General features: G+C 38.7%; 9 protein-coding genes and 1 pseudogene across 14 annotated transcripts; 7 read left to right on the top strand and 3 right to left on the bottom strand.

Moving 5' to 3' along the window:
* Positions 1-11,062: 11,062 nt before the first annotated feature.
* Positions 11,063-11,504, top strand: pmchl (pro-melanin-concentrating hormone, like). The gene has a single exon (XM_041811575.1). It carries the CDS (start codon positions 11,106-11,108, stop codon positions 11,499-11,501), a length of 396 nt encoding a protein of 131 aa, XP_041667509.1. The 5' UTR covers positions 11,063-11,105; the 3' UTR covers positions 11,502-11,504.
* Positions 11,505-38,629: 27,125 nt separating this feature from the next.
* ccnb1 (cyclin B1) lies at positions 38,630-42,954 on the bottom strand. Its single transcript, XM_041811691.1, has 9 exons — positions 42,796-42,954; positions 42,419-42,547; positions 41,602-41,718; positions 41,330-41,512; positions 41,090-41,248; positions 40,767-41,003; positions 40,543-40,683; positions 39,450-39,560; positions 38,630-39,360 (listed from the first exon to the last, which is right to left on the bottom strand). Exons 1-9 carry the CDS (start codon positions 42,814-42,816, stop codon positions 39,256-39,258), a joined length of 1,203 nt encoding a protein of 400 aa, XP_041667625.1. The 5' UTR covers positions 42,817-42,954; the 3' UTR covers positions 38,630-39,255.
* A 3,484-nt stretch (positions 42,955-46,438) lies between these two features.
* Positions 46,439-55,095, top strand: LOC121525189 (AN1-type zinc finger protein 5-like). Its single transcript, XM_041811047.1, has 6 exons — positions 46,439-46,646; positions 49,842-50,026; positions 50,137-50,284; positions 51,351-51,454; positions 52,038-52,166; positions 53,706-55,095. The coding sequence occupies exons 2-6, from the start codon at positions 49,870-49,872 to the stop codon at positions 53,852-53,854; spliced, it is 687 nt and encodes a 228-aa protein (XP_041666981.1). The 5' UTR covers positions 46,439-46,646; positions 49,842-49,869; the 3' UTR covers positions 53,855-55,095.
* Positions 55,096-62,812: 7,717 nt separating this feature from the next.
* On the top strand, positions 62,813-76,624 carry tmc2a (transmembrane channel-like 2a). Its single transcript, XM_041811470.1, has 20 exons — positions 62,813-62,902; positions 65,695-65,733; positions 65,844-66,300; positions 66,478-66,633; positions 67,941-68,031; positions 68,126-68,207; positions 68,300-68,406; positions 68,568-68,666; positions 70,125-70,267; positions 70,797-70,944; positions 71,052-71,240; positions 71,596-71,775; positions 72,703-72,861; positions 73,241-73,369; positions 73,863-73,930; positions 74,491-74,730; positions 74,811-74,936; positions 75,091-75,169; positions 75,909-76,026; positions 76,245-76,624. Exons 1-20 carry the CDS (start codon positions 62,866-62,868, stop codon positions 76,451-76,453), a joined length of 2,856 nt encoding a protein of 951 aa, XP_041667404.1. The 5' UTR covers positions 62,813-62,865; the 3' UTR covers positions 76,454-76,624.
* A 1,889-nt stretch (positions 76,625-78,513) lies between these two features.
* LOC121525542 (annexin A1-like) lies at positions 78,514-89,318 on the top strand. The gene is made up of 12 exons (XM_041811585.1): positions 78,514-78,637; positions 78,740-78,850; positions 81,349-81,454; positions 81,672-81,766; positions 81,969-82,082; positions 82,252-82,342; positions 82,626-82,762; positions 84,295-84,388; positions 84,939-85,034; positions 87,991-88,049; positions 88,458-88,580; positions 88,949-89,318. The coding sequence occupies exons 2-12, from the start codon at positions 78,782-78,784 to the stop codon at positions 89,003-89,005; spliced, it is 1,041 nt and encodes a 346-aa protein (XP_041667519.1). The 5' UTR covers positions 78,514-78,637; positions 78,740-78,781; the 3' UTR covers positions 89,006-89,318.
* Positions 89,319-91,106: 1,788 nt separating this feature from the next.
* On the top strand, positions 91,107-102,363 carry slc30a5 (solute carrier family 30 member 5). Its single transcript, XM_041810453.1, has 16 exons — positions 91,107-91,655; positions 94,056-94,178; positions 94,312-94,378; positions 94,657-94,742; positions 94,886-94,973; positions 95,737-95,824; positions 95,926-96,002; positions 96,096-96,266; positions 96,666-96,954; positions 97,333-97,541; positions 99,212-99,369; positions 99,490-99,619; positions 99,883-100,132; positions 100,213-100,439; positions 100,751-100,879; positions 101,662-102,363. Exons 1-16 carry the CDS (start codon positions 91,585-91,587, stop codon positions 101,830-101,832), a joined length of 2,334 nt encoding a protein of 777 aa, XP_041666387.1. The 5' UTR covers positions 91,107-91,584; the 3' UTR covers positions 101,833-102,363.
* Positions 102,281-139,099, bottom strand: LOC121524893 (MAM domain-containing protein 2-like). 2 transcript variants are annotated; one of them, XM_041810456.1, is made up of 16 exons: positions 139,009-139,099; positions 138,838-138,906; positions 132,161-132,246; positions 119,846-120,135; positions 114,629-114,713; positions 114,321-114,458; positions 113,731-114,008; positions 111,657-111,750; positions 111,061-111,204; positions 108,690-108,809; positions 108,427-108,593; positions 105,556-105,652; positions 105,025-105,183; positions 104,615-104,868; positions 102,524-102,608; positions 102,281-102,433 (listed from the first exon to the last, which is right to left on the bottom strand). In XM_041810456.1, exons 3-16 carry the CDS (start codon positions 132,234-132,236, stop codon positions 102,387-102,389), a joined length of 2,034 nt encoding a protein of 677 aa, XP_041666390.1. In that variant the 5' UTR covers positions 132,237-132,246; positions 138,838-138,906; positions 139,009-139,099; the 3' UTR covers positions 102,281-102,386. The 2 variants fall into 2 exon arrangements, with proteins under 2 accessions (XP_041666390.1, XP_041666389.1); XM_041810455.1 differs by lacking the exons at positions 132,161-132,246; positions 138,838-138,906; positions 139,009-139,099 and adding exons at positions 127,089-127,199; positions 127,338-127,541.
* Positions 139,100-139,313: 214 nt separating this feature from the next.
* Positions 139,314-170,056, top strand: LOC121524891 (amyloid-beta A4 precursor protein-binding family A member 1-like). Of its 2 annotated transcripts, none has more exons than XM_041810451.1 (14): positions 139,314-139,445; positions 149,832-150,440; positions 150,732-152,092; positions 156,869-157,219; positions 157,674-157,713; positions 157,984-158,129; positions 163,437-163,469; positions 163,616-163,702; positions 163,861-164,061; positions 165,067-165,246; positions 165,816-166,028; positions 168,713-168,832; positions 169,090-169,230; positions 169,549-170,056. In XM_041810451.1, the coding sequence occupies exons 2-14, from the start codon at positions 149,912-149,914 to the stop codon at positions 169,618-169,620; spliced, it is 3,474 nt and encodes a 1,157-aa protein (XP_041666385.1). In that variant the 5' UTR covers positions 139,314-139,445; positions 149,832-149,911; the 3' UTR covers positions 169,621-170,056. The 2 variants fall into 2 exon arrangements, with proteins under 2 accessions (XP_041666385.1, XP_041666386.1); XM_041810452.1 differs by lacking the exon at positions 139,314-139,445 and adding an exon at positions 139,510-139,597.
* Positions 170,057-171,815: 1,759 nt separating this feature from the next.
* tjp2a (tight junction protein 2a (zona occludens 2)) lies at positions 171,816-235,572 on the bottom strand. 4 transcript variants are annotated; one of them, XM_041810692.1, is made up of 25 exons: positions 212,637-212,688; positions 212,391-212,478; positions 202,812-202,865; positions 187,713-187,837; positions 186,802-186,904; positions 185,847-186,618; positions 185,556-185,659; positions 184,531-184,684; positions 181,060-181,171; positions 180,095-180,225; positions 179,918-180,005; positions 179,651-179,801; positions 179,073-179,181; positions 178,756-178,975; positions 178,389-178,576; positions 178,186-178,281; positions 177,983-178,062; positions 177,695-177,905; positions 177,394-177,494; positions 177,047-177,271; positions 176,316-176,417; positions 175,591-175,797; positions 175,148-175,225; positions 174,189-174,274; positions 171,816-174,088 (listed from the first exon to the last, which is right to left on the bottom strand). In XM_041810692.1, the coding sequence occupies exons 2-25, from the start codon at positions 212,448-212,450 to the stop codon at positions 173,932-173,934; spliced, it is 3,714 nt and encodes a 1,237-aa protein (XP_041666626.1). In that variant the 5' UTR covers positions 212,451-212,478; positions 212,637-212,688; the 3' UTR covers positions 171,816-173,931. The 4 variants fall into 4 exon arrangements, with proteins under 4 accessions (XP_041666626.1, XP_041666627.1, XP_041666624.1 ...); XM_041810693.1 differs by lacking the exons at positions 212,391-212,478; positions 212,637-212,688 and adding exons at positions 215,338-215,467; positions 235,377-235,572 and having other exon boundaries at positions 171,817-174,088; XM_041810690.1 differs by having other exon boundaries at positions 171,817-174,088; positions 212,556-212,668.
* LOC121524906 lies at positions 192,063-202,141 on the top strand (annotated as a pseudogene).
* Positions 235,573-237,584: the final 2,012 nt, after the last annotated feature.

The raw sequence follows: 237,584 nt of genomic DNA, 5'->3' as shown, positions 1-237,584 counted from the left end.
AGACCTTAGCCAAAAGTATTAGGGAGGTAAGTCATAACTTTATGAATAAGGAAATGTAAGTGATTTAGCCTGCTGGGTTCAATGAAGGGCAACAAAGTCAGTCATACAGGGTACAAGGCCTTAAGACATTTTGTGAACCTTAGCACATCATACATTATCCACAGATTTAAGACACTGAGACAATGGATGCATTCATAACAAAGGCTCACATATGAAGGTTCCTCACATATGGAGGTGCATGAATGCATAATATACCTCACATTCTTTCAGGTGAGCACTGAACCATGTCTTCTGGTCCCCAGAGACAGCTAAGGGTTAAAGTGATTCTCCCTGAGGTTTAGAGTGAACAGAGATGACATTTTCATCACCTTTTTCACCCCGTAAAGCATCTTTAAATCCACTGATTGATTCAGTCAAACATAACCTGTGGTATACATCCTGCTGAGCCAGGACCGTGGTGGCAACTGTGATTCAGTTTTCTTTAAATTTTACTTAAAAGTTCCTCCATTACATAAAGCAGAGCTCAGTTTAAAGTGAAAGCACCTCAGTGAAAATGACTAAAACTACAGCTGATATGACAGCCTTTTAAGACAGATTTACATTTTGACTGTTGACACATGATCAAAAGCTTAATAATCAGGTTATATAATAACTGTTCATGATTAAAGGTTGTGTGGTGGCAGCTAAAGCTAAAAAAAGAAAATAATATGGTCTCAATTTGACTTTGATCCCTAACACTTTCTTAAAGTACAAGAGTGAATGTTTTTGCTGATAGTTTGCCAGAAGGCAAACATTTCCTTCTTATGTGCACAGATTTTTTCTGAGTTGTTATTTGAGTCTTTCATCTATATTTTGTCTTCATTACAGTTTCTTAGTTTAATCCTACAGTATTGCTCAAATTATGTATTCTAAGCCATTCAGGACCAAAAAAAGGTCCACCGTTAAAAACATTATTTAAAAAAATTACAGAAAAAATGCATCCCTATTTTTAGGATTTTTTTTTTTTTAAATCAATATCAGCTCTGATCATTACAACTGAATTTTTTAATACTTGCAGGATTTTAACCCTTTAAATGCCAGTTTGATAATTAGTCACTGTTGTTTATATATATATATATATATATATATATATATATATATATATATATATATATATTGAAAGACTGAGACTGAGGGGTCAAGCAATTGCAACGAGGTTCCTCAGGAAGATGGCTGGGCTCAGACTTTAGCCTGCTGCCACTGCGACCCAGCTCCAGAAAAATAAAATAAAAAAAAGAAAAACAAACAAACAAAAAACTTATAATGCATCAAAATGAGTTATGTTGGTAATCTTTGACATGTCAGGGACTATGCTTGAAAAATCCCCCACCCATTTGACAATCATTTTTTTTAGAAGATAACTATATATATATATATATATATATATAGTTATCTTCTAAAAAAAATGATTGTCAAATGGGTGGGGGATTTTTCAAGCATAGTCCCTGACATGTCGCCCAGCCATCTTCCTGAGGAACCTCGTTGCAATTGCTTGACCCCTCAGTCTCAGTCTTTCAATCGTTACCCAAAACTCATGACCATAGGTGATAGCTGGAAGATCAGCTGGCATAATCAAAGCTTTGCCCTCTTAACCAAATTGGTTTTGGAACAAACCGCCCCAATGCCTGCTGGAGGTCCCCAGCTGAGGAGGCCAGCAGAACCCCATCATCTGCAAAAAGTAGATTTGAAATTATATTATTGGGGTTGTACATGTTTCACAGTACCCAAAAAGCTGTATTGGATTAAAAACAGTTTTGTTGCTAATTTTTAACATATCCAGGACTATGCAGGAAAAAAAAAAACCCAGCCACCAAGATGTATTTCTTATATTTTAAAAACTAACTCTTTTTCTAACTTTTTAATGAAATAAACAGTAACTTCCTGTATTCAAATTGGCCTTTAAATGGTTAAAATCCCCCAAATATTTAAATCTTGGTAGTTCTGATCAGGTCTTAAATTTAAGAAAAAAAAATTAATCCCATATCATGGGAAATTCCTTTGAATTTTTAAAAAAATATTTTTTTCCCAGTGGCCCATTTTGTCCTGAGTGGCTTATTAGAGTGCAAAACTTATACAGAGTAAACTACAGGCCTGTTAGAAAAACCAAACTGGAAATTGTAACATTTATTGAGAAAAACCCTGTCTGTAAAAAAAGAGTGATACTGAGAGTGATACTGGAGGGTAAAGTTTTGTTAAGTCTAGTAAAAATAACGGAGTTAAAGGCTGCAGAAATCAGTGTTTTGCCCTAAATGCTTGGCTTTTAAATAATAAAAGTTTAACATCAAGAAAATGTGACTGTAATTAGATTTTTCCCCCTTGAAACATCACTTTTACTGCATTAGATGTTTTTATTTTTCCTACTTACCTGCAACCGCCTCATCTTAACCAGAGCCTCCCCTCACATTTCTTTATTTGCTGCAGCTCTCTTGTTTTACACTCTAAAGGTGATAGTAATTGGCCTTCAAACCAAAGAACAGCATCATTTGGACTAAAAGCTCTCTTTGAGGAGGTATTCATTGTCTCTGTAACCTTGTTGTATCACTTGCTCAATGAGAGCTACATCACATTTATTCATACTGAAGAAAACATGGCTATATTTAACTCTTGCTTGTTACTGTGGATATGAGACAGAACAAACCACCGAGTCTGTTGCTGAGAAACAGCAGAGGAGTTTTTTTTTTTTTTTTTCACTGTCAGGCAGCCAGCGTGTCTGGATCGGTGTACCAGCTCAGCATGAAGCACTGTCAGACATCTAATTAATGTTTTATGGACGCTAGACTGTCAAACAAACTGTGCCTCGTCATGCCACGCACACTAATGGGAGTCCACCCATTATTTTACAGTCATCTGCCATTATGCTGGTGGTAAATACCAGCAGAGCTGTAGTATGAGCTGAAACAAAAGCACAATGAGTCACTGAAGGCTTAGTCTCACAGCAGTTTTTCTGAATTTCTTATAAATTTTACTGTAATTGCAGCTTACATGATTACACAGCACAAATAAGCAGGATTAAATGATAGACTTGTTGTTTCATGGATGACAGGACAAAAAAAGAGAGGAGGCCGCTCTTCTCAGCTGATGTCTTTCCACTCTTTTCTGTTGTGATGGTCTCTTTTAAGAGAGATCGGGATCATTTGGCTGATCTCAGTAGAGCGTTTTCTTCTTTTAAACAGTTTAGATTTTTAAAAGTGAAATTGATAATAACAAAGGATGGGGGAAAGGAAACTGGCACTCAAGCTCAAGCAGGCGCATTTGTCAACAGCACATCATTACTTAGTCACTGCGTATTTTTTTGTATGTTAAAGAGACTCAGCTAGCCTCTTAGCTCAAGCCTCCTATAAACTCTTGTCTACTTTCATTTGGCTACATGACGCTAGGCAGTAAGTCTGCAGGACTGAGTAAACTGTGATATTGTTCACCTCCAAGCCAGGTCTATACTTTAGATCACTATACTGATAAGTGCTGATCATTGCAGTGTAAAGGTTTTTGCTGCAAGGCATGGTCTTGTTCCTGTACTTCAAGAATAAATGAGGTCATGTTCAGTGGGTCAGTACCCTTACATCTGTGTAATGGGGTCCGCTGCTTGAAAGAGGAGAGCCTCCAATCAAAGTCTGCTACATTTAACACTGGCCTGTTAACTGTGGCGAAAGTAAAGAGAGAAAAAAGAGTGAGAAGAAGGAAATAGCAGAGCAAAACAAAGACTGCCATGAAACTTAGGAAGACATGTGAAGCGAGCTCCAAATGGAGCAGGGTCTGAGATGTGGTGATGTCTAAAGACAGTTTACTTGAAAAGAAAATGGCAACAGAGTTTGACAGTTACAGGGCTGACGGAGTCAACCAAGTACTGTGCCTTAACTGAGGCTAAAAACGACAGAGAGGAAAAATCCAGGCACAAAGGAACAGAGTATGAGCTGGCTGTCAGAGATATCACTAAAAATTGAAGAAAGGAGTTTTGTTCACCACTGATGAAAAAAGAAATGTCAACAGACTTTTAGTCCCTTTCAGCTCCTTAACAGCATGCAATACGAGCAAGCGTCAGCGACAAAATTGTGTTCATTTTATTGTTTCCTATTACGGTGTCCTAACAGCCTGTGAGCAACACAACACTCTGCAAAAAAGTCAGATTTGACACAACATTCCTGACCCTCAGGCTCTGATATTTTATAAGGACAAGATTACACAGAACAATGGCGGACTTAGGATGTATGAGGGGCAAAGATGATAAAAGGGCACCTGTTGTGTCCTAGGGCACCATCATGCAAAATGTTTCATTTATCATTTTATTTGAAGTGAAATAGTTAGAAATCCTGGCTAAGATTAAACATTTTTATTGTGATTATGCCTATTACACCTCTGTAAAAAAAAAAAAAAACAGACAAGCAATTATGAACCATTTAACCACCACAGGAGCACCAGAGATTTCGGGGGGGCACGATGGCCTCCCTAAAAATCATGGTAAAGCCCATAGTTCATACCAAGGTTTGCTAATAACACTTGCGGTTCTGGCTACTGTGTTTGCCTTTAAGTGATAAAAAACAATTCAAATTTATGTGTATTTTTGATGGTGATATGTCACTATTCTCCTTGTGGGTCCTGGTGGGGGCATAGCTCATCTTAGATACTTGAAGGGGGGCTCAGGGGAAAAAAAGGTTGGGAACCACTAACTTAGAGGACACTTAAAAGAGCACTTTGTCAACTTCTTTCTATCAAGAAGATAAAAGAGGATATTGGTTAAATTTTGTCAACCTAAAGGGCACTTAAGAGGGCACTTTTGTTTCAACTTTGTCTACTTTGGAGGGCTCCAAAGAGGGCACTTTGTTAACTTCTGTTAAGTAAAAGGGCAATGGAGAGTTAACTTTTGTCCACATAGAGGGCACATTGTTAAATTCTGTCCCTTTTAAGGGTACGTCAGAGGGCTCTTTCTTAAACTTTGTCCACTTAAAGAACACTTATAAAGTACTAATCAACTTCTTTCTATTAAGAAGATGAAAGAGGATGTTGGTTAAACTTTTGTCAACCTAAAGGGCACTTAAGAGGGCACTTAAAGTTAAGAGGGCTCCAAAGAGGGCACTTTGTCAAATTGTGTTAACTAAAAGGGCAATAGAGAGGCAGTTAATCAAATTTTGTCCACTTAGAGGGCACTCAAGAGGGCACTTTTGCCTAGTTTGTCCACTTAGAAGGCACCAAAGGGGTTATCTTGTGCATCTACTTTTGGGCACACAGGATGTTGCTTTTGCAGTGATTTATGAAACATTAAGGCACCAAGAAGGGCGAGCCCCCCTCCCCCAAGTCCACCTATGCACAAAAAAATCTACAGAAAATGTGTTTTTTTTCCCCCCAGACATGACGTTCCTCACCTCATGTTTGTACCTCTTATTCTGAAATTTCTCAACTCTGTTCTTCGATGAATCAAGTCACTTTGTGGATGACTAAGCACCTGCACAGACATATGATAAGACTAAAATTATTTACACAATTATTTATATGACTGTATCAGTCCCCCAGTGTAGATGCTTAAATATGATATTCCCCAATAGAGATAAAAAAGCATAAATCCATTTAGTTTCTTGAGAAGTTCCTGGGACAATGTTGGGGCCATTTTTGGACAAAAAGCATTTTTACTCAGCTGACACATTCAGGGGATTTTCAGGAGTGTTGTATGTGTGTGGAAGGGGTTTTAGGGCAAAAGTACCACCTAGTTTGTTTTTTCTTTTTGTTCAATCCTAAAAGGCCTCTGTGAGATTATGACTGATGCAGAAATATGGACACAGGTGTTCATCAGAGTTTCTTTAAAGCTCAAACTCCCAAACTTGAAACAGCATTCCCTCACAGACTCAGCACTCCGAGGTTTATGCATTATCACTAAGGCAAGCTGGAACAGATTCTCCAAATCCTGTCCGTGTAGTTCATGATTTCATCCCTCCACTAAAAAACATCCAACTAGAAGGATTTCTCTTTCTGTGTCTCTCTGTTGTTTCTATTTTTCTATCACATTGTGATTCCACGTGTCGACCAACCATCTCTATGACTACCAGCAGCTCTGCACCAGTATTGATGAGGTATGAATGTGTCCGGCTCTTTGTCTCTCTTGCAGCTGGAGACCCTGCTTCTTTGTCTCTGAGCTAAGATGGCCTTCCACTGTGGAGCTGTCACTTTCTGTGGAAACATCTCATTTCTGTTTTAACACCCTGAGACGAAGCAGCAGATCCAAGGTCAGCTTTCATCTCTGTACTTTCATCTTCCCCTCCACTCACATCCTGACCTTCACACTGACTCTGTCACCCTCTGCCAATATGAGAGGATGCCTAAGAGAGCTAAAAGCTGACTTTAGCTTTCATCTCCTGGCTCCTTAAGGTTTGTCCGCAGTGATTTGCCGTCATTATCAACTTCGTGACTCAGAAAGACAAGACATGGTCATTTCATGAGGTAGAAGTGAACTCTTGGAGTTTGATTTTTTTAGCACAAATATGTCAAACTGCCGACTGATCAAAGACAGACATCCAGGAAGAAACAGCAGTGCTCTCAAATTTGTGTCCCATCAAATCAAGGATTCTTTCCATTTTAATGAGACATTTTGCCTCTGCCATTTTTAGGAGAGGAGCAGCGTCATGGCTTGGTAGCTGTAGTTGAACACAGGATGCTTGGGCTTAATTTAGCTGGTAAGGCTGTGACTGGCTGACTAGTGGAGATGTAATCAATTTAAAAACAGGATCTTTACCTTTGTAGCAGTCTTCATGATTCCACCTGCCATCAGTTGCACTTATGTACAACTTTGATTTAAAACTTTGATTGTAAATAAGTGAGCTGGTGAGGTTATTTAATTTTTCTAGCCATTGAAAGGGTGTAAAATTCTTAGTGTAATGTAGGATGGATCAGGCCATCATCAAAAACTGATGGTCAAGTAGAAGAAAGTTATTTTTGGCCATCAGACAAGACGGTATGTTTGGCACCAAACACTGCACATCAACACAAACACACCATCCCCACTTTGAAGCACTGTGGTGGCAGCATCATGCTGTGGGGATGCTTCTCAGCAACCAAGGATGGTTGAGGTAGAGGGTAAAATGTAGCAGAAAAATAAAGGGAGATCCTGAGTCTTCAAGAGAACTACAGCTTGGGAGAAGATTTATTTTTCACATAAATGGTTTAAAAACAACAAGGTGAATGTTATGTAGGGGCTGAGTCAAAGTCTTAGTTTTGGGGTTAATGCATTTCAGATCAATGCATTAGTGTACTTTATTGGGGGATTTAGAAGTGGGTATACTCTACAGAGACCGAAAAATAATTGGGTACACACTGCCCAACACTACAACACTGCCTACGGTTGTTCCTTAACGAATAATTTCACATCCAACTAAACACAGAACTGACACCCGAGCACATCTGGTGCCTACCGATGTCATGGTTTAACTGGTTTTGAATTAAGTAGTGACACTTTGTCAAACATCCTACTATTTGTATGTACCTTTAGAGATATTAACATTAAAAGGAAAGAGTTGGCAGAGTTTCAATGTGTTCAAAGAGATAAATAGTGGAAGACAAAATGTAGGCAACAAATGTGGGTGGCTTCTACTTTGTGACTCAGCAAATGCTTTCCTTGTAACATTAAGTTTTCTGAAGATAAAGTGTTTGAAATGTTGAAGATTTTTATGTTTTACATTGGGTTGCTGTTAAACTTGAGTTTGGGAAAGTCTGCTTTATAGAAATGTTCAAAGCTAACTTGCTGAATTTAATAACTCTGCTGATGTCCTGTGTGCATGCTGTGGTACAGAAATCCTGAACCTGTCTGTGAGAAAGTCGAGATTTTAATCGCTAAGACCTCTGAATGAGCTGGCAGAACGCACCGTGTTGGAATTTCAACAACATAATTCAATTTGTGGTTGTTAATACATTCACTGCTGTCAGATCTGTGCCTTGTATTTTTCTAGCTGGAATAACACTTCAGCCTGCGCCGTGCGGCTTGCCGCTCCGTGTCGTGTAAAAATCGAAGAGCTGCTGTGCTGAAGGTGTCTGTGTTATGTATGTCGTCTCTCAGCAGACGGGCCAAGGCTTTGTGTTTTGGTTGGCGCTCAAAAATGTAGTCAGCTGGTCAGAACACCTTGGCTTTAAAGGCATTTTTCTTTTAAAAAGTGTAGCACCATCTGTGACACACAAGCACATTTGCAGCTGGCGGCTGCTCCTTCACACCCCGAGGGCCAACTTGGAAAATGTTCTCTGCTCCTGCTTCTCTGGGTTACAGTGAAAATTATTATTAAAATCCATGGAAGAGGTGTCAAAGTACATACAGACAACACTCCTTGCTATAAGTATTTTTTAATCTTCAGTTGACGATGGAGTACAAAAGAAGAGCTTTGTGTCTTTGGGCTGAAATTGGAGAGGATAATCTTGGTCAAACGCCATATTATTGTGTTTTTACTGACTTTAAGTTTGTGATCGCACTGAAACAGTACGGTCTGCTTGACTATAAATTCGCCAGTGTATTAATGACATTTTAAAAGTTGAGATTCATTATTTAACTGGGTTGAAATATAGACATAAGATGTGAGACATTGGCCACATGATGGAGTAATTTGTCCAGTTTAACTGAGAGAGTCTGAAAAGACACTCATATACACAGAAAACTTTATCGTCATTGTTTAGGCAAAGTGGTTTGAAGAATGAGATTGTGGGTTCAAGTGAGCAAAATTGGACTCCTCAGGCAGGGCTCGGCCTTCAGCATAGGGTAAAGAGCTCAGACATCCAGAGGGAGCTTGAAGTAGAGCTGCTGCTCATTGCCACCAGGATAAAAAACTACAAAAGACATTTTTACGTATTTAAGATATGTTTGAGTCAATAATTCTATTTTTTTGGATATAAGAGGTAAGAAATAACAAGTCCACCCCTATACCTAGGCAATAAAGTGCATCTGCTTTCTAAGGCTGTTAACCTGGATAGACTGTTTTCACATCTGCATGACATTTTATCATTGTTCACTCTTAGTGAAGCCAGTTGAGGTGGTTCAGGCGTCTGATTCGGATCCTTGAGGCTTCGAGTGGAGGTCCTCCAGGTGTATCCAGATGAGAGGAGACTTGTGTCAGATGCAGGACTCACTGGAGGGAGGGATAATATATATCTGGCCTGGGAATGCCTTGGAGCCCCTCAGGAAGAGCTGGAAAATGTTGCTGGAGACAGAGATGTCTGGGTTTACTTGCTTAGCCTGCTGCCACCATGATTTGGCATCAGATAAGAGGAATAAAATGAATGGATGGACATGTTAATGGAAAATATTAATCTAATGTGCAATTTTGTCTCTTTGGACCAACGTGCAGCATCTAAGACTGTATTTAAATAGCTTTAATCTGAAAAGTCTGAGCCACATCTTCAGTTCAGTGTCATTTATGTACATGTTTATCTCCAGTAAAAAGACTCCGTCTCCCTACATTGCCACCAGGATGAGTCTTTTGTAAGTCTAAAAATGTACAGACATTTCTCAATAATTCTGCTGTTTTGGATATGAAAACCAAGAGATAACAAGCCCATCCCTGTCATTGTTCACTATCAGTGGAGCTAGTTGGTAAAGAAACTCACTGAAGCCCATCAGAAGAAGAGTAAACACATACTTTCCACCCAGAAAAGCTTCCAGTGTGTTCCAGTTTCTGATAAAACTGCTGTATCAGTGCTAATCTCTTCACCTGCCACCATTGTTTACAGGTTTGCAGTCATTTCAGCTAAACCACACCCATAACCACCGCCTCTTTTTTGATCTGATCATTCTCAGACAGATCTGCTTCATGGCAGACTTAAAATTTGGCTTATCCGTCTACTAAACTAGATTAAACCTTTAACAGAATCAAATACTTCAAATCGAAAATCAGCAACTAGCTCTTTGCTCCATTACTCCAGTCAATGCAACATTTAGGAACCAATCTTTGTCATACATCTATAAATGAATGATAAAACTGTCCTCATAAACCCTGGACCTTTCAGACGGCCATAAAACCAGGCTGTAGATGGTTTTAGAAACCACGGACGTTGTTAGAAAGAGGAAACAGTCGTCAGCACTTCCCCTCCATGAACGGCTCAGCTGCACATTAGGAAGACTAGAATAACTTTGACAATTTAATGACTATAAATGAAACGTCTGGCTGTGACAGCTTTATAATACGCAGCAAATCACTTCAGTAAGACCTTAAATCACTCCTCTGACAAACTCTGGTGTTCAACAGTGTTAATTATTCTCACTGCTCCTAAGAAATGAGCTGATTTCTTGATTAACCAAAGGCAAAAAACAACCAAGATTGCCACTTAAATCTAATTTTTCCTACATGTTTGATCTGAATAAATATCACTTGCATAAATTACATTTTCTAATTGCCATGGCTCTTATGCAAGCCCAGGTGTGCACAGCTCCGGCAGCACCCATCTGGCAGTCCTAATTAGGCAGGATGGTAATTACCCCGCCGTCCGGCTGGAGATCAAATCAGCCTCCACCACTGGGCCTTGGGAGCAGATCTGCTGTGACTCCTCTGCAAAGAAACATTTCTGAACTTTACTTTGTCTCTGACACGTCGACATGGAGCTGCCACGAATGCAAGGCCACTTGAACTGTCATTTGTTCCCCTTTCTTTATCTAATCCTGGATTAAATCCCTTATTGAAGAGTGTTTCAACAATACCAAAGCTAGTTTTGTCACTTGGAGAGCGTCATGGGTGGGTAATCCACCCTTGTTGTTTAAAAGGGCAGAAATTTTGGAATGAAGCTTTTCTTGTTGCTACCTGTCAAAGGATTCCCACAGTTTTATTGTTCAATCTAATATCATACACAATGTTAAAGATGGTTTTAATCAACTTCCCAGCAAAACAACACTCTTCAACACGGCATGTGGGGAATCTAATGGCCTTCTGATGCCCCCTAACTCATTTTCTCAACACAACAGGAGATGAGATAACGGAAAAACAATTTAACGTGGCCAATTTAGCGCATCCAAAATGATATAAAAGCACAAGATAAGACCTCACAGATAGAAGAACGTAAAAGCAGCAGCTCTGGAGAGAACATCGTCAAGAAGATATAGCCCTGCAGCCATCATGAGACCTTCAGTCATGCCCGTCATCTTCGCTTCAGCACTCATATTTGAGTGTTTCGCTCTGTCTGTGGCATTACCCATGGCTAAGACCGAAGACAATTCCTTGGAAGGGGATGCCTTTGCCTCGCTGCTGAGCGATGAGGGCTCAGAAAGCAGCCTGACCGACGTGGATGCCGGCAGAACCAGAAACCAGAGGGTGATCGTCATTGCCGACCCAAGCCTGTGGAAGGACCTGAGGATGCACAGCGGCGTGTCTCTCTACAAGCGCAGAGCCGATGACGACAGCCAGGTCATCGATCACAGAGGAGCAGGCCAGGACCTGAACATCCCCATCCTGAGGAGGGATACCATGAGGTGCATGGTGGGACGGGTGTACCGGCCCTGCTGGGAGGTCTGAAGACGTCGGCTGATCCTGGTGCCGGTAGAAGAGCAGAGCAGCAGCTCTCTTTGCTGTATCATAATCTATTCTATGTATCTATATAAAAAATGTGCAGATTTAAGAATTAAAGTCATTAAACTCTGCCTTATGTCTTGTGCATATTTGTTGTCTTTGATGACCTTTGTATATGGTGGTTTAGTTGTGTTGTTGATCAGTTAAGATCCAAATCTTGACATTTGATTTCGATTTTGAGTTAAAAATGTGCAAAGTGACTGCTATCTGTGGGTTAAAATCGCCTACTGCAACTGATTTTTTAAAAACTTCTTTTCCTGGCTGATCTCTATCCATCTGTCATCATCATAGAGCTCAACAATAACCATCCACTTTTACCCCCTAGCTGTTAACTTCATAATTTCCAAATTCAGCAATCAGAGAAGTAGCCTTGATACTTTAGGATTGTGGGTGATGAAGTGCTGTTGACCAAGATTGAGAATAAACTGCATATTTCTTAAAACAAGGCGGATGATTTACAGTAGCTTATTAGATACTTCTATTTGTCTTTCGTTGAAAATCAATCATTGAAATTCCCTGGTATCAGCAGAAATGGACAGAAGTTTCATGCTTAAAGGCAGGTTTAGCCAATTAATAAAAACAGTGCAACATAACTTTCTAGTTTTTATATTTCAAACTTTAAAATCATGAATGACGCAGTCTTCTCCTCTCATTTTGATGGAACGATTCACTTAGAACGGGACGGGGCCGGCCATTTGGGAAAAATACCTGCAGGTTTGATCTTATCAGGGCAGGGTTTGACACTCTAGGATTGTGGGTAAGAAAGTGCTGTTGACTGAGATCGTTGATAAACATATGAAATTGTGTCTTCTACATGATCATATATAGTCCTTTGACAATAAGATAAGTCTACCATTAATGGCAAATGGCAAGGCACTGAACATCTCCAGGAATTAAGTTAAATCCATCATCAAGAAATGGAGGGAGTATGGCACATGTATAAATCTGCCTAGATCCAGTTCATCTCAAAAACTGAGTGACCAGAAGGAGACTAGTGAGGGGGCCACCAACACACCTATGACTACCAAACACCACAAACACACCATACCTATTGTGAAGCACAGAAGTGGCAGCATCATGGTTTAGGGATGCTTCTTGGCAGCTGACCCTGGAAGGCTTGTAAAGGTAGAGGGTAAAATAAATGCAGAAAAATATAAGAAAATCCTGGAGGACAATCTTATTCAGTCTGCAAGAAACTACAGCTTGGGAGAATATTCATTTTTTGACAAGTCAGTGACCAGAAGCATACCGTGAAAGCCAGACAGAAATGATTTTAAAACAACAAGGTGAATGTTCTGGAGTGGCGAAGTCAAAATCCAGACCTCAATCCAATTTGAATTTGTACCTGGACTTGAAAAGGGCTGTTCACATCTGATCCCTGTGCAACTGGACAGAGCTTCAGCAGTTTTGCAAAGAAGAGTGGATTAAAAATGCAGCGTCCATGTGCAAGCCTGAGACCAATCCACACAGACTCAATGCTGTGATTGCAGCCCAAGGTACATCCATACACTGACCTCAAGGGGATGAATATTTATGTAGTCACTTATTTTACCGTACATATTTTTTATTTTATTGACATTACTTTGTTGTAATCTATTTTTTCCTTTGACATTAAACATCATGCTTGGTATTGAAACTAAGAAGTACAGCAAGGTCTAGTACAAGCTTCATGCTGTAATGATGGCCAAATTTCTTTCTTTCCTTCTTTCTATCTTTCTTTTTTAAGAATGAAAAATGGAGCATGAACCTCATTTGGCCACTGGGTCATATTTTGGACACCCCTAGTGCTCAGCCATGATCACCATAGTTTAACTTCAGGTTGTTTCCTGCTTCTCTTTAAGGCTTTGTTTTTCTCTTGGTCTGTTAGAACAGAAACATCTGTGCCCAGAGAAGTTCCCTGATGACCCCGATGACTTGCCAACTTTCAGCAGCTCCCCTTCCTACTCTGATTACAAACAGATTTTGTACTAAAGACTTTATTGCATCAGATCCTGCGTACAGTAAATGACTGCTGTTTGTGACCTCTTGCCTGTAAAACAGGTGAGTTCTTGTAAAAGTGTAGAAAAGCTCATCTCCCAGGATAGTTGAGCTGTGAAGTGTAATAACACCAGAGCATTAAGGGATTTTCCTGGACTTTGCAGATGTTTTGTGAACATCTGTCTTCATGAAGGCAGTTTCAATGGGAAATGACCTTTGTGTTTGAGTCCCATCAGTTACAGATAGATGACTAATTAGTAATGAGTCAATTCTGTTTAAACACCTGCTTCTTGCTAAATGCAGCTTAAGATAAAGATCCAGAAATTTGATGTGATTTATTTCTCCAAGTTATTTAGTTACTTGTTGAAATTATCTTATATCTCAGGACATCTACAGTATCTTATTTAACACTATAGGCAGAGCTAGGGAGTGACTTGCAAGGATCAACCCCAGATGTTTTTTTTAAAAGCTGAGAATTTTTCATGTTGGTATCATACTGCTGCTGGATGTTATGAGCTATATTTATCACCTATCATTGTCCTAAGTTGCTCTTCCTTGTGATTGACTGTGGTTTCAAACCTGGTAGGGTAAGGTGACACTGCACAATAATGATCTGATTATGTTAAAGATGATATTTATTACTACCAAAGATGTACAGTATTTAAATTTAGTGCCACTTTGTAGTCTCGTTGTTGCATTTATACGCTTTGGGGGAAAAAAAGTCTTGTATTGAATTGTTTAAGGTCTGTCAAAGTGTACAGAACATTCCTGATAAAACTGAGCAAGAGTTGTGAGTCAGCAGAAAGGAGGACGTGTTTCTGGGAATGTCTGCACCTTTTTGGTATTTCAGAGTAATCTGCTGGTTGGAAAAATCTATTACACAGAAACCTCTGCAGACATCCAGCATGTGAAAAATGTGATGCTAACTCTTACAAAACTCCTCACAAGCTTCACTTTGGAAAGTGGTGGTAGTACAGTGCCAATTAAAAGTGTTCACTACCTTGGATGTTGGACAATTTCATTGGTTTTATATATCAATCACAGTCAATATAATTTGGCTCTTATGACAAAAATAATACAAAAAAGCTTCTTTCATATCAAAGTGAAAACAGAATTCTTAAAAGTAATGTCAATTTCATTGTGATGTAAAATAAGTGACTGCACCCCTTCAAGTCAGTATTTAGTAGATGCACCTTTGGATGCAATCACACCGCATGCACATTTTAACCTCGGCAGATGATCCAGAAAGCAGCAGCACGTCTGGTCTTCAACCAACCCAAGAGAGCTCATGTCACTCCTCTTTTCATCTCCCTACACTGGCAACCTGTTGCGGCTCGCGTTAAATTCAAAACTCTAATCATTACTTACAAAGCAGTAACCAAAACTGCTCCTGTTTACCTGGAGTCCCTCATCCAGGTCTACACTCCTCCTCGCCCTCTACGCTCAGCCAGCGAAAGGCGCCTGGTACTTCCAGCACATCAGACTCCTAAGTCACTAACTTGACTCTTCTTTTCTGTTGTCCCTAAATGGTGGAATGAATTACCCAACTACATTTGATGTGCAGAGTCCCTCTCTACTTTCAAGAAAAAGCTAAAGACCCAGCTCTTTGGGGACCACTATGCACTTAGCTAGACTATTCCCCACTGCTGTCCCCAGTGGTATGGTTGGCTCGCACTGTATTGCTCTACTTCAGTGATTTTTTTTTTTGCCCAGCTCTTTGTGAGTGACATTCAGTACTTTGGTCATGAGTTGTTGCGAAGACAATTTAATGGATGGTGATGATGAGAGATCTCACGTTTTGGTTGTTGATGTTCAGAAAAAAAAAAAAAAAAACTTGTATACATTACGTGCTTTGCCTTTAATACTGTGTGGCAGCACCTGTGTCTGATTGGACTTGAAGCACTTTGTGGCACTTACTGATATTGTTTCTTCTTGTCCAGATCTTTGCTTGTGTTGTTCTTTCTCTCAAATGTACGTCGCTTTGGATAAAAGTGTCTGTTAAATGACATTGTAACATTGTTGCAGTCGTAGATTTCACTGTATGCTTTGGGTAATTGTCTTACTTGAAAATAAATCTTCTCCCATGCTGTAGCTCTTTTAAAGACTGAATAAGATTGCCCTCCAGGAATTTTCTTTATTTTGCTGCATTTTCTACATTTGTGGTAATCCCAGAGCTTATCCTCTACCTTTACAAGCCTTCCAGGCCCAGCTGCTAAGAAGCATCCCCACAGCATGGTGCTGCCACCATGCTTCACAGTGGGGATGGTGTGTTTGTAGTGATGTGCAGCATTTGGTGTCCACCAAACATAGTGTCTTGTCTAATGGCCGAAAAGTACCATTTTGGTCTCATCACCCCAAAGAACTTGGTTCTACTTGACCATAGAGTCTCCCACATGCTTTTTGGTAAGCTCTAGTCAAGATTGAATCAGTTTTCTTCAAAATGCTACTCTCCCATAAATGTTTGACTGGTGAAGAACCTGTGTTCCATTTTCCTTCCATTTCTTGATGACGGGTTTAACTGAAGTCTGGGGGATATTCATTGCCACGGAAATGTTTCTGCATCTTTCCCCTGACTTATACTTTTTTGAATAACTTTTTCTCTGAGTTGCTTGGAGTGTTCTTTTGTCTTGGTGGTGTAATGGTAGCCAGAAATATTGATTAACAAGTGACTATACCTTACGGTGCCCTTATACTGCAATAACTTGAGACACATTCACTGCACCCAGGTGAGCCCCACTTTACTACTTATGAGTCTACTAGCACCAGTTGGCTGGACCGCTATTGAATTAGGTCAGTCACTTTAAGGGGGTGAATGCAGACAATTATTTTAAATTACATATTTTTGTTTATTTGACACAACTTTGTTGAGATCTGTTTTTTATTTGACTTCAAGAATTTTTTGTAATTTTTTGTTTGAAAAGTCAAATTTTATTGACCACGATCATGATACAACAGCAACAGCCTCATCAAGGTCATCAATTATTTGTGATTTTCAGGCTTGCTTTTGTATCAAACATCATAATAAACATTGTGTTCGACACTGCGGCAGCTAATCAAGTGATTATAAGGCACTTTGTATTGTCTACAGGGAGAAGTTGTAAGGCTCTCTTGCCTCGCCTGTCTTTCTTCTGGATGAATAGCACTATTAATAGCAGAGGAACAGCAGGAGAAAGGTTAGCTATTCATTGAAACTGTCTTGGACTTCATTATCAAAGGATGGAGCACACAGCTGGGCTGTCGCCTTTATGCTACACACTTCTCAGTCCCCCTTTAGCAGAAACAATTCCACTTAAGGCGAGGCGATAATTTAGTATTTTGACAGTTGAACTGGGTTGATGGGGATATAACGAGGGTGAATAAAAGAGAGGATAAGAGTTAAAGCAGTTATGGAAGACAATTCATGTTGAAAATTTGAATCAGTGACTCCATAGATGTTACATGAATGTCATTTTGGTGCCAGTGTAAAACAAGGCAGGATTAAAAACAGGCTTGCATATAAACACCTCACTGCATTAATGAATCAGGACTTAACTATAAAGTACAGCTTTTACATCAGATGTGAGAAGGTCATCATTAATTTCCATGTAATTTATTCAGTGTTACCGGGGACAAATTAGTGCGTAATCAGCATTAGTGTGTTAGGGCTCTGAAAACCACTTATTCGAAGTGTTGCCTTGATGAAACTCTGAACATTTTCCATGGCAACAAGACACTGAATGGAGGATGGATGAAGTCGATTGTCTCTCTTGTGGCAGAAGCAACAGAGTCTGCAGGGACAAGGTCAAAATAGACGCACAAAGACGCAGCATACACAAGATCCATTTCATCTTCTTTGAAACTATTTTCATGATTTTCGCAGCATAAGATAAATGATAATAAGCAGGTAAAATATCATCATGGGGGATGTTGGGAAAAAAAGTTTTAGATATTTGTCCTCCATAGTGGTACACTGTAACCTTGCAAAGCAGATGGATAACCGTTTCCGTATGTCTCACTGTCAAATCCATCTTGCAAAGCTCCCGTCTGAACTGTCTGGGCCTGGTTAGAAAGTGAAAGGACCAATCAGCGTCGAGGGGCAGTTCTTTCGGGCATGGTGGAGTCATGACGTAAGAAAGCAGCAACAAGAGGCTGGTGTCGTTATGGCGAAAGACATTAGTGTAGATGCTGCTAAAGCGCCAGTTTTATCAGAACTTGACAACATTTCAAAAGACGAACAAAAACCAGCATTGAGTTGTTTTCTTTTCAAAAACACCAAAAGTTGGGTACTGACATGTCTAGAGTCGCCATGGTTCGCGTTACGCAGTTCTATAAAGAGTTTATTCCTCGGTAGCTGCGACAACGTCACGTGTCTTGTTGCTCTGATTGGCCCATAAAGATGTGACAGACAGAACGTTCATCCAATAACCCTCCGAGTTGTATTTCAAAGGGTCTGCCCTTTCCCAGCAGAATATTGAAGGTTTTCCAGATGGATGTGTTAAACAAATCCGTCTGGTGTGTCAGGTTAGGTACATTGTGGGAGAAGAAAAATATTGTTTGAACACATGCTGTGTAAAATCAGTCGGTCATGTCACTGTTTCTTTAAATGTTTTTTTTTCACATAATAAAGGAGAAAAACTGTTAAAAAGTGATGCTGCCAGCCTGCTCTGAGGTGTGAACACAGAGAAATAGTACAGAACAAAGGAGTGGGAGTGTGATGTGTATTTATGCACTAAATACACATCACACAGACTAAATACTGATCATCTGTTTACCCTGTCTGGCAGCAGTAGAAAACAGATGTATGAATAGGTGCAGCATCAGTGGATACAAACCTGACAGGATCATTACTGTGGATGTGTATAGCACAATTTAAACACTCAGTTCTAGCAATGAAGGGAACAAGAAAAGTCTCCACATTATTGTTCTGGATGGAGAGGCTGATTACATTGTGAAATCATCTGGAGTGACTGAAACAGCTGACATAGTGAAAGATAAGAAAGGTAAATATTTAAAAGCCAGGCCAGAAGGAGTCATCTGTGTATGATTTCTTTACGTTGTTGTTTGATCAACAGTTTAAATGTGCTCGTTTTCCACAGTTTGCATTAAAATGACTTTCATTCTTAATGGGCCGCCAAAAAAAAGAACATCTGGAATCCATTTTTTGGAAAAGTGATTATTCAGTCTCAGCAGCAGATCAAAATCTGTTTATTGTCTCAGGAAATTGAACGGTATTTCATTCATTTACTTTAGTCCCTGGAGATATTTAGTACAGCAAACTTGTGAAATTCTCTAAAACAGAACCCACATTAATTCTGCCTTGAATGTTAAGTTTAGCCCTAACATTTGTTAAATTTTGACTGGTTAATCTTCAACAAGAAAGAGGCACAAATAAAAATGAATTTAGTATTTTTAAAAAAGCATGACGGACTGAGATGTTTAACCCACAGTCTGAATGAAAGGACAAAATCGTAAGGCATACAAAATGTGTGCTTTGTATGTAAAGTTTGGATGGTAAAATTCCCAATAAAAATCAAAATAAAAATTTTGAAGTCTCAATTCTAATTAAAGCAACACCTATTTTTTTTTCTTTAAACCATCTTGCAGGAAAATAAATCCTCTCCCAAGCTGAAGTTCTCTTGCAGACTGAATAAGATTGTCCTCCAGGACTTTCTTATATTTCCCTGCATTCATTTTACCCTTTATTTTTACAAGCCTTCCAAGGCCGGCTGCTGAGAAACAGCCCCACAGCATGATGCTGCCACCTCTGTGCGTCACAGTGGGCATGGTGTGTTTGTGGTGTCTGGTAGTCATAGGTGTGTTGGTGGCCCCCTTGTTATAATTACACAAAATTACCTGGCATTTGTCTGTTTTGTATCAGCCTGAGAGAAACTCCTTAATCCATGATGCACTGTGTTGTTGTTTGCAGCCCCTCCCTCCTCTGGTTTCTTCTCTGTTGGTCATTTACTCTTTTTGCCTCCTCCCCTCTCCCCTTTTGAATAAATCCCTGTGGGAGAGGTGGATGTCCAAGTTTGTACATATTTTTAGTCCTTACAATGTCTTTTCATAGTTTTCCACCTGTTGACATGTTTATATGCTTTCAATTTCTTGTATAATTACTTTTATGGAAGTCATGGATGTTCGTTGGCCATGCACGGCAAGTTAAGTTAGCTTACGTACACATCGTATGCAGCTAACATGTGCATTTCATGTTGAGCTAATGTCACGTACTGTAGTTTTATTTTGTGTAGGATCTGGAGCAGCTGTGGAATTTATGGGAGTTTTTGTCTCTTGTTATCTCTGCCAGACGTAACAAATGGTCAAAGAGAGAATTCTAGTGTTGCAGTCTCCACATGCAGTAAACAAAAACAGATATTTCCACTGGTTGCACATATAATGTATGTTACCTATGATTAAACCATACAGAAGTGTCATGCAACATGATGGTTCAAACTAAACCAAGAAGATAGAGTGAAGGTCTGATGTGATGCCAAAACTCTGTGATGAAGTTTGTCTTATAATTAATTCAAAATTTTAACTACAGAACTTGATGAGGTCTTTCAAAGTGACATAAACTTCCTCTTCTTTCCAAAATGGACCCTTCCCCTAAAGAATTAATGACACCATATAGCTTAAAGATTTTGTGTGATGAGGTAACTGGTGCTAAATGAAGCCATGATCTTGGCCCAGTCGTAGTTAACCTTCGACAAACAGGTCACAGAGGAAAACTGTGGTGATCACAGAGCTTTTCTCTGCCACACTTTATTGATCCCCTGAGGAGGAAATGCCCGCCCTCCCTCTGTGTGGGGGGCAGAGGACGGAGTCGGTCAGAACACAGAGACTACAGGAAGAAGGAGAGACAGAGATTAGATCACACAAAAACAATTAGACTCAAGAGTGTAACCAGGAAAATGCCACAAATAGAACAAAATCCTGGGTACAGATTTTGAAAGAATATTTTTTAAAAGAGAAAATAAAAAAAACAAAAGGAACTTTGGGTAGACTGATGGATCATAATGTCATTCATGACCTCTACCTGAATAAAACAGTCCGCAGAATAATTACAGTGTATACTACAATTTATCTTTTTCAGTTTTTAGAGGGTTCATTTTCATGAAAGATATGATTATTTAATTTTGATAAGAAGAGAGGAAGTTGAGTTAAAAGATTAACCCCAAAAAGTTTTAAAAAATATAAATATGTAATAATTTTATAGCCTAATGTATGAAATGAGCCATTTTGGTCATTAGGGGCTTATGTGTTCCTTTTTTACATTTGGCACTGTGCCAAACATAATAATGCAAAAAAATCAATGTTGCCGAAAAATTTTAGCAAATACCAGGCTCTGATGACCAGGAAGAAAAAAAAATCTACTTTGGATGAATTATGTTGAAAATAAGTCATTTTTTTCTTTTTCCTATCCAAAACACAGAACCTGCCTTTTAAATGGTTCAATTTCTTGAAAGTTACAATTATTTAATTTTCACAAGTAGAGGGGGAGTTGGTTTAAAAGATTTACCCCAAAAGTCTTTTTAAAATATCACTGTATAATAATTTTTCAGCTTAATATATGCTTTGTCATTAAGGGCTCTTAAGGATTTAAATTTTTAGGGCCTCCAAAGCTTAAAAAATGATTAAAAAGAGGACAGACAGACCCTTCTTTGAAAATTGACAGCTTTACATAGATTCAAATGCTGTTATCAATATAAATAACTGTTGACAAAGCACCATATCATCGGTCAGATGTCGTCCATGTGAACATCTGCTCCACCATCTGTCCCAGGTCATAACCATCTAATTTTATCTCTACATTTATTGCGTTTATGTCAGTGACAATGACTGTAAAAGAAACCTGATATTGTAATCTAATTTGTTCCTTCTCATGTTTTCTCTCTCTCAATGATCAGTCATTTAGCCAACCAATGACATGACATCTGGCGCCAAACGACACAGGACACGATGTCAAGAACTAACTAATCTCTGTTTTAGTAACCGCAGCTATGGTTCAGCATGTCTGAGAATGATCATCTGTGTAAGGCTCCCATCACACTAGACGACTATCAAATCTTAACTGATTTTAAAAACATAAGAGACCACAAACTTAAGGACAGTTTCAACATATTTTTAACTTTATAATCCTCTGAAAACACACAGAAGATGATTCAGACTGTGAGATCTGCCATTAGTACAACAGTCCACAGACACAAGATCTCAAAGAAATCTTGCAAGATCAAACACAAATTTAGAAGAACAAAAATATAAAGGGTGATTGAAATCCTCAGCTGTGTTGCAGCAATGTGAGTATTCTGTCGAAGGCAGTCTGACCTAGAATCAAACATGTTTGATATTTATTATTCAAGGTTGGGGGGGGGGGTCCAGGACTATATGAAGCAGTAAAATATTCACATCTCACACTTGAGGATCACTTGGTTTGTGATAAGTCAAATCTGGGTTAAATCCAGGTACTTAGTTAATTCAAGACCAGTGTTTTTCAACTGGTCAAATGGAAAATTAGGACAAAAGATATGATATAGCAAAGCACTGAAAACACATCCTTCAAAATAAAAGCACATCATAGATGTTTTCATTGTTTTACTCTCAGGTAGCTTATGTTTAGTCTGACTTCAATATTTCAAATGTTATGGCTAAAATCAAATCTGCTATTGAGAAAATGGATGGGATTTTCACTTCTTGAGCCACACTGTTGAACTCTATAGTAGTGCCATCAGCCTACAGTGATTTCAGTGAGCAATGCCCCTTTAACCAAACTAGTCTTCATAGCACTACAGATGGCTACAGTTTCTCTATGTCTCTAATTTAGCAAGTTTGCTGTAAAAAAAGGACCAAAATAACGTTGGCTTAATTGTACACTATATTGAAAAATTTATAAAGCGTTTAATTTTTTACCCAGAAAGCCCCTGTGTTTGCAATCTATGTTGAAAGTTAGTTTGCAATGCGTACTTTACCCACTGGCTACTTGCTCTTCTGCCTCAAGCTATCTGAACAGCTGTGTGCTTCATCAGAGACGACAACAACAAAGTAAAAACAAAAGTTAAAAAATGAGTGATTTAGACTCCAGTGATGAAGACATGATGTATATCTGCAGACCTCGAGCTGACAGTAAAGAAGTGATGCCTGTGAATGAGCCGGTTAAAGTCAGCTCTTTTGTGTGAATGATGTCTGCCTCTGTACTTATTTTCCTCTTCCTTTGACAGCTCTTCAACATGCAGAAAGCCCCTCTTGCTTGCCATCTGAAGTCCTATAGGTGAGTTGATGTCATCAACAACTATAGATAATGACTTTAAAATAAGGTACTATATAGGTCAATAATTAGTGCTTTATCCCAGGTTAACTTGTTGTTTTGTAACGACTTTGTCTTCTTGTTTGGCAGTGTCATAGCATTTCTGACATATTTTCCTATTAGGGCTGATTTATAAAATCAGAATGAGGTTCCAAATTCACCTCTGTTTTTTTATTGACACTGTTTTCATGAGCTTCTGATGACGATGGCTGAAGAAGCGCCCCAGAGATTTTGGGACGCTGGCCCAGAGCTCCCTCTTTTCTCCATCCTTGCTTGAATACCCCACAGACTTCAGAGACGTGTCCTGTTTTGAAGACCTCTCCAAACTTTGTGAAGCCCTTTGACAAAGGGGCTGACAGACAGAGAGAGGTAAAGGGTTACAGATGACTGTTGGCAGTGGGTTTACTTTCATTTCTCTTGACTTTGTTGATATTTCATTCTGTTTTAGTGTTTTTGCTCAGTATTGTACGAGTCAAACTTCCCAGAAATGAGACAGAAGCAGGCAGGCGGGGGAGCAAGAATACCTCACGCTACGCTAAGAACACACATGGCCTATTTCATGCACTTTGACATTTTGATAAGCAGCCGTGTTTTGCCTGTATGTCAACTTTACAGCCCAACTTAAACTGATTTTCTTTTGTTTCATAACCACGGCCTCTACCAAGAGTTCCCAGAGTTCAACTTAGTGTGAGCACACTGAGGATGCATTTGAAGGGCTACATATACTACCTGTTATTAAGCCATCACTTATTGGTACAAATCATCAAACAGGACAACAGCCTGTCTTTATCCTGCTAAAACAGCTGATTACTCTTTCAGACGACAATGAACATTCAGTTCAATCAGGCTTCACATACTTCCTCTTTCTCAGTCAGGAGGGATGGCAATCACTAGCCTGAGTGACAGAAGTACATACCGTTTTTACTGTGGGTCACTTGATTGCAAAGTTTGATTACCCTATAGTCACTCAGTCAGAATCAAACTGATTGAAATGTTGTTTTGAGGACTGGGTGCAATCACTGGAATCAGCATCTCTCCTTCCACATCATCTGAGATCAATCTAGAGACGGATGTGTCGGGTTTGTATTTACTAAGAAAACTGATTGTAAGAGATGTTGAAGTGAATGTGGCATAGTTATCTGACCTTTGGCCTTTCAGTTAATCAGTCAATCAGTGTTTATGAAGTCAGTTAACAATCTGCAAGCATGACCCTGCAGGCAATGCAGAAACTTAATTCATACTGTCCATCATTTATCTACCTCTAGAGTTAAAAAAAACAGTGTGGACTCAGATGCTGATCTTGCCACTCATATGAATCATGACTAAACATTGATAAATAACCTTGCATAGCTGATGGATTGGCCAGATTTCATGTCTGTCATCAGACTGATCCATCTCAAAGCTTCAAGCTGAAACTTGCTCCCAGTGAGAGAATGACCAGACCAACCTTAGGAGAAAGAGGCAGTAGCTGCAAGCATGGTTTAGCTGTACTGAGAGTCTGTAAATGGCGGCTAGTGAGGAGAAAGACACGGCTGCAGCTATAGCAGCAGCTTTAACAGAACTTGACATTTCTTTAGGGTCGTTTAGTTCAGAGGTTCCTAGCAGGTCAAACTTCCCAACCACCTCCTGGATGACAAATGGTGACCCAAATCTGAAAATTTTGAACCACTAAACATTGAAAAGGTTGCCATTTGGACCTTAAATTGATACAAATTAATGACCATAAAAAAGTAACATTTAAATGAACTTCATGATGGGAGCCTGATATGAACCAAGCCATGTATCAGGGCTACTCTAAAAAGAAAACTAAGGTGGAGCTGTTCATTTCTTTGAGGAAAAAAAAGATAGTAAAGCCATAACTTAACAAGAAACCACACATAATTTTACCAGAAAAACTCAGTTTTTAGCTAAAAAAAAAGGCAGGAAACAGGAGTTTGAGTTTTTAAGATTGTAAAGTCAAAATAGTCTATTGTGTGGAAAAAAATTATATCAGATGAAGCTGTTTGGCTTGAACAAGTAGAGCAGGAAGAATCCTATTCAAATAATACTTTTTACTGGAACTGAGCGGTAAGGTAATGGTTGTGATTTTCGCAACAAATCATTACATTATACTTTAGATCCTGACCTTAAAGAGGGGGCATTATACTTTTCCGGTTTTTAAAACATGATTATAAAGTCACAATGTTGGGTGTCCATACTCCATGTATGCAAATTTTCAAACCGCAAGATAAATGTATGCGGCAGTAATCTTGGAATTAGCGTGTAAACTGATGAAAACGGTTCGTTGAAAATATCTCTGAGACGAGATTTCGATGGAGCAAACTGATGAGGTCATCGCAATAGGATCTCCTGACTGGTTCGTGGTTCATCCGTGCTGCCGGCAAAGCGGAACAGACTGCCCCCACAAGGCCTTTTAGCCATTTAGCCATTTAGCAACACAATAATTACACTTACCAAACAGATACGTCCTGCTCTACAGCTACTGTATATGAGCTACATAGATATGACATCTACTTAGCTTCATTACCTTTAGCAATATTTGCTAAAGCTCACGTTGCTAAAGCTTACTTAGCTATGTTGGCTGATTTAGTAATGTTAATTACGTACGTAGCGTAGCTATGTTAGCTTTAGCAAAAGCTAACGAAGTTTCTGAGATATATGGTGTCTCAAGTGAACGTCTGTGAGAGTGGCCGTGCTGAAGTAGTACAGAGGCTAAGATGATGCTCAGGTTTTTTATTTTCTCAAAAATGGTTTTTTTTTTTTATGTTTTAAATATAAAGTTCTACAGACTGAATTGTACCCATTCCTTTTTGTTATACTTTATGTCTCTATTTTTCAGGAACTTCAGTTCTCCCTTCAGCCGCCGTCTGTCATTGTGAACTGTGGTTATATAAGCCTGTATTCATAGAAACACACCGTGCTCAAACACTTGCAGCATTTACAGCGTTCCCTCTTGACCAGCAGTTCCTGCCGCTGCTGCAACGACCTGCGGAGGCAGAGCTCGTGTCTCCTCAGACAGACTCAACTGGCAGATCTGTGCTTCTCCACAGCTGACTCCATCATTAGGTCCCAGGTGCCCTCGTCTGGCTCCATGGGGCCGTTGACATCATCGTCACCCCCCTTTCTCCCCCCTCTGTCTTCTAATGGAGGCCCGGAGCTGGTGAAGGGGCCTTGTGAATAATTTAGGAGCTCTGGTGCACTTTATAACCTGGCCTGCAAGGCTAGCCGGGACATTGGCCCTAAGTGCATTAGTATAATAGTCGGGGAGGAAACTAGCCTTTATTGACTAATATAATCAATAGCTGTGCTTCTGTTCGCCATCAAGTCCCTGGAGGTTGTCGTGTTTGTGTGGGATGATGGGAGCAAACGACTAGAAAACACCACAAAAAGTAGCAATGCATAATTACACTTTGAGGAAAAATTGGTTTAGGCCTGATTTTTGTGTAAAATGACCCGCAGCTGTCGTCTGTCTAAATTATCGCTCTAATTTCATCTATTCATTTCTTTCCTGGTGTTTCTGACGGAGGAGCCATCTGGATCAATCAGAAACATAATTCCCCTTAGGTAAAGCAAAGGAGCTTCACAGAAAACATGCATTACATGTGTGAGGCGACCAATTTTGAAAATAAAGGATCCTTATAATCAAGTAAATTCAGCTCTGTCTCAGAGAAGAGAGTGGCGTGATAAATGGCGTGATTATCTAAAGCTCCTTAAGTAAGATGAGAGTCCTCGAAACGTTCATTCAGAGGAGGAGCTCACCTTCATGAGGTGAAAGCTGAAGGGAAAAATGCTTCTATTTTAATTTACTAAAGTGCATACTCAACACATTGTCCAATGAATTGTTAGAAAATTAGCATGTTCTCATCTGATCATTGTTTTAGAATAGTCCTTTATGAAAATTCATTAAAGTAATTAACATTTGGCAATTATCCTGAGAAGCAGTTTGATTACCTTACAATATGAATTAATTAATTAAATAATATCAGTTTAATTCGCTTTATTATTGCATTAAGCTCAGCTCTATGTTTACAGGTCTAAAGAACATGTTACATAAATTCTGTATGTTGATTCATGAGAATGTGCACACTGAAGATGAACACAGTTGATCACAGCTGAGTGATGTATTGTCAACCAAATAAAGGTTGTGGCAAGCGACCGAGTAATTATGTGCCCTTCATGAATTAAGGCTGTGCAAAGAAATGGCTCTTCAATGTGAGCATCTGTACCTAGCTTCTGTTTGAGTGCCAGTTTCCTTTAACCTTGCAAAACAGATGGATACGCCCATTTAATCCACATTTAAAAAGCCGAAGTGGTAAAAAGTGGAGAGCTATTTGGGAGCCAACCAACCAACTCCACTGAGCTGAGCTGAATAATCTGTATCTCTTAAGAGATGTGCCAAACTATGGCAAATCTGTACTGAACTCTTTCATTCCTGCCCGCTGCCATTTCTCTGAGTTTTCTTTTTTTCTTTTTTTGCCTGAATATTAAACTACTTTCAGGACACAGAAGTAGCCTAAGAATAATAATGTTTTTATTTTTGCACTTTAAGTGCTTGACATAGTTGTAAATAGCTCAAAACATGGCCTTTTGGTAGAGTTTCTCTATGCAGAAGTCGCTACCTGCCCCTCAACAGGTGTTCACCACTGCTGTGTGACATCATCTGCAAAGATCCTATACACAGTATGTGTATCAAAAGTATACATTTGAGAAAAAAAAAGTTCTTGAAGCTTTGAGAAACCAAAATGTTAAAACAAGACTTATGGCTTATTTGTGCTCTATGTTTGAAACTACGACAGACACAGACAGACCCCTTGATTCCACGTACGAACATGACTGATGTCCGTATACCTGTAGTCTGTAACTGCCTGTAGCCATAGGGAAAGGATGATTTTGTTGATTTTTTCGCCACTCAGCAGTTTGGAATATGTGTTCTTAAAATTAACAAGACAGAAATTAAACTAATGTTGCATCTTAAAATTTAAGTGAAGAAGTTGGCCCATCAAGAATGTAACATGTTTTCAGGAGTATTATACTGAAAAAAAAAAACACTTATACCTTCAATAACCCTTTCTCTGAGTTGCTTGGAGTGTTCTTTTGTCTTCATGATGTAATGGTAGCCAGAAATACTGATTCACCAGTGACTTGACCTTCCAGACATAGGTGACTTTATGCTACAATAACAATTTTTTAATCATAAAAGCCAAATAATAATTACCATGATTGATTTATAAAAAAAGTTAAAGGGTGAAACAGCCAAAGGGGTGAATACTTTTCATAGAAACTGTACATGGCTACTCTGAAAGATGTGACTATGTAAGCCAGAAAGGACATGCACCACTGCCATCACACAGGAAACACATACACAGTCTGAATGGGCATGAGACCTTTGATACAGGAAGACAGCTCAGGAAGATTTCACTGCAATTTTCTAAAACTTCCCAAGATGGATATGCAAAAAAAGCTCAAATATAAACCAAAAATAATTTAAAGGTACTGGCACTGATTTGAACATATGTTACATAATGATCCTGAAATCTTAGTTGCTAAAAAGAAGGATATTCCAGTATGATATGGTGTCATTGAAATGTTCACTAAACATTACTTATATTCTACATCTAAAGGTAGTTAAGATTTCTGGGTGCCACAGATTGGTTCGTATAAGCAGCATAAGTGCCAAGGTTCAGTATCCAATGGTTTCTGTCAGTCTGTGTGTCACATAGAGACGACAAAGGAGGTGGCCAAGTGACCCCAGGGGTTGATTTACAACGTGTCAGCAGGAAGTGTCCCCTCCTCCCCTCGTCACAGCACAGTGAGGATTTATCACAGCCTGAGTCACCAAGCAGGTCAGATTACAACATACTGTAGATAACAAGAGGCAGATAGGACAAATCAGTGCTTATTTTTCTTTAAACTCTTTTTACAACATTATTACAGGCCATTTTTGTTTTCTATGTGTTTAGTGGTTACTTTCTGGATTTTATCATTGCAATTTTCAAAATGCTCAAAACATTTTATGCCTCACACCTCCAGCCAGCTACTTTTTTTGTGTTATGGTGTGTACCATAAAAAAACTCAACTTTAACTACTATTGGCAGACTTACTCTGATTATCCCTGATCTCATAAATCAAAACAGCTAGCAGCCTAGTCGCCTCTGATTAAAAAAGGCAGATACAACCTCTGATAGTCACGGTGCATGACAACATTAAGTGTGATTTTGCACAGTGATGTTGGGTTAAAATACAGGGAACAGTCTGATGAGAACAAACAATGCTGCACCGGTCAAGATGACGTAATGTGAACATCAAGACGGACAGTACATTATGGCTAGGGAGGAAATAAAGTTAGTAAAGCTACATTTCTGTGGCCTGGCATGCCAGATAGATTTTTTTTTTTACAAATTCATGTTACAGGTTATATTTCACATTGATCCCCAACACCCCATGGATATTGTTTTTAAGAAGGGGAAGAAATGTTCAGTTCTGATTTGACTGTAGATATAGCTGCATCCACGCTAGTCTTTTCACCAACCCCCATTGTTTTCAATTATACCACACCTGTAGATCTCGCCTCTTTCCCCTTAATGGCGCCAATTGGTCCGTGCATTCTGTTGGTGTACATGAAATCTGACCAATCCATCTACTTGAAAAGGTAGGCACTTCTGGACACTTCTGGAGTCAAGTGGTTTGTGTAGCTCATACACTGTTCTTCTGTTGTAGTGTTTCTTGGCTTAGCTGCAGTGATGGGGTAGTAACACAAGGACAACATGTAAACAATAAACCATTGAATGCTTTTGTAGAATATCGAGCTAAGGATGCATTGGATAAAGGATCCACAGCAAGCACTGACAAAAGGAACCATGTTATATGCAAAGTGATGACGTGTTGCAGATGCAAACTGTTGGCAGAAAGTTTGCAAGATCAGTAAATTCAACAGAATGTTTCAGACCATTTGGACGTCCTGGTTATTGTAAGGCTTTGAGAGAAAAAAACAAGTGTGTTACAGTGACAGGCCACCACTTAGCAATGGATTGGTATTTCTTGATCTGTACTTTGTCTTAATAACTTAGAGAAAGAGTCTACTTTATTCTAACAGTGAAATAATGACAGACGTACTCCATTACAGACAAACACATATTTTAGGCATGATTAATCTTTATTTTCTCTCTTATATGTCCTTTTGAAATTACTTTATTATGTATCTCAAACAGTTTTTGTTTCATGTTGGATTTTTCCATTGTCTTAAACTAAGTTTAAGTGACTTCCTGTTTGCATACAGACCTGGTTTTATGTTGAAAGAAAATGAAGAACTGCAGATTGATTGTTACCTGGCAGCTGAAGGGAGGATCAGGAGAGCCACATCCAGTAAGCCACATCCATTACCTGAGAGAGGCGGAGTCAGACAGCTCAGTAACATTTAAAGCCATGGTCACAGAAACAGCTCGTTCTGAGCAGGGCTGAAACAGAGGGTTTTTAGACAGGCAAAAATCCAATACTGGAGTGTGTTTCCTGAAAAAAAAAAACTTCACAGACATGTTTTGGGAACCCCTGAGACAAATATAAACTTGTCTTAAAAGAGTAAAATATGTGACCTTTAACCAAAGTGTGCTACAAGTGACAATAAAGCATGAAATTGATCATAATTAAAAATATAGATGCACCAATTTTAGACTTCAATTAATGAATGAAAAATTCATCCCTGTACAGGTAGTGCCTAAAAGACACGAACTATCCTGCCCTGTTCTTAATGTTTTTAATCAGGCTGTTAATGTGTTTATTACCATAGTTAAAAGGGCCATTTTGAGAAATCCAGTATCCACAGTTAAGAAATACCAAAATCTCTTGTTGCATACTATCTTACAATTTGTGGTCATACCATTAAAATGCTAACATTTGTCAGGCAGTTTTTATGATTAGGACAGATGTACTGCTCAGGCTGTAATGATTGTTTTGTTTTTCCCCTGCCCAATAACCACTCAGACCAGAGACACACTCCTCCTGCCTTGAAAAAACACGCTACCACCAGGTTTCCTACTGTAATGAAGTCTCACGCCATTTCGAAATATGGGGAAAAATGTATTAATCCCAGGATCTTTGATTGTAAAGGTCAGTGGAAAAACCGGAGTTGTTGAAGTGAGGAGAAGAACCACCAGTGCTCTGGTTTATAACCACACTGTTTGCTGAAACAGACCAGTGGAGCTGCTCTGTGGCCAAAAATAACCTCTGAGGCCTGAAACAAGATAACTCCTTTTTGTTTCCCCAAAACAACCAATGCAGCCAAAGCATGCATGTAATAAATTTAGATTTAAAAGATTCTTTTTTGTAAATTTAACCCAATTTCTGTGTTTTGTGTGTCCAGGTTGTTGTTTGCAGAGAGTGCAGTAAATAAAAAGCTGTTAGGGCACATTTTTGCTTATTTTTTGTTGAAAGTCATGAGGAGAAATCCTGTCCTGAAATGTTTCTTTACACAGTTGACATCAATGTTTGACATTTGTCTACATAGGTAGAATAAAAACTTTTTTTTTTTAAATTACAATATGTTGATCATTTTAAAGGATCTTTGGTTGATTAGTGTTAATCATTATGTCGAATGTATATGGACCAAGCAGCTGTTGCCTTCCAATGCAAACAGTCAGCTTTAAAGGTCATAACCCCCCACCTTCTCCATGTTAAAGCTACAATATTTTTGACTATAACATTGGGTGTATTATTCCAAAAATGACAACTCATGGGTTATATAGATTTTTAATGGTGTGATTGTTTTGCCTCACATATTCCAGCAGTTTTCACAGCCAAAGACTTTTGAACTTTCTGTATTTGTAGGAGGATGTGTTATGTTAAAGTGGCTGTTATGATGGAGCTAATGTGACAGTCACCTTTTCTCTTAGTTGCTTGGAGTGTCCTTTTGTCCTAATGGTGTAATTGTAGCCAGAAATACTTTTTTATAGGCACTGTATCCATTGCATAGATATATTTCACATTCATCTGGGAAACCTCCCAAACAAAGTGTTTGGGAAGGGCAAAATCTTTAAAAAAAAATCCTTTGAGGGTGATTGGATGATATTTTGAGTAACATTGATTACAGACCAATCAGTGACAAGACGTAATGACGTGGTGGGATGTGAAGACCCCGGTAACAGTGTGAGCTTGACAGACAGCATAGGTGCTGACCTTGTTTAGTAACAGTGGAGCCAGTTGGTGAATCAAACACATGCCAAGGCCGGTCGAGAGGAGAACATAAACATTTTTTTTCTGCCAAGAAAAGCTTTCAGCAAAATTATTTGCTCTTCATATGATATTAAAAAAACTCTGTTGTGTGCAGATTAAAAACTGCCTCACTGTCGACAGCAATTGTTTACTGGTTTGCTGTTCACCCATAGCAACCACCTCTCTCTCCTCAAATGATGCTGATTGGTCTGCTAATTTTTCAGACTGGGCTCAAGCTTTGCAGGATGGATCTGCTTGAAGACGGACATGGAATCTGGACAATTCATCAGTTTCGCACAGTTAATGTTAGACTTTAGAGCGTAATGGTACTCAAACAAACAAGACACACTGGTGTGAAACTTTCTGTGGAGTATGAACATATGAGAGACTGTTCAACCTCGATTAAAAGCTGTTTTTTTCTGGCTTCTCCAAAAGCTCAAGGCGTTGACTTCTGATTGTTTTCCAGTCTTTCCTATCCCCTGTCTTCTCAGTTTTTCCATCTTGTAGGCCTCATTTGAGTAAAGGATCTTAATGCTAGGTCAAATCTCATGCAAATAACCGCTAGCATAAAGAAAAGAAAGGCTGTTGAGGCTAGTTGAGGATTCACTGTAGGTATGAGGAGGCCTTTCATTCTTCTAAATTAAAGTTCCATACATCGTTTTAATATTGTATTTAGTTCTGATCTTTGCTATGACCTTGCTCCACTTCTCTCCTGACGGCAACAGTTCCTCATACATGTTGACTATGATGTGACAATGGCCTCCTCTTAGGAACAGGTTAAAGTGATCTGGAGAAAGTCTCACCTTTTCAAACTCTCCTCTTTAGCCCACAATACAATCCTTTTTCTTCTTCATGTGACATTGAGCCTTCAGGGTCCGTGAAGTTCAGGAAACAGATGATTTTATTTGAAAACTTATAAATGATGAAAATGAACGCTCCTGTGTTTATTTGTGCTCGAGTCGGCTCTCCAGCCCAGAGGTCTCACTCTGCTTGCCAGATGCTAACCTATTAGCACCCCACAGAAACCCGAACAGCGCTGCCATGAGCCCTCTGTTTGTTTGACTTTGTCAGTCTGAATTGAGACTTGCAGACTCGGGGCGGGAGGTGAGAATGGGCACAGAATCATTCTGAAGGGTGCACTTGTTAAATCTCTGGCCATCTTGGACGATGTTTAGACTGGGATGGAGATCCAAACTGTCCGCTCTGGTCTTGAATGATCAGCGTGTGGGTGAGATCTGTACTGCTGAAGATGCCTGAAACCAAGCTTTGCATTCTTTCTGGACCTCAGTGCTGACTCGCAAATTCATTTAATGGGAATGAGCTTGGATAAACATGGAAAAGGGCAGAGGCACTCAGTCGGGCTTTAAGGACACTGCAATGTGCAGGAATACAGAAACATCTTGAATTGTTTTCACAGAATGTGCATTAAAAGCCATCGCATTGATATGACTGAAATTCTTTGTTTTCATGCAGGTGATCAGTTACGAAATGTATTCTTTTATTTTGTCTGTATGTAAAATTTGGTTTCTTTTGCATCCATATGATTTGAGAAAGTTATCTGTTTGAGACAAGGTATTCACTTCCTTAGTTGTTTTAACCTTTTATTGGTTTTATAAATCAATAATGATCATTACAATCTGGCTTTTTTGACAAAACAAAAATTACAAAAAAAGCCTTTGATGTCAAAGTAGAAATATGTCAGTTAAACAAAAATATGTAATGTAAAAAAAAGATTACAAAACGGTTTACCCCCTTTAAAATGACTGACCTAATTCAGCAGAGGTCCTGCCAACTGCTGCTAGTAGTCTCACAATTAATGAAATGGGGCTTACCTGACCTAAATGTGTCTCAAGTGATTGTAGTATAAAGACACCTGTGCCTGTAAGGTCCAGACATTGGTTAATCAGTATTCCTGGCTACCATTACACAATGAAGACAAAAGAACACAGAGCAACTCAGGGAAAAGGTTATTGAAAATATAAGTAAAGGGATGGATAAAAAAAATGAAGGTACTGCACAACCCTCATCATCAAGAAATGGAAGGAATATGGCACATGTGTAAATCTGCCTAGATCAGGGCATCCTCCCAAACTGGGTGACTGTGCAGCATCATGCTGTGGGGATGCTTCTTGGCAGCTGGCTCATGGAAGGCTTGTAAAGGTACTGGGTAAAATAAATGTAGCAAAATATAGGAGAAACATTGAGGATCATCTTATTCAATCTTGAGAACTACAGCTTTGGAGAAGATTTATTTTCCATCAAGACAATGACCCAAAACATAAAGTGAAAGCTACACAGAAATGTTTAAATTCAACAAGGTGAATGTTCTGGAGTGGCCAAGTCAAAGCCCAGATCTCAATCCAGTAGAGAATTTGTGGCTGGACTTGAACAGGGCTGAGTGTATGCATGAAGAATAAATTTGAAAGAGTTGCCAAAACTAACTCTGCTTGTATTTATTTCTCTAAACTTCCCGTTTCCTGTGTTGCCTTTGTCAATTGACATTTTCCACTAGTTTGATTCTAAAATTAATTTGAGGGAAAACCAGGATATTTTTAGGTGAAAAAAGATTTTGAATGATCACTACTTAAGCAAAAAGTACATTCAAGGTTTAACGGATTAAAAGAGCTTTGCTCCTATTAATAATTCAACCTGATTTTACTCTGACATAGCAATGTTGAAATATCACAACTGTTGTAGAAAAACAAGAAGAAGAAAATGTTTTTAAAGTAAATATTTTTACAGATTTTCCTGGATCCATAAATGCAAGAAAATAAAGAAAATTTTATCCACCCCATCTGTTGCTTTTAACATCTATTTTCCCTCCATGCTTTAAAAACCATTTTTTTTTGTATTCTGGTACAGGCAGAGATTTATAAAGCCAAAAATAAAACCAGAACTTTTCACATGGTTGGACATCAAGAGGGCGGATGGGTGAATTATCTGATTTTTTTTCCTCTTTGTAATAGCGGCAAACTGACCCTGATCATTTTAAAGGCTACTGTAAAGTGATGCATTTCAGTGTCAACTTACCAACTTTTCTTAACTGCTCTGCTCCTATCTTCAATTTTCCCTCACATTAAATGTCACAAAGCTGAGTCTTTGTCATCTGGGGCCAAACAGTCTTCCAGGCAGCTGCAAGTGTACGGTTTGGAGCCCTGCACAGGAGGAATCTCTCTTGTAAACTGATACAGCTGCCCAGCCATGACCTCAGCCTCAAAGCATGAATCCTCAGTGTGATGTGTGGGTTTAAAAGCCCAGCTTTGCAGGATAACTGAGACTAATTATCATGTGTCTCTGTGGAAAACAACAGAAGGCTCAGAGATGTGAAGGTGTCAGATACTGCCTGCATGTCATTATGTCAGGTAAAAGAGTAGCTTCTGAGTGATTTGTGAACAATTTTACATTATGTAACTGAGCTATCAAAGCATGGTTTGGCTGGGTTTCTACCTCAAGACTGGGAGCACCACTGATCTTTTCTGTGGAGTTTTTCCTCAGATTTCACTGGATGAACTCTGCGCATGAACTACAATAAACTCAAACTCCCAAGGTGCCAAATAATGTTTTTCCCTTTCAGCAGCAGCAGATGATTTCTAGTCGTCGTCCTTAACGGCAGCAGATGCAGACAATCTGCTCTCGTTTAGGGACTGACGGCCTTATGATCCTGCTGATGTGCACGCTGGCTCACGTCATGCAGATGGCAGGTGGTCTTTTACAGGAAAGCTCTCCTGGTGCTCCTCTGGGATTGGAGGAGGGATAAAGGGGTGTTTGTTCCCTCGGGGGATCAGCTGTGAAAGGGTTAAAGTGATAAGAGCTCACACTCGGCTCTGTCCATTAGCTTTAAATATTGGTGGACGGATGTGATGTAACTGGAGATGTGAGATTATTGTTGCAGGCAAGTAAGTCCTCACACCAGGCATGGAAACCTATCAGGCCTTTCCCAAACTATTTCAGTGTCACAGACGAGGCTCCCTCAGTTATGCTGGAAGGTTTGAATACAGTACTACGTCTGATGAAAATTCAGTGAAGAAAATGTTTTCAGTCGTCTAGTCTTCTTTGCATTGTGATAAAATTAAAATCTCATTTTTATTTGCTTTTTTTGTCTGTAGACCCTTTCGACGGATGACAGGAGTCAAACGACATGTGTGAGTGATGGCTGGATTCCATTTAGCTGTGCTGGTTTCCAGCTCCTGGTGTTGTGCTTACTGGAACACTAAAGACCACAGCCATCAATAACAGGCAGAACACCTGGGCTTCTCCTATACCGTAAATGTCTGCATCAGGCAGCAGAGCCCCCTAGGTATATCTGTTTTTGAGTTTGACATTAGCTCATATAATACATTATTGATGCCTGGTGAGGAAATTCAGGTGGTGCAACAGCACCGAGACAAAGCAACAAGTAGATACAAATAAAAATGTAAACAAAATAAAATAGTCAATACCGTTGTTATGTGGAATAGAGTGTCAATACAGGACATTTTAAGATACTCTGTGCAGGAAAAGTGAAAGTTTAAGTGCTGTATCACTGGTAGCAACAGGTTATGATAACAGCAGTGTAACGGTAAAACATTTTAAAGTGGTACATTCATCCCCAATCAAGTTTGCTGATAAGAAATTTTGTGTTCCACTGTTGCAGAGTTTATGCCAGTGTGCCCCCCACCAAAAAAAATCTCTATTTTAACTTTTAGAATTGATAAAATCCCAGTAATACCAGCCTAGACAGACCTTTCTAAAACCATAACACCTTTGTATAAATTCCAATAAGTGTGCTTTCACATTTTTGTCAGCATGTGAGAGACTCTTGCCCCCAAAAATGGTCAAGTTTCGCTTAAATCTGGTGACAGGCCCACGGTCGCGACTTTTGAGCAAAATTTTTTGTTGCATGAAAAAGGGGCAATTTTTTAGCTCACATGCAGACTGACAGACATGACTTTGGGGTCAACTTCTGAATCTTTTCAAAAATGATTGGAGTTTTCGCTTAAATACAGTGATAGGCCTGCAAATTTTGAGTTGTTTAAAAAAATGGTTAGATTTTTGCTCGAATGTGACAGGTCCACGCTCATGACTTTTGGGTCAAAAAGCCCACCCCCTGAGCCAGGGTGCACACAAAATATCTGACATTTAATTTAATAATTTTGAATACCTTTTAACCCTATCACATATTTAATTTCAAACCCATGACATTAGCTACACAGTTTTGTATATTTTTGTGATGATTTCAGGATAACAATGTAACCACATAGAAAAAAGGCTGATAGTATTTCTTGTTGTACCAAATTAAGCTTTTTGATACATTTTGAGGCTAGAATATAAAGGAAAAGACCTTAGTTTTGTACCATTAGGTAGCTGACTCTGCTATATCTTATTTTTCCTTAACTAGCTATACCACTTTCTTTAAGTACCTTTTCACACCAGTTGAAATTAGAAAGCAGAACAGCATACATTTAGGTTTTGAGAAAAAAAATTAAATGACATCATTCCCCATTTAAGTGTATTTATAATGTTCTCTAGTTTAGATTTAGAAGCACTGATGTGGCCATGATCACTTTACTGTTGCAGCTGATGAATTTATAGCTCACTATAGAGGAGTTAAACTAGTTTAAATAATCTAGTGGAGTTCCAAAAGAGCATCATATGTGATTAAAACTAAATATAAATCAAAAGCAGAAAAAAACAGTTGAAATACCATTTAGCAGACACATTTGTCCATAGCAAAGTACATGAAGATGGACAGGTGTTCAAGGGCCCACCCTTCAAACTGATCATGCCCTGACTGAGGTTTGAACCCCTGACATCCTACATCATGTCAACCACTGAGCCAACCAAACATCCTTGGAGAATATGGAAATATAAAAATGTGACAAAATTTAAGCCCTGATAATCTTCATTTAAGGATTTTCATGCTTTTAAGTGTCTTAATTTGGCTAAAAATTTACCTTTTATTACCTTGCAGACACCCTCACTGTCAGAATGATGCCAAAGTATTGTCTGGAAGGGCTCACACCCCAAATTGGGAACCAATGATTTTTGACATTACACCAAGTCATGTGGACAGAGTTTAAGTTTCAGTAAGCATTTTATTCAATTTTCTTCCCAACTTTTTAAAAAGGCCCCATCGCCTTTAACAAGTAGTTTTAGACAAGCTGTAATGAGAAAACATTTAGTGTAGCACAAAAACACTGGGAATTACTGGGAGGTGCCAAGTAACCTTGGTAATGAAAATTCTGTGCTAAATAGTACAGATACACACTATGCCATTGTTATTTTTTCCTTCTAGTCCTTTAACCATGGATACATTCCATCCTTACATATTGCTCCTTTTAGAGTCACTCATCTAAACTTCACAAGTTGAATTCTCTTTTTGAATTAGAGCTGTTTGTAACTCGTTTCAGCCATGGTAGCTGCTGAATGTCATAAGATGACTTAATGGTGTCAGGATCTTTTGGTTTAAGCTTTTGCATTTTAAGTTGGCACACCAGCCATTTGAATTAATTACCCCTATATACTTTTAAAGCCTCAAGCAGCAGTTTGTGCTGCTTGAACGCAGAGTGCTGAGGCATGGTTTAAATATAGTCTTAGAGTGCCCTCTAGTGGTAAAAATATGACAAGGGAAGAAAACTGGTATGAACCATTTAATTAAACGATTTAAAACAAGACATTTGTGATGTAAAAACATTTTAAAAAGTATTGCTGTACATTTTACACAGTCACTGCCATACACACATTCAGTAAAACATGCATTTTAAAAGACAAAAAGGGCCACATCTGTCCAATGGATCCCTCACATTACTGACCATTTTAAAAGCAAGCCATGGGTCTTCTGCTGGTGGGTAATCAGCTACACCAAGCTTAAAAAAAAGAAAGCTTCACAGCAACTTGTGCACCAATAATCAGGCATTACATTAAAACGGTATCTTGCTGAGGTGTAGTGTGTTTTGACCAATAAAGATAAAATTTGTTCATCACAGGACATTGTAGATGACCAAATCTTGTGAAACAAATGAGGATAAGTTTACAGTATTGATCACTAGAGCAAAATCCAATTTCTCAACTTCAAATGCAATAAGCCATAAAGTCGTCGGTACCAATTAAACTTTGAGGCATGCGTTCTAAAATAGTCAGTAAAAGTAAACATCTGTTGGTGAAACATGAAACCATCGATCTCATCTTCAGTTTGCCAAACCCTCAGTTCAAGTTAAGTTTAAGTTACAACTATACAAGTCAGCACATGGTGCTAAACAGTTCTCACTGGTTGGCTTGCTTTGCAAGCTCCTTCACCAGTGAAGACTTGAGCTGAGAGAGTGTGGCGATCCGCATCTGCTTGGAGGTTGAATACTTTCCTTTAATAGCCTGAAAGCAGAAAATGTTTGTTTTAGATGGATTAAACCCAGATAGTTACCCTGAAAAGGTCAGATCCCATTCAAATTCTATACACTTACCATATGTTTGGTCAGGCCATCATTGACTTTCACAACATTCTTGGCGATGTGTGCCATCACAGGAATCAAACTCTCTGCTGTGTAGTCCATGTAGTGAGTCAGTGTTGCATCCTGAGGAACAAAACCAGAAGAGGCACATTTACACAATGACAGCCACTCATAAGCATTAAAAAGCCACAATCTTGTCATCTACTCATTATAAGCTGAGAAACTTTAAGCCCATGTCAACATTCCTTCATAGCTGGTAATCTATGAAAAAGGACAACTTGGTCTTCACATTTTCCACGTTTAACCAAGTTTGTTAAGCTACTAATCATTTAAGCAACAAAGCAAAATAACTAGCTACACCTAAACTTTCAGCAGTTCAAATATTTTTATAGAAAATTGGACAAATTTAAGACCTTTTCAGAATCCTTATACAATTTTAAGGCTCTATTGCATCTTCAGTTACCAAGGCTGAGCAATCAGATTATACTGAACTGCAATATGGCCCAATACAATTCAAGACACAGGGGGTGCAATATTTCCTTAACATTAGTCAATATACCTGTTTAATATGATTTTCTTCAGCAAAAAATATGTTCCCAGCATTAGTAAAGTTGGAATTTTTAAGAATAGTTGTTTGGCGGGGGTCCTCCTTTTGTACAAGTTTCTTAAAGATGGACAAACTACTGATGACATTCGCAACACAAGTCATTGTGTCTAGTCATTTCTAACTAACTCTGCATTTTAAGATTGGTATTTAAAAATGGAAGATCTGATCCTTCCTAAAAGTTGTCCTCCCACAGTCTAGAATAACCCATGTAACAAGTTTTGTACATGTGCATTTGAGACCCACGTTTTGTTAAACTGATCAAACCTCTAGACTTAAAAAACCTGCTTACACCCTGCTATCCAATATGACAACCCAACATGCTATGGGGTACAAGATAAAAGATAAGGTTGGCTATAAATTTGAAATACATTTTGTTCAGTTTTTTTTTTAGATAATGTCAATTCAAATTCAGGTCAACCCAAATCAAGCCATTCAGCTTAAACTATGGTGAATACATTATGTGCAAATAAAGTAACCATTTCCACGAGTAAGACTCACCCATTCACCAGCATCCAAGATCTTCAGGGTCAGAGCCAAAGCAGCACTCGCAACCATGGAAGGCGGGAAGTGAACCATCTCGTAGTCAACCATGGTCAGCTCCAGGAGGTATTTTGCCAGAGTGTGTTGCTCAGCAGTTACCTGAAACAAGATTAAAGATGTTAGTGTGAACGGATAAACCACAAGTAAGGAAATAAATGACTTGTCTAGTTTCTGCTACCGACCTCGTAAATCTTTGAGGCTCTTCTGAGGAACTGCAGTGGAAGAGGACGGCCCAGTTTGAACTTGAGCACCCGCAGGATTGTCATCTCCATGTCTCGAATCTGGGCGGTGGTGTAGGCACGGTCTGTTACATAGGCAAAATCTGAGATCTCTGGGGGATACATCTCCTCGTATTTGGAAGCAAGGAACATGGCAGTTACACCAACCAGCTGCAGCTGCTTCTTGGGGACTGGGTTGTCCTAAAGTAAAAGGAAAAGAGGTAAAGTCAAATTATCCTTACGACATCTTATATACAAAACGACTGATGTTGGCGCCATTTACTCACCTGAAGAAAGCGGTCAATGATTCCCACAGTCATGTACATTGTCTCTTGCAGCAGACGAAATTTCAGGTTCACTTGCACGAGCCAGTCGATCAGAATAGCTCGCATGTTACCAGTCACCTCCCGACCCTGCAGGTAAGTGGGTCTGACGTTCTGCTCAATCTAAAAGAAAAAAGAAACTGGATTTAAAAGGAGAGGTAGAGGAACAGGAGAATTACACTGCTCAACTTGAAGATAATTTACCTCAAGCTGTCTTAGGTACTTGTAGATATCCTTTACATATTCACTGCAGAGCATGGGGTTGTCATAGTCATCTGCATCCACATCCCTGATAGCAGTGTGAAGAATAACATCTGAAAATGCTTGGCAGAGGTCAGCAGGCTCACAGCCAGATGTCTCCATTGGAGTGGGGGATGCAGGTTCAGGCTGTAAAATAAAATAGAGTTGGATTAAACCGAAGCACCACACCCGAACAACAGGAAGGCACCATTTGTAGCTTAAAGGCCATCACTTACCTGCACCACAGGCTCAGGTTTAACAGGAGCAACATTTTTAGGTTTTGGGGCTTCAACAACGGCTGCTTTTTCAACTTTGGTGGGGACTTTGGTCTTTGTGGCTTCTGTCTTGACAGCCTAGAAATCAAGTGGATAAATTAGTAAATGTAAAGAAAGACCATGGGGATCATTTAAGAAAAGCTTGCTGCTCTATATGTTGCATTTTTGTACAACAATGCACCCCAAGAAACCAGCATTTACACATCTCAGGCTTTATGAATTTAACAAAGTATCTGATGAGTCTGTTCCATGCTACCTATGTGCTTACATATTCTGAAGAACTTTAAGCTACTACTCAATTGTATGCACTGAATCAAACTCTTAATACACAATAAGGTAACAAATTTGGGAGAAAAACAGTTTTAGATTAAATTATGCTGGAATCTGCCAAATCTGAAAATGTTTTATTGCTAGCAGGATTAACAGGTGGGAGTTGAGAACAAACTTATTTCGATTTAGGGCTTAGCATGTTCAATATCAAAGGATGAGTTTGTAAACTGTTGGGTGGAGTACTGGAGTCATTAAATCCTTTTTAAAATAGTTTGATTTTGTTTCTGCTTCATTTGTCATAATAGACATAGGAGTGATTTGATTGTACATACTGCTCCAGATAAAAATATAGGTAAACTCCCAATGAAAAGTGCAAAAATAAACTTAGAGATTTAAGTGAGCTTGCATGGTAACAGGAAGTTTGATGCAAGGTCATCTTTCCATGATGCAGTCAATCGTACACATTATATATATATACACACGTATATCAACTGAAATTTTTTTTTACCTTTTTCTGTGGTTCTTTGTTCACTGCGATGTTTCCAATTTCGCCCAAAGCAGCTCTAGGCTTCAGTCCAGGCCCAGTCACCGAGCAGGCCTTTCCACCGAGGTCGCTCCTGGTAGAAGCCAAGCGATTCTGCAGGAAAATAAATTGCCCATAATGCATGCCTTTTGACTAACACAAGTATTTATTTACTGTTTTAAAGGTGCCGAGTCTTCATTAGAATTCGTTTCATGGAACGAGTGTAAGGAGGCCGACTCAAATATGCGCACGAGGGCATGTAAAAGGTAGCAGCTGGATATATATTATTTACAGAAATGCATTACTAATAATAGAAACAAAACAACCTAAACGTGATAAATTAAATTATTTAAATAACTTACCCTGGTCACTCGAAGAGCCATTTCGTTCTGTGCGATGCTTCAACAATAAGACTAAGAATCGTAATGGAGGATGATGCGATGCAGTTTTTAGGTTGTGTGTCTTGGTTTAAATCCTCGCTCGCTGCTCGCTGATTCGCTGTGTCCAGAACCTTCTCGGCATCTGATTGGTCGAGCGCATCTGTTTCGAATGCACTCCCAGGGCAACCGGTGGTGTTGGTGACGTCGTTTAGAGTTTTTTTCTTTATTTCCTTTTCCTGTAGGCTTTTTCAGCACGTCCAAAAATGCGGTTAGGTTCACTTTTTTTCTTCAAAAAGTCAAGATAGTGATTAAAACATGAACGAAAATTGTTAAAATCTATAAATATGATATTTGTCATGTACGTGTAGATCTAGCCTCCTTTCCTTGAAAAAATGTCGTCGTTGTACTGCTCGTTACGTATTTACCTTTAAATGAGTACATAGTAACTACATACCTGAAGAAAATAAAAGAAAGATACAAAGTTCACTGTCCTCATAAGAATTTTCCCTTTTAAAGAGTAACTCCTGTAAAGAGGTAGATTTAATAATCAAACAATTTTCACATAAACACCCTTGAATAGTTTGCTACATAGATTACTATATTTTAAATATGTGTTTAATTTAAACTATTTTCAAGACAACAGAAAGCTTCACTGCATTAGTAAAGGCACACAGTAGGTAAGAAGTTGGACGATTAATCATTAACTTTCTTTTAAAAATAGGAATAATAAAGACTCACGTTTCAAAAAGTTAGATATAAACATTTTAATGCAAAACACAGTATTTCATTAACATTGAAATATATTTATTGAATTGCACCAGAAGTGGTATGAATTGCAAGAGTTTGTTATTCAAAGGACACTGCATGAAAACAGAATTGAATAAGAACTATATTAGGCCTAAACCTGGCCTTCACAGTGAACTGTCACTAAGAAATCCATCTGATGTTGCTTTGCCTTGGACAGGAGTCAGAAACCTGAGAATACAAAGCCACATATGATCTTTTTGCAACCTGCAGCGGCTTCCTTTGGACAAATAAATAAACAGTAAAAATTGATTTCAGTCTGTGGATAAAGAAAATATTGCTGTGTGAATGAGGCCATTGTGTTAAGGTAGGGTAGAAATTAGGGTAGGATTTACTGCGATAGATCTTGGAATGCTCTTTGTTGACCAAGTCATTTAAACAACATCAGGATACAATGCAGTCACAGCCTTGTTATTCATCATCAACAGGATGTTTTGGACAATCTGGTAGTGAAAAGAAACCCTATGAAAAGTTGAATGTAAACCAAATGCCAGTTTTCTTGAAGGATTCAACTTAAAAATTAGTACCGTTTCATTAGAATATAAAGGTTTTTCAAATATTTAAATAAATTGTTGAAATTTTATGCCTGCATTGGTTCTGTGGGACAGGGGAGAGAGGGTGAGGAAAGGGGGAATGTTTAAATGAAAATCTGAAAAACAACTTGGATAAAACTGATAACAGACCAGAAGAAATTCATTCACTTTTAGGAGGATCCTGGAGCTTTGACTAAACACATTTCTGAAAGGCTTGTTCATTTGATTTACCTTGTCATGCACCATCTTCTCAAGGCTCTCCTCGGGTATCCCTCTGTCCCTCAAGGCAGCAAGAAACTGGTCATCCATTTTTATGAATGCAGCTGAATGAAAGGCAGAAGAGTTAGTGCTGGGAGGCTCTGAAAAACAGCTGTAGTGTTCACACATGAAGGCTGAATAACACTGGATGACCTCTGTGGACAAGTTAATTTGCTCAAAGACAAACATTGTTTTCTCCTATATTTATGATAAAAATAGCTGAGAAACTTGATGGTGCCAGATCAAATGTTGGATAGCTTGTTGAGTCAAATTAATTCATAAAATTAAAAAAAAAATGTACATGAGAACACATACTTGCAATTTAAGTTTAAGTTATAGATACATCTGTTGGCAGCAGAGCTGCTTCAGAGGCTCAGTTAGCCTATGAAGGTGTTTATGGATGGATGATTTTCCCTTAGCATAGCGCTGGGGAGCAAAAGAAAACACCTGAATTAAGATGATCAGAATAAAACAGCTGAATGCAGTCCTGTATCATCAGAACAAGTGTTTCCTCTGCTACTTTTATTTGTCATTTTTGTTTATTTTCTACAGTTTCAACTTTTTAGTTCAGAAAACCCACCAATGTAAACAGTACACTCATAGGCTCCATCTCTCACAGGCCTTGAAGCATCCTAGAGGTAGATGAGCAGCGTTCTTCTCCATGAAACATGAGAGCAGCAGTGTTGACATTTCAGGTTTTTATAGCCTTCTGAATTTTGACTGATCCGTTCATTTAGAGCAGAGAAAATGTGCATTTTTGGGTGTCTATTTCGTCACATTGTGGTCACAGAAGCAATGAAAACATATTATATCTAACTGTATAGAAAGCGAGCATATATGCCTGCAGCCCAACCCCACTCCTCCTGACTCGGGGAGATGGTGTGAGGAGGGAGAGACTCTTGCAGCCTACCTGCACAGGTGGAGAAAGGCAGGCCAAGTTGAACGATAGCATGTTTGAATGCAATTACTAGAGTTTTTATAGTGAAATAGTAAGAAAAGAGGGTTAAGCTTAAACATTTTTTAATTATATGATTATACCTACCAAACCTCTGTGGAACTACTAACTGTTTAGTCATTTGTTACTATTGCTTTGGCAGTTTTCACTGTTGACGTGGCTTATTCTATACTTTGATTTCCTTGGTTAGGGTAGAGAAGGGCACATGCCATGCTTTATCCACAGGAAAGGGGACCCTAGAGACCACTTTGTCAATTCTATCCTCTGGGAGGGCACTTAACCTTATATTATCCACAAAAAGAGACTGCTAGGAGGTGCTCTATATGCTCTACATGTTTTTTCATTGAAAGGGCATGACAGAGGCATTTTGTTAACTTCTGTTTATTAAGGTGTCAAAGACTTCCCACGTAAACAAAATTTGTTAACTAAAAAGTCACCAGAGAGTGCACTTTGTCAAATGTTGCCCATTATGAAGACAACAAAGAGGATATTTTGTCAAATGTTGCCCACTAGAACAAATTTTGCCAAGCAAGTCACAAAAGATGACAGTTTGTCAAACGTAGCCTAGTCCATTATGAAGGCACCAATTGGACATTGTGTCAAATTCTGCTAATTTAGAGGACACCAAAGAAGGCCGTAGGTCAAATCTTGCCAATTAAGTAGACCCCTTGTCAAATATTGTCTACAAAGAGATAACTTTATCAAATTTTACCCACAAAGAGGTCACTGAAAAGGTCATTTCATTATGTTAATCAGCCAAAAGGGCATCTAATAGAGCTCCTTTGCAGCTCAAAGGTCCCTCCTTTGAGTCTACCAGTGACTTGTACTCTTCTCCAACAGTCTATCATTTTGTTTGTGGGCGGTGTTTCAGCTTGGTGATTACAAAGGAATCGATCAGAAACAGCACAAGACTAGCATCGAAGTTATGACCTGTTTAGTTGGTGGAAGGAGTAGGTGTTATGTTCTTTAATAGTCTGAAATCTTTCGTGGCTGTACTCCAACACACATGCCTTCCAATCACAGGGTCACAATTTCCGTGACGTACACCGGAAAAGAGAGGACGCAAACGCACCACGTAAAGCAAAACAGATGCCACCTCAGATCAGCGACAGAAAGGACGTCAACAGGCTGAGAGGAGTCTGATTGCCTGAGGAGACTGAAAAGAAAGGCACAAACAACAACGACATACCTAGACGGCCCTAGTTTGTAAGCCCCATATTAAGTCTAGTCATTACCTCGATCCGGATATTCAATTTAAAACCAGCGTTTCTCACACATACAAGGTAAGTTGATCAACTTTTCTTAAACCAAAGCAAGTTAGCACACAAGATAGTTTGTGAAGTTTCCTTGTACTACTGCTAGGTTGCTGTCGATTAAACAACTTCCCTCTATTATGTATTTAATCCCCACTACTTTACCAAAGTATATCATTGTCCTATTGTTTTTTTCGTCGCCGACTTGATGTAGAAAATTAAGCTGAAGTGTCTTACCTTGTGTTAATCTGTTAGCATCTTCAATGGCATTTTGCTAAAGTAAATTCGTGGTTGACTTTTTTCTGGCGTTACTGTGCGTGTCGACTGACCCTTTTAGCACTGAATTTTACATATATGGCTAATCACAAATCGACTTTTCTCTATTGCTATTGCCGTGCCCTTAGTTCATGTGATGAGCGAAGAAAACAAAGAAGCAGACAAAGCAAATGCAGCAAGTGCTAATGAACGACTATACGGTTGAGCTAACAATTAGCATGCTAACATTAGCAGAATCACGAGAATGTGCTTACACAGTTGTTTGGCCTTATCTCGCTATCACTCGAGTATAGTGGTTGATTATCTACAGATGACTATATCTTTGTTTTGCGATATTTGTTAACGAAATAGTAAAAGTAGACTCCGTTAGGACATGTTATACCCGTTTATGGGAAGACAAACGTTGGCAGCAGCCGTTAGCTTGCTAGCATGACTCAGTGGATTTGTAGAATTGACTTTGCTGTGGCCTGGTGTTTGTAAGGTAGCAACTGAGGACTGAAGTCAAGAAAAATTATATCGACAGTAGGAGATCACGTCAGTAACCACGAAGTAGTTGTTGTTGTGGTTATGTGCTTTTATGGTGTTATAATGGTTTAAGTCTGGCTTGACCGTACTTCATGCAGTGCTGTGTCCAGAGCTCAGCGAGTGATTTCGTCTTTTGTCTTCGTGAAAAACGTGCTCGACTCTTGTTGTGATCTACAGGTGTAGGGAAGATTTTTTGCCATCTTTAAGTGTGTTCCCCAGAGGCTCCATTGTTGCTTAAACTATTATTATTGGGCCAAATTTGACCCATTTTTACTTTTGATAGCTGTAGAAACACCGATAATATTTGGCTTCGTATTTGGATTACTTTCCCTGAAGTGACCCAAAACAGACAAATATGAAACGTTGTTTAATTTCAAACCTATTGTCAATTGCCAGTGTTACACATGGCAGCTATTTCAGTTGAGCATTCGCCTTTAGGTTAAAATGCTTTTTAGTTGTAGTCCCATGTTCACTCTTTTAAGTTTTAGTCTAGTTTAAGTCGACAAAAAGTTCATGCATTTTAGTGTTAACTGTTTGTTAAAGCAATTGTATTCTTTGAATTCGTTTAATAAGCCATATTGTGAAATTAATATAATTGAACAACCCATATTGATGCACTTACATTGACTTAACTTAAAAAATATCTTGGGGCTGTCAAACAGTTAAAATCTTGGATTGGAGATTAATCTCAGAATTTCTGTAGTTAATCAAAAATCAATTGCTCCCTTTGTATCACATTTTAAAATTCCATCATTTTAAAGTAAATGTATAATAAAGTTCAGCTTGTTGTGTGCCTTGAAATGGTTGTTTAATGTTTAAACCCTTAAGTTAGATATCATCCTCCACCTGAAAGATTAAATAAATAGTTATTTTATTAATGTCAAGTAACCTTTTGTAAACATCCCATTTAGATATGTGATTCAAAATTTGGCTGAGATTGTTATGAGTGAAGTCCTTGCTCAAGCTCACTATGAAGACAGATTGTGAACAGTGTTCAAAGGTTAATTTCAAAAGGGTTGAAGATGTGTTTCTTCCTGCTGGTTTAAAACCTGGTGGTGTCTTTAATAGGAAACCTACACAGACAAGGATACAAATTCTGGCCCAGCACCAGCTTCTGTGTGCAGTACTCTAGAGGTTGTCTAAAAATAGACGTGATCATAGCCTTACTGTATTGAGGTAACTCTTGAGTGTGCGTGTGCGTGTGTGTGTGTGCGCGCTCTCCACGGGGATCACAGTGTCACATTGCGCTCCTGTGACAGAGAAAAGCCACCATACACAGGTCCATGTGAGCTCGGAGCACTGCAGTCTGCAGGCGCACACACGTGAAGGTGCTGATAACAGCAGTGTATTGATTTGGAGAGGAGGAAGCATCTGATGCAGTTCACCAAAACCAGTATCCAGTGTGGTGAATACTTCCTTTTTTGGTTATTTTAACCAGTCATCAAAAACAGAGCATATGCGTGATACCTTACTACTTCCTGAAATGTTGTAGTTAATTCAAGTACATGTTTTCTAGAAAAAAATCCCTATTATGTAAATTGCTGATGCTGTTTTAAGCTTAACAATCTTGTTGTTGGACCTACATATTTTTCCTGCAGGCCTTTTGCTAGGCAAAACAGGTTTGAAGGAGAATAGAGCCAACATTTATACGTCAGGCGTCAAGCTGGTTCAGTTAACAAGTTTCACTAACACGGTTGTTTGTGAAACTACTTGGACCTTGTTTTATAAATGCTCTCAAATATAGGCCAGAGGGGCACAAGGAAAATTATCAGCATGATAGCCTAGTTTCATTCTGTTATGGCAGCCTTGCTGTAATAAATAAACACAAGAGGGCTTAGCTTTTATGAACTGGACCTCCAGCTCCCTAATTTTTTCATTCTTTTACAGTTCAGTACACTTTTTACAAAATCCATATTCAGCATGTCACTACTGCTCCTAAATCCAAATAATCCCAAAAAGCAGTGATTTTCCCAACCACTACACTGTCTTTGAAAAAAGCAGTGGTTTTCTTGGTTTTCTGTACTTCTGCTCTCTCTATTTAGGAAACATCTACGTCCTCCTTAAGTGATACCAAACAATTTGAGACGAGTTGATGGTTGGTTTGGGCATCATATTTACATATTAACTGGCATTTTTTAAAAATAAAAGACCACAGCATACTTTTCTTCATAGTGTTTTAGGAAATCTTGGGAAAGGATTTTCATTTGTGCTTGAAGTGACATTCAAGCAATGAAGAAATACTGGGAAACCATGTAGAAAATTACTGACTTTAAATGCTGATTCTGAAACGAGCTGCTTAAATGCCTTTAAGAAATTTTTAGCACTATACTCTGCATTTTCATCCCTTCTTTGAATTTAGCAGTTTTACTGTCCCCACAAATCATGCTCATCATTCTGGCCTTTGTCCTCTGTTTGTGTGTCCAGGTCAGCTCAGCAGGTGGCAGACATCGCTATGGCACAGGAGACCAATCAGAGCCCGGTTCCTATGCTCTGTCCCACTGGCTGTGGTTTCTATGGCAACCCTAGGACTAATGGCATGTGTTCTGTGTGCCACAAGGAGCACCTGTCAAGACAGAACAATGGAGGAGTCAGCACTTTGAGTCCCGTTGGTAAGTCCTACTGGGCCTGCCTCAGCCTGTCTTTGTTTCCATGTGAACACAGAACAAAACTGCAGGCCTTTGTGTCTGACTGTAACTTGTGGTGAAACTTTCTTCCTCAGGCAGCAGCAGCGGGCCCACAGCTGAGGCGTCTGCTATCCAGAGGTTAGAGGCCACTTTGAATAATGCTGCAGCTGCTGCAGTTGCTGCTGCAGAGGTGGCAGCCGAGGCCGCCGCTTCTGCTGAGGCTGCAGCTGCTGAGGCTTTCAGGTGAGGGATCCAACTTGATTTATTGTACTTCCTCCAAAGATTCACATGTTCCATATATATATATATATATATATTTATATATATATATATATATATATATATATATATGTGTGTGTTTCTGTGAAGTGCAGTCAGAAAAAGTCTTTATTGTTTTAGACCAACTGAAACTGGAATTTTGAAATGCAGGTAAACATATTTGTCTGAGTACAGTCATACTTCATCAGAGTTTTTCAAAGCTGGATTTGAACACTTAGGTATTGCAGTTGAATTTGACACACACTTGCTTATATTCAATTTAATTGGACCAACACTCGACTAGGAGTTCTGTGCATTGTCTGTGTCAGGCTTACTCTCATATTCCACATTATTTGTCTGCACAGTGATCCACACATAAAGCACACTCTGAAACAACAAGCTCCTTTTTTTAGACAATCTTTGCAATTCCAATGAGTGTGCTCTAGTCCATCTCTGGTAATTTTTTTTCTGGATCATTTTGAAATGATCAGCAAATCAACCTCAGAAAGACAATCCATTGTTTACAAACTACTCCCATGTTGGACTTTTCGATCTCATGATCTAGTATTTCTAATGTGAACTTTTAGTTTTCCCACAATCTTGTGCTTTATAGTGTCCTGCAGCTCAGGGCCGAGATCACTCCAACGTTAGGGATGCATGAGACTGGATTCTTGTCAATATCTGATATGCTGATATCAACAAGTTAATTTGAGCTGATGCCAATATTGATATTTAAATGTAGTTCAGACATAAAATTCAGTCCTTAAAACACACAATTTAAAGTTTGTGGATGAACAAATTAACAAATGTCAGTCCTTAAAACACAATTTAAAGTGTTAGATAGATAGAAAGATGGATATATAGATGGATAGATATATGTACAAAATTTACAGAAAAATGTATGGATAAATACCTAATAGAGTTTTATCTCTAGCTTGACTCGACTGTGCTTGTAAACTAACTAGAGAGTGAGAAATAATAAAAAGCAGAAGTAATACATCCTCTCTAAAACTAGTGAAATATTAAACTGTTTTCCTTTCATGCTTTGCAGTGGGGTTTCAACAGCCATTTCCGTAACACAACAGATGACTGAGATGAGTCTGTCCTCTGAAGAGACGGGAGCATCAGGAAGCAAAGTAGAGCTCACAGATCCTGGTGGGTACCCGATATAGAGCTCTTTATTTGTCTGAGGATATTCACTGGGTCTCACCAAGGAAATAAAAACACTGCTGTAATTATGACATGTTTAAGCCTACTGTAAAAGTATTTCCATGGTCAGACAAGTCTATATTAAAGTAGGGAATGCTATTTGATGCCCAAATCATCACAGTTAACTTGGAGTAAGTTTGGATGGATGGAGGAGTGTTGAAGAGATGACAACAGCTGCACTAATTTTGCCTCTGCATGAACGTTTTTGGAGGAAGAATGTAAATTGAAGAAAAATTTGGATCTAGGCTGAATGTTACTCTGTAAAGACAACAGTGATGAGTTGAAATAACCTGATCAACCCTATTTATCCTTGACAGTGAAAAGGGATAGTCCTACACCTCAGTGAGCAACAACATACCTAGACAGCACTAGTTAACCCCCAAAGTTAATTATCAGCCTATCAGACCTATTAAAATAATTATTAAAGAAAAAGAAAGGCACTCTTTATCAAATGTGTTGCTCTTTAATGTGCGACTAACTATATTTTTGTTGCTCAACTAAGTTAATTATTTTCCTTGTGTGTCTCCAGTGTTGGTTCAGCCCTCATCCTCATCCTCCCATCCTTCCACTGCTGGCAGTGAAGAATCTAAAGCCCCAGAGCCCCCCAAACCCAAGAAGAATCGCTGTTTTATGTGCCGTAAAAAGGTTGGCCTTACAGGTAAGAACTGACACAGATAACTAATGTGGTTCGCCAAGTAATGTCCCTGACAGCCTTGGGCTTGTTTTGATTCTCCTGAGTGTTTTTTAAGCTAAGGGCAGAAACACAAACTTAATTTTGTTGTAATTTTTTTTTTTACTTGACGGTGAGTAGCTTAATTGGACAAGTTCTCTGACTGAAAGATAAAGTTCCCTGTGATTTTAACCAGCATTGCCTGAGGACCTCTGATAATCTATGAATTAACTCCTGCTGTTTGCTGCTGTACATTCACACAAGATGACAGACTCTGTAATGTAATTTACTCACATTTCTAACAGAAAAGATAAGGGTACTGCATGACAGCAGTAGTGAATTATGAACTGCACATTCTTGTCTTAAAATTCCACACAAAAAGCAATGTAGTGCACATCACAGTTTACAGTTGGCATCTTCCTTATGGAGTCTACATATACTGTTAACCAGATTTAGACAAAAGTGCCTCAGTTTAGCTTTTTAGTATTTTTTTGCATTACTAAAATCTGCAGCGTGCTGTCTACCATCAATAAAATAGTGAAGGCTCTCAATCTCCCCATTAAGAATTAGGGTGGCGTCTGTCACCTATGTGTATATTCAGGTCATTAGGCAGAGGAGAAGGTAAAAAAAGAAGAGCACTGTTAAGCTTTTCCTTAAATGCATGAGAAAGTAAGATGTTTCATGTTAAGTATGAACTTATTCAATCAGTGTTTTAGCAGTTTTCTGCAGATGTTATCCTGCATATTTTTAATTTTGGATTTTTGTGATGGACACCAAGAGCAACCTTATCATGTAGATCACCTGTTTTAGCCTAATCACTGAATGTTAAGCAGCACATTTCCAACCATAAATTATGTTATCTATAAAATATACAGCTTAATAATACCAACATAAGATCAGGCATGTGTAAAGAGAAGCTGTAGAGGGCAGCACTGAGCATATTAAGGGAGCAGAGGTGCATTTGGATAGAGGTTGAAGGGAGTAAATAAAGCAAATTGAAGTCACTTGTAAATATTAACTGAGGTAAAAGAAAAGCCCTAAATGTGCTTAAAGTGTCAAAAACTTTGTTTACAATATCCTAAGCAGCCTCCGCTATTTTTTCTACCTTTAAAAGATGTAGAAAAAGCTGCAAATACTGTAAAGGAAAAACTAAATTATCACCCCAAATTACCAATATGACTATTTATATGCGACTAGTATTATCTGTGGGCCTCAATGTGTTGAAGTGTGGTAGGTTATTTAGCCTGGAAGTTTTACTTTACAAATACCAGACATTGCCACTTCACATAGCATTGAAAATCTTCTGCAATAATTACAAATTATCGAAAGTCCCCATGTAATTTAATCCCAGGCAAATAGGGCTTTATTTGGCCAAACCAGAGTCTTCACAGCAAGCTTTCCATATCACAAAAGGTTCACGGCAAAATGTACAACACACTAGACAGCAGTAGTTGAATGAACAGATGTTTTGCCTTTTAGATGACTTTTTATTTATCTGACTCTCTCTTTTTTGCTGTGGTATTCCAGGTTTTGACTGCCGCTGTGGGAATCTGTTCTGTGGAATTCACCGTTACTCTGATAAACACAACTGTCCGTACGACTACAAAACTGAAGCTGCTGACAAAATCCGTAAAGAAAACCCTGTGGTTGTTGCTGACAAAATCCAGAGAATATGAAGAGGACACTCGGCTAAACTTTGAACACTGGGAGGAATCTAACTTACAGAATGGACTTGAGCCTGACCCTCATCCTAAAGGATCTTTCTTTTTTCCCTTTGATTGTTTCGGGACTTTTCCCCCTGGTGCATGAGAGTCCACTTTCATATCTTCAGCTTTTATTCTTGTTTGCGTGCGAGTGTAAAACATTTGAAAGGTTGTATTGAACAAACAACATGTATGTGAGAACAGAAGAAGTGACTGAGGGGGATTTCCTAAAAAAAGATGTTATCCTTTAATATAAATGCTGTTGAGGTCTATTTTGTGATCCTCCTGAGGTCTTTTGAACTCTGCCTGGGAGGAGCTCGGACACTTTGAGCCTGTTTGGACTCTCTGACTGTTACTGCTGTTGGCTGATTGTGCCGTGTCAGCCATGCTTGCTCTCTGCTGGCTTGAGTAGCAAAAATTTATTTTTCCTTTTCTTTTCTCAGCCATGGTCTAGCCCTATGTGCTCATTCGACTTTACATCTTGTGAAGTTTTTATCAACCTGAAAAGCTTCTGTGTGCCGTTGGGATCTCAACCACGCTGGTTCCCTTACAGACTTTGTGAAGAGACTTTGTCGCTGGCTCTTTGTCGCTGGCCCTGAATCCTTTCTCCTGGCTTTGTTTGCAGCACCAGAATCACAACCTGGTTTACTTGTTTTCTCATCCTGTTGATCCAGTCTGAATGCTGTGACTCGCTATGCGCCCTTGATCTGGACTGCAGGCTCGTGAACTTCCTGCTTTGTTGGTCTTTTAACCCATCCACTGAAGTTTGTTAACATTTGTTCCATGTTAGTTTTTGTTTTCCAGAGAAGTGGTGTGTATGGTGTGTTGTATGACAAGTAGCTCAGACTTGTATTGATTTATTTGCCTTTGGAAGGGTTTAGCTCCACTAACTTTATCATCTTTTACTTCACTGTTGAATGTTTTCCTTCATTTTTAATGTGAGATGACAAATTCACAACGTTGGGAGTGTTGGACTGTTGCATCAAAAACACGTGTGAGTGTGTGAGAGTTGTGTTCGAGCTAATGTGTGTGGCTAATGGTTGTGTTGCCGCAGTGACTTAGTGAGATGTGGTCATAGGTTATTAATAATTTTCAGTCCGGCTGCTTAATCAGTTTGTTTTGTTTTTTACCCTTTAGTTATGCAAGTTTGTACAAACATCTTTATTTATATTCTGCAGTGCGCATAATCCTTCAATAAAACAGAAGTAATTGTATGATGTAAATAAATTATGTTCACAAATATACAACTAGGAAATCACAATCTTTCATTTTAATACATCGCCTCTTGCTGTTGAGGTAAATGAACATTACGTCATGGTTGATTTTATTGCCAACTTTGTGGCTCAACCGGCTTGTCAAGACGATGATAGTTTAGTAAAGCTATTTTTTGTGTCCTCAAAGATCCAGTATGTTGAGTTTCTATGAAGCTTATTGCAAAGTTATCTGTAGTCCTTTTTTAAAGCAAGACACTTTTAAAGTTGGTTGATAAATTGATTTTCAAGAAATCAATTTGGAAAATCAAGATAATAAAACTTGAAAATCCAGATTTTCTTTTGAACTTCACTCTAATTCAATCAAACTTTAAAGCTACGTTCTGAAAATTGAATTACATGTTTGTAGATGTGAGCTTACACCATGTCCTAACAGCATCTGAGTGTTGGTTTAAGATTTGAAATTAGTCTTAAAAAATACAAATACAAAGATTTCTATGACAGCTTCTTAATGATGTTTGTTCTCCTGAATGTACTCAGCTGTGCAGTGAAACATCCAGTGGACATTTCCAGGCTGCTGTCTATCAGTTTATCTGTCTCCATGTGACTCTTGTCTCTTCAGGGGAAACTCAATCTGCTGCAGCCAGGTTGGCCTCAGGTCACGTTCTGACACCGGCTCCCCGACCACTCTGTGAGGACTGTCTGTTTTTTCATACACACGTGCAGAGGGTATTCATCTATAGCACAGGCAGCACATGGTGTCATGAACATTTTTGCTCCCCTGTCACTCAGGCCTTAAAATAATATATGCTGTAGTACAGGCAAATTGTCTTGAAAGTTTGGGTTTGAGTATCCCATAATGATGAATATAAATGTATTAATTGGTAGGATTTTATTTTTACTATCTTTATGCATAAACAATATGCGCAGACCAAAGAGGCTTATGAGACACCGTCATTACTACAAAGAGACCAGACACCAAGAGAAGATCTTTTACAGTTGCAACAAAATTGGACAATTTTTCAACACTTTACCATCAACATTCACAAAATAACTTCCAGACACAATGTAGTCAGTCAGGTTATATTATCCAGACATCTGCCAAACCCAGGCTTGCCCATCTGACTGTGAAACAAAGAAGTGTGATTTGTCACTCCACAGAACACGTTTCCTTGGCTCCACAGTCCAGTGTCAGTGTGCCTTACACTACTCCATCCAACACTTGGCATTGGACTTAATGATGTGAGGCTTGCATGCAACTGCTTGGCCTCACTCACAAGAGGGCCGTGGACCAATTGCCAGTGGAAGTTTGGTCTTAGACTTTTATCAGTCATTGACCTCAGTCTTTGACTTAAAGTTGTCTCCCGCTTCCTGGCTGAGTCGCTGTTGCTCCTAAACGCTTCCACTTCCTAATAATGTTACAGCTGAATGTGGAATATCCAGCAGGGATGAAATTTCACAAACTTGTCTTATTGCAAAGGTGGCATCCATCACAGTACCACACTGGAAGTAACTGAGCTCTTCAGAAAAACACATTTTATTTCAAAAAGTTTGCAAATGTAGGTTGCATGTCTAGGTGCTTGGTTTTATCCACCTGTGGTAATGTGTCTGATTGAAACACCTGAATTCAGTTATTCACAGGTGAGATAAAAAAAAACTTTTTCCATGTAATGTATATCATTGGTATATAATTAATGTAAAAGTGCAATAACATTATATCTTCCTTTATGTGAACTCTTAGAAAAGCCCTATCAAAATAAGAGAATATAGGTTTTTGAAAAAACACCAGAAGCAGAATTTAAAAAATGCTTTGTACAATTTTAATTGACTTTCTTTCCTGCTTTCCAGCAAAATTTTAATGACAAAGAAATACCTCAAAACAAGTTCTGTTTTTATTTTATCAATATTATTTTAACAAAAATAAAGTTATTTACTCTTTTGGCAATTACTTGTCTTTAAAAGTGCACTATGTAGTTTCAGGGGAGTGGTAGCTGTCCATGGACAAGCCTTGTTAACAACCAGCAGCCAGTGACGAACTGGCCATCTGGAATTTTGAGCAAATGCCACCAAACTACGGGTAGGCCACTTTGAATGTTGCATCATTCCACTGAATAAAAATGCTTATCATACCTATTAATTTTTTTTTTTAAAGCTTATTAAGCCAAATACATCTGAGATTGGCCTAATTTTTATGTTTTATGATTTTTTTCTCTTTGTGATCACCTTGTGCTAGTGAGGGTGAAAGGTCAAGTTGGGTCAGAAGTAAAGTGAAAAGTTAACACAGCAACGCTGGGCAAAAGGATGATGAATCAGGGTTCTAAAAAACTTATGGAAAGAGCAACTGTGTCTGCTGAGGGTCAAACAATGGATTAATTTTTCAAACATACATCTAATTTTGGCCTCTGGGTACCTACATCAACAGTGCTGCCTCAGGTAGAAAAACTAATGTGCCAACAAATGTGTTATTTTATACTTTTCAGAAAGTATTTTTAAATTTTTGGTGGGAAAATGATTGAACCTTTGTGTTATGCTGAATGTTTCCATTCAGTGGAGCATACTATGTTGTAGAACGTTTAGTGCTCAGATTCCTTCAGAATATGTTCAGCCATTTTCAGCAAACATCAGAGACTACGGTGATTACAAACCCTTTGTTTGTTCACTGTTACACATTTCTTTGTTCCAGTCTATAAGATCTTTGCTCAAGCTTTTTATCTTCACAGTTGGGTCAGAGTTTTTGAAAATTGGGTTGTTCTGTTGCAAATGCCGGGCCTTTTTTTGGATCCTTGTCGAAACAATCCAGACCAAGATGCAGAGCATACTGTATGTGTCAGACGTTACAGCAAATCATGAGAATAACGGACATTGCCAACCAGTTGATTGACCAAGATTGATTGGCGATCTTATGTAGATAATGAAATATATATTGCTTAAATGGTTGACAGATGATGATGATATGTCTTTATGTGAGGTTGGGGGAGGAGGAAAACAGGGGCAGTTGCATAAATGATCCAAATGTGGCTCATTTGGATTTGGTATACTCAGTCAATTTGTCTGGTTCAAAATTGGTCAAAGCCAGAAGGGAACAGTGGAGGAAATTCAAATGACAATCTAGATTTTTATATTCAAAATCTAGATTATCCAAAGAGATGTGTAATTAATAAAACTGATAAAAAAAATCAATTACTCCCCATGGCCTATAAAGAAGCTAAAAGAGAGTATAAAGATCTTTTTTTAATAGGATTGATTTTAAGGCCAATGTTCAAATCTTACAGACAAGATAATAGAGAACATAAATGAATAATCTGGAACAAAAAAATCAATATAGAACCAAAGAAGTTTTAAAGATTTATTCAGCTTGGGAGAGGATGTTCTGAAATGTCTTCAGAAGACGGAAGCAGCTGTATTAGAAAATTATGAATTAGATTTCATAAAATATCTTAAATAAATTATACTTTTAATGTATTACTCAAAAACAATGCGAGCTCTTTATATTAATAGAACAGCTCATTTATTGAGCAACTAACAGTTATGCTTCAGTATTTACAGGTCAGTATGCTGTGGATTTATTGTCAGTTGACCTGTTATTTTTAGTGTAGCCACTAGGGTTCATACAAAACACATGATAAATGTAATCATGTGGCCCAAAATCACAAACCTGATTTTTTAGATTATAATGTGGAAGTTTGTGAAAAATCATGAAAGTTTCGATTTCAAATATAAATACACATCTCAACACTATTATTAACTCAAACATAAGGTAATAGAAAAGAGAAGTATTTCACAGTAACGGTAACATTTAAACATTTGTTTTAACTTTAAGGCAAATATTTTTCTTCAGCTACCTTTCATAAATGCAAATGAAAATTTCAACGTAAGCTCTCAACCTGGTCCTAATTCATTAACTCTGAGACTCTCATGCAACTTGCATAGTTAACCATCCTGTAATATTAATACAGAATCATGTTATGTCTTTTGAGACGTGCACCTGTTCAGAAATTCATGCCAAGATCAGAAATATGTGCAAATCTGATCAGAAAATAAAATTTCCTTCTGTTTGTTAAGCTTTGTAACAAGGCAAAGCTCTCTACTGTATGGTTTATGATAAATAAGGGGTCTTCTTGACTTTCATAAAATGAAGTAAAGTACAACTGTAAGATGACTGGGGTGAAAGTATAATGTCCAAGGATGTGATAAACACACAGCTTATCTACCCACTCAAGACTGTAATGATCAATATTTCGATAATAACAGTCGATCAACTGCCACTATTGTAGAAGTGTCACTTATGTTTTTGCCCATAGACATTTATTAGTCTCTGGACTGTTTGATACAATGTCTGAGGCTAAGAGATAGAAGATGATGGTGAAACATGAAACAAAAATGAGAAAAAACATTCCCGTATTTATTATTCATAACAGGTTTGGATGTACTGTTAGACTTTATAATTGGTATCACTGTTTTCATATTTCCCTGCTTTACAATGTGCAGAGATTCATTTTACTCAAGTTATGTCTACTATCAGTAAATAAATCCATCTTGTGTCAAAAAGTTATCTTTTTCACAGTCAAAATCAACATTGGCTTAATAAGTTAGAAACCCTATCAACCTATCTCAGCTAGTATGTAACAAACAAGAGCTGTCCATCCAGGTACCAAAACAATGCTTCACCCCTAACTGGGCAAACATTCTAACTCAAGATGAATGGCAGTAAATGGGAAAGATGGGATCTCTAACAGCTTAAAATGCAAATGCAAATTTGACCGGTTATAATGAGCCAAATCCAGTGTCCAGTGAGTTCAGCATTAAAATGTTGACTTTTCTGAACAAGGACTGGCAATTTAACATAAAAACTGTGACCATAGATGTCAAAGGCTGACATCACATATTGTATGTGTGCATTTGAACTATTTTACATAGCATTTTTTACTTGGACCATAGTTTTTAAAATATCTTTAATAAGGTATTGAACGTGTGAAGAACCTGTTAACAGGCAGGGAGACTACAGGCCCTGCTGTCACAGAGCAATCACTGGCTTAAAGCCAGCAGGAACACAGCACCAGTCCTACATTTGACCACTTCACTCCTCTCTAGTTTCAAAGCCACAGAGCTCTTCTTTTACACTCCTTTATCATTTGAAGGTTGGTAAACATGTTGTAAATTCTGTTTTTTTTTTAAGTGTTCCCATCCTAAGATAACCTTGCAAAGCAGATGGATACACCTGTTTTCGTGTTTCTAACTGGTGAATCCATCTCGCAAAGCTCCCGTCTGAATTGTTTGGGCCCGGTTAGAAAGTGGCAGGACCAATCAGCAACGAGGGGCAGTACTTTCTGGCGCGGCAGAGTCGTGATGTAAGCGAGCAGTGCAATTATGGCAGAAGACATTAGCGTGGATGCTGCTATAGTGTAAGTTTTATAAGAACTTGATGACATTTCTTCGTTTAAGGAACAAGGAACAGCATTGAGTTGCTTTCTTTTCAAAAACGACGAAAGTCGTGTGCTGACATGTCTACAGTTGCCATGGTTCACGTTTTGCAGTTCTCTGTGGTGTTTACTCCTCTGTAGTGGTGCACCTCAGTAGCAGCTAAGTCACGTATTTTGTTGCTCTGATTGGCCCGTAAAGATATGACAGACAGAATGTTCATCCAATCACCCTCTGAGTTTTTCTTTTCCCAAAGGCTCTGCCGTTTCCCAACCTCTATGGAAGGTTTTCCAGAAGGATTTCTAAAACAAATCCATCTGGCGTGTCAGGTTAATCCTAAAATGGTCTGGCTGCAGATCATACATCTCTGACCACCACCCTTACAGACAGTTCATTTGAGACAGTGTATTTCAGCCATAATTTCCCAGTAAAATGTTTTGATTTTTTGTCAACATTCATCTTTATTAACAGGTCTGGCAGTTACATTCATGAAATAACTACAATGCAAACATTACAGACTAAGCAACATTTCATAAATAAAATAAAGGCAAGAATCAGAGGTCTAACACAGGATTAAATTATGTACTGGCCTGTTTTAGAAGTAGCCAGACAAACTGTGGCTTGCTTTAGCTTTGTTAGCCTTAGCTAAAGCTTACAAAGCTATGCTAGCTATGCAATTTAATGTTACAACATAAGCAAATGTAACTAAGTTAGCGTTAGCAATGTGAGCTTTCACAAATGTAGCTAAAGTTAACATAGCTATGTAGAGAACAAAGCTACATAGCTGCTTTGTGAGGTTGGCTTTAGCTATGTTAGTTACAAAGCTACATTTATTATGTGGCTTACATAGCTGGTTTGTGAGCTTAGCTTTAGTTAAGTTAGCTGTTATCTACCTACGTACAGAACATAGCCATGTAGCTGCTTTGTGAGCTTCATTTTAGCTATGTTAGCTATGTAGCTACATTATCTACATAGCTGGTTTGTGAGCTTAGCTTTAGCTATGTAGCTACATTATCTACATAGATCTTTAGTGAGCTTAGCTTTAGCTATTTACATGATGTAGCTACTTTTTCTACGTACAGAGCTATGTGAACTAAGCTGGCTGTGTTAGAATGTTTTTGATGGAGGACAAGCTTTTTTCCCTATAATCAGACTGTTTACTTGGCTTTATAAACATTTTGTAATCAGTTTTTTCAGGTCAGGTTTCTTACTTTTAACTTTTGGTATCTTAATTGTTTCCTTTAGCTTTACCCTAACCCTAAATGGAAGTTTAATCCAATTTTGTTTCAAATGTTTAAGCATGTTTTACAAAAGTACAAAATGCAATACAGCAGCATTTAACTGTACTAGTTGTTTTTAGTTGTTTATTGAGGTGCCAGTCTGTGCTAAAAAAAAATAAAAAATAAAAAAAAGTCTGCAGTCTGAATCCTCTAGCAACAAACGAGATAGTAAAATCATGCCATCATGTATAGACTACAGGCATTCTGACCACCTGTGCAGATGTCACCTCAAGCGCACTTACATGTGCATAGGCAGAATGTAAAAGGTGTGATCCACAACACACCTGTGAGAACTCACGACCGTGTAATGGAATCATTAAGGATGTGAAAAATGAGCTCTACTCTATTATTTAATGAGGCACTGAGGTGTTTCTCTCAAATGCTTTACAGCTCTGAACAAACAGGTAGCTGCTGTCAGTGTCTGCTGCCAGCTGGCCGACTCTCTGTCTGCTGTAACTCTTTTGAAAGATGCAAACAAATAACACTCCAACTTCAAGGTCACGCAGGGGTATTTACTGTATGCCTAATGAGTCTTGCATAGAGAAACTTAAACCTTCATTAAATCTTTAGGGCGTCTAGTCTATGTCTGCGTGAACGGTTTCCAATTGCAAGAGGAGTGAGAGTGTTTCTAAGCACTTAGATGTAGCTCTTTTGGTCAATTCAGAGAAATAAAAGTAAAATACTAAGTCAATCTTCGTTAAACTTAACCATAACACATACTTAATTTATTTCCAACATCAATATGAACCACTGGCTAGACTGACAGCTGCATTTTTGCACCGTTATGTTGTAATTATAAAATAAAAATGCCACAACTTAAATGGAATAAAGCAGGCCTCTGCTTGATAAGCCACAGTGAATCATCTTTGCTTTCCAGAATCTACTTCACCTATCCAAAAGCACCTGTAGAGAGTGGGTCACATGCAGCAGTCGTCATAGTGACGGCACCATCAGATACCTGAGTTGGGTGCTGGCGGGGAGCCTAGGCAGAGGAGAGCCAACCTGCTGGGGAGGTAGACCAGGTACATGCTGTAAAGGACACAGAGGATACACGCTTTTATAATTATTTTACAAGATGCCCAGGAAAATTGATGCAGCAACAATGGATGAAGGTGGGTTTAAGATAACACAACTGGAGTTTTTGTCTGTTTTCAAATTAAAATCATGCAAATTAGTTGAATTTATGGTATATGTAAATAAGACTGGTTCAATTTAAATGATAAAAAATGTTGTATGAAAAAATGTAGGAATTGAGGAGCGTTTACGATAAAATGTACTGAACTTTGAGCATGAACATAAACTTACTTCTTCTATGACTTCTTATGAATTACAGTCTTTTATATAACTGTATATGTTTTATTAAAAAGGCTGTGGACTAAAGTAACACCTTGGCCTTTTTCCAGAAGCAAAAACTAAAAGAGTGACATCCTATGGGCTTGATATGTCTAGGTCTGCTTATATTTTCCTCTAGATTACATTTGTTTCAGTTCCTGGAACTAAATAAAATAAATGCAAATACCTAATTTCTTCAGGATTGAGTTAGCTAACATTGTGTTTCTGTATATAAGTAGGCAAAGTCTCCATTTAGAGTTTCCATAAATTAAATTTTTAAAATTTTGGCCACTGATTTTGGGCATATTTTTGGTTTATTAAGATATCAAATCAGGAATTATAGAGTGAATAAGTACTTCTAATAGCAGACTCATCTGTTTGTGCAAGTTCATGGTGATTCTGACAATAGCAGAGATATTTTAAACCACACTGATAGACCATCTGACCCAAAATGTTCTTTTTTTGGTAAATACAGTGTATATTTTGTCTATGCTAGGTCCTCGGTTAGGTTGCACTGTTTAAGCTTTGAGCTAAATGCTAACATCATGCTAACATTAGCAATGAAAACTTGCTGATGTTTAGCAGCCATTGTTAACATATTTACCACCTGAGTCAAGGTTGTTAGCATACAAGCATTTGCTATTCAGAAGTAAAGACAAATTCAAGATGATGGAAATGAAATGACGACATGATATTTGCGGCGAAGGCATAATTTAGCAAGGATTGTGGTTGTGTATTGAAGGCAAGGTAATTGCATCACTGCTGGGTTGCTAACTATGCTTGTCTGTAGTTTTTTTCTTAAGTTCCATTTTAAAATTGTAATTAGCTATCCTGTTGTTGGACTAAATTATAAATTAAGCTTAAAAAATCTGCAACATGTTACAAGTAATCTATATTTCAAGTTAGGTTCAGCTTTAGCTTAATGGGCTAGTGTTAGTTTAGAGCTAGGCGGACTGACTTGCTAACTGTGTAGGCTATGCTAATGAAGAAGTTTAATGCTTCCTTAGTGATTATTTCACTTAGGTAAGTCAGGTATCATCTTTATTTCACTGTCATTTCAATGTTCAAGAGATTTTTCTTTTATTTGTGTAACTCACTCAATTTAATATGACTGAGGGGTTCATTAACATGTTAAACATGGAAAAATATCATGTTCATTCAGGTTTCTGATTGCCCAGATTTTCTTTAACAATGTTTGGATTTTTTTTGCAAAGACATGTTTTTTTCAGTCAATTTATTGATGATTTCTTTATTTTTAGTTTGTTGATAAACATAAGTAATAATTAATGTAGACTGTTTGAAGTTCCTAATAAATCAGTGTATACTTTTCCTATAAGCTTAAAATGCTAAAATTAATTTCAAACAAATCCTATATTAAATGAACACATGGACAACACAAATACCAGTGATCTCCTACAAACAGATGGTACTGCTCAGGTATAATTACACAGCTGAAGTATAATTGAAGTCTTTTTGTGGTGATGGCATGATTTGCATCATGAGTACATGCCAAAGAGAAAGAGAAGGAAAGAAAGAGAGATGGGAAGTCCATGGGTACTTTCCTCTGTAACTCCCAAGCAGCAACCTCTGCTCCTGAAAAATGAAGCCAATGCAAAAGTGCAAAAAAGTTGCTATACCGTGAGTGTCCACTTGAGGCTGGCTGCAGGAACACCAGAAGTCCCGCCTGGACACATGTTAAACAGCCGGTTTTGACACTAGAAATAAACTGGTTTACAGCCTGGTTCAAAACACCAAACGTGTCTCATTAGCTAGTGTCTTATTGTGCTCCCACTGTATGGGGGGTGAATTTTTTTGTACCACTATCATTTGGGTTATATTTAGGATGAAAGCTGATTTTCACTATGCTCCTTTTTTCCTATCTGTCGCTAGGTATGGGTATCAAAATCCAGTACCAACATAGTACCAGCACCAAGACATTCGATATATACCATACCGAATTACAAGAGAGATTTCATTGCTTCATTTTGGAACCTCATCACCCCAACATGATTCCTATCACTCCAAAGGAAAGGCACAGAATACGTTATGTGAAGTGGTTACACCTGTTTCCTTTACTTATGTACTGAGGAAGTTTTTATTCAGCTGTTGACTTTTTAAACCCTTTTTTTCCTGTAAAAAAGTATCGATTCAGGCACAGTTTGGGCACTGGGACCTTTTAAACAGTATCGATTTTGCACCGGTATCGGGGAAAAAAAACAAAACCCAACCTTATCTGTTGCTGGCATTTACGTGGGCGATGGACAAGGAAAGAAGAAGATGACAGGGCATCAGGGGTGTTAGACATGAAGACTCTCTGGATTTTATGTAGTTTTCCTCTTTCAACAGAGCTTGTTAGCTTGTTTTAAAAGGTGGAGACAGTTCTGCATCAATAATATCCATATCTGTGTTTGAAATGTTACAGTGACTTGTGTCCAGAGATATGAGTCTGAGTCAAACTGTTTGGTTTTCCCATACTTACTATACCCATATCATATATACTACCAACATTGCCACTTTTGGTTTATGGAGCTGAATGTTTGAATGTGTTGTTTTTATGTGTGCTCTTTCTCAGTGGGGATAGAAGTGGACGGGGAGATGAGTGACAGTGATGGTGAGTGAATAAAGCATCTTTTCATAAAACGGGTTAAAAATAATTTCACTCCACAAAATTAATCCTGTAACTTTAATATCAAATGTGACATATTTTGTGTGTTTGTGAAGATGGTGGTGCACAGAGAAGACCAAACAGAAGGCAGGCAGCCGGCAGAGGAGGTGCAAGAGGAAGGGGCCGGGGTAAAAAACCAGCCAGCGATGACGAGGATGAGGACGAGGAGGATGAAGATGACGCTCCCAAGAGACGTAGAGGAGCAAACAATAAGAGGCCTGCAAAAAAACGTGGTGGTGGTGATGATGATGATGATGAGAGTGAGGATGAGGCTCCCAAAGGAAGGAAACGAGGAGGAGCAGCCAATAAGAAACGAGGAGGAAAAGCACAGGACAGTGATGAGGAGGACAGTGACGCGGACAAAGGAAAGAAGGGAAAGAGGGGAGGAGGGAAGAAAGGAGGGAAGGAGGAAGAGGACAGTAAGGGCAAGAAAGGGGATGCCAAAGGGAAGGACAAGGGGAAAGACAAGGACAATGATAAGGACAAAAAGAAGAAGAAGAAGGGAGATGACAGGTAGGCCAGAGAAATTTAAGTCACTCTTAAGCAGTCAGATATCAAACTAATTTTTTCAACATCCCATGCCATAAAAAGTGCTAAAATTTACTACTATAGACGGAAATTCTCAGTGTAGTCCATCTGTTACAGCAGCTTTATTTTCCTGTCTGTCTCCATCTTCTTTTCCTCCTCCAGTTCCACAGATTCAAACACGAACTCTGATGAGGAGGAGGAGTCCATGTCAGAGGGGGAGATGGCCGCGCTGATGGAGGAGGTGGAGGAGAAGAAGAAACTTATCGCCAACATCAGGAACAAGCCATGGAGGATGAAGAGGAGGCTCACCCTCCTAAGGTAACCTCAATCACCTTTGATGGTTTGGAGCTTTTGGTTGCTAACACTCAACTTCAATCCACAGAGACATAATTCATGCTCTGGCACTAGAGAAGTTGTGCAATTTCTATTCTGAATCGTACCTTTTTTTTTTTTATTTTACAAGACAGATATGAAAACAAGTGTTTCACATGAGAAAAACTCACCCACCATCTGTACTTTTAAGTTTTAATGTATAATTTTGCTGATATTTTTAATATATGATTATAATAATCTTTATTAAAAGGAGCACCTTTCAAATCAAAATTACAAAATACTTAACAAGCAGAAACATGGTTAAACACAAGTAAAATCAGGTAGTAAAGTGGGTACTGGTGAAACAGATAAAAGCATGTTAAACCCAAATAAAAACTGTCTAAAACATAAAAGTTAAAACTCAAGTAAAATCAGGGAAGGCTTGCCAATAAAAGTATGAGCCTTGGGGCCTAGACTTAAAATGCCCTGCCCCCATTATCTTTCAGCAGGGCCCCTGCTGGCCCATAAGTGGTTGAAAGATCTGAAATGTAGGTGGGAGCTGGGCCATTGCGAGTGTTAAAAGTTATCTGTAAAACTTTAAAAATAATTCTAAAACAAGCCAAGTGAATAGAAGTGTATACATTTGGAGTAATATGCTCAGATCTCCTAGTTTTAGTTAAAAGCCTGGCTGCTGAGTTATGAACCAACTGCAGACGGTCAATATCTTTTTGACTCAGGCACGTAAAAAGGCAATAATTTAGGCATGAGGCTATAAAAGCATGAAAAAGTACCTTACCTTGTAAGTCTTCTTAAATTAAAAATTGGCCTTGTTTTTCATATATTCCTCAGATGTTAAAAAGGATTGCACAAGTTTGGTAGTATGCTGTTCAAACGTTAAGTTGCTATCAAGCCACAGACCTTGATGTCTTGCAACAGTCTTTATATTTGAAAAAGGACACCAGCAGATGGCAGCACTGTACTTATGATGTGTGGGGACCGATGACAAGGATGTCAGTTTAGTCATCATTTAATTGCAGGGAGTTATGTGACATCCGGCTCTTCATATTATCAATACAATTTCTCAGGGTACTTAGCTTACACTGGTGTGATGGATTTACTGGGATGTACAGCTTCAACAAAAAGGATTTTCCTTTTGGTGCTTTAAATGAAATTTGGTGTTGTAATGGGCCTATTTTGAAAACATAAGATCTACTTGATATGTCTGTTGTTTATTATGCATCTCAAAGTGAACCAGAGTGGGAAACATTAGTTAGGGTCTTTTGGCTGACATGAAGTCTTAATTTTTTCCACAGAGAAGCTCAGCAGTTTGTGGATAAATTTGAAGGAGCTCTTGGCAAAGGAAAAGGAAGGAAATGGTACGCCTACAAAGTAATGATGACAAAGGTAAGGATCAAAGCTCAAACTTTCCACCTTCCTCTCTACATTTTGCTCCTACATTTCTGTATTACCTCTATAACTTCATTTTTTTAAACCCCAGAAATGGATCAAGTTCCAGAGGGATTTTGAGAACTTCAGAACAGCCTGTATCCCCTGGGAGAGGAAGATCAAAGAAGTGGAAAGTAAATTATTTTTATCCAGCACGGCTGAACAGCTCCTCCAAGTGGACAGATGTTTGAAGAGTTGATAAAATAATCCTCCCCCCTGTCCTCAGGTCACTTTGGATCATCCGTGGCATCTTATTTCATCTTCCTGCGCTGGATGTACGGCATGAACCTGGTGCTGTTTGGCTTCACTTTTGGACTGGTGGTCATTCCTGAGGTGAGCTTAGGGAAGCTATTTCTGAGTTAAAAAGCTGTCAAAAAAACCTTATTGCACAGAGCTTTTAAAAGACAATGAAATGTGTATATTTTCTTGATACATGTTGTTATTTAAAGGTTTTCAATGAGAACCTAATTTTCCCAATTTCTGAATTCACTCAGGTTCTTATGGGTCTTCCATACGGTTCAATTCCAAGGAAAACCGTACCCAGAGCAGAGCAGGACACCGCTCAGGACTACTCTGTGCTCATGGACTTTAATGTGAGTCTAAACATTGAAAAATGCGGTCAGATCTCATTTACTATGTTTTTGTGCAGTGTTACATTTGGCTCTCATTTGGTTCAGAGTACTTCTGAAAGAATTTGAACTATTAGAGACTTGGTTTACAAATACAAAGAAATTTTCTAAGTGTGGTGGTGTGTAGCGGTAAACAGAAATTTACTAAAAAAATGGATGCCAGAACAAGCCCCATACTCAAGAACTTTCATATAATTGAAAAAAACCCAACAAATACTAATAAAATGCTACAGAATTTGGCTTGAAAAATACAGCATGTACAATTTTTGTACAAAATTTCAGATTACTTAAAAATGGCTAAATCTTTGCTGTTTCTGCTGATTAATTACAAGTATTTCCTACAGTTTCCAAAGCCAGAGACATTCTTAATTTCTGTAGTTGTATGCTGCTTGTCTTGTCATGGCTGTCATCTGTCCCAGTAGACACAATGTGTTCATTATAGCGAGAGAAATAGTGGCTGCTACTTCAAAAATAAGCTATAGAATAAAGCAGGAACTACTGGAAGCTGCCATTGTGTTGCTGTATCTTATAGGCGTGTTTCGTGCAGCTTACTTGTCATGGACCATAATTATTCACCACCAGCGACTGGGTATTTTGTCACTTTTATGATTCCTCGACTACACTCGACATCGTCATACATTGTTATTGTTTTGATTTAGTTATGGACTGTAGAAAATATTGGACGAAGCCTGAGTGATGTTTGCAGTTTGGTTACTAAAGGGGGCATTTGAGTCCAATCTGTGGCAGCCACCATATTGAAAAGCTGTCTCAAACTAACTTAAGATCAACCACAAGTGGAAGAAGCATAAGACTATTGTACTCAAGTAAAAGTACAGTCACTTTGGTATAAGTACAAGTACTAGTTTATATATCTACTGAAGTAAAAGTAAAAAGTTATTCATTTAAAGCTTACTGAAGTACTGAGTATGCACTTCTGATACCCAAGAAGCTTGTAATATTCCCTTAATGTTCAAAAACAACAAGAGAATATGAATCAGCAACCAGGTTGGTTAATACAAAGTTGGACCTAACCTGAAGCAAATACAAGAGCTGTTTTGGGATCAAATGTGGAATCAATCTCTAACTTGTACTGATCGCCATGTGTTGTCAGAATCCACCTGGCCAGTTTAATGTTGTTGACAGGAGGCTTGGACCTCCTCATTTAGGTTCTTGGTGTTTATTTTTTACTCTGTACCACATACATTTTAAATGTAGTAAACAACAATACTTCCCCCAAAATACACTTCAGTAAAAGTGAAATTACTGTTTTAAATCAGTACTAAAAATCTACAAGTGTACAAATTATTGTAATTGGAATAAACCTCTGTAATGACACTTTTAGATGAGATAAACCATAGCCTTTTTTGAAGGGAATTTTACGCCGTGATAGCACACTTTTATCTTCTTTATCTTCTTCTTCAGGGCTACTGCAAATACTCAGTCCTTTTCTATGGATATTACAACAACCAGAGGACCATCGGCCTGCTAAAGTTCAGGCTGCCTCTGTCCTACCTCATGGTGGGGATCGGCACCTTTGGCTACAGCCTGATGGTTGTCATCCGCACGTAAGTCTTCCGCAAAATCAGTTTTATATGGTCAATTTTTGAACATTTATTTCTTAAGGTTTTAAAGCTTTTATTGATAGATTTGGAAGCAGGGTTGCAATAATAACATGCAGGGAAGAAGCCACAGGCCATACTTGAACCTAGACCGCCTGTATACATGGGGCATGACCTAACCACAAGGCTGTCTGCACCCTGTGGTTGCTAATGAGAAATTTTCTGTCAGCAAAGTTGGTCAGTTCATCTTTAAATAATAATGTCACAGGAAATCATTAAGTACAAATTCTGATTTATCAAGAAAAGGTGGTGCATTAGTAGCCTTGTGGATGGTTGTCTGTGTGTCCCATGTATGAACAGGTGGCCCAGGTTCAAATCCAGCCTATGGCTCCTTTACTGTGTTAAATTGCCCACTCTCTTACTCCCCAATGTCCTCTGTCCTGACCTCTTAAAAAAAAATCATAAAATCCCCAAAAGAGCTATTAAACAATTGAAAAAACGGGGTTCCAATAAAAGCGTCTGATTTGTTTTTCAGAATGGCAAAGAACGCCGATGTGGGTGGTGGAGACGGAGAGGAGGGAGAGTTCACATTTGCCTGGAAGATGTTCACCAGCTGGGATTACCTCATAGGAAACGCAGAGACTGCAGACAACAAGTACGCCTCCATCACAACAAGCTTTAAGGTAACCATGGCAAACCTTATGCAAAACATATAAACGTTTCAGTCAGTGACAGATGAAGTTCTCTGCTCACTGCAAGTCCTTATTGGTTCCCTTCTTGACAAGAACAGGAGTCCATCGTTGACGAGCAGGAGAACCAGAAGGATGAGAACATCCACCTTCGGAGGTTCCTCAGAGTCCTGGCCAACTTCCTCATCACCTGCAGCCTCGGTGGGAGTGGATACCTCATTTACTTTGTGGTGAAGAGATCTCAGGAGTTTGCAACTAGGGACGACCTCAGCTGGTACGAGAAGAACGAGGTAATGACATGATAGTTCAGACTAAATGTCACCTAAACTACTTAACATATTCTAATCATTCCACTACAAACAGGTTTACATTGGAAAACAAAGGTTAAAATGTTATTTAACATTATTTGCTGTGATAACAGGGTTAGATATGCTCTTTTATGTAACATATTTTTTGTCTTGTAAGCCATATTATGCTGAAAGACACTTCTTTCTTATGAAATGGTTTTGTCTATGATAAAGTTCTTTGTTGGGGATTGAAACTCACAGATATTAGACCATTTCAGGAAATTATGTCACTTGTTGGGCACATCATGTCATTTAAAAAACCTGAAACAGTTCTGATAATGTTGACTGCTGTGAACAGTTGGAGATCATCATGTCTCTGCTGGGTCTGGTGTGTCCTCCTCTGTTTGAGACCATCGCTGAGCTGGAGGACTACCATCCTCGAATTGCGCTCAAATGGCAGCTTGGACGCATCTTTGCCCTCTTCCTGGGAAACCTCTACACCTTTCTGTTTGCCTTGTTCGACGAAGTTAACACGAAGGTATGAAAGGAGTTTGTAGGTATGAGAGTTTTCTAGTGGTGACAAAATTGTCCATAAATGCATTTCATGAACATTACAGAGCACTGACATTTTTACCTTCTCATTAAAGGTGCCTTGGTATTAGTTTTGTCCTTGCTCTTTTGCTCTTGGATGTTGATATAGTAATAAATTACTTACTCCCCAAGGTAACAAGTCCATCAGTCACCTTGCAAAGCCATTGGCCAGACTCCATGTTTATTATCAGGCAAAACCATCTTGCAGAACTCCAATCTCCAATGATTGATCAGGTCTGAAAACAGACCTGCCCAATCAGTGTTATTTTAGGAGAACAGTGGTGTAGCTACTGGCGGGGTTTAGTTGTATCAGAAGCTTATCGCAATGGCTGCCACTGCTGTAGTGATGAGCTCTGATAGAGCTATAGTATGGCGGCACTTTTATTAAACCTGACCACAATGCAAGGAACTGAAAGCTTTTCATGATGGAAAAGATGTTATCACAACTCCCCCGACCTGCTTTGGCAGGATTTTGCGATCATTATGGGCAGGCTTTAGTTGTACTATAAGCCGGTATGTACAATGGCTGCCGCAGTCAAGCTTGAATGTAGCTATAGTATAGCGTTAGTTTTATCAGAACCAGTCAGCATTTCCTTTTTAAACCAAGAGCAAAGAGCCACACTGACAGCTTTTATTGGTATGTAAATTTTTTTTGGCACTTTTCCCATCCTGCCTCAGCATAAGTTTATCTACAATCAGATTCCACCGTTGAAAAACTACGACAGCTACTTTATTAAGCTTTTAAAAAGCTCTACCCTTCCCAGACTTTTTATATTGGAGGTTTCCCAGATGACTGTGAAATATATCCATACAGTATATCAAGTATATATTGTCACACTGTTGTCTGAGTCTCTCTCATTTTTGCACTTCATAGCTGGAAGAGGAACAGTCCATTAAGAATGCCTCCATCTGGGCCATGAAGGAGTACTACGCCAATTACTCGATGACGACCAATGACACAGACGCCACCCCACCGCCCATGAATCCCGCTGACGTCATCAGGGGACCCTGCTGGGAGACGGCTGTTGGAATAGTAATGAGCACAAGCTTATTTTATGTTTTGATTTTTTAGAATAATTTAGTATTAATTAAGGATCCACATCATTTATTACTAGTACATATTGCTAGCAGGCTTAAAAAACATTGAAATGATGTTACTCTGTCATTGACTAACTTAGATGACGTTCATTTTAGCTTTCTTAAAAAAAAACAACAACTAAAGAATCATCCAATTTTCAAATGACTTTGAAAAAAAAAAAAAAAATTTTACCATATGATTATCCATCTGTTTGTTCAAAGGTAATCTTAATGCAAGGCTTCTATAAATATTTGTTACCTCAAGTTTATCATTCTATGGACACTTTTTTTAAAAAAAGTCCATGTTTATCTGCCCTGTATGTGTGTTTTTGTAGGAGTTTGTGAAGCTGACTGTGTCAGACATCCAGGTGACCTATTTGACCATCCTCATCGGTGACTTTGCCCGAGCTGTCATCGTTCGTTTCCTCAACTACTGCTGGTGCTGGGACCTGGAGGCCGGATTTGTGAGTCAGCCTGATGTCCTAATTCTGATTTTAACAGTTTATTAAAAGGGTTAAAGATTAATTTGTTGTTTTGACTAGTTCAGTCATCAGGCCAGCTAGACCCAATTAGTTGCCTTGCAAAGTGTCATGTAAGAATATTAAATGAAGTGAAAAATTGTGTGAAATAAAAAGCACAATTCAAAGCCCAGTTTTTGCTTCTGTTTTGACCTTGTTCCATATTTTAGACTTTATCCTCATGCACTCATACTCTTGCACTTGCAGTAGTAAATATACTTATTGTTTCAGAAACAATTATCTGTACTGGCATGCTTGGTTTTCTTGGTCCTTGGGGAAAAATAAATGGGGAACCCTAGACAAGGTCACTAACTTCTATGCTCTTTCGACCATCTGCATTGTGAGGAGAAAAAGGCCTGACCAGAACTTGCTTTTCTGTAATAAAGAATAACTCAACTGCAAGTTTTAAAAGTGTAATCATTTCCCTGCTCTCTTCCAGCCCTCATATGGAGAGTTTGACATCAGCGGTAATGTACTTGGATTGGTCTTCAACCAGGGAATGATCTGGTATGAGCTTTGTTTTTGTAGTTACACCACATATGCTCAGTTACAACTGCCGACCTCTGTGTATGTATATATAACCTTTACATACAGATGAATTATATCATTTAAACTGTAATTTTTCCACACACTAACAACACCTTGAATTCTGTTTTGGAATATGATAAATAGAGTGAGTGATAAAAAAATTTTAGAAGTTCAAAAATGTTTATAATGATTGTTAGTTGATAGTTAAACATCAGGAACAAAAGAGGATGAGAGTTTTTGTTAGAAAACACTAACACATGTACAAGACAAGATCAGGAAAGTAATTAATTCCTCTAATTTGTCCAGGGAAGCTGCAAGAATAGACAAATATCCATAAAGGTCCTTAGAATTGTTGTACAAGATACAACATAGTCTAACCATCAAAATACTATGCTTGGTCAGAGTAAATATCAAATAAACAACATTTTAAAGGAAATTTTTCTTATTTTATGCTGTATCACACAACATCTGATCACATTACATGATGCCATGTTGTGTGGTGATCACATTACATGATGCCGTGTTGTGTTGTGTTTCAGGATGGGTGCATTTTTTGCTCCTGGGCTGGTTGGCATCAACGTGCTCCGCCTTCTCAGCTCCATGTATTATCAGTGCTGGGCCGTGATGGCCACCAACGTCCCCCATGAGAGAGTCTTTAAGGCCTCCAAGTCCAACAACTTCTACATGGGTCTTCTACTACTCATCCTCTTCCTAAGTCTGTTACCTGTGGTGTACACCATCATGACGCTGCCGCCTTCATTTGACTGTGGACCCTTCAGGTAACGACACTCAGACTTAAACCGTAAACTGAAGGAGCATAGTGAGTGCCAAATTATTGTCATGCTTACTGATTTTTCAGTGGTAAGGTGAAAATGTTTGACGTAATCATGGAGACGATCGATCTGGACCTACCTGCCTTCATGGGGACGTTATTCAGCTACGCAGCCAACCCAGGCCTCATCATACCAGCTGTGCTGCTCATGGTGTAAGTGTGGTCAAGCACATATACACTGCATGTATTCAAAAGTATAAGCAGACATCTCTTCACAGAGAAAGGCACCCATGTGCAAAGAAAGAAGTGGTTGTTGTTGCGGTAGAAGCTACTGATGAACCATAAATCTTGTTATGGTCCTTTACAGACTGGCCATCTACTATCTGAACTCTGTGTCTGAAGCCTACAAAAACTCCAATATGGAGCTGAAGAAGAAGATGCAGATGGTAAGTTGCAGACAGTATACTTAAGCAAATTAACTTTCTAATGTTAAAAAGGTTCAGCTAAATGACTGCCTTGGTCGCATGTGTCAAGCTGACTAGGCAAAATTTGCACAAAATTTAAAGCCAAAAAGATTACTTTGATGGATATTTAGCTTATGCCTGTGACGCAGCTGGTTTTAGACCACTGGAAGTAAATAACTGGGACATGGAAATCTTTTTTTGGCTATCCAGGCCAACAAATTTATGTTTAAAGCAGCATATTTTGATTTCTTAAACACAGCTTGTTCAGTTCTGTTGCATTCTCTACTGTTTTCCTGCTGCCATGAATACTGGAACATAAAAAAACATCTATCCAGCATTATAAAGAGCCTGAACAAGTGCATTTTAAATCTACCCAAGTAATGCTTTCTGTAAAGTTAAGGGACCAGTGATTTTCAGATAGTACAAGACCTTAAATGATCTCAGTATTTGTGCCCTGTTTTAAATACTTAAAACAGGCTCAGCCCTCAGTGTTACACACAGTAGTAAGACAGGGATGATGGGTCAACTTAAACATTGTTGGTTTTTCTCTTTTCATTGTATTTAGTAACAAAACAAACAAACAAAAAAAACAAATAGGCCTATTTTTAGAGCCTCTTGGCCAATCTTAAGCATGTAATGGACACATTATCTGCTCATAGCACCTATATTGTATCCTTTTTCTTCCCTGATCACTGATATTTCATAATGTTTCTCTGTCTAGGCTCGAGATGAGGAGAAAAACCGCAGGAACAACACAGACAGCACCAACCAGGTCATGAAAGATCTAGAAGACCTGCTGCCGAATCGATCCCTCGCACCTCCACCTCCACCTGAGCCTGGTCAGTTACATAGAGATCAGGGTAATAATGTAAAATGAAGGCAAAGAAGTATCGAATCTTTTAAAATTCAGTAATCCAAAGTTCTTTTTCTTGTGCCAAATATGTTTCCATCTGAATATGAAGCCTGATAAGTTATTTTGTACCAGTGAAATTTTTATGTGTTTATTCAGGTTAAATATGTGACTGCACAGCTGATTCATGTCTGTCTCTCATAACAGAAAAGAAACCAGAGCCAGAATCAAAGCCAACAAAAACAAAGCCGGGATCAGCAGGTAAAGGTGTAAACTTACAGAAAGATGTTGCTCTGGCATCCCAAAACCCCAACGCTCGAGGACCAGTGAGGCAGCCACCCGGCCCGAGAGGACCTGGACCTGGACCTGGTCCTGGAGCAGGCCGGGGTCGTGGGAGAGGGCCCCCACCGAGATAACGAAGTGAGAAATCTTTATTCGTTTCACAGCTGGGGATAAAAACAGACACAAAAGCAGTTATCCTCTTTTTTTAATCTCTGACAATGAGCATTGAAAGTCTCCTGATGGTCACATTTTTTACGAATGATGTATGAATTAAACCCACTGAATGTAAACAAAATGCATTAAAGCCTTAGTTTTGTCAATCATATGTTGTATTTTGGATTTTCAACTGCTGAGAGATTTGTGCTTCTGTGTTTTCTTATAAATGATACAGTTCTGACTTCGCAATAAAGTTTAAAATACTTGAATTACATCATTGTCACATCTAAGCTTATATCTGCTTCTATAGCTTCCTTTCTTGTTTGTCTGTAATTCCAGAATGATTCACCACTACCTTTTAACCCTCCTCCTGACAAACTGAAAAGAGAATTTCTGTATTTTTTTTGCAAATTTATGTAAAATGAAAGACTGAGATATTACATTGACATAAGTGTTCATAGACCCTTTACAAAACCCCTGAAAGGTTCCTTCCATTTCTCTTGAAGATGTTTCTACATCTTGATTGGAGTCCACCTGTGGTAAATTAAATTGATTGGACATGACTTGGAAAGGTACACACCTCTCTTAGAAGGCCTTTCAGCTGTCAATGCATATCAGAACAGATTCCAAGCCATGAGGTCAAAGGAACTGCCTGCAAAGCTCAGGACTGGATTGTTGCAAGCCAGATCTGGAGAAGGCTACAAAAAATTCTGCTACACTGAAGGTTTCTAAGAGCTCAGGGGTCCTAATAATTCTCAAATGGAAGAGGTTTGGCACAACCAGGACTCTCCTCAGTACAAAACACATGAAAGCCCGCTCAGAGTTTACAAAAACCTGTGTTGTTTTGGCTGTGTGCTGATGGTCCTTGTCATGTTGTAAGGTCAACCTTTGTCCCGTGCAGTCTGATTGCTGAGACAGCACTGAACACATGAGGAGCGGTGCCTGGTTTTCTCCAATCTTAACGTTTAGAATTTAGACCAAACAGTCCAATCATTGTTTCATCAGACCAGAGAATCTTCTTTATCCCAGTCTAAAAAATTAATTGAAATTACTGTAGCATCAGGTTGCAACATAGCAAAATTGAAAAAAGTAAAGGCGGTCTTAACACTTTATGAATGTGCTGTTTTTCAATATATGATTCTTTATTCTATCCAACAGGGCGTGTATTTACCTCAGTGTTTTTAAGTGATGATGACAAAAGGACTTTCCTGTAGCTCCAGTCAGTATTATATTGCAAATGCTACTTTGGCGTACACAAAAAAGTCAAAGATTCAATTTAGTCTGTTTAGTCTCCATGATGAAAGCTACACTTCTTGTCAGAGTTTTGTAATCAAAGCTCTGTTTTAAGCTTGTTATCATCCGGTCTTCCTCGTGGAAAGAGAGCATAATTAAGAGATAGAGCATTTTTAGTTGACTGAATTACATTTCAAAGGAATCTAAGAACAGACTGCTTTAAGATATGTACCATAGTCAGTTAAAGCCAAAATCAAAGCAGACTGCAGATCCAGCAGTGTCTTACTACTCACATTTCTCTTCCTTGCACCATCTTATATTTACATTATTTACATTGCAAATTGTCTGCCAACAGTTTGGTTAAGTTAGTGTGTTATGATGTATCCTTGAGCTGCAGAGATAAGAAAATGGCTACTGATTTCTGATAGCCTAACATTTCAAATTACACTCGTAGATTTTTGCTGTTTTAAGATTTAACACTCAACCCCAGTAGACAAAGAGTACATCACTGGAGGATGCTGCGTTTTACAAAGTGGTCCCCCCCCTGGCAGTATCAGCAGGGTTAAAAAATGCTGAACATCAGGTTCACTCCTATAATTATGTAAAAAGTGGTTACTTTAAAAAATGAACCACAGCTCCCTCCGTCTTGGCTGTCCTTGTTCCCCGCGTGTCTGTGCTGATGATAAATTGTTTGAACCCGCTTACACAACCACAGAGTCACCTAACCTGTCAGCAGAGACTGGTCCTCTTGTCACCACACAGGAATGTTGTCTTTAAGAGGAGGCTGGTGATTGGCTGATCCTCTGCAGGTGCAAGTTAAACTGCCTGAAAATCACCTGCACAAAGATGGGTGGAGACAGTAGGGTGAGCTAAATAGAGACTCCTGAGCACTGCAAACTGGGGTGTGACGCCTAGCTGCAGCAGAACAGGTGAGGCTTATATCTAATGAATAATTATGAAGAAGAAGAATACTGAAATTATCCAAAATGACGTATTTCTTTGTCCTTTTTTTTTTTTTTTTACATGTACAGAGGTAGTATTTATTCTGGTTTTGACTCGCCAGCCAAGTCAACATGTCCTTGTTCAGGAGGTTCTTCAAAAACATCATCCATAATCGAGACATCGATGAAGAAACTGTCAAGGTGAGTTTCAGATTTTCCAGAATGCATCAGCGGTTTAATGACATTTCTATGAAACATTAGACTGGAACATCTTTTTTCAATTTATGGACCATTTGATTCTTTGGCTTCTATTTATAGACCATTTTATGGTTAGAATTTCTTGTCTTTCACAATGATGCTGGTGAAAAAATTTATGTTTTTATAAATGGAGTCTCATGGCACAGGATAGAGGTGTGGTTTACAAGCCCATGTGTTTCGTTAATTTTGCTTTTGGGCATGACTTTCATTTCAGTATGCATGCTAACAAGTCAGGGCTTTCAGACGATCTTGCAAGGGTGATACATGTGTTTATGTACAAAGAATCTTAAGGAAAGAAAGCAAGCCTATTTTTACCATGAGCCAAACTCAGCCAAAACCGACAAGAAAAATAATGTTCCATATTTATCATGTTTCAGCCAAAACAAACGTCCACATGGGTAAAATATGATCTCTCACCAGTGACTTTTATACATAGCTGTAATTTGTGTAAAAGCTCAAAACTAAACCTAATGAAAGGAAGTTAGGGATAATGAAAACTTCACCTGAATTAACTTGTTAAATTAACACATAAACTAAAAGCCGAGATGACTGGGCTTAACATTTTTAGGAGCATCAGTCACTTGGCATGTAATTGATTTATTTTATTAAGGAAACATGTATACAATATTTCAAAGGAAACTCATTGTACCAGAGCTTTGAGTGTACATTTTAGGTAATAAAGAACTGTACTGTGTGTTACTTTGCAATTTAAATGACTAACTTTATGCTATTACAGCACAGTTTGCCTGGTGAAGTGGTTCCCAAATGGTGTGCGTTGGGGCAGGTGAAGGTGTGCTGTGGGAGTTTGCACAACCATGGTTACTACAATGACACAACAACTAAATATACAGAAGCCCATGTTAAAGAGGGTACATTGCAAGGACAAGACTCTGGTGTGCCTTTAGATTCTTGCTTGATCACAGGTGTGTATTTGGCAATGAAGTTTAGAAACAACCAACCCAGAGTTTAGGTCACACCCAATGTACACAGGTGGCTAAGGTTCAAGTCTGACCTGTGGCTCTTTTCTGCATTTCATACCCCATTTAGGCTCTACTTTGTTGTTGTTATGTTTTGCACACAATAGCAACTGAATTTGCACACCTAGTACCCAGAGACGTGCTTATCTTAAAATGAGGAGTGATAATGCAAAAGGCCGAATGGTTCTTGTGCCTCATACAGAGATGTTCTCTTCATCTTTTTAATTGTTTCTGATGTTGTGGGAATACTTGAGTAAAATTGAAATTAAATCATTTTGAAATTCAGTGTTTATATTCTATATCAAATGTGTGTGATAGATTTTGTTTGCATTACCAAAATGCAAAATCCCTTCAACAACTCATAGTACAAGCCAGCTGCAGGAGGCCAGGTGAACTTTGCCTATGTACTGTTAGTGTGGACTTAACCATAATTTCACAGTTTATTTTAGGGCCCTTAACCTGCAACTCTGAAGCTTATTGATATCACATAAAAACCTATGTGATAACCTTTAACAACTCACTAAGATGCTCACAATCTGACAACAAACATGGCAGAGTCATACAGAATTACACAAAGTTTTTTGTGCATTACACACAGGCTGTGCGTAATGCTGAATGCCTCACTGAAAGAGCTCTCTAGTAAGGTCGACAATACAAGCTTTTTAACAAACATGTACTATGCTTTGCATCCCTTTTTTCTGAAAATCCAGCATAATGAGGATCATTCTACTAATTCTACTGTGTAATACCATCGTCTTTGCCATCTCACTAGCAAAATCAGCCAGCCAGATGCACAGAATGACAGAGCTGTGTTTACCTGCCACTGGCACAAAGATACATACCAACAGGTAGTAAAGAAACCAACAATTTGCAGAGTTTTCAAGGATTTACTTTTTTAATCCATTTATTTATTTATGACAAAAAGGAAAAGGAAATAGGGTGGATTACTTTATGAGAAAAGTAACGAATTACTTGAATTGCAAAAGTAATTTGTTACATTACTCTCTACAACAAAAAACTTGTCTGAGTCCACTAATGAATTATTTTGTAACATGTTACCTCAAATACTGGTGATCAGTGGCACCTTAATAGGAGACAAGTTTAAATATTTGGCCAGAGTTAGGTATGTTTAAGAATAAAAACTTAGTTGCTCAGTGTAAATACCAACTCACCAGCCTGCATGTGCGCCCGGCTCTTATACGGAATGAGAGCTGACACTGATTGGTTTGATTCCCCTTATCCTCAAAACCAATGAATAATCTGCCCATCTATTTCAGCCTTTTTGCTTGGTGTGACTCTGCCACACCTTTAACAGAAAATTATAGTCAGATATAGCCCATTTAACTTTGCACCTTATACTTAGATAGAGTGCTTTTATCGTCAAAACAGGAGTTTGCAACTTTGAATTTTAAGGGGTTGCAACACAAGAGTTGAAAAATGTTTCTGTTTTACTTGTTGTTTCAGGTGAAAGGTAAGGAGAAACCCAAGTATTTTGGAACGGTTGCTGAGTATCCAAACTTCAGTGCCAGCAGTGATGCTGCTACTCTCCAGTCTGCTATTGAACATGACAGTGGGTGGCTAAATGTTACATAACTGAATTAATAACTCAATGAGACTAAAGCCATTCTGAGCTGAATGCTAGACTTGCTGCTACTTTGTTTTTTTAAATAATTTTCTTTAGATGTTTTTTTAAATCACAAAATGTGGCACTCAAATGTGCCCTAACACGGTCCATGGCCCTGCAGCTTAAAAGACGGTAACTTGGAGTTAAAATTTGCCCCTGACAGATGTGGACGAGGATGTGATCGTTTCAGTCCTGGTGAAGAGAACCAACGAGCAGAGACAGAAAATCAAAGTTGTTTATGAAGCTTCAAGTGGCGAGGTGAGTAACTCATTACAAGTAAAACCAAGAAAAAAAACATTTCAATAGTTTCCTGTTTTTGCAGGCTCCAGTAGTATTAAAACGTCTTCTAGTAGGGAGGATTATACACACCAATAAAATGAAAAACGTTTTGAAATGTCATGATTGTCACAAGCAGCAATGTCTGGAAGTGTTCATGTGTCTGCTTTCTGTGTTTCTGTAGAAGCTGGAGGATGCTCTGGAGTCAGTGCTCAGGCGCGATTTAGAGGATGTCACCCTTGCTCTGCTCATGACACCTGCTCGCTTTGATGCCTATGAACTCAGGGAGGCTACAAAGGTAAATATCAACTTCATTTATCAAACTTCTCACTGGGACTTTATAGGAACTTTATGTGAAATATATAGCATTATTTCTGTCTTACAACTTATCTGCTTCCCAGTCTAAAAGAAAAGTATGAATCTTAAATGTACTGTTTTAGCCACTTGAAAAAGTTGTTTTCCGACAGGGTCTGGGCACAGATGAAGACGTGCTGACGGAGATTCTGGCTACAAGAACAAATGAAGAAATCCAGGAAATAAAGAGGGTCTACAAAGAAGGTTTGGACCATTTTCATGCTGCTCTTGTTTTGCATGTACTGAACTTTGAGGCCCTGAAGCGTTTTCAGATTTTACAAAACATCTTTGCTATTTACATGTCTGTTTAAAAGACACAGCAGTAGAGCAAATCTGAATTCCCAGACAATGCAGCTCTGTAATAACACTAACAAGGACTGTAATCCTCCAAACAACAGTTCTTAACCCTGTCAGCATACTTTGCTAAGTTATACTATAGTTATCTCTGTTATGTTGCAAAGTCTGTACTTGTATTTTTGTCCTTTAGTGTACGAAGATGACCTAGAAGAGGTCATTAAAGATGAGACCAGAGGAGACTTTACCACAGCTCTTCTGGAAATGCTGAAGGCTGAAAAAGACGAGTGCGATGAAGTTGACATGGATCAGGTTCATAAGGACACAGAGGTAAAACGAGGAAAATCCCTCATTAGAGAGAGAATCATAAAACTCCTGAGAGGAACTTTTGGTTTGTTTTTATCTTTGACAAACATGGGCATCTTAACTTTTTGCTCATCCTACCTTGAACAAGCATTTGTAGTATTTTCTGACATAAAAACCGTACCCTTATTTCTTTTAGTTTGACTTGCTGCTGTCTTGGCCAGGACACTCTTGTAAAGGAGATTTTTAATCTCAATGAGGCTTTCCTGGTTAAATAACTTTAAATAAATAAAACAAATAAATTTACCAGTCAAATGTATCATGGAAAGTTAAAGATTTCTAGAAAATGAAAAATAAATAAAATAAAATATATCAACAAAAACTTCTTATCTTGGCTACATGTTACACTGCAGTCACAGCATATGAAGTGCCTATGAAAACTATTCACCCCCTTGGATGTTCACTGATTGTACTCAGTTGATCCTCATTTCACTAATTGTGAGACTACTAATGGCCAGTTGAATTAGCTCTGTCACTTTAAGGGGGTTGAATATCTATGCAGTCACTTATTTTATGTAACATATTTTTGTATAACTGACATTACTTTAAGGATAATTATTTTCATTTTGACATTAAAGAGTTTTTTTGCAGGGTTTTGTCAAAAATTGCAAATTATATTGACCATGATTGATTTCTAAAATCAATAAAAGTGTAAAGCATCAAAAGGGTAGAATACTTTTATAGGTATTGTATGTCAAGTACTCATCAGAGCTTCAGTCAGACCCAAAAATTCCACCCTGACCTTCCCTGAGCCTGCGCATGTTCTCTCCGTTCCCAGCCTGCTATTTATGGGCCTGACCACAATTGACACCTGACCTTTTTTTTTTTTTTTTTTAAATAAATAGTCTCTTTTATTAAAGTTTAAACTACAATTCTGATTTGTTTTAATAAAAGTGATCCATTCAGGTGAAATGTAAATGAGCACAACAATGAAGTATGTATTACAGATTTAGTCTATGATAGAGCTGCAGTGAGGATGAGGAGCAGACACGCAGACGTTACTGTGAACCGAATGCACAAAGCTTTTTGGATAGAACCAGTCTGTTAAGAGATGGCTTCAGACTGTTTTCTCCAAATAAATCATGAATCTTATTAATGATTTATTCATGTGTTAATGAAATTTTGAAAATAGCTCATGTACTAATCAATCTACTGAGTGTGTGCATGACTAAATTTAAGGTGGATTGTCCCACTGTTGTTGAGCTATAGGAAGAGCAGCATCCTAGCTGGCCTTTAAGTCGTTTGAAGTCCTCATAATGCAGCCCTAATGAGTGAGAAAGAGGATGGATAAAGTTCTTTTATATATTAAACTGTTATTCCAATTCCGGAGGTCAAATAGTTTAATTGGGTAGTTCATCTCTTTTGCTACAAAGGAGAATATAGACCAATGGGCATGAAGAAAGTCGTGGACCACAGACAAGATCTGTCCAGTCAGATCTGACTATGTAAATCCTCCATCAGAACCACCCCTATTGACATGTGAATGTCTACTCCTGCAGACTCTGTTTGAGGCAGCTGAGCATCCTGAAGGAATCGACGTTTGCACCTTCATCAACATCCTGACCCATCGTAACCATAAGCATCTCTGTAAGAGTGAGTATCTGAATGTGCCAGTCCTCTCAGCTGTTAGATATGACTCACCAAACGCTCAAAAAGCCAAAATCCTTCAGTTCGAACACCAGCACCTGGAAAAACAGGTGGAACCACACCTGCAGGTAACCTAGGAGAACACACCCAGGAGTTTAGGAACAAAACAGAGACACATTTCTTAGTCTTACTACGACTTTATCATCCATGGAGACCATTGTCTGTTTATAACAACAATGAATACATCCACATGGAGTTATAGTTTCTTTTTGGCAGAATATTTTTAACTTGTTGGTTTATAATAGCACATATTCTCTGTCAACATTGCAATTTTCGATCTTAAGATTCTTCTTTGCACTACATATGTCAGATGTTGCTTAAAGCTATAAAATAAATAGACCAGTAACAGTTTTAAATAAGATGTAATAAAACTCGCTCCCCTGTAAGATTCTATTTCCACAGCTTTTTAAGACATTTGCATTGAACACATTCCTCTACTATAATTACAAAAACTACTCATCCTAAATACCTGTGGCTTCCTTTTTACCTGCTTCAGCTTTCCAGAAGTACGCACTGGGCAGTGACATGACGTTGCCTAAAGCCCTGGATATGGAGCTGAGGGGAGACATTGAAGACTGTCTTATTGACATCGGTAAGGACGATTTAAAAAAAAAAATTGAACATATTTGTCTCATTTTCCTTATTAAGGAGTTTTCTTGCAATTGTTGGTTGTTTGATATCATGTGTTTCAGTGTACTTGGTTGGAATTAATAAGTCATCAAATGTTGAACAGGTGTGTTTTGTTTGCTTAAGTGTCAGGGCAACGCACAAAGAGTCTTGGTTAAGCAAACTGGCTTCATAATTACAGTAATTATAATCAAACAGTGTTTCTTTACAAATTTTTAGACTCTTCACTTATCTTCATTGAATGGATTTTTGGTAGATTCTAAAGGATGCAATGAAGGGATATACAATATTCTCCCTAACATGTTTACATGTATTTTTAAAGTCATTTATGCAGTAACTTTTATGACCACATGAAAAGCGGCCCATGGAGGTCAGCAAAATCGTGGTCCATTGTAAAGTAAAGCTGTGATAACAATATTCTTTTTTTTACCATGACTAATAACCACTCTTATCAAAGCAACAAAAAATAATTTGTGTTTATTTATGCTGTAGCACAATAAAGTTTTTTTTAAAACTCTAGAAACAGAATTAGCCTACCTTCTTTTTTGTAATGTTAACAATGCAGATGGACATGATGAACTAAATGATCAGGAACGCAATGTCGGCATTCATTAATAGGCCGTAATGTGCACAAATATCTGGATGCCAGAAAATGAATTTGAAGAAACTGAGTCAATTTTTATTGGAAAATGATTGAATAACTAAGAAATGAGACAAAAAAAATGGAGGAAAGTAGTAAAAAAAAAAATAGGGATGGAGCGTGGCAAAATGACATTAAAGGGATATGTGAAAAGTGGCAAAGAGTGTGAAAATGGACTAAAAGTGTTAAAAAGTGGCAAAATTTTGATTATGGTTGTATAAAGAAGTGGCAAAAAGAGGCAAAAAAGTGGAGAAAATAGGTTAAAATTGGCAAAAAAAAAAAGCACAAAAAATGGGTGAGAAGTGTCAAAAATTAGTGAAACATCTAAAATGGCTTTAAGCAGTAAAGAAACTGAGAAAACTTTTATTTGAAAAAAATTGTAAAAATTGACAAAAAAATGGATAAGAAGTTGCAAATGGGCAAAAAATTGCAGAAAGTGGCAAAAATGGAAAATAAATGGTAGAAAAATTGGCAAAATGGGATAAGGTGGCAAAAAGAAATGGCAAAAAAGGCAAAAGTGGTGAAAAAGAAGTTGCAAAAATTGGCCATAGGTGGACAAAAAAGTGAAGAAATGGGTTTCAGATGGCAAATATATGACAAAATTGATTTAAAACGGCAATAAAAATGCCAATAAGCTGCAAAATGGATTACAAGTTGCAAAAAGAAGTGACAGAAATGGGCCACCATCAGTGGGAAAAAAATAAACCAGCAAAAAAAGCCAAAAATTGTGAAAAAAGCAGCAAAAATGGATTTAAAGTGGCAAAAGTCGCTGGCAATAATTGAGGGAAAAAGAGGTTAAACTTTTTAAAAAGTAGTATGACGAAATAATTCCAACATCAGCTTGACACACTTTCCAGCTCCCCATTATTAGCCAGGATGCTAGCTCTGATGCTATTGACCTAGCACACATGCATTGACATCATCAATAAACCACAACTTTGGAGGGCCCGGTCTCCAAGTTTTCAAGGGCTCAGCCAATTCTGTGGGCAGGTCTGACCACAGGTGGAGGTGGACATGGTCTGAGCTTGATTCAACAGTGTATGCAAACATAAATAGTAAGAGGCAAAAGCTGCATCTGCTTGCATGCAGTGTATCCTGGTATATTACTGTTGATACAGCTGGACATTCAGCTTTTCTGTCAGTAAAGCATGAACTAAAATATGTTACCGTTTCAGTTATCTACATTTACAACCAACACTGGCAGGAAACCCTCATTAACATGTGTTTAATAATTCCAACATTGATAAATCTTGACTACAGTTTTGCTAAATTGATATTTGATGCTGTTAACAAGAAATGCAGCCGATGTGTGAAGTGAGTTGGCTTTGTTCTGCAGATGTTGTTCTTAAGGTCCAAAAGTTCTGTTTAATTTGATCATGAATCTGGAATAATGGAAGTTCAAGGAATTATGTTCATTGGCATTAACATATGTTTAGCAAATTCTATTAAAGCCTGCTCATTATGCTTGGAATCATCAGAAGCTGGGTTCAGATCAAGGCAAAGTTTAGCAGTTGAGTTGACACTGTACACGCATATTGCATGGGCTTAATGAAGGACATTTTTGAGAGACAGTTATTTGCATTAAAGATCCGACAAAAAGGCCTGAACTCAGCACAACAAAAATAAACAGCTTTGCTCTGTAAAGCCTCAGTCATGCAACATCTGGTACCCAGACAGAAAATGCGACAGGAAGAGCAGAAAAACGCAAAGGGGCTGCAGAAAACCTTGAACTATAGAAAGTATAGTCAAAGAAAACGATTCCAGCTACACCTGAGCAATGTGAGGGGAAAAACAGGTTTGAAAACTAAACAGGCTTGACCTCAGCAATGATATCTTCTTATTAAATAATGCACTCAAAAAAATCAAACTAGTACAGCTGCACAGCAAGCACCAACTTTTTCAGAAATGTTTTTACTTCTGTCTGATCAAACTCCTGTTGATGCCTATCCTCTGCTCATCACATTAGTTACCTTTATTTATATTTTATTTTTTAAAAAGCAACAGCTAAAATCAAGTGTTTCATGCAGTCTACAAAAATGAGCATACATGGAAATAATTCATCTTAGAAAATAACCAAGAAAAAAATTATTACATAGTGAAGACTCTTTTGATCAGGCTTAAACTCTGCAACAGGTAAACAGTCAGTCTGAATTTGTCTGAGGTGCATGTGTGGAACATATTTATGTAATTATAAATCTGTTGAGATTTTTAATCAATTTATAGTCATTATATTCCATATAAATATAATAACTACTGACAACATGTTTGTTTTTTTTCATAGTGAAATGTGCCTGGAACACACCAGCTTTCTTTGCTGAGAAGCTCCATAAGGCTATGGACGTATGTATAAATACGTCATTTGTCCATATAGTGTATGTAAGAGAATATATCTGTGTCTGAGTGTGTGTTTTAGGTATGTAAATATGTCTACATATTATGTAAAATCCTGAATTATGTCCTGTTTCTTTTAAACTAGAACTACCTCTTTGAAGTTAAATACCTCTGGGAGGTATACAATTGAAGTGAATTGAATTGAAATTGGCTGCAACATTAGCATCCGATAGCCAACTCTTTTACTCTTTATACTTTACGTAGCAAAGTTTGCTGCAAGGTTATGTTATAACCTTGTTATAAAAAAAACAAAACATAACCTACATAATGTATGAGGCTATACTTGTAACTTTGAACACTGAAGACCTGCACATTGAGGGGATTTGCGGTGATTCATCCTCTGTTCTGTTCTTTCAGGGTCATGGGACATGTGAGCAGACTCTGATCCGAGTGCTGGTGAGCCGCTCTGAGGTGGACCTGAAGAAGATCGTTGAGGAGTACAGGGCTATGTATGGAGTCAGCCTGCAGGACTCCATAGTGGTAAAGTCACAAAACTATTCAGTATTCACAGTTTCTTGAATGGCTGTCATTGTTTCTTTTATTTTGGTTCTCAACCGTTCTGAACAGCAAACCCCCAAAATACCAACTTTTATGTTCATGAGGAGTGATTAATAAATATTTCTGATTGACAAGTAAGTCAATTATGCACCTGTTGGCCCTGAATCTATTTCTATGACATTCATAAAGCCTAGAAATGCTTTTCAATTACCTGGCGCCCCATAGGAATTCTCTCACAACCCCTGCAGAGGCTGGGACCCTAAGGTTGAGAATCACTGATTTAGGGATGAAACAGGTACTGGGTTGTATCAGAGCATTTCAGCTGATTATGTCTTTGTCTTTTTTCACAGAATGACACAGATGGACATTATCAGGCTGTCCTGCTGGGGCTGTGTGGACCTTTCTGAAATTCTGGTTGTACCTTCTCACTGAATTTTAAAGTCTGTCTACCAAAAGATACTAAAGTCTCACATATTGTAGAACTACTATGATTTATCAAATTAAAATATCTTAAAGAGCTGATTTTTATCACCATCATTAGCCTCTTTCTGAACATATTTCTAGTGAAACAGCTTCATTACGGTGATACTCTTTTCAATATGTTTTTAACAGTTCGCGTTTATTTTCTTTCTATGTGTTTTTGCACATGTATAAAATCAGAGGGATGAAGTTGGGATTAAAAAACTCTACTGTGAGACTGAGAGAAATAAAGGAAATATACAGTAACCCTGACGTTTTTATGACTGTTTCTGAAAAATCTGATTAAAGGTTGCTCTATCCTTGTTTTTCTTCTTACCTGTATTTATGTTTTTGATATAACAAGATTATGATTTGATGTTCTATCACTTGTACATTGAGGTATAGAAGTTAGAAATGTTTCCATAAATTACATTCAAATATTTAAGAAATGGGGAAATAATTGAAAGAGGGAATATAGGTTATATAAGGGAACCCTAAAATAGTAGGATAGCCAGACTGATTTATTTAAAAGAAATGTATTACCATTGTTTTTGTTTCTGAGAATTACCGTCAAAGCCTCATGGGAGCTCTAGTAGTTTGAATGCAGACCACATAAATTTTTTTTTTGATTTTTGACAAAAATGATGTCATAAAATACTTTCTAATGTGGTAGATAATTTTGAATCAGACAGGATACAAAAGAAAAATATAGTGACCACTTATACCCCACTACTAAGTAGTCTGCAGTTGTCTGATTCAAATCCAAGACCGAATCCCAGCAGGACAGTTTAGAGGATTACTTAATATGACTGCTAAATGATTTTGAACTAGAATGCACAAAACCCCACTGTTGAATAAAAGAGCATTTAAAGGGAAATGCTCAACAGTAGGGCTATCTTCCCATCATAATTCAACACCATGGGACTAAGTAAAAATACTGTTTTTTTTAGGGCATAACCTATATAAATTGTACTAAATGAAACTGGTGTCTGAGTTATCTAATTGTATCCACAATAAAGTAGCCTATTTAAAAAAGTAAGACAAAAAAAAAGAAAAATTTTGCAAACATTACAAGACTTTAATGTTTATATATAATAATAATAATAAAAATTCTGGTCAGTTTTCCACAGGTCAAAATAAAAACAGCTATTTCCAACGAAAATTTCTGAACCATGAAAATAAGTTAAAATCTATATTTTAGTTAAATATATGGTTAAAAACACTATGGCATATGGCATGCAAAACTATCTTTTTTTATTATTATTATTGTGAATTAAACAGTCATTTTGTTTAATTGTGGGTTTTCCTGAACAAGAAATATTAAAATAGTTTATCATGATTTTGTTACAGGAATTTCCCTGGAAAATATCTTATAATTTAGAACTAGATACATTCAGAGATGACTAAGGAAGCATGATTCATAGAAAATGTGAAAATCAAAGCCTGCTCTTTTTTAAATAAAGGAGATTAATAAGTGGTAAGCTACTTCAGAAAACCAGCCTCCATTGAACTAAAGCTAATTTTCTAGAAGCACATCCATTCTTTATTATGTGATTTTTTTTTTAGTTTATTGCAGAGCCCGGGAGGTGACATGAACGTGTTTATTTTTCTAATACGCGAGCGTTTTATTGGTATCTCGTGCGCTCGATTTCTCTGTATCTCGCGTGCGCGTTTTATTCGTATCTCGTGCGAGCGAAATAGTCTATACGTATATATGTAAAACGCTCATGCGAGATACAGAGATGTCGCGCGCACGAGATTCGAAAAAAATGCGCGCGCGAGATTCTAAAACGCACGTTTGTATTAAAAAAAAAACACGTTCATGTCACCTCCCGGGCTCCAAAGTTTATTATTGGATTTGTTATTGTTTTTTTATTCATACCTTACCGTTTCGGAGAAGCACCTGCGACTTTTTGTTATTTCGGAAGATGTCAGTGCCACGGTGCCATGTTGTTTTAAGCGCATTTTTGACACTTCTGTAACCATCCGTCTTCCTTTAGCGCAGACGCCTGAACTGCGCAGTAGCGACGCTCGCGAACACCCGTACGTGACGTGGAATGTTTACCGTGTCCGGAAGTGCTGTGGCTTTATGGCTAGGCAGGACGTTTTATCTTTAAATTGCTCATTGTAGCTCGTGTCGTGTTCTGATACTCCTAAAACTAAAATAACTTACTCAAAAACGACACAACGCAATTATTTGACTTACAGCTTAGATTGATAGTGTGTCATTTTGAGAAATTTCTGGATAAAAGCGAATTTGACCGGCATGCCAGATGGCTAGCTAGCCACCGAAGCTAGCTATCAAAGCTAGCTAGAGCTGCCAGCTGACTGAATGCTTTTTATCTGTATGTAGTTTATTTTAAATGTTAAATTAGCTTGGACGGAAGACTAAGGTTAATCAGAAGACAGCTGGCCACAACAAAGACCAGTAAATGGGTTGTGATTCATCTTCAGCGTTGAGGTGACAGCGGTGTTTTTGGGTGATGTGGACATAAATACTAAAACTGGTCGAGTTTAAAGATTGAAAATGGAGGAGAAATACAGCAGCAACGTCCTGTCTGGAGGAAAACTGGGCATGGTGGAAGTGCCCAATTCTAGGTTTGTGTTGTTTTGCTGAACTTCAGTATTAACCGAGTATTTATGAGTTTTTTTCTGTTAGTAATCAAGTCAAATCTCTATCTGTGTAAACAGGTCCAAATGTCATAACTCGATCAATGGGTCCAAAACAACAGTTTTCGCAAAATATGCAGCTTATCTATGCATAAGAAATCAATTTAAAGTCCAATCACGACCCAAATCGCTGTTATTGTTATATATTACAACAACTAAATTATTTTAAAAAACACTGACAAGCTTTTAGTCAAAATCAAACTGTATCTGGTTCTGTACATTGACAGCAGAATTAAAGATCTAGGCACCCAATGTTGGGTACCTTACTGTTTTTATGTAAACTTAACACAAAAAGTAAGGAAATTCGTGTTTTTGTAGACATTTTCTCTGTTGTATCAATGCTTCTTGGCATAAATGTTATACCGTTGGAAAGCCTGTTTATTACCCTCTCAATTGGTGCCACATTTGTAAGGAAGGGATAAGCAGCAGAGCTGAGTATGTGGGTTGCACTCATTAAAAATTTGTGGAGAAGACATAGAGAGTGCTATGCTGATTGCTTCACCGACCGAGTAACATCTTTTAGTGGAGGCTGTGTGATGGTGTGGGGCGGCATCTCCCTCACTGGAAAAACGAGGCTTGTCATCATTGGAGGCAATCTCAATGCAGAGAGATATCGAGATGAGATTCTGCAACCAGAGGCAGTCGCACATCTCCACAGTCTGGGACTGAGCTCTATCCTCCAAGATGACAACACTCGCCCCCACAGAGCGGGGTTTATCGGAGACTACCTCCAGAATTTGGGAGAGGAGAGGATGGAATGGCCTGCCAGCAGTCCTGACCTCAACCCCACTGAACACTTGTAGGATCAGCTTGGTCGTGCTGTTTGTGCCAGAGTGACCAACACAACCACGTTGGCTGACTAACAAATGCTGATCAAAGAATGGGATGCCATCCCACAGCAGTGTGTGACCAGGCTGGTGACCAGCATGAGGAGGAGTTGCCCAGCGGTTGTGGCTGTGTATGGTTCTTCCACACGCTACTGAGGCTCCTGTTTGTTAAATGAGTAGAACTGTTAAATTGCCAATATGTCTTGTTTCTTCAAACTTCAATCATCCAATTCACCAAACACCAAACAAGAATCAATGGCAGAATCAGCTGTTTGGCATTGGAAGTTTGGAAAATTTTTAAAGGGCGCAACCCACATACTCAGCTCTGTTGTTCATCCCACAAATGCATGCTCCTTACAAATGTGGCATCATTTAAAAGGCTAATAACCATGCTTTCCAATGGTATAACATTTATGCCAAGAAGCATTTTTACAACAAAGAAAAAATCTACCAAACACAAATTTCCTTACTTTTTTTGCTAGGTTTATTAAACATTGCAGGAAATCTCCTGCGCACTGTTTGAATTACACAAAGACATTAGCAACCTTTTAGCACCAGTCATTGCTGATGTGTTTATGTAATACTGACAGTGTGTGCAGGAGTTCACCTTCAATATTTGATGGTTTCATTTCTGCCCTGCACATATTTACATTGAAATAGACTTTGGCACTTTTTGATAGAACTGTTAAAATGACTTGGATGGTATTGTTTGAAAGCATGTGGTGTTCAAAAGTCACAACGCACAGATGCATCAGTTTTACAGTGGTATCAGCCAATCCCTGCGCTGTTTACAAACATTGGCCATGTGCGATATTTTATGTTGCCTAAACCGACATCAGTTATTAATGTGCATCTGTTTTGTTTAATCAGTTTTGTGAGAGAAAATGTTGGCCTTGAGTTTTACACCAAAAGAAGTAATGTAAAAACATCAGCATCAGTATTACTATCAGCTGAATTGTTATTTTAACATCAGTATTGATATCGGCCCTTATTTTTCAATTAGTTCATCTCTATCCAAAGGTATCACCTTAGTGAAAATTCTGACAATATTGTAAAAAAAAAAAAAAAAAACAACTCACATTTGTGAAGCCTCATAAAATGTATGACTTAATATTATAATAACAATGAACCTTGTGATCGTTGAAATGCAAAGTTTGGATATGCACGATATGATTGGCTTGATATCTATACTGGCAGATATGAAAATACCACACACTCAAGGGGTCCCATCTGAGCCCTGAACATTTTCAATGACACTTGGTGTTTTTTTTATAACAAAAAGTGTGTGTAATAGTATCGTTATTGGCTAAAATTTGTGTGGAAATCCATATATCAGATATCAGCAAAAATCTAATATCCTGCATTCGTAGAAAAATTGTTAATTCTGGTAAAATGATTCATTGGCTGACTGTGCTCATTCATATTATTGTTATTGTGGAAAGGCTTTAACATAACAGTTATGTGTCCAGTACTAAACCCTGCTTCTTTGTCTTCTTCTTAGGTTAACCAGGTATATAGTTTTACTGATTATCACGAAGATCCTGAAGGCTCTGGGAATATTTGAATCTTATGACATCCTCAAAGTTGTTCACATAGTGCATTTCATCTTCATACTAAAATTAGGGTAAGTAACACGCAGTTTTCTTTGTCTTCATTTAACTGATTTTTATAACTTTGTGTTATGATCATTGTTACCATGGATTTTTGGTGTTTTTGTTGGTGACAACATGATGGCTTTGATCCTTGTCTTTTCACAGGAGTGCTGTTATTCTGCTTTTCTTTCAAAAGCCTTTCTCCTCAGGAAAACCCATCTCAAAAAGACAGGTTTGTTGTTTTTTTTCCTCCTCATTTTGTGTCTGATTATGGTTTTAAAAAAACATATAACGATCTTATTTTCATCTTAAAATGTCACTTTTTTTCAAAATAAAAGTTATGTAAGATAATTTCCCACCAGTATATCATGTTGTAGGAGAAATATTTTTCAACTTGACCTGCTCAGAAGTTAAAGAGTTTGAAAGATTGCATCACCAAACATGTAAAGCCTCATTGTAAACTTGCTACAGTTAGTAATTCATGTTAATTTCAACTGTTTTTCTTTGCAGTGGATAAAGTTACTAAAGCATGCTGTTTTCAGCTGCATCATCTCTCTCCTGGGCTTCTTTGGTCTGACTCTCTGTGGCCCTCTGAGGTAAAAAGTCATTCAATTTGTTTCTTATACAATATTTTATACAAAAAGCCCTATTAAGGTTTAACGTTATATATTAGAGTGAACTCACTGAGTCTCACATTATAAAAAGAATATGATTACATTTCTGGCTTGTGTCTTTACAGGACATTGTTACTCTTTGAGCACAGTGATGTGGTGGTCATTGCTCTCCTTGGTGTTCTTTTCACCAGCTCAGGAGGGGGGCCATCCAAGGTATGATGTCACATAATTTCACCTCAGTAGATGTTATGGTTTTACTCTTGCAATTCTCACACAGTCCATCTGTGCCATCCTCTACCTGCATCATGCACTCTGGAGCACGTTGTCCCCTCTCGAGTCAGTTTTTCACAACATGTGCCGCAATTTGTCTCTAGCACATCCAAGAAGCAGCATTTCACTGGGCTTCACTGGAGGTACACACAGTCTATTTTTAGCAGAGCAGATCGTACCAAACAGGAAGTCAGCCTGAAATTTTGAACATACAACACAGTGCATGAACTCACTGTTTACTTCGAATCTAAGTTACAGTACAACAGAAAGGTGCATAATTAAACATTTAACACACTTAAACCAGAGAAAATACATTCTATGAAATTACTTACCGTATTTACCAATGGTAAAAGCAGAAAAATCATGGGATGATATCGACATGACCAGCAAATCAAAGCAAAATAACGTGTTGTTTACCTATTGTTTTCCAACTTAATCCATGGTAGTTATGTGATTTAAAAAAAAATCTGTGTGAGCTTGAAGTGTTTCAGTTATCTTTTGATCTCACATCTCCACCTGCTCTGTATTGTGCTTAAAATGGATCTAGTGGGCAAGGGCCCCGTCAGCATGAGCATGTTTACATGAATATTACATGTACACTAGGCCCAGTTTCCCCATACTGTGAGGAGCATGATTGCCCCCTTAAAAGAGGTTCTCCTTTTGGTACGAGCGTGTAACATGCATCTCTTTTGGTTTGTTTGTGCAGACAAGAGGAGCTGCTTTATTCATCATAGCTGTGATCTGCCTCCTCCTCTTTGACAACGATGATCTCATGGCAAAGATGGCAGAACACCGTATCCTTTAGTTCATTATGAAGGGCAGCAGTTACAGCTGTTCTTGTTGTTATTTTCTGTTCTGTTTGTATTGTATATGTCTTAACTTGTCTTCTAACCAGCTGAGGGACACCACGACAGCGCTCTCACTCATTTCCTCTACACCGCCATCGCATTTTTGGGAGTAGCAGATCACAAAGTAAGCAAAGCCCACTCTGTAAATTTTATGTTTAGCACTGCTTCCAGAGGGCCAGATGAGCGTAATGTTTGTTTTCTGAATTTCCTCCATCAGGGTGGTGTAGTGCTGCTGGTGGTCTCCCTGTGCCTGAAGGTGGGCTTTCACACAGCCTCCAGGAAACTGTCAGTGGAAATTGGTGGTGCAAAACGCCTCTATGCCTTAGACAATCTGGTTTCTGCCATGGTGCTGCTGCCCTGGGTTATAGTGCTCTCTGCAACCACAGAAGTAAGTGCTAATGAGAAAAACCTAGACATGAATGATGTTTATAGTAAAGTTTTATCTTTTAGAGAATTAAAAAAGTGAATTGTTTTCTTACTTATAAAACAATCGAACCAAGCATGCTTTTTACAAGAAGTCACTAATGTGGGTAGGGGGAAAGAGAGCGAGTAGTTTTATCTTGTATAGAGAGAAAGGGAACATTTCTAAGGGGAATTAGTTCAAGATCTTACATCCTTACTGCAGAGATACAGGGGTAAAACCTCTGTTTGTTCATCTTCACTTTAACTCCTTCTCAGCTTTCCTTTCTTCTCCTTATCTTCTCTAGGACTTAAACAATGCCTGTAAACACGTGTGCTTTTTTATGCCTCCTCACGGCCCGTCTTTCTGCCTCTTTCTCACCACCAGAGTAAAGTAGATTCATGGTCGTCACTCATCTTACCGTTTGGGATGATCATCTTCTCTGTCATGATCCTGGAGTTTTATGTTGAGGCCATTTGCAGCGCAAAGATGGAGGCACCAAGGTGTGCCCGCTACGGCGCCATCTCCCTCTTCTTGAGTGCGCTCTTGCTGGCAAACTTCTGGACCCACCCACTGACAGACCAGCTGCGCTCCATGAGCAAACCGCCGCAACAGATCAGCACGGAGCATGTCCTGTCGGGAGGAGTGATTGTTAGCGCCATCTTCTTCATCATGGGTAAGTTAACAGAAGTAGGATGAAGCAATGGTATCACAGGTCTCAGTTTAGATTGAAAACATAAATCAATCAGGATCATTGTAACCTATCTAAGATTATTCCACTACTTGGGATTAAGTATGTCTTAGTCATTCTTGGTGTATTTGATTGTTCTCCAGCACCATTTAAGTATTTCTAGACAAATACATGTGCATTGAAAAATTTTCCATTAAACAAAAACCTTCACAACTTCTTTTTGTTTTCTGATCATATTCTTAAGCTAAATCTGTATACATTTTTCTAGTTTTACATCTAAAGCATTTTTAATTTGGCCGATAAGAAACTCTGCATGCACTCTGTTTAACGGTATGTGAATTTATCCTCCCTCTCTCACTACAGCGTCCAGCATCCTGGCTTCCCCGTCTAAAAAAGGTCAGAAGGGCACCTTGGTGGGTTATTCCCCTGAAGGGACGCCTCTGTACAACTTCATGGGTGACGCCCTGCAGCACACGTCACAATCGCTCCCACGTTTCATCAAGGACTCCCTGAAACAGATCCTGGAGGAATATGACTCCAGACAGATCTTCTACTTCCTGTGTCTTAACCTGGTATGTATGATGACTGAAGGCAGGTGAATGATGAAGGACAGCATCTAAAAATAGTGATTATGTTCACACATGTTTTTGGGAATAAGATACAAACATAAAAGACCCAGGTTATTTTCTTGTATTAAAATGGAGCAAAATTTAACTTAATTGGGCTCTTAATTACTATTGTTATAAAGGTATTGATATTACAAATAAATGAGTTAATGCTGTAATGTTTTTCCCCAAAAAGTGCTTATATTCTGCCAGAAAATCAAAATAAAATAGGAAATGGAAAGAGGTATAAGGTACTTATATCATGGAAACATTAAAGTCACAGTAGCAACCCCTGGATCTTCAGTATTGTTTTGAGGTGTTAAGGGGTTTAGTGAGCCAAAGAGAAATTCATAGTCTGTGATTGTACACATGTTGCAAATATTTGTCCTTTAAAAATGGCATTTATGATGTAATTGGACATGAAAGTAAACAAGCAATTTGACTGTTTACTATGAGAAAAAAACTAAAATTTCTTAAAAGAATTGTGAATAGTGAAGGCATCTGCCACTTTTACATAAACATCAGCATTATGTTCAGGATCATAACATTCTTATTAAATTGCCAAAATATTTTTGTCTGCATTAGTGTGTTAATTGCAATGTGAAAAGGTAATCTGTGCTGTTCAGTTATTGTAGGTAGGCTGTTGTTAAGCTGCCTGAGTAGCTCAGCAGCTGGAAGCTCTTATCCTTCCTGCTCTCACAAAATGATGAGAATAAAGGACACCACTTCTCCTTTGAATGCTTCAGCTCAGTCTGACTAAATCAATCAATGTTTAATTGTTTTGCACTGACAAATCTTATCTCTAGACACATTACAAAATAAGCAGCTCTAGATCATCATCTTTGTCAGCTAATCCAAAGTAATCTACTTTGATATCAAACATTTCCCTTTTTACTTTTTTTCATTTACTGTCCGTCCCATTGCAAATTATTTTTTCCTTGATTAAGCCTGACCATGAGTTCATTCTTTCTTACAAAATAAAAGAAGCTTTATATCCCTTCAGGAAGTCAAGTCCTCTTAACTACCTGAACAACTACAAAGTAAAAGCGTAGCAAAGAACTATTTGTAAAGAAAATATCCTTGTTTTATTGTTAACCTTAACTAAGCCACTTAGAGGAAGCAACTAAAACTGAACTCCTAAAAAGTGTAAATCCTGCCGCATTAACTGGGGATCACTGAACTTCAGTGAGCCATTTTGTACATGCACTCCTGTATTCATTCAAAACAAGGATAGTGAAACCCTCTTCTACCTCTTAGTCATTCCAGCGTTAATATAGTCAAGATCATCAGATACACATAAAGACACTGCTTCATACTGTCAAATTAACTTGATAATAAATTTATTTTAAACATGGTGATCAGTTGCAATGACCTAAAGAAATTCTGAAGTTTATTATGATTAAATAATACAACCATTTGACTGACCTAATTTTAAGTTGCTTTTGTGGTCTTTATTTCTTTGCTTACATTGCTTTGAGACATAGATGTTACTTCATGTTAACCCCTGGCTGATAGAAGATCATTCAAATAAGTTTTGTTTGCAGAAAGAATTTATTAAATAAACATTTTTAGGATTTATGTGTACCGTTCTATTGTACTTGTTTTGGTTCACTGTATATATTTCATGTTTGTTTTAGGCGTTCACATTTGTGGAGCTGTTTTATGGTGTTTGGACCAACAGTCTGGGTCTGATCTCTGACGGCTTCCACATGCTGTTTGACTGCTCGGCTTTAGTCCTCGGCCTGTTCGCTGCTCTCATGACTCGCTGGAAAGCCACCAGGATCTTCTCCTATGGGTAGGATACATGAAGAAACATATGAAAGGGGTTTGGTGGGAGATGTTGAAATAGTTAAAAGCTTTCAGGGTTCAGCCAGATATTTGAACTCAGTCTCTTGGGTTTTATTTTTTCCCACAGGTATGGTCGTGTTGAAATCCTCTCTGGATTCATTAACGGCCTCTTTCTGATGGTCATCGCTTTCTTTGTTTTTGTTGAATCTGTAACTCGTGTGTTGGATCCTCCAAACATCGACACTGATATGCTGACTGTGAGTTTTCTTTATCTTCTATTGAATATCACGGCTTGTTGCAGTATCTGCTTTCACTCCAACCAATAGATATTCATCTTTTAAAATAACTGGTACAGCTTTGTGATTTACTATCAAGTATATCTACACGAGTACTCTGATATTTCTATTCTGCATAAAACAGTAGAACTTAGCCCTTCTCTTGTAACTAAGCAAAGCATGACTCTCAAATGTTTGTTTATCTTCGAATTTGTCTGAATTTTTGTTGTTTTTGTCTTCTGTAGCCGGTGTCCGTCGGAGGTTTACTGGTCAACCTGGTGGGTATCTGCGCTTTCAGTCACGCCCATTCCCACGGAGGCAAAAGCTGCTCCTCACATGACCACGGTCACTCCCACCATGGACACTCCCACAGCGAGCACAGCCATGGAGGTCACGGACACTCTCACGGAGGACACGGACACGGCAGTCATGGGCACGGTGGACACGGACATTCCCACGGCTCTGGAGGCGGAGGCATGAACGCTAACATGAGAGGTTTGTGCTTCTGCTGATCAAACACTTTTTCTAAAGAATGTGTCTGTCAGATTTAACCTTTATACGTTATCTTCCTCCAGGTGTTTTCCTCCACGTCCTCGCTGACACTCTGGGCAGTGTCGGCGTCATCATCTCCACTATCCTGATCCGTCAGTTTGGCTGGTTGATAGCTGACCCCATCTGCTCGCTCTTCATAGCCACACTCATTTTTCTCAGCGTCATCCCTCTGCTGAAGGATGCATGTGAGGTTCTTCTTCTGCGAACTCCCCCAGAAAATGAGAAGGACCTGAACAGTGCCCTGGAAAAGGTGAGATTACTCACATTATGGTAACTGTTATAGGTTTTTCATGACGGATAAAGCTACAGGGACATTATTTTATTTTTAATCACTGTATTTTGTGATATCTTTTCCACCTGTCATGGTCTGTGACTTATTTACTGGTGCCACTTTTAGTTGGATTTTACAGCAATTAAAATAATAATTTTAAGGTGGTTTAACCCTTCAAGAAAGTATATAAACCTATAGATTTGCCTAGCTGATATTTGTAACATTTTTGTTTAGGCTTTTTATTGTTATTTCTTGTTTATGTACAAAAAAAAAATCATATTTTCTTTCAGATTGAGAAGATTGAAGGAGTTTTGTCGTACAGAGATCCCCACTTCTGGAGACATTCAGCCAACATGATCGCAGGGACCATCCACCTTCAGCTCATGTCAGATGTGGTGGAGCAGAGGATCATACAGCAGGTAATCTTCTTTTAAAGATTCTGCACACATGGTAATGACATCCCAGCTTTATTTGACATTAGTATTAGTATCTTCTGAAATTTTTCTGCAGCAGAAACTATTTACTGCTATGTAGTTAAAAATCACATTATACAAGAAGCGGGTCGGACTACACACTGCCAGTGAGTTCTGGACGTGTTGCATTCAAGGCCTTTCAAAGACCCTTCTTTCACTGAGCCTTTCACCGAGGGATTTTTTGTTGCAACACTGAACCAGAAGTCTGAATCACATTAGGATGGATGATAAAATGCAGTTTTGTTGTTTCTGTTTATTGCCCGATCACAACGGCTGTGTTCCACTACTTTTTGCGTAATAGACTCTGGACTGTGTGTAGTTTATTTGAATTAATAACAGTGGGCTCCAGAAAGAAGAACTAAAGCATTTTAAAACTGTGCATTACCATGGTTGCTTCAGGAGTGGTGCAGACTTCAGGTGAGGCCATCATGCTGTGCTATCATGTGTTGTTGAAGTATGAGCGCCTCTAAATAGTGTGTCTTTTCAGAACATTTTTTTGACAAATGAGACTTGCAGTTCTGTCGTCACTTTTCGACGATCTTCAAACACGTGTAGTGCTGCTGCTGCTGGAAATGGACACACACTTTTCTTACTTCATAGCACCAGCTAACAGCAGATTTACTGATACTGGATCCTGTAGGATGAACTCTTGTGCAGACTGTGATCACATTTTTGAATTTGTGTTATTGTTGTTTCCTATGCTGTAATTAATCCTCCTGTATTTTTAGGTGACAGCCATTTTGAAGGATGCAGGAGTAAATAATCTGTCGGTACAGGTGGAGAAGGAGGCGTACTTCCAGCACATGTCTGGACTGAGCACAGGGTTTCATGAAGTTCTGGCGATGACTCAGCAGATGGAGTCGATGAAATACCTGAAAGACGGGACGTGTATCATGTGAAACCATGTGTGAGACCAAATAAAACTCAACATTCAGACTGTTTTTCAGTAAAATGTACAGTATATGTGTGGATGTGGTTCTAATAAATCTGAATATATTGCTTTTATCCCTGCCCAACTGTACTTTGTGTGCTCTAAGTTTTTGTTATATACAGAAGATAATACAGGGTTCCTTGGCATAAGTAATTCCTGAAAGATCATATAACATTTCTAAACTACATTCATTCCTTTAAGATGGTGTAAATTTCATCAAACAAAAGAAAAACAGGCACAGTGTGGATCAACTTTCTGGTTTTATTTGAGCAAATGGCATTAATCTAATGCATATAAAGTGGAAGAAACACAACACGCCCTCTGCTGCTACTGTGCCGAGAGAAATGCTGCCTGTGACACACTGATATGTGTTGCTCCATGAAAACAGAACTATATGATACGTTTTCCTTTTTTTTTTTTTTTTTTTTTTTTACCCAAATCCCTACCCTCCCTCCATGTAGGAGTCTGTAATGTGCAAAAATACAGGGTTCATGCATCCTACACAGCTGATCTCATCCTTTTTTACTCGATCTCATTGGAGGTTCCCACAGAGGTCTTGATATCCATTACTGCAGGGGAATGAGGAAGAACAATCAGGGAGCTGCAGCAGTCTGTGAGATATTTTCATATTTCATATTAAAGAAATTAAAACAGTTTACCTGGGCAAGGTCCACCTTCTAAGATAATGTCATCAATGGCGATGTCGCTCCTTACTGATGAACCTCTGGTGGCTTCAAACACAATCTGAAGATGTGATAGAAGAAGAGAAATATATTTAAAAAGGTTAAAATATCTTTTTGCTGATCAAGTTAGTGGTGGACTGTGACAATGAGGCTCTTATCAGCCAGATGATCACCATGTATCTAATGGAAACTGTCAGAGGACTGATGCTTCACAAAGCTTGGTACCTGTAAACAATTTCTTCAGTGGCAACCCCACTACCCGTCTGGGTGGTCCTCTAGGCCATACCTATTCACCACATCCACCACTTACTGTGCCCTAAAGATGTCGACTGTAATTTTTTCAAAATATTATTTTCCCATGCCCCTGTTAATGTGCAAGGACATCCAGAGCATGACTGGTGTCAATCATTCATTTGGAGAAGCACTACACCCACTTCAAAACAACCTATACACTCCTTACACTTGGAGTTCAAAGTGTGATTGTTTTTTATGGTTGTCTTTTAGGGGTCAACCGATATTGGCTTTTCAGGGCTGATACTGATTATTAGTAGTTCATGAAACCGATAACCAATGTTTAGAACTGATATGCATTTATAATAACATTACAAAACAAACTTAATGTGGCAAAAGTAAAATTGTATGATCAAAAAGGGGGGGAAAGACAATTTATTCCTTGCTCTATCAGAATGAGAAATGGCCCTAAGCAACACAGCAGAAGCAGGAAAATAGGAAGTAATGCCATATGATCACTGTGTCAGTGGTACCCAGGCTTGAGTGTTGATTATCACTAATGTGACATTGACTTTGTTGAGACGGTGGAGATGGTATACTTTCAGTTCATTACTTTCTATAAGCAAAATAAAATGCCAATACGGATAATCAGCCAAATGCCAGATATCAGCATCAATAATCTATCAAGCGCATAACTGGTTGATCTTGGTTGAAGCTTCCATAATTGCCTGGTAATTTTCTAGTAATAAGTGGTAATGATCTAGTAATTTCTTGAAAATAAGGTGGTAATTATGTGAAAAGTTGGCATTTCACCAAGTAATAACTTATAGGTTATATGGTAATTTTAAGTATTTATCCATTAATAATCTATTAATTATCAAATAAATTCTTGTCTTGTTCGCAATTCCTAGTAATGAGGTCACATTTTACCCTAACCCTCTAACCTCCCCAAAATTACTTGAAAATTACTCAGGAAAGACTTACTTTAATTCAGTGGGTTAAAAGAAAGAAATAATCTGGGGAGTATCAAGCAATTTATATAGAAAAAATATATTATTTCTAAGAAATTTCCAGGTAAAATGCCACCTAGTTACCAGAGAAATGCCAAATATCGCAAGGAAGTGCCGTATAATAAATACATTATTACTAGGTAAAAACCTCCTTAATATTACCATATTTCAGAATTAGTACTGCAAAATGCCAAGTTATTACTAAGTTATTCTTACCATCTTATTTTGAGAAATTACTGATAAAGTGCTACCAAAATGTTCTTATGAACAATTTTTCAAGAAACCTTTTGAAGATCTTGGTGAATGAAGCGTGTTTGTATTTTTTAGATGAGATAAGAATATGTCACTTCAGTGGATCCTGACATAGGATCATTCAGGCAATGTTTCATTTGGCCTCCAGCTATTGTGAAGCCACAATTGACACGTGTCCTGGGAATTTTATGGATCAGGGCAATATGAAAGTATGTAAAGACTCAGAATAATAGAAAAAAGGTTCTGATAAAAATACAGTGGAAAAAATGCTTAAACTAACAACATTAGTCAACAACTTCTGGGTACCTGATTAAAAAAGATATGTTATGATTTTGCAGATCTTTTTCTCTCTCTCTTCCTTGCATAGAAATGTCCCTTTAAACAGTGTTGTTCAAATTCTGTGTATTTCTATCACAGAAAATATTAGATCATCATACTAGGAGTCCAAATTATTAAACTAAACCAAAAATACCACTACTGTCCTGAATGTTACCAAAAATATTTATGCATTGATTTTTTTCTGCTAGCTGTAAATATCAAACTTAAGGAGGTTGCGATTCAGCTGTAATATTACCTGATGCTGGCAGTCACACTGGTACTCCACAGTTGCTCTCAGCCAGGCGACGCTCTGCTCACCATTCCTTTGCCACAGCAGCTGGTCGGCTCCGTCCTTGCTGAGGCGAATGTTGAGCTGTCCCGTGCCGGAGCCATACATGTGGTAGAAGAAACGCAGACACTGAGGCCCCCTGGAGCCCCTCAGATTGGAGGACAGCAGCCGGACGCTTTGACCAGGAAGTAAGGGCGACGCCTCCAGGTGAATGTAGTGTCCTGCCAATCAAACGTCCTGGAGTTTTAGTCAGCTATTTAAAAAGGAATTTAACCTTTTATGTCCATGTATTGTATTGTATTCATTAAAAGGTTTAGGCATATTATTGAACTTTGATGTTTCTGACAATGGAAGGAGATTTGAAGCAGATTCCTAACCCAGTCCTGTGGTGTGGTCTCCTCTGGGTCCAGTGTATGAGGTTGGGGTTGGCCCTCTCCTCCACTCCCAGTCAGCATCATCGCTCTGTTTGTCCTGGGTATAACCGCACAGACTTTTTTCAAAGTCACAGTGTCCTGGGATGGGTGAGGACAAGTACCCTGCAACAGAGAAAAAATACTAAATGTAAGATAACTAGTGCTGGCAAAATGTAGATTGATCAAAGAAAAAAATGCAATGAAAAGATGAATCACACTCTGACATCATCTGGCCTAGAACATTTTCTGAAGACCCCAGTGCTCGTTGACATGCTAAATCAGTTCATTCTTTGGCCCATGCTGGAAAAAAATACCTTCTACACATGCCAATATCTTTTCTGTTTATTGTGATGTTTGTTTCCTCAGGACACACAGAACCCCAGAAATCCAGTCTTGGCTTAAGACATCCAGTCACTATTTTACATTAGAGCTCCGTGTTCTCCTTAGATTGCATGATATTTTCATGATTACAAAAAACATAATGTATGTTTTTACCTGCCGTTAGCTCACAGTCTCCAAGGCTGACACTGATATCGTCTAAAGCCACAGAACCGCAATCCCAGAAGCTCCTGCAGGTGCTGACAAAGACCACCTAAGAGAGAGAGAGAGCAGAGAGTCTTTATCATCAGCTTTAAAAAAAACTCAGAGGAAATCTCCCTGCCTTACAGACACTGGTCACTGACAGATCAGAGCTGAATAAAACCAAAACCTCACTCTTTGTTGTGGCTGTGTTTCACTTTCCTGCTCTGCTGTTTATGCCAGACACTGAAGGAAATGATCAATGAAATACTAAGCGTTTTAAAGTGGATCAGTGTGTGAAGTCTGGAACAAGAGGATGGTGTGGGGGAAAGGCCTTAGACAAATTTCCAGATCAGTTCAATCTTAAAACACAGAACACATTATGTCATCTGTTGCTTTAGTTAATAAATCAGTTTAGCATGTTGGTGCCTATTTCTGTCCTCTATTGTTTTATTCCTTCCTGCTTTTATTCCTCATCTACTGACAAATCCCTTTGTTTACTTTGATTTGTTTCTCTGTTTGTGAAGAGAGACCTGGCAAAGCTTGGCTGTTTACTCTTTGTGAATCTGCATCTTGATGTTGTCATCTCTGAAAACTATATTCCCTTAAAGATGATAAAATGACTAGATTTTTTCCTTTTTCAGGCTCATACCACTGAGGTGAGAAAGAGAAGGGTCACAGAATCTTCCGTACAGTTTACTACAGAACTGAGACTCATTGGATGAATGATGTTCCTCCAGGGATAAGAGAAGTGACAGCCTCTACATTGTAGATGGACGCCATACTGAAAAGAAAATCTTGCCTGAAAGTCATTCAACAGTAACTGCAGACTTCATTGGAACCAAAGAAAATTCACATCTGTTCCTGGAGGTATACAAACCCTTTAACCTTATTTCTTCAATGGTGCAGGTTACCCCAGTAACATTGACCTTTGACCTCTAAAATCAAATCAACTCATCCTTGAGTTTGAGAGGATATTGGACCCAAGTTTGAGGAAAATCCTTCAAAGCATTCTTGAGCTATTTCAGGAGTGAGCCAGACAGATGGACATGTATATTGACAATCCAAAACATTATTGCTCCAGTCCTGGTTGTTGATTACACAAAGCCATAAAAAGGTAACAACTAAAGTATATAACTTCAGCAGGTTAAACAAATCAGCAGTAGTATTAAAAGTGTAACTTTACAAGATGCTCAGTGTTTCTCATTTTAGCAAAGACAGCTGGATGATCTTCTGACCGTGCAAAACAGCATAACAGTAGCTCAAAATTGCAAGTGATCTTGTAATATGACTGTCTTGTAATGTTTAAGGCAATTTTGCTTCAGACAGTAGCTCTCAGATGCCCCCCTTGCAGACCACTACAGTGAGATGCCACCTCAGTCAAAACTGAAATACACACTGAAACTTTCAAAATAAAATTAAATACAGTAAACAGTCTATGAAAACACATAGCTAAGGCTAAAGCTAATGATGCTACATTAGCTAAGTTAGATTCTGCTTGTTAAAACTTTAGCTTCATTAGCTTCAGCTCAAGCTAATGTAGCTACATTGGCTAACGTAGTAACTTTAACTGCAGTGACCCAAGCTATGTCATCTGTATTTAAACTAACAAAGCTGAAGTGAGCCAGCGTTCATCTTAAATGGGTCTACACAATGTAACCAGGGACTAGACATCAGGCCGTTTTTCTCTATCTTTTTTTCTGTCTTTAATGTTTGCAATGTGATTATTTTATGAATGGCTCTGCCAGACTTTGTTTAGGAATAAAGTTAATTTTTTTTTTTTTTTTTTTTTTTTTTTAACTTTTAAACGTATCGACAAATTATGTCCCTTTACCTTCTAACAGAGGCGGCTGCTTCTGCAGCCTGCCCTGACCCCTCTGATAATATTACAACTTTATTTCTGAAATAACTTTTTTTTTTGTAATGTGGCTTTAATACTCATTCTTTTGTTTTTATTCAAGTTTTGCTAAGGTTTTATAAAACAGAAAATGTTAGTGCTGCCTAGCGAAATGTTAGCATGTTAATGAAGCAGTGCTAATGATTAGCCGTGCTTAATTAGCCCTGATCAAGTACTTTAAAATAGTTTTTCCATTTCATATGTTTATGACTCTAAAAGCAATATTGAACATTTCTGTGTCAATATGGATTTTTTAAATTTAATTTAGGCTCACATCATTGTTAGGATTTGCTGTAGCTTCACTATTGAGCTTTTTAGTTTATCATTTCAAGAGTGGCTGTCAGAGACCTGAAATGTCTCTGTTGTTATCAGAATTGGCAGCATGCTAGAGACAAAAGTTTAGACCTGATTCCTCACACAATACAGAGAGAGTACACAGCTGCTACGCTAACAAGGTATACTTAGACACGGACCACTGTAAACATTTTACCTGCCATCGACAGCCCGTTGAAATTGAATATTCAGTATATTAGCATGCTGATATTAGCTTTTAGCTCATCAGCAAGCAGGCTTTTGCTTTGCAGAGCTGCTTTACCCTTCCTTATTTATTTTTACTTTGTTTTTAATTTTTCCCTCCTCTATTATTTCTTTCTTCTTGTCATCCTTATTGAACTTTTTAGTACATTTTTTTTTACCCATCGTGTTATCGTACATTATCATCTCCTCTTTCCTCTTCATGTTCATGTGTTTATTTTAAAATGAGCTCCACTGCAATTTAATCTCTCTTCATTCATGGGCTCATCATGTTGTTTATTTCTTCCTTCCTCAGTTCATTAATCATTTGGCTCCCTCCTCACACCCTTTTATCCCCTCTTTTATCTCCTCCAGATCCTCTGATTCTCTATTTTTACACTGACTGAATGTCGTATTTCCATTTCCTTTCCTCTGACCTTGGCGGGCTTCGACGTCTGAAATGTGACATCTGCCCCAATCCAGATTCCTCTGGATTTCTCTCCTTGTGTCCAGATCTTCTCCTGGCTGCCGTTCGGCTGCTGCTGCAGATAAACAGCGAGAGCTCGGTCCGTCTGGTTGAAACCTTCCGTTGCCAGAGTTATTCCTGGTTGGTGAGTCAGCAAAATAGATCAAGGCAGAGGATTTACACATACAGTCACGAACGACACAAATATCAGGACAGATTCTGAGTGCCACTCACCCCGCAGAGAGAAGTAAAATCTCAGGCAGAACTTCGTGTTCCCGGGGAGAGTTGGACTGATCAGACGATTAACATAACCGGAGCGTGGGTTCAGTCGAGAGTGAGCCAACAAGAAAGATCCTGGAAGGAGAAAGCAGCCATCATCATTATCATCTTGGAAAGATCTCTCTGCAACACAGCCTGATTGCTTTGAATTTACCCACCATAACTCACACCTAATTCTAATGTCAACAGAAATGGCTCTTTGACAGCTTGTTCATAAAACTGAGACAGTGAAAATTCTCTCTTAGACTTTCAGAAGCCTTTGGCACAGCCTGTCGTTATATCCTTAATTCAAAATTACTAAAATATGGCCTTTATGAAGTCTCTTGAAAATACACATAAATCACTAACATGTACATATTTTCAACTTGCAGGGTGTTGAAACTTTTTTTCATAATACAGCTGGCTTCTGCTTGTGTAAGAATTTGCTGAACAGGAATAAATGAGTCAAAGAACCAAACAATAAGCTACAACAGCCTGCTGTGCACCTTGTTGTCTGTAAGGAACTCTCAGTTTGTGTTGGGAAGTAACTCTTTGGCTAACCTTGCAAAGCCGATGGGTTAGCTAGATTCCATGTTTGTCATCAGGTACAGTGCGGTGAAAAAGTATTTGCCCCCTTTCTGATTCCTGAGTTTTTTGCATATTCATCGCACTTAAATGTTTTGGATCATCAAACCAATTTTTATATTTCACAAAGACAAACCCAAGTAAATAGAAAATGCAGTGTCTGAATAATTATTCAATTTTTTAAGGGGGTTAAAAAAATCTTTTTCATGGCATTGTAGATCCATCTTGCAAAGCTGCAAGTTGATGCAGTTGTCAGTGTAAAACTAGAATTTTGGCCACTTTTTAACTGCTTTTCACAATTTTTACACCACATTTTCCCGACTTATTTTTTAACCAAAATTTACTCATTTATCACATTTTTGCCCTTTTAACATATTTTTGCCTATTTCAACCCATTTTGACCATCTTTTTAACCACTTTTCAACACTTATTGCTGCCCATTTTTGCCACTTCTGGCCCATTTTTGCCTTTATTTTGCAATCATTTATTTTCCCATTTAAGTTATTACAATTCCTTCTACTTTATTCTCCAGTTTTCTGACATTTGTGCACATCATGGCTTAGTTATCTAGTCTGACAAAAGTTTCCAAATGGTTTAGTCAATGTGCCCATCCACATTTCCAAAAAAAGGTATTTCTGTTTAAAGAAAATGGATTCACATTTTGAAATTGCAATACCATACTACAGCATAAATAATTCTTTTTTTGTTGCTTTGTTATTAGTGGTTGTTATATTGGTTAAATATAAAATATGGTTATCACTTATTAATTTTACAATGGACCATGAGTTTTCTCTTGAAGGTGGCTAGGCTCTGCCTTAGAGATGGGGTGAGGAGTTCGGACATCCGGAGGGATCTCAAAGTAGAGCCACTGTTCCTTTGAATCAAAAGGAGCCAGCTGAGGTGGTTTGGGCATCTGGTCAGGACACCTTCTGAACGCCTCCCTTTGGAGGTTTTCGGGGCACATCCCGTTGGGAGGAGAACTTGGAGAAGACCCAGAATGCACTGTGACTCAGCTCCGGATAAGTGGAAGAAGATGGATGGATTTAGTATATAAAGTAGAAATCATAATCGGTGTAGCAACCATGATCTAATAAATCAAGGCTCTGACCTTGTTTGCAAGGTTCACTTTTCATTTAACCTGACACAGCAGATAGACTAGTGCAAATATTCATAGCATGGTATATATTTCACATCCATCTGAACGACATCCCATAGCTGGTGTTTGGGAAGGGCAGAACCTTTTCAAAAACTCATGACAAACATTATGTCTGTCACATTCATAACAGGCCAATCAGAGCAACAGAACATACAGTGTAATAGGCAGGTGCCACCACCGAAGAGTTACCTACATAAGCAAGCTCAACAAGCAATACAACCAAACCACGCCTGTGGCTACCGTATCAACTTGAAGCTTTGCACATAAATGGAATCTGGCCAGCCCATTGCATTTGCAAGGTTACCTTTCATTCACACCGATTGCGATATCAAAAGTGCTTCACAGGCTTAATACTCTCACTTCTTTGTCATTGTATGTCCAAAGAATTTTTGGCCTTGCAGCCATCAGCAACAACTATTATCATTAGTTGACCTTTATCAGACTCCGATAGTCACAAAAAACGTTTAATCACTTTTCCACATAAGTAAAAAACAATCTTAAGACCTGTAAACTGACTTTGATTTGTAAAACTGGTAGACTTCCTCTTTAATTCAGGTTTAAATATTAGACTTGTACAAAAAACTGTTTATTGGTTATTTAGCCCACCTGCTCCTGTGGTGTGATCTCCATTCCTGAAAATATTTGGCTTCACAGATATTCTCCTCCATGAGCCGGTTGCCTGGTCCTGGGTGTACCGACACAGACCTGACTCAAAGTCACAGTTGGCAATGGAGGGGTCAAATGTCGGCTCTGAAGGGAAAAATTTCAGCATGAATGAACACTTTCATGGTCTTAGAGAGGCTTTAATAAGGATTTATCAGCAGGATGTAACAGACATGTAATATTACTTTTCCGCCCTTCCTCTGGTCACACAATCAGATCAACATTACAGTTTCAGTATAGAAGAAATATCATTATCTAAAAGCCCCATAGATTTGAAAAAAAGGACAAAAGTCATGCTTTAAAATGCCACCTTATACTGAAGTCTAGTAATGGATTCAGGACAAAAATGCAGTGTTTATTCCTCCTTATGTTCACCTCAAAGATTTTTATTGGCAGCTTCCACAACATTTATTCTTCCAATGTGACATTAACCATAAAGTCTTTTTGAAAACCTTAAATATTGTTATGTTTAAAATCATAAATATGACTGTTTCAGTTTGGCATGAAATGAGCATGTTCAGATTTAAAACTGTGCTAACCAGAGTCTGTGCTGCAAACCTCTGGAGAAAAGGAAATGTCATCAACTGCAATGCGTCCGCCTCTCGGGCTGTTAAAGGCCACTTCAAAGACCACCTGGAGAGACAAGCAGACGCTCATTAACAAAGCTGCATCTGCATGCAAGATGCACACCCGCACACAGAAGTCCTATTTATGTGCACTGACGTAGAGTTTTGAGGTAACTGCAGCGACAGCTATTCTCCTGCATTTTGCACAAGCTAGTTTGATGAATATGAAGACAAAAATCATGAGCCTCCACATTTTTCAAAAGAATGGAGATAAAGAGAGAATCTTTGAAAAGAAATGGATGTTAAAAAAACTTCCAACTTGACCCATATTGCCACCCAGGCCCACATGTAAAAGCTGTAGTCCTTTTATTCAATACTTTTATTTTATAGTTGTATTACATGGGTAAATACTTCTCATTGGTTTTCTGAGATTGTTGCATTTTGTGTTTTTATCAGGGTCTGAAGAATTTCCCTCAAAGCTCTCTTGGAATATTGCGTTTACAAGCAAAGGATGGACATGAGCCCCATAACCATGACCCTTGACCTTCAAAATCTAGTCAGTAAAAGTGAGGTAAGTGGACATTTGTGCAAAGTTAAAAAAAAAAAAAAAAAAAAGGTTTATTTTTGGGCATTTTGTGCCTTTGTTTGTTGGGGGGGCGTGTGGTGGGGGGCCTTGGGCTGGGTTCGAGCCCAGGCTGCCCGTGTACATGGGGCGCGCACCTTATCCATTCTGCCACCTACGCCCCACATTTGTGCAAAGTTTGACAAAATTCCCTCCAAGCGTTCTTGCACTATTGTGTTTGTAAGCAAGGCATGTGCACAAGCCCCATGGCTTTAACCTTTGACCTTAAAATATCATATCCATCATTATTTGGTTTTGGTGTAAATTTGCGCAAAGTTTGAAGAAAATCTCTCAAAGCCTTCTGACCTATGACCTCTAAATTGTGATCAGTTCATGCTTGAATCAGACGAACATTCATGCGAAGTTTGAAGCAAATCCTTCAAAGTGTTCTAAAGGTTCTGTGGTCACAAGGATGGCCAGGAAATCAAGGAATAAACATCAGAAAAAATGACCTTGACCTTTGATCTATGACCTCCAAAATATAATTGTTTCATCTTTTGGTCAGGGTGGACACTTGTGCCAAGTTTAGAGAACATATGTCAAAGTGTTCTTTGGATATATTATTCACAAGAATGGCATGAACAGACAGTTTTTTTTTAACAAAAGCTACTATAAGCCACAACACGGGACAAGTTATATCTGAACAAATCTGGCACAAATGTATTTAAACTGTTGACTTTGCATCCCCCTCATATTTATATAGTTACCAATGCCAAGGAGGTTATGTGATTGGGTGGGTTTGTTCATTTGTTTGTGAGTTTGATAGTAACATAACTCAAAAAGTCATGGACGGATTTTCATGAAATTTTCATGAAATGTCAGAAATGGCATAAGGAAGAACTGATTAGATTTTGGGAGTGATCCGGATCACCTTCTGGATCCAGGTATTTTTTTTTAAGGATTCTTTACTATTGGGAGATAGGGCTAACGGCGGAAGTCTGCGCTGTTACCACTTTACACTAGGAGATGGCGGACATGAGTAACTTTAATCCCAGCAGCATTTTTTGGTGTGTTTCTTTTTAAAGTTGTGGAGTTTATAGAGTTTGAAAGACACACGCCTGGTTGAGGAGATGAGTCGGAGCTTGAGAGAGAAAGACAGCGAATTGTAGCGAGAATACTCATAATGATGGGAGGAACAGAGGAATATTCACCCTCTGCCATGACTTTCAGTCGTCCGGTGAGACCATGGGTGCTTCCACCATGACAGTCCACACGTAGCGAAGCCAATGCTTTGCCTCACCATGTCTCCACCCCACCGGGGAGGGAGTAATCGGCAAATTAGATTTTGGGAGTGATCCAGATCACCATCTGGATCCAGGAATGTTTTTAAAGGATTCTTCACTATTGGGAGATAGGGCTAATGGCGGAGGTCTGCACTCTCTGAGTGCTTTTCTAGTTATCAAATACATTTATGTTCAAACTGACCTGTACAGAGTACGGTGCCTTCAGATCCACCTGCACAGGTACCCATTCTCCCAGTGTCGTGCTCCAGTCGCTCTGATTCTCTTTCCCTGCCCTCCACAGCTCCTGGTACTGACCCAGTTTATCTCTGGTGTAAACGGAAAACAGGTTTCCTCTCTCCTCGCTACGCTGGTACTGAAAGCTCAGGCAGCCTGACATCGGCACCATCGTCATTGGAGACACCAGCTTGGCTACTTCTTTGAAAGTCTTGGCGTAGATTGAGTCCACGTACATCAAGTGACCTGAGAGATAATTACAAGTATAGATGTACATTTTTGTTGTACAATTTGATTATTTCATATTTTACTGATATCAGCCTTAAAAACAACTGTATATAACTTATTAGTTTTGTTCCTGATAGTCTCATCTGGTTATGTAGGTCATAAAGAACTGTCAGTATTAATTTCAGTTTGTTTTGTAACCAGTTAAACTCCTGATAGAGCCTTTAAACAGCAAACAACCGCCCATTATGTCAGAAATGAAAACACAAGGGCCTCTGAGTCACCGCAGAATAAAATTTCCTTTGTACTCAAAATATGAGTAATCCTACTCACCCGTCTTGTTGTTGTATGTGTGGTCATTGGGCATGTCGTTGTGGAGCAGCTGCCCCATCCCTCCTCCAACAAACCAGTTGACATTAGCGTTCCACTGATTACTGTATCCACACAGGTGAGACTCCTCAAAATCACAGTCTAAGAGAAGAAAATGAGACATCAGCAACAAAACTTCAACTGTATGTGAGGTCAAAAGGCCTTCATATCCAATAAGACCATATGGTCTTCCTCCAGACATTCCTATGTGAATTATTCTTTCATTTTGTTTAAGAAAGCCGCTTGAGTGATGTTTGTGTGAAATCACTGACCCAGGCAGTATCCGGGGCTGATGTGGATCTCAAAGATGGCCACGCTGCTCCCAGGGCTCGCTCCAGGTTTACCTTCAACCACAACCTAATCAACGACACATGTTCAGTTAAATCCTGTAACCAGTGATACGGACTGACATGAGAATGACATCACAGACATGAATGAGCGCAAGGTCACAGAGAGCGCACACATGAAATGTAGAGATGTAATTTACTGTGAAGCTCTAGTGAGCAGCAGGATTGATGTAAAATGTTTAACAGAGGACAAAATGACACGCAGAGGGAGGAAACGTTTATAAAATCATGAAGTCATGGCTTGTACATGTGAGTACATGAGTGGGTGTAAGCATGATGAACAGAGATAAACTGTACTTTAGATTATGAAAATATGGCCTGAAAAACATATGCTGCTAATATAGCGCAATATAAGTGCCTACCCAAATATCTGCTCTTTAGCTGCTTGATGCTCAGGTATTTTTTGAGAGTAGTGTGTAACTTTTTCTGATTTCTTACTCTCAGTTGTACTGATATACAATAAAAGTCAAAATCTCTAAAACTATGAATGTAAATTCTGCCACCAGGGGTCCTGCCAGTGTGTCACCCTAGCTCCCCTGGTTAATCAGTATTCCTGGCAAGCATTACACCATGAACACAAAAGAACACTGCAAGCAAGTAAGAGAAAAGGCTATTGTACTACACGGTCAAGTGGAGCAAAGTTCTTTGGTCTGATGAGACCAAACTCATGCTTTTTGGCCATTAAGAAACCACCCTATGTTTGGTGGACACCTAACAATGCACATTATACCACAAACACACCATCCCCACTGTAAAGGCCTTAACACACTGGGTCCGTTATTTTCGGATGCATTTTTTTTTTGATCCGTAATCCGAAAAAAAACAAAGCCAAGTTGGAGAAATGAAGAGTAACTTTTTAATTCAACCTCTGTTATGACCTGTGAGTGGGCTACAAACTTCTGCTTTTATCTGTTATGTTTCCATATCTGATATCCACATAATACACCCGCAAACTACGGTGTTTGCAGTGAGGTTTTGGTGCGAGAGAGAGAGGGGAGAGAGAGGAGGGGTCAGGCAGGGGTGAGCAAGTGAGGAGGAAGCAGCAGGCACTGTTTTGAATCATCAGCCACCCATTTAAATGACTTGGACTGAGGCAAAATTTCGCATAAAATCGAACCTGTTCCGAAATATGACATATGACGTATGACATATGATGACCAAACATTTCGGCGTCAGTGTGAAAACATGATTATAACAACATTGCTCGATTTTCTTTTTTAACGTGCGAAAAATTTGGACAAAATAAACTGACTCAGTGTGCAAAAGCCTTAAAGCATGGTGGTGGCAGCATCATGCTGTGGGAATGCTTCTCAGCAGCCGGCTGAGGGAGGCTTGTAAAGGTAGAGGATAGAATAAATGTGGCAAACTATAGGAGAATCCTGGTGGACAATCCTAATCAGTCTGCAATAGAGCTATGGCTTAGGAGAAGATTCATTTTTAACACCTGTGATCTTGTGAGCAAGATCAGCCCTCTCTTAGACTGAATGATGAAGCACGTTTTGAAATCATAGGAAAGATCAAGAGCTTAAAGTATGTGCAGAAAATGTCCCCTAGGGATATATGTGTGTAGTCGTTTAAAGGGTTAAAGTGGATTGAACAAAAACACCAGCATTAGAGCACATTTGTTATGGTCATGGTAAGGCTGCTATAAATATTAAAAAAGTAAGGTGTCACTTTGTCAGACCTGAGAGATGAAGTAAAGGTGGTGTGTTTGTGTTAGGTAACAATTTATTTTCCACTATCAGTCTTTAAGTTTAAATTTCTGGACTGAAATAGTCTTGGTTTATGCTTCGAGAAGCCCACACATGGTACCGAGCTGACTTTCCATTCTGTAGGTCCCGACCCTGTCAGACTCGGCTCTGCCTCTGCATTTAATATAAACACAAGCTGGACTGTTCCCACAATGTTTAGACAATGTGTGTGAGTTTTTTCCACACACTTCTGATTGGCCTCACTCTGGGCCTGCATGTGTTATGTCAACCTATATCTGTCCTCCTTTCAACAGCAGCACAACTATAGAGTTTTTATAACCCTGCTGTTAGAGATTTGGACACACATGAGACACTATGGACGTCATTTATACTGATGTTTTTTTTTCTTACAATGAGTTTAAACTCTTATTTTGTGTATAAACTTTGGGCAAAAGTGTAACTGGGACACTTTGTTTACTTTCATGTGAATATCTTTCTATAGAAATAGTAATAATCTTGATGAGGAAAAATTACTTGTGTTTGACAATTTTTTTTTTGTATCTTTTTGATGAACCAACTTTAAAATGATCAGAGACATCCAAGTAAAGGTTTAGTTTTACACAGAGCTCTCTGCCTGCATTCATGGTCCCCAAATGATGAATGTCATGAGTGTGCTTAGTGACCACAAGAACTTTTTTGTTGTTGAGAGACCCTTAAAAACTATGGGCAGGACTAAATTATCAGCCAGGCATTGACGGCCTAGTGGTTAGGTTGCACCCCATTTATGGAGACTTTAGATCCCCCAGGGTTCAAATCTGACCTTCATCTCATTTACCCAACATCTTTTCCCCCTCACTCTGCCCAATCTCCTACTCTACCCACTGTCCTATCAAAATAAAACTGAAAGCCTAAAACTTGTATGTGGAAAAATATTATATTTACATCAGAAATTACCCTCTGAAAGTTTCTCATGATCAGAGTTGTGATTGACTGTTAAGTTTTGTTTGTTTCTGTCATTCTTGGATAAAAAACTGTTCTTTAAATCAGTGCCTCAGGAGTCTGGCTGCAGACCGTACATCTCTGACGGCCCCCCTCATTCATGTAAGATGCTGTCTCTGTCAGAATGGAAGTGACGTAGTCTGCTGGTACAAAGTATTTCCAGTTTTATTTTTGTCTTAATTCACCTCTGTTCATAAACAAAGTCTGGCAGTTACATTCATGAAATAACCACATTGTAAACATTACAAACAAAGCAACATTTTGTGAATATATCAGAAAAAAAGGTTCAGATGTCTAACCCAGGATTAAATTATGCATAGACCCATTTTTGAAGTAGTTACATAAATGGTGGCTTGCTTAAGCATCAATAGTTTTAGCTAAAGCTAACAGTTACGCTAGCTACATAATTAACACGCCACATATGCCACAGTAGCTAAGTAAGCTTTAGCAACGAGAGTTTTAGCAACATAAGCTTTGGAAAAAAAAAAACTAAAGATAGTGTAGCTACCTAGATAAGGTAGCTACGTAGTGTGTGTAGCTGCCTTTTGAGCTTAGCTTTAGCTACATAGTTACCTATGTGTCTATGTAGCTTACTCAGCTAATGGATTATAGGTAAGCTATATTTGCTGCATTAGAATATTTTCATGGAGCTTTTTTCCTGTAAGGAGACTGTTTACTCAGCTTTATCAAATGTTTTTTTTTTTGATGCCTTTATTTGATAGAGGAAGGACAGTGGATAGACTTGGAAACAGGGCAGAGAGTGGGGAGAGACATGTAGTGAATGCCCTCAGGCTGGATTCGAACCTGGGCCGCCCGTGTACGTGGGTGGCCTGAAACCACTTGACCATCTGTGTGCCCAGCTTTATCAAACGTTTTGTAATCAGGTTTTGCAGGTCAGGTTTTTAACTTTTGGTATCCCAACCCTTTCCCTAAACCAAATGGAAGTTTAATCCCATTTTATTCCAAAGGTTTTAGTATGTATTTTTGTTCTGACAGACACAATGTCTCACATGAGCAGTCTGCAAAAGGGGTCATCTTAGATGTACAGTCTGCAGTGAGGCCCCTCTCCAGGACCTACCATCTACTCCTCAGTGAGAGATTGCAAACAAAATGCTTCATATCTGTTGAACAATCATGTTTATTTTATCAGAGATAGAGCAGTTTGGACCTCAGAAAGAACAAAATGTGACAATATAAAGCAAGCACCTTTTTAAAGAATTTCGTTGACATACCAGCACTTTTTGTTCAGGCTCGCATTTGCAACCCACTTTTGGGTCCTGACCTAGCAGTTGAGAACCACTGCTTTAAAATGCACTTATACTACAGAATTTCTCATTTTTACGAAACAGGGTGAACTTTTATTTATTTTAACAAACTTCTTCTGGCTTCACCGGGCTGTCTTTAGATGTCACTGTAAAAATGGTAGTAATATAAAACTGAACAATAGTTCCTATTGTTACAAGCTTAACGCTCAGTTACCACTCTTGTTAGAATGAGAAATATCAAAGTTTTCCCTATGCATGTAATCCTTTTAGTAAGTATATAAAACTTCCTTATAAGCTTAAAAAGTTTTCCTTTCTGGTTTGTACCACATGCTTTTTTCCAGTTCCTTGCTGTTCTCTAACTTTATAGTCAAATTGCTTATTGACACTGCCTTTTCAAGCATATATTTACATCTCTGTAGCGTTTTACCTTCAGTATCAGTGTCTTAAGAGAGGCTTAATGGAGGGAGAGGCAAAGTGATTCCTTCTCTGATTTTAGAGGTTGAAACAGAGCGGCTACAGAGATTAGGTAGGATTGGTAAGGCCAGCAGGGTGTGTGCATGTTTGACTTTTGTGTTTGTGTAGCTCCTACTGTGCCGTGCTCTCTGGTACTTCCACAACACTGTAACGCAGTGTGAATTAACAGACGGAGCTACCAATGCTACGCTGTGTGGAACGGTGCATAAATGTGTTAAAGTGTAATGACAGCATTGCTACGATACTGATGCATAAATGCTGTGTAAAATTTAAGCCATGATGTTTTTGTTTTTCCAAAATATAACAATGTGTAAATATCAAACTTATATTAGGTTTATGAGCAGTTAAGCTATCATTACATCTAATAAAGTCTGGCAAAAGCAGTGGTCATTTCAGGTGGCAAAAATAACATCTGACCAGTTGCAAACTATGTGCATCCAAATCTAAAGTCAGCTAATTTGATGAGCACATTCCTGCCCCATAAAGAACAAGCACATTATATATACGTAACAGACTTTCTTTTGGTACTTTCTTCAACACAAATGACTTTTAATGCCTTAAAGGCTCTAAGAATAGCCTTTTCACTTTATGATGAACCATAAACAGTGTTTAGACCCCATCATAGGCACTGTGGACCTTACTTAAGCCTTGTTTTTTACTAAAGCCTGTTCTCCTCTTTAAAAAACAATTAAAGACACTTAAGATTATATTACCCTGTAGGGATCAGTGTTGTTCTGCAGGTCCATGCTTGAGATGACCCAGCTGTCAGAGGCCTCCTGGCTGTTCCACAGTGGCCTGTCGAAGCTCTTCCCCTCGGTACGCTGCAGCACCGTCAGACTCCCCGACCCGCTGATCTGATAGACGAGCCTCAGGCAGCTCCACTCATCCTGCTCCAGAGCCGGGCTCAGAAGGATGCCTATGGTCTCTTTCTGTGGTCCAGGATATGCATCTGAATTGTCATCCTCGACATCAGCTGGGACGGCATCCACGGCAACGAAACGGCCTGAAACAGAAAGGTATGAAGAAGCCCTGAAAAAAGGCCTTTTAAAGGTGTTTTACATGCCATCTTGACTGATCTGACTTGGTTCTGACTTGCCATCTTTAATGGCAAATAGTTTTTATTCATTTTTATGTGGTTGAAGTCAGAGACAATTGGCGAGAATCAGCTTTTTTTTTCTTTTTCTTTTTTTTTTTTTTTTTGCTGATTCATGGAGCTTCTCCAGTTGTTGCAAGATTTTCATTGAGGTGGGGCTGTTATGACTTTTGAGTGGACCAAAGCTTGAACTTTTCAGTGTACATGACTTTTTTAACACGTAGGGTCACAGAAATACAAAGAGTTTGTCTTCTGGCCCCAGAGACATGAAGCAGGACATGAAATAGCTTATTTGCCAACAGTGGCACCACTATCATCTACATAAATCACATAAAACAGTGTCAGCAACATCCTACATTGGTTTCTGAAGTGGAACTTTTAGGCTTTATAATAGGGGAGGCCATGTTGGAAAAGCTGGTTCAAACTAGCTAAGTAACAGAAAATGACACTGAGTTAAGGCAAGTCTAAAGCCTCCAAGAAAACAACTTCAACACTCCCACCTGTCAGTTAGACAAGCATCCCTAATAATATAGAATTGTTATCCTTAAATGTCCTCACAAATTAAAACTATCCTTGAAAATTGTGTACCAATAAAGAAATAAGCTGTTGATACCGAATTTGTTATTTTTACTAGACTGTAAACCTATTTATTTCTACTGTAAAAATATGCATTTTAACATGGGTGTTAACGGGACTTCCAGTGATTTTGGAACCAGCCTCTAGTGGACATGCAGGAAATGCAGTTTCTTGCATTTCTGGATTGGTTTAATTTCTAACCACCAAAGGATTGCTTGTTCCCCTCCATAATTTGCTGTCACTATGCTATCATACTGTTCAACAGTTAACTGAAAGTATAAATTAAGCCTGATTTATACTTCTGCGACAGATCTACCCTGTAGCCTACGCCATATCTTTGCTTAATCATGAACCCATGCAGAAGCCAGAGAGTTTAACCTGAGTGGCCCATGGACATAGAGTGATCCAGTGGTGGACTCAGGATGTTTAAGGGGCAGGAGCGAAAATTGGGCATCTGATGCATGTGGTGGGACACCAGTGCAAAAAATATTTAACTTGAAACATATAGCCTACAAAACAGAGATTAGATTTAACATTTCTATTACAATTAAATGACAAGAACTCTATAAAAACAGATGAGGGGCTATTAATTATTTAACCAATAATTTTACAAAGTGTACAAGGGCAGATTCAAGAGCGCATGTTATCAAATTTAATTCACTCAGAGGGTGTTACAGAGGCACTTTGTCGAATTTGTCCACTTGAATGGTGCTACAGAGGCCCTTAAGTCAAATTTTGTCCTCTCAGAGGTCACTTGGAAGAAACTTTGTAATTTTTTTTCCACTCATAGGGCACCTTAAAGGCACTTTATTAAATTTTGTCCACTCAAGGGGCACTTAAAAGCGCACTTTGTTAAATTTTATCCACTCAGATGGTGCTACAGAGGCCCTTAAGTCAATTTTTTTCACCTCAGAAGGCTGCTCAATAGCACTTTGTCAGATTTTATCTACTCAGAGGGCACTCTAGAGGGCACTTTATCATAATTATCTACTTCTAGGGGCATCAGAAAGGGCAGGGTTTTTTTTTTCAAACATTATGGCACCAAGGTAGGCAATTGCCCTCCTGCTCCCCCTCTGAGTCTACCAATGGTGTGACCATACTGTTGGGACATTGGCTTCCATTCTTCAGTTTTTTTTAAAGAGATTTTCAAAGGACCAAAGTGGTGGACTGACCAATGAGTTAACTCATAACAGCAGACAAAATAAATGTTTAGACTTTCAATTGCTTTATTTTGCAGTGTGATATGATGAAAACACAAGTTTTACACCTGAGAAGCTGATTCCTCTTAACCTGGAGAAAAGGTCATATAAGAATCACTGTTGTTAAATATGCATGCCCACTCTAAACCTGACATGATGAACAAAGAAAGAAAGCTATGTTTTGTCTCTTTTGGAAAGATAACAGGGAGCACAGATGTTCAAGGCTAGATACTGCTACTCATGAAAAAGTTATTTAGTAAAAAAAAATAAAAAAGAAGAAGATATTCCGATGAAAAGGCCATTTATCAGTAATTCAACTCCAGTCCTGACAACAACTCCTTTTCTCTGCTCCAGGGCCCTGTGAGCTCTCCTTATCGGCCTGTCATTTATTATTTGTCCCCGTGGAAAGCTCTGCTGCCTGAGGCTCCTTCATCCCGACTAACACACATTTCTAAACTAACACACTCACACCAGAGCTGAGCTCATTTCAACGTCCAGTCAGTCAAGTCTGCATGTTTTTCTGCTTCTTTTGCCAAAAAACTACAAATGGTTGTATTTGACATATTGGACATAAACCTAATCTATCTCATTGAAGTTAAAAACAATGCACTTTCTTGATCCAATCAGTATCAATTCCTTATTTGGATGCAACAACAAAGAACATGAAAGGAGTTTCATGTATTTGACATGACTTCATTCCTTGCAGCAGCCTCAGATGTGCTGCAGAGACCAAGAGAGGAGAATAAATGAGCAAGAGTTGAGCTATTACCATTACAACATCAAACCACACTGACCTTTTTAAACAAGCCGGCGGCAATAGCAACAAGGATGGAAAAAGGAAGAGAGAAAGTGGCTGAAGTATCCCAGAGGAAAGACTGGCAGTCAGAAGAGCTGCAACAAATTCCAGACAAGTATGAGCAGGGAAAGAAAGTCATAAATGGGAGTTATTTGGATCAGGGACCTGTTACAGGAGCTACTGGAGCTCCAGAGCATGGCTACGTTGGAGGGAGTCTGCCTCCGCAGTCCATTAGGTATCAGTGAGATTGAGATTATTTGGTCCAATAAATGACAGGCCTTGCATCTCATTCAGTGGCCGAGCTTCAGGATCTTAAGAAGGAATTAGAGCCAACTTTCAAATATTTTCCATGATAACGTGCATTTTTGTTTATTTTCAAGAGATTTTAAAGAATTAACAAATCATCATTGGAAGATCCGCTTTATTATCACAAGATGAAGATAAAAAAGGCAAAATTCTTGAGAAATTGATCCAATTTGACTTTTTTTTAATGGCAAAAATAATTAAAATCATATATATATATATGGATATGCTATCAGCTCATTATAGAATTTCTGCTTTTTAAATTCTAATTCATGACCTCCTGAAAACTCCACACCACTCACTTTTGGGTCCTGATCCACCAGATGAGAACCACTAATCTAATTCATGTCATAACTTGTTTACAAACTAACCTTAAAAATCAGATGCTGATTTGCTACACTGTCATCAGGCAAATCAATTTTACAAAGCTCCAATCTACAATGTTTGTGCTGGACCAAAATGGTTCGGAACAAATCAGCGAGTGGGGTTGAGTTGTACTGTGAGCCATTAGAAATGGCTGCCTCCACTGTGATTGTAGTATAAAGATACCTGTTTCTGGAGGGTCCAGACACAGGACCAGTATTCCTGGCAATCATTACACCATGAAGACAAAAGAACACTGCAAGCAACTCATATAAAGGGCTATGAAAATATAAGTCAGGGGATGGATACAAACAATTTCCAAGGCACTGAACATTCCCCAGAAGTCAGTTAAATCCATCATCAAGAAATGGAAAGAGCATGGCACATGTGTAAATCTGCCTAGATCAGACTGTCCTCACAAACTGAGATACCCTGTAAGAAGAAGAATAGTGAGAGAGGCCACCAAGACAAGCTTCAGCAGCTGAGATGGGAGAGACTGCATAAAACTGTTGACTAGTTTCTTCACCAGTCAAAGCTTTATGGGAGAGTGCCAAAGAGAGAGCCACTGTTGAAGAAAACTCAGATCAAATCTCCACTAGAGTTCGCCTAAAGGCATGTGGGAGACTCCATGGTCAAGTGGAAGAAAGTTATTTGGTCTGATGAGACCGAAATGTTGCTTTTTGGTCATCAGACAAGACGATATGTTTGGCGGACACTAATCTCTGCACATCACCACAAACACACCCCCACTGTGAAGCATAGTGGCAGCATCATGCCATGGAGATGCTTCTCTGCAGCCGGCCCTATAAGGCTTGTAAAGGTAGAGTGTAAAATAATGCGGCAAAGTATATGAAAATCCTGGAGGACAATCTTATTCAGTCTGCAAGAGAGCTACAGCTTGGGAGAAGATTTATTTTCCAGCAAGACAATGACCAGAAGCATACAGTGAAAGCTACACAGAAATGATCTAAAGACAACAAGGTGAATGTTCTGGAAAAAATACAACTAAGTGCAACCTCCCTTTGATATCAGGTCTTTTGTAAATATTGTTTCACTCCTTTAAACCACTGTTTGTGATTTTTTTTGACAGCAAGGCTTGTTGTGTCCACCTGCTTTCTCACAGCATGCAACACTTTGTTTATTACCTCCAGAACTAAAGCAGAGACATGAGATAAATACCAATCCTCTCTGGAGTTTTTTTTATAGAGGATGATATCATACTAGTGACCTTAAAGCAGTTTGGATACATCTAGTTTATCTTCCTTCTGTTCCTATGCTCTCTTCTAAAGCAATAATAAAAATGGAAATATTCAGTTGTGTAGAATGCCTCCATCACTCCTGACAATCCAAATGATTTTAACACAACTGCAAACCAATCAACAACTCTTTCAGACAAAGCACCTTTAAAGTCCCATAGACTGAGTTTCATCTGTGTTTGGAGGTTACAAAACCCTTGTGTAACAATTGAATGACTGATGCAGTTTCAATCTAAATGACAGTTTAATATCAATTGACTTCTTAAAAGTTTGGATCCATAAAACACAGCACTAAGCTCTGCAACTCTAGGGAACAGTGACGGTCTAAAGTATTTGGTGAAGCATGAATTTTTGGAAGCAGTGACTGGAGAACGGTTACTTTGGCACATCCAAGGTGCTCTTTAGAAAAACACTGAACTTCAAACTGCTCAAAGTGCTCTTCAGTGTCCAGCCCCCTCACTCTGATGGCTCCCCATTAATATGCATGTCTATAGGGCCCTGTTTGTAAATCTTTATGTGGGTGCAGCACATTCAAAAATAGAGACTGGATTAAGAAAGACTATCCTCTTTGTCTTTACCTTTTAACGTGTGGTGCAAGAATGAAAACAGTTAAGATTTTGGTTGAATTACTACAAAGCTGTAGTGGCAAAGCCCAAGTCCCTTTCACCATGCAGACACCTCAACAGAACCAGACTCATGTTGAACAGCTATCCCTCTGAATTTGTGTTAGGGTTTTAAGAGACAGAGGGAGATGCAAAAAGAGAAAGGGGTAGATACAGAGGAAGAGGGAGATGCAGGAAGAAGAGGAGAGGTAGAAAAAGAGGGGGGTGCAGAAAGAGAGGAGAGGAAGATGCAGACAGTGAGAGGAGCAAAATGCAGAGAGAAAGAAGTAGCAGAAGAAGAGAAACACAGGAAGAGAGACGAGGGGGTTAAAGCTAAAAAGAAGAGAAATGCGAGGATGGGGATGCAGAATGATAGTGCAGAAATAGGGAGGAAGGAGATGCAACAAACAGGGGGCATGCAGAAAGAGAAAAGATGAAGATGCAGAAAAAAGAGAAGAAAGCAGAAAAAGGGAAAAGTGGATGCAGATAAAGATACGAGGAAGGGGTGCAGAAAGAGATAACAAAGAAAAGCCAGAGGGCAGAGAAGGAAAATACAGGAGAGAGGAGGGAAGTAGATGCAGAAACAGAGAGGAGGAAGATGCAGAATTAAAGAGAGGAGGGAGATGCAGAGAAAGTGAAAAGTAGATGCAGACAGAAAGAAGAAGGAGATGCAGAAAAAAGAGGAAAGTGCAAAAACAGAGAGGTGGGATTCAGTAAGAAAAGGGAGATGCAGGAAAAAGGAAAGGTAGATGCATAAAAGAAAAGCAGTAGATGCAGAAAGAGATAAAAAGGAGAAGCAGAAAGGCAGAGAAGGGAGATCCAAGAAGAAAGAGGAGGGAGATGCAGGGATAAAGAGGAGGGAGATGCAGAAATAAAGAGGGGAGGAAGATGCAGAGAAAGAGAAGTAGATGCAGAAAAAAGAGGAAAGTGCAAAAAAGTGAGAGGAGGAGAGGAACAGGGAGATGCAGAAAGTGAAAAAATAAGCAGAACAACAGGTGGATGTGTGAATGTGAGACTATAATACACAGAGTCAGAGTCAAACTTAAAGAATAGCATCTAGAATGAGACCAGGTCTTGGATTGTTTCTGGGGCACCATTCATTATCACTCTGACAAAACCGGCCATCCTGATTTAAGTTTGTTGATAATTTCGTCCATTTTCTGTTATGGCTTTTTGTAGACAGGGTCAAGTCTAAAAGCAATGAGAGTGTTTTGTAATGTTAACATGACCTCAAGCTTTAAAGAGGGCCTCACTGCATGTCACAACTAATTTGATGGGATCCTGCTGCTGCTGCTGGGGCAACACATGAGGCATTTGTGTCCAGATGTATGAGCAGATAGACTTCAGTATAGACAGAGCAGCTGAGAGAGGAGTAACACAACTTTCTACACTAAAGTCATTAGAATAACTACCTTTATCTGATTTTAACAACAGTCTTTCATCACTTTAGGTCAATAGACGCCGACATAATGCACTTAAGGGTATGCGCAGCCCTCATCTGTATCAGCTCAAGTACCAACCCAGCGAGAATACCTAAATCTGCTGTTTCATTCACTCCAGATGTTGGGAGATGCAGGGAATCAATGCAGACCAGATGGGCCCTCTGTGCTTCAATGGTACATCCAAAAACCAGCACCAAAACAATTGCAGCATCACATCTTAACATGTAACTGCTACTGAAAGAGCCACAAAGATGCATAAAAGTGAAAGATTCTGAAACTTAGAAGACTGGAGATGCTCTGTGGCATCTTTAAAAGTGTCCCAGTACCATCTTTGTACAGCGTCCAGCTTGCAAAGTCAGCATCTGACGTGTATCCGCAGGTGTTGGACTCAAAGTTGCAGGAGCCAGGCAACAGTTGGCTGTGTGCTTGGACGGTGGCTTTAAGGGAAAAAGAGAGATGGAGAAGCAGAGAGAGAGAGAGAGAGAGAGAATGGTAAGTATGAATCATTGCAACTGGCATGAACAGAAACATGCCATCATGCACCAGCGCTGGCACTGCTGCTGTTCTGTACTCACCAGCAAAAGTCAGGAGGTAGAGAAGCATTGCAGCTCTCAGTGGATATAAACCAACTTTCCGAGGAAATAAAAACACAAAGAAAGATCTTCTATGTGCATCCAAAGTCGAAAAAAAAAGTATTTCCCAAAGTTTTGTCTGCAAAGATTTCTCCCTTGAGTGTCTCTCCAGCTCACAGACTGGCAGCACACTGCACACACTCAGTCGCGAAGTTTGAGTCTGGATAGCAGAGCAGAGAGGAGGAGGAGAGGGAAAGAAGGAGGAGGAGAAAGGAGGTGAGTGATGGGATGGTGAGAACGCATAGGAAGGTGGGGAAAGAAAGAAAGGAGGGATTGCTGGAGAGAAAAGTGTGGGAGATGTGTGGAAGGGAAATAAAATGATGTAACAGAGTGAATGAGTAAAGAAAGCCAGGAATATAATGGCATATTAAGGCTCCATTATTTTTAAAACACTGTGTTTAATTCATTTAGTCATTATTTCAGAATGGAAATGTCAAAAAAAGCACAACTTAAAGCAATGCCAGGTCTAAATGTACCTACCAGTGTGCAGTCTTTATCCCTGGAAATCTAATTAGTTTTCTCTAACTAGAGACACAAGGATGTTGCTCAAGGGCACCGCTGTCATGGCATGTAGAAGGTCAATGTTGCCCCATTTTTGGGTCTGAGGCCTCCAGGGCGTCATAATTCTGGTTCAGCATTTTCATGCAAAGCTGGCTACACACTACAAAGCTTTGAGCATGACTTAAGTCAGATTTGTGAAGATTGAGGGTGCATGTCCCAAGTCAAAGGTCATCAGAGATGATGATTTCTCTGAATAATCTCCAAAGATTGTTGTGTCAAAAAGACAATTTTACTGCTTCCCACAAAGTCTGAGCTGACTTGACATGCCAGATGGACTTTAATATATCAGTTGCTACATTTGAGAGGAACATGCATTTGTGGGATGAGCAGCAGAGCTAAGTGTGGGTTGCACTCGTGAAAATTTTGCAAAATCTTCCTCTTCTTCTTGATAGATTATTCTGCCATTTACTCTTGTTTGGTGGATTGGATCACTGAAGTCTAATCTGGACATAACGTCCCTCCGCGTGTTCAGGCTCCAGTGCCCATGTTGCCGACACCAGTGCAAATGGGCCTGACGGGGAAGGGCAATCATGGCAGACCTCCTGAGACCATAGATTGGCTGTGTGCTGTCGGTTGTGGATTGTCTGTGCAGACAGCCGTCAGCCATAACCTTGACTGGAAATCTACAGAAGACAGCCTACTGCTCCTGAGTGCTGACAGGGTGGGGAAACAGTCTTCTTTGGGTGTCAAAAACAAGAGTCAATAGCAAAAGCAGAATAATCTGTTTGGTATTGGCTGAGAAGATTTGGCAGATTTTCATGGGATCAACCCACATACTCAGCTCTGCTGCTCATCCCACAAATGCATGTTCCTTACAAATTTGGCACCATTTAAAAGGGAATCTTGTCACAGATTCAGCTAAAAAGACATGTCTGAAGTTTGTGACAAAGCAAACAGCTTGTAAACATTTCAGTGAGTTACGAACAATAATCATATACAGCTTTTGCCATCACACATTCATTTTGAGCCGCTGCACCCAAATAGTACCCACATGTCATAAAGACTTAGTGCGTATTTATGCTTTCTAGTCAAAGCCCTACGCTGAGCATGGAGCATGCTCAGGAGGCCTCGTCCAGTCTGGTCTGATCAAGGTATAAACATGCAGGAGAAAGCCAATCTTCAAACACAGTATCAAGGTGTGTCAGACTTTGAGAGATTTGAGTGATAACACAGGAGACCCCAAAATGACTGGAATTACTGACCTCATATCCACCATCACCATCATTATTTTGTAACCATCCTCCAAGTAGCTTGGAAGACACTTGAACACTTGAAACTTAGTTATAAATGCTTAGAACCTTTTTACTGCTTCGTTTAATCCTTTTTGTGTTTTATTAAATGCATTATATGTCAAAAAGCATGCAGACAGAATAGTTTTCCTCAAGGAAAACGAGGCTACCATGGAAATTTTTAATGCATGCAATGGCATTAAGAACAAAAAATGGCTTTTGACTCAGTGGCAACAGTTAAAAAAAGAGGTTTCCTGTTTTCAAAGCCCAAAGCCCCGAACACAAAGCCAGCAGATGTGCACAGAGCTCAGCCTCATCCAACACCTGCACTACAGTCTGGCCCTGAAGTATTACATAGAGTCCTATGCTGCTCTTTTTTAGCATTCACATATGTACATATGTGTTGCATGCACTTTTAAGCATGCCTTTAAGATATGAAGTCTGAAAGTGCTATCACAGGGCTGAAAAGAGGCCTGAATACACACATAATCTAAACCATGCTAGCAAACCTGCAGAGTAAAAACATTTGTAACATTTGCAGCATTTGCAGTGGTTTTAGCCTTAAACAGTTTGCAGACAATGTTTTTTGGGGGGCAATCCAGCCAAAATCACACATGTGCAGCTGTAAAGCTTGCTGATTTTCTCTTGCAGTTTCATGTGAATTAAATTTTCCAGTGAATTTTGTTTTGGCCACTTGACACCTTCACTTTCACAGCAGAAAGAAACAGATTCAAGAAGATGGGGAGAAAAGAATGTGGCACGCTGGATTTTGGAGACTTTCTAGTTAATTTTTATTAGACGGAGCGCTCTCATTCACATTTGTGATCCATGTGTCAGACCTGCAGTCTCTGCCCTCTGCCTTTTTCTCCCTCTGTGCAGTTGTTCATGGTCAGTCCTCTTCCTTCAGTTATCAGAATCTTAATAAGGTGCCACAAGCTCTGTCAGACCAGATGTGGGGGTGAATTCATTCCTGATTGTATCCAAAAAGTCTGACCGTAGTAATATTTGCTTCTTCTCAGGAAAACCTAGATAACTGCACTGAACATTCACACATATTTAAGCCATTCATTCTCATTTACCCTGCTGCAACCCAAATCCAAATCTGTCTCTACACCAAACTCAGTTGCCCTGTGATACATGGCAGATTGACTGAAATATGCTCCTAAATGTGTTTATTAGGCTTAACTACATTCTTGAAAACCATTTCAATAAATAAAACGTGTTCCCTCTGGTATGTGAGTCATTACCAGACAGCTGAGCAGGTTTCATCTTTGACCCTCCACCCTGCCTCTGGGAACATCTCAGACCACCGCCTCAGTCAAGAAAATCTGAACAAACAACTTATAACATATGATGTAATCATTAATCCGGATCTGAACTGATCTTAGAAAACTTTTTAACACTTGAGTTTTACATTTCCAGTTTTGTAACAGAGGTTTTTTTCTGAGTAGAAGGCTGGTTTGGGAAAAGAAAGTTGTCTTAACATCCTGTGTTTTTGCACCACCTGCTGGGGCATTAGTAGCAGTTCAGTCAGGACCACTTTGTAAAGAAACACATGGTTTTTGGTTATACATTTTTCTCCTTATTAGCAGTTATTAATTTGCTTTATTGATGTTACTTATATTTGGTGGCAGGGCTGTTCTAGGATCCCCCTGCCCTTCCACAAGCCTGTGGACTGCATCAAGCAGGACAAGCACATGTTGCTGCTCTTCCTGTGCCTACAAGAAAAGCCTAAGGCAGGGAGAGAAGCGGCAATAAACCCAGAGCAGAGCAGGCATCAGTGACAACAGGATGACACTGATTAAGCATAGAGGAGGAGCTGGGGTGGAGGAGGGTTGCAAAAAGCAGCTTGCAGAGGGAGCAGCAAAGCATGGCCAAGTATGGCCAAGTATAAAAACGGTGAAAGTCTTTTACAAAACGATGACTTTATCTGATGTATTATAAAACTGACTGTGACTGGGACCAGTGGACTGGGGATCTTCCTATGTCACTTAGCTCCCAGGTTGATGTACCCGAATGTCCCAAACTTTTTGGTTGTTCAGGACAGTTATGACCATACAGTTTAACTTGTCAAACTCCTTCGTTGTGTCTCTGATTCTGCTGTCTCTTCTGTGTCCTCACTGTAAGCATGTAATATAAACATTTCTTCTGCCTTTTAGGTTATTTCCTAAGGCTTTTCTCCTTTATTAGAGAGTCAGGACAGCAAATGAATTTAGAAATCTAGGAGTGAAAGAGTGTGGAATGACATGCTGGGAAGGAGCCACAGGTGGGATTCAAACCCAGGGGGGGCCACTTCAAGGACAACAGCCTCTGTACATGGAGGATGCATATTAACAACCAGGCCACCAGTGCTCCACATGATGTAAAATCTGACTGGTATAAAACAGTTACATAACACTCAGAGTTTATTGATCCACATTAGCACGGCATGGTAATTCTTCCTCAGGCTTTTATCTAGGGATGCACTGCAATGACGCATTGTGTTGAAGCCAATGCATCTGTGCCTAATTGTTTATTTCTGCAAATATTTTTGTTTAAATATTTATTGATTCAATTACTATGGGCACTAGGTGGGGCCCGCTTGGTTTTCATGCAGATTTTGGGCTTTCATGTGTTTTGCATGGAAAGGCTTCTTTCCAGCCACTCGGTCATAAAGCCCAGATCAGTGGAGGGCAGCAATGATCTGGGCTTTATGGAACTTTGTCCCATCTCCACCTCACGGCACGATTGTTGCTCTGATATGCATTGTCAGCTTGAGGCCTTCTATAGAGAGGTGTGTGCCTTTCTAAATTGTGCCGAGTCAGTTTGATTCACCACAGCTGCACGCCAAAAATTTCTAAAACTATGTTTTCACTTTGTCATTATGAGTGTAGATTGTGTAGCATCTCCTCTTCTTTAAACAACTGTCTGAAACATCTGGGAAGTGAGCAGACCAGTTGCTGGAGTTTTGGGAGAGGGATGTTGTCCCATTCTTACCTGAAGTAGGATTCGAGCTGCTTGACAGTCCTTGACAAGATGGTCCCTCTCTGCCTTTTTCCGCAGGACACAGCATCTGTGGTTTCCTAAAAGAATTTTAAATTTTGATTAATTTGCCCACAGAACAGTTTTACATTTTTCTTCAGTCCATTTTAAATGAGCTTTGGCCCAGAGAAGACAGCAGCATCTGGATTGTGTTCACATGCAGTTGCTTCTTTGGATGATACAGCTTTAACTTGCATTTGTGGATGGCACAGTGAACTGCCTTGACAGAAAAAAAGATTTCTGGAAGTGTTCCTGAGCCCACGCTCTGAGTTCCAGTACAGACTCATGCCTTTTTAATGCAATGTTGCATAGAGACCCAAAGATCACAAACCCTCCTATATTGACCCTCTACCTTGCCCCTTGCACACAGAGATTTCTCCAGATTGTTGATGATATTATGTATTGTAAATGGTGGGATATTCAGTGCCTTTGCAGGTTTAAGAGGGAATAAAGGGGAGAGCTCTCTGGGGCTCAGCCAAATGAGGGGCTCATGAGGAGGTCAGCAAAATCATGGTCCATGAAGTTCATCTAATATAACAATATTTTATATTTAACTGAAACAGTTAAAAGGAAAAAAAAAGAATTTTATGTATTTATGAGGTAGTACATAATAGGCTTTTACAAATGTAAAAGCTCTCTTTTTAAAACACATCGCCATTTTTGGTAATGTTAACAACAAAGCTAACACTTGGAAAGCATGGTCAGACTTTATAGCTAAACCATGACGTACACAAATGTAGGATGCTAGAAAATAAAGCAGAAGGAACTGAGAAAATTTAAAGGTCAAAAATAATCAAATAATTGCAAAAATGTGTTAAAAGTGGCATAAATGGCTTAGTTGTGACATGAATTTGCAGGAAAAAGTGGTGAAAAGGGGCTATAGAGTGGCAAAAATGGTTTGAAAAGACAAAAGGGTCACAAAGTATAAAAGTGACAAAGATGTTGCAAAAAAGGCTGGACAAAATAGTGAAAAGGGGTTTGAAAGTGGCAAAAATGGGTTACTACAATGCAAAAAAGGTCAAACAGAGCTGGGAAAATTATGAAAATTGGTTAAAGTGGCAATAGGGGCAAAGAGAATCAAAAATGGGCTAAGAGTAAGAAATATGTTGCAAAAATGGCCAGATGAAGTAGTAAATATTAGTTTAAGAGTGGAAAAATCTGCAAAAAGTAAAAGAAATGGGTTTCAAGTGGGGAAAAAATGGCATAAATGAGGGAACAGTGGGGAAAATGGGTTAAAAAGTGGCTAAAATGAATAATTTCAGCATCAGACCCGAGAACAACTTGGCACACTTTTCAACTGCTAAATAAAGTACCTGCCAGGATGTTAGCACAATACTATTGATCCACCATGAATGCACTGATACCAAGAATGAATCAAAAGTAGGGAGGGCCCATTCTCTGGGGTTTTCAGGGGCCCAGTCAATTCTGGGGGTAGGCCTGCCAATCTACCTGTTTTTCACTGGAACTACTTTCTTTTCCAGTCTTTTGTTGTCTTATTTCCACTTTTTTAAGATGTGTTGCTGCCATCAAATTTAAGATAAGTTAATATTTCTTATGAAACAGTAAAAAGTCACAGTTTCAACATCTGACATGTTGTTTATTTTCTGGTGTGAATAAAATATAGGTTTGTTGAGATTTGCAAATTATTGCATTCTGCATTTCTTTACATTTTACAAAGCGCCCCAACTTTTTTGGAACTGGGTTTGTAGATCAAAACAGTCCTGAACTGCACCGTTTCTATGAGATGCTATTGGCACGTTCAGTTCAATTCGGATTAAAGAGCATTGTGGCAGCGAGGCAGCAGCCATTAACTGGAGCTGCACTGACCAGTGGATGGTGGCTTTGTTACAGTTAGACGGAGTGTTTGACCAGGGTTGAAGACCTGAAATACTGAAAAATATTGAGAAGAACTAGTTAGAAGTTCTGGTGCTGACTCCAAGGGACTGTTGTTTAATCATTTGTTTATTTTCAATAATTGGATTAAATATTAATAATTCCTGGAGAAAAGACAACAACACATCAGATAAGGTGCTCATAAGGATGGCTGTTTGTAACTAAGCATGAAAATTATACAAGGATAATCCTGAAAAGTCAAATCTCTGAACCTTGCCTGGAGTAAAAAGGCAAATAATAACAGAACATTTTAACTGGAGAGCGGCCCCTGCACACCAGTCCAAAACATAAACAGGTGCATGCAGCCTGACAGTCTCATGAACATGATATTACAGAGTGTATTTTAAATCGAGGCCATGGTTTTTCTGCGTGATAGAAAATGACTCTGTAAGGGCCGTTATGAAACATTTATGTGCATTAATTCCAGTAATGGGTGCAGTCCATGCTCACTGCATGCTACACAGCTAACTACAGTAGATGTATAGCTTCATCCATGTATGCAAAGAGAGAAACAAATTATTGATGTTTCTAGGAATAGACCAGCAGTGAATTTGACTCACAGCATGAAATATAGGCTGTTTGACATGAGATAAGGCCGGCAGCAGAGTGATAACACTACCTCAGATACACTCTGATGACCTGATTCTGCAAACTGCACTCTCTTTATTTTGGAGCTTTTGATTGGCTCTGGACTTCAAACTGTGTCACCCACGCCTCCACTTTCACCCAAAAGTTCACAGCCAGTATTTTACAGAACTGTGCAGGCCTGATTGTGTGGGATAAAAAAAAATCTGGCTGCAATAAAAGATTGGATGCCATGGATACCACTCCACACCATCACCATCCTCCGTCACATATTGTTGTCACGGTAACGGCTGATCCGGCGGAAGGGCGCACGTGACTTAGGTGAGAATGTGTTCGCAGGGCTCGACAATGTGCAGACACAGGCCCCGTTGATCTACTCCACCAGGCCTTTTATGACACAGAAATGTGGCCGGATTATCGTGCCAGGAGCCCCGCAAACACCGCCCCCCCTTCTTCACACTGTAGTCTGTACATGGTGTATCAGCTATGAATAGTTACTGTAAACTACAAGTCAGCCAAAAAACACAATTATCAGACCTGGAGTGGCTCTTTTTGTCATTTGTACCATAAAAGTAGAGGAAGAAAATGAAAAAACTAACATACTAAAACCATTTTTCATAGGTTTTAGTATGTTACTTTTAATCTGGTTTCTCAGTAGCTCCTCTATTTGGCTTGAGGAAAAAAACGTCCCACCTACTGCAAAATACAGTTTTGTTATCCAAGATGTGACTGCTTAGTTCAGCCAAACAAAAACAGTTTCTTTTGTCTTGTTCATTTATCTCTGTTCATCTAAGAGTTTACCATCATTATGGTCTGCTGTATTAAATTCAGAGGAAAGACGGAGTAGAAATATGCAACCTTAACCCTCCACAGGGCACTTATCAGAATACTTGATCATTCAAAAATCAAACTATTCAGCATTGTTGGAGGACATCACATCAGCTTTTTTGCTTTTTTTTTTTTTTTTTATTAATAAGTTGCAATCCATGGTCAACAGTGTGGCCATATATGGTTCCCTGTCCAACAATTGTTAAAAAAAAATCCAAAAGTGTATGTATTTTAATAGAAAAATGAATAAATATATGAATATTTTCAATTTGGGGTGCAGGGGGCCTAGTGGTTTAAGGTTTAAGGTTCAAATACGGCCTGTAGCACTTTTCTGCATGTCTCCTCCCGACTCTCTCATCCCTGTTTCTGATTCTGTCCACTGTCAATGGAGGCATAAAAAGCCTGAAAATAAATCTTTTTAAAAAGAAAACAGAGTGTTTATCTGAGATGCTGTTTCTCAAAATGGAAATACACGCTAACTTTTTTGAATAAAATCTGATTAAACTTCCATTGAGGGTGAGGATACCAAAGTTAAAAAACCTGACCTGCAAAACACAATGACAAAAAGCTGAGTGAACAGTCTGCTCACAGAAAGAAAGCTCCTCCTCCATGAAAACGTTCTAACGTAGCAAGTGTAGCTTTCATAGCTCCATTAGCTCTTAAGCTAAGTCGCTAACATAGCTATGTAGCTAACATTGCTAATGCTAAGCTCACAAAATAGCTATGTAAGCTGCATATCTATGTAGCTAAGTTAGCTTTAGCTAAATTTGCTCAACTATACATAACAGGGTTATGTGTCTAACAAAGCTATGTAGCTAATGTAGATTAAGCTCAGCTAACAAAGCAGCTATGTAAAAATGTTATCTACAAAGCATTGTTAGCTTTAAGCATGTTTGATAAAGCTCTGGTGTTAAAGCTATGTCCGCTGTTTTGGTTTATGTAGTGCACTAATGCCGTAGCTAAGGTAGCAATGTTAGCTTTAGCTAAAGCTAACGAAGCTGAGTTAAGTCACAATTCGTGCCGCTACTTCTAAAACAGGTCCATACATTATTTAATCCCAGAATAGACTTCTGCTCTGACTCTTTAGTCTATTTTATTTATGAAGCATGTTTATGTCTGTAATGTTTGCAGTATGGTTATTTTATGAGTATAACTGCCAGACTTTGTTTATGAATAAAGATTAATAATTTAAAACAAATCCAAAACTGAAAATACATTGTACTCGCAACTTAAGGCCCCTTCTTTCCTGAGATATACAGTGTCTCAGATGAACGGTCAGTGAGACCAGAGAAGCATGGTCTATGCCTGGATTAATTTTACCGTCAATATCAAAGGGCTAAATTATTACATATTGTCTGGTATTCTTAAAATACACTACCAGAAACTAAACGAAAGGAAGAATATTTGCTTTTATGATCATTTATCATATGGAAATTGTTTATTTAATGAGATAAACACAGAATTAAAGTTTCAGGCTGCTCTCAATTCAGTGGACAAAAATATGAAATTTTACAGAAACAACTGCAGGCAATTCTATTTACTATTTTATGTCAAAGAACTAATTATACCAGTACTCATGATAGAAATGTTTCTATTTCAAAGTTTTCATGGCAGATTTTGTCATGTTTTCTTCATATTTATAATTTATTGGTTATTTGAAATTGACTTGGGGACCACATTGAATGAGGTGGAGAGCCAACAGTTGTCCACCCTTGGTTTAAGTAATGGTGGCTCATTTTCAATATAAATTCATTTTTCATTGTTTAGCAATATGAGCACAAAAATCACCCTAATGTTCAGATCTTATTTTGGAAAAGAGTCATGCTCTTCAAAGTCCTTTCTCCCTCACTGGTCATTTAAAATTAAAACAAGGCAGGACTTCTGATAGCAGCGTTGTCAGCGGCAATAGGGGAGAAACCAATCTGACTAGTCTTTTCATGGATAAAGTTTCCAGATATACAGCTGCTGCTAATACCAGGAAACGATTCCTTTACATTGTTTCTATGATGATATTTCTTGAAATAGGAAAATATTAAGCACACGGAGATATTTAAAAAAGACAATGTTACGTTATATTTTAATTTTCATCCCATTTGAGTATCAAAAATAACCAAGACGGTCTGGCTGCAGACCCTAGATCTCAGACCAATACTGTTAGATGCCGTCACTGCCAAAATGCAAGTGAAGAACTTTGCTGTAATTATCTTAATTTATAACATATTTCCAGTTTTAAATTTAAAAAAATTCAACAGTGACATTTCATGAATAAAACAGAGAAAAAGGTCAGAGTTATAACCTGGGATCAAGTTATGTACAGACCTGCTAGAAGTACAGATGTGAATAGGTGTTCGCTTTAGCTTCGTAAAGCTAACCTTGCTAAGCTACATATGTAGTTAACAATACTACGTAAACTAATGTAGCTACGATTGCTTTAGCAACACATGCTTTAGCAACGTGGGCTTTAGCAAATGTAACTAAAGCTTAGATTGCTACCTAAGCTATGTAAATAACATAACTACGCATCTTACATAGCTAAGATTAGCTTCATTTGTATTAGCTATAGTTATAGATAGACAGATATTAGCTACATATTAGCACATCATGAGCTTTGTGAACCTTAGCTTTAGCTACGTTAGCTATGAAGTTATATAATCCATTTAGCTTACACAGCTAACAGAGCAATGTAAGACACATTTGCTACGTTAGAATGTTTTCCTGGAGGACAGGCATTTTACTCAGCTTTATTCATATTTTTTAAATTTGGAAATGTAGGTCAGGTTTTTAACCTTTGATATCCTAACCCTTACCCTGGAAAGTTTAATCAGATTTTAATTAGAAAATTGTAGCATGTATTTCCATTCTGACAGAGGCGGCGTTTCACAGTAACGGTCTCTGAGAAGCTAATCTACTGCCAAACCCCTCTCAAAACACTAATTTGGGCAAAAGTTAGATGTATTACTTTTACTTATAATTTTACTTAAGTAAAATTTAGTTAAAGCAACTGTATTTTACTTTAGTACAGTATTCTTGTTTTCTCTCCTCCCTTGCTAAGTGGTGATGTTGCAATGTCCATGAAAATACACAGTATAGACAGGCAAAGAGCAAGAGAGACCCTTGTGTCAGTCAACCCCCTAATTTTATAAATTTATGCACAACACTGCCCTAATATAATTAAAACAAATAGGTTAATAGAAATCCAACTCTGGTTCAAAGTGCATGAATAAAGCAAGGCTATTCAGTCTAAAACTGTTTTTGTGAAAGGCTGTGAACATTTTAAATTTGGCTGCAAATATGGGCATTTTTATATGAATGCTAAGGGGACTTACTTGTCTTTTGCATCCCCCACCTGTTGGACTCTTAGGGAACTGCACTTTTCAGCACTTCTGCATTACTTCCTGTGCGAAACAGCAAATACTTGTTACATTAAAACATGCTTTGAAAATTTGAAAACACTGCCTGGGCTACAACCATTGCCATCACGATGCCAGTCCTCCTACCATCATGCTCTATGGTACATCATTAGCTTGTATACAGCAGACAGATTGAGCAGCAGATAACAGCGACCCCCCCGACAGACCGTGGGAACAGAGGAGCTCGGTGTTGCAGCAGCAGGCGGGCAGAGCCCATCAGGCAGCTCTCTGCAGGCTGCAGCTGATGGAGTGGGAGGGCTGAGGGTTCACCCATGGCCGTAAAGCAGCGTTTGTGTCTGCTCTGCACCACCGGCGGCATCAGCTCTGTTTGTAAAGGCGCTTTGTGCATCGCTAATCCGCTCTGATGTCACGGTGCAGGAGGAGGGGCTGAGCTTTAATCCCACCAAGTTGTCTGGAGGGGCAAAACAGAATCAAAACGAGCCAGGGGAAGCGAGCAGGCACGGCAACGAGGACGATGAGTACTGCAGCAGCCGGACCTGGGCCTCTCCTCCTCTGACATGAAGGTAAATGAGTGGATGTCCTGTACGGCAGCCCGGGAGGGGACGCCGGCTTCACTGTGGGGAATTTGTTCGGGTTGTTTTCGCTGATGGCGGATCGGACACCTGCGGAGATTTAATCCAGACCGTGAGGAGGGTAAAAGGAGTCATTTAGACAGGTGACAGTTTACTGCACTTGTCTTTAATATCTGTCAGGTTTATGATGCAGAGGTACACGGCGAAAAAAACCCAGGTTTTACTGCATACCTTCTAGAAAAACGCCATTATCCTTGATAGATCAAGCGTATTTCAAATAGGGCTGGGCGGTATGTTTTTAATTGATGCACTTTCACATGATGTAGGCTACAGTACAAGACAATAATGTTTATATTTGGAAAGGGCAAAAATTTTGAATAGCCTATTTTTCCAGTTGTTATTTTTTTATTTCATGAAACTATTACCTTAATTTAGAACTGTGTTCATTATTTTCTAGCAGCGCCTGGTTGTAATGCGGTACTACCTCCAGACGGTGGCTGTAAAGTGCATCTGAAAGCTGTTTGCTAATAGCAATTTAATAACAGAAGAAGAAAGCCAGCCGACATTGCTCAGAAACTAACTTAGCTTCTTTTTACTTGAGGAGTTATCTATTTTCACAGAATATATTTATGTAATAACCAGTTGAATTAAATATTCATTTCAGTATTACTGAGAAAAATAATGAATTTCAAAATTTCCAATTAGCATGCTACAATGCTAAAACTCATAGCCCTTTAAAGGTAATTCCCGTTGTATGTTAGCATCAAGCTAAGAAACCCAGAAGTTCATTCTGGTCCATCTGTCTTTGAATTTTCTTTAAAAAGAGCCATTTTATATCGGTGTAGTTTGGGTTGGTTTAAAAAAAAAACAATTTAGATAATATTAATATGATAATATAATAATAATTATATTTTGTTTTATTTGAATTATATTACGATTAATTGCCCAACATTGATTGAGTCAGTTTGTTTGTTTTGTCAGCAAAAAATGAGTTTCACTGGCACGCAAAATTTCTTACATAATGTTACACCTGTTCCCTTTTTCTTTCCTATGTTCTATTGACATAATTTTTAGATATTTCTCTTAATTACTTACGATACCAAGACAGCTTTTATTCATTCATTGACTTTTAACACTTTTCCTTTTAAAAGTATCAATTCAGGCACCGTTTTGGCACCGGCACTGCTTAAAAGTTATCTATTAAGAACCGGTATTGGAAAAAACTTGAACAATACCGGCCCTACTAGTATTGGGTAATCTATTGTTTTTAATAATTAATGATTTCAGGCAAACTCCTGCACTCTGTCCAAATTAAGTAAATACACTGGCAGCAGGTAAAAAGGGGGTTGAACTGGCAAGGAGCAAAATTGTCCTCATCATTTCAAACCACTTCTCTATTATTGTCTGTTTAATAGACAAACAGAAAGTCAGTTTAACCAACAATAAAGCAAATATAAGGGAATTTGTTAAAAAAAATGGTAGTGATTAAACATTACTGCACAATTTTCCCCACTGTGCTTTAAAGCAAGTTTAAAAATATACCATGGGACCAGTGGTTCTAGAAAATGTGAATGTTAAAATTTAGATGATGCTTTCTCTGTTTTGCATCAAATATGACAGAAGATCATTATGTTGTGTACTTTCTGACACCACCTGTCAGTAAAATATGGACATTTCAGTCAGGCACACTCATCATACATTTAACCATTTTGACGGCAAAAGCTCTGCTCAAAAGATGCTCCCTGGATCAGCCAGCAGCATGCTTTGACTCTCATGCTTTGATGCTTAGAAACTCCCATATGGATAGATACATTTATGACAATGTGTATTAAATTTAATAAATTATTCTAAAAGTATTTAATCCGTAGTAGCGTGACTCTGAGTATGAGGGTGCCACAAGCTTTATATTATATAAGAGAAGGCTGGGGTGGAGGAGGTTAAGCTTTAATGCAAGCAGGGATTAGTGAGAAGTACATCATATTTAAATACACTGCTGTGCTGAGAGAAAGAGTTGTGATTGGCTGTGGGAGCTGGGAGGCATTATCTCGATTTTCACTTTTTGTTTTTCAATGATGTTTGAATCAAAAAGAACAAATGAAAGCTAATAATTCTGTTATACTGACAACCATTTGTTCTTTCTTTACGGAAAAAATACCTAGATATATTTTTGTGTATCACCATACAGCTAATATGATATTAAGATATGAGTTTTGGTCCATATTGCCTAGCCTCAGTAGGCCCCACTCCTAAAAGAAAAGCTTTTGTCTAGTAAACATGTAGTCTAAAGCATTTAAGGCCATGAGAGGAGGTTTAAGGAGGAAGAAAGCCTTTAAAAAAACAGCACTCCCAGTTTGGCACTTACTCATGGATTAAATGTCTCCCTCTGGAGCTCTAGCGTAGTCTTCATGTAAACACAATGTAAGTAATGCCACTATTGATGAATCCCAACATGCACCATATGTTTGCACACATGTGTGACTGTGTGTTTGTGTGGTGGATTGTGTTCAAGTGGGAAAGTGAGCAGGAGAGGGTGAGACATGTAAGAGGATGATTCATACTATCAAGAATAGAAAGATGAGGAGATTCCTGTAAAGTGGGGACAGATCCAACCAATGATTATTTTATTATAGCTACAGAAAGGCAGTTTTTCTCTGGATAAACGGTTTCCCCAATCAAACGTAGGCCAGGAAAACAGGATAATGCTGCCCTTGTTTAAAGCTTGAGATTACTATTTTGTAGGTAGATGTATAAATTAATTTACTGTTATTGTATCTTAAAGGTTGTAAATACTTTCTGTTGAGCAGCTAACACTAGGAAATCATGCTAGAATGAATTCTGTTGATTGATCTTTTTATAAAGTGATTTTTTGAAACTACCAAATTGCAGACAGTCTCCTTCACATTGTCAAAACTGTACAGATTCGTTGGCAGCATTTCCGTGTGTACAATGTCCTCTCCTCTTGTGTGTTTCAATGAGACACAAACATAGCGTATGCATCTCAACAAGACACCAAAATGACAGCTTTAATTGTATGACTGAAAATCTGTGTTTTAGATTACTAAAATGACACATTGAATTATTTTGATGTGGAACTGAATAATACAGAAGTGTCAACAATTTGGAAAACCTTAGAGCAGTGACATTTATTATTATACTGCATTTTCACGTTAGCCTCATTCATGGGGATTTTTGTTCAGAGCAAAATCTAAAGCTTTAAATGTGAAGATTCAAAGTGTAATTGTTAAGTGATCTAGTGAAATAATGTTAGATGCATTTGGTCAGAGAGCGTTTTATTTAATGTTTCCTTCACATGGTTACTGCAGCACTCTGTGCTGTGAGTCTCAGTATATCAGCCTCATCATTTGAATTTTCACTGTCAGTTATGCCAGAATGTAAAACAAGCACACCCTGGATCAATTTTAAAATCCAAATGATTCATCAGTTGGTGCTCCAAGATATTTGACTAATATCTATTTGAAAACTGACTGCAGGATTTGTGTGCAGTTTTTGTGTATTTTACACATTTCTTTATAGACGAGCAATAAGTGAAACAAAACTGCTTTTCATTTTTCACTGTTTCCTCAGGTTGTTTGATTCCTTCTATTGAGGGCAAGTGAAATTAACTAAAGACGGATGTTTTTTTAACCACAAAAAGTATCTACACTATGTGTGTATGCATGATGTGATTTGAAATATCATACTAAATAATGCGATATGATACACTGCAACACAATGTTTTTATATTTATTTTATTTTGCCCTTATTTAGCCAGGTTAGTCCCATTGAGATCAAAAATCACTTTTCCAAGGGAGACCTGACCAAGAATGGCAGCATTGGCAGAGTTTCATCAAACAATACACTCAGAATCATACAATTCTTATGAAGTGATTGAAAACAAGTATAAGTCATCAATTTAAACAGTGACAATGGAAAAGTTTGGATTCCAAAGATATGATGACAACTGACATCATGATTCAATGCTATGTGATAAGATGCAGTCCAATGTCTGATATGATGCAACACGATACGGTACGATGCAGTATGATACTGTACAATATGATGTCATACAATGCGGTGCAATACGCTATGATCTGATGCAACATGATACCCACTGACACTATGACCCTGTGAGGAATTTAACTGTTTTCTAGGGATTTTGTCCTCTTTAGACTAGTTCGTTAAACAAAATTTATATGAGCGTTTAGCTGAATAGGGAAATAGACACTTAGGAACTTCCTTAGATACGATATCATGTGATACCATGATTTCTCAGAAGAACCAGTGTTAATTTTAGGCCTACTTGCAGGGATAAAATGTCCTTTAGTTCTTGTCACGTTTTAGTCATTCCTTCCCTTTCAGGTTTCTGCCTAGTTTTGGTCAGTGATTACAGTTTTTGATTACAGCAATGATCAATTTTTTGCGAGCATCTCATAAAAATGGTGTTTATTTCACATATTTATTAATAGTTTTAGTCAATATTAACACTGCTCACAACAGATAGGATACAATATGATAAATGCAACAAAATAGTATGGTATCATTTTAAATTGTAAAAATATAGAAATGCTAAAAAGTTAGAGCACCTCAGTGTGATGGAGGAAGCTCAAGGCTTGTCAAAAGACATAATCAGTGAAAGTCCTTGTGCGTGGTTGTCAGTGTGTTTGTCTGTCAGTATAAGATCAGAGAGTTAATGGGCTAGTAAATCCCCCGCCCTGCAGCTTTCACTGCAGCCTGACAGATGGGCGTGCAGTGCTCGGCTCACAGCTCTGCAGTCCTGTACGTTTCTCTGCTGCGCTGCCAGGGACATCTGTGACCCGGGTCACCCTTCCTCTCTGACCCCCTCTACCCCGCCCTTCCCTCCGAGTCACCCAACCTGATGCCAGCAGGTCCTAAACTCTTGGCACAGAGACACATTAGCCACCCAGGGAGTCTGCCCTCACTCCTGTTGAATCCCTTTGTGTTCGCTCACTGACAGTTGTGGTCCGTGCTCAGATTACAGGGATCATCATTAACCCTTGGCCCCTTGGTGTCTTCTCTCTTTACTCTGGTTTTTAAAAGACCACAATTTATTTATATGGACATATAAGGTGACAGTAAATCTTTTATTGCTGCTTCATCCACAATGATGTTTGAAACAAGCTGCTGTAAATAATGGTTCAAAAGGGCTGAATGCTGAATAATCAAGAAATGATCAACATGAATGCTACAGATTAAATATATCTTACAAAAACCTACAAGCAAAAACTTAGATTTATTATCATAGTTTACAGTGTCTCTGCTGATGCCAGGTGATTAGTCGAGTTTCCATTTCAATTAGGATTTCAGCCTCCAACGATCATGAAAACAAGATAATTGAGATTAAACGATTACGGTGCCACATGCTGTTGTCCTTGTTTGTTCATAGGTTTTGCCATGTGTGGTGAAAGGAGCACATCCTCCCTTTCTTCACATCACAGTACTTGCTCTACTGCTCTCACCAAAAAGCTCTCATTTTAATTTAAGTGAGGAGCAGAAGGAGCCACTGCACATTAACCAGTTTGTCTGAAAAATAAGAGAGCTGAAGAAGGCGATGGGAACACGTCCACTTGTAACATTAAAGGCTGAAATGACCGTAGACATATAGAACCTGTAATAATGCCAAATAAAATGTAGAATTTCTAACAGTTGACACTAAACAAAAAAGACAGATGTAGACTGACCAGACTGCTTTTAGCAAAAGTCTCTTTTTTCAGGTAGAAACCTTGAGAAACCTTGATGAACAGCCATCTGTGCTGGGGTTGAAAAGGTAGAGAGGGAAATACCGAAAGAAAGAAGATAGAGATGCTGAAAAAGATGGAATACAGAGTTGCAGAATGAAAGAAGAGGGAGCTGTAGAGAGGAACAAAGGGAAGACCCAAAACAATGAGAGGAAAGAGATGGGAATAGAGAGAAGAGAAGGCTGCAGAAAGGAATGGAAAAGGAGAGGCAGGGGAAGATGGAGAAAAGACAAGAGTAAGATGCAGAAAAAAGAGAGGAAAAAAGAGAGGAAGGAGAAGCAGAAAGAAAGAGGGGCAATACAGAAAGAGAGAAGAGGGAGATGCAGATCAAGACAAAGGAGATGCAGAAAGAGAGAGAAGGGAGAAGCAGATGAAGAAGAGGGATATGAAGAAAGAGACTAGGGGGAGATGCAGATAAAAGGAGAGGAGGGAGATGCAGAATAAAGAAGAGGAAATTACACAAAAGAGGAGAAGGAGGTGCAGAAAATAAGAGAAGATGGCTATACAGACAGAAACAACAGGGAGACAGAAGAAACAGATGAGGAAGATGCAGAAAAAAGAGATTTAGAAAGAGAGAAGAGAACTGCAGAGCGAGAGAGAAGGGGGGTCTCATAAAGACAAAAGAGGAAGCTGCAGAAAGAAATAGAAAAGGGAGATGCAAAAAAGGCAGAAAAAGACAAGAAGCACATGCAGAAAGAGAGAGAGGATGGTGGTACAAAAATCAGAAGAGGGAGATAGAGATATGTTGGTAAAACCATTTGACAGATAGAGAAAAAGACAAAAGAGATGCCGAAAGAGAGAGAGGATGGAGATGTAGAAATAAAGAAGAGTGATGTGAAAGAAAAAAGCAAAAGGAGGGGTAAGAGGGAGATACGAGAAGAGAGATAGGCAGAAAGAAACAAAAAGGGAGACAGAACAAAGAAAGAAGGGGGAGCAGAAAGAGAGAAGAGGACGCTATCGAAAGAAATGGAAAAGAGATGCAAAGAAAGATGCAGGAAAATACAATGTGCAGAAAGAAACAAGCACAGAAAATAGACAAGGGGAGATGCAGAGGGAGATGTAGAAAGAGAGAAGAAGGAGTTGCGGAAAAAGAGAGTAGAAAGAAACAAAAAAAAGAGGGATATGAAGAAACAGACAAGGGGGAGACGCAGATAAAAGGAGAGAAGGTAGATGCAGAAAGAGAGAAAAGGGTAATGCAGAAGGGAGAAGAGGAAATTACAGAAAAAGGGAAGGTGTCCGTACAGAAAGATGAAATGGGGAGATGTGGGAAAAAGAAGAGGGAGATGCAGAAAGAGAGAAAAGGGAGAGGTGGGAGATGCAGAAGGAATAAATAAGCAGAGCTTAAACAGCCAGATAACAGGCTGCCCTGGCCATAAACACAAGTTTTACATATTTACTTTGACATGGCTGTAATGTCAGTAAAATGACATTGAGGAATGATGTGAGGAATTAGAAGTAACAGTTAAGGGTTGATAGAAGACTAAAGGTTGTAACAAAAACATTAGCAGCTAAGATGATTATGAAATGGAGAGGCTGATATTGGTAATTACAGTACTCAGATCTGAGCAGCTCTTAGTTTCACTCTAACACTTATAATAATGTAAATAGATTTAAGGTTAATGTAGCCCACTGTCGTACTCATAATTGTGTGAAAATTACTGCAAAACTGTTGATACTGAAATGTAATCTAAAAATGAAACATTAAGATGATTTCAGGACTCTAGAGTAGATGTTAAACAACCATTAATCTGACCTGAGGAGCTGAGGTGTAAAATGTAGGCTAGATATTTCATGCATACAGTCAAACATTTATGGATTGTTCTGAACAGATAAATAATTTATGAGAGCTGTCTCCATAAAACATATGGAGTAGCAGTAATAATAAATACAGTCCTTCAAAAATGCACATTTGTCTTTTCCTTAATCAGTTAATCATTCCTGCACCAGCTACAAGGATAACATCCTCATGTCCTTTCTCAGCTTGTTGACCTCAGACATACTGAAGGCTGCGATCAGAGATAACTGATGGAAACCCCGATAGCCCTGTCATATAAAATAAATATCAAAACTGGGCTTCTCTTTCTCACACAGGGCATTTATTATTCAGATCGCAGCCTTATTCGTCTCTCTGCCAGGTCTTATCTGATACCAGAGATATCCTTCCTTGTCCTTCTGCCCTTTCCTCCTCCTCCTTTTCTCCTCCTCCTCCTCCTCCTCCTCTCTCTTCCTGGTCTGTGCCATCTGCCAGCTGCTGGAGAAAGGATGAGCGCGGTGCAGATTAAAGTGTACTGCACACCCAGATGAATCCCTGAGGATTTAGGGTTTTGCTATTAGCAATATAGAGACAGGGAGTTCCCAGCCTCATAGTCAACAACACTGTAATATTTCCTGTGTGTGGCCAGGTTGATAGGTTTCTGAAAACATCTCAAATCAGGTTTATAAAAGACGTCAGTGCGGTTTGATTTCACAGAGAAGCAGCAGTTTCTGGAGCAAAAAAGCTGCAGCTTCACTGTGAAAGTCATAAACCTTTCTGATGCGTGCTTTTTAAGTCAGTCTTTTTTCTTTCCCACAACACTGTGAAAATATTTGCCCGCCTTTTGATTTTTTAAAACTTTTTGGCATATTTTTCATACTTTAATGTTTCAGATCATCAAACAAATTTTAGTATTAGACAAAGATAACCAGAGTGAAAGCAAAATGCAGTTTTCAAATGATAGTTTCACCAATAAGTGTTTAAAGCTACACAAGTCTACCTGGGCCTATGTGGAAAAAGTAATTGCCTCTAAAAATGACTGGTTGTGCTCTGAGAGTAAGTTTGGTTAGTCAGGCTCATCACTGTTCCAGATTTTCCCCATTTGTGGATAATGGCTCTCACCTTAGTTGGCTGAGTCCCAAAGCCTCAGAAATGGCTCTGTATCTCATCCCAGACTGATAGATGTCAACGACATTGAACTCAGCGTGATGTGTTGCTTTATTTATTTATTTATTTATTTATTTTTTAACCCTGTAGCCTACTTTGCTTTGTCAGACATGTTCTGGAGATTTCTTGATACAACAACAGGTCTGGCAGTAATCAGGTCTTAGTGGCTACACTTATTTCCAACCCATACCCTATTTGTGACGAGGTGATTATTTCAATGTCTACACCAGTCTTCTGTGCACAAAAAGTATTTGACACTGACAGGTTTAATAAAATGGGTTCAAGATAATGTGGCCTTTAGCCTATATTTGTTGTGCTTTATCAGCTTGTCAGAAAGTCATAAACAAATATTGCATTAATTTGTGCTTAAATTGCATATGATTTAATATGAATAAAATGTTGGGGCTGAATCAAATGAAATAAAGTGATCCTAAATCTAAAGCCTTCAGTGTTGACTGCTGGAACAGAGCAGGTGTTATGTTTTAACTAGTGACCATGTTAACTGGTGACTTTTTTAAAGATATGCTTGAAATATATGGATTAAATGGGAAAAACAATCATAGCGGCTTTCAAGTTTTCAGTATCCGTTTAACCAAAGATGCACTGGGTGTAGAGTCGACAGTTTACACGGTCACATGTTGAACCGTGACATCAGTTCATGACTTGAAAAAGACGATAGATCCTGTTATGTTTTGTTGGTCAGCAGCTGTTGGCTGATATTTTATGTTTTTTGTACTTCAAGGGAATGTGGATAATGGTATTATTTGAACTCATGCATGTGAACCATTTAGCTTTGCACACTTAGATTTATGCTGCAAAATGTGGTAAAAAAGTGTAATTGTGATCATACAATATTTGGATTGTGATTATGATTTAATACATAGATGGTACCATAAGTCTTCTTGCTTGGTTATCAAATGAAATACAGAGAACAATGATAGTTTAGAACTGTGCACATCTCAACTGAAAACATGCAAATATTACACAGCATAAAAGAATACAAACCTGACATTTTTATAGTTTAGATTTTGGATGTTATAAAGTTTGTTTAAAAAAATCAATTTTCTGACATTTTTAATCAATTCAGAATCATAAAAACTGAGCATATAGAATTATTTCAGCTGGGCCATGGTGTCAGGCGCCATATTAAAGCTGCTCTGGCTTGCCTACTCTTTTCTGCTCCCTCTTCAAGCTGTTTTTGTAACCCTCCTCCACCCCAGCTCCTCCATCATACTACATCTGATTTAATCAGTGTCATTCTGTTGTCACTGATGCCCACTCTGCTCTGGGTTTTTGCTCTCTTCCTGCCTCAGGCTTTCCTTGTCAGCACAGGAGCGGCAGGAACATATGCTGGTCCTGCTTGATGCTTTCCAGGACGGCTCTTGGAAAGGCAGGGGGATCTCAGAACAGCCATACTGCCAAATATAATAACAACAATGAATAATAATAGCTGCTGATAAAATTATAAATAACTGTGAACTAAGTATGTTTCTTGACTAAATGTTCCTGATTGAAATCATATTTTTGATTCTGATTAACAATGGCATCCCAACACTTCATTATTTGAGTCGGTAATAAAGTAGGGATTTCATAACCAGCTAGATGTGATGTTTTTTTCTTAAACTTGAAAACTTCCCAGTTATTTTATTTTGATGTTGTAATATAAATCTTCCCATGTGTATCTTATTTCCATCTCCTCAGGTTATGCTGCAAGCAAGCTTGGTTTTCTTGGAGTTAATAGGAGTATGTTTTGAAACTCAAAGTTAGATCACTCCCCAATCATGAGTCAGAAGTATCAGGAAGAGGCATCAGGAGAAACAGGCGAGGAGCAGAAGGCACCTCCGAGGAGCAGGCAGCCAAACGGGACGACAGCCGGGGATCCTCCTGTTCGCCGCTCCTGGAGGCCGTGCCAGATGCTCAACCAAGACGGGGAACCAAATCCTCATCATCACCATCACCACCACCACCCTCCTCACCACCACCACATCCATCCGCCCTCAGGGCGGGGACCTCCTCGGCATCGCCGGCGGCCTCCGCCAGGGCAGGGTCAGGCTCAGAGTCCTGTTCTGTCTCCAGAGGGGGTGGCACCCAGGCTGGATGGGGGCGAGAGTCGAGATGGTGAGCCTCGTCCTGTCCAGCAGCCCCGCCCTGGTGTTGCCCGTTATCGCCGCCATGGTGACCCTAACCCAAGACAAAGAGGTCACAGACAGAGGCAGCCCATCAGAGAGACGCAGGATACTTCACCTGTGGAGGAAAGGGAGGCACCAGGAGAGGTGCAGCAACCTATTAGTGGAAAAGCTCAGGCAGTGGGTGAGTATTTCAGGTTCTCCTCTTACCTTTCTCTGAAATAATCTTAGTGCCATCAAAAAGTGGATTGCAGATACCGAAAAAGTTGGGACACTTTGTAAATTGTAAATAAAAAACAGAATACAATTATTTTTAAACCTCATGAACCCATATTTTATTCATAATAGAACTCAAACAAAATATTTGGTTGAAAGTGAGACATTTTACGAATTCACAAAAAACAAAAACTCATTTTGAATTTTATAGCAGAAACACATCTTATTGTTATCATTATTAATATTATTGTTATTTCAGATGATCCTGTGATGGACCAATCAGAGGAGAGCGCATATTCTCACCAGACTCCCATAGCTGTCGTCACACCCACTCACCTCGCACCTGAATCATTTGCCCAAAACAAGCAGCATCCACCCCAACACGCTCCTCCTGCTGAGGCAGAGGAGGACCAGGAGCTCCAGGACAGTAAAGCTGAGTGTGAAGAGGAGGAAGCAGAGGAAAAAAATGAAGAAGAAGAAGAAGAAGAACAGGCTGAGGATGATGCTGACCATCTCTCCACTACAGCTCACTTCAGCTGTAGCCATGATGACGTGCAGACTGCAGATGATGGAGCGGAGGATGAAGCTGAAAGGGTGGAGGAGGATCATGAAGAGGCGATGGAGGATGTCGCTGAGGACATTGCAGCACAGGGAAGTGAAATCACCGACCTCTGCTCTGACACGGAAAGCGCCGCCTCCCTCAGCATGGATGGACCTCTGCACAGCCCGCCACCGCTCCACTCACCAACTCCCCCTTCCTCCCCTGATGTCCCACCTTTCCCCCAGCTGGACCATTTCAGTGAGGAGACGAGTATGAGCCCGCTGCCAGACAATGACCTCCTACCTGAGGAAGATGATGATGAATGCTCTGAATCATGCTCACTGTCACAGTTCACATCTGGCTCTGAATCGTATCCGAAGACCTATGCAGACTTTTATTCAGAGTCCCACCAAAAATCCTACCAGGAGCCCATGTATGAGTCATACCAAGAGCCAAAATCCCATCCTAACTCTTTTCCAGAGCCACTTAAGACCTCCTACCCTGAGTCACATCGAGAACCTCGCAGGCAAACCAGATGGAGGGTTGAGCCCAACGAGTCCCGCCAGGAGCCGTTTAGCAGCCATAGACAGGAGAATGTACAAAAAGGGGCTCCACCTTCCCCCACCAAGGGCTCCCATTATGCCCCAAGACAGGGCAGAGACCGCGTTTCCCATCACTCCCCTCTGGATCGCTCTGTCGGCTGCCGGCTGCACCACTACGATGGACAGTCTGATGGCGAGGGAGACGGCGGTAATCGAAGTCCTGTTCCCAAAAATCGCAGGCAGACTCAGAGAGCAGGAGAAAACCAGGCTAAGACTCAGTCATCTGGGCAGAGCAGCTCGGGTGACACCCATGAGGAGAGGAACACAGTTGGTAACCAAGGAGAGGAGAGTGTCAGGGGATCAGGAGACGCCATCAGCCTGGCCATTAAAGACATTAAGGAGGCCATAGAGGAGGTGAAGATTAAAGCGGTACGCTCCCCGTACACACCTGATCAGCCTGTTGAGCCCATTTGGGTGATGAGGCAGGAGAGCAGCCCCACAGAGGACCTTTACCCACTACAGACTACAGCAGGACATGTAAGTGTGATCTTAAATCAGCTTTTATTATTTAATTTTTACTTTCTGTTATGCTCAAAATTCACTTGAACTTCCTCCACTACTTCACAGGCTTTGCCCAATTAAATACAAGCAAATGGTTGGAAATGCCCCAACAGAATGACAAACATTTGGATCATTTGGGCTCCAGCTCTCTTTTTCTCCCTCTACTTAACACAAGCATAAATACACACATGCATTTGAGCATTTGTGCAGTGAAGAGCCAAGACAACTCGTTATATGTGCTGGTTGTTTAAGTGTTTTATTTTTCCTCATAGTTTGACGTTTTGGATCAAAATACCAATCAACAATATAAAATTGTCTCTCTAGAGATTTAATTTTGAGACCATTTCAGCAAGCACTACCTCTTATGTAGTAAATTTTAAAGTTTAAAATTTATAAAGAAAAATTAGGGATGCACAATAATATAGGCATGATCCCCCTATCCCTAGGCATGATATTTACAGCTTATACAGTATATCGGCCATTTATATCTGCAGTATGAATTATAATTGGCCTTAAATGTCTGTAAAAAATGCATGTGTATAACCAGGTGTAAGTGGTTGCCTAGGGCGCTACACGCTTAAGGAGTCCCATTGTTAAATGAATGAAGCCCCAATCAAAACAACTATCAGACTGTCTTCCTTCCTTCTCCTCTCAGCTCCACTTGACTCAGCCTCTCTATGCATGAGGGACATGGTTTTTTTTTTTTTTTTTTTTTTTTTTTTTTTTTTTATTACATAAACCAAGGTGTTTTGATATTTCTTTCTTGTAACAATGCTTCTTGGCTATAAATCTTATACTTTTAGAAAACCTTTTTATTTCCCTTTTAAATGGTGCCACACTTTTAAGGAAAATGCAATTGTGGGATGAGCAGTAGAGCTGAGTATGTGGTTTGCACCCATGGAAAATTTGCCAATATATTAGCTGTATAGCTGTAAATAAAAGCAAAAATATCATAACTGCTGATGCTGATAACTAACTTTCTTAGCTAATATCAATTTTGTCAAGAATATTCTACAAACCTAAAATTTTATATAATTAGTATAATTATATAAATAAATACAAATGAATAGAACTATAATTTTGCAGCCAAATGGACATTTTGTTCTTTAAAGCTTGCATGCATACCATAAAACATGCCTTAAAACTGTAAAGACGGTTATATCTGTATTTGGAGCCACATATGCTGCACTCTTGTCCTTCGAATAATGACAGCATTTCAACACTTTCCTTCTGCCCAAAATATGGTATGTAACATAAAACAAGAACATCAGACAGTTCCTGACTTCTTTAGTGGGCAAGTAAAAAAAAGTGGTGCTGTGGTCATCCACAAAAAACTTTGTATCACCAACAAATCAATTATCATTTGACAAACCCCACACATTACCTCTAGATCAAACTAAACAGTGACAGAGTCCTCATGGCACCCTCCAAGTAGTCTAAATGGACTTAAAAATAAACATAACACGCTTTTACCAGCTTAATCAATTATTTTTAATCTCATTTGGTTGTACTTTGGCCAGCATGCACCTGACTGTATTCAGATGATTTCCCTTACTCACTTGTTCCAGGCCTTGATGTGTGATTTACTGATAGAAATTCTATCCAGACAGCTTGCAGCGCAGGTTAATGAGGTGAACTACAACTGTGCGACTGCAACCAATGGCGTTTTGGTCAGATGAGAGCTCGTTGACTAACTAATTGACCCACCAACTGGATGTTATCAACCCTTTAAAAAGTTTGATCTTTAACTTGTTATATTGTGTTTCAAGAAACAAGAGAAGAGTTTGGGATATACAGATAAGTTCAACTCCTATTATTTAGGTGAAGATAATTCATTTTTAAAATATTTTAAATTGGTCCTTTTTTCAGAATGGCTTGGGAATATTGCATACAGCTGCCTCAAAGGGATCAAATCTGCTCCTAGACTTTCCTTCATTTGGGCCTATTCACACAGACTCAGTGCTATGATTGGAGCCCAAGCTCAATCTACTAAATACTGACTTGAAGGGGTTAATATTAATGCAGTCACTTGATTTACATTCCATATTTTTATTTAATTGACATTATTTTGTTAAAATCTGTTTTCCCTTTGACATGGAAGAGTTTTCTTTGTCAGAAAAGCCAAATTACATTGACCATGATTAATTTCTAAATCCAATAAAAGAGTTTGAAGTTTTCTGTTCTTTGGTTATATTGCAGTTTAGATCACAGACAGAAAAGTCTACTGCAGGGCTACATTTTTCCAATATTGTTCAGCCCTAATGTGTTCTAAATTTCTATATTTTCTACATTTGCACTGTAATCCTAATCAGGGATGGGGTCCAGTGACCGAGGAGCCTTTTCATAAACCCATGTTAAAGTATACAATAGCTAAAAAGCAACTATACTGGGTGCAGTGTTTCTCTCTTTCAGAAAGCACAGGCATGCAGCTCTAATGCATAAGAGAAAACACTACAGTACGTCCTACCAGGCCCTGAAGCAACTGTAGCAAAATCAAGGGAATGTATTTATTTATGAGGGCACTTGTATGTGAACTGCACAAGCAGAGCACTAGAATTTTTATGAATATATGAATAATTATATTTTCTTCATCCATTTCAGCAGAGGGAGGGCGTATAGAAACAGCTGTTTGCTGCTTTCATGTCTCTGTCTACCAGCTCTGCTGCAGTGATGCACCGAGTTACCTGAAGTTTCATCACATCAAAGATAATGCAACAAGTTTGCTCATTTTCTAGTTTCCTCTCCTTAAATATAAGCAGGCACACGTCTCTGCCATCAATCAGCGAACCGTACACCCTAGAGTGGAAATCTTCAGCGATGCAGGAGTGCAGAGTACTAGTCCCCAGCTATGTTTAAAAACTAAGTAAGGAACCAGATGTTGATGGGCCTTGCTGCATTAAATAGCTTTAACAAGATATAAGAATACAGAATAAGAATGTATATAAATGATAATAAAATGATATTTTTGACTGTAGCATCAGGCTGCAACATAACAAAACTGCCAAAATGAGGCGGGTCTGAATACTTGCCATAATCCAGCAGCCCTAATCTTGATATTATGACTTTTCTGCTATTATTCCTGTCTTCTCTTTTAATGCTACCCCTAGCTTCTATAATTATTTTATTATGCCACCCATCCTTCCTTTGTCCTGGCTTGTTTTGTGAACATTTTTGACCTTACTCACAAAATAACAAGAAATAAGTCTTAAAACCCTCTTATGCAGTTTCTTAGAAGATTCTGACATTCACCAAAGTTTTCTTACCTGTAGTTTGTTTTTAGATAAGAATAAAATCCAGGAACACTACAGAATGCTCCAACCAGTATTTGAGTACTGAGCAGTTTAGACCTGAGATGGAACAAAACCTTTCACTGAACAAAAAGACTGGAAGAAAATTGTAAAGAATTGCATGCAACCAGGTTATTTCTTCCAGTTTTGCATTGAAAACAAAGATTTGGGTTGTTGTTTTTTTAATATTGAGAAATGAAGACATTACAGTGGGATAGCCAGCTTTCTTCGAGGTATATCTATCCAAGATAACTGGATAAATAAGTTAAAAACTCAACAAAACAACCAGAATTGTTGTCCTTGTGAATAGAGTTAAGCATACATTGAAACATGCCTGACTAGAACTACATCCTAGATTATGTGCCACATGTTTTTCCCACGGGCACTGAAAATGGCTACACAAACCACTTTTGGGCCTCAAACCTGCAATTGAGAACCACTGACTCAAACAATTAATCAGTTACAAATAATTATTTAACACATTTAGAAAACAACATCTCCTATAGTAGCATGATCTATGTAATCTCTGATGAAGGCAGTGATTTCAACCAGTTAACATGTTTATAGCACATATGTAATATCCACTACTGGCACTGAAAATATGATAAAATCTTCTTTTGGTGTAATTCAGATTAGCACTGCATCCACTTTAAGAAGCATTAAAGTATTTCAAGTAGTGGGGTTATTTTTTAAGTTTATTTTTATTTGGACAACACTGGTATCTTGTTTTTTCTTCATCTTACTCCTGTGTGCCTTCTGTGTTTGCACACTGTCCTGCAGTTTCATGCCCTTATATGGGCATTAAAGGGGCATTTCTCTATGCTGATTAGAAGGATATTGGTGAATGATGGCCAGTATCTTTAGAATGCTTCGATGGATTTTCATCCAAATTTGTTCAAAGAATCACTCTGATGCAAGTACGAACTGATTAAATTTCAGAGGTCAAAGGTCAAGGTCTTTAGGTCTTGAAGTCCTTACTTATAACATTTGTACAACAGAAAGAAAACCCAAATCTTTTTGACCCATAACTGTACTTTCACTGTCTGGAAACTTACAGCATATAGCTACCATGTTTCTACATTATTGTTGTCTGTGCTTTGTTATTACTGTAAACAAGGGTTCCCCCGCTGTGGGATTTTTCATCTTTTTAAATATGTACAAGACTGAATAATTTCAATTTAGTTCCAAAAACAATGAGCTGTACCTTTAAATCAGTGCTGATGAGTGACATTGCCCAAGGAGTTTTCTCTGCACCGTTACAATGATTAAATTGGACTCCACTGCCTCTGGGAAGAGAGCAAACAAAAGATTTACATCCTGACTTTCATTTCATTTTATGTTTGTTGGATTGATGCCTGAAGCCGTGAATCATGTATCGTGGGAGGAAGGTGTTCCTGTTGATGCAGTTACAGAGAAGTGCTTTAAAATAAAGTCTTCTCTCTTTATCTCTGTTTCGTTCTGCTAGTCCTCTCCTCACTCCCCCACGCAGTCGGCGTCTGAGTCTCCATCCCGCTACGCCTCGGTTCCAGTTCGGGAGCCGGTCAGTCCGCTGAGAGCTGACTCAGCCCGTGCACTTCCTCCTCAACATTATCACCAACAGCAGCCCCAACACAACCACCACCAGGGTCAGCACTCACAGCAGAGAGACACGGGCAGGCCGCCGCAGACGTATGCACAACCACAACAGTATGCTAACATGCCGCCTAATCAGCATCAACAACGTCAGCAGCAACAGCAGCGTCAACAGCCTCCAGCTCAGCAGCAGCGACCACAAGCTCAGCCCACAACACCTCCACAGCCACCGTCTGTCCAGGAGGTGAGAGTTAGGAATCAATCCTCTGTAAATACTGAATAAAAAACACAGCCCTCTTGTTGGCAGAACCTGCTCAGAATTCATCATAGTTTCAAGTTTTCTGCAGTATCAAAGCATCAAGAGGCAGATGTCTGCACTTCTCTGGGTATACTGCAAATAAGAGCCTCTGATAGCTAATTCGGCTCACTTTTAAAGATGCCAATTTGTCTAAAAGTAAACAAGCTAAAGGCTGAACGCAGACTAAAAAAAGCCACACTCACTGGATCCTTTTCAGTGAAGGATGATAAATCCTGGAAAGGCAGCCGGGCATCTTTTACGAGGTGTTTATCTGCCAGCAGCTAAACGGCTGACAGCAGTTAAAGTCCTCCTGAATTTCAATGAGTTAGGAGAGACCTGCAGTATGTGAGCAGAAATTATAACAATGCTGATGGAGTTTGTCTTCTTTTTACCTTCTTAGATTCGCAGATCTCTGCCTCAGTTTCCAACATTTGTGGACGGTGAGTGCTCACTTCTGAAAATATCGATCATTTCCAGTTTGATTACACAAATGTTATCCAAACTGTTCTATTAAGAAAAATACCCTTTAACCAACCGATTTAGTACAAAATTACATAAAGTGCCACTTCTTATTTATCTATCTACAGCACAGACAGATATTTGTTGTGTTTTTGTGCTCCGACCTGAATTATCTGTGCTTTTTAATGTTTATATTCCATCATGTATTTTCAAGATCGGTAGGTGTTAATCTTTCTATCTGCTTTGTGAAGTCCCAGGACCATGCGACCCTGAAGACCTTATTGACGGCATCATCTTTGCAGCCACCTACCTGGGCTGCACCCACCTTCTGTCAGAGAGGACGCCTACAAAGAGCGCCCGCATGCAGCAGGCTCAGGAGGCCATGAACAGAGTGCGGGTGAGAGCAAACTCAGCTCTTTAAAACTTATTTTTGAACAACTTTACACACAGATTTTTGAAAAAATTGCATCTCACATTTATTTCACAAGACAAATGCATTAGATGGAAATGTGCCCTATGGAAAGTCCAAGAAAACTCTGCAGTGGCTGTAAAAAGCATTCAAAAAAATCTTCTCCCAAGTTGTAGTTTTCATGCAGACTGAATAGGATTGTCCACCAGGATTTTCCTATATTTTGATGCATTTATTTTACCCTCCATGTTTACAGGCCTTCCAGGGCCAAAATTGTTCATTTTGGGTTTTAAACAGACATTTATGAATCTAAAGATCAGACCAGTGGCTTCTTCCTTTAAGAGTTACATCTTTCGGCTCGCTCTGACAGATCAGTGATGTAACCGAGGTTCACTTCATATTTGGGTCTTTTAAGTTAAAAGCAGACAACGCAGTCAGCGGGCGAAGAAGAGTCCCTGGGTTTCTGTACAATGCATCACGCACAGATCACTGCTCCTGATCCGCGGCCGTGCAGGCTTTTCTCCTCAGCTCTACTAGATGTTATATAAACTCTTCACCGAGGCTCCGGAGCACTGGAGACTGTAGACTCGACTTTATGCTTCAGTTGCTGCGGATAATGTCAAATACACGTCACACACAGGAAGACTATAGAGTAGACAAAGCAGAGTGGGGGATATAAATGTGAAATGTATCTAATGCAGTTTTATAAAGGTTGTTTTGGCTGTTCACGGGATCAAATTTTATCTTTAAGAGGGGCGGTGTCAAGGAGTTAGTGGGATGGTGTCAAACTAGGGATGGGCAGTTTTGGCTTATATATGATATTTTTTACAGTAATAAAATAACAAATGGTTGTCGGAACACCAGAATGATAAACTTTTTATATGGTTCTAGTAAAAATCAATTTATATTGAAACCTGTTTGATACTACAGTGACAAAAATAGACATCATAGACACCCAATATTTGGCAATTTAATGCTTTCTCTAGTCATCATTTTGACTAAGCATTAGACCTGGCATCTATTCTTCTTTTATTTTGAATCAATATAAACTATACTGATATAAACAATTCTGTCTTAGCTGACATCCCTTTTGAAAATATATCCATACATCTTAAAAAGTGTTTTTAATTCCCAGCCCTAGCTCAAACTCAGCTCTCTGTGTCCCTGAGAGATGAGCAGTTAGAGGTTGCCGCTGTGGAGAGATGAGTTAAGAGCGTCCTCAGCAGGAAAAGGGCGGGAGTTGAGCCAAATTCGTGCTTTCTGGACGGCTGGCTGACAGTTCCAGGACATTGCCTCGGTTTAGGTCTGAGGATCCTACGGGGAGGAAGGAGGTTAGAGACTCTGTAATGAGTAGAGGGGATACATAAGTCATCCTCTGTCTGACAGGAGTCTGAGCTGGTGTCTCTCTTGCTCGGACGCACTGATCTGAGTCATGGTGGCTGATACAGAGAAGTGATCTAATGCCAGTATTGGTAATACCTTTTTCCTTTCACTGTAAACCTTTGTGAGGGGAAATGAGTCGGATTTGTCTTTTAAAATCAAGGTTGTGTTTGCTCTTTTGTGTGATGAAACAGTCCTAGACTTTCACTTTTTGACACAAGAATGCCATTTATTCTGATAAAATAAACCTAAGTGGCTAATTAAAAAAACAATGTTGTCAGGGAAATATTTAACATTGATTTTGTAGATTTTAAAAAATATGGCCTGGATAAATATTAACCTTAAACAAAAAAAAAAACAAACTTATTTTTTAAGTATTTTGGCTGAACTTAGTACAGATGAATTTTCCACAGGGAGCATGATGAAGACCTGGCCCCAGCAGAGGGGGCGTTTTCTGTCTTTTCAAAGCACATCAACCTTAAAATGAGAGATGCATCATGCTGTGTCTGCTGCCCTCTATTGTAAGCTGTTGTAAAAACCAAATTCTACTCCAATGTGTGATCAATAAAAGTTTATTGTAGTATTTATGATAAAACCCAAACACATACATGACAAACAGCTTAATGCAGCTGTGATTAATGGTCATCAGACACGCAGCTTTTCAAAGCTGTTAAGTTTGATGCTCAGATAAAAAGATCTTTTTAGAAAGTTAAATGAAACAGGTTTTTATCAAATAAGGTGTTTCAAACATCTCCCCAAATGAAAGTCAAATCTTAATATTGTTGAGTCTGCACAGCAGGAAGTGAGGATTTATTATGAGAAGGGGCATCAATGTTGGCTTACCTCAGTGCACAACCCGACCAGACCAAAAACTGTTTAATGAGGTCCACTCACATCTGGCTGATCCCAGATTCATTTAATGGGATCAGGATCAGTATCCACTCAGGGGACTGGAGTCAGAAGTGGACTTAGATAGATGAAATATCATATTGCTGCATGTCAATATAACTTACCCAAACAAACGGGTTAAAAAAGATTCCCATGTGTTAGATATATAGTTCTTCATGCCCATAAATGTATACATTTGCCTGTTTATTGAAGAAGAGTTAGATAATAGCAAAAACAACAAAAGGAATATCCCTATAGGCATGATAATCAAAATTATACTTTACACTTAAAAAAAGTGATATTAAGGACTGATTCTAAAAGGGGAGTTTCGCTATTTTAACAACAAATAGTTCAGAGAGGCACTAATGCAGACATAAAGCAGCAGTACAAGTGTTTAAAAAGACCAAAATGACATTATTAAAACCCAAAAACTTAAGTCACACTGTGTAAGACAGCCTTCTGGAGGAGAGCAGCCTTTGCTTCGGCGGAGTTGCCATCCATGATGGCAGCGAAAGACGGTTATTGTTCAGGATGTCTGCTAAAAATAAGCTGAGATGAAACACTGGAGGTGACACACTGATGTATGTACAGCGACGTCCAGCACAGGTCAGGAGTCAGACCGCTGCTTGTGATGATGATGTGACGACAGCCTGCGGCGGCGGTCAGTAACGAGGCTGAAAAAGAAACAATGACGTGGTCTCTGCAGACTCACAGAGAGCATCTGTGAGGCTCTGAATAACAACAACAAGTATTAACAGAATTACATCTCCCCGCCACCAGTGAATGAGTATTCATCAGCTTTATTTGTGAGATTTACTGCTGGTCAGATTATCACCAGTCACAATCATGAAAAAAAAGGGGATATCTGTAGTCAAAATGTTAAACGCGATGACATATGTATCTGGCTATCTGGTCTCTGAATGTGACAGATTATCCAGCAGCTCTTAATGATTCATTCAAGTAGGCTCAACTTCATTATGCCAATGTGTTTTGAAGCTGGGCCCTTGTCATGGTTTTATTATGAGCTCTGGTGTCTGTCTTTTCCTTCCTTTCTAGTGAATATGATGTCCAGCAAAACCTGGAGGAAATCTCATCAGAAATAACGTACAGACACAAACTGGGCTCAAGGATGAATCAATTACATTTTCTTGGTTAAACTTGAAAGTTTAAGGTTAAATATGTTTTTAATTTCTAACCATTCTAACTAATATTATAAGTTTCTATTCATAATTCTATATAATTCAGTTAGATTGAATGTTAAAGGGTTAATTAAAAGTTGGCCATATTTAAGACATGTAGTTTTCTATATTTTTTGATGATATACAACCCAAATTCCAAAAAGTTAGGTCACTGTGTAAAATGTAAATAAAAATAGACTGCAGTGATTTGCAAATCTTGTAAACCTACATTTCATTCACAACAGAACATTTGATGGCAGCAGCTCATCTCTTGTCTGGGCAGTGTGAGGGCCAGGTGCTGGATTTAGGAGAGGAATGTTGTCTGGTCTGATGAAGAATTCTAGCTGCTCCAAATGTTTACTATTTGTGAAGGGACTGGACTTTAGGCAGGCCAGTTCAGCACTCAGACTCTTCTACCGTGAAGCCATGTTGTTGTGATCAGTGCAGTATGTGGTTTAGCATTGTCTTGCTGATATGCAAGGCCTTCCCTGAAAAACTTCTATATACTTTTCAGCATTGATACTGTCTTTCAAGATGTGGATGCTGCCCAAGCGATAGGCACTTAACAAAACTAATAGGCACTCCTCTTTAGTCTGCAGGACACCACATCCATGGTTTCCAAAAGGGATTTCAAATTTCAATCCATCTGACCACAAAACAGTTTTCTGTTTTGCCTCAGTCTGTTTTAAATGAGCTTTGGTCCAGAGAAGAAGTTGGGGTTTCTGGATTCTGTTCACATATGGCTTCTTCTTTGTATGATACAGCTTGAACTTATATTTGTGGATGGCATGGTGAACTGCATTGACAGACAATGATTTAAGGACATGTTCCTGGGCCCATGCAGTGATTTCCAGTACAGAATCATGCCTGCTTTTAGTGCAGTGCTGCCCGAGAGCCTGAAGATTACAATCATCCTTGTGCACAGAGATTTCTCTAGATTCCCTGAATCTATGAATGTATTACTGACAGTAGATGGTGGGACATTCAAAGTCTTTGCAATTTTTCTTTGAGGAACATGTCTCTGAAATTGTTCCATAATTGTTAGATTGTCAAAGATTGGTGATCCTTCCCATCTTTACTTTTAAAAGACTCTGGATATAAAATGAGCATTTTAGAGAGGCAGACATGTTATTGACCTGTTGCCAATTAATCTAATTAGCTGCAAAATGCTCCTCAAGCTGTTTTTCAACACAACACTTACTTTTCCAGCCTTTTATTGCCCTGTTCCTACTTTTTCAAGATGTTTTGCTGCCCTCAAATTCAAAATGAACGAATATTTTCCATTAAATGTTATAATGTGTCAGTTTCAACACCTGAAATGTTGTTTATGTTCTCTTGTGAATAAAATATGGGTTTATGAGATTTACAAATCATTGTATTCTATTTTTATTTACATTTTAAGCAGCACCCTGTTATTATTTTTTTTTTTTAGAATTGGTTGTAGATTAAATCCACTTTAATCACATTAGATAGTTAGGATTATTATCCCTGAGTTCAGGGAGCAATCATTTACTCCAGCAGACGTTTGGAAACATGAAACTCTGAGCTGTAACGAGGCGTCGACCACAAACACATGAGGCCGCTCATCTTTTCTTCAGGGGTTGTTTGTGTCACACTGATGAAGAGAAACTTTTGATCATGGTCGCTGTGACGGCCTCCAGCAGCTGGCTCTGTCAGATGTGATAGACAGAAACATCACTGTCCTCCCACACCCAGAAACACACAGACACATCCCCGCAACTTTGAGCTCCTTTTGTCCCTTAATTTGGCATTTGGAAAGCAGACGGTGAATGAGCAGATCAGGTTTTCTTGATTTGACTTTTTTGTGTTTGTTTTTGGATCTCTGCAGGCAGCTCAGAAGCAGGCAAAGAACAGAAAGAAGGTAAGTTTGTTGAAAGTGGTTTTAATGTTGTTTTAATGTCAAGTTTGGTTTGAAAGATGTTTTATGTCTTTTTATTTTAATGCTCTTCTTGACTTTACATTTTGGCTGTCTTATTTGTCTCTTCTTTTCTTGCTCCGGCTGTTCAGAGTCCTGATGGAGAGGCTCCCTCCACGGCTGAAGTCGATCTGTTCATGTCCACACAGAGGATTAAAGTCCTCAATGCGGACACTCAGGTATAAAAATAATAAAATGTTCCTCCTATATCCTTTAATTCCTTTAAAGACTGTGTCCTCACACAATTAGAGATGATATTAGGCCAGAAAGACACAAACCATTTAGCATGAATCCATAGACAGCTGTTTGATTGAAATTGCCTTGTTTGGATCACCAGGAGGCTTTAATGGACCTTCCCCTGAGGACGATCTCCTACATAGCCGACATCGGTAACATGGTGGTTCTGATGGCTCGGGGGAAGATGGTTCGATCTCGTAGCGCGCAGGAAAACCTGGACCACAGTGCCGAGCAAACCACCATGGGCCATGACGACAGACGGCTGTACAGGATGATCTGCCACGTCTTTGAGTCTGAAGATGTGAGTTGTTTGAAAATTTTGCTTTTTGAACATTAAGGACAGCAACTAAAGGTGTTTTCACACCTCTAGCTAGGTTGCTCTGGTATAAATTAAGAACCAGTTTGTCACATTGTTGCATAATTACATCATGTTGGGTCTGCATTCACATGGGGAATTTACAAATGGACAAAAATGTGTGATGTGTGAAGAAAATGCTTTCTGATTGGTTGGAATTTCTTCTGTTTGTAAAAACTTGGAGTATACAGTTCTTCCTGATCCCTTTTTTTTTTTTTGCATATCTGTCCCACTTAAATGTTTCAGATAATGAAACTAATTTTTATATTCAACAAAGATAATCAGGATAAATACAAAATGAAGTTAATAAATGATGATTTCATCATTAGACTGAAAGACCTTAAAATGCAACACATCATTGTACCATCTAAAGAAATTCAAGCCATTGAACTTAATCATTCTGGAAAGGGTTACAAATCCATTTCAAAGGCTTTAGGACTGCAGCAAACCAAGGTGAGAGCCATTATCCACAAATGGAGAAAACTTGCAACAGAGGTGAACATTCCCAGAAGGAGGAGACTGGGCAAAAATGGCACCCATGGGAAAGTTTCAAGGCCAAAACCACTGCCGACCAAAAAGAACACCAAGGCTCAACATCTTGATGATCCTGAAGACTTCTGGGAAAATATTCTGTGGACTGATGATACAAAAGTTGAAGAATGAGATGCTGTGACATAACCTCAAACAGGCTGTCCATGCTCAAAAACTCTTTAATGTGGCTGAATTTAAACAATTCTGCAAAGAAGAGTGGGCCAAAATTCCTTCATTATCATTTGTGACAAACATGTAAAAAACTTGGACATCAGGAAGGGTTAAATATTTTTTTCACATGGACATTTCACGGCTGTCATCCTAAGCAGGAGCTCAGGACAAAATTTGTTTGATTCTTTTAAGATCAGAAAAAAACTTCCAAACTTCTAGTCCTTACCGTACTCCTTCTCTCTGTTTCAGGCTCAGCTGATCGCTCAGTCCATCGGTCAGTCTTTCAGCGTCGCCTACCAGGAGTTCCTCAGGGCCAACGGTATCGACCCTGAGGACCTGAGCCAGAGGGAATACAGCGACCTGCTCAACACTCAGGACATGTACAACGATGACCTCATCCACTTCTCCAAGTCAGAGAACTGTAGAGACGTGAGTAAGCCAGCAGAGGGCAGCACAGGAATGATGGATTTTACACACTGACATTAAAATTGTAGTGAATAAGCTTTTAAAGGAAACAAACATGCTGCAAAAAGTGATTGACCTTCCATACATGCAAAGAACAACACAGCTCTTCACATCATGTCCTGTTAAAACAACTGTGTTTGAGTAGAAATGAACCAGTGCCTTAAATTTTCTGCTCTGTCTGCTCTGCCTCTTTGCCCTTCAGTGGTTTAAATGAACAGCTGTTTTAGAGTCACAGCTGTGAGACAGACAAAAATGTCACCCAAGTATGAAGGTGAATTTGAGGCGCTTAAACCTGCTCTGACCTCAGACTCTCCTCTCTTCTCTGCGGCTCTAAATGCCGGCTGTCATCTCACATTTTTCACCATCAAGCATTCGGCCGTGAAAAGCTAAAAAAGGGTCCAGCCTTACTCCACATGTTAGTTCACAAAAAGAGCTTCAGTCCTATGAGAGGAGGGGAGGCATAATATTCAAAAGATGACTTCATGATGGGAGAAAAGGGCTGCACAGATAACGCCTGATGTGTTTTCTTGTAGGTTTACATTGAGAAGCAGAAAGGAGAGATCCTGGGAGTGGTCATTGTGGAGTCTGGATGGGGGTCCATCCTTCCTACTGTCATCATCGCCAGCATGATGCACGCCGGCCCGGCTGAGAAGTCTGGTCGGCTTAACATTGGAGACCAGATTATGACCATCAACGGAACGAGTCTTGTGGGATTACCGCTCAACACCTGTCAGAGTATCATCAAGGTACGCCACCACTCCCAGATCGGTTCAAAACAACTTAAAGGGACTTGTTTCTGTCCTTTTTAATGACATACTTATGTTTAAACCATATAGTAGGCAAGATAGGATTATAGTACCTAAAAAATTATTCACTTCCTTCAATCGCTTACCCTTTTATTGATTTTATACATCAGTCATGGCCAATAGAAATCAGCTTTTTTAACAAAAAAACCCCCTCAAACCCCCCCAAAGTAATGTCAATCAAGTAAAAACATGCTGTAAAATAAGTGACTGCATAAATCTTCACCCCCTTTCAAGTCAGTATTTAGTAGAGACACCTTTGGCTGCAATCACAGTGGATAGGTCTCATTGAGGCTTTGCACATCTTGGACACTGCAGTTTTACACCTTCTTTGCAAAACTGCTCCAGCTCCATCAGGTTGCACAAGAATCCTTTGTGAGCAACCCTTTAAAGTCCAGCTATACATTTTCTTGGATTGAGGTCTAGGCTTTGACTCAACCACTTCAAAACCATCACCTTGTAGCCTTAAAATCATTTCTGTGTTGCTTCAGGTCTTTGTCTTACTGGAAAATAAATCTCACAATCCATGGTTCTCTTGCAGAATGAATGTCTTATGCTTTGCTGCATTCATCTTATCCTTTACAAGACTTCCATGGCCAGCTGATGAGAAGCATCCCCACAGCATGATGTTGCCACCCCACCCACGTGCTTCACAGTGGGATGGGGTGTTTATAGGATGTGCAGTGCTTGGTGTCTGCCAAACAAAGCGTCCTGTCTGATGGTCAAAAAGCACCAATGAGGTCTCATTAGACCAAAGTCTCCCACATGCCTTTTGGTGAACTCTAGTCAAAATTTAATGGGTTTTCTTCAACAATAACTTTCTCTTTGACACTCTCCCATAAAGCTTTGACTGGTGAAGAACCTGGACATCAGCTGTTGTATGCAGAGTCTCTCCCATCTCAGCTGCTGAAGCTTATAACTCCTTCAGAGTAGTCATAGGTGGCCTCTCTTAATGGTCTCCTTTTTGCACGGTCACTCAGTTTGTGAGGACGGCCTGATCTAACCAGAGCTACATGTGCAATATTCCTTCCATTTCTTGATGGATTTAACAGAACTCTAGGGAATTTTAGTGCCATGGAAAGTTTTTTTTGTGTCCATCAAATGACTTGTGCTTTTCAATAACCTTTTCTCTGAGTGTTTTTTTGTCTTCATGGTGTAATGGTAGCGAAGAATACTGATTAACCAGTGACTGGTCCTTCCGGATACAGGTGTCTTTATACTACAGTCACTTATGACATAGTCACTGCACTCAGGTGACTCCCATTTCTCTAATTGTGAGACTGTTAGCACCAAATGGCTGGACCTGTTGAATTAGTCATCAGAGTGAATATTAATGAGGTGACTTACTTTACATTACATATTTTTATTCAGTTGACATTACTTTTGTAGAAATCTTTTTCTCTGTAACATTAAAGAGGCTTTTTTTTTTGTTTTTTGTTTTTTTTGGCATTTTTTGTCCAATACTTTTCATAGGCACTGTTGAGATAACAGGGTTCCTATGGATCCTTGAAAAGTCTTAAAAAGTCTTAGAAAGTCTTGGTGTAGAGTATTTACTTTTATGGAGCAGGAGGAGGTGTTTGCTGGTTTGAATACTATATACCAACTCGAATGGTTTGTCAGTTAAAACAAAGGGCACATCAGCGAAGGGTTGTGTTCCAGTCCAGAGTATTTATTAGAAGTACTGCTTTGACTGGCACTTAACTGGTTTATCTGGTGACAAAATGACAAATAAGTAACAGAGCTAGTTCTCAGATCACTAGTCAAATGATTCATATCAAACAAAACTGACTCTTAACATTATTAACAAACAAACCAAGGTTCAACGATGAGTGAAATAAATACTTAATCCCAAGAGTAAACAGTAAATAAAGATGATCTGTTTAAGGTCAATTATATGTAACAAAGGAAACTTAAAAAGCAGGCACACAGTTAAAGTTCCAAGCAATGTTGAGGTATGCCCAGGTTGCAGCCAGCTCCATTGTTCTTCAGAAAAGGGTTTTCAGCAGGTGAGCTGGCTGCCTTTATTATCTCTGAGGCTCCACCCATGCAGGAGCACAAAGACAGGTAGAGCAGAGTCAGGAAAGGAGGGGGGATTTTACACACTAGGTTTTGCTGGTGGTGAGGCTGTTTGGCTATAACATGGCTTCATCCATCCTGGATTTTCTTGTCAAATGTATCTGATTTTAATCATTCTTTTTAGTGCATATGCTTGCTGCATATATTATGATAAATATCACTTTATATGTTATATTAATAGTTGGACAGAGATCATCAAATTCTGGTAATTATGACCAAAAAGTTGCTTGTCCTGTAACAGCTGCACAGTGCATTAAACAAGAGCATTCACCTCTGCCCTGTGTACTGAGAAATCTCACTCATGTCATTTTTGACTGCCTCGCAAAAAAAGTGGTATAAGTTTTTCTCATTTCAGGTTTTTAAAAGTCTTATATTTGATTCTTAAAAGTGTGTAGACCCTGGGTAATTATGGTCCCAAAAGAGAGGATAAGTGGAAACGATAAAAAAGAAATAAATTATTTAGCCCAAGAGACTAAGATGAGAAGTGCAGTTGATGAAGCAGTTGTACTCATACTTTTCCTGGTTTTATTTTTTGTCTCCTGACTCTTTAGGGTTTGAAATCTCAGTCCAGGATCAAGATGAACATCGTTCGGTGTCCTCCAGTCACCATGGTGCTCATTCGCAGGCCAGACCTCAGATACCAACTCGGATTTAGCGTCCAGAATGGTATTGTGAGTATCAGGACTGATCACAGAGGATCTTACTGGAGAAAAAATCCTTGACACTGTTTTTTTAATCATCAAAGAATACCTTTTTTTTTTTTATTTAAACAGTATTTCAAACCAGTAATAGCTACTCACCTGCAGACATGGTGATGTGACTCTTATAATGTCTTTTTGCAGATTGTTTTCAGTCTTTTCATGTTTACCTGCACAGATACTGTCCACCAGAGTGAGTTGACTCTTCCTGTTTTTAACCGTGTGCACAGATCTGCAGTCTGATGAGGGGCGGCATCGCTGAGAGGGGAGGTGTCCGTGTCGGTCACAGGATCATTGAGATTAACAGTCAGAGTGTGGTGGCCACTCCTCACGAGAAGATCGTTCAGATTCTCTCCAATGCCATGGGAGAGGTAAGACAAGCTCTGAATGGTTGTGAAATTCAGATAATTATTTTCTGAAGCATACATAACATTCATTACGTGTGAAGTTTTCCTGTTTATCTATTTTTAATTGAATAGGAATACACCTTTCCTTTAGCTCCAAGCTGCGGAAAATCCTATTTCAAGCTGCACTACTTCAAAAACACCTGAATGTTGTGAATGCAGATGCTTAAGAATTTCGAAAAAATCAATTAAGATAACAAAAATTAAGATCTTCTCATGCATCTCATCAACTTCTTTCACATTCCTGCCTTTTAATTTCCTTAATTTGTACTCTTTCTGCTCCAGATCCACATGAAGACGATGCCTGCAGCCATGTACCGTCTGCTGACAGCACAGGAGCAACCCGTCTACATCTGAACACACCGACACTTCTCACTCTTTTTCACCATGACTCAGTCTATCTTTGCTACTCTCCATCCATCTCCCAGTTATTTTAAATTCCCCTCTCTCCCCCTCTCTGTATCCTGTTTGATATCACTTGACTTGCCTTAATCTGTACAGTACTCTGTCATGTAAACATGTACATCAACAGTGTGACAGAACGCAGATTATCTCACTAGGCCGAGTGTTAACGTGATGTGTTATGTTTGACCAAAGAGAAATTGTGGATTTTATTGTTCATATTTAGGTGGAGAACAGAGTAAATATTATCTTTGGTTAAATAGCTGTAATATCTGAATGTACTCCAATATGTTGGACCTATAAAATGTCAGGGCCACTCAGACCATAAACAACTTTAAAAAGGTGTCATGTAAAAGGAGAATGCATGTACAAATCTGCTGAATAAACTCGGTGGTCAGTCAAATCACATGTGTTTTATTTAACAGGATTGTGGTGGGATGTTCATCCAAACTCTGCTTTGCACATTTAAACTGGACTGTCAGTCAAACAGCACAGAGAAATTTCAGCTTCTTCACCTGTAAAAGCAGAGTGGGGAAGTTTATGAAATGATGTGTTCTACTGATGTTTCCGATATTTAAAAAATCTGCTTTGGATTCAGGGATTCAGAATGAGAATTCTTTCTGTTTTCAAACAAAATAATTAACTGTAAAACTTCAAATAAAAGCCCATTCCAGCTTTTGTTCAGCTCCTGTTTGAGATGGCTTTTTTCTTTTTGCCATTTTAGAGATTTAAAGGCAAAATGACTCCAAATGAAGAGACATTAGGAAGCCAAAAGATCATCTTTTATTTCAGATTTCACTCTGGTGAGGATGAACGGACATGGATGAAGCTAAGCTTTTCATTTACTTGCAGAAAACACGAAATCATGTCAGTTAAAGTGTACAAGAATGTGCTGTGTCTACATTAGCAAATCAAATCATTAGCAAATTCCTTTCTGGAGTCATTGCTTCAAATTTGCAGTTTGTCCCACTTCTCACAATCAATGTCAGCCATTTACCCATATTTGGCACGGGGAGCAATTGGATGTTTTTTCCTGGTTTTCTATATTATAAAAATTAATTTAACTCTTAAAATAAAAAAAACATAAAAAACAAAGTTGTTTCTCATTATGAACATATACAAAGCTGTGATAATCCCCTTCTAGAAAATATAGTTTGCATGTAGTATATCAAAAAAATATTTCTTTTTCTTGTTCTTTTCACATTACAAAAATCTATTTTTTTCCACACTTAAAGTGGGTTAAATTCCCAAAAATTATACAATTATACATGAATAAAATGCTCTTCATACATGTTAGCCACTTACACCCTTAGTGTAAAAATCTATTAAAATCTTACAATTTCAAAAATTAGAAATACATAAAAATAAAAGTTGTTGCTCATATACAGCAAATTCAAGGCTGTTTTGATCTCCTGCAAGGAAATCTAATTTGCATAAAGTGTATGAAAAATATTTTATCTTTTGTGTATTTTACATTAAACATCAGTTTTGTTTTTTGTTTTTTTTTTTTAAATTAAACAGGCCTTTAAAGGGTTCAATCCAAAAATTAATCAATACTTGATATTAATGATCAAGTCTGACCTTGAACAAAAAATAAATGCAAAGAAGTTAGGAAAAATGTTGATGTGTATTATTTATATTGTTTCTGCCATTTTTGGTCATGAACATCCTGAGTGTAAGATGTTATTTAACACCATCTGAGGGTTAGGAATTATGATTTGATGTGGGAATGTCTAAAACATTAACCTCAGCCGAGGTATAACCCTCATTCTTTTCCTCACTTTTTAAAATATTTTTTGCTGCAGCTGTAACATATGCCAGCTGCTGATCATCCTCCATGTTTTTTTTCTTCTGGAGTCATGTTTGATCTCAGGTTTCTGTGAGATTGTTTCAACAGACAGCAGGTTTGTGGTCTCATGGATTGGTCTGCCTGAGATGTATGGTGTGTGCAGTCAGAATGTTATAGGTTGAAAAATAGTTTGAAACTGTCTTGATGTCTTTGTTGTCCTACAATTTCAAAATCGTATAAAATTAAAGAATCATCTAGTGTTTGGCCAGCCTACAGCACCTTTTTCAGGAAGTAAAACTTCCACAAACAAAGGAATCTGACATGCACAGACAACAGCTTGTAAAAAAAGAGCTGTATTTATTTATTTATTTGAATATCTTCTGAAACACTAAGATCACAAGCTAAAAAAAAAGAAAAATCACAAACTAACAAACATTAAAAAGAAATTGATCAAACATGATTGTCTTCACCACATTCCAGACGCTCCCATGTACAAAGACTTGACAGTTTTTAATTCAATATAAAAACACACAATAACAATGTGATTGTCTCTGGTTGGAAGCTAAAAAGAAGAAACTGATCCAGAAAATATCTGATGTTTCTAGCAATCTTCTACTCATCCTTGAAGAGCAGTAAAATCTGTCACATTTTTATCCTGGTCTTTGTGTCCAGCTGTGAGAAAATCTTTACAGGCACCTGCACAACCTCACAGATCTATGGAAGTGCACTGAATCAAATAATGACACCAAGTCTAAAAAATGACCTCTCTATCTTTTGTTTGCTCCTTAATCCACTAAAACATCAGGCATACTCATTTGTCCCGTGTCTGTGGCTACTATAGTACAATTGTTTATCAATTTGAGCTAACGCAAGAAATACAAGGCACTTGTCAATATGCCACTTTTCCAAAATACACACATATTTCATTAGTTGATGTAAATAAAAATCACTGATAAGTAACAAAGAGGTGCAAAATTAATCAGAGAAGACCTGGTGGAAGTCTGAAGAAGATGAAGACTTTGTAAAACCTGCGTTATAGTCTGAATGTTTGTAGCTTTTCAGATACCTTAAACAAGTGAACAGCGAGCCAGTGGCAGGTGACACAAAAAAGCCAAGAAACTGATTACAGTCTATCCTGCAACTACAGCACAGGATTCAGCTTTACCATAACATCCCAGTAACAAAGCTAAACATCTTTTTGTTTGAGAAATGTTTCCATCAGCCCATAGAAGGTGTTTGGGAAGGATAGAACCTTAAAAACAATCTAGGAGGGCGGCTGGATGCAATGTCGGTCTGCCACTTTCATTATGGGTCAATCAGAGCAACAAAACATATCAGGTTGTGTGCACCACCACCAAGGAGTAAACTACATTAAGCAAGCTCTGCAGGCAGTTGTTTCAACTAAACCACATCTGTAGCTACTGCCTATTTATCCTCAAATGATGCTGTTTTGACCTGGTTATTTTCTGACCAGGACCTAGCTACAATAATGGAAAAGTACATTTTTTAAGATGATGTAAAACTTTGAATTCTTATGAAGTAGTGGCCACTCAGAAATACAACAACTATGCTCCATCCCTATTGGTTGGACACATTTTCATGCTCAATTTGACCCCTAAAGTTTTATTAAGGTTTACTAAGGTCTAAGGTCTACCACTAGATGTTTCAGATTCTGTGCTTTTTTCTACTAATCTAGTAAGGAATATTGAATCTCTTGCAAATCAGAAAGAGACTAAAAATCGCCAATCTACCATTCAAGGTAGATTGGCGATTATAACAAAGTTCATCATGGAAAATAAACTTGATATGGATTATAAAGGAAATAAGTGAACAGTTAAAAGGTATGGTGTTTGATAACAAAAGGTGTAGATGACTTCTGACTTTGCTGCTGGGACAGTAAAGGATGTGAAAAAAAACATTAATGCACTAACTGTGAATCAGTTAATTGCGATTAATGCAATACATCTTGACATCCCTAGTTTTTATTCAATGAAGTGTTTTTCAAACATTTTCTTCTTCCCAACAAACTTGACTTTTACAGCCTTCTCTCCTTTATTTAAATCAAGGTTCAAAGTTCTGCTTAGCTGTGCGACTTAGAAGTCATGGTAAAGCATGAGAGACAAAAACTGTTGCTTGATTTCATGAATTTGGGGAAAATAAAACCTCACATGTAACAAAAACCTCTTCAGACTCACAATAAAAGAATATATACTGTGAAATATCAGGTTTGTGAAGAGTCATGGTGGATTAAGGAGAATCATGTCTATGGCCTGGAAAAAAGAAGGATTTTGTACAAACTTGTGTGGAGAACATGTACAGCAGTGAGCCAGAGCTGCAATCTTTGACTACAAAAAGAGTTCTTTGTGTTTACATGAAGATACAGCTGCAGGATCTGTTACCGCAGGAACAAACTGTCTTTTTTTAGTGATGGAGTGAGGAGTCTGATCTCAGATGATGTCACTTCCTGGTCTCCCTGCCTACAGCTCGGTGTCTTTGTACTTCTGAGGGTTGTAGTATCCCCTCTTGGTCTGCTCGGCCAGCTGTCGGCGGTACTCGGCCTCGTCCTCCTCATGTCCTTTGCTCTCTGAGTAATGTGGCCTGAAGGGAGTCTGCTGGTCGGGGTTGGAGCTCGAACTGATCACACAGAGGCAGACAACAATGATTCAACAGAATTTATTTAACAAAAATAAGTAATAACCTTTGAAATTTAAAAAAATCATTTTTATGTCTTTACCCTATTGGTTGTGGACGGTTGAGGTTGGGTTTTGGCAGTTTTATTGGGACAGCGTAGATGTCCGGATGCTTCTGGGCAATTTCCAGCTGTTGAGGGAAGAGAGGAGACCCCGATATGTCACAAAGTTTGAATTAAACACTACAAGACATCCGAACTCAAACACCAAGGGGCTGAAATGTGCAACAATCTAGAGACATGATACTCATCAAATTTACAATACTGAACACATTTAATTTAGGAGAAATCTTTCACAGTGAAAACATCAAACGGGACATCAAAACCATGAAAAATGCAACCAGGTCAGGGGATTGTATTCATATTTATGACAGTGCTTGTAGCTGTCAACAACTTTTTGTGCTTTCAGTCACAAGTGTCAATAAAAATAGCAGAGGTGACCCTCACCAAAAACAACAAAAACAAAGCTGGCCTATGAGGTGTGACAGGCAAAGGACTAAAAAATAGTATAACTATCCCCATGTAGAAGCAATCCATGGATGCACAAAGAGAAGAAAAGCTTATTACATGTTTCATGCACACTGTCTTCACCAGTTCAACCTGTTAGTTAAAGCCATTAAACAGTTTTAATTGCCATTCAACAGCTGGACCTGGGTAAGGACTCCAGCTGTTAAGGTCTCTTCATACTCAGTTCATTATTTTTTGTGCTTTTTGGAAACTAGCAAAAAGCATCACATTCCAAAACCTTGCATGGTGATTCTAGTGGGTTTAGTTTTCTCTTCATTGTGAAAATTTGCAGCATTAGGCAAAGTGATCTCACAAAATGAAGGGAAAAAAAAAGCAGTTACGCTGATTTTTTGTCTTTTCACTTCTTAAAAAGAAAGCACTGTGTCCACTGAACCTGTCAGAGCCCTTCATACATTTCAGTTAACTGTGCGTTTTCTGCACTGCACAAGCCATATGGCCTTACTTTGGGCTCGAATGGTAAAATAATCAGCACTTACTCGAGCATTTTCTGCCTCCTGCAGCTCCAGCATCCTCTGAGCTCGGGCCAAGTGGTCCATCTTCTCAAAAGCTTTGATCTAGGAGAAATCAAGCCCATGTCAAACAGCATTTTACTCTTAATGATTTAATAAGGAAAGGGTTGCATCCACATGATGGAATGATTCATAAAAAAGTGACTCATGGTTTAATGTGTTAATGAAATGAAGTTGGCAGTAAACACTGTTGATCTGTGATGGGTAATGGTGGATTTAAGAGCAGGGATACAAACATTCAAGACAAATGTTTACACATTCAGTTACCTGGTCACCCATTCTCTTTTTTATTAGAGGCAGAAAGAGCAAAAGAGGGAAACAGTGAGAATATTTCTCAAAGAGGAAATGATGCAAAAGATCAGAACAGGAGTTGCTCTGTTGGGTGTTAAAGTGAAAAATATGAAGCCAACCTTGCCCAGGAAGGATTTGTTTGCAGGGTCCTCCTCCTCCACTTCTGGGCTCTGCTCCTCTGACGGGTGGTTCAGGCGGGTGATGCTGGGCTTCAGAGCTACAGGCGGGGGAGCTGGTTTGTTCCCACCTGCAGCATCACTGCTGATGGTGCTGCTGGAATGGGAGTCGTAGCTCCTCGATGACTCTGTTCGGGTCTGAGCACGCACCTGTAGAGAGGATCAGTGAATGTGTGGACAATTTTACTCTTTGATTTAGCCGTTTCATCTGAGGAAAGGCTAGATAGTCAGTATGTTTATCGGCAATTAAGAAGGTTAAGTTATTGTTATTTCAAATGGAACTTTGAAAACGCATGTAAACCTGTAAATCTGACTAAAATCAAATTCAATTCTTAAAGTCAGAATAATATACAAAGATAATGCAGCTGCAGATCGATTTATTCATCCAGACCCAAATTTGGACTAGGCGTTCAGTGCATTCTCCAAAGCCTCCATGCTGGGCTTTGACAAAGAGATCTTATACCATAAAAGCAAAGTATAGCAGTAGTTGTGTTCACCACAAGCTGGAGGGATAACATGAATCGCATTTGTACCAAGAGTGAAGCGTAGGGCGTACTGGTTGGCTGCTTGTTAAGTAAAATAAACACAGTTTGGCTTAAATGTGCGTGTAAATGTGCTGAGTGATGTTATGAATAGTTTATGGAAGGTAAAAAGGGGGATGATCTCACCTTAGGGGGTTCAGGGACAAAAGAGGGGGGAGGGCTGGGCTCTCTGTTGAGCATCTCTCTGCTACCTGACCTGACACGAGCCCGGGGTTCAGGGTGAGGCTTCTACATGAACACAAACACAGGAGGTCAAGGTCTGATTATGCAAAGAAACAAATTCTGAAAATGAGGGTTAGTGAAATGAATCAAACTGTGTGCTGTAATTGAAATGCAGGAATGGCCCTCAGAAACGAATAACCTGAAGTTCAGCACTAAACACACTTCAAAGTATAGACAGAGACGATTAAGGGAAAAGGATCAGGTCTAAATCCCTCATCATTACGGTATCATTATGGTAACTGCTGATAAGTACGGCTAATAGAAATTTTACATCTAATAATACTGGTATTACACTTAAAATAGATGTTTTTATGGTTCAAAAAAGCTCTGCAGTTGACAGCACAGCTTCAGTTTACAACTTGAGGCACTCATACTGACACTGTGATGGTGGGACTTTACATATTCCCTTCTGTCAATTCACACTGCATTTGGTATTGTAGGACAGCAAGAGAGCACGGCAGAGATTAGATTAACATTTATGATTGTCTCAACATAATTCAGATGTTAACCTGGCTGATCAGGAGGAGGACGAGAAGCACTGCCCATAAGATGAAACATGATCTCAAATATTTGTTTGGTCCAAATGCTGCAGAAAAACCACAGTTACATATTTTAATATGAGCAGCTATTCTTACCTCGTCTGGCATAACGGGCTCTGATGATCGACTGATCGCTGATATCGGCTGTGGCTCGTCCAATGTCTCGTCCAGCTCATTGTCGGTATAAGCCCCGCCTTCATCTGCTGTGTCTTCATAGTCGCTGGTTAGACGACTGTCCATGCTCAGGTAGTCTGCACTCATCGCTGACAGGTAGGACATGCGGTCGTCATGGAGATCCAGGTCCTCTTCTGAACCGTCCAGCTGAGGAGACAGAGTGAAAAAAAAAAAAAAATAAATAAAATGTGTTTTTAATACACACAAAACAAATGTGGCTCACGTGATGAGATATAGGAGAAAAATAAATCACATTCAGTTCAACTCACCTTGCCCTCACAAACCCACACAGCTCTGTCCTGCTGCTCCCGGATCGAGTCTTTCACACTGCCATACCACGCGTCATTGGCTGAGTTCAGATCAATCGTTGCTTAAGAGCACAAAACATACAAAAAAAAGGGTTAACACAGTGAGTACGTTAAGTAATTGGCATTCCTTACTTTTAAACTAATATGTCCTCAAAAGGCATTTCCTAATTAAAAACATTATTGCACACTTTGATCGTTTCAACTGAATCTAAACAGGCTGTGGACTTTCATACACCTCTTACAGTTTTAAAATCAAACCTACCAGTGAAAAGATGTGAGCAGGTTTTCCTCAGCTTAACGGCCTGCTCGTACAGTTTGCGTGCACTTCTGCTGGATCCAGGCATGAGGCGGTTCCTCATGGTCTTAACGCCCTGCTTGCTGTCCGGGTTCAGGAAGACGACGATAGGATACCACTGTGTGTAGTTCAGAGTGTCTACAGCTTTGGGGGTCACATCCAGGAGAGCGTGGCGGTCCTAAGGAAGAAGACAAATTGGATGAGCATTTGATCGTTTAAGAAAGATTAATAAAGCTGCATTTTTTTGTATCACACCTGTTCAATGATTTGTCTAATGGTGTTGAGTCGCACAACCCCGGAAGATTTCTCACTTCCTGCATCTTTGGGCTCCGTTTCTAAAAGAGAAAGGAGATCATAATCAGTCTAGAATGAGCTAAATATGCAGGAATATGTCATTGATTGGTAGGGGACAGACAAATGTATGACAACTTCAATAGTAAGATAATGGAAGCTCTTACTGGCAACGACAAACTCGTTAGGAAGGTCATTGGCCAATTTGTCATTCACAGCATCAGAAATGGGCCCAAAAATCACCACAGGCCTCCTGAAACCAGCTGAAAGAAACATGAAACAGCATAAATTAATCCACAAGTACACTTAATAGGAAAATTCAAACTTGAAACGTGTAAAAGAAATAGGTCAAGGGTTATTTTTTGGGTACCTTCTCGTAACACCACTCTCTCATAAGCGGGGAATCGTGTTGTAACAGGCGCTGCACTCAGATCCTCTCGGCTCTTACGTAAGTCTTTCTTTTTCGCTGCCCTTTGACCTCTTAGCCTCCAGAAGTCTCCTCTGTCATTACCTGATGCAGCCCGAGCAGCATTCTGCACGTTAGCCATTTGCTCTGCCCTGTAAAATGAAATAAAAAAACACTTTACACATTTGCTAAGTAAATCTCAATTTTCGATGTTAGTAATAACTCCATGTAAGTGTGAAGCCTTTCAATTTTGGACTGTAGAGCTGACCTGGCATTGCTCTGGCTAAAATACTACACCTATTAGAAACAGACCCAGCCCTCCGGCACACACCTGCTCTTGTTGGGGATAATTCCTTTCTCCAGCAGCTGGTTGTCTTTGTCAGAGCGGATTGCCAGCCAGTTGCCGAGTTTACCATCATAAAGAGTGTCTGTCACTTTGAAGATTTCTCCTCTGCTGAAGGGAAGACTCTGAGGAGCCTCCTTCTCATATTCAAAGTGAGTCCTTATGTAGAAAGAGTCACCTCTGCCAGATGCTAAAATGTCCTTGTACACTAAAAAAAACAAAGGGAAAAAAAAAGCCTTCAGTAATTCTAGGTTGACATTTGCATCACAAGGGCAAATCAAAACTAAACTATTAACTAAAAATACCTTCTGGTTTGCTCTGGGCGAGAATGGTAACATCTTCTCCTTTAGGAACCTCAAGCAGGTAGAGGACAGCATCTTCCCGCACCATTCCTCGAAAGTCTACATTGTTCACCTTAATAAAACAAAACAGACAAGACGCTATTAAAAAGATAATTTTAAAGAAAATGCAAAAGTAAACATGACTTTGACATTTGTAAACAAAGGATTGGGAAGGACACAGCACTTCTGTCAGGCTGTGGAGTAAATAAAGGGCTGATTACTTCTCATTAAGCCCATCATGAACTGATGAACCCTCAGACAGCGCAACAATAATCTGTCAGGCTTGACAAATCAACAATGTTTGTGTGGTAGCAGCATCTAATCCCTAGTTTAGATTGCATTTTTGTTTTGCAGATTTTGTTTCTCCAACATTTTTATTTTACCTCTGCAGAACACTTGTTTTTTTAAGTCTACATTTTCACTTATGTTAATTCAGTCACTGCTACCACAACCTGTTAGAGTAAAGTAAGGATTCATTAAGCTAACAGAAATCTGTTTTTTACTGAATATTTAATCTGCATGCATAATAAAAGAAGTCTCACTTTCATGATCTGATCTCCTGTGCGAAGGCCTTCTTGCTCTGCTGCACTATCCTCCTGAACACCAGCGATGAAAATACCGACATCATTTCCTCCTGCCAGTCTCAGACCCACGCTGTCTCCTTTTTGGAACTGAACCATCACCGTGTTTGGCCTGGATGATAGAAACAAAATTCATATTACGTTGCTATACAAAAAAGGAAAGATCAGCTCTAACTGAGCTAACAGAGAGAGCTGATTAAAAAAAACCTGTTTATTCGACATACTGACCCATAAACTTCCAGGTCCTCTATGCTCGGCTTCAGCGGCACCTTTGGAGGAGCGTGAACCTTTGGGGCGACATTATGTGGTGGGACAGCTGAAACAGAAATAAGACAGTCTTGTTAATCTGCACAGCACTGTTTAATGATAAAGGCTTTTAATATTCAGAGGGAGATGCGTGTTTACCTGGTGGCGTTTCTGATCGCGGATCCTCCCTCTCTGCCTGTAAAGGGGGCGTGTCTTCTGCTGCTCTGTCCGGGGCTCTGAATGGCGTGGGCATGGCTCCCATTTTTGCCAGCCTGTTAGGTGGATCTTCCCTAGTAAAAAATAAAAATAACACATTTAAAAACTCATCAAATCTTTTCAAGAGCTGATTTAAATAGTCAGGTCGGTAAAGTTGAGTTAAGGTGGGGACTTTCATAGGGCAGCCCGCAATCATAAGAAAAATGAAGCCTGAAAATTAGCACAGTCTCTTTTATCGTGCTGTGTTCTATGTGTAAATATGTTTATTTGTATCTTGCCTTTCTCTGTAAAGCACTTTAGCCGGCTCATGTGGCTCAAGAATTGTGCATTGACTTTATTTAAAGTTTCTATGCCTGCTTATGGGCAACACTCTGGGAATCTCTGGTTTAGAAAGCACACTGGCATACTTTTCATGGCTCAGCTTGATGCAAATTCAGTTGAAATACTGGGAACTGTGTTCAAAGCTCATTGGGTTTCTAAAGCAAGTCTTACGTCCATAAACATTTTAGTCAAAAGAAAACTATATCTTGAAGAGAAGTGAAACACTCCTCAAGACAAGAGCAATGATCCCATCAGATTTTGGTCAGAATAAATGTAAAAAGGGCTGAAAACATTCATATACAGACAGTTGTTAGTGCACATAGTGGATGTAGAGGAATTCCTCCTCATTAATTTAATGTGAAGGGTCGGCTAAGCTTCATGAAGCACAAATCAACATAATCCTGCATTATCCCCATTTTTCTGCTGTATTTAACACACAGATAATAAAATCACTAGGGATAAATAAGCAGAGTTAGACTCTTTTTAGCTTTGATCATCTAAAGATGTCTGAAGCTCAAATCATGCTATTGCATCTTCAGGTGGAGAAATACTTTCTTCTGCTGTAGCAATATTTGATGTCAGCTTACCTGGGCTTGTCTCGAAGCCTCTCATTGGAGGAGTGGGAGGAGAGGTCTGAGTGATGCCCTCGCCTGTCATCCTGTGGCGAATAGGAGCGGTACGACTCTATTTCAGAGATATCTGCAACATAAAAACAACAATAATTTCTGAAGCAAAATAATGAATAATTAAACTTGCCTAAAAGAGCTTCTCCTTGACGCATCTGTACTTAGTAATTACATAATTCAATCGGCCCACAGGTCAGGGAAGCAGAGAAAGAATACAAAGGTACCAAACAAATGAAGGTTACATAACAGAAATAGAAGTAGATTAGACCAGTAAATAAAGTAAAAGCAGCTCAGATAATCTGGGATGTGAAACTTAACAGGACATATCAAAATCAAAAGTAAGAATTAAAGGTAGATTCATTTCCATTCTTTTAAGACAGCAGGGTTGATGAAGGACTTCGAGCTGAACATCCCGGACAGACAGATTCAGTATATTTACATAAAGTTGCAAATAGTCAAACTGCTGTGTCCAACTCAAATTGGACTTTTCTGGTGCTTTCATACTTGACACGATAATCTTTTATTGTGCCTTGGCACAGATGCCTCCCGGCTCCCCTCCTCGCTCGCCCCTACTGGTCTGCTTTCACATCAGTATTGTCCCGTGCCCGATTGCACTTACATACACACTCAGTCTGATTCGGAAGGTGGCAGGATGCATGAAGCTAGTTTGCAAATATACCAAGAACTCAAAAGAGGTAAGCTTGCATGCGTCATCATCTTTAAGTCATAACAGCCCTGTTTGTTGTCTAGATTCTACTGATTTGCACATTACATTTGGAAAAGTGTGGAGGAACTGCCGAACCGGTGAAGGAAGTTTAGTATTTTTGTGATGCTGCTGTGACTTTCTGTCCCGTATTAGAGCATGGTTGCATTCACATCTCACGCGTACCATGCCAGAGTTCACATAACGTGGAATATGGAATACAAGTCCCACTGGTACATAAGCCACAGTCTGTTTTTGAAATCTCTCTATGGGGAGAAAAGGTTCCACCACATGCAGTTTTCTGTGCAACTTTGTCGTTCTTTCAGTACTTCTGTTTTCACCCTATGGCGTCTGCGTATCTACTACCTGTCACCTGTTGTCCTTACTGTTCTATCAAACTAGTGCGCCACATGGTTTATTAACTTAACTGTTAAAAATTATCTAAATGCACAGGTATAAGCTTACAAAGGGGAAAAGCAGATAAAAAGTGGCACCAAACCGTACCAAGGTGGTCTGTGTCGTTATGTCTTCAACACATTCTGAGAGGAGATGAAGCAGCTCCTTACAATACACAATGGATGGGCATTTTGGGAAATAAACATGTGTCTCAACATTTTAAATAAGTCGTCCTGGTCTATAAATGGCATCAAACATGAAAAAATCGGTAAATAAAAGTGTAGGTTACACATTGGATTTTACAGTAAACCATGCTTGATTTCACCACTCCAAACAGACTTGGGCCTGCTGCCTGGATGCAGCAAGCCTCCTTTCAAATTGACTAAACAAAACCATTTTCTAGGCTCAAGTGTACTCCAATCAGGACCGACGGACCCAATATGAAAGGACCTTTAAAATGCATATGAACATCAGTCAAACTGAAATCGTACTAACTCAGAATACCACTCCTAGATAATGCGATTAGGTATTCTGTGAATACTCCAAGCAGGCTTTGACCTGAATGTCAAGCTGGATATATGCTAAGCATAGCAGAAGTTGTGTTGTTGTCTGCCTTCAGATTTCACCATGAGGTAAATCAATGACTTGCAGCGTGTTTGTACCAGAAGTACAGAGTCATGCATGCATGAAATTTATAGATCTGTAAAATTGTTCATGTTTTCACCGTTTTACGTACAACCAGTAAGCTGTTTGTTAACTTGTTTGCAAGGTCAACCAGAACTAGGTCCATGTCAGATTGGCTGTTTATGCATTGATTGAATTAGATATGCCAGTGTTTAGGAAGGGCAGGACCTTTCAAAATATTTTTGGAAGGTCTGATTCATTACAGGCCACTCAGAGTTACAAAGAATAATCACATGGTGGGCATATAAGCTACAGTAAATAATGTGGGCTCAACAGGCAGGCGATTTGGTAGTTTACTGATGGTGGAGCCAGTTGGTAAATCAAAACTCGGCTGAAATGGCTCAGTAGCAGGGCAAAAACATCTCATGTTGTCCAGATCTGACAAAAATGGCCACACCTGAGCTAATGGCTTTAACAGCGGCAGCCTTTGTTTACCAGTTTGCATTATCTGTAGTAAGACCAAACTTATGCTGGAGCCACCCTGGAAAAACGAAAACATTGTCCCCTCCTAAAACAAAAAGCTTTCAGTGCAGTTCCATGCTCTTCTTTAATTAAAAAATGTCCTTCAGCTCTGGTAAAACTGCTGCTATAGCTACATCATGGCTAATCTCTTCAGCCATTGTTTACCACCTTGCAGTGCAACTAAACCTCGCACATAGCTACCGCCTTTTCCTCCTTAAAAGACGCTGATTGTAATTTCTCAGACTAGGTAAAAACATTTCAGACTGGATTTTTCCAAGATGGATCTACCTGATGACAGACATGGAATCTGGCCAATTCATTAGCCCTGCAAAGTGAGATCCAACAGTAGCTTGCAGGAAAAATGCATATCACCACAGAGCACAGCGCAGTCGGACATACTTCTGTCCAGAGATGAAATTTCCCTTGGTGCTGATATGCTGGGACAGGGACAGTAGTCTATCTGAATATCCTAATTAAGCTAAAAGTGTAGCTTAACAGTGCATGTAAACGTACTGACTCACACACAATCAGTTCCTATTGTTCTCAGAGATCTCTACACAGAGCAATCCTGGACGGCAGGAACCAGAGGGCTGCTGCGGTGCGAACCTTAATATAATGAAAATCCTGTCATATCCAATAGCGGGATTATGATGACGGATTAGATCACCCTGCCTGCGGGGAGTGAGTACTTTCACACAAGCAAATACACACTCTCTCACAAACAGAGTCCCAAAAGCAGACAAAGTGGGTCACAAGTCTTCCGGCTATTTCCCCCCACCTCCCTGCAAACATTAGGTCAGCGAACAATCCACTCACACCCCATATCTAGATCCGCCCTGACCAATCAGAGCACCACATCTGGTCATGTGACACCAAAAACAGGTATAAAAGACTGATGGTGGTAGTCAGTGATGATGATGAGAGCTTGGTGGATCTCTGGTTAGCTCATGGTGTTTTTTTAGTAAACACAAAATATCCACTAAAGCGGATGTGTGAGTAAAACGTTTATTTGATGAATGAAAACAGATTTGATGGACAGATACACAGAGGCTGCAGAAGCAGCAGAGATGTTTCCACGGTTGATTGGATGAAGTTCATATATAGTGAAGTTGTATATGATGATGGTGGCCAGCTTTTTCTTTACACTGGGTAGGATCTGCTGCTTTTCAGATTCGAGAGACTCTCACCATCGAGCTCAGAGTCGCTGTCGACCATCGGGGGGACTCGGATCAGCACCTGCCGTTTGTCTCTCTGCACCACCAGCTGCAGTTTCCCCCGAGACTTCTCTATCAGCTTCCCGGCGTCAGAGAGAGACAGGTTTTCTGTCACTGTGCCGTTTATCTGATCGAGAGAGAAAAGAGAAATAATGGGATACAGTCAGCTGCTAATTAGTGCTCTAACTACTTAAGATTATGTAACAGCACAACTCCTAAAACACTTCTCAACTGGCAGCCTGAGAGCTACACCCAGCCTCTCACAGCTTCCCATCTGGCCCCCAGAATATCAAACTCAGACAATGTGAGGGAAAAACGATTGTGGTATTTAGGGTACAAAGTTAATAGATAGAGCAACTCCCAAAACAACTGAGATTGATATAATTTTATTAAGAATGCCAGCCAATTTTAGCAAATATTCATCCAGGAGTTGAGCTTCAACTCTCAAAAAAGCTCTGCAATTTTGCTTGTGCTGTAGCCCGTCTGTGTTTAAGAGTAAGGACACACTGGTAGTTAAGAATTTGTTCTGCTTTATGCTACTAGGCTTAATATTACATACCTTAACTCCAACCAAAATTTTCTTGTAGACATAAAAATTGAATAAAATAAACTTTACACATAAATGCACTTTTATTATAAGTTTTTTTTGTCCTGTCTCTTTGCTTAGTCTCCTGTTTTTTTTTTTAATCTATGGTCCAAACTGTAATACTGGTCATTAATTTGGACTGATATTTCTCATTAAAGACATGGTGGTAAGACCTGAGACCAGGCCAGTTGAGAACCGCGGGTGTAAACAAATTCTGATAGTGTGTTTAATACTGTTCCTTAATGTGTCTTGCTTTGTCCTATGGAGTGTCAGGATCTGCTGTTTTCATAGCTGAAAATTAAGTAGCTTTGGGCCTTGATGTTTACAAGACAAAGCAATTAAGAGAGGGAAATTGACTTAAATTGCAAACCAATAATGAGAGCTTATTTATGATGTTAAATTTTAATCTTACCTTTAAAATAATGTCCCCTTCCTGAAGATTCCCATCTCTACTGGCCAGTCCTGTGCTGGTCATCTCTTTGATGAAGAGCTGGCTGCCCAGACGAAGGCCATATTCTGGGAATGGGAGAAAATACGATAATGAAAAAATGTAATAGCAAGAACACATTAGCAGGCTGAGAACCTACCTACGCTCCACACTCTAAAATTATATTTTTTAAACTACTTTTTTTGCCAACGATTTTTTTTTTGTATTTTATTACCTTGACAAAAATAACTGTAAGCAAAGCTTGTTGGATCTCACCTTCATTTGGTCGGTTCTTCAGCAGCAGCACACTGAGGGGTTTCTCCAGGGGCTCCAGGTCCCGGGCAGGGCGGGGCAGAGGGATAGGCATTGCTGCAGGTGACGGCGTGCGGTCAAGGCGGTCTCTACTCCCACTCCTTCTCAGCGGCTCTTCGTATTTTCTGGGGTCTGAAGGGGCACGCTCACGCCCTCTTTCAAAGCTGCTGTCTCGTCCATGTCCTCTTGCCGGGCTGTGGCTGTCCCGTCTGCGGCGCAGGTCTGGGCTGTTGGTGCGATCCAGGGTCCGTTCACTTCGGTAGCGTCTGTCTGGGCTGTACTCCCTGTCCAGGGCTCGCTCACTGCGATAGCGGCGATCAGGGCTGTGATCTCTGTATCTTCTGTCTGGGCTGTAGTCCCGGTCCAGCATGTGGTCGCTCTTGTAGCGGCGATCTGGGCTGCGTTCTTTATCCAACATGCGCCCTCTGCTGCCGTCTCTCCTGTACTGCCGGTCTGGACTCAGGTCTCTCTCCATACTCCTGCCACGTTCCCGCCGGTCATAGTCCCTGTCATAGTCACGCTCACGTGTTTGGTAGCCAGAGTCCATGTAGCCTCCTCCGCCTCGCTCTCTCTCCATGCTGTGATCCCGGCCACCACCACTGCGCCCACTGTAGACACTACGGCGGTCCTGGTCGTAGTTGTAGTCATCATTGTAGTCGGTGTTAAAGACTCTGTCATCAGGTGATGGGGGACGATTCAGGAGGTTGACTGGGACTTTTCTGGGCCTTTTCACAGTCTGTTAATTAAAAAAAAAAAAAAAAAATTGTCAAAGTATATTCAAACAAATTAATCACTTAAATCTCATTTCTACATTTTCATTCTTCATAGTCACACTGTTATGACTTGAAAGCCAACCTTCATAACTGATTTAGTAATAAAACATTAACTAGAACTGAATTAAAAAAAAAGCTTCTCTTACAATTTTTGCAACTTTGCCACACTTCCTGAGTGTCGACACCGCAAAGGAGTGGATGACTCCCTCCATGGGGATGGCGTTCACCTGGATGACTCGGTCGTTCTCACTAAACACAAAAATACACTGACATGAGCAAAACCCTCTAAACTTCATAGAAAATAGTTGTTTTTTGACAAAATCAAAGATGGAATTCACTGCAGACTTTATAGTATATAAACCCTTAGTTTAACATATTTCAAAGATGTTCAATGAAGCCTTTCCAAAAAATGTGACTGTTTCAAATAGGAAGATAATTCTTTAGAGCAGTAAAAACATGGTGCTGTGACTTTGAAGTGAGCAATTTAAAAACTGTTCTGATTTCAAAAAGAGCCTCTTAACCTTAAAAAAGAGGTCTCTGTATTTATCCGTAGTATAATGTTGTCAGTCTCTTGAATACAAATCTGAGCCTTTCAGTGGCAAAAATAATCACTTTAAGTGTTGTACTTGGACCGGGAGATTTACTCCTGAGGATTAAGTTTAGCCAGTACAGTCGCTGGAATCAAATGGACAAATTCCAAAAGGGCTGGAACCAAATAGGCACAAAAAGTCACCAAAATGTAAAAAACATAATGGGAGGTTAAATATTGTAGACATTAGTTTGTATTATAACCACAATTCTCTTTAATGGGTCATATTATGCAACTCCTGTGTTGCAATGGGTTGCATTTATCCAAAAATGTTTGTACTGAAAAAATAGAAAGGTATGTCAAAAGTGTAAACATCATCTGTTCAATCTAAATGACCCACATTTAATTTTTCAGTATAGTGATGTTAAACAGCAGGGAAACTGCTCTATAGCCTGTAAATGTTTACTGAGTGCATTGTGTGTGAACTTGAGGGATTTATTCTAAGTTATGACCAACAACATCACGCACAACAACAAGCCATCGGCCGGTCCTCCCTGCAGGACATCAGAGACCACGATGGATGTTTCTCCGCTCTCATCGTTCGGGTTGTCCCGACCTCCTGACACTGCGATGCCAAAGCCCATCTTTGGATCCTGAGAACAAAAAGAAAACATTCAAATGAAGTTGAATCTTCATCTCCTCTGCTTTGCTGAGTATGCGTTAGAGATCCTGTAATCCCTGTGGTGTGTGGGTGAGCTCAAACAGTATTATCATGGCTGCATGTTTATTGTATGGGGCGATTACAGGGATTTTGACTCTGATTGTGATTACTGTTGAGCATAGGGGAGTCATGTATGACGCTGCAGCAGTTCATGCCTGCATGCCTAAGGTCTGTAGTCTTCAACAGTGCCTAATCTTGCTGTCAAAATCATCTCAAGTATCGATTAAGTCTTGCTATTATGCATTACATGATAGGATGTGAAATTTTGCAGTTTCTAAAGGCGCCTTATGTCTTTGGAGATGTTTTTTCGGCTTTGGGTGATTCTACCTGCCTCTGCTCCAGTTTTTCCAGATGAGATTAGGTCAGAGATTTGATGACCCTGTCTCTTTATCCCCTCCCTCCCATCTGTACTTAAAAAAAGAAAAAACCCGCACTATTCACCCCTCTGTCTCTGGCAGATGGTCACGGAGGCAGAGAGAGGGAAAAAGTGAAAACAGAGAAACAGGACAAGACGTGAACAGCCTCTTCTTCTTCTCCGATATACTTTTCTTAAAAATCTTTAGTATCTCCTAGGGCTGGGCAATGTATCGAGGTTTTAAGACTTATCAATATATTTTTGAATGAGATATAGGGTAAGACAACATAGTTTGTATCAAAATAAATTATGTTGATGTTCAAAGTCATAATAATAATGAATTTAATATCTAATCATGTTGATACTTGTCACAGCAACTAAAACCAAAGCTGTAGACACCCAATCTGGGTATTCTTTATTTTCAGTTATCAAATACTGTAGGCAAACTCCTGCACACTGTCCAAATTGCACAAGTAGGTTGACAAGATTTGGGGTTGGTGGTTAGGTGGGGGTTCAGAACTGGAAAGAAGCAAGGGCACACACTTTTTGAAATTAGATGCAATTTAATAAGTGCTGTCTTTTTTGGTTAAAATATGATGGAAGATCCTCAAGTTTCTGTACTTTTTGACACTGCCAATCATTAAAATAATGTAAATAGTGAAAATGTTTTGAAATATATGGGACTGAGAAAATCAAAAATTTGAAAACCTAAATATCAGAAAATGTAATCAATGTTTTGTGTAGAGTTTAGACAGTGTATAGGGGTTTCTCTAGAATGTTTAAAAGCCCAGCTAGCTCAACTCGTGAGGATGGTGCCTGAGTAAAAATGTGAGTTCAGTAAAATAGTTCATAATAAAAAATTCAAACACCTGTCCTTCAAAAAGCCATCCAGTGTATACCACAGGTTTTGATTGGACTGGTTTGGATTGCTTTTCGGAGGAACAGTTGCAGTTTGAAATTTAAATTATACATTTTTGGCTTCAACTACTTCTTTCACTCAAGTAACCACCAAGATGAACTGTACAAAGCAAACTCAAAGTTTCCAAAGAGAGACACTTTATGAGACACTACAAAGACCCCGCAGTGCTTTTACACTTTCGTACAGAAAACTGCCCTTTATTGGGCACCTAGGACTTCTGTTTTTTGACATCTAACAGGTTTCAATATGGTTGAGTCTTTACTTGGAAAAAAAAAAATCTACCAAGAACTGGATAAGTTTTTCAATCAAAATGTTTAATGACAAGAAATTGAAAAAAAGAAAAATAATAATAAAAAAAGATTTCTTCTGGCAAGTGTCTCTAAAAGGACAACATTTCATGCTAGCCTTTCTTTTTCCAAGTCTGACAACCAAGCCTGTGTGACATACCTGCATTTTTAAGGGTTTTTCAAACCCCGGAGGCCAAAAAATACTGTACACCTTTACAAAGCAGTTTTCAAGAGTTTTCAACTGAGGAAGAGTTTGGAAAATCGCTACAGTTACATTATGAACGGATGCAACAATAGAAAAATATGATGGCACAATTTTAGTTTGAAAAAACCTCAGTTAGTTACTAATTAGTGATATTACTAGTGTACAATATCAGTGGTCAATATTCAGAAATATTTGTGTTATTTTTTGTTGTTACCATAAAGAACAAAATAAGATTAACAAAAGCAATGACCAGTAAAATAATGATTCAAGTTTATTTTTACTAGAGATACACTGATAATAAACATCGGGGCCTGTGCAAATACCAGCGCTTTTTTTCTGCTTTTGGTGAAACACTCCCACAAAGCAAACACTTCCTCTCATGTTTGACCATTAAAACAGATTAGAGTTTGTCCAGCAGGTCACATCGTCTGCCAAATGATAAATCTCTTCTCAGTCAGCGGTTAGATGTGCTAAATGCCAGCATTAAAACTGATGTGACAACAGATAGACATGTTACAGACATTAGTTCTGGCCAACATTATTTTACAATGGCTGATGTTCGTAAAACGCAACGATATTGGCAGATACTGATGTTCATTTTTTACATCTGTGCATCCCTAATTCTTACTATTTCAACAATTATTATCATTATTAGGGCTGGGCAATTAATTGGAAATTTGATGAAATGACAATACGGCCTAATGAAATTTACAAATTGCAGAAGTTTTTAATATTTCTTAAACTTGAAATGTCAAAATAGCAGTTTAATACATTCATTTTCTGCAGCAGCAGAGATTATATGCACATTATGCAATAATGCAAGTGTAGTTTTTTAGAATAGTTTACAAAAATCATCCTTTTCGTGTTTTTATGTATGTTTTGTTTTAATCAAAATGAGTGACATAAAAATGATAATCCCCTTCAAAAAAAAAATTGGTATCAAATTTGCAATATGAGCAAAAATAAGTAGTTTATTCTAATATTGATGAAGCTTTGAATTAGTTAATTCCCCCAGCTGCAGTTAGCTTATAGCCAGCTTTACAAGCTTCACCTCCCCCACCCCAGCTGCCTCCTTTATAGCTTAAAGCTTGTTGCATCCTCATATTCAGATTTGTGCTGCTATGGATTAATTGCTTCTGAAATAATTGCATTTTCTCAATACACATTGTCATCTATGTGTCCATCCATGTGGGGTTTCTAGCCCTGTGCTCCCTGAAAAGTCAAAGCATGTTGCTTGACTAACCAAGGGAGCATCTTTAGAGCAAAACCTTCCCAGCCAAGTAAAACTATGTATCCATTTTGCAATGAAATGGTAAAATGTATGATAATTGTTCCTGACTTAATGTAGGTCATTATGTGAATTGATTTATTGCTTCAATTTGTTGAAAAATGCAGAAGTTGAGTAACCTAATAATAATTGCATATTAAATCGCAATATCGGGGGGAAAGAAATCGCAATTTGATTATTTTTCCAAATCGTTCAGCCCTAATTATTATTACCATAGTCATTATGATCATCGTCACTATCATTATCATCATCATCATCATCTATGATTGTTGTTTTAACATTTATGTTACGTTATTGATCCCAAATGGAGAATGCACTAACAGATCACTTCATCAGGTACATCTGTTTAACTGCACATTAATGCAAACATCTAACCTGCCACTTACATGGCAACAACTACTGCATTTAGACATGATCAAGATAAAATTGAAAATTCAAACCGAGCATCAGAGTGGAGGAAAAAAGGTAATTAAAATGACTGAATGTGCCATGGCTGTTGGTGCCAAACAGGCTGATCTGAACATTTAAAAAAAACTGCTGATCTACTGGAATTTTTACACACAACCTTGTTTACGGTTAACAGAGAATGGCCTGGAAAAGAGAATAAAAACAGTAACTACAGTTCTCTGTGCCAAAATGCCTTAGAAAGGCATCTCTGAACTTACAACACAGCAAACCTTGAAGCAGGCAGGCTACACTACAGCTAAAGAAGACCACACGTAGTGCCACGTCTCTCAGCTAAGAGCAAGAAAGGGAGGCTACAAGAAATTAGACAATAGCAGGCTGGAAAAACATTGCCTGGTCTGATGAGTTCTCAATTCTCAATTTCTGTTATGACATTTGAATGGTAGGGTCAAACTTTGTCAGAAAAAACAGGAATGCCTATCACACTACTGTATTAGTATGATTTTTAGACTAGATAAACAGCCTATATGCCAACTTGGAAGCACGACTACAATGAACAGGTGAAAGTGCAGACACTAAATGATACAGCTAGCCTCTTGCCACGTCTACTGGACAGACCATCCTTTGACAGATTTCCTCTTCTGTTGCATATGTACGTATCCATGTATGATGAAGCTTTTTTCCTCTGCCTCGCAGCCATGGTGAATGTCCTAAAGACCTGCAGGACTTTCATCAAGAAGTGCAAGAGGCACCAAGCCCACCAAGTTACACAGAACAAGAAGGGAAAGGATTACCTCTATGCTTAGGGTAAGAGAAAATATGACAGAAAGCAGAGCGGGTATGGCAGTCAAATGAAGGCCCTTTTCAGAAAGAAGGCTACAAATAGAAATCGTGTTGAGGCGTGAGTATGTCGAACCCAACTGCAGATCCGAGAATGCTGGCTATCAAGAGATGCATGCAACTTCAAGTTGGGTGGTGAGAGAAAGGGCCAAGTCATCCAGTTCTTAACTGGAGGAAGTTATCAAAATTTTCAACAAATGTATGGGGGAAAAATCCATGGAGAAGCAAACATTCATTTGAGTAAACTGTATTCTGCATAAAGGTCTTGGAACTGCCCCAAGACTCAGGAGGAGGACTTGATCATGGAAGCAAAGCTCTCAGATGCTGTCTTGAGCTTCATACCAGCTCAACCAGTCCAATCTTGCATCATAAATGCCTCCTCTTGGTCACTGGACACAAGTGCGACTAAAAAAAAGAGACACCTATCAACCAACAACTATAGCACATTGAAAGTCACTTATATCACCTTTCTGATCCTGTGTTTAAACATCAGCAGATCATCTTGACCGTGTCGATATGCCTTAATGCATTGGTTGCTTCCATGTGACTGGGTGATCATATATAGTGCTTAACAAATTTATTAGACCACCACCCAAAGTAAGGTTTATGCCACAGCTGCCCTAAATTAACAGCATTGGTAATTACCAAAATCATTTTTTATGTTTCTGCAATGGTGAATACACCAATATGTAGAAGCTCTTTAACCCAAATGATATTTTTAATGCTAAAATACAATTATTATTGTTATCCATGAATTTTCAAATTTACTGACTCACAAAAAAAAAACGGAAAAAATAGTAAGGCACTTTGTTATATCTTAATTAATATGTCAAATTATAGTTATTTACTTGCATTCCTGAAGAGAAAAATGAGTTTTAGTGGTTGAATGTTATGCTTTATTAATTTCTGACTTCTCAGAGAAGCCCAGTGAGCCGGCTCAAATTTGGATATAAAAAGGTGAATTCAGTTTGAAATTCCTCATTCCTGTTCAAAATGGTAAAACGTGGAGAGCTCACTGAAAATGAAAGAGTCCGCATTAAAGCACTTCATGATGCTGGATGATCTCTGAGACAAATATGACAGGTGGTCTAATAAGTTTGTTAAGCACTGTATCTATGCTCATGTGCAGTTAAAGTAGTGCACCAATGAATGGACATGTATTTCATAATGTAGGTTCTTGTTATTAACTGTCATATGTACATTTTTAATTTTAAAAAAGTTAAGAATTGACCCAATATCATGTGGTCTGAGAAAATCCTGTCAATTCTTGTTTTTGATTAAAGTTTTCGTAACGATAAAAATAAATCCAGATGATCTATTTTACAGTCTACAAGCTCCTGATGTTAGTGTACAATGCTGAATATTTACTACTGACAGATTTTAACCGTCACTCGCTGCAGATCTGGAAGTCTTTTACTGAGTAAATGCAGCATTAGCACAGTTTACATTGCACTTCAAGCCAGTTTTACTATTTTTTAATTGGTTGTGATATACATGTTTATATGGGTTTCCCAACTAACTCAATGTTTGATCAAAAAACTCTCCATTAACACTAAAACACTCTGTTATTACCTTTACTTTGGTATGCAGTGCTGGGCGGTGATCCTGCAGATGCTGCTTTAAGTTTGTTGTTTTTAACACAGTTGCTCCAAATATTTTCCATTTTGCAAACGGGGAATCCGTCTTCCTGAATAACTCCCAGTTCATTGTTCGTGTACCCGTAATGCCTTCACACTGCCAACTTCACTCTTCATCTCTTCGTTGGATATACAGCTTCACTGCTGTGTCCTTTGCTATAGTTAAGCTTATTTAGCATAGCCTGTCACTTGATAAGCACGACACATTAAGCTGGTGCACCACAGCTGGTGTCGCTTTGTTTTTGTTCCGAGCAGGCTGAAGAAAAAAATAATGCTCAGGCCAGTTTATTTGAGCATGAAAACAGAAACATCAGTTGCAGCAGAGCCTTAAACATTACTTTTAACCACAACATGCCACGTATAAATGGTGTGAAAGAAGAGAAAAGACTGTTGAGCCAAGAAAGCCTGCAACTATGTAACTGTGCTGCAAGAGAGGAGGTGATTTGAACAGTGTGATAGTAGCTGTAAATGTGTACTGCCCCCTAATTGTCGAACAAATGGTTAGAGGATGAAAAGAGACTTATTCCACAAAGCTCTCATTAGTGATTAGCAGCAGAAAAAGGATATCCTTAAATCTTATTTTGGAGCTCAAACTTGTTATTGAGGCCATCTGTTAGATGTCACTTGATTTGTGCAGTGGCTTTGTGGGTGATGTATGCATGACATAATGACACAGTGTTTGTTACTGGCAACACTTTCTGCTGAGAGTGAATGCAGTTAAGTGCATTTTTTCAAATTGTGTAATTATGTGTCAGTACCTGCCCCTGTGCAATTAAGAGCACACTCCCACTAGACACTATGCACCATGCCCAAGCATGCCTGAGCCCCAAAGCTTTTAAAAAAATTGACTGTTGTGCGTGCTGCGTACCTTACATGATCACAGTACACTTCTTAGTCCTGGCACGATAAAAAAAACCCACAGATACACTGATCCATCGGTTTAAGATGGGTATTGATGTATATCAGTCCCTTTGACAAACAACGGCCATCATCAAATAATGTTGGTATGAACTTAGTAGCATATGCTGATCATTTGCGTCAAGTCAATTTAATATGTGCATTAAACACACCTAACAGCTGATTCAGAGATTTGTTATTAGGCAGGTGAAATCACATGCTGGACAAACTCAACACAAGAGAAAATGCAGGCATTGTAAGAGTCTTGCACCAAAAGAGCTGATTTAAAAAACATCTGCATCGGTACTAGTTATTGGGTAATTCCTGTATCAAACATCTGTATCGGCATCAGTCCTGATATCTCATGCAGGTGCTTAAACACAGGTACACAATGAACACATTATGTATAATTAATAGGGCTGAACAATTTGGGAAAATAACTTAATAGCGATTTTTTCCCCAGTATTGTAATTGCGATTTGATATGCAAGTTCCTATTTTGTGTTAGAAAAAACAAAAAACAAACAACAACAACAACAAAAAAAACACAAGCAATAAATCACTTTACATTATACCCAACACAATATGAGATCAAACTAGAGCTGAAGAACTTTGAAAATATCTAATTGTGATGATTCTGACTTCTATTGAAAATTGGATAGTAATTAATGTATTAAAGGGAGTTATATCTTTTATATCATTTTCATATTAAATGTAAAATAAAATGTACAAAAAAGTAAAAAAAAAAAATGCCTGTGGATGATTGCATGATCTTTAATGCATAACATCTCTGCTGCACAAAAAAGGTTTAAACTGCTATTTGACACAAAATTCTGCTTAAAGAAATATTGCACGTTCTGCAATTTGAAAATTGCAGCAGGCCATATTGTGATTCAATCTAATTTTCGATTGATTGCCCAGCCCTTTAAATTAATATGACTGCTCTTGTCAACAATCATTTTAAACAATGGTGTTATCAGACACAGCCCTGGTATGTTACAGGGCAGTATTTGACCAATTAGCTCAACGTAAACCACAAAGTGAGTAAACTTACTATCATGTTGTCTTGCTATGTTCTCCATTGTGTTGACTCCGCGAGATTGCGTATCTTGTAAACAGTGTGTGTCTTACTGCGATTTTATTGCGTACCTTTGCCCAGGCTTGGTTGGGCTTGGAGAAATATAAGTGCAGGTCAGCAGGGGGCTGGAGTCAGTTGTGCTTCGGCACCTGGGCTTAATGCTAATGCTCCCTTAGAAAGAGAATTTAAAGCGTGCCAGAGTTTGTTCGCAATTGTTTTTTAAGTGAATACAGTAAAGTTAAATAATATTGGTTCTCCTAGACTTGGATTTTTGCTGCTGTGGTATCAAGTAAGGTATCAACATTTTTTGTTTGTTTTTCAGCAATCATGGTTATTTACAACTCTGACCGTTATGCATGTCTGTATGTATAACAATGCCCCTCCACTGCACATTTGTACATTTTTTTGTTGACAAATTGCTATTTTTGTATCTTATTCTATCCAATGTTGACATTAAGTTTGTTGCTGTACAAAAACTTGTTATACACCTGTGTTTTCAGCTTTTGCACCAAAAACACTTTGACAAATTTCTTGCATGTGTAAACAGATTTAAGAATTAAATGGATTTCTATTTTAATTCCAATAGAGCCCAGGTAAGCTCAGAAGGGTCACTGCACTTAGTGAATGAAGTATCTGTTTTAAATCATGATCCCTCAAAATCTCACTACCTTGCTTTATTACATTGTGTGTTCCCAGCTATTAGCCAGGGTTAAGCTAAATAAATCAGCCCAAAGAAACAAGCTGTCTCCCAACAATGCTTCAGAGAGAGGACAAAAGCTGCAAAGTTTACAGTAAGCTATGTATGACTGAAATTTTGAACAATAATATGGACTATCTTTGGTGCTAGAAAGAGTTAATTTGATGGAGACAGGGAAAAGACAATGCTTCTAAAAATGAGAAAATGTTTAGTCTCCGTGCAGGCTGTGCTGACACAAAGATCAGTATCATTTTGCAGTAAGAATTATCAATAAATGCCACATGATCACCACATATGTGCATTTAACAGTAAATATTAAAAAGTAAAATTATTGTTTTTCTCTGTAAAGTAGTTGTGATAACTTCTAAAACCTACACGATCCATAAGTGCCACAACCCATACATGCTTTGAGTTTGCTCTGTCTGTTGGTGCCACATCATCTACTTGCTCAATTTTTGAAGCAAAGAGAAATGTAGCCCAGAGCTGCTGGATTTGAAATGTCATGCAGGAATAAGGAGAAAAACAAAGAAACAACATGTTACTTTTGCAAAATCTTGACTTATAAACTCAGCATTTGTGCATTTAAAAAATCATATGGCGAGTAAGTTTTGGTTCATTAAAGAGGTAGTTAACACTTGAGCATTTTTTTCAGCTGTACACTGAACTATCTGATTGTACTTTGATGAAACATATCAATGTCGGTGTTATGCTGGTGACATTTGCACAAAGCTGATAAAAATCTGCATCTTATGGCTTGAAATGACCTCAAACGAACAGAGTTAGCTCTCGGCAGTGAGTTTACTTAAACTTTAACTTAAAACTCTGTCTTAAAAATATATTTAGTAAAACAACGAATTGTGATAAAATTGTGATTTGGCCATAGAAAAATCAGGATATGATAATTTTTTTAGTCTTGCCCACCTCTACCAAATACAGATCTCACATGACATATAAGAGCACAATTAGCTATAGAGTGTATGGAACAGCTGGAGCACTGCAGCCACTGAGTGTCCCACATGTCTGCGCGACATTGTACCTTACATGCTTTATATTTTTTTACTGAAAGTGACAGCTTTGCTGGTCATTGCTCTATCAGCACTAAAAGCATTTATTTTTATCCTTTGTTTTGTCAATCACCCTGCCTCTTGCCCAATGACAGCTGGGATCGGCTTCAGGCCGCAACCACAAAACAGTGTAGATAATTGATGGACGATTTCAAAGTCCTTCGTGCTTTTATTTGTAAATTTAGTTGAATTTGTATTATGGAACTTTGTTACTTGTAACACCAACCTGCAGATAAAATTCTAATAAGGAAAATATATTAAGCATGCATTGAGTTCACTGTCCCTTATTAAGTATGTCTTTCTCTATCAATAAAAGAGTTAGCAGGTTATCTTTTGTGATTAAATTGATCATTCTATCATTGATTGCATTGTTCCAAGTTTCTCATGGACTTTTACTGACCTTCAGTAAAGTAAAATAAAGTAACATGGATAAAACAAGATATCCCCAGGAGGATAGAAACAAGAGAACAGGGAACATATTTAAATATGCAACTAGGTTAACAAATAGCAGAAGAGAATAAATGGTAGATGCAGAAAATAATCAGAGTCTGACATCTGGCTGTAGTGGGGTTTGAGAGTCAGAGGTCATAAGCCTGCAGCAGAGGGACCTTTTTGGCCTAAATCTGCTTTTCTGGCTTTAGCAAACCTCCAACACGAGACAATGAGCTCATCACCATGATTACAGAAGCTCAGCTTGTTCTGCTCTGCTCACGCAGTCGGACATGAGTTTAACATGGACAAGTTCAGAAAGTGGTTTACTGGGCTGGAGGTGTCATGCAGAACAAATCCATACTGAACAGCATATTAACAGAAAAGTTACTGTAACATGGATACAATTAGCTACTTTTCTCCTATTAACTTAAATACAGGATGGACATGAGACCAGAATTCAAACTTTGATATGATAATAATAAAAAGTCTAATGAAATAGATACCTGTTTCAACATCAGGGCAACAAAATAATGTACTCAGTTTTTGCAAGCAAACTTCTGCACAATGGTGGTGGGCAATTAGCATCAAATTTGATGCATAAGACACTTAAATGCTGTTTTTTAAATTAGAATAAATTAGAATTGATTATGATGTACAAAATTTATTTAGTGTGGCAAAAGTAAAACTGCATTAAATTCAATGTACGAAAATAAACAATTTAGCCCAAACTCTACCAGAATGAGAAACAGCACAGAGCAACACAGTAGAAGCAGGAAAACAGGAGGTGATGACATATTTATGCTATGTCAGTGGTACCAGGCTTAAGTGTTGATTGGCTAATGCTCATGTGACATCCAGCCAATCAGATTGTGTTGCATACAAGACATCTGGTGACTCTGTGGAGGTGAAAATATTTTTTTAACAGAGCAGAAGAAGTGACCTGTTGGACAAACTCTGATCCTATTTGGGGTCAAATGTCAGAAAAATGTTGACATACTACAAATCTCACACCAAAAGAAGCCGATATCAGCATTGGCTAAATGTTGTTTTAAACATCATTATCAGTATCTAAAGTCAACTGAAAATCTAACCTGTTCAATTGACAGCTCACAATCTGCGGTGACACACAGCGGGACAGGCCAAGCTGGAAGGGGTTGTTGCTATTTTTAACCTCATCTAAATAAAACTGGGGTGTACTGATATATAATCAAACTTGTGGAACGCTGGTTTGATTGAAAAGATTTGTCAAGTGAAAACAGCAGATAGTGTTGAAATTGTGAAGGAACTAAAACTAGCACTGAATTTTGGGTGAAACACATGATTTAGTTTACCTATTTAATCATGCAAACTAGAATTCATAACACTTTACCATTCAAGACTATTTGGTAAAGTGCTGTCCTAAGCTGAAACCCACTTATGGTTCAGTTAAAATTTAACATTCACAGAAACCAAACTGGATTTAGGTTGTATGCAGCCACTGTAAATTTGCAGTTTCATCAAACACCATGTCCCCAGTGTAAAGAAAATTAAACCACATATAAAACATTTTCCCCAGACAGTCTGAACAATAACGTTCATTAAAGGTAAACGGACAAAATGTAATCTGTTCAATTTTGGGTCCAAGAGGATGTATTTGCTAAATTTGAAGATAATCCTGAGATAATCCCGGTTTCCTGAGATCCCACTTTCACAAGAATAGGATATTATGAGGCTGCCTGCAAGAAGCCAAGGTTTAAAATGTGCAAATATGAAGGTGTTATGTTATAAAAATTATCATCAGTTTTAGATTTATTAATTTGAATTTTGTGTTACATGTTTCCAACAATCTGAATTTTGTTTGATAGTCTATGCTGATGATTAGTGACTTGTTCTGATCTAGTTTCCCTTTCTTTGTGTGGTAATTAAAAATTCAAAGATTATTTATTCATTATTGTCATTTGAAGTGTTGGCAAGTCCCTTAAAGTTGTAGAGCTGTAGAGCAAAGCTGGTATACTATATACTCTGTGGCTTCACTACACCAAAGCTATCCCAATGAGATACTGTATGTAGCATGCTAGGCTACAGCAGCACGAGAAAGTAGTTGTTAATTTTATTGAACTTTTCTTTTGTTAATACTATTTTTGTAGGCTATATTTGGTTGAACTGCCCTGTACTGAATTAATCAGCTTTAATTTGTAAACTTTAAGTTAAATTTGGTTTGCAGTACCATACTAAATGGTTTCTGTGGCAGACAAAACAGACATCGCTCCCGATGTTCCTTGCTTGGCCGACCAAGTTGATTTTGGTCAGGTGAGAGCTGATTGCCCAACCAATTTCACCATGGGTCTCAAACTCGTGGCCCACGGGTCAATTGTGGCCCGCAGGAAGATATTTTGTGGCCCCCTACTTGATATCAAAGTGTAGTGTTAGTGCGGTCCGCGCATTTTACGCATGCACACTACAGCCTCAGTTACAAAAATTAAACAGTTTCTGCTGCCAATTAACAACACTGCAGCTTTAAAGCCAACAAAAGTCTCAATTCATATTATATCCATAATATGAATAAGCATTAAGAGATAAGAACAAGAATTCAAAATAGGTGCTTTAATCCCCAAATGTATTTGATTAACACACTGCAGCCAAAAAAACACACGCTTTTGTTGTCTTCATAATAAATGAGTTTATTGCCAGCAGTACCAGGTTGCTGGTCCTAGAGTCTCTGCTGCTGCTTCTCAACTTATTCTGCAACTAAACGATGCAGACATAAGAAACTGCGATCACAGCTCACTGATGTGACAGGAAGGGTCAGAGATATGGATAGGAGTTTAAATAAGTCTATAAAGGCATCCAAAGGTTTTTGCCTTGTAAAACCAAACTTCTTCCCCTGAGTGGGATTAAAACAGCTGCGCCTAGGATGACAAATGTTTCCCCTGCGTAATTGTCTGTCAGACACAAACACAGACATTGTATCTCACTTTGGTGAGCGACTCAGTTCAATATTCCAACTGATTTAATCCCTCATTAATATGATCTGTAATGCCAAAATAACATCAACTAATTCTATCAACATACGATTTAATTTCATGTCAACAAGAAGTGAAATTGTGGTCTTGATCACTTAAGTTTAAACGGGACGTCGTTTATAAACTCTGTGGCATATTTAACTACAGGTCTTGTCAAATGGTAAAAAATCCTCCCATAACAATAAAAGCAGTTCTTTACAACTGAACATTTAAACCCAATCTGGACACAGGCTGTCCTATTACATGACAGGTCGGCATTACTTGAAAAGAAGTTCTCTTCCTAGCTTTGCCCTTTTGTGTGCAAAACATGCAGCACTCATTTAATGGTACCTGCATCTAATATTGGATTATTTCTCTTTATAAGCATTACAGCAGCCTATATATCAGTCGTTGGTCATATTGATATTGCTAAAAATTTGTCTGGCCCACAGGACTTCCCACTGGAGCAAATCCGGCCCCTGACCCAAAATGAGTTTGAGACCCCTGAATTAAACCAACTTACTGGAAGGTGTCAGCCCTACACAGCAGAGTGCTGAGGTGTTGCAGAACAGTGATTGATAGATAACATCATCTATTGCAATAGTTAATCAGCTGTCAAACAACCCCTCCCCAAGCTATTTCACACTGGTCAACTACTCTACATGTCAGTGGAAAGACTCAACACAGCTAGACTACTGAAGAATGGAGCTCTGCAAGCAAGGAGACTGTTTTTGCTCATTTATTAGTCACCACGAGTTCATATCTTTCCCTTGTTTCATCCTTTCTCTCTTCCTGCTTTGGTGATCAGCTGATAATGGGTGTTCACTCTTTTACATACTCAGCTGATCAGATTCTGCCACAACCTTGTTTGACTAATGATGCAGCTGTCATTTTTTAGATCTGTCATTCTCTCCTTCACAGTCATCCTGTTGTTTCAGTGTGAATGCTGCAATTCTCCTCCACCCCAGCCACCTCCATTCAGTTCATCAGCATCTAGCACAGATCCTCACTGGTCTTCTCCTCATCTCATCCTGCATGCCTCAGTCTCCTCCTCCAAGCCAACTCATTGGTTCCTGGTCCACTGTCTCAGAAGTCTTCTCCTCATCTGATCCTGCACTCCTCAACACCCCCATCAGTGTCTATACTCCATAGGGGGCTATCCTATTCCTGCCGTTTGCCTCACCACCCCTTTAAGTACATGGAATCTCATCACCAAAGACTTTGCACATTTTCCTTCTTTAAAAATTTGTAAAATAAATTATTGTTAAAATCATATTAAGTCTCTCTCAAATGACTGAAATGTTGTTTAACCCTTAATGCTGTCATCTTTAGTGCCATTACTGCGAAATACCCTATCATACAGGCATATTATTGGTTGCACTGGTATACATGACACTGCATTTATTAGATGAAAAACAGCTAACTAAATTGCATCTTATGATGCTGATAGGTTAGCATTTTGACTGCATCCCACACACAGAGGGTATAGTCCTCCCACAGTCCCGCAAGTCACTCCCTTCTCCAAAAGCCCATGACCTACCCTGCCCACTCCATCATCTAAATAAAGGCAGCAAGCCCCCCCCCAAAAAAATTCTCAATAGAAAATTAAAAGCGCACCCTTTATAGTTACGTTAATTATTACAGCATTGCACACAGGGAATGTGTTTCTGTATTTTGGCTGCTCTTCCTCAGCAGACAGTAATGTGTCAAACTAATAATTTAAATGTGCTCCATGTGGGAACAACAGCCTGAGGTTTATGGCTAAAATGTAAACACCGTAAATGAGATGAGCTCTGTCGTGTTTCGGTGCAGATGGACTCACCCTCTGCAGGGTCACAGTGTACTGCTCCCACACGGTCTCCTCCATGACCGGGTTCTGTGGAGAGAAAGGAAAAAGATTACCATGACCAGTTTGATTTCACCGAGCAGATTAATAATGTGACACATGATGTAACGACACAGTCGGCCTGTTAGCCCCTGCTGTCGTTACACAACCAGGAGCTCCCAGAGGAACAATGAGGGGCCTCAGCTGGATTTTTACAATCAAGAAGTAATCGTTTAAATATCAAGGAAAATACTCTAACATCACTTGGCTCCCTTTTAACAAGCACTTTTAAATAATCCAGGATGAAGAGACTTCTTCTTAGACTGCTCCACCAAACAGCCAACAGGGTGTATAAATCAATAGTAAGATAAAAACACTTGTTCACTTCAAATAATTTAACAACCAAAGAGTTAAACAAGTCAGCGAAGTTACAAACAAATGCTCTGATTGCTATTCATTTTAGCAACCATTTCTGATAAACTGTAACGACCATGACGATATACAGGAGCCAGAATCAATGATGAAGTTTTGTAGACTTTACTATTTAGAGTTTACTTTTGTTTCTAGAGTGGCCTTATTACACTGTCATACCAAAGGATAGTTTATTCATAGATCTTCTGTCAAAAACAAGTGTATGAAGCCTATTATGCTGGGATTTTGTAAAATGACAACAGTTAACACTGATATGTACTTTTTCCTTAGCTTTTCTTTGATACAGATAGGGGGGCCTATAGGGGAAAAGGTTGGGAACCACTGCTCTAGAGTGACTTTATGCAGCTTTAGGTTTTCATGGGTTAAGATACTGATGATTAATCCCACCAATACTTGACTCTCTGGGGTTCCTAACCTTTTTTCTGTGGCGCACCTCCTAAGAAAAGCTTAACACCCCCTGGGACCCTGACGAAAAAAAAAGACCTTGCTGTCAAATTTTCAAAGATTATTTTTGTTTTTTTTTTAGAGGATAGCTAAAGAGAGATAAGAAATATGGTAAGAGAGAGTGAAGAATGGCATGCAGATGTGCATCAAACAGTGTTAAGATTTGGATTTGACCCTTAAAACAAGAACTCTAACCTCTATACTGTATGTGGTCACCTACTCAAGCCAGCTAACACTAAACCTGTGGAGAAATTACCATAATTATAAGTGTTCTGACTGATTAATTCCCAACCTCTCTCATGATGATGAAAACAACATAACCATGATTGTGCGATTTCTTTTCAACCATCATGCTACGCTTGTATTGTCTATAGGTTCTGTCATGTGAAAATGAATCAGTGTTTTTTGTTAAGATTTGGCCTTAAAAGTTATTGTTTTTTTTATATGTAATAAATTTACACATTTAAGTATTGTCACTCATTTATTTTCTTTTAATGTTTATTTTTGAAGTGTTGAGTGTAATAATTATGATTTCAGTATCAATGAAAATAATTGTGACTATGATTTATGCCATAATTGAGCAGCTTTGGCATTTTCTAAATTAAAAATATAAATGTAAATCCAAGTTAAAGTAGACTGCCTCAGTCCGAAATCACAGACCTACACCAACTACAGAAAAGTTTCAACTTTGCTGTTAAATGACCGATAAATACTTTTCTCTACATACTCTCTTGGATTTATTTTTATTTTATACAAAATATCAATCAGTAGCATTTGCAAGTTGATTTCTGAAGTCTAAAAAAACAGACCAAGCTTTAATTTCTTCATAAAAATAACAGCAAATACATGCATGCACGATATTGGATTTTTGCAAACATCTGATATGCTGCTATTCACAAATTTATTTTAGCCAATAGCGTTATCAATATGATATATGAATGCATTCACACCTCAAACTTCAGTGCTTAAAATACACATTAAAATACAAAGGATAAGGATAACCACAGAAAAAGACTTAAGCTGATGCAGATCTGTTGATGTCGTGGAAATGTTCATATGTGCTAATACCAATAAGAGCTTCTTAAGCTACTATATGTAATCAGTTATCTGATCAGTAACTGAACAACCTGATCAGTCCATGCAATTTGTCTAAAAGTTGAAACTTTGAGTCATAAGATCACGCAGAGGATGATTTTCAGATTCTAAATAACAAAAAATGAGTAATTTCCTCTACAGAATATCTCTGAGCGAATTTTTATTTTGACCACTCAACATCTCTCACCCTTTAAAGAATCAAAAGTAAAATGGATCTCATCATTTTAACAGTTGTTGCCAGTTTTCTAAAGTCTGGGTCCCTCACTTCAGAATAAAACAACTTTGAAATACTTAAATTATTAGTAAAACACTTATTCTAAGAAAAACAAGAGCGCTTATGTCCACTACATAGGTCCAGTCAGGTCCAGCTGCCTGGCTGAGCCACTTGCCACCTTAAATCTGAGCCACAGTAGCAGAATCAAACTCACGAGTCCCTGGAGGATACGTATAGTCTTGACCGCGTGGGCCCATTTCCTGTGCAGGCTGAGGACGGTCTTCATCGCTGCCGTTCTGCGTCCCTTCCTATCTGCGTCTCTCCCTGCTCACCGCCAGCGGTGCTCTGGCAGACTGATGTGCGCCACAGCCTCCTCCATGGCCACAGCTGCACAACCACCAGCAGCTCCCTTCCTGCATCTGCCCGCCTGCCTGCCTTTGACGTAAGAGGGATTCTGCTGGCCTACATTCAGCACAAATCCCACCGTCTGCAGACAGTGTAAACATTCAGACACACCAACTCCTGCACAGGCACGCGGTGATTAAATATCGCCGTGTTCATCCAGAAACTCAACAACAAATCACCCCTCACACTTCGGGTCTGATGACTGCTCAGATCTGAAATATTTCAGATGCTTCGCCAAGTTTTGGAGATGATTCTCACACCAGAGAAAGACAAAGTCATACTCAACGTGCTCGGAGTGCAAATGTGACTTACTGAGAAACACAATGGTTGGGATTTTAAGTAATGGGGATGTTTTTTTCTTTTTTGGTGATAAAGTGGAAAGTAAAATTTTTGTGCCGCTGACATCTCATGCCTAGGCTTAGTGAAACGGGGGCACGACTCAGACTGGCAGCTCACCCATCATAACCCACTTTTTTGATCTTCTGGCCCACAGGGGGAACCAGATGACCTGCAGCGGGACACCACAAAGAGCCAAGTGTGAACGAAAACAGGACAAATGCTATCAAAAACACTACACAACAGAAGACAGTCTCCCAATGCTTTCATTGCTTTCACATGCTTTCATGTGGAGTTTCAAATGAAACTTTCCAATCTGATCTAATTCAAAAACATCTGTTCCCAGTATTATCTATAACTAAATGGCTTTCCTTAAAACAGGTCAACTATATATGTTATGGCAGTTAAATGATAACCTTGCAAAGCAGATGGACACGCCCATTTCCTTGTTTTTTCACTGGCGAATCCATCTTGCAAAGCTCCCATCTGAACCGTTTGGGCCTGGTTAGAAAGTGACAAGACCAATCAGTGACGAGGGGCAGCACTTTCAGGTGCAGCAGAGTTGTGACGTAAACAAGTAGCAGCAAGAGCTGGTGCAGTTATGGAGGAGGAGATTAGCGTGGATGCTGCTAAAGTGCCTGTTTTATCAGAACTTGATGACACTTCTTCAGTAAAAGAAGAACAAAGAACAGCAGTGAGTTGTTTTCTTTTCAAAAACGACAAAAGTCGAGTTCTTACATGCCTATAGTCGCCATGTTTCCTGTTATTCCTCAGTAGCTGCACACGCGCAGCTGGATAGTGGCTATGTCACGTGTTTTGTTGCTCTGATTGGCTGGTAGAAATGTGACAGACAGAACGTTCACCCGATCACACTCAGAGTTTTTTCAAAGCCTCTGCCTTTTCTCAAACATTTCCTATTGAAGCTTTCCCAGATGGATGTGTGAAACACATCCATCTGGTGTGTCAGGTTAGTTAAATAATGGGTTCAATATAAACCATGGCTGCAAACAGTTTTTACAATATCCATCAAATTTTACATCAAACCCCTTAGAATTTAAACTTTTATTCCAATCCAAAGTATTTTTTTTACCTATGTAGCTAAGCAGTTTTGCATCCTATTTCTTTGCACTTAAACCAATGACATGGCAACAGCACTTTTTCTACAAAAGAAGTTGAGTGCCTGAGCTTGTGCAGCAGACAAACTTTCAGCAAGTGGAACAAGTGTTTTGCACATTGCAGCAGATACATCATGGAAAAAACGTGAATTTTGGGTTAAAACAAAAAAAAAGTCCTATAACTATTCTGTTATGGCACAGCTCAACAGGTACCACACAGTGTTTGGTGGCTCTTCCATGTTCAAATCCTCCACTGACATTTTGACAATTGACAGAAAATCTTTACATCAGTATTTTTAATCCTGGAACTGAACCTTCTTTTGACTTTGAAATGTTTGATCTGGTGAAAAGATTGATTTAGGTACATAATCATACACCTACAATCATCATATAATCATATATCTATAGTGGATTTATGCTGAAGGGGTTTTAAACATTTCCATGGCTGGTGGAGTCTCTAGTTACCATTTTTGGCAACCATTTTTGCAGCCAATCACTGATCATCTATGAGGAAAATTGGCCAATCACTTATACTGATAATTGAGCATATAGTGTTAGTTCAGGCTGGCCACAAGGTCAAGCACAAGCACTGCCATAATTCAGATCAGCTGATCTCACGCAAGCCCTCATCAGCTGACAGCAAACCAATTTGCTTTAAGCAAGCTATCAGCTCTCACGCTGCCTTATTGAAACTTCTCTTACCGGACTACTCTCTGCCACTCTCTCTGAAAGCTGCTCTTGCAATCCTCCACCCCAGCTCCTCCTTCATTCTGCTTTTGACTTAATCAGTGTCATTCTGTCATCATTGATGCCTGCTCTGCTCTAGGTTTTTTGCTGCTTCTCTCCCTGCCCTATCCTTTCTTTATCGGCATCAGGAGCATGTGCTGTTCCTGCTAATGCTTTCTACATAGGTTTGTAGAAGTTCGTAGGGCGGGGGGATCTCAGAACAACCACACTGCTAAATGTAAATAACAGCAAAAGTGCTAATTAATAACTTCTAACTAAGAAATATCTGTAGCTGCAAATCATGTGTTTTTGACTAAGTGGTCCTAAACTGACTAAGTGGTCCTGAACTGATCATAATTAGTGTACTGCAGCTGGTTTTGCAGTCTCCTATGATGGGAGGGTAACCAGATAAAATGAGCACAAAAGTTATTCTTTTTCAGTCAACATTTTTTTACTTCCTTTGTTAAGCAGAGCAGTAAAAAACCTCCCAAGGAGCAAAAAAATGTATCCTACACTAAAAAACAATGATTCATTCAATTCTTCTGTTCATTTATGAGAATAATACTTAAATTATTAACAGACTGAAACCATATCAGGTCTATTCAATGAGGCTTAACAAGGCAACTAATCTAAAGAGTACAAGGCAATAAGTCACAGCTGAATTATGCAACTAATGCAATCTTTTTAAACTGTTGGGAAAACCAAATTTACCTCCAAACAACAGTATTTATTCAAGTTTCCCATCTAAACCCAAAGTTCATTTTCTTTTAGCTACATTTGAAAACATCATGGGACTTTACCGCTGCCTAAGTCATTCTTCTTACTGGACCCCAAAACTGAATTTACACCACGTAAATAATACTGAAAAATGCTGGTTGTACTGAAGATAATGCATGGATGAAGACTTTTCTATTCAAGTAATAAAAATTATGACAACATACACTGGTCTAAGTGTACAAAATGTACCTTTATTATGTTAAAATGCTACAATTTCATAAATGTGTTTGATAGTATATTTGCATGATGTGTTTCAATGTACTGGCCATATTTGGCTAAACAACAAACTGGAGGTATATCAGACAAAACTACTCCTTCTTTCCAATAATACCCACACTGTGAGGATTGAGAGAGAGGCTTGAAGCAGATTAAATGTATTCTGCTTGGTTTTAAACTGAATTTAAAATATGATGCACAGAAAAAGATAAGAAGCTTTAACATGTATTGCTGTTTGTTTCTCTGAGCTGGACATGCTTTTTTCACCAGAAAAGACTGAACTGTAAGAGGAGAGAGCAGTGCAGGACAGAGGAAACATATTAACTCATGAAAGTCAGATAAATGACTTGGAGGGAGCTAGTGGAAGTGTTTGAGGCAAGGTCAGAGCAGTTTTAATCAGAGCGTCTTCTTGTGCTATGTGATATGATTGTGATGGCTGCTCGCAGGCGAGCTGTCGGATAAGTCCAAGCCTCCTGAGTGTCAGCCATTATATAACAAAACAAACACATTTGCACTAATGAGGAGGGAGGTGGAAATACTGGGTCATCCTCACAGGACGTGATTTAGAAAACTAATTATTTAGAGAATGAGATGACACATCAAAAACCAGAGACAAAACATGTAGGTTGATTTACCTTTTTTTACTAAAGACCCACTGATAAAAGTAAATAGAGTTGAACCACATTTTTTATTGGAGAAAACATTAAGGGATTATGAGAATTAGAAGCAGGGATGGGTACCTTTTACATTTGAACCAGGATGGTGCCGATTCCTGGTACCAGTACAAAATGGTATCCATTTTCGGTACTTTTGAGTGTGAATGATATGCAATAATAAATGTTAAATAACCTCAAAACTTCTGAATTTTAGTTATTTATGTCTCAATATCAAAACACTATCAAAAATCAAATATATCAAAACAACATCAAACACTTTTTGTAATGTAACATCACAAGTATTTTTACAAATTAAAACATGGAAAACCTAAACTACGATAACTACTCAGTGTTGTTTTCTTTATATTGCACAAATTAAAACGCAGCCCCACTACCTCCTCTTCCTCTAATTTCCCCTCTTGGAAAAATGTGTTGGAGTCCATGGTGGGAGAATAAGTTTTAAAAAATGAACTAGAGTATGGAGTCAAAATAACTAAATAGATAAAGGTATAAAATTTTACTCCAAACAAACAACAAACTTCTTCCAGTAAACTTCTTAAAAAAAAAAATTAAAAAAAAACGTCCCTGAACAAACTTCTCAAAATAAATGAACAAACGACTTTCTCTGAACGAACTTCTCCCAATAAACGACTGACTGGCTGACCAAATGAACTTCTCAGGATGAACAACTTCTAAGAACGAACGGATAGAAAAACTTCTCGAGTGAATGAACAAACTGCTCCAAATGAACTAAAGAATTACACTTCTCTGAACGAACAAACTTTTTTGAAAGAACAAACAAGTCCATCCATCCATCCATCCATCCATCCATTCATCTCTTTCTTCCACTTATCCTGGGCCAAGTAAGTCCTCTCTATTGCTAAATTTACAGCTCTTTCTGAGGGATCCCAAGGTGCTCTAAGTCCAGGTGAGATATCTAATCCCTCCAGCAAGTTCTTAGGCTGCCTCAAGGTCTCCTCCCAGTTGGACATGCCCATAAGACCTCCACAAGGAGGCAGCCAGGATGTATCCTGATCAGATGCCCAAACCACCTCAGCTGACTCCTCTTGATGCAAAGGAGCAGTGGCTCTACTCTCAGCTTCCTTCCCTAGATGTCTGCCCTCCCCACCATGTCTGTACGGCTGAGCCCGGACACTCTGCAGAGGAAACTTACTGTATCTGCACTTTTATTCTTTTGGTCATTACCCAAAGCTTTGGACGGCAGGTGAGGGTCTGGACATAGATCGACATGTAACTATAAAGCTTTGCTTTCAGACCAGCCACTCTTTACCACAAAGTCTGATACAACACCAGAAATACTGCAGATGCTGCACCAATCCACCCGCCAATCTCTTGCTCATGCTTGAGGTCATAGTTATATGTGAAGGTAAGAAACAATCCATTTTACTGAATATTTCTAAGTAAATGATCAGTTAAATCAGCTATTTTATTTAGTTTTGTTATGTAAATTAAAAATAGCACCAAGAAATACTAAAACTGTCAGCTGGTTAATGGTAATGTCCATTATATGTTTAAAAGTGCAGATGAAGATCCCTGTCCATCTCTTAAAATCTTCATTTTTGCTCAGGCTTCAAAATAGTAATTTTCTTTAAAAATGCTGATCTCCTACCGTCAATAGGCTCAGCTGTAAAAATATATCAGAAGGAATTTTTGTATCTGCCAATACCATTAAGTTACTTTTAAAGATGTTATCTGCAGATAATATTGTGTATCTTTGAAAAAATGATGCAAAACAACAATGCTCACAATAATAACTATTTTTAAGAGCTCACAGACAAAAGTATATTATGCAGGGTTTTTTTTTGTTACTAGAATTCATGCCTCAATGCTGTCTGTGTCTGTGTTTTAATAATAAAGGGCGAGGGAGGTCTCTGTGACCTAACACCGTCAAAGCCTCATTCAGTCTGTAAGATTTACATCGTGAGAAAAAACTTTTCTCACATTGCAGATACAATTTACCATTTAAACTGTTGACTGACAGTAGATCTTTCTAAATCCAGAAGCTACAGTAGTAGTAGGTGGACAAAAAAGTTAAATTCAAACTCTGATATGAGCGCTTCAGTAGTTATAAAACTTAGCACCATTTATTCTACAGAGAGAAAGTAGTTTCAGTATTACTGTGAGCCCCATATTAAGTGATTTTTGCAAAGTTTCCTGGTTGATTTTAAAAAGTATGATTTGCAACAGGTCTTACAGGAGGCTAAGACAATAATATTTAAAAGATATGTCTTCTTTTCTGAATAAAAAAAACAACTGCTATGTGATGCTGATATGAAAATAATGTATAGTTGCCATAATAAACAAAGAGATTTTACTGCAGCCTAAGAACCTCATTTGTTATTTTATCAAGTAACTAGTAAGTTAAAACTGTGTACATTATTTTTGCATGATTTGAAAACTCCATCTCTGGTCTGAGGAAAAATGCATACAAAAAACCCCTATGTTTATTCTACATTAAAAAGTCCCATATCAAGCAATTATTTACCAGGCAGTTTCAATGTTTAAATTCTTCTAAAGGGGTGATGATGGTAAATGTTAAGCAAGCCTGCCCCCTGCTGGACAAAGAGTCACATTACACCGTCACGCAGTCGAGAGCAACACAACAAAACAGTACCAACTTTTAAAATGCCTCATAAATGCTAACACACACACACACACATATATATATTTATATATAAAGCGTTTGGTCTTGGTATTTCCATGCGAGGTACAAGCCATAATCAGTTATTTTATGAGCAAGGGAGAAATAAATAGCGAATATGAGGCAAAAAAGCTCTTTCAAAACCACCAAAAGAAAGCAATACCGTGTAACAAAGCACTGTTAACTGAGTCCAGACGATCAAGAATAGCAGAAATGGACATAAAAACATTACTAACCGCATAGGAACAACTTTTAAAGACGAATCTAGGAACTTTGAATCTGTTTAAACAAACTAAACTACCAGCTAATGTAACTAGCCAAACAGCTATCATAGCAGGTGCAGCAGGATGCAACAGGCGTCAACTGGGATTCATGGACACTCAGGAGGAACTATTTCTCCACAAAACACACACACAGCGTATTGTAACAAAGATTAAAACTCTACGTTTACTTTCCAAGTTTTATATTAAGGAATATGACAATCCTGGGGGTACTTACAGAGAAGTATTGAGTAGCGTATCTGCTCAAAGAGAGCAGAGCCCCTCCGTTTACTGGCATCACGCACTTTGAACTGTCCCGGGAGGCACTGAAGGTTCAGACAAAACTAATTAGATACGTCTGGTCCGGAATGGACCAGGATATTAGGAAACTGGGAGACTTAACGTGTATTAAGAGTATCTGTCCCGCCTTCTTTACTTTAAATAGCTCCGTTTACACGCTGAATACTCCAGAGTTTACACATACAGGCAAAAAACTAGCGCCGTCGACTCTTCAGCTCGCGTCAGGTTGTACCAAATTCAAGTAAGGGGTGGGGGAAAACATTTAAGACAAATTGGCATAAATAGCAGATAAAAACGACGACCTGTTTGAAATTAAGCATCATTTGAATTCATTTTTGTATTCAATCATAGCGAGCTGGTTACAACATGATTCACATTTCTTCAAAGGGGTCTTTCCCCTAAAGTGGAACTGACATGGATTCGTCCAAAATTCCCATTGATTTTTAGGACGCATGCTGTGAGGTTCCCAGACAGACAGCACAATAACACGTTTTAACACAGCGGAAAACACCTCAACATTACATATACCCCCCCCCCCCAAAAAAAAACATAAAGCACATAAGCATAAAAATTTATATCGTTTGAAAAATATTTGTAAAAAAACCACAACAAAACTCATTTTTGTTAGGCTATGGGCCTACTATTATTGTCAGTAAGGTGAGATTTAGTACTCCAAGCACTTTAGATTGAAATATATCAACCCTAAATAAAGTTACCCATACAATTTGCTTCAGATAAACCTGTACAACCACAGAAAAAAGAAATACTAAATCATTAGTTGTTTTCTTGTAACTTACTCTATTTAGTTATTTTGTATACATGTACAAAACATAATTTTTGTATTTAAAACAATTAAATACAATGAAATGAGGGAGTTAATCCTAAAAGGACCTTTTGATAAGGACTATTTGATTATATTTTAATTGTTTATCCAAATTGATTGACTTCCTGTTAGAATCAGGGTATGGGTTTATGTGTGTTAGTGCTGCAGGATTTGGTAATAATGTGCATTTGTGATTATACTGGACAATATCGTAATTTGCAACTGCAATTATCATACTGTATCATTGGCTTACTTGCTTAGTTATCAAGGAAATTATATAGATAATCACAGTTTTAAAGTGTGTATTTCTCAACTCAAAACAATACAACTTAATACAAAATAATTGCAGTCTTCATGCTATCATGCAATTGCACAGTCTGAAATGATAACAATTGCGAATGGATTGATCGGAGCACTACCTTGTACACCTACCAAGCTAGCTAAAATTACCCCTATAAAAAACTTTAAGGGAGGGATTATGGAGCCAATTTGCCCCTTCCACGTCAGACACCAATGAAATATGATTTTTCTGTTCTGAGTATTTTTGCAAATGTTAAAGCCTCCAAATATGTGAAAAAAACTTTTGGAATAAAAGAATAATAATTCCTTTAATTACAAAAAAGGTTCTTGCTCCAAAGTTGATGCTCATAAGCTAAAAATGTGCCATGCACTATTGTGGTTTCAGGCTTCTTTAGAAACCTGTGTTCTAATTTGCTCTAATTAAGCCACAAAAGTATGAAGTATATACAAGGTGATGACTCCTGGTTTAAAATAAGTGCTCCAGATTATCCCAAAGGTGTTGACAAGTTCAGGGTTTTGTAGGCTGGTCCAAATTTCCATGCCAGACTGGGAAAACAATGTCTTGATGGACATGCCTTTGTGCATGTGGCCATTGTCATGTCAACAGGAAAGGCTCTTCAACAAACTGTTGCAGCAAAGTTGAAAGCACCCCATTGTTATCAGTATCAGTGTGCTCAGCAAAAGCATTTCTTTCCACTTGACTGAAGACGCTACACTATAAACATCATATGTTAAGTACACAGTAGTATTTAGCTGCCTTAATGAGCTATGTGAAAAATGTAAAGCTCTTATACATGAGCCAACCATGTGCAGCTGTCTCACATTAGACTAGTGTTTGTGTGTGTGTGAGTTGGTAACTCTGTTCATAAAAGTCTGCCCTTACCTAATTTTATCAGCACAGTATAAATCAGAAAAGAGCTCCAGCTGACCCTGAAACTATCCAAAGTCCCAAAGCCTTGGAAAATGTAACCGTTCCATCTCTACATCCACAGTTTTAAGAAATAATAAAAAAGTAACTTCCCGCTTTCAGAGGACATAACCTTATCTAAAATGTTAAACTTTGGAGCAGAACGCCTCAAGGGTTAAGAAATGAGAATAAAATAACTTAAAAATTAGGGTCAACCAAGTAAACGGCAACATTCACATCAGCTGAAATATGCGAAATATGCCTTAAAATAGGCCATGCAAATGCAAAACAGCTTCACTGGCCTGAATAATTTGTGAGACCAAGTCATTAAAACAATGAGGCATCCAGTACATGACATGTCTCTCTGATTAATCATCCAGGATGTAGGAAACATCATCACAGTGTGGTTGAATCCAAATAAGGAAAAAGGAGAGGAAGTCTGCCTAAAACTAAACCTTTCATCTCTAAACCATCAGTGCTGCATGAAAGAGGCAGCCTTGTTTACAGCTCACTGACTATTTTGGAATAAACACAAATTTCAAAACTGCATGCGAGTATTTTTAAGCTCCTCAAATGATGGGATTACAACGAGTTTCATAAGATTAAAATTCATAAAATTCCATCAGGACAGAAACACAATCACGGGATTGATGTTTAAGCATGAAAACCACAAAAGCCTCAATGACATCAGCGACATACAGCCAATAACATGCAGCCATAAAGTAAAACTAGAAAACTGATGAAGTCTGAGTGCAGGAATGTAGGGCTTTAAAACTAATAACAGTCTGAGGTCAAAAGGAACAAGAACAACACTGAAAACACAGAAATCAACAAGGAAACATGAAAGAAGCTTACCATCATAATAGCCGAGTAGCTGCGTGACGAGAGGCGGCGCAGATACAGGTACTGGGCTTCTCTGGACCAGCAGAACTTGCGTCCGGACTTGAGGAGGTCGGTGCTGGTCTGGTCAGTGCCAGGCTGGTCCCTGTGAACACAGAGAAAACCATAACTATGATACACCATAGGTCAAGTGAGATAATAAACAGGCTGATGTGGAAGTGATGTCATTAAGGTGACTTCAGCTTTCAGACTAAACTTTATCAGAGGAAGCTGAGTTACATATTATCTAAAAGGTATGCACTCTTAATGATGCAGAGATGATGACAGATAAATGTCATCATCCTGTCTTGCTATGTGTGAAGTAAGAGGCTGTTTTCATGGTGTTTTTGGGACTTAAATTCATGTCTTAACCTCTTTTAATGGATTTCAGTCTATTTGTCTTTTTAGAGGCCTGGAAGGACTACCATGAAAGAAGCTCAACATACCCAGGCTTTCTTTCTAGACTCGAGACCAAGGATGTCCCATAGTCATTGGACAATGCAAAATGTACTTTGAAAGCATAGAAATCTTCACTGGGACAACACAGAGACAAACACAATGTTGTAAAAGCCTGTGTTTATGTATATGTTAAAGCTAAAGATCACAACAGCGGATCTTTGGAGTTCATAGTTCATGTCAGTGGGATACATACAGCAGCTTTGATAAAACTCGAAAAATCTTCATCAGTGGGTTTCAGTGGTATCTCTTTGAAGGGTTTTGTAGACAGTCCACTTGTAGCATTTCTTTGTGAACTCTGATTGTTGAAATCTCAAATATGTGTAGGTCTTTCCATGTTGTAGATCTCATCTACAATTTCTAGAGTCTCCGAGGAGTACCATCCTTCATACTGAAGTTTTTAAATGCACTTAGGGGTCAAGCAGCATTAGAAAGTCTAAAGTCATGTCATCAGCTCTGCAGAGGTGGTAAACCACGGAGATGATTTCAGATAAAGAAAATGTCAACTATGCTAAATATGCATCCACTGCTTACATGCTGATGTGTTACAGTGTAATTTAGCTTCCTTGCTGAGTATGATCAGCTGATCTATGATGACATATATCTGTATATTTCTTTGATGATGTCTGATCTCTCAAAGCTAATCATTTCTGATGTTTCCTAATGAGCATGTCCAACAAAATGCAGCAAGTGCTGTCATAAATATGTTTAAGTTTTGTATTTGATCTTTATCAAAACCACGGGGACTTAAACCTGCAGATTAAAAGGAAATTTCATCAACACTTTAACAAATTATTTTGTTTGTAGAAGAAAAGTGCCAACTTTAAAGTCACTCACTTGCACAGACATTTGACTGAATATCTTTTAGTGAGCTATGAAGCAATCAATAAGGGGTGTTCGATTGTTCTCAGACTACTGAATAACTAAATACGAGACAGCAGCAAAATAGCATCATTCTAGCTCATTGCCCTTCTCTTCCATCACAGTGATTTTTGTTGTTATTCTGACTCACTGTGTTCCAAGTCACAGCTTGACATGCTGCGCCTAATAATGCTCTATGTAAAACAATTCATCTGTACAACTAATCAGGCAGCACGCAAAATCAGCAATGAGGACTGTAATAATACAACCTGGCATTTTGCATTACTTGGCCAGGAGTTTCTTCAACGGGTGACTTCTTCTGCCTGTGAAAAACTTTTAGAAATCAGCAGCTGCATGACCTAGACACCAGCATTATATTGACTGGACACAACAGATAAATATTGGCTACTGATATCATTTGCAGATGATTGATGTTTGTCAACAAAGCCAACCAAGATACTGATGTTACAGTGATACATCAGAGCAAATGTCAACATTTTGGGAGCAGAAATATTTGCTCTTATTATAAAACGCTGGGCCAGCTGATCTCAATTCTTTAAAAAAGGATGGAAATCCCATCACTAGATACTTAACTGATGTAAATATACCCCACTTTTTGCTTACTCTTAAACTGTGGTGGAATACCATAACCTTGTAAAGCATATTAAATTTGTCAGACTCCATGTCTGTCATCAGGCAAATCCATTTACAAAAGTTTGAATCCACAGCGCTTGTGCTGAACTGAACACTGTTCGGACAAATCAGCATCATTTGAGGTGAACGAGATGGCCATGGTAGCTTAAGGCAGGGTTCAGCTGTACTGTGCGGTGATCAGCTTGGATATACAATCGCTGCTGCTGCTGTAGCTACTAGCTCCAATGTAGCTGCTTGTTGCTATGATTGGCCTGTCACAAATGTTGATATCGATCTCGTGAGACGGATTTTTCCTCAACAGGAAATCCCGTGACAGTTTGATCTTGTGAGATCTCATCACACGAGATCTTGTCATAGCCCTCCTGTTTACTATTAATAACTCACTCTGTTATGTTAATTTCATTTACCTGCCCTGGTGGCCAGTAGGTTAAGGAAATTCACCAGACACTGCTCAAAAATACCTGCATTCGTCTGGTGGTGGGTGCTAATTTCCAACCTTACAGCAAACACAATTAGCATCTAAATAATAACAAATATTCTGTGTTCACGGGTAGTCCTTTCCTGCTTGTTTATTTCCTTTTCGTGGTCTGAGAAGGCACATCGAAAAGGCATGCCTGCTGTTTTCATGGGAGATGCTGTCTGACAGTTTTCAAAGGAAAAAATGCTTCAGAGTTGGGGATTCTGCTTGTGGTTCTGCTCTCTGCTCCAAGTCTGCACAGTCGTACATCCAAAATAAAAACATACCAGAAATCCATTCGACCAGTCCGGAGCAGCTAGTCGGACTGTTGCTTGCTGTCATGTCCTTCTGTATACTGCACAACAAATGCTGGCTAAAGCTGGCAGCCATGCTGTTGTTTTATGAATCTTGTTGGGAAGTAAATTGGGGGGGGGGGGGGTCTGATCTATGGGATCCCAAGGGGAGTGGCAGAAGAAGTTTAAGAGACAATACCGGTTTTTCATTTTTAAAATTCATCCTAAAGCTCAAATACAATAATTTATTTATCCCTAGCTCTTCAGCGATATGCTGCCTTTTCTTCGTACTGTACTTTATATATAATCTTTTAAACATTAAAAGGTAATGCCAGATTAAATGAAATGCACAAATGGGTTAAAGATAGATTAGGACTGTCTCAGTATCACAAAGACAAATAAAAAGTTGATCATTGAGGAAATATAAATGGATCAAATGAGTAAAAGTATAAACACTGAAAATAAAAACAATTCCCAGAATTTAGCCCCCAGTATGGTTCTGAGTAAAGCCTGAGTAGAGCAGACTCGCACTGATACTACTGTCTGTAATACTATAATCTGCAGTCTGACTTCAAGAGCAGCATCTCTGACCTGATTGCTGACAACATGTCCCAACACGTGGCGCTCTCCGAGCTCAAACGACATTTTTATTTCTGAACTGAACAGCGAGTCAGAAAAGAGGTTTTCTGATACATTCAGACAGTATGACAGGATACAGTCAGTCTAATGCTATTCTGTGCCTGCAGTTGAGAAAGGAGATCGACTCTGCGTGACTAAACCTGCTGCTTGTTCGAGTTGAGCAAAGACATGTAGGTTCAGTACAAACATGAGGAAGGGCTTGGTACCTCCAGGGACAAATGAAGCAATTAAACATATAAATCACTTCATAATGACAACAAAGAAGGTTTGTTACAGATATGTAGAGGTCAAAATGCTAATGGTCACTATTAAATGCCTAAATGTCTTTATCAGAGGAGTGTCCTAATTTTTTTGTCATATTTTAAAAAGAAATGGGACTTACAGGAGTTGAATAAGGGTTGAAATCTCAGAAGCGAGGGATTACTTTTAGTAGTGACAATAGTTGAGAAAGTTATGATACATTAAAATGTTTCACTAGATTGCAGGTTGTAAAATGATGCAATGTATCTTTCAGTATCATGATCAATAATCCAAAAAGTACAGAAGTTTTAAAGAACTCAAGATCTTCAGTCATATAAATGTATATCAAAAGAACTGTTTGCATTACACCAATATATTGACAAGGTTTCAACAAGTTTGTGCAAAATTCTTTTTTTTTTTTTTTTAAAGAAGAAATTACCAGACATCAGGTGCCTACAACTTCTGATTTTGTCTCTGTGGTACTGTTACATGTATTGAAATAGTCAAGTACCTCCCAGGTACTCTCTTAAAGAATTAAAATGCCTCTAGTTTCCTGCTATGGTCATGAGACTAAATCGCTTATGTCCATGCCATGATAAAATGCATTTTAAATGCTTCAAGAGAAAGCCTTGGAGTTTGTTTTTTTCTTGTTAAATGATGGAGTCAACGAAGCACTCCTTTCTGCAGGTTTTTGATATAAATAAAGTATGATTTTTACAGCTATTAGATGAAAGTTTAAAATTCTAGTTTCGTTGCAACCAAAATACACAAGTAGTGGTGTAGTATCATAAAGTTGGGACTTTTGGGAGAGAGGAGAATGGAGAAAATTTAAGCAGAAGTTATGTTCTTGATGCAGGGGTGGAAAAAGTGCGACAATTGCACTCAACTTAAAGTACAGTTACCTTGATTTTAATTTGCTTAAGCAAAAGTAAAAGTACTGGTCTATAAATCTACTCAAGTAAAGAAAAACGCATTTAGTAGTCAGTACTCAGTACTCAGCGGCTACTAAGGAGTTGTACAGTAGAATATGATCTTTCCTTATTGGCAATAATAACAAAAGAACAGACTCCAACCAGATCATGTAAAGTCACACCTCTATAGTATATAGTATATACTTGTCAAAGGCTTGCATACTTTTCCATGTTAATGTGTATGGTGAGGGGTAAGGGGGTCTGGCAGAAAAAGGTTGGGAACCACTGCTATAGCCTAAAGTCAACAGTGGTTCTTCCACCTTCCATTGCAGTGACCGACATCACGGTGTGTATCTGTGAAAGATCTAACCTGTTTAACTACTCGTTAACGTAAATACCTGTTAGTCAGTCACATGGCAGCAACCAGTGCAAGGAGGCTTGTAGACATATTCATGACAATGTGCTAAAGTTTAGTTTGAAAATCAGAATAGAGAAAAAAGGTCATTCAAGTAATTATTAATGTGCCATGGTTGCTGGTAGTCTGGCAGGCTTTCATATTGTTTTCACCAAGTTTTGACCCCAGCTTTTGAATCTCACAGTAGAAATCAAGACTCAATCAAGATCAACCTTGGACATCATTTTTTCCCCAAGAAGTAGAGCATTTCCAGCAAAACCATAACCACTGATAATGTATGCATAACCAAGTAGATAAACCTACGTAACTCAACGTTGCTGCTTTATGAGCTTATCTTTAGCTATATTGGCTACGCAGCTATGTTAGCTTTAGCAAACATAGTTAAAGCCAACTTATTGTAGATATGTCCTGTAGCTGCTTTGTGGGGTTAGCTTTAGCTGCAATCACTATGTCAGCTAGGTAGCTTCATTATCTATAGCTAAGTTAGCTTTAACGACATGAACTTTAACGACATAAGCTTTTGCAAATGTAGCTAAAGCTAATTTAGCTACAAAGATGATGTAGATTTGTCACTTATGTAGCTACTTTGTGAGCTTAGCTTTAACTATGTAGCTCTGTTATCTACATAGCTTGCACAGCTAGCAGAGCTATGTGAGCTACACTCTACTTACAGAGAGGGTGAGCTTTTTCCCTGTATCAGACTGTTTACTTGGCTTTATTACACATTGTGTTAACAGATTTTGCCAGTCAGGTTTTTGACTTTTAGCTTTTTATTTCCTAACACTTACCTTAAACCTAACCCTAACCCTAAAAGTAAGTTTAATCAGATTTCATTTTGAAGGTTTTAGCATCTCTGTTCTGAGATATACATCATCCCAGATGAGCGGTCTGTGAAATTGGCCGTTGGAGATGAGCAGTCTTCAGGCACTGTCTTGACCTTGTCTGATAAAAAGCTACCTATGCTATGCTACCTATAAAACAATTTGTTCAATGCTGGATATAACAGACTGCATTTTACTTGCCGTAACAGGGATTTAGTTGATTTCAACAAAGAAACATGGATGCCATGGCATCTGGACTTGGCAGACAGGATATATAAAATGTTTATCCAGTCAGTTAAGTGATAATGTTGTCATGATTTAAATATATATCTTAAAATTATTTTGGCAATAATCAAACATTAGTAGATTGAATGTCATCACAGCATATGGCAACAATATGGCAATTGTCAGCCCATGGGAAAAAGTTGCTCACTATGGAGGTCTGAAAGCTTGTCCCCATTTTTTCAGTGAACAAAGCGAGGCACTATCAAAAAGAGCGGGACTTATTGTCCTCCCTATCATATTTTGAGCATCCATTACTTTATCCCTAGAATATTGTCAATATTTAGGCAACAACTTGTGGCAGGAATTCAACTATGTATAAGGATAATGTGTAGTTATTAACTAGTTACAAAAAAATAAATAAATCAGCTACTTCAAGCATGAAGCTCACTTTGTTGCAAGATTTGAGGCTTTATTTTTCAGTCATTTTAAAAAATGTTTACTACATCAACAATCTCTTTAGAGAATTGTGTTCACTGAAAGACTTCATAGTTTAAAACCTGTCATTTATTTAATATCAGTGGTTTTCAAGCTTTATTGTCCAAGGCACCCCTGAGTTCAAACCAAACTCTGTTGTCCCTGCACACAACCAGGGATTCAGGATATTATCTAGATCAGTATCTGCAGATATTAGCTTCAAAGCTAAAGTATTGTTATCAGCAGATATTAAATTTCATGGTGATATTTACAATTGATTTGTTAACTGCACATATTTTTTATATCAGCTTTATGTATGAAAAAAATGTGGAGTACCAACAGGCCTACGTCAGCTGAAGTCTGTTGCTTTGTTCATCCTCATTCTTTGATATTTTAGATGTATTTCACTGAGTGAAGTTCGCTTCTTTCTTCAACCTGAAACTTTAAAACATGATTTAAGGTCTGAATTTTTAGGTTTGAACCCCATTTATGCATCACTAAAGATACCAGCATCAGCTAAGACAAATCTGGCATATCGGATATCTGTGAAAATGACCGTGCATCCCCTCACACAACAAAAGGATTTTTCTAAAATCCCTCTGTTGCTTCCTCTAAGAGGTAAGGCAGGGGTTCCAAAATCTTTCAGTCTGGGACCCTATTAACAAGAGTGCTAGAGACAAGGGACCCCCACTGTTCCTGGAAGTGGTTTAAATGTGTAATACTAATAAAGCTGTCCCAAGGCCACACACTGGCATGGGAACAAAAAAAAAAAGACAACAGCATAAAAACACTAATATTATTTTGTAAAGTAATCTATCATAAGGGAAGCTAACAGCAGAGTATGAGTAACCTCCATGCATGGACTAACAGTGAGTAAAAAAATGTAACAATGCACTGGTGCACAGGTGATGACTCTTAAGAGCAGCATCCCCTACATTATTTCTGTAGCTGGTATTTTAGGTTTTTTCCCCATGCATTACTTTCATTTCAGCAATAAATCTCACTTTATGACTTTGGTTTTAATAGAAACTGAACTAGTGTTATGAAAATATTAGGGCTGTATAGCATTTTTAATTTTTTATTGCACATACATACCTGCTTTATTTTGAAAGAAAATAGGGAGCTTCAGGACTAATCGAGCAGATTATGACCAGAACTTAACTACGTAAAATGTACTTGCTATGGATTATACAGGAAATAAGGCAACAGTAAAAAGGTAAAACAAGAACACAGGGAGCAGATGACTTTTGACTTGTCCACTGAGCTCTCTGTGAGTTTTTAAAAGTGAAAAAATTAATGCACTAATAATTGAATATTAAATGAATATATTAATCATGCATTAATGCTGACAGCCTTACAATATACACTCACCTTGCTAGTACGGGGTTGGACCCCTTTTGCCTTCAGTGCTGCCTTAATTCTTTGTGGTATAGTCTCAAGAAGGTATAGGAAACATTCCTCATAGATTTTGGTCCATATTGGCATGGCAGCATCACACAGTTGCTGCAGATTTGTTGGCTCTATTGGATTGAGACCTGGTGACCATGGAGGTCATTGGAGTACAGTGAAGTCACCGTCATGTTCAGGAAACCAGTTTGAGATGATTTGAGCTTTGTGAGCTTTGGTGCATTATCCTGCTGGAAGTATTCATCAGAAGATGGGTACACAGTGGCCATAAAGGGATAGACATGCTCAGAAACAATACTCTGGTAGGCTGTGACTTTTTAAATTATGTTCAATTTTACACTAAGGGGTCCAAACTGTGCCAAGAAAATATCCCACACACAATTACACCACCACCAGCCTGAACCATTGATACATGGCAGGATGGACCTATGCTTTCATGTTGTTTACACTAAATTCTGACCCTGCCATCTGAATGTTGCAGCTGAAATCAAGACTCATCAGATCAGGAAAGGTTTTTTTTTCCAATCTTCTGTTGTCCAATTTCGGTGAGTCTGTATGAATTGTATCCTCAGTTTCCTGTTCTTAGCTGACAGAAGTGGCACCTGGTACGGTCTTCTGCTGCTGTAGCCCATCTGCTTTAAGGTTTGACGTGCTGTGTGTTCAGAAATGGTATTCTGCAGACCTTAGTTGTAGAGAGTGGTTATTTGAGTTACTGCTGCCTTTCTATCACCAATATTCTACCATCAACAAGGCATCTTCATCCATACAACTGCAGCTCACTGGATATTTTCCTTTTTACAGACCATTCTCTGTAAACCCTAGAGATGGTTGTACATGAAAGTTCTACTAGATCAGCAGTTTCTGAAATACCCAGATCAGCCCGTCTGGCACCAACAACAATGCCATGATCAGAGTCACTTAAATCCCCTTTCTTCCCCATTCTGATGCTCAGCTTGAAATGCAGCAGGTCGTCTTGACAACGTCTATAAATGCACTGAGTTGCTACCATTTGAGTGGCTGATTAGCTATTTGTGTCAACAAGCGATTGAACAGGTATATCTAATAAAGTGGCTAGTGATAGTATATTTACAATGTTAGGAAAAGCATAAAATTTGTAAATCACTGTAAGTTTTCTTCAGTTTATTCGATAGCATCTTAGGAATCCAATTCTGTGTCTTACAAGCTCCAATTTTGGACTTAAGTTACTGATAAAATATCTCGGGAAATTATTGACTTATTCAAAGTAACAATTAGGGCTTAAACAACTATTTAATTTAATCAGAATTAGAAAATTACTCCCACAATAAACCTTTAATTCTACAGTGTTGATTTCTTTTTTTGCCGATATGTACATAACCTTTTTTAAATTGCAGAAATCACCAGGTCTCGCCTGTACAAGGTTTGAAATCAATTTTTCTAATGAACACCAGGTGTGCATGGTGGTTCCCAGAGGCAATCATGATAAAATGCTTGAAATATAGCAAAAACTAGGGATGTAGAGGTGCGTCAGTTAAATATCAGCCAACGTCTGCCCCTTTGACTTGCATTGGCATTCAGCAAATAACACGGGGATGATCGGATATCAGTTGCACAAGTTTTTTTCGCACACCCAACTGTTGATTTAGAGAAAATATTTGATATTGGGCAGAAAATTAGGACTATTGGACAAACTCTGATCTGTTGTCATGGTCAAAAATGAAAGAAGATTTTGGCATTGTTGGAGTCTTGCACCAAAAAAGTAACAAAAAATGCATTGGCATCAGTGTCGGCCTTTGGCTAAGTTGTTAATTTAAACCGGTATCAGCACAGGGCTCTGATTTAACAATGAGGGTATCTCTCCAAAAAAACTTTTTCAACTGTGAGATACTTTGGATTAACTTAAGTTCAGACCTCAAACTTCTGTCCGTAAAACACCCTTCGAAGTTCAAGGAATGAAGATGGAAAAAGTAAATCTTTAGTTGAGACAGACCCATGGCTTTAAACTGCACAAAGTTTTGCATACATCTTGCTGATATGTATGACATCATCATCAGATATTTTAATATTTGTTGATATGGATTATTAGCTTTTTGAGCTATCATCTTCAGATCTGCCTGTATTGATATCATACTGATAGTAATCTCAAAGATCCATCCTTTAGGGAAAAAAAAATAACCAAGAAAAGGAAATCCTCACAATGACCTGTTTTTTACTTGGAAAAGGACTGCGGTATTGACTGATTATCAAAGCAGGGTGTCTCAAATGTTCTCTCAACCAATCAATTGAATAATAAATTAACTGCTGCAGCTTAGTAGCAACACACATACGTGTAACTCACCCAGGGGGTCTCCACAGTTTCCTCCCCGGTGGCAGAAGCTCTCGTTTGTTAAGGGGAACAATCCCCATGGCAGCCTGCATGATGGTGATGAACTTCTTGAACTTCATCTTCTATTTCCTCTCTGACAGCGACAGCATCAAACACACCAAACTGCTCTGACTGCTGCTTCTCTCCCTCCACTGCTCATCTTCTAAGCAGCTCCTTCAGCATCACAGAGACTACAAACTTGTCCTCTCTCGTCACCTCAGTTCATCAGTTTCTCCATGACAACCGGCCACAGCTTCAGCACCCAGAGCAGTGAGGTTCCTGGCTACTACGAGTCCTCTCCGCGACAGATGTCCTTTTAGCTTTCTGAGCGTGTGAGGATAAAAGGAAAACAAACAGCCACGTTCCTGCCAGGCGATGGGCGGGCCGAGAGGGGATGACAACACGTCACTCTTACATAATTCTGGAGCTTCTTTGGACATTACACTAATGAAAATGCAGCCTGTACCACCATGACTGCTGCTGCTGCTGCTGCCGCTGGGATAATTGTGGTACTAAGCTCTGACAGATCATGCATCCCCGCCCCCTTCTTCTATAATCCCCCATCCAGGCTTAGTCTTCTCACCATTTAGATCCAGAGGGACCCATCCACAGCATCCTCACATCCTCAGACACAAGAGTGCTACCGGTCGCTGATGTTCATTGTTGATACTCCTATAACTGTGTATCGAGTAAGGGTGTGCTTGTGTTGTGTTTTGAATTTCTTCACATGTAATGTCCTGATTTTTGAAAAACTTGCATGAATAACAAGTTCAATTTTATACTCAAACTGTTTTAGTAATGGTTTTCCTTCATGTTTTTCAAGCTAACACAAAAACTTCAGCAGAATTTTGCAGTATTTAGTAGAAAAGCTGCAGCATTGCAGCTATTTTAGGTCACAATAATTCAGCAATGCATTTCCCAAAAATAAACCTCCCTGGAGACATAAAAATCTGCTTTCAGTCCAAAAATAGCAGTGTGTCAAAAACAGCGCTGCACAATTAATCTAATCACAATTGCATACACATTTTTGCAACAGAGATTTTATGCTCACTACACATCATGCAAACATTCTAGGGTCTTTACTTCACTAGTAGTGCTTAACGTGACAGACTTTCACATATCCACTGGATCTATCTCCCAAACAAAGCAATTGGCAAGGGCAGGATTTTACAAAAAAAATCCTTGGAAGGTCATTGGGCGTATGTTCTGTCCGTCACATTGATGCCAATCAGAGTGACAAGACAAAATGAGGTAGCAGGCATGCGCAGCTCAGATAGTAACCACCTAATGGTTGAGCTTGTGACTGGATAAAACTCATGCCGAGGCCCGTCAGGAGCAGCCAGGAAGCTTTCGTGGTTCTTTGCACTTGTTTTGAAAAAGAAATTTGGCCCAGATCTGATAAAATAGCTGCTGTGCTATAGCTACATCTGAGTTAATCGCTCCACTGGCGGCAACCATGGTATAAACTGGCTTACAGTATGACTAAACCCCGCCTGCAACTATCACAAACGCATGCCAAAGCAGATCAGAGAAGAGCAAAATATCTTTTTCATCATAAAAAGCTTTCAGTGCAGTTACTTGCTCTTTATTTAATAAGGAAATGTAGTCCAATTCTGATAAAACTGCCGCTATACTACAGCTACATCCAGGCTGAATGGCAGCCGCTGCTACCAGCCTTGATTTATGACTGAGCAATTATGGCAAAAATTTAAATCATGATTAACTGAACTTTTTAATTCAATTATGATTACTGGACAATTATCCCACCCCCACCACTTGGTTTGTGTTGTCAATATTTGTATGATTTAAAACATTTTTTTATATTTAAAAGTCTAATGCATCAATCTCCGAGAATAAAATGATTTTATTTAGTAATTAGACCAAAGGTTCCAGTTTGACTGGCCAATTACAAATGAATTTTTCTGATTACCTGATAAAGATTTAACATAATACGGATTTTGTTTCATTAAAAAACTCAACACCAAAAATATTTTTTTTGAATTTTCCTCAGGCTAAACACTGAAATTCCCACCACGGCAGGTTTACACTGGTTAGAGGCTCTAAATGTCGGTTTTGATTACTTTTCAATGACTTGCCCAGCGTTACCTTAAGTACAGCTAAATTTCGCCTGTAGCTACTGATTCATTCTCCTCAGATGATGCTGATTTGTCAGGTCTGTTTTCAGGCCGGGCATGATCATTTCTGATTGGAGCTTTGCAAGATGGATCTAGCTGATGACAGACGTGGAATCTGGCAAATTCATCTTCTTGGCAAGGTAAAGACTTGCTAGCTAGCTGGCAGCTCCCTGGAAAGCTTCTTTTTATTCCCAGAATTCTGGAAAATCAGCCTCAGCTGTGACTCTAAATCCTTCTCTTTCAACCATGTCTCTGAAAACTTGCATTTATCTACCATCTACATGCACACATCACTTGATAACACCTTTAACTTGCTAGCTATATATTTTTTAATACCTTTAAAGATCCTGTAGACACCCTGCTTCAATAAAGCAGTTTGTATAGTATTTTCAATAAGGTAAAATTATCATTCAATCCTAATGTCAAGGCTAATTTTATATGTAATTTTTCTAGTTATGGTTTCCTTTAATGTCTTCCTATCTAAAATTAAAATTGAAGCACATTTTGCTAAAGCTGATTAATTTTTTGCTAGAAAAACTACCTGGAGATTATGGTCAAATTTTCAGCCTAAGGTGATTTTCTGACTAAAAATAGCAGTGTGTCAAAAAGGGGAGAGCGTCAAAGCCCCTGATTAAATCAAGACCTTTGTTGCATCTCAGATATATTTATTAGGAGGCATGAAAGCTTAGAAAAGTAAACAGAAAAGAAATCACAGACCTTCAGTTAATTTATTTTTCACTCCCACACTTGTGCGACTCCCCGCGTGCACATCACGCCACCACACAGATTAAAAGTGCATATGTAGTCTTCCCTGAGTCACCAGCTGAGAGCAGGCAGCCCTGTCCTGAGAGGACTCAAATAAATAAATAATCTGTGCAGCCTCCTGATGAGTTGCCAGCCAATGCAAACTACTGACAGGATTTATATTCCAGCAGCCTGGACGTCTGGATTATGGCTCTGGATGGTCGTGCCACGAGAGCTGCCGCAGATTTCACTGAGCAGCAGAAATCCCTCAGCACTGTAAGGGGGGCTGAAAATACCAGGAGCACGGCGGGGGAAGATGCAAAAATAACAAGCATCTATTTTTGAAAGCAGTGGGTAACAACAGGCACAAATGAAAGGAGGAGAGGGGTTGTTCAAGTTCACCCTGTGTGTTGTCTTTGTTAAAAGGAACCCAGATTAAAAGCTTGAAAGCACAGAGGAAACCAAAGCACTGAGCTGTGAGGAATTTACACAGTGGTTTGACATTCACAGGCAGTTTCATCATAATCCAATACCAAACTGTAATCTCATAGAGAACACTCATCCAGCCCAAAATGCATCCACATGAAACAACACGCAAAGCTACACAATCACACCTGTGCACACCTGAAGTCTGTATAAGCATGGAGGATTTAGAAAGAGCAAAGCAGTCAACTCTGGATTCTGAGAAATACCACAACAATTCAACATAGACAGAGGTACTTTTACACATGTGCTGCACACCTTAACCTCGTTAGAATGGATTAGTTTGATATCACAGATGAGTCCAAAAAATCCACCTGTTCTGACCAATCGGTTAAAAAAGAGGCAGGGCCCCAGTATTACAGATTTTCCCACTTAGATGTAACAACATCAAAATTTTATATCATGATTATCGTGATCTATAATACCACGGTTATCCCTGTCATTGCTGTACAGTTATAATTGGCCAAAAATCTTCAAGGAGTGGAGATTCATCATTTCTAATAATCTCATCAAGTTATATAAAACACACTACACTCTAAACACTATGAATTAGGGATGCACGATATTGTTTTTTGCAGATATTCAACCTGCTGATATTCATAAAATAATTAAAGCCATTCAAATGTAGCTCAGACATCAAACTTCAGTCCTAAAACCAATTATTTAAAGTTTGAGGAGGAACAACTTAACAAAATGTCAGTCCTTAAAACACACTTTAAATTGTAGGTAAGGATTATGAATAAAGAAAAATACTTCAGAGTGAGGGTAGAAGGGACCATATGATTGGATTGGTGCAGCATCTACAGTATTGCATATGTTGTGCCGTACCATCATAGTGAAGAGGGAGCTCAGCCCAGAGGCAAAGCTTTCAATTTACCGGTTGATCTTCGTTCCAGCCCTCACCTATGGTCATGAGCTTTGGTTAATGACTGAAAGAATAAGATCGCAGGTTCAAGCAGTCAAAATTAGATTCCTCATGAGGGTGTCTGGGCTCAGCCTTAGAGGTAGGGTGAGGATCCCAGAGGGATCTCGAAGTAGAGCCGCTGCTCCTTCCCAGTTGAGGTGGGTTGGGCATCTGATCTTGATGCCTCTTGGTCACCTCCCTGTGGAGGTCTTCCAGGTGCATCCAACTTGAAGTAGACTCTGGGGAAGACCCAGGACTCACTAGAGGGATTTTACATCTCGTCTGACCTGGGAATGCCTCAGAATCCCCCAGGAAGAGCTGGAAAATGTTGCTACAGAGAGGGATGTATAGGTGGACTTGCCACCACAACCCAGCCCCAGAAAAGCAGAAGACAATGGACGGATGGATGGACTTCAGATGAAATAGGTCTGATGGTCCAGCCTTAAACTACACTTTCTTATTTATGCATAGGGTCATATTTAAAGCTGATACAGGCAGATTTTTATAGCCTAAATATTGGTTGTAAATATCTGCAAATATTTTCATATCTGCCAATACTGATATTTCACTGTTAAAGCTAATATCCGTCAATACCACATCATGGACAAAGCAGTTCTTTGTTTCCACACTCAGTAGTGCTGAATTGATTCTGTGAACAAACATTTTGACAAGAACAATTTGTTGACATTTTTTTCCTACGAACACTGAGACTAAATGGTAAGCACAATGACAACCAAAAAAATAAAGATATCTTGATTGAACGCATTGATGAATAAAAACAAAATAATTACAGCCGCTTAAACCCTGTTCATTTACTAATCCTATAAAGTTCAGCACCTTTGTGCAGTTCACTCTTCTGTGTTCTCTGTCTGAATGTAGAGACGAGTCATACTGTCTGTTCTCTCTTCTACAACCCCTCATCCCAGCCAGGCCCCTCTGAAATAGAATGGCCACCACGAAATCCTTTAAACAATTGGGGTTCTGTATTATAGGCTGTTTTTTCATTGTTCTTATTCAGTTACAAAGCAATTCTTCACATAATTTGGATTTTTTTTCTTACTTTATTACACTAAAGTTGAAGCACATCCAAATGGCCAATTTACTCTTACATTATTCGCTATGTTGCCCTCAGTGAAGAAGTTTTGGACACCCCTAATTTACAGTACTTAAAACAGAGGTGGACTAGCCTTGGTTGTCCTTTCTGATTCTGGTAGTTTGTCAGATTCATGCCCGTAGACTTATTGATAATCAATACACTGTAAGTTCCACCTCTTTTATGTTTTAATGCTAGAATGGGATACCTTGGTTCATTTCCTGTACTGATGATCATCATTATTGATCATTTCTAAGAAATAGTCTGACTCTTGTAAGTTGGCATTATCCCTTCTCCAGCACCTCTTAAATGCCATTATCAATTATTTATATCATGTTCATGTAAGGCCCTAAAACTTGACAGGTAAAAATGACAAAGTATGGTTTTATAAGAGGTTTTAAGACAGACAGCTGAATGTAAAAGTGGAATAGTAAGTGACATTCTGCAAATTCATTTTCTTTTATTCTTACACTTTATGCTTTCAAACAAAAACGTACGGATTATCACTGCAGAGCCACTGATTTGTTTTTGCATGTCTGGCTCATGAATAGCTTTTAATCATTTCCTTTCCAAGATTCGAGTAACAAATTAAGCGTCTTTGATTTTTCTAATCTCTGCTGCTGCTGCATTTACAGCACCACAAACCAGTTTTAATCTGTTGAAACCTTTCAGTAATCTAACCCTTCCTTTAATTGTGCTCTAGGCAAAATTCAGGGTCAATTTTCTGAAAATATCTTAAACTTTTATGTGGACATATTTTTATAAATGTTTTTTTTTTTTTAAATTCCTTAGATCAAATGATCTATTTCCATTTCTACACTATTAAGAAAATAAAGGAATGTGCATCAGAGTAGGATGTCAGAGCTTTAACTATTAAAAGGTTAAGATTTTAATAATGAAAGAGGAAGAAGGATCCATTCTTCAACGTCTACCTTTGTCCCTGCATGTTTCACTTCTTAATGACCTCTGGGAATGCTTTCTATTTCTTCAGTCTTCTTCCACTGGTTGAGCAATTGAGGCTGAAGTTGCTGCTCGTCTTAATGCTTTTACATAAGCGGTTTGTTTCTCTGGCCCTTCTCACTTCTTGCTGCACGTGTTGGAGTAGAGCTGCGGTGCTGCAATATTAAGGCCTGAGGCCATTACGCAATGTCCGTATGCAATGCATGTGCAGGCCAGATGGATGGACACATGCCACTCACAAATCTGTGTTGACAGTTTTAGAGGGAGAGAGGGAAAGAGATTGACAAATAGAGAGAATGAGTCTGTGCACACATGCCCCGCACAGGTATAATCTGGATCATCAGGGGACATGAGGTGAGCTGGAGAGGCACGCTCAACATTGGGGACAAAACATGAATTAATTTTGCGTGGAACAAAAGCAGGCTCTCTCTCTGCAGCACTGTCCTCCTTGAGACCTGTTACAGTAAAATTATGTCAGCTGAGAAATGAGAGAGCAGCTCACTTTGAATTTATGCAAGTATGTCACTCTCTGTAGAATCCAACCACAGCTCGCTGCTCTATCTACTGAGGACTGGGAGCACTTTCTTTTTATTTGTTCAGCTGCAATTTAGTAGATTACATCCTACAATTAATCAGTGAGTCTCTTGAGAATGATTCTATATATTTCCATGTGTCAGTACCGTCTAATGTTGACAAAAATGCTTATACTGCGGGCGGTAGAGCTGAACCTGACATTAAAACTTTCTCTGATGACTTGTGCAAGTGTTCATCCACAAACCACTGTATTTCAGTTATCTAAATTATATTGGGATGTTTGAAAAAAAAATATTCAGGGCTAAGAAAGAACCCTTCTGTTGTGTATACTATTTAATCAATGGCCCTGCGACCCCCAAAGGGATAAAGAGTATAGAAAATGAATGGATGGATATAATCAATGGGCTTTTGATGCTTTAAACATGCATGCAAGTGCATAGGGCCTGTTTCCATTTTGTACTGGCAGTGCTCATTTTGCAATATAAAGCCAATGTATGTCAGCATTTTCAACATTCAGCACCCAGAGAGGAAAAACAACCTTGACATCAGCTGTTTTTGTCATCACCCTCACAGCTGAAAAACATTCAACTTTTGGAAAAGCACAGCACTGGTTAATGTCACTTCTCCCTCACTGATCAGTCAAAATAAAGGACAGGAACAACCTCTGATCAGGGCAGAAGAGAACTGATCCAACTTGTCATTTTAAGGGTATGTCTACAGCTGCTGCCAATGTCAGGAAAGATGATTTTACATTGTTTCATATGCTTTATTGATGATATTTCCTTGAAAAAAGGAAATATGAAGCACATTATTCAAAAACTATAAAAAACACTATGATGCACTATTTAGAAAGAGCATTACAGATGCTACCAAAGACAGCAGAAGTCAACCTCCACAAACTAGCAATGATAAATGCCCATAACCTGAAACTGAGGTTGTGAGTGCTGCCAGTACTGAAAGCACTGGACAAAGGCTTTCATGGGCCTTGAGCTTGTATAGCACTTTTCTAGTCATCTTGACTACTTAAAGCTCTTTGACACCGCAGGTCATGCATATCAGTTCACACACTGATGGTGGATGCTACATGGTGGATGTAGCCTGGCCATCAGTATTAATCCATTCTAATCCACACATTCACCCGCACTGACCCAGCAGTGGGAGCAATTTGGGGTCAAGTGTCATGCCAAAGGACACATCGACATGTGACTGAAGGAGTTGGGAATCAAACCCTCCACATTCCAGTTGGTAATGACTTATCATGGTGACACTTACTGGTAACAGTGTGGTAATGTGAACTTAAATAATTGGCTAAAGAGCTGAAAACTAAGTAAAAAAGGAAGATCAACAGTAGGATAGTGCCAGACAGCAGTGAAAAAGTCAAATAAGCACAACATGAGCTCAAACTGGTAGAGCGAATAAATGCATTAAAATGTAACTTAATATTTTCAGGGCATTATAGGGACCTTATTACATTATATTCTTTAAAAAATCTGATCTCATAATGTTATGTGAGTGTCTAACAGTGTATAAATTGTTGCTGTATTTTGATTGTAGTGCCATCATGGCTGGGCATGTAATATTCTCTAATGTTGTATCAGAAACTGCTCTGTTTCTCCCTCCTCCAATTAAGAATAATTCGTGTTAAAGATTCTAAACATATCAGACTTTCAGGGTTCACTTTGCTCCAACTATTCCATTATTCCAGTAATTTCAATGCTGCTATATAGTTCAGTTTTGCTTGAACAAAATTGACTTTGCAGCACCAGAAAAGTTGTTTTACACTAAAATTTGAATTTTAAAAGTAAGAGATACTTCCACCTTCACCTTACAAACATAAAAATGATAGTTTATATAAGGTACACATTGTCTAACAATTAAAACTGTTTCTGACTTATTGATTCTACTTTATTATTACCTCAGAGGAAGTTTTCTTTTACTTCATTAAATGTTGTATAAAATTTAGACAGGTAGCTTTCCCATGTTGGTATATATTGATATGAATCGATTATTTTATATTACTTAAAACATGTAAAAATAAATAAACTGCACATGGAATATACAAGAAAATGCCAATTATGGTTTTGTGGGCAACTAGGAGGCAAATGTAGCAATATTGTTGGTCTACTAGCCAGCATTTAACCTAGGTGTACAAAACAGACAACTCCTGTTTAGTGTAACCAAGAAATCTAGCTGGCATTTTTAAATATGAAATATGAAGCTCAATTACACAATGTTTATTATTAGTAGATCATAAGTTTTGATACACAGTTCTGATATCAACGTTAAGGTTGGGTACACCTTTCTTACACTACCTTTGGTCCAGGCACTATGACATGCTGACAGGTGTTACGGTCTAAATAGTGACCGTGTTAACTGGCCAGTGGCCACTTTTGGTCGAATGCGCATGCGGTTGTCGACGCGATTGTCCTTTTTGACGAGTTTTTAATCATCATGTCAAAATATCTTTAACATTTATGTATTTGGTGAAAGCAAATGCGCTTTCACAAACATTTTCAAGATGTGTTAAGACTGAAAATTCCACAGTCTAACTCGACTGGAAGTCGACCGTTTACACGGTCACTTACACTGAATCACAAGTTAGCAAACTCCATCTAAACAGCTTATTTATTAGCTTGAAAACAATAGCACAATGCAAACACAGCCCCACCTATTGTAGTTACAATGGGGGGTACAGGGCTGCAGTTAGAGCACAGTAGAAACTCCTAAGGCCTCAACTGAGCTCTATGTAAGCCATATTTGACACTTTTTTGGTAAGATAACGGGGGAAGAGAAAGTTTTAAGGGCCAACTTTTACAGTAACATAATTTTGTTTGTCTCAAACTGCTTAAGACAATCTGTATGACTCCAACAGCCGTTAGTACAATGTCCTTATATGGCAGTGAGTGAAACGACGCACGGTGAAAACATGTCGACTCTCAGAACGAACAATACACGACCTACTTACCAGGTGAAACTCCGATTCTTTCCGGTTTTAGTTGTTCACAGGCAAGTCCAGAACGCAGAAGAAGATTTGAAGGGTAGGGGGACGACGATGGTTTCAAAAGGATGAAGTTCTGGTGGGTATTTTGGTTCTTCCTTACGTCCTAATAGTGTGATTTCCTGGTTCTCGCAGGTATGTGGGCGTGGTTTAGAGACTGCAGGTGTGTTGTGTTCAGGGCTGCAGCTCTGCTGCAGTTTCGCATGTAAGTCTCTGTGGGTGCGGTAGATGGTAGTATCTTGAGTCACTCATCTTACAACCCAAATGTGACATGATGACTCAGTTTATTATAGGCCTATCGACCATAAAAAACAACAACGGATACCAGTGACTGAACTGTACTCAGTCAACGGTTTTTCACACAATCCTGAGACAGGCATGAAAAAAGTTCAACTGTGGAGTATTTTTCACCTAAAATGATCTAGGTGTAAATAAGTTCCAGAGCCTAGAATCAGGCGAAAATAGCTATTTTAAATCAAAGACTTCATAAAAAAGACCAGTGAATCTCAAAACAACAGTTTAAACCCATGAATATATTTTATTATCATCAATTAATAATCCAAGGATTTACGAAACAACTTTAAAAACCTACCACATCAAAATAATCCAATAAGGTTAAAAATTTATATGTAGTAATATGTGTTTTTCAAGTGTAAGACTAAGCTGCATAAATGATTTGAGCTTGGTATTTTTATTATTGATACCCAATTGGAAAAAAAAACACATAAACAGACACATAAAGTATTTTCTAAAAGGAAAAAGTCATGAATAAATAATCGTCTTGTCAGTTATTGTGCTTTAACTCATCAAGAAGGGTTTATATTGCACTGGTAAATTAGTGCAATTATAAATGGGATTAAAGATGTGTACACATCGGCATTAATACATGAGGTTTATACATAATATTACGTTTGTTTTCTTTCATGGCATCATTAAAATTTCCCAAATGAAACTTAATCTTGTGCCGTACATACTGTGCATGAATTTATCATGTGTGCATTTGATCTGTTCATATAAAACTAAATGGAAAAATTTTAGAGTATTACATTATTTGTTGTATAATCCATACATAAAAACTTTAAAATTTCAAACTTGTGTACATCCCTGCCTTTAAGATGATGCACACTGACAATAGTGGTTAACATGCATTTTAATACCAAATTAGAGACTTTAGTGTTTCTTTACAAAGTGGTTCCACTCTGCAGTCATCTGTTAAACTCTTTGCAGTGTGTTATGTAGTATGTGAATAAGTTACACAGCAGAAAAGCCAGAGCAGGCTGGAACCAATTTTTGCACAGCCTGACTGGTTTAACCTGTTCAAGTTATTAAACTCTGGCATGTCTAAAGTTTTAGACAGAAAACCGTTGGTAAAGCTGCAACACTCTGCAAGTGCAATTATTATTATTTTTTTTTAATCTATGACGCTCAATGACAGCTGCAGAGTACTGTTCATATAAGGCTGGATAATACTGAACAAAGATTAGATTTTGGTATTCCTTAATCTATTTGGTGATGCACAATATCTCTATTTTTTAAGAAATAACTAAAACAAAGTCAGTTTACATGGGCCAACATCAAACGGTACACAGGAACTTTTATCAACATTGGAACTCATTTACTGTGTCCACTTTTAAAGACTGGCTAGAGGTGTTAAGTACAGAGGTGGGCTAAGAGGTGGTTGTCTATAGAGTGGCTGGGAAGGAGGATCTGTTTCTTAAAGTGTCGGGCTTTTCTTACTCATTTGATGGATATCAAGGGCTGATGCTGCTTATTCTCACTTAACCCATAGAGGATGTTTAGGTCATTTTGTAGCTTTTTTGGTTGTTTTTTTTGTTTTCTAAACAAAAAACAAAACAAAAAAAAAAAAGAAACATTGCAGGGTAAGCATCGCTTTTTGAGTATTCATGACCAAAAACGTCCCATTGAAACTCATTAAAACCAGATTTTTTGATCCTCCAGTCATCACAGTAAAAACAACAACAACAACAAATGTGGAATAAGGGTTTCATTATGGAGTCATTGCTGCAAATTTTCTGTTTGTCCTGTTTGTCACCAAATGACAGCTATTTTCTCATATTTGGCATGAAGGGAAATTGCATGCTTTCATCTGGTTTCCTATAGGCTTACTATTGTAACATTTAAAAAAAAAAAAGGATAAAAATAAATAAATAAATA

The sequence above is a fragment of the Cheilinus undulatus genome, linkage group 17 (genome assembly GCF_018320785.1).
Source record: "Cheilinus undulatus linkage group 17, ASM1832078v1, whole genome shotgun sequence".
Lineage (NCBI taxonomy): Eukaryota > Metazoa > Chordata > Actinopteri > Labriformes > Labridae > Cheilinus > Cheilinus undulatus.
Note: the sequence above shows the minus strand (reverse complement) of the source record. Positions and strands in the feature narration are given on the sequence as shown.

Excerpts from the sequence above, each read along its gene's own strand:
- LOC121525189 (XM_041811047.1), top strand. The coding sequence starts at position 49,870 with ATGGCACAGGAGACCAATCAGAGCCCGGTTCCTATGCTCTGTCCCACT. Across the intron at positions 50,027-50,136 it reads CAGCACTTTGAGTCCCGTTG|GCAGCAGCAGCGGGCCCACA; the intron begins GTAAGTCCTACT and ends TTTCTTCCTCAG. Across the intron at positions 52,167-53,705 it reads TAAAAAGGTTGGCCTTACAG|GTTTTGACTGCCGCTGTGGG; the intron begins GTAAGAACTGAC and ends GTGGTATTCCAG.
- LOC121524893 (XM_041810455.1), bottom strand. The coding sequence starts at position 127,365 with ATGCTTCTCTACCTCCTGACTTTTGCTG. Across the intron at positions 111,205-111,656 it reads GGTTTGCAGCACAGACTCTG|AGCCGACATTTGACCCCTCC; the intron begins GTTAGCACAGTT and ends TTTTCCCTTCAG. Across the intron at positions 104,869-105,024 it reads AGACCACACCACAGGACTGG|GACACTACATTCACCTGGAG; the intron begins GTTAGGAATCTG and ends TTTGATTGGCAG.
- slc30a5 (XM_041810453.1), top strand. The coding sequence starts at position 91,585 with ATGGAGGAGAAATACAGCAGCAACGTCCTGTCTGGAGGAAAACTGGGC. Across the intron at positions 94,974-95,736 it reads CAGGAGGGGGGCCATCCAAG|ACAAGAGGAGCTGCTTTATT; the intron begins GTATGATGTCAC and ends TTGTTTGTGCAG. Across the intron at positions 99,620-99,882 it reads TCGACACTGATATGCTGACT|CCGGTGTCCGTCGGAGGTTT; the intron begins GTGAGTTTTCTT and ends TGTCTTCTGTAG.
- pmchl (XM_041811575.1), top strand. The coding sequence starts at position 11,106 with ATGAGACCTTCAGTCATGCCCGTCATCTTCGCTTCAGCACTCATATTT.
- tmc2a (XM_041811470.1), top strand. The coding sequence starts at position 62,866 with ATGCCCAGGAAAATTGATGCAGCAACAATGGATGAAG. Across the intron at positions 74,731-74,810 it reads TTTGACTGTGGACCCTTCAG|TGGTAAGGTGAAAATGTTTG; the intron begins GTAACGACACTC and ends CTGATTTTTCAG. Across the intron at positions 74,937-75,090 it reads CCAGCTGTGCTGCTCATGGT|ACTGGCCATCTACTATCTGA; the intron begins GTAAGTGTGGTC and ends GGTCCTTTACAG.
- LOC121525542 (XM_041811585.1), top strand. The coding sequence starts at position 78,782 with ATGTCCTTGTTCAGGAGGTTCTTCAAAAACATCATCCATAATCGAGAC. Across the intron at positions 88,050-88,457 it reads AGCTCCATAAGGCTATGGAC|GGTCATGGGACATGTGAGCA; the intron begins GTATGTATAAAT and ends CTGTTCTTTCAG. Across the intron at positions 88,581-88,948 it reads GCCTGCAGGACTCCATAGTG|AATGACACAGATGGACATTA; the intron begins GTAAAGTCACAA and ends CTTTTTTCACAG.
- ccnb1 (XM_041811691.1), bottom strand. The coding sequence starts at position 42,816 with ATGGCTCTTCGAGTGACCAGG. Across the intron at positions 41,249-41,329 it reads AGTACCTAAGACAGCTTGAG|ATTGAGCAGAACGTCAGACC; the intron begins GTAAATTATCTT and ends TTTTTCTTTTAG. Across the intron at positions 39,361-39,449 it reads ATGGCCTGACCAAACATATG|GCTATTAAAGGAAAGTATTC; the intron begins GTAAGTGTATAG and ends TTCTGCTTTCAG.
- LOC121524891 (XM_041810451.1), top strand. The coding sequence starts at position 149,912 with ATGAGTCAGAAGTATCAGGAAGAGGCATCAGGAGAAACAGGCGAGGAG. Across the intron at positions 152,093-156,868 it reads TACAGACTACAGCAGGACAT|TCCTCTCCTCACTCCCCCAC; the intron begins GTAAGTGTGATC and ends TCGTTCTGCTAG. Across the intron at positions 163,703-163,860 it reads TCCTCAATGCGGACACTCAG|GAGGCTTTAATGGACCTTCC; the intron begins GTATAAAAATAA and ends TTGGATCACCAG.
- tjp2a (XM_041810692.1), bottom strand. The coding sequence starts at position 212,450 with ATGCCAGTAAACGGAGGGGCTCTGCTCTCTTTGAGCAGATACGCTACT. Across the intron at positions 175,226-175,590 it reads ACAAATCCTTCCTGGGCAAG|ATCAAAGCTTTTGAGAAGAT; the intron begins GTTGGCTTCATA and ends GATTTCTCCTAG. Across the intron at positions 174,089-174,188 it reads AACCGTCCACAACCAATAGG|TTCGAGCTCCAACCCCGACC; the intron begins GTAAAGACATAA and ends CTGTGTGATCAG.